This window comes from Ciconia boyciana, chromosome 5, assembly GCF_034638445.1.
Source record: "Ciconia boyciana chromosome 5, ASM3463844v1, whole genome shotgun sequence".
NCBI lineage: Eukaryota > Metazoa > Chordata > Aves > Ciconiiformes > Ciconiidae > Ciconia > Ciconia boyciana.
In genome coordinates this window covers 48,003,156-48,291,513 of record NC_132938.1, presented here as the reverse complement: position 1 = coordinate 48,291,513, position 288,358 = coordinate 48,003,156, and the positions used below count along the sequence as shown (strand labels likewise).

At 38.3% G+C, this 288,358-nt stretch overlaps 2 protein-coding genes across 3 annotated transcripts in view; one reads left to right on the top strand and one right to left on the bottom strand.

The window, feature by feature from the left end:
- Positions 1-107,348: 107,348 nt before the first annotated feature.
- PDGFC (platelet derived growth factor C) lies at positions 107,349-244,211 on the bottom strand. Its single transcript, XM_072863059.1, has 6 exons — positions 243,644-244,211; positions 163,392-163,587; positions 144,949-145,129; positions 115,473-115,680; positions 109,649-109,866; positions 107,349-108,973 (listed from the first exon to the last, which is right to left on the bottom strand). The coding sequence occupies exons 1-6, from the start codon at positions 243,759-243,761 to the stop codon at positions 108,857-108,859; spliced, it is 1,038 nt and encodes a 345-aa protein (XP_072719160.1). The 5' UTR covers positions 243,762-244,211; the 3' UTR covers positions 107,349-108,856.
- A 43,134-nt stretch (positions 244,212-287,345) lies between these two features.
- GLRB (glycine receptor beta) overlaps positions 287,346-288,358 on the top strand; it is a 52,163-nt gene continuing 51,150 nt past the window's right edge. The window contains exon 1 of one of the 2 annotated variants that reach the window (XM_072861784.1): positions 287,346-287,370. The gene's annotated coding sequence lies outside the window, so the exon portion shown is untranslated. Of the gene's footprint in view, positions 287,499-288,358 lie in introns of both variants that reach the window. The other variant, XM_072861783.1, reaches the window with a different exon arrangement.

Here is a 288,358-nt window from a genome sequence, read left to right as displayed (position 1 = left end):
GTCATTCTAGGAGCAGACTTTGGCCAGCCCGGGAGCACTACTATGGCAGCAGCACTGGAGGCTTCAATCAGCCTCCAAAGCGATGATTATTTACCTTTTGTATCTACTTTTTTAAAAAAATAGTTATTCTATAGGATAAGCAGTGTTGTTGCTTTCCATTTCTGCATTCAGAATGGGATAGACTGCGAGGTAGCATAAAATACTGAGGGAGTTAAAGGCATTTCTGTTCAGATGTTCTGTAAATGCTACGTACGCAGCTAGGGAAACTTCTGCAGCTACACATCAAATTTGCATAAGCTTAAATACAGCATTTCCGAAGATGTTAATAGCTGTTTTTAATAATTACTTTATTAGCAGTTATTTTGAATTTGTACATAACTGACATTTTACAGTTAAAGTGCAGGAAGAACGGGGAAGCAGAATGACTTCTAGACAGAATCAAGCAATCTCCAGGGGTTGGGTTTTTTTTCCCAACTCATGTCCAACAAGGAGGGAAGTCCTAGAAAAAGGTCCACAGCACCATGTAAGGCACCAATATGGGCTTAGGTTGGTGTTACACTGAAGAAAGCTTGCTGAATTCAGTGTTTAACCTATCTTGCTGGTCTTGTGTTAAATGATTTTTAGGAGGGGTTTATGTGGGAGAATGAGCAAATAGGTGCGCTGGATATCTTCAAGAACAGGAATAGTAGCATGAAAAAAGCATGTGAAGAAAAGGAGCTGAAAGGTTTAATGAAGTGGAGCAAGGTCCATGGTACATGAGGCAATAAGGACAGATTTTGTTAGGGCAGAGATTTATGGAGCCTTAAAAGTGAAGAAGTGAAGCCTGAACTTAAAGCGGAAGGGTGCTGGAAGAAAACTGAGATGCAAGCAGGAGTAATAGTTGGGATATTATAGAGCACTTTCAACATACTGAAGTGAGAGAGAAAACTGGGATTTTTGTCCTGTATCTGTAAGTTTATCTTCAGATTAGCATATTTGCTTCTTTAAGTGATAAAATATCACTACGTTGAAAACATTGATGTCATTCCAGATAAATTAATCTGGAGACCTATGTAGAATGCTACTAAATTGCCGAGAAATTATTCAAGAAAGCTGGGAACAGGCTGATAGCGAAGCTTCGCAAATAACATAAACCAGAATCCAAGTTAGTCCTGGAATTCTTGTTCCATGTTGTGTGTGAAGTTTAAAAAATACTAATAATTACACACACCTGATGTAATCTTAGTTCCCATTTATTCCAATTGCCATCCAACCCTCAACAAAGATACTTGGTGTTTAAATTTTAAATATATTGTATATATTGATATATATTAAAAAATATATATATTTAAATGATGTTTTTCTTAGATGGCACACAGAGACCAGTCAGCTCCGGCTTGACCTACAGAACGGCCAGAGCCTATCGGGGAGCAGATCTATTTGGACTTCCTGCTAAGTTGAGAGCAAGTTTCATGGTGTGTTTACATGATGAAGGGTTTTTTCGGGTTGGGTGGAGTGGGGCAGACCCAGTTGTCCTCCCCATGAAGGCTAATGCTCCTCCTGCCATCTCAGAGCTGGAATATTTCTCATATTTAGAATTCTCAAGTGAAGAATGTGCATAAACAGGACAGGTTGCAAAAGCTGACAGCACAAATAATGAAGAAATCTTTTACAGTTCTTGTTTTCTACACTTCTGATCGGTCTCAGCCTGGCTTACTCATAACTTGGGAATCTTTTTTGCTTGACTGTGTGGGAATTCTGTTATGAATGTTGTGCTTACAACTGGATTGATTTAAAGATTTTCTGAAGCAGTTGGACAACTTGTGATTATCAGATAAGTGAAATGCAAACTTTGTTTTGATTGGATCAGACACAGGAACACTTAATTTTTTGTTGTTCCACTATGGTTGCATTTCTAGTAGTGTTAGAACTTGAAAACTTGCCTGTCTTCAAACCAATAGCTGGCTTATTGGCAGTAGATGTGATAGCCTTTAAGTTTTCTTGTGAAGGTACTTCCATGAAGAATATAGAGTCAGGCCTCTCAAAGAACTGGGTTTCATCTGAGATGTGTTTACATTGGAAAATGAGTCTTTTTTTAAACCCACGTTTCAGACAGAAAATTGTGCCCCTATTGTTGTGTGTGCTTTGCACCGTTATTGTCTCTACCATGCTATCTGAGCACCTAGTATTAGGTTAATCAAGGTGGCTACTCTCTCGCATGATGCTTTCCTTTCTCTTCCCTCTTGCCCCCCAAATTTCTCTCTAGGAAGAGAATGGTATATATTATATTCTGTATGTATGGTTGGAAGGGCTTAAATACATACATGTGCTACTGTGCAGGTGTTAGAGATGGCAAAGCCAAAGTAGTGTGCAAGTTCAATTCAGAAGAGACATTCCTTGCAGTAGCTGCTGACGTGAGGAAATGCTGATTTTTCTTGAGGCTGGAATCTGCTTTCTGAGGGCTTTGGCCATCTTCTGTGTCAGGCTTTTGATGACTTGGACGAAAAAGTCAGGGACTTGAATCCAGCTGGATGATGGTGTATCTCCTAACAACTGAAAATAGCAAAACTGTTAAACGTGCGAGTTAAGCAGGAGTGTAATGCCAGTGAAACCTGAGAGACAGTAGGTTGAATTGGCCAAGTGTGGCTGAGCAGTTTAAAACTCAATGGTACAGCACTGTGCTACCAACTCCTCCAACTACTTTCCTGTGCATGATAGCATATTCCTCTGCTTCAACTAGCTGATTTTAATTAAGAGTTGAAGTGATTCAAGTATTGCTTTGGCAAAAGTAATATGATTAGAGATTGTGAATGATATTACTGTTGCTATTTTTTCAAGTTTTAGTGCTCTATTAAAATTCACTTTGTGTCATTTTTAATCACTGCTTTAAAGACTGTCACTTCTATTGCCAATAAACTTGCTTACTGGAATAATACCATGAAGAAAATATAAGCCATGTCTATTCCGTGGCTAGGTGTTAGACATTGGAGGTGGATTTCAGACTTTAAAATACATGGTGTTGTTCCCATTCCTTTTAGGGACCTTAACATTTTCGTGTGTTCTCCTGGATGCGTGCCACCCATTTGGGAGTGAAAGCGATATCGTTTGTCATCTTCATTTTGCCTGAGGTTATAATAATATGCAGTTTACCTAGAACTGTTGGTATGTCTCTCAACCACCTATCCTTTGCAGCAGAGTATTTCTTGATTTATACCTGCCGGAGGGAGCTTCTTCCCAGAAGCTGTCACTGGCGGTACAAGTCCCACCCAGGCTCTTTGCAGGCTAATCCTTGACAGGAAGCACTCCTTAGCCCCTGGATGCTGTTACGAACCTCAGTATTCTTCCAATTCATCTCCCGTCTTCCTCCTCCTCCCCACCCTAGCTCTCCACAGGCTTAACAGTGAAACAGAAGGATCTATTTAGCAAGTGTTTACAATCAGGATTTTAGGTAAAGGATTGAAAACAAAGATAGATGTGAAAAGCTTTAAGCTAGGATTGTGTTTTATAGCTCAGATATGTAGCTGCCTAGCCGCCTTAACCTACTTTCTACCCCAGCACCAGTGCTAGGAATTCAGTGTGCAGTGACACCTTATTTCCCAAATGCTGCAGTCACATCTGAGTTTTCTTCCAGTGCCTCTTCTTGCCTTGCTGGTAAATTTTAGGAAAGAGATGAATTGTCATGAAGAAAAATGACAACCAGGAGTAGAAAAACTGTGTACTTTACAGTGATTTCTGCTACCTCACCTGATATCCAATTTACTGGGAGTTAAGTGAAGCACTTCTTTTGACTGGGTAGTTTGGTTCCTTAAGAGCCACTCATGTTTTAGCCAGCTGGAGGGATTGCACAGCAGCTGTTTACTTTGACTTTTTAGGATTAGTAGTTTCATTTATATTAAATGTCGCCACATGCATATTCTATGAAGTTTGTGATTTCTGAACAATCACCAAATTTGTCTTGTGAGTGCACAGGATCCTATTGACACAGATAACTGATCTAACTCCATTCCATTTGGCTTAGATATATCTAAGAGATCAGGTCTTGATTTGTGCAAGTGCGTTCCCAATGTGTTGTCTTAATCCTGTATTGGAGACAAAGGTTTTGTTTTATTTTTTTATCGTTTATAACAAGTTACGATAAACAGTTTTGGGGTTTGCATGAGATCTAATTATACTATTGGGTTCTTAACGAGACAGAAAAATGGTATGTTGCATACAGCTAGTAATTACTGGGAGACTCGGAAGATATATTTGAAAAAGATCTAGTGGTAACTGCTTAAAATATTGCAGCTGCTGCAGAGTTTGCTTTTAATGTTAGGTTGGGTATATATTCATACACAGTACATCTAGTTACCAAGCCTGACTTAACTAGTAGTTGTCTTGTTTATGATGTTGAGCAATCAAAACAGGGGAAAAATACCATGACTTTTTGGTTTTTAGTTTGGATCTTGGGTTCTTTTTCTTTTTAAAGGAATAATATTGTTTAATATCTAAGAACCACAGGGGTTGAAGTCTAATGTATTGTCTTGAGCTGGGTACTACCAAGCCAAGTTTCACCATCCCTCTATCCTACCCTTTCAACATGCAACATGTTTAGAAGAGGGGAAAAAAGAAAAATCGTAGTTTTGCTGTAAGAGAATACTCTCCACAAATGTCTTCCTATATAGAGGCACAGAGAGAACCATCTGCTGCTTCTACGGTGATGTCATCCTCTTCTTGGATACTTAGGTACCACAAAGACCACAGAGTATGGGAGGGAGTCTAGGCAGGCCCCGTTATGGCTGAACTGCCAGGTTTAGACACCATTTTTTCTCAGGAGCACGGGAAAGTGAGTCTTACCTTCTAGCTCCAAAAAACTTTCTTGTTTTCATTCTGGTAATGTGATTCTAAGTTGAAACCCTTCAGCTGTGCATGCATGGCCTGATCTCTTCTTAAAAGACAGAAGTTTGTGTCATTTCCTCAATCAGACAAAACTCAATTTGCTGTTGCTTGGGATGGGATGTTCTTGGTAATCCAGTGTGGTGCAGAGTTTCGAGCATTAGCCATCTTTAACTCTGCTCAAATATGTCTGAAAAAGAGAGTGTGTGACTTGAAGCATTAAAATGCTTGAATCCAACGGTGACAACCTGTGCTTATTTGGAAAATGAGAATAATAAATACCAGAAGGAGATTTGCTCTGTCCTTCTGCCCTTTTTTGGGGTGTCAGCCACAAATGATAAACTCTGGTAACTCTTAAAGTAAGAGCTGGAACTTGAGAGAAGTTAAAACTGAATTATTCCGCCTTCCATTATCTCAGAAGGCAATACTTAGGCCACGTAACTGAGCACAAAATCATGGAGCTTTGTACTTTTTGGGAAAATAGTATCTGGTGAAAGTCTTTGTCTCCCTTCAGGTGTACATTAACTAAAAGTTAGCTAATGAATCTATGCAACAAAGTTCTATTCAGATATTATATAAAATAGCTGTATTTAGTAATAATTAATACTGTGTAAATATCCCCAACAATTAACCAAGATATGAAAATCTCTCTACTTTAGTTTAAATATTACTTCGTATGGTCTTAGTTCACTCCAGCTCTCTCCAAGGCTTTCACTTCTATCTCCAGCAAACAGCCAGAATCAATATGCACTGTAATATCATCAGATCTGCACTTCCAACACAGAAACTTAATGGTGACCTGATATGATTATAGCACTAATAGGAGATCAGCATGCTTCACAGTTGCACAATTCATGTCTTTTATGATTTATTCTGCCCTAATCCCACTAAGTACTGTGCAATATTTATAGAGAGTTACTGAGTGACTGGAAGGCAACAAGTTCAGTTATATGTGACGCCCATTTTGGAGTTGATTTAGTTCTCTGGAGATGTTAAGTGAAGCTTTAATAAGGGTAGGTACAAATCTCCTTTGGCTTAAGGGTTAATTGTCTAGCAACATAGAAATTATGCTTGGTACTTGTTTTATTTTTTCTTTGAGAAGATTACAGATTCTTAATTATTCTGTAACACCACCTTTTTCTGTCACTTTATTGAAATAGCTACTCTATTTCATTACCCTTATAAGCATAGAGTTTTAGATGCACTTTTTCACTGACTGACTTTTCTCAACAAGGTGTAAAAATCCTACTAGTTATCTCAGCTTTTACAGTTTATGCAACAATTGTGGCACACCCACAAGGTCACCTATAATTCTTCAGAAACAAGGCCAGGAACATTTCTTTAAATTGCGTTCTAGCAGCCTACAAAGAAACATCATGTCCTCATACCAAATGTTTCATTTAGACAAGACTTGATTTCTGAGGCTCTGGTTGCAAATCATCACAATTTGTGTGGCTGAGGTGTGGAGAGCCTAAATCGGATTCCAAAACCAGATTTTTTTCCACATTGTTTTAGCAGACCACTGACTTTTAAACTTCAGATGCAAACCAGTAATGTAATATATATGAGAGTGAGGGTGGAGGAGAACCCCCTTGAAACCTTATGCAGAAAGGTAACTGGAATTGATGACAATGAAATAGCGAACCAATTGATGACAATGAAATAGCGAACCAAACACACAATTAAATGGGATTGATCAAGATTTCTTCATTGAACCTGTTTCTTTACTGAAGTCACCACTGGTATATTAGGAAAGAATTTGGGCCTGTAGGTTTTTGTATGCACTGCCATTTTGGGAAGCTCTCTGAGACCTGAGGTGCAACCACATGCGTTTCTGATTGCCCCCCTCCCCCCCCGCCCCGCCCCGTGCTATGATCATTTGTGACTGAGACAAAATGTGTTCGTTAACATCAGTGATTGTTTTATTAAAACAATAATAAGCCAGGCATTGCTTTCTCCTATCTAATTTGTATCTGTGTATAACATGCTTTTTCTGGTTGAGGAGTAGGTCATATGGCTGCTAAAATTCTAAGTCTTTGCTGAGGAAACTCCCAAATCAATGTTTTGGGAGAATAAGGGTCAAGGACCGGGTAGATTTAAAGTATTTTGTTGGGGGAGAGGGTAGATGCAGGGAGGGAACAGAATTATTACTCTTTCTCTCTAGAAAGCTGTTGATTTTTCAGACAGCATGATGCATGCTTTGACTTCCTACGTATGGGTTCTAGTAAAACAGAAAAGGAACCCACACAGTTGACTTTCACAGTACAGAATTAATCTTTGGGACTTCCCAATGAGGCCAAGAACTTATTTTTTGTTTCTTTGGAAGGAACGAAATAGATAATTCTGTGGATGAAACTTCTATGAGTATATTGGAATAAAAACTGGTTTGGTTTAGATGAATGTAGAAACATGAATACCCCCTAGTCAGCGTGGGCTTGATTTTTTTTCTGTAAGTAATGTCATTTCTAGGACTAGTGAAAGAAACCTATGACAAACAATTTCAGATACGGGGAATCTGGAGTTCAGTGACATATGGCACTCAAAGTAAAAAGCAGCTTTCTACAGTAGTCTCATTTCAATGTAGTAAAATGCATGTGGAACCCTGAGTTTGTCTATAGCTATTGCAAACATTTGATTGATGGGATGGGTAGCTTGTTCATGCAAACCACGATGCCAGCTGGCACCTGCAGAGAATGACATTGACACTTGTGTAGAGACAGGTAAAAGCATTTATTACGTTTTGCACTCATACACAAATACCACACTATGCATAAAAAATTTAAAAAGCTAAAACTCTCCCCAGGTCAAGTCCCACTTTCTGTTAGTACAGCTGTGTTCTTTTACAAGCCCGTCTTTAGTGCTTTGATTGGTCGTATTCTTAAAAGGCAAACTCTACTCCCTTTGGAGGCAGTTTCATAATCAATAGACTTCATTACAGGCAATGTTTTCTCCTTACTTTGTTTGTTTTATTAACCCTAGATGACTCGCAATCTCTCAGGAATCTAATCCCTAACTCTCTTTGGATCACTCCCGTCCCCACCCCCAACCTTACCCCACATACTTTGGAGATACTACACAATGCCTCCTAGCAAAAACTTTCAGGAATTAACTTCTCTTTGCACTGTTGAGCAAAGAGTGCACTTAATTATTTGTCTGACATACCTGCCAAAACGATTTTTTTTTTTTTATGGCTTTGCTTCCTATTCTCTTTTCCCACCTGGTCCCATTAGGAACAAAAATAGAACTGATTTTATTTCAAATGTTTGGGAAATCAGAATGGGGCACAGGAGCAGGTTTGGAGAATGCAGTAAACATACAGCTGTGAAGGATGTTAGACTTCCAACCACCTTCCTAACCAGCACTTAAAACCTCCTTGAGATGGGAGGGATATACAGGTTAAACTGATGTAATATAGAGGAATACCAATTAACCTGTCTTTTTCTTTTACTTGCATAAATTGATGGAAAGAGTCTTTTTACAAGGACAAGATTAACAGGAGGTGATCCCATATCAATGTGAAGTTAGATATTTTAATTTTTTTCTCAAGAGTGCAGTAAACAGCATGGTATGTAAGGATTAGCTCAAGCTGATATGTCTCCACTTATGAAAGGTCCTTCAAAGGAAAATCCTGATGTAGTTTGACGCAAAAATGCTGTCAGGAAGAAGTGCATTAAGCAATTTACTTTCCAATTAGGATATATTTATTACTTACATGGGCCAAAATATTTGCAGAAACATGTTGAAACTCTCATCCTTTTTCTAACTTGCCTTAAAATCATATCTCAGTATAATCTTATTCATGGCTTCTTTTCTTTAACAGTATTTTTTCAGTTCATTTAAACCAGAAGCTATTATATCTTTTCTGATGGTGGGAAAGAGTCCTATGGTAGAGTACAGCTAAAACCAGAAACTGAAATGCTTAAATGTTCACGAAGATGGAATAAATTATTGGTGTCTTTTTCTTTTGTGATTAGAAAGTAAATATTTAACCCTGTGAGAGATGAGAGAATAAGAAAATTAAAAAGCATATTTCTTTCATTGTTCCTGCTTCTGATCAGGTCAGAAAATGGCATAAGCTGTTCGTTGTCTGGCAGAGTAGGACAGAAACCAGTGAATGAGCCTGAACAATTATTGATGATGTCTGAAACATTGTATAGTTATCGTGGACCGATCATGACATGGTTCCTGAAGAGTGCAAACAGTTGTCTTATTCAGCACTGTCAAACAGGGCCAAAACCTGTAAACTCTGCTGCTTGAAAGCAGTTTTTACAGTTTTTGACATAATTTAAGTGGTAGTTTGTGACTCTTGTAACTCTTCATCGTTGCAAAAGCAAAACTTAATACTACAGAGGAATTAAAATAAACGCCCTATGCTCTCTCCGTATCCTGAAGTAGTCATATCCCTGGACCTGAAAGGATGAGCAGCACAGGATTCTGCCTGCACTGTGCAGTGCCCTCAGGTTATGAATATTTAGTAAGAACCATGCCTATTTCATACTTTACTGCTTTCTCAATGAAAAAGAAAAAATTCTGTGAGCATAACTATAGTGGTGTGATAAGAAGGGAAGTACTCTGGCTACCAAGTTCCTACTGTACAATAAACTCCCAATATTTCCCATTAATGTCAAAGTTTCCCTCTTGCTTAGAAATATGCATAAGCCTCATCTTGCTCAGCTATTTGCTGATTGTTTCATTGGGCAGGAAACTGAAACAGTTAAAATATGCCCTTAATGTGGGAATTCATACTTAGGCCATTATTCCAAAAAGTCACTGGTAAATTTTCCTTGAAAGACCAATCTGCCCCTCAGTGACAGAAATCAAACAAAAGTCAGTCACGATCCTGTAGTAAGCTGTGTGCATTAATCCTGTTCATAAGCTTGTATAAAATATGATTCAGTATGTATGCTCCCATGAAATATATGATTAATTGTGTGGAAAGCCTTCACCCTGAAATTTGACCACTGCTGTGTGATGCAGGAAAGAGCATTTTATCTCACTGTGGGCTAATGATTTATTTAGAGCTTAGTGAAACATCTGTTTGAGGACAGCGGATGACCACAGCTCATACAGCCATGGGATATTAGCATTTCTAAGGAGGTGGAAGCAGTTTATATGCCAAAGAAGAATTCAAACTGTTTCATGAATAAATAACTGGTACAATTTTTAGGTAGGTTTCCCTCTTTCCTAATGGAGCCCCGTGGGAGAACTTGGGCTTTTGAAAAGGAAGATAAAACAAAAGAAGTGGGGAGGTTGGGAGGGAGAAGAATTTGTGCCCAAACTGGGATTCTGCTTGCTGATAGCAAACTTGAAGGCAAAGACCTTACAATATAGGGGATTGATGTGTGTAATTGAAAAACATTATAGCAGCTTTACAGCTCAGTACCATGATGTGAAAGAAGTCCCTAGGATATGATCAAAAAATCTTAGCATGTTTTTGGGGTTTTTTAAATACCCTTGGTTTACCTGCCTTTGTGATACATTGTGTATGTTTAGGATTGCTAATGAATAGTTTATTCTTTACCCAAGCCTTTTATGCAAGGTCTCTTCAGAGTAAGTGTAGCACACACAGTTCTATTCTACTGGATGAGACAATAAAAAAACAGGATAGTTGGATAACTTTTATAGAGATCTGATAAAATTCTTGTTGTTATCCAGAAGAGACTCCTTTGTGAAGCTGAATGTACAGGTATGGATGTTCATAAATACATCCACGTATAAGACATTTGTGGTGACCAGAAAAATACTTGGCATAAAACAAGCCAATGGGGAGAACAACAAAAGATTTTTCACATCTAATTTGCAAAAACTAGGAAAGATTTTGTTGGGGTTTTGTTTGTTTGTTTTCAACTTCAGTTTGATACCACAAATGAGAAATACTGCTTTAGCCAGGCTATTATTTTTCTAGACTCTTCCCTTACAGCTAATCCATAAGTGTGATTTCCAGAAGGGACAATTATGATTTATTATTTCTTGGCACAGGCATTGGACAGTCATGCAAGCCTCCTAGAGATTGCAGCTGAGCACTTCTCTAAGCTTTATACCGCTTCTAGGCTGCATTTGTTAAGGTCCGAAGGGAGTAAGGCACTCGACTGCAAGCTACTTCTATACTGTTTACTTTACTGTTACAGCACTTCTGATTGTCCTGCTTATCAGTAGCTTGTTCTACTCCAGCTGAGAGAGGAAGAGGAAAAAAACAACTTTAAACAGCCATGTTTGCAGTCCAGTCCCATTGTATTAAATAAATCCTGTTTTGAAGATCATTTAGTCGTTATCATCACTGGTGACACTAGAAATGCAAACGAGTGCTCTGGGAAAGCTGATGAATGAGTCGTGATTAGAGAAGTTTATTAGTTTGGGATTTTTTTTTTTTGTTCTGTGTGCCTTATGTTAAACTGATTGTATGTTTCTGTAATCACACAAAATATTTTTTGTTTGAATTCTCTGTGAATATCAAGTATTTGTACTACTAGGACATCATATTAATATCTCTATGCACTCTGAATCACTAGTAAACTGTCAGACTGAGTATTCAAAATAGGTATTATAAAAGAACAAAGTGGACCTACATATTGGAATTTTACACACCTATATCTCACGTCTCTGCTTGCTGTTCCCATGTAACTATCATTATATATTCCCCCTCCCAGCATCACATGGTATGTGCACACTGTATATTTTCTCAGGAAAATATCTGAAAATAATTCTGCAATTGCAAGCTGAGAATGTGCCATCCACCCTCTGCCTTCTCTGTGTGTGCATTATGTTCCAATTTTCCCTTGATTGCTGGAATCATCTCATAGTGACAACAGAGCAATGCATTGATTTCTCCCTTTAGGTCAATTATTACACCGCTCCTACATTTAAAAGGGGAGGATATGAGTCTGCGCATCCACTAGGAGTTGGAGACTCCAAGATTTATATCAATATAAGACAGAAGAAGGTATATTTCTGTGAGAGGACAGAGCAGCAGGAGCTGCTATAATAGTTAAAAAGAAGCAAGTTATGTACTCCTCCCAGTGCTAGCTGCAAGAGGCAAGCCAGTAAAAAGCTGAGCCCTGGCTCTGGACACAGAAGTCATGCACCTGACACAGGAATTTCTGCCAGCAGCACAGTTTGGTTTTCCTATGCAGTCAGGAAGTTCAAGCAGCTGCATTATGATTACCTTGAGCACACACACTCTAAGGTAGCAGCCACTGTTGGTTCTTTCTTTCAGGTGCGGCCAAGTCGGAAAAGTCAGTATTTGGGTCTCTGTGTAGCCAAATTGTAGATTTGCCATGACTTACTGTACATTTTCTGCTTTTAAGACAAGTGCTGAACCCCAGAGCAGTGTAAATACCTTGAAAGATACATGCATAATAAGGTTAGTACTCCCTAGTGAATCTTTTGTAGGCCTATACAGTACAGTATCTATTCTTGATTTTCATTTTTACAGATTCATAGTGGGTTGTTTAGTTTTTACAGTCAAGAAATTATCCAGGCTAGTGGTTGCTGCAGCCGCCAGCCCACTCTGCCCTGATGGGTATGAATGCAGAGCTATTGAACTTTATAGATTCAACTGCATCAAAGGAGTTCTCACTGTGCCAAGTTGTGTAAAAGATGATTTTTTATATATATAATGTATTTAAAAATATATAGTTCTATCATTCTTTCTTCTTTCCATCTTTAATTTTATCTGGTTTTATCAAGGATTAGCAAAATACGGATCTGGAAAGTATTGAATGCTGTCTACTGTTTAGCTTTGAAAAGATTCCTTCTCAGGAGAATACCTTGAATTTCTCCACAGCCTATAAAACCTACATAAAATCATAAATTTTCTTTGGCAATCTTTTATTTTAACTGAAGGAAAGTAAAATAAAGATAATTTAAATTAAAAAAAAAAAAAGAAAATGGTGGTCTGATGGCGTTTAATGGAGAAAGCAGACTATAAAGCTTGCTTTGGATCAGCTAAAATAGATTTCCTGACTGTTCCTAAACAGTTGTCTACTTGTGTTCCTTTTTGAGAAATTTTTGCCTTGCTCCAGATTGGATATTGCATATTCATAGGACTATTTTAAAAAGCGGAGCTGATTTAGAAATTCTTGCCTTGAAAAAACAGTTATAATTGGTTCCTTTCTCCCTCAGTTACTTACCAGCTTTTTTTCTTTTTTTAACTCTTAGTTGGCTAAGCTGCCAAGAGTATGCACATGACATATCCTGATTCTGTTTTTTGACAGTTAAATTATACACAGCTAATATTTTGGCAAATATTAGGCTTTGAAAATCCTGCATGTATCACCCCAGTCTAATTTGTGAGTTAATTGTACAAATCAAGAGAAATGGGGTGCATAGAGTCAAATTTTTTTTTGCTTTTCTAAGAATATTTCATGCGTAAAAGCGACACACAACTATCTGGACTTGTGGACTAGAAACTAAGCCACTTTTATTTCAGCTTATGCTAGATTTTTAGTACTTAAGCACATTAGTATTTATACTAGATTTTGACTTGTGTTCCTTCCTATCTTGCAATTTTCTTCTTCAAGGCATGCTTTGGGCCTTCGTAGGCACCAGTTACATTTCAGGGTAAGAATACTCTTTTATTGTAAGCATTGCTTTCATAACTATGGTCTGCAGTGAAGCTATTAAGAAAGATCCTTGAAACCCTTATTTTTACTCACGCTGGTGATTCTTCTCAAATTTAGCAATGGAGAACATGGGAGCAGTTCCCGTTGGCTTCAACAGAAAGAGGTCTCAATTCAGGTCAAGAACTAGGTTTGAATTTTCCTGTATTAGTCAATTCCTGAAGAGTTCACATTTATATATGGTCAGTCTTTCAGTATTCATCCACCCTTGCAGTTTACCTTTTGGGAATTATTTGCTTACTGGGTAACATCAGTGGAAATCCAGATTGCCAGTAACATGAATAATTCAAAACTTCAAAAGAGGAAAGGAACCAAATAGATGCATGTCTTGACAAGATACATTAACATCTTCCAATAGAATTGAAGCACGACGTGTTGAATACACCCTAACATGTCTGTCAGGAGCCTTCAATACATTTTACCACTTAATCTGTATCAGACTGCAAATACAGTTTTCCCTGCCACAAATATTATTCTTAAATAGACGTCAAGGCTCAGTCCTCAGCAGACGCTAGGCACCTACTTCTGTCTCATAGAATCTGATTCTACCATGCAGGCATCGTAGATCTTCAGGAAGACCAGTGCCCTTCTAAGATGCCATCTAACCTCAAAGGGTTTTGAGGATCTTTAGTTAAGATACCACTATATGTCAGGATACTAGAGTTCAATTAGTATTTATGACATGGGATTTTGTATGTTGGGTTTTGAACTGCTCTGATTAGGTAGTGTGTTTCTCACCAGAAAGACAGTACAGACAAATCCATACATCTTGGCGTGGGTTCCTGGCACAAGTGCTTTGAGGGACTTCCTCAGGTGAAAGATGCTGCCAGGAGCAGGCTTTGCATTTCTGACCAGTTTTAAAACAGAGTTGTTTTTTTGACGGTGGTCAGAACAATAGTGCTGCTTCTGCTGTGCCGTCTAACTTTTCTAATACTTTTTCAATGACTGACGCTGTAGAGCTATCCTCTCAGCCCCTTATCTATTCCTAGTGCTCTGCTGGCATACATTTTTCTTTCAAAACTGGTGTCGATCTGCCGATAACATGCTAAGTCTGTCAGTACTGTAGGAACTACAGGCTATACTAAGTCTGTCAGTACTGCTTAAAGTTAGGATTTCAAACTCTGTCCTCTCAAACAGTTCAGTCCTTCCCTTTTTATCTCCATATATTCCTCATTACAACTTTTCTGGTGTGTTTTTTAATAACCAGGTTCCTCACCCTGACTATGTGAGAATTCAATCAGTCGCTGGAGAATATGCACTAAAGTCAGTTTTTAGATGGAAACATCAAGAAGTTGTAAGCTCTGCACAGTAGAAGACAGCTGAAGAGATCTTTTACAGTCAGCAGACTTCATAGTGAAGTTAGAGGAAATCTCCAAAGAGAATGTAATGGAAGGGTGACTGGAAACAGAATAGTAAAAGAAGCTGGTAGGAGAGAGTGGAAGTCCCTTGAATCAAAAAGAGTTAGTACAAAAAGTATTTTAAAAAAAAAAAAAAGAAAAGCACGGACTGCAAGTAATAAGGGGAATTTGTTGTCAGTTTACCATGTAATTCTGAGCTTATTTGTGTTCTTCACATGACAAATCTGCTCCATTCAACTTGATAAAGTTGAAAATTTGGGGGATTTTTCATTTAATTTCTCAGAAAATGAAATTGTATTGGAAATTTCACAACAGTTCTGAAGTTGTTAAAATGGTTTTCAAAATGGAAAACCAGTTAGATTTTGTTTCCATAAGGAGCGTAGGAAAAAAGAAACCCTTTTAAATGGTCTCTGCTACAAGCACTTCTTAAAACTGTAAAGAGCTAGATAGACCCTGGAACTGAGAAAGGAAAAGGGCGAGTTTGAAAGGTGGAAGATTCCTGTTCTCCACCTCTCAAGTGGATGGAGCCACTGTAATAGGAAGCCTGGTTTTGGAGGGGAATATGAGATATGGAAGAACAGGGCAGGCAAACTGGCCTCTTGGAAAAGAAATCTCAGCAGTGAAGGGAGAACAATTCACATCATCATTGCACTTAGACTCCAAGCTTGGTGGCTTTTTCAATTGTGTAAAAACTTCCAGGATTATGGGAAAAATGTGTTGCCCCTCATTTGACATCTCACTAAAGGCTAAAAATGTATTTAATCCCTGAAGAGTGATTGGCAATATCAGCTCATTGTTTCTCCTCTTCTAGCCCTGGGAAGTGTATTCCAAAATGCTGTGTATCGACCTGCTGAAGTAGCAACTGAAAGGGTTGGGAAAGGGAGGGATCACTTTTTTTTATCTGCTCCTAAGGCAATTTTCAGTGAATGAAGAAGATTATTTTTGAAAATACCCTCTCTCAGTATAACAGCCTCATGCTTGCTTTGCAAAAAAAACCTCACGTGCCTAGTACAGGGAAACTTTCCTGTGGGACGAGGGAGTGGAAAGGGTTTAAGCAATATTTCAGGTCCCATATAACACTAAATTAAAGCACAAAATGTTAGTGATAATGAGACCTGGCAAAATCCTTGCTTTGGATCACAGACCTTATTCTGTATTCCTGAATATACTTGCATAAGGCTAGCTAAATCATCCCCTCATCTTGCCAAGACCCATGTTATTAAGTAGCAGATGCAGTACTAGAAATGAAAGAAAGAGTAATTAAGGTTATGTAAGGGTGAGGAATGCAGGCTCCATGTATGCAGCAGCTGCTAACTGTTGCAGTCATGTAGCACAGTGGTCTGAGGGATGGCTGTGTAGCCATTTCTGCATTAGGTTACCCTCTGGAGAGGATGATTTGGATAGATTTGAGTGTGCTATGTCATATCTTTGGATTTGCTGCATGACAAGTTCTAAATGGAATATGGTCACCATAGAAGAACTAATATTTTTTACATATCTTCATAACATACTGTAAGATTCTGATATTTTATCAGCAAAGATAACCCTGGTAGTGCTCAAGATTCTGGCCATAAACAAAGATAATTGATTTACCAGACATTTTGAAAACAGGAGAAAATTATGGTGGTGATACATATTGCTGCAGGATGCTACAGCATAAGTTCTCATGGATCCTTCAAAAACCCAAACACAGGGCATTTCTTTGCTATCCCTAATGTCGAAAGATTTAAAGTAAGATTAAAACTGGTGGGCTGCAGTGCTACTGCATAGTTAGCTCTGAGCATAAGCTACAACTTCCTCAAGCCAATACACAAAACTAGAGTTTTTAATCTTATGCCTTTAGGTCTTGTACCAGAACAGGAGCTGGCAAAGTCAGTTTTTCCAAGTCTGACTCAACGTCCTCATTTGGAAAGTCTGCCTTATTCATATTCTGAGTAAAGCATGGTTACATCATATACTATCTCAGTGTCTATTTTTGTCAGTTCAGTAATATAATGTACCAGCATCAATATGTGTAGTTGAGGATGAGGATCTGCAAGGTAGAGGCCTATAAGGTAGGCTTTTTTCTACATCTTATTGCATATGCCAAACCATTTCCTACAATCTGCACAATTACGTTTTTCTGTAAAGAAAGTAGTAGAAGAAAATGTCTAAATCTGTGTTTAAATTTACAATTGCATAAGATACAGATATCAAAGATCTTTATTAACAAGTTGAGCAAGAACTGGCTACTGCTAAATCTAAGCTCTGCGAGCTCTGAAGTCAGTTTGCTCAGGCCCCCCCTTCCCTCCCTGGAGCCTAGCTACCTGTCCAGTCTTGCTCAGGACAGGTTTTTCTGTTGGAGCTGCAACTTTTACCACTTCCACTGAGACTGGACGTAGCAGGGAGTGGGTTTTCCTCGAATCCTAGTGCTTTCCATTCTGTAGAGTGCACTTTGCATCTGGAGTGGATCAGAAAAGCTGTAGTACTTGGCTGCTGGATGTGTAGCCAAAAGAAAAGGAATTTGCTAGTAATAGTGCCTGAAATCTGTTAATTGAAGAGAATAAATGGATAATGAAGAATCCAGGAAGGTAAGCGATTGTTAAAACTTATTTCCTACACATTAACAACAACTGATGTAACATAAACAGTAGCACTGAGGGAAAAGCCTCATGAGCAGAGTTCATTTGAGAAGCTTTATACCTTTAGTCACTTACAGAAATGAGAATAAATTTGTGTATAGTACAAGAACTGCGCTAGACTTCTGCACTTACACTTAGCGATTCAGTCACACCTGAAGTCTGCCTAATATGATTCAATCATGGTGACCTAATACTTAGTATTTCTAAGTCACTAAGCACATTGCAGATCTGTAGAGGAACAGTTGTTTAGCAAAAAGAAATGTGTGGATAACACAGGTCTAGAAAAGTGTTTTACTCTGTTCTTAAAATATGGGTGATCATCCCATAAAAGGCTTTTAATTCAGAAATGTTAGAGATTGTACTACTTTTATCTATCTAAAAATGAAGAGAAAACAACAGAATAACCTGTTGCTATGCACCACCATGCAAGTAAGTTAAAAGTTGGCAAAAATAATTACTACAAAAGATGTGACTAAGCATGCTGTGTATGAGGCCTGTCCTGAGCTGCTTTAGCCGACTCTCATAAAACAAATTTAACCACGGAATTGATAATTTAGTACACATTTGGACAACACTTACACAATAACTGGTCCTGTAAATTCCTTTTGCTAATGAGTTTTATGCCACTTGATGTAGTTGTGTCTGTATTTTAATATTTCCCATGCTTTAGAACATCTTGGATGTACCAAAGTAATGCTGACAAATCAGATTATTCAACTGTTAAGTTCTCCTTGTGATCCCTGCTTCTCCATTATGGCTTACATTATCACAGTACTTCTAATTTAAGCTCTCACATTTGTTTAGAGGGGAATAAGATTGGAGAAATATTGCTGTCTTAAATTATATAGCCCAGAGGTAAGGAAAATAAGCATGGAATAAAGCAGGATCTAAAGTGCACAACCACTACTGCTAATTGTTTCTATATAAATAGCAGAAGATGGGCATGGGTTAATGGAGACATCACAAGTCAAGTGTGAGGCCAGCTGCTTAATGTTGTTAAATGCATTGAAGATTTTAAGATAAAGAAACTTTTGAAAATGTTCAACGGCTGGGGGGGGGGGTGGCTTTTTTTTTTTTCCTTCCAGGTAAGAGGAGAAAGGAGGATACCATCCAAGTAAAATAGTCCTACCATATGTGTAAAAGAAAGAGAGAGAAGGGATTTTTATAGTTTCCCATTTTAAAGCAGTATTACAGATTAGACTACCAGGTCTCTTGTATAAGTGTTTGGCACAAAATACAGCTAACCAAATAACTATCAGAACATAATTTCAGTGTGTGCTATTAAATGTGAATAAGTATGCTTGAGGGCAGCTCAAAACTCATTTTCACTAGTATTAATAAGAGCTTACAGAATATAGTAACAGAAACAACACTAGAAAAAGGGACATTTTCCTAGGATAAGAAAGTCTGTAAGGAGTCAGTGCTGGAAACGCAGTGCTTTCCTCTTCTTCCCTTGCCCCCGTGTTTGGCTGGAGGGTTTTGCCAAAACAATTAGGGTAGTAACATGAAGTTACAGGGAACTCTTTACTAGCCCAGCAAAAAGTTTATCTTATGAGTTTTGCAGTCAACTAAAGTGGTAGTTGACCTTAAGGTCTCTATCAAGCCCATATTCCTATGATTATTCTGCCTGGTAGCCATGTACTGTCTCAGCTTACAAGCTAAACCATTGCAGCCAGGGAAAATGGCTAAAATGTGTAAAAGAAAAAAACAAAACCAAAACCAACCCTTTCTGTAAAGCCTGACTATAAATTACTTGCAGTGAAAGTAGTAGAGGATCCCACATAGGGCCAGCAGTAGCTGATGTATTAGTGCAAGGTTGTACTGATACATAAGCTAGAGCAACTGAGAGGCCAATAGCTGATGCTGAGCCTACCAAAGCTCAAGTGAGTTCAGCATTAGAGCTTCTCTTCCGTTACCACTACTGCCAGCTCTGCAGGTGGTCTTTTCACATCATGAAATTACTGAATTCAGAAAGAAAAAGTAGGGCTACTTCTGTGTGCTGTATAGCACATCCTGTGATAGATTAGACGTGCAAAAGTGTTGTAGTAAAGCTGAGGAGCAGCCTCATTGCTCTCTACAGCTTCCTGAGGAGGGGAAGTGGAGAGGGAGGTGCCGAGCTCTTCTCCCTGGTATCCAGCGATAGGACGCGTGGGAATGGTTCAAAGCTGCGCCAGGGGAGGTTTAGACTGGACATTAGGAAGCATTTCTTTACCGAGAGGGTGGTCAAATACTGGAACAGGCTTCCTAGAAAGGTGGTCGATGCCCCAAGCCTGTCAGTGTTTAAGAGGCATTTGGACAACGCCCTTAACAACATGCTTTAACTTGGTCAGCCCTGAATTGGTCAGGCAGTTGGACTAGATGATCCGTGTAGGTCCCTTCCAACTGAAATAGTCTATTCTATTCTATTCTACGCTGGATAAGGAAAAGGCTGTGGCTACGCAACACTGTAGATGACATTGTCACATGCAGTGATAATTAGGAAGAATGGAAGGGCACCTGGCCCAGACAACAAGAAGATCAAAAGATCCTCACTAAGTAGCCTAGGCCAACTAGCTTTCCCACCAGCAGACTGTTGTTTCTGCATGATGCAGGAAGCAGAATTCCAGAATCTTAGTGCAGGTTGGATGCAAACTATTGAAAAATTCCCAGGGAACAATCTGGTCAAGCCCTTTATCAAGACAAATATGCAGGAGCTGATATTTTGCAAGCTTTCATTGATCTAACAAAAACATTGGGTGTGGTAAGTTGCTGTGGTCTTTGCAGCCTCACAGAAAGTCCTTATCTGTTTAAGAAAATTACAGTAGACTTTAGAACTGCTTCATATGAGTACAAAATGAAGTTCAACAGAATGATACTTTCCATAGGACAATTCAAAGAGTACATCTTATAACTAGTCTTGCTCATGCTGCACAGTAAAGTGATGTATATGATCACTGCGACCTTGAAATGAGCATTCAGGTTTTTGAAATTCAGGAGTGTCACTTACTCTCTCCAGATAGTCTCATGGGTCTAAAAAGGCTAAAAGGACCAGATAAGAATTCTTGATTATAGCTACACATGGGTTGTCCACTCCAATTTCTGATTTACAGCTGCTGGGACATAAATTTATTCTTCTACAGACAGTTTTTGATTTGGTTGTCAGATGGCTGAAAAATTAGGGCTGCTGGAGGGAACAACAAAAAAGAGTGTTGCCGCTCTGAACCGAACTCCTTGTTTGAAAGCTTCTTATTTTGGGGATGTTTCTGAGTGATAGTGAATGCCTACTGAGAAACGGACTCAGTAAAAAGGCCATAACTGACAGGCACTTTCAAGAAAATAGTAGTCTGGCATCAGGCTCTCCACCTGTATTAAGATTTTGTGCTGCTTTTGTCATGCAGGGTAAGTCTTTGGGAGCTGGACAAGAAGATAGGTCTGTGGACTGGAGGATTTCTGCTGTGGAGACACCAGCTTTCCCTGCTCTGGAGGACACTGTGTGATGAGTTGATCGGTGGCAATCTTCTGACTGTATGGTCACCAAGGTATGACTGACTAAAGTCCAGCTGTGACAGACCAGAGGCATTGTTCATTTGAACTAAATATGAGCACCCAGTTCCTGTGCGGTGAGGTCGAATGGGGTACAGGAAGCACAGTTACTGCCTGAGGGGCTTCTGAGGCTGTAAACTCGCTCCCAACCGCTTGCGTCATAGCGCCTGAGTCTTCAAGACCTCAGCCACATGTAACACTGCAAGTAGGCCACCATTTTGAGGGAAGAGGCAGGTCTATCCAAACTCTTTGACGGGAAAAGCATTCAAGTCAAAGGATGCGCCTGGCAGCAACAGCGCATTGGGGCACATACCGAATGGCAGTGTAGATGATTTACTACCTGTGGGTCTGGGTACTCACCTTCCCTTGATTCCCCTATGCCTCATAATGTTGCCATCCTCAACTTTGAGGAATTTGCTCTAGTGACGTCAAGAATGATGTTAAATATTATATTGTCTCTGATTTTGAACTTACATCTTACTGCAAATAATGAGCTTCTGACTACTTGAGTCAGAGGTGAACCTATCAAAACCACATTTGTTTACAATCTAAACAGGATTAAAATTTTGTGCTCCCACATGATCGCATGGAAATTTCAGAGGTGGAAAAGAAATGTGAAAATGAGATGAAATTACACAAGATTCTCTGGTGGATGTGGGTGTGGCTGTTTTGAGAGTTTAGTGACCTGAATTATCCATTTTTTTCCTCAGGTCAGGACAACAGAACAACACACATGCTTATTTTAATATAGTAATTAGCAGCATGAATAATTGAGTTAAATTGACAGTGAATGTAAATGTGTGCTAAGATTATACTATGTAAAGCAGACCCAGGATATTAATTTTATGTGGTCAATTGTCTGCAGCAAAGGGCCAGTATGAGGTGATTCAATAGCATCAGTGTTTTGAAGTGTCACAGCCAAATCTGCCAAAGCTTGTCTGTCTGAGACCTAGGTCTCATAAAAATTACTTTGCTTCCCCAGCTGCATTTCTTTATAGCAGTATAAGTCCTGAGAAAGTCCTTTTATACCTTAGACCTTTTTTCCTTGTGCTTACAGCTAAAAACAGCTTAAGTTTTGCATAGCTTTCTCTAGCTAATAGAATGAGATTAAAATCCTCCTACTAATTCTAATATTAATGGGTTTATGTGTACATTAATATCTTGTAATAAGAATGTGAAAATATACACTATTGTTCAAAGAGGAGAAAAAGTTATGGTCCGTACCTTCAGGCACTTACAATCTTTGGGCCTCTTCCCTCCTGAAACAAAGAGGAGCTCTACAGTTGTCTGTAAAAGATGCAGGACTAGATTCTAAATCATCCTACAAAGCATTAAGGCTCTATTAAAGAAATGTACTTTCACTAAGGAGCTGAAGAAAAAGCTGCCAGTCTAACTTATTCCATGTAACCAAGAGGGTGATTAAATGTTCCAAATATGCAGAAGTCAAATGTCCCATTTCTGCTTTAAATCTTTTCCTTTTATAGGCTGTGGGTTATACTCCCTGCTTTGAAAACCTGTGCTGTTTAGGAACAAGAATTTATTTACAGTTTTAAAAACTTGCAACTAATCTTGGATGAATAGTCTAAATTAACCTTTGGCAGAGAAGTTGTAATTTCTAAGCCAACACATAACTGCATTTTGCATTAGTTCAGGAATATTGGGTACTTTGAGGGGTTAAGAATTAAATATTTTCCATGATTCATATCTCTCTTAGCTTGAAAAGTCAACAACTCGATTCCAATGTAGCCAAAAGTTGTTTTCAGTCCAAAATGTCTTGTTGCTTGCAATTAATTTGGGTTCTTGCAGTTAGGGTTTTGTATCACAATGCATTAATGCATGAAAGCAGCTGCACAATGAGTAGTGCCACGTGTTTGAACTAAAAATAATCTCTGTGTATTGTTGCTGCACAAACAGTTGTACATTTTGGTCACTGAAGATAATCTCTGTGTTAGAACAGCAGAGATGCTTGTGGCAGAATCAGATGCATATTGTAGAACTGTGAGGGGACGCTTGCGTGTGCCGCCTCGTGCCACTTAACCACACCCCATCCTTTTCTGTCTTGGCAAGGATGCTGAGTTCTATTATTTAAACCCATGAAAAAGTACAACAAAACTTTTAGTGATAAATATACTTAGGCAAATGTAAACAACTGCTGTTTTCCCTGAAATAAGGATTTTGGAACTTAGACAACTGACATGGTGCTTTGGGGAAGGGAAAAAAGGCTATGCTAGTTTAGAATTAATTCTGTCTCGCAGACATATCTATGGGAGAGGGAATAAAAAACCCAGCTGAAAATGGTATGCTTTCCAACTTGCTGAGCTCAATCTTTCTTCCACTTACAGGTCAGTATTTTGTGGCCCCACTGAAGAGTCTGTGCCTTTCAAGAAACTCCAGAAAATTAATTCTGATCCCTATCCTGCTAAGGTATGTAGAGTGGCTTGCTAATGGATGACTCCTTCATCCAAACTTAGAGCAAGCTTTGGGTCTCAAAAGCACTTGCTTCTACTTCCAGCTTCACACCTTAATCTCTGCTCTCCATTCTAAAGTAAATTATACAGAGGAAGAGTTAAAGATTATGTCTAAGTTTTTCTTTTGTTCCTTATGTGAAACCACTTCTGTGGCCTACATCTTCTACTATGCACAGTAGTAGCTCTCCCGTGCAATACTGCACTACACTAGAGCCTGGGTCTTCATACATGCTGGGAACTGCTGGTGAAGTGTGACATAACGGTGGAGATAATACCAATTTCCATTAGAAGATACCAGGACTGCCAACTATCACCGCTTAGTAGGCACTAACATCTTAGGCAAGTTGTCTGTTTTTATTTTCCAAGCTTCAGTACAGTGCAATGTGCTTAACTGTCAACAGCCACAACTGACAGGCTTTGGTTGCTGCCACTTGATGCCTTTCAGCTGGGACCAATGTCTCCAGTCAACCAGCCTGGATTATAACTTACCAGTGAAAATGATGAAGCTCCATTCCTGCAAGTAAGTCTTGATTTCATCTGACAGGACACAGTTGCAGGTGGTTGTTCATTGACAAGTGAAACCTGTATGGTATGTGCCCTGCCTGAACATAATAAAAGAATGATAATATGGTTGAAAAAACATACCCAGTTATAGTACTAGCAGATAATTTATAATAGAGCTTATTATAATTATGGTTTATAAACTAGGTGCTTATAACCATTTACCTGTCGTTAGGTAAATGTCTAATATTTTCAATAGTTCTCTTATGTCTGTTAAGTTATATAGGTTAATGATAATATGTTATCAAGCTGATATATCTACTTGCTGGTTGTCTTCCAAAATGAAGCAGCAATTGCATACTGACAGTGGAGAAAGAGGGGCTGGGATTCTGCAGCTGAGCACACAGAAAAGGCCGGAAAGACTCAGAGAGGTGTTTAGTTCCCCATTAGGAAGAAGCCAAGAGAGGGAGTTTTTAAGTCCAGAGTATTAGCTATAAAGAGACTTTTATTTGTGATTAAAGAAACTGACTGCTGTTGCATCTGTTCCTGAGAAAATGGGAAATGAAAAGGGATATATTCTCTCTAATTAGAATTACAGCTAAACTTGCTTATTAACTACTTCTAAAGGTGAAGAACTCAACTATTGACTATTTGAGCCAGAAAGAGTGATGGTATTTGAGTACTTCTTTTCCTTATTTCAGACATGGTCTCTGCTTTTAACTGTGTGTGCCTTTGTCCTTTTTTTTTTTTTTCTTTTTTTTTTTTGTTTTGAGCGTGAGACAATAGTAATATGTGCCCATGGAAGAACTTGCAATGTACAAGGACTTCCACTCTATATTGGCAGACAAGTAGATGCAGTTCTGGCATGTCGTTTGTGCTCACTAGACCTATGCTGACAGTAAACAAACAAAAAAAAGCTGTGTGCTAGCAAATTTTTTTATTTGTACTTTTGCCAAGATGTACTTGTTTATGCCCTCTCTCTGTGCCAGGATTTTCAGTAACAATGGCGTTAAAATGTACCCTCTTCTCCCTTCTGTTACAGCTAGTAAGCTCATTTATTTTTCTTTAAATTGGCTATTTTAGAAATGCTGTTATCAGTTAAAACAGCTTCTCTTTTCTAGAATAATAGCATAGTTGTGTGTGTAAACCAAAAGTTTAGACTGCAGAAAGCTGTTGTAATGTGGAGCTAGAGAAAAAGATATTCTAATTTGATATTATATTAAAGATTTCTGCATTTCTCTCTCTCTTTACCATAGTAATTTGGACTACTTTTAATGTGCTGTTTTGCCCTAGAAATTTCAAGGGTCTGGATTTTTTTTTGAGAGGCTTAGAGACCGCCTACAGCCAGCATCCCTGTACCTAAGATTTCATTCTTAAACTTTATTTTATAGCACATGAAAAAGGGAACTAAAATATTCATAAACACAGAAAAAGGATTAGGATTCTACAAGAATACCTAGGACTGCACGTTATGTGCCTTCCCAGAAAATAAGTAGTAACTATTAACCCGTGAGATCTTCTTTATTGATTTAGATAGCAATTTTGACAACTATAACCCTAGGCTTCAAAGCCTAACTTCAAATCCATGTACACCGTGGGGAGTACTTGGGAGGCTTTGGTGACTAAAATGGAATCCAAACATTTAGGTTTCAAAACAGGCACCTAAATGCAGCCAGTTAATAAGTTGTCATCATTATTTTTTTGCATTTTTTTCCCTTCTCTTACGTTTAGGCATCTCTTTTTTCACACAGAATCCACAGCCTAGAACCCTCTCTTTGTAGATTATGGAAAGAATGGAAATCTGTTTTCTATATAAAAGCCGCCTTGACTAGGCTGCCTGTCCAGCAGGTGGGGGAATTTCCTCCTAAGCCTGAAGAGTGACTGAACCAGAAGGATGCAGGCAATCTTGGAAAGTGGGCACTCTGCCCCCCCGACTCTCCCCCTTTTTTTTTGGGGGGGGGAAGCTGCACCAGCCTGCAGGGTGGAAAAAAAAATGCGTTGTTCAGTAAATGCGAGGGTGAGCGTCAGAAGGTATGTGACAATTTATTAGCTTATTGGTTTTCATCTGTCTGGGATGGACAATACCCCAACTATGAACTATGTCAGTATTTCATATTAAATAGTAGCTAAAGTAATTATTTAGTGTTGGGAGCAGGAACTGAAAACTAGTGCTCGCACCACTACCATTCCTGGATGACAATTCATCACAGTTTCCTCTGCTTACTGTTCCTCAGGCTGCATCATCTAACGTTCACTGTTGCAAAGACATTCTGTCACAACAGCAGAAACAGAATATCCTCCTCCTCTCCTCATTTTTGCATAACAATATCCGTGGTCTGACCACAGATGCCAAATCAAACTTTCAGGGTCTTGGATTCAGGGAAAACTTGTTTGTGAATCCCAGGCCACCTAATATGTGGAATAATCAAGAAGGTTTGCAGCTCAGTCAGTATATCGATGCTTTAGGCTACGCTCAATTACGGGATATTTTTAGTCATCATTTTAGCTTTGCTAGTAAAAAAATAAAGGTGTATGTTGATTCCTAGTTGCTTAAATGTATTAGTTACTGTTTTTACATCTCTACTGTTTTTACTGCCTTGGACTTAAATGTCTATATACTATCACTTAATTTGTTCTTTTTCTTTTCCCCTTGCCTTGAGAAACTCATCTCTTAGGAAAATTACATGCATCTGTAAACATTCAAAAGCCAAGATTCAGACAAAAACTTTGAATTTGAAGGGGAGACCTAAGGACTAAGGTATTTCAGGTTTCGGGATAAAGCAGAGTTGGATTCAAAAACCTAAATTTCATTTCATGCTCATGTTAGGCACTTAAGTAAGTCTTGCTTTTTCCTTTTCTTTTAAACAAAAATAAGTTGTTCTTTTTTTTAAACAAGTGGTTTTTTATATATACAGAAGTTCCTACTATTGCAATTCTCTGTAAAATTGAACACATTTAATAATAGTGTAAAGAAGAAACTTTCAAGAAACAAAAATCCCTTTTTAGACAAAGCATCAGAATGCCATAACCAAGGCTAGATCCCCCAAAATCTTAATATCTATCATTTCTGGTACACGAAGAAATTATATCTTCAAAGCTCTGTCTCAGGTGCTGTCTACCTTTGTAGACTTTTAAGTGAAGGCTTAAAGTGAAGGCTATCTTGCAGAAGGAGAAAATAGATCTTCCTAATTAATTTCAGTGTCCAGGACATCAGGCTAGTGGCTTCAGTGGTGGGGTTAGTTATAGTATTGCCAATTTTCCTTCCTCAGGTTTTCCTCATAAAAGACTGACCTGACCTTGATTCTTTTTTTCATTGGGGCTGGAGAGGAAACAAAACAGAAAAATACAACCCTCTCTCCCCATTAAGAAGAGTCAAGTGCGTTATCTTCTGAGTGCGATAATTTAACTCTTGGCTATGTTGGGTATTTTACCTCCTTAACCTGACAATTTTTGGAGTTTCCATTTTAACCAGCTTGCTGGCTTGGATGAGCATGATCTCAGTCTGGGATGAAGAATTTATTAGGCAGCAGAACATAGAAAATACATATGCTGCAGTGTGGAGCATGGCTGTCTAAATCCCTTTCTCTGTTTAACCTCAAGTGTTTATTTCCTAAAAATTGATGCTTACAGGGAATTCTGGGAATACTAGGAATACCTAATCTGGAGCTTTGGAAATACATAATATATTAGATATAGGTTTCTAGGTTTTATTGACAAGAAAAAAAAGTTGCTTACCTTACAGGGGGCAAGAAGTGGGTTTTTTAATTTTAAATTGGTATTAAATTTTAAAACTTGATAGGAAAACAGTTTTTCTTATTGGTATGTTCATACTGTACCTATTGAGTCCACACATTGTAATACTCATGATTTTGTATGTACTTGAGAATTGTTTAGGGATAGTTATCTTGCCCAGTTGAGATAAGGCTGAAATGCATTCCCACACAACTGGATGTGTTGTCCTGTAGATGAACTCTGTAAAGTACCATAAGTAACAAGAATGAAGAAGACAGGAGAGCTGGTGCAGAAAAAGTTATGAAAAGGGGTTTCTGGGCCTTTACCTTCTCTGTTTAAGGTATCAGAAACAGCATGTGTCATTTTTAATCAAGATGGGGTTTGTTTTTCAGTTTTACAAATATCATCTGCAGAAGTGCTCCTTGTAAAGACAACCACCGTTCCTTTTGTTAGTGCTCATGAAAAAAATCACAATGACCACTGTGAAATGTGGGAGATAATTAGTAGCCTATCAAACAAGCACAAAACAAAACAATAAATGGAGCTCTGGACTGCTGGTTCATTTATGCTTTCAGAAAGCTATAGCATTCTAATAAAAATATGCATACTGTTCATACTGATTTGCATTAAAATGATGTTCATGTAGCCCAACTGCTGTGTGAGACATTTCTCTCCCATAAGAAAATGTAGACACCTAAATCTAGAACTGAGTCTGTAGCTTGGCTGCTACAGACTAGCATTTATTCCCTCATGAAATGGGGTAATGTAGCTGGGAAAGTATTACCTAATTTAGAGCTTTCTGAAAAAAAGGAGCTGTGGCAAGAAGCAGAGGTGTGAGAAATCAAGAAGCAGAGGTGTGAGAAATCACAAGACAGCAATGGAAGTCATTGGCCAAAACCCACCAGAAGAGAGGAGACTGAGTGATCAAAGGGGAGCTCCCAGAGAGCTGTGAGTACAGTCATGCGTCCTGTGCTGAACAGGAACACTTAGGCAGTGCACTGCAAGCTCCCGGTGAATTAGAACAAGTAGTACTGGAACAAGAGACAAAAATAATGCAGATAGATAGCAAAGTAAGCAGTTCTGCTGTATACTGGCACCATTAAAATATGATGCAAGGAAATGGAAATGGAAATGGAAATTTCCAGTTGGAAATGGAAGACTGTTCAAACCAGTGTGTAAGTGCCAGAACTACCTGCTTGTATCCCACTTCAGGAACTTGGGAGAGAAAAGATGGAAAGCAGCATATGTAAGGAAAGATTAAAAGGGGTGGGTTTAAAAGGCATAGAACCATTTAATTTTTTTACATTGAAAATATTTAATAAACAATTGGACAGTATGTGATCAAGCTATGAACAGGAGCTGAAGCTCCTATCTGCATTTAGGTAAGGCGTGCTAAAAAACCAAAGTGGACATGCTGTGTCTGAACCACCTAGAAATGCTGCTTAGGAGTATGAATTTGACCAAGAAGTGGGAAAACTAGTCTTCTAAAACATGAACAAATCTGGCTAGGTGAAACAGAGCACTAAAGATCAGTCTTGATTTCACAGTGGCAAATAACTGTTTAATCAACAGCATGGAAGGCTATTAATTCTATTATTTTGTTTCTTTGTTCAAGTGAAATAAATTATTTGCAGGCAATGGGTTTGCAGTAAACAAGTTTGTTTCTGTGCACAAACAACTGAGAAGAGCATTCTTTGCAGCAGCTCTTCACAGAGGATAGTGTTTAGGGGGTTGTTTCAGGTGTTTTGTTTTAGTTTTTTACTGGAAATCCCAAAGGAGTCTAAACAGAGATAGTATGGATCTGAATCAAAAATGGTTTCCTCTCAGTTTGTTGAATTGACAAGCTCCAAGCAATTTCCAAAACAAAAAAGGGCAATTTAAATCTAACTGTAAAGTGTACACTAGTGTCGTGGTTTAGCCCCAGCCGGCAGCTAAGCACCACGCAGCTGCTCGCTTACTTCCCCCCTGGTGGGATAGAGGAGAGAATCGGAAGAGCAAAAGTAAGAAAACTCGTGGGTTGAGATAAGAGCAGTTTAATAATTGGAACAAAATAATAATAATAATAATGAATTATAATGAGAAGGAAAACAACGAGAGAGAAAGAGAGAGGAACAAAACCCAAGGGAGGGAAAAAAGGAAAAAAAAAATAATTATACAACCGCCCACCGACCAATGCCCAGCCAGTCCCCGAGCAGCAATCGCTACCCCCCAGCCAACTCCCCCAGTTTATATACTGGGCATGACATCATATGGTATGGAATAGCCCTTTGGATCAACTATCCTGGCTGTGCCCCCTTCCATTTCTTGGGCACCTGGCAGAGCATGGGGAGCTGAAGGAAAAAAAAAAAAGTCCTTGACCAATGTAAATACCACTTAGTGACAGCCAAAACATCAGCGTGTTATCAATATTATTCTCATACTAAAATCCAAAGCACAGCACTATACCAGCTACTAGGAAGAAAATTAACTCTATCCCAGCCAAATACCAGACAACTAGTCAATCTAGTGAAACCTGATTCATGAAAGAGGGATGAAAACAAGCATGGAGTTCCATTAGGAATAGTAATGCATCTTTATGTGGGTAAGAACAGAATACTGTTAGGCTGATTAGAAAAAAAAAAGTAACTGCAAGTGCATTATAGTAGTACTAGAGTATTAATGGGTTATTTACTTTAAAACTTGCAAAGTGCCTTTCTCCAGAGGTACCTTGTTGCCTGACCGTGGTTTGCGTTAGCCTGGATTGTTCAGCCCTGCAATGCCCTTTTCCTGGGGGCTGGCAGCATCTACCGCTCTTTTTTCCTTCCTCATGTTCTCTACAAATTGAGCTTCTGAACTCCAGACTGCTAGGTTCAAATGCTGTGTCACAAGGTAGCAGGATAAAGGGTCTGTTTCTTCCTTTTTGTATTTGAATAAGCAGAATGAAGAAAATAGTTTTATTAAAAAGGCAAAAATAAATGACCCTTTCCCAGGCAAGGCAAAGTAATGATAGCAAGTTGGAATCAACAACAGGAGCTGGAAAGGAATCTTCTTCCTGTTTGGCTAGCCTTCGCATGTGTGAGTGCTTTCCATAAAGAAACATTGCTGGATTTCTCAATTTTTTCCATTCCTAGAGAATCTGATTTAGAGAAATGGGTCCTACTCTGTGCATTATAATGTCAGGACTCAAATGCACTGTAGCTTATGGTTCAGGGTGTTCCAGTGCTATAAGATACTGATAGAGAAAACCCTACATAAATCTTCTTCCTATACTTGGGAGACTTATTACTAGTTTCCTTATCAAATCCAGCCTCAGTAGTGGGCCACACAGGAAAGGTGATCTCTGTGATTGCGTGCAGTAGAAGCTAGACTAGCCCCTTTTAAAAAAGTGAAGCATTATTGAGGCAATCATTGCTCAGACTTGCTTGTGCTTTAGCAGTAATAGGTTGTCCACTATATACTATTTCAGCTTTATACTAGTTCACCTTTGTTTTATTTTGGTTTTGGTTTTGTTTTGTTTTTTTTTTTTTTAAGAACTCGGGATAACCTATTGTCTGCAGAAATTATCTGGATGTGAACAGTGGCATATAGCCTACAGAAACCTGTTGACCATTCAAACAGTAATAAATAGCAGATGTTTCTAACTTTACTGGGGAAATGTGGGGAGGGGGCAGGGGAGAAGGGTCTAGATGCAGTACTTAAACACCAGCCTTCTAAAATTTAACAACTTTATTATGAATTGGTATACGGACTGTTGCCAACACTTGTTTTTCTATGAACACTTATTCTTCTTCAGTGTTGGGTTTTTCCCTCTGCAGATTTGTTAACCTCACTTCTGTCTTACCTTTGTTGCCGCTCCTCACTTACTTACATAGTTTCTTTCAGCCATGGACTAGCTGATAATATGAATATTTACAGTGATGTTCCAGCTTTTTTTACTGTACTAGCTTAGAGATAAGACAAGGTATACCCTGAGTAAACCCTCTAATTTTTTTGAAAGGTAACAAGGAAGACTTGTACCATCTGAAAAGGAAGAACGAAGAAGTGAGATCCTCTGTTCAGTTGTTAGCTGTCCTCAGAGTTCAGTACTGCATCATCTAGCTAATTCTCAGGCTTAAATACATTTGGCAAGTCACTGTTGGTGGGATTGTTATCTAGGGCTTATCCATAGAGCAACGTTATACAGTTGCTCATTGATCCTCAAGAAGATCATATTAGCATCAGTGACATGACTATTTTGAATGATAAATGGGCATACAGGAGATTTACAGGGAAACAATTGGGAATGGAGCAGAACTTGCCTAGAGAAGAAATTAAGTGTTCTTCCCAGGGAAAATTTTTGTCATGTGTTTTAATGCCTGTAGGTATAGTAAATAAGCTTATGCCATTTCTGATCCTTCTTCTACCAACTCATTTCTTAACAATGACTTCTCTTTGGAATCACATTGAAAATGACCCACAGCTTGTTATAAATGTTTTCAATTAAAATAATTATGATACATTAGAGAGAGGCTGTAGTTGGGTTTTCAAACAAAAATTATTCTTCTTTCTCTTTTCTCTTTCAATAGTATGTAATAAATTTTTCCTGTTTGTTCTTTTTTATTTTTAACCATGCTGGTATAATTACTACTGACCTAATGTTCTAGAAGACTCATCACATAATGCAAAAATATCTGGAAAGTCTATTTTAAGTTCAATATGTCTTCTGTCATTCTTAGAAGATAAGTAACCATATATGATAAGAATATTGTACTTAAAATATAGGTAAGTAAGTTTGTCCCAGTTCTGAAGTTCCATTTCCACTTACTGTAGTCTGCAAAGCTAGGAAAAAAGTAAATAGGACCAAGTTAACGTGAAAGAAAATTACTTAGCTGACAGGAATGAAGACTTTTGTAGTGGGTCAGGTCACCATTGCTTTGAGCCATTAGCAGGAACTGGTGTTTTCAAAGATGATGTTAAATTAGTCCTTCTCCTTGATTAGAAATCAGTATAATGTAGGTCAGGTGCAGATTTCTTCTGCCCGTTTCCTCACCAACATACAAAGAGAAGGGCAGTGGCTTGAATAAGTCTGTAAAGGCAGTGTTCTGTGTAGGCCAGAACACCTCATATGATACTATGCATTCTTCCAGATAAATGTATCTGATTAGTATTCAGAAGTAACTGACTTTAGTCAATATCATCTGTGTTTTTTGGGGATATGCAGCTATGGTGAAAGTGCTGCTACAAGTTTTAAAACCAATTTCTATTTTGCTTAGGAAAAAGTATATGGCTCAGAAATGCAGTTTTGTTCTCAAAAAGCTAGGTGAGCACAGAATAATTATTCTTCATCATAGCTACAGCCTTTCTATGTATTACTGTGTATTAAATTCTTAGTAAAATAAGTGGTAATTAAACATTAATATTCCTAATGCTAGTTGGCTTACAAGTTTAGGTCTGTCAAATTATTTGGAAGTGACAAGGCAACATGCACTTAAAAAAGGCTGAGCACTTAATTTAGTAGTAGAGACTGTTGCAACTGAGGCTTCACTGCAGTTCCCTGTGGCACAGTAAGGCTTACCTGTGTAGGTACTCTTATTTACTGTCCCCAAGAGAGTACAAAGGAACAGAATTCTAACATTTTATTCTGAAGTCCTTTTTGTAAATACAGTTAATCAATTCTTAGTATTAACGATAGATACATAAATATACTGTGAATATACCTATTATTTCATATTAACTCCTTTCTCAATATCATACTGAACAATGTGGCAACTTTGTGTAATAAAAGGCAAGATGAAGGTAAGTATCCTGCAAGTCTCCCTTCTGCAGAAGTGCGCTTCAACAGCTGGAGCTATTTTACAGAGGATTTTAACAACAAAGACAGCCTAGAGATGCTGTTAAAGCCTTATTCACAACAGGAACTCAGTTTAGCATCAATTTTATGATCTGGCTGCCATTGTCTAAGCTTTCAGAAGACCAGAAGGGGCAGGATTTTTGGACTGAAAAGCTGTACAACTACAATGCCTGGAGAGTCTGGATATTTCACAGTCACTGGGAAGTATAATCCTTAATCCTAGTAGAAATCCTGTCCCAAAAAATCATTTGAATTGAATACAGCTATCAGGTCCCCTACCTTTGGAATAGGGTCTCGTCTCCTCTCCTTCCCCTTCCAAAGATACCTGAGCTACCTCCCTCTTGTCAGCTTTGTTGACAGCCTTACATAAAACACCTGCACGCAAGTAATTACTGAAGAGTTTAAGTCACATAGAGATAAGGTATCCACTAGGAACAAAACAGGACCCATCTACTAGTCTCAGGCCACTGAGGACACGTGGATTTGGCCTGAGAAATACACACCTCTTTACTGGTGCGTGGTGGAGAGCAGGTTGGTGATGGACACAGGCAGGAACTTGGGCTCTCTGACACTAGAAAGTAGCCAAGTATATTTTCAGGCCCTGTACGTACCAATAAATCTAAATCCCTTTGTGTATATAATGTTGTTCTGCAGCCTGCAGACACAATAAGTTGCACATCAACATCCACTCAAATGATTTCTCAGATTTGTTTGCTTTGCTATGATTGAAGCATCAGCATTCTGCTAGTACAATATAAAAATCAAGTCTCATTTTCAAGTTTAAACATTATAAATCCCCTCATCCTTTTCCTAGTCAGAGAAAACTGTTAAATGCATTTCGTACTCAAGCAAGATTTTAGGAAACTGCATTCATTCACATGCACTGTTCATTTTATTAAGCATCTGAGTATTATGGCTTAGAATAATTAGCAGTAAAAAAAAGAGAAATCAGGATAAAGGCATTTACACTGGTTATTATGTTTTCTAAATAGAAAGCTCTTGTATGCATCTGAGAAGCTTAAAACATTTTTAGTATTAAAAAAAAGCAGTGGAACTGCAAAATTAAGTAGAAAATTACTTTAAAAAAGAAAAGTCTAACTGACCCAGTGTTATGAGCCTCTGAGAAAAGAACCTGCAGAAATACATACTGTAGACTTTGCATAACAGCTACTATGCATCAACTAACACTGCATGCAGCATTTCCTTCATCATTTAATTATGATTATTGGTTACATATACACACAACTCTGGGCAATGCTACAAAACACAAACCTGATGTTAACCCCTTTTTTTTTTTTTAAATAAACAAAGCCAACTTAGTCAGCAGAACCTATAAATAGTACTTCACACATTGAAATGCAGGCAAATTATAAGCTTTGGCTTACGTATACTTCTCTTCAAAAGGATGGGACGAACAAGGAAAAAAGAGAGGATGAACAACTTTGTGAGTGACACAGTCACTCCTTTGGGAGAATATTTTATCCAATATCAGTTCAACAGGAGGAGCCCAGACTAATATCCATAATATCTTAGCTCCCACTTACATCTTTCCCAGGGCTATACATTTGTGTGTGTTTACTGTTGAATGCTCTGACCCTGTATGGTATAACATCAACCTGGGGTCTACTCCTTTCTCTGGCTTGCCACTAAAATGAGCTTTGCTCATCTACCTTCTGAAGTGGGAGAACTGAAAAAGCTCCAGCCTTACTTTATTCATTGAAAGGATAAAACAGGAGCAGTTGCAAGTGGGTAATTATTATAACTAACAATGGTTGTGGGTTTTTTTTCTTTTTAAATATCCACACTGATATTGAAATACAAAGCCCAGGTTATTCAAACGAGACTGAAGGTAGAGGAAGCTGACCCTTTAGGGATGGTACTTAAGATGAAGTACCAAAAGAAATGATTGCATAAAAATTTGGTTTATAAGTCTTGCTACAGACTGGTATTTCAGTCCCTTGTGAGTCCCATCCTTTCAAATGATATTTGTGTTGGCACTTCGTTGTCCTTTCCCATTCAGCCTCACTAGGGTTGTTGGGAAGTGATGTTATTTGGGAGGGTTTATTTCTTAAAATATCTCCCTCTGTAATGAAGCTCGTAACATAAGGGAAGGCCAAGCCAAGAAAACTAATATAGTTAGAAAAGAAAGCAGGGTACGGGAAAGTCACAGCCGGTACTTGTGTACACAGTCTGTGGTAAGTGGGACACTTTTCCCTTTGAGAGGTTTTGTGGCTTTGAGCAGGTTAAGTGGAACACCTCTCTGTTACGGGACTATGGAAAAAAAAAAAAGTAGAAATCTGTTCTGGTGCATCTTTCTCAACACTAGGTGCTCTACAGTCAAAGAGCAAGAGTTAGAAAAGATCATTTTGACTATACACATTACACAGGTAGAAGAATATTAGACTAAACAGAAACTTGACCCCATGGAAACCACTAAATAAATGTTTCCTTCGAGGGGAAGTGTATTCTACTTACTACTTTCAGCACTAGTTCTTTTTTCAAATCAAAACTTGTTTCCTTTGCACCCAGAATAAAAATGAAAGAATAAATAAGTTAATACGGGAAGGTTTCTCCATCAAAACATTGCCAGGGACATCACTACTCTGTCATTGTTAAAGGAATTATTTTCGTGATGTTTGTTGTAAGCATGGAGAACACATTCATGAGAAGACCATGTTACTGTGTAGTACCACACCTGCTTAGCTGTCTTCTGCTGCACAGTATAAAAAATTAAGTGTCATCATTGCTATTTCAACTGACATAGTAAAAACAGCAGAAAGAAACCAAAATGAAAGTTTGTACTGAAGCTTTAATCTACATGTAAAACACAAAGTTTTCTTCTGGAAGCTGATGGGGAATGTTTCCCTCAGCTGAAGACCTCGCTCTAAAGCCTCTAGCCATTGAAGTAACTGTTGCTCTTGGTGACCTGTGGCTTTTTTGTTGTAGTGCTACAGAGAAAATAGCGATTCTTTCATTTTTGAAGTATTGTGTTGTTAAAAACAGCATTTATATGGAAGAAAAAATGAAGCAGTAGTATTACGAACATCTGCCATACCACAGCATATCACATAAGCTGTGCATCTCAGGATAGCTAACTTGCAAGGTGCCCTCATCATCTGTGGCTTCTGTCCACACCAAACTTTGGAACAGGGACTCCTTTCAGCCATTTGGAACTTTTAAGTCCAGTCAGAAAGCCACACAATGAGAAAGGGCTGCTCCTTGTCAAGGTAAGAACATCCTATGTTGCATAAGTATGCCCCATGACAAGTGAAGACCAAGAGATCACAAACATAAGAAAATAGACTATGGGAAAAGAATGACCTCCCTAAGGGAGTATGCGAATATGGTAAAAATGTCTATAATATCTCAGAAATCAATAACATAACAAATTAGTAATCTACTACGTTTACAAGTGGTTTTAATTTACCTTTTAGCAACCCACCACAAAATAATGTTAAGACATGATGTATAAGAGAACACAGTTTCAGCATAGGCATTTGTTTTCTAATATTGAGATATATATGGATAATGCATCTCTCATTAGAATACACATACACAGAACTGGTTTACGTGCTAGTAGATAGAATAAGAAAAATGCACCTACTTACTGATATAGTTTTTACAAGTGTTACTCATTTCTATCTCTCTTCTCACCTTCTTAGACAGAAAAATATCTTCCCACTATGTCAACATGTGTCAGATAGGATTATAAATGTTTCATTATTTTTCTCATAGCGAAAGATTGCGTCAAATACATTTTGACCTTTTTACAATTACCTTTTAACAAAAGCAATGTTCTCTTTTTCCTGTTATTCTTTCCTTTGCCATTTCCTATCTCATTTGTTGGTTTTGGCTACAAATGCAAACCCCAAACTTTCACTTCACAGCTATGATAGGGCAGATTTTGGTAACAGAAGCCTGAGTGCCCAAACTGAAATCACAAACAGCATTTGGTGACCAGTATGCAACTGTTAAGTCTTTGTTGTAGAGCTGGCTAAAGCTACAGTGCCCAAGGAAGGACATCAGCTTAGTGTCTTCCTTCCCAGTCCTCCTTGCTAGTAGAAAAAGTGGCAAGATTTTCTACCAGCAACCTTAGGGGCTTCCTCTTATACAGCAACCACTGGCCAGGCAGGCATGAGCAGGCAAGTAACAGTGACTTTCAGGCTGGAAAGAGAGATTGAAGTGTGGCACAGAAAGTGTATTCAGTGCCAGACACATCCAGGCAGGGAAGATGGAAACACATCAAACGAAGCCTCATACCTCACCCACACAACCAGCTTTTGCTCAGATCCTTATGATTTTGAATTAATGGATTCTTACACAGTCTTTGAATTCACAGTTAATTTTCTGAAAGGCTGAATCAGTTCCATGGGAAGTCATACTTTTCTGGGAGGTATAGGCATAGGCTAGAACAGACCAGTTCACTGCTCCTGAGGCACTAAGAATGCACTGGGTTAATAGTTAACCACATGCACATACAAATCCCAAGATCCATTTCCCTCATCACTGAAAAAATAGTGAAAAAAAAAGGAGATACTGAAAAAAAGATTGGGGGGGCGGGGGGGAGATACTGAAAAAGGTTTTGTCTCTAACAGCACAAACATTAAACGGTTTCCCTGATGTGAAAGATCCTGGGGAGAAGAGTACATGAAGCTGCATCTACCACATCTTACAGAAGGTCTTAAACATTGTGCCCCTTGGTACAAGCAGAGGAAAAACAAGCATCCCGTTCAATACACACAAGACCTATTGCCATATGCATTTTCTAAAACCTAGAATGGCAAGTTAGAAAATCCATTTGGATTTTATTCTGGTGCTTCTGAAAGTCTTCGCCAGCTCGTAGTTGAGCTTCTGCACTCACTTGTGGCTCCAGCCACAATGAACATTTAATTTTGCAAAAGTCTTGATTTTGGTATAATTTCTTCCCTATTAAGAAATCAGTCAAACAACAGACAACTAAGCCAATCTACTGCATGTTGATGAGACTCTCACAATAGATTTTTGAACCCTGTTAAACCGTAATTTCAGATCACAATAAGGAATTCTGGGAACGCAATGAAGTGCATTACTGATACAGTATGGGAGTGCTACAATCCCTTGCTCCATAGCCATGAAGGGCCTTTACACCATGAATGTAAAACAAAGTCACAGAACCCTTTGATATCGTTCCAATAAACCCTCACCACATTCAAAGCCTCATAAATTCTGTTGCTTGAAAAGCAACAGAACATACTCGCCTTGCTTTCAGTAGAGGAGGTGCTGGAAAGGGCTTTCTTGTTTCAAGAACTTTTGTAGAGGGAGTTATAAAAACAATGGTAAATCTTCCCTTCACATCCATTAAATATCAGAGTACAAAAGACTATTATCTGATTTTTGTCCATGCAATGGCATTGCATTTCTAGCAAAGGCGGTGAAAGCAACAAAATGGCAGGGGAAAAAAAAAAAATTCAAAATCACTCTCGAACAGCTCTGAATGCAGAAACAAGCAAAAATTGAGGTTTCATCTCCTAGATTTAGTGAAATGAGAAATCAAAACTGTTGCAGAGATTTGATTCTGAATAAAATACAATATGGAAGGCAAGAAATGGTTGCATTTAATATGCTGCTCACATTTTGTTCCCCACTTTAGCAGAGAATTTAGTTCTTGTTCACTGTACTGGAGTCCTTTCTTCATTTAGTCATCTGAGAAATTGGTATCTCTCTGCTACTACCTGAAAGTCTGTTGTTACCTGTGGTTAACAGGAAGTATACGACAATTTTGTTTTCCACAGTCTTTTATATTTACTGAAAAAAATGCTACATCTTGTGGGGTCTAGAAAATTTGTAAAAAGAGACAACTCCCCTAACTACTGAAAATAACATTTGAAAAACAACAATCAAGCAACCAAAAAACTTCACAAACCTAGAAGGATTTTAATTTCCTTACATGATTTTACTGGTATATCTTTTGATACAGCCAATGCACAAAGCTACTTTAATGGTACATATAATAGGTTCTGAATATTAATATTCCTATCATTTATTAGATGCTTGTTTCTAACTGTCGCTTTTAGAGGCTTTTATAGCTAGATGCATGACATGAAAAGCAATTCAGAAAATGTCTTTTGCAGCTTTAAATATCAAACACACTACTAGGGAGGATAGATTCACCTTCTGAACCAGCAAGCTAAAGAAACAGATATAACACAGAAATGATAGCAGAAGGATCTTCACGAAGTCATAAACAGAAATTATTATTTTCTCTACATCTTTCACTGCTTTCTTTTCTGGTCAGCCAGACTACCAGACTTGGGGGCTTGCTGGTATACCATCCCTACACTCAAGGCAGATTGAAAGCTTTCATTAAAGAATAAATTAACACATGGTAACACGCATCAGCTTTTGCTGATGAACCCTGTAAATCAAGGGTCATTTATATTCAGAAATAAATATGTTTCTAACATTACAGACATTATTTTTACTTGATATATTTGTGCACATGCACAGGTGCAAAAGACAAAACGAAGTCTAGTCCTTTTAGCAATTTTTGGTTTTGGAATAAACACCGAGAAGTCTGTTCCCATAATTTATTTTGTAATACATGTTATAAAATAGTAGCCACTTAATTCTTTTCAGAAGAAAACTGAAACTTTTCTGAGATTTAACTATACATTCACTCAGCATAAGTTGGGGAAATATTTAATGATGTATCATATGCAGGCAGTCTGTCTTTATACAGAAATATATAGTAACATATCACAACTACAGTTGAGCATATCACCTACAGCTCAACAGCAGCACCTCCATGATTGGAATATCTGTTTACAACCTACTGCTCATCTAATTTATACCACTGAAAATCTAAGACAAGTCTTTGAAAACCACATTTAAAAAAAAATAAATAAAATGAGAAGTGCAAGATTAAAAAAAGGGAAGTGAGCTTAATCCAGCTTTTCTATCTGTTTGGGGTGACTTGACCTGATTGCAATATTCAAGAGTGACACAGTAATGTTTGTAAGATGGCAAAGACTACATAACACCATTTTAATTTTCTGAGCCTGACCACCATTTGGGGCTACAGTGTACCAAAACCACTGACAGAATCCAAAGCTCCACTTCTGACACGGAATTTCACCTGATTGATGGCACCCCGACTGCTAACTTGATGCTTGCCTGAGGTAAAAATCACTTTTCAGGCCTGCCCTACTCTTTGGCTTTGCATAACTTACACGTCCCTGTAGACCATATTTTATACAGTGGGCCTTTATGTAGTTTTGTATAAGGTTCCAAGGACATGGTGGTATGTTTTTTTCCTTTCTTTTTAAATTTAGTTTGGTCAGGTTAATCTTTAAAGTTTACTTTGTTCCAAAGAGTCTGTAAAGGATGAATGTTTGAAAGCTCTTACCCATTTCCTTATTTGTGCAGGGGGAAAAAAAAAAAAAAAAAAGATTCTTTTAATGAGACATTCCCCACAATGAGATTATTTTGAAGAGTTCCATACATTGCTGTAAGAGTGGCATAAGTCAAACCATACACCAAATGTTTCACAATTTGTAGTTTCTTTCACTAAGCATAAGGATCATCTTTGAGCATAATACCTTATTCTGTTTGAAGTTCAAAACACTTTTCTAATATGTTAAGCCACTTCCCACAAACTTCACTCTCAGGAAGTTTGAGTTGGCTGCTTTTCCAAAGAGATTTGAAGGATGCCAGTGTTCTCAGCTTTGTAAACTCAAAATGAACTTGTATTCATGTTTCAGATCAAATGAAGAGCTCGAGTTTTGTATTTTATTTTTTAATCACTGCAGTAGCACTTTGGAATCCAAATATCCAGTTCTTATTTTTTTCCTTTGTAAGCACTCAGTCTCATATTTTGCCTAGTCCATCTGCCAGAACCATTAGCATCAGACTTCTCACAGCAAAAATAGGCAAACACAGATACTGCATTTCTAAATCAGAGGCTGGGGAAGAACTCAGAAAGACTCCATAACTATAAATAAAATTAATATTAATGATCAGCTGAAATAGAGGATACAGAGTGGTCTCTCGAAACTCCTGAACAGATCCACTGAAACATGTCTCAAATTTATTTTTCTTTTTAGATGATGCTTATTAAATATATAAGCCTTAAACATTTTGAGTTGAATAGCATACCAAATAGTGGTAATAACAGCACTAGCAACAGCAATGTACTTTTCTTAGCTCTGGAGGAAAACAAACCAAACCAAACAAAAGAAACAAACAAACAAAATACCCCAACCCACTCATTAACCCAAGGACTTCTAGAGCAGTATTAGTTCAAGAGTAAATTTTGAAGTACAGCCGCTCACAGATGTAACACAAAACAATTTTTACAAGTACCCTATGCAAACGGTGCGCAAAAAGAAACTAATAATACAAAAGAAAACACATTTGTTGGGTAACTAAAAGTCTTAGGCCGAAGTTCTAGCACAGCCCTACAGACCACTACTTAGGTTGTAGATTTGAGATAAGGTGGTCTCAGGCCCAATCAAGGACAGTCTATTGTCATCTGCAGGTGGCTTTTTCTTGAGGATACCATTGACATATGCCTCCAAGCTTTAATCTGTGCTCATCACTGTCATATCAGATGTATATTGGGCTATATCCACGAAAAGATCTTTTCAGTAGTCATTCAGAAAACCATAGGAGTCCACCGATATCAAACAAGGGTCAGACCCAGTAGATACATAGGCTTGTCAGCCAAGGGGGCCATCGTCTACACAGAAATACTGTGAAGCAGCCATAGTTCCTATTTTTCACTGTGATCTAAGACAAGGGTGGCTGACATCTATAACCACTTACTGAATTGCATTACATCAGTTTACTCTTCCTCAAGAGCAGGAGTCCTGAATTTCACCCTCCTTTCAAATCTTCTCCTCTCCTACTTATGGGTGTTTTTACATTCTGAAACAAAAGTCCATATGACTCAACTGTCAGATGTGGATTTAAGAGAATACAATATTTCCCTTCAGTCACTAGATAGGATTCCTTATAATAGGGGATGGAAAAATGTTCAGAATTAAAAAAGCACATGGAGCCGATGCTGCTGCCTACTGATTGTCAGCTGGTGTACGCAGCCCATTGCACTGTTGGAGACAGCATAACAAACTCCTCTCAGTGACTGGAAGGATGAGCAGCTAAGCTGAATCTGTTGCTTTTGCCTTCGTGCCTCACGTGCACCAGACACCACCTTGACATAGCCAAAGATTGGGTCCTTCTGAAACATATTTAGATTTAGCAAATTAGTTACAGCATATAGCAACAAATGTCTATACCTAGAAATCAGACGGGAAGCCTTTCAGAAGCTTGAAGTGTCTCCCAAATTACTAAATTAGTGAAAGAACTGTAGGGGATAATGTTTTACACATTTTCTATGTTTATTCATTTGAAGGGTTGGATGTTTGGGTCCTTTAAAAAAAATGCTTTAGAAGAAATGAAAAGGAAACCTTAGAAGTCTTCAAAGAAACACTGCTACTACCAAACGTAAAACACCACTATAAAACCGTCACACTCACATCATTTAGAAGTTGTTTTTCACGTAACTGAGCTGCACTACAATAAATATTCTGGACAGTAGATGTCCTAATTGTAATTTGGCAATACCATTTGGCTTCACCAACCTAGTTAAATAAAGTAAGTGTCAGACAGTTATTGAGTAAAATCTGCCTTATAAGGCAAAGAAAATACTTCAATTTGAGATTTGCAATAAGCAACAAACATAACCTATTAGGCTTTGCTTTTGAGATAAAACAAATATAATAAATGTGATTCTGCTAAAAGTTCCACAGTTGGGGGTTTTTTTAAGTAATATTTGTAAGGTTTTGCTTGGCTTAATGACATGGACAGTTAAAACAATCCCTGAACTGTGTTAATGTGATCTTCCCAGTCAGGGAATTTATCAATAAAACTGGTGAATTCATTCACAAGATAAAAATAACAATACAGTTAGGGAGATCAAAGATAACCTCCATCGCTGATCAGTGTTTAAAAGGCAAATCCATTATACTATGTAAACACAAGGGTCAGATAAGCCTTTTTTATACAAACAATAGGCCAAAAGTGCTCTAAGAAACTGAGAGCCTATAAATTTGAGACAATATAGATAAATGGATTCAAATTGTCTGCGTGTACATCCAAGTCAACCACTCCTACCCTCCAGACTCAAGCTTTGTTGGCCAAATAAATGAAAACAGTGCTTGTATTTACTCTATTGTAAGGGAGAAAAAGGTAAAGCAGGAAAAAATGCTACAATTTAGAGTCCAAACTATAAATAAGTTTAAGTTTTAGAAAATATAAACCAGGTAACTGAGCATTTCTGGATAGCAAACACAAGGACTGGTTTTAGACAGATGCATGCAGTAGGTCTTAAAATAACTGACAGTTTTACTTTGTAGTTTTACTTCACTGTTTTTCCAAGCTGTTTTGGAAACTTTTGAAATCTGTCTTCGCTGTAGCGAATAAATTTCAGTAACAAGAAAAAAAAACTTATTCCGCCACTGCACAGGTCTTTTCAATAACAAGAGACAAGCTGCAGTGTATTCAGAGGATCAGCTTATCATAGTCTAAAATTATCAAACATAGCCAAGAGAATTTAAGTGGGTTAAAAATGTCACAGAAATAAACAATTACTCAAAGTTTGAGAAATCCTTGCTCCTGGAAAATGCCAGAGATGCCAAAACAGCTTACACAGGTCAGAAGCAAAAATTCAATTAATTTATTCTCGATACAGAAACAACATAACAAAGGAAGAATCAGATTTCTTGTCTGATAGATCCCAGAAATACAGGGGAACAAAGGTATTTAAATACAGACCACCAAATTATTTTAAAAAAAATCAATTAAAATATGTCAGATTTGGTACTAGATTTCAGACAAAGATTTGGGAGTCAGGAAAGTAGTGAGAGCAAGACATATCATGTGTTTATCTGGACTGACTGCTCAGAATGGATTCACGTCTAAGTAGTTGTCTCCAGCTACTAATAAAACTTCAGTCTAAAGCTCACATCAAATGCACAGTACTCAGCATATGTTCAATGAAAAATTTCTGGTCTGTACTGTTGAACTGTTTGACTACATCCATCCACACAAATACCTGTAAGTGTTGTTAACTAAAGCAAAGCATGGTCTGAAAGAGGAATTACTGTTATTAGATCTGAGCAAGGTCACTAGGATCTTTTGTTTTGAATCCAGCCTAAATGAAACCATATAAGTGGGCCATGTTATGATGTCTGTTTTGAATACCCACAGATTCTGGGTGTTAATTCAGAAGACAACTCAAGAAAACAGCAAAACGTAGGCTGCAGCTTTTGGACCACACATGCTTTTCTTGTCAGGTCATACTCAGTATTTCAGACTGGTAAACCTTATCAGCTGAGATGAATAGACTCAGGGGGCCTGGGGGTGGTGGAAGAAAAGGGAAACACACTACCATGAGCTTTTCCCTTACTGTCCCCCTGTGCTCGTAGCTGAACAGTTCTCTCTTTCAGTAAGTCACATGACAGATGTTAGCAGTTAACCCAATTTAAACTATTTTTGTTTCTTTTCCAGTACGTTCTGATCACCGGCATGAACCACAATTAGTACTGAGCAGTTGGCGAGTGGCAGATGCCCGAATACCATGTTTTTCATCTCTTTTCAATATCCTTGACTCATGCATCCTGTCTGAGCTAATGTTAGTTTCCTGACTGCAGTGTGTCTGCACCCTTGGACTCTCAACAAGGGCCTGAGCCATCCCAGAAAGCTCACTCTTCCTCTCTAGACTTCAGCTTCACTGTGCTTTTAGTGACTGTCTCTTAAAGCTACCTTGTTATGCCAATTCACATCTGTAATCTCTGGATTTACTCTAGTATTGCAGTCCACTGGTTTTCCTCTAATTTTAAAATAATTCTAGAATATCACATAAAAATTCTATTCAGTTCTGACTTTATTTGACCTCTAAGAAGAAAATGAGCTACCACCACCAGCAGTTATACTGAACATACTACCATTATTACATTATCACATTCTCCCACTTGAACGAAATGCCCTCAAAACAGATCTGAACCAGAATAGACCCATTCCTTGTTTGTGAAGTACTTGTGTCTTTATTTCCCTGATACTCTGAAATTCTCCTCTACAAATTGCTGTCATGTCCTAGATACTGTAGCAGTGATTTCACGTTGCTTATGGCCTTTTATATTTCTACAAGTATAAGATGAAGTATGAAGTGCAATGAGGGCTAGTCCAACGTGCTGAGCTTTGAAAGTAAAAGAATGCCTGTTAGAACAGAAGGAAAAATGAAAACAAGGGGAGAAAAAAAAAGTAGATTTATTTTTAGCTCTGATTCAGGAATATCAGTCAGGAACAGAAAGGAAAGAGCAGAGTTGCCAGGTAGCAAATTTTCATGAGCAAGTACTCTAGCTGTGATTAAAGTACAAAGAGTTGCAGTTCTGTTGCAAACTCATTAATAGCATTAACCAGGGATGAAAAACTGTTGTCTTTTTTCCTCCTTTTAAGCCATACAGTTAATACAAAACTCAAGTTAGGATCATTGCCTTTATTTTTACATTCCACAGCAACAGGCCAAGTAAAAATACACGACAGACTTGGACAAATGCTTTATTAAACTACTAATTTCAAACTTTAGTTGTGTTCACTTCCATGTTCAGTTATTTACCAAAGACCCCTTTTTCCTTACCATTAAAACCGCTATTTCCTTATCATCAAAAAAATTCCACCCCACATCTTGTGACAGGGAAATATTCTTACCTCTATTTTACAGAAGGAACCAAGATACAAGGTTCATACAGGAAGTCAGTGGCCCAGCCAAGACTCCAGGTCTCCTGAGACTCAGTCCAACACTTTGACCACAAAGTCAAGCACTTTCTTCTCTGTAGTCTTTTGATCTTTTCTTTCCATCATGAACAACTAAGCGATAAGGAATCTTTGTCTAAAGAGCAGGCTTTAAGAATAAATACACACTTAAGATTATTTGCAAAAACTAATCAAACAAGCTTTTGAAGCAAGACTTGAATCTTACCCAATTCCAACTAGGTATTCAAAGTGTTCAAGCTTATATGGAACTATAGGCACCTAGTGTTGTAAACATGTTCAAAAGATTTAATAAATATGAACTTGGGGCCAATGAACTGTGCTCAAATAACCCACAAAGAAGCATACCACATAGCCATCTTTAGTTTTCAAAAGATCAGTGCATGTACATTATTAGGGCAATGAGACAATGTACAAGCCCAGAAGCCTACAAGGTCCCAATTCAAATTTATTTGCTTAAGTGATGGACTATTCAATGGACTAAGCAATAATTACCTCAATAATTCAGTGGGTGGAGGACAGTGTCTCACCTTAAACCATGACAGCAAGGGAAGAAATAGTAACAATAATAGCAGAAGCTGCATACTCTAACACTTTGAGTAGGAAATTTACTTAACTTGAGATTTGGTTGGTTGGTTGTTTTTTTTAAATCACGAATAATGCTATTATCCCAAGGCGGTCTCCGCCCAGAAGAAACGAACTCAAAAGATGAGGAACCTCAGGAGTAAATGTGAAGGCAGAAAGTAGTGAAGCAGGAAAAGGGATTCAAATATCAAAGATCATGTTTAGTAAGGTATAAATCATACCTTACTACATCATAAGCTTCTGTCCTCCTGGTTGGGAAAGAAAGTTATCATATTTTCCTTCTTTCTGCTGATTACTCACAGTGTTTATTCTACCTATCAAAGGGCTGTGAAGGCATTAGCCACTCTACCACCAGGCAGAGTGGTCATACACAGAGCAAAGTCCCGCTGCAGAGTTTTAGTTGAACAAGACTTTCTCTTCTGCACCAAAGAAAACCAGTAATAATGCTTCTGTTGAGACTTTCAAAACCAGGACTAGCCATCTCCTAGTGACGCTGTGATGACCATGGTATGTAGCTCTTCCTCAGTTCTGCTTTTAAGTGATGGGCACTCTCCTTTATTTGTGAAACAATAAAATCAGCTTTCAAATAATACCATTTGTTTCTGATTGCAGTCCTTTTATAAAATAATACAAAATTACTGATAAAGCAGTTCAGTTTACAATAATGCAGTTCAACAATGAAGAAACGTTGAGCAAAGTAAGATAAGTATCGCAACCCTCTTCACCCCAAAAATTGCATAGGGTGGGCAATCCACAGCTGATTTCTACTGTGATTTTCACTCTACTGTTGAAAAGTTACAGTGAAAAAAAGAAACTTGTGGTTTTCATTCTGATTTGAAATTGTTCAGAAAAGTCTATACTGAAATCCATGCTGTGCATTTGAATTATTCAGATGGAGTTTAATTGCCCACTTACTTTGTGAAAGGAAAGGATAGCTCATGGCCCCCTTGATAGCTGAAAGGAAGCTATCAAAGTTGTAGGAAAAATAATTCATTATATTCCTCCCAGTATTTTTAAACTTCCCTATTCTTGAACCAAAAGCATAGACTTCTCTTGATTATCCGTTCAGACCATTTATAATGAATGTGTGCAGATTAAGGGAAGAAATCTTTTCTTCCCGGCTGTGCAAACACTGATCACAACAGCAGTCCCTAAGACCCATAATTTTCAGCTTCATTCCCAAAGTTTTGCAAAGCTATATTTAACAGATCTCATAGTTATACACAGCAGAAGCTGATCCTCTCTCCTCTGAAGTGAACGCAGGATTTGGGGCGGGGGGGCGGGAGTCTTCCCCAAAATAAACCCTTTTTAAAAAAAAAAAAAAAAAAATCAGATTTCTTTGCTCAACTGAGAAGTAACTATAAGGCTAGGTTTTATATAAAAAATTGCCTTAACATAGGTGTGGCTATCTACATATCTTATTGTATAGGTTTAATGTGATAGGTGTGATAACAAAGTGGATATGAAATACACAGAAATGAAACATCTTGCCTATGATTTGTTGAGTTCGTTTGGGGGATTTTTTGCCTCTATTGGCTGTAGTCTTCGAAAACCACTGCTACACGACCTTGATAATTATTAGCCAAATCTTTGCTGAAATATCTGTTAAAAAAATGCCCATTGGATGTAGGAGTGTTTTGAATTAAGTGTTTTGTGATTAAGAACATCACAATTTTAGTTCTTGGACATATTAGACAATCATATTACATCTAATCAAGCGTTAATAGTTTCTCCTTGGAAACTATTCATAGTCCATTGTAGAATTTTCCAGAAACTGAGTTGCGATGTCAATATATGGATATTTCTCCATATAAAATATGGTTGAAATATTGAAACTAGCTAAGAACCCAATTCAAATCTTCTGCTGTTGCAAACGCAAAGTGACACAAAGTGATGGAAGTATGACATTTTACATCAGATGAACTCACAACGGAGCATAGAGCACAGCTGAAATTATTCTGAAACAGTCTGAATATCAGAACAGATTATAGTTATTTGTATTAACACTGGCATTTATAGGTATATTTTACATTGCACTTATCAGAGAACGCAATTGTACAAAGATGCAGAATGCCCACGTTCATCATATTCAAAGAGCTTACAGTATCTATTTCTGTGGATGGTTATGAAATATTTATTGCTGCACACAGCTGATCTGATTGTTGTTAGCGAGTCATATTGACAAAGTTATTATGGGAGAGTGGTAGCAGCAGCATATATACGACTGAGAAAAGCTTACTGGTTTATGTATTCACTTGATACTCTATGCAACACTTGTTTAATCAGTAAAAGCCAAAACGGGCCTGAATACAAACTGCTGTCTTCAACTTAGTCCCAAGAATGTAAAGAATTTAATTTTTAAGATTTATATGTCTGTCTTGTCCACAGGGAGCAGGAGCCCTAGCAGTCTACTGCTCTGAATTCCAAGATTGCTCTCACATCATCTTATTAATAAAACTGTCAGTCACAACACTGATCTTACATTTTGTTATAGATTTCTTCTTTATTTTTCTATGGCAAGAAGCTCACAAAGACTTTTAATAGATCACCTACTGTATGAAGAATGAAACAATATCTGACTAGGAGAAAAAATTGCATTTAAAAATCAAGTTATATTTTAAAATGTTACAGGGGAAAAAAAAACCCATGAACTGGTTTGAGACAATGAAAATTGCTAGCACATGGCAAAGACTAACCTATGGTTGGTATCTGATATACATTCTCCATTGTTTATCACCAAGTTCAGAGGGACTCCCTGTAAAAACAAAGGTCTACATGTGAATGTCGGTAAAGCCATACCAATAATTATCTTCTGGAGGAACAAAATAAAAAGTGTGTTCACCATTCTATAACAAATGGGACTTCCTTGGCAAATGGAGTCAGGCAAATCTTAAAACAAAGGGAAAATATTTATTTGCTATTATATGTACATTTCAAGCTAGACAAGGGAGGACTGCAAATTTGAGTACCTTAGTCACATCACATTTTATGAAAGCTATGTCCTGGTTGATCACGTAGGAACACTTTGCAGCAGTACTTAAAAGCCTGAACTGAACATCTCACCACAGTTCCTGGAATTTTATTCACATCAGCAGAGTTTGGATCTTCATTACCTCTCTGCACATTATGCTGCAGGACAATGATGATCTCTTCTGATCTGCTGGAAGGTTTTGTAACTCTGGTGGTAAACTCAGTTCAGGCTTATTTTTATCAGCATCATTCAGGACAGAGTATTTTCTGCTGGGGTCAACTTAGGTTCCCAGTAGTCTTGTTTTGAGCAGTCTTCCCACCAGTCTTGAGCATCTACTCCAACAGAGCCCCAACTCTGTACAGACACTTCCTTTTTTATATTCTGCATAGTCTCACTGAATTTGAAGAAACCTAAATTTCTGCAGTTATTGCCATATCCTCTAACTTCAGATATTTTACAACCAGTTTGCCTGTGATTTTATTTTCTTCAAAGCAACAGTCATAAACTTTTAATTAGGCTAAATAAAATCAATTGGTATAGACAACAACATAGAAAGCCCAAGATGTTTCCTGTGGCAGGAAAAGTATTTGAGAAAGCAGTAGTATATATCAATTCTTAAGATGGTCTAAGTACCTCAACTAGGCCAAGTCAGCAAGGTATCCAACATTTAATATAGGAACAAATGTATAGGCAAAAATAGATGAATGTTTGTTACATATGTCCTCCCTCTTACATGGCTGGCATGTAGACTTAAAAATGTAACAGCAGATTTGAATCTAAATAGGACACCATTTGGTCTACTCTCAATGCTCTGAGCTTCCAAGTCCTTCTGAACTTCTGAGGTCTTCAAAGTCCTCTTCTCCCCACAAGATTTACAAATCACTCCATCAGAACCTCCCTCATTTGGCGGGGAGTGGGGAAGAAACAGGGGATAAATGCTTAGGAAGTTGTCACTGTGCAAATTAGCCATATTTCACATGATTTGACCATGAATTTTGCTTGTGAAACTGAAGACACTCCAGCTACCCATTCCCCACATAGTAATGACAGCCTGCTTTCCTCGGCATGTGTATATATCTGAAGTTTCACAGCTCAAGCCCCAACTGTTCTTTGTACACAACCAACGCAAGGTTCATGACTTCAAGACTTCAGTGACATCCACTGACTAGCCCAAAAGCCAGAAGTAAGTGCAATTATCATTCAGTTACTGAGGAAGAGACAGAAGATTCAATTCACCACAACCTAGAAGTCTTTCAAGACAGTATGACTAAGTTACATAGACAACTTGGACTGATTTTCAGTGAGGATGAACGCACAACTTTCTTAGAAAGGGATAGGCAAAGTCTTGGAGATTGGGAATTACCTGCTATATTAGTCCTATGCCTATTCTTTCAAGGAGAAGAGCATTAGTTTTGTTTTGTACAGGTGGATGAGCACAAAAACCTAAGCACATTTAAAAGCTTACCTGCAATAATCAAAGTAATACCAAGGATGTTGTGAGCACTGCTTATCTACTGTTTCTGTACGAGAAGAAATAGCATCATTACATAGGATGGCAAAAGGAAATCTACCTCCCTTAGAAATAGTTCTTAACCAAATGTGTGTGTGAAAATACTCTGTAGATGTGATTAGGAAACTTATGTTCTGACTTGTTATTTATCACTGCTGGAATTAAGTCATGCATTTTCCTTTCAAGACTCAAAGACACTGTCAACACCAAAATGTTTTTGTTGCTTAAGAAAGAACTAAACCATTTATTCACTTAATAATTCATTACTACTATTCTGAAGAAAATGAATTTTAATTTGAAGCCAAGTGTGGAAGCTTTTTTTTTTTCTTTTTTCTTTTTTCTTTTTTTCAGTCTAGTGCTGACACAAGCAATTGATCTGTTTCTGTTCTTTCTTATTTCCATTCTCATCAAACCTTGCTAGCTTCTGGCTGTGGACTCAGAGTAATTTCTTATTGAAAGACTGTTCCTTGTACTGTGCCTGTGACTTCTGTGAGGAAGCCACATGAATAGTTTCTGGGCAAGAACTGACCCTAAATACAGTGCCTACTCTCATTCTTAAAGTCACTGCACTGGGCCGTATTATCAGAACCTGTCTAACAAAGTCTAAACATACCTTCAAGTAAAAAAATATAATTATACTGAAAATGTCTACAACATTTTCTGTGGAGCTAGCTCAATTACAATCCTAGTATGACATGTCTACACAACTTGCTAAATCTTCCAAATACTATCACACTGGGGATTTTTGTTGTTTTGTTTTTTGCAACCATATGATTTTTATTTGCAGGTGAAACTGTAAAGTCATTTACATATAAAGTGCAGAATATCAGCAAATAATAGAAACCATGAATTTCAATGAAGTAATATCCATTGAAAAGGATCCTGTCCCTCTTAGTGCAACCTACATACTGTAAATTAACTCAGAGCATAACAAATTTTGAAGCAATTGAAGTTTTATATACTATCTTCGCTTATAGTGTTGCCGGCTTTAAATATTCCTTACAAGAAATATAATGATTCCTATGCCATTCTCAGGAACCTTTGTAACTTTGATTTTGAGCTTTAAGCATTAATGTTTTCAGTGATTCTTAGCAAGTTCCTTGCTATTCTGTTTGCTGCACAACATGCATCTTTAAAGCCTCAAGCCTTCAGCCACAACACATCATCAAACCTGGCAAGACTATTGTTGATCCCACACATCTGGAAACCATAGCTTCAGAAACAAACAAACAAACAACCCAAAAAAAACAAAACAAAAAACCACACACAAAACCACCCCAAACCAACCAGAAATTCCCACTGCTAATTTTATTTGGTCATACATACTATATGTTTAAAAGTAATTTTATATATAAAGATTACACTGCTAACTTTGCAGTTCATTCCTATTTTTTATATACTACACATAATACCAATTCAAACTCTCTCTTTTAAACAATCTTTTTCAGACCCCAATTTTCTGTCAGAGAGAGAGAGTGTTTTCTGCAAGTAATACAGACTTTAAATGATAATAATTTAGGTTTCTAGTGATTCTTTACAAAATATCATTAAAATTGCTGACATTTAAAACACTGGAAGGTCTTTATTTTCATCTAACTTATAAAAAACAGAAAGGAAAGAAATCCAGACAGTTCACATATTCTTTTTTTGGTACCATTTCCGAGTATGTTATATTTTTAGACTGTAAGATCAGAATGACAATGTTTTAATTTCCGCTAGTGAACACTATCACTCATGAGGAGGAACACTAGTCACCCATGAAAGACTTGCTTGTACTGCTGTAGCATGCTACACCACAGATCCACACATCACTGGTCAAATGACTGTAGCAGTGTGGATTTAATCAAGGATGTTTCTGGTTTTGATTGCTCCCTCTCACTGTGGTGAGAGGGATGCTTGTGAATGGCCTAACGAGTGCCATGCTGGTCTGTAAGTTACCTGAGTGACTAAAAACCCTAAAACTGAGTTCTAACAGATGCTGTAGCCTGGTCTCTTCAGAAAATACATGCGAGCAGATATTTCCATATTCAGCGCTAAATAAACTAGCAGTTAATTAGCTTCTGACACCCCAATGCTTGGTAAAAATACCTGAAGAAGTAGTCTCTGCCACCAAAAGCCATATAGGAGTTCATGTGTCCAAGACATAAGACAACAGATAGATGCATATAGATATATTCCCTGCTGGCTGTCATCCAGGGTTATTATGTGGTGCAGGAGCCAACCTCCAGAGCTAGCCAGCTTCCCTTCACTGTATTTATTCAGTAATGTCAGCCCTGAGTTTGAGCTAGAAGCCTCTACTGTGGCAGCAGCTGTGTCATTGTCAAATAAGTCAGGCAAGGTTAATTACCAGTGTGTTTATGTATAAAGATGATCTGCGACAAGAAAGACAACTCAGGAAAAGTACAGTGTGATTAAATACAGGTAAAACACCAGGTTGTTTGTTTAAGCCTTCCATTGCTGTAGAAGTAATTTTCTAACTCACAAGCACAGCTATCAGAGCATAGCTTTTCTTTTTAGTTGAGAGGCTGATTCACTCAGCATTTATTTAATCAAAAATCAGCATCCCTACAGCACATATTTTTTCCCCCCATAGGCTATCTATGTTGCTAGGTTGGGCAGTAACTGAATAGCTCTCACATGCAGATGTCTTACAAACCTATAAAACATTACCACAATTTACTGAGCCTGGTGAGGATGCTTTTGTTACAGCTTTTGTTTTAAATCCAGTACTGTGTCTGCCTCCTAGGGCCATGAAGTAAGCCTCTTTAAAAAGAGCTACAGATTTATTCCTCCACTTTGAATAAGTGAAAATGTGTTTTGTTGAAACCTCCTGAGAGTAAATGGATTTACTATAGAATCCCCCTTTTGTTTATGGGTTTGATGAAAACATTTGGCACTTAATGATTCCCAGGCTATCCCCAGTTTAAAAAAGAAGAAATCAAGTGTGCTGAGCATTAAAATGTTTTCCATCAACCTCAAAGCAAATTTAATATAAAGACTTGCTTCAGGTGTCAAATTAGTATGGAAGCATAATGCTTACTGACTTGCCTCTTCAACGTTTAGACTCAGTATAATGTCACATTTTGTTCTTAAAACAGAGCTAAGGGGCGAGCCTATCCAGGTGGCCACCTGAAATCCAAACCTTTTCCTCTCCGTTTTATCATCTACTACTCCTCCCATCTTCAATGTCTTCACAAAACTTTGCAAAAATTACTGAGATTACAGGCAGGTACTGAATCCCCACAACAAAGAGATTGTCTTATGTTCCTCTACCAAATTGGTTCAATGAACAAACTTTCTAACAGAAAGCTACCGACACTATAAATACACAGTGGACACAAGAAATCGATGCTGCTAAAAGGCTTTACATAGGGTTAGTTAACAGCAGCAACAGCTTTTGGTGAGCAAACACTATTTACACTGAAGCAGAGAAATATTAAACAAATCTACATCAACTTTTAGGCCAATACTAATTATTCATAATAAATGACCAGGAATTAGAAAGCTCTTTAACACATAATACATCACCTACAAATCTCAGAACTACCTATTCCCATTTGGAATAGTCAGGAATTTTTCAACATAAATATTTTAAATGTAAAAAACACTGGCATTTTCTCAGAAACTACCAGCCATCAGTGCCGTCCCAGACAATCAGTTTCTTTTTAAGAAAAGCTCAGGCATAACATGCTCATCTTATCCTGTTCTCTAGCCAACATAATTCTTCCTTTAAGCATTTGCTCCTTCTCAGCCTCTTAGGGCTCTGTTCTTAATATCAGTCAGATTGTTCGTATTCATTGAATTCAAAGCATTTACTGACAGAAACTGCAAGACACATCCATGTCCATGCAGAGTACAATGTGTGATGTGCTAGTTCTTACTCTATTTGTTATTCTCAGTCTGTAAGGTCATCTACAGGAAAAAAAAAATCTCTAAGGCCATTCAATAGTTTAGATCCTTTTTACAAAGGTAGTTCAAAGTGCCTCCAGTTAGGCCACTTCCCCACAAGAAAGCTACTTTCTATTTTTCCTTTCAGGGGAACAAACTTTGTCCTTAAGACATTTATGTTATTTGTATGGATCCTTCAGCAGGAAGAAGACAGACATCATATAACATGACTAGGCATGCAGAATCACTCTGCCAAAAGAAGTTATTCTGTCTCTAAAAATATGAGTAAATAAAAAAAAAGAAAAAGAATAATCATTGTGTCCTAAGGTTCTTTCTATCCTGGATAGCTTTAGCCTATTCCCTATAATGAATTGTTGACAACTGTCTATTAATAGTAACTGTGAGGAATAAACAGATATACATTTATACACTCCTATGACTTCATCGCAGCTTTCTGCAGTCACTACACACCTCTCAAATCCAAGAGCTACTAAATACTAAAGTTGCAGCAGATTTGGCTGTTCAAACACACTTCTTCGGCTTGGCAAAAAGTTCCCCGGCTCTAAGGGGAAAAACTCCTGCATTAAACTCTCAGAGTAATCATCCTCTGAAACCTAGAATTCTTGCAATCTTGGCCTTTTTGCTTCTATTTCACACACAAGGAGGAGTTTATAATGGGAAACCTTTGAAGTACCTCAGGACATTTCTTAATGCAATCCATCAGTTATTTTGAAAAAAACAATTATTATAATCTAACATGGAACTTAGCTTGCCTCCTGCTTCATTGCATTTATTATTATTGTTCTTTTTAAAAGATATGAGGCACTCATGGCAAATCCATCCTAACTATCAGACATCCACCTGATTCAATCACCTGTCACTGACCAGTCAGAGCAGCCTTGTTCAAAGTCATCAGTTGTAGAGCCATTTGCAGAAGTGCCACAGGCCTACGATCTCCTGGTGGGGGAAAGTTTCTAAACTGCCAGTTACCCCACTCTGTCTAAAATAAATTTTTCATGTACTTTGAAATACAGCAGCAAAACTGAGGTCAGAATCATTTCCAAACTAAAGAAAGAAGCAAAATAAACAATTTTTGCTTTGTGTAACACCATTTCACCCTTGTAACTGCCTCCTTTGATACAGTTTAAACCTGCTTTCTACAGACCACTGAAAGTCCCCAACTTACTCTTAAGAGACATCCAAAAGATAATAATGGCTGCAGTTTAATGTGCATGAGCCCTTAGACTGGCCCGGTTTACAATCAAAAGGACTTGCTCTCTCCCTTCAGACATCTTAGGTTTTCACCACTCCCCTCCATGAATCACTAAGTCAGATATTGTTGAAAATTCCTTCTTTATTTCTTTGGCTTAGTTTCCTAGCATACTAGCGATTAAGAGCAGCTCACAGGAAAGGTCTATGCCCACAGGCAAGTGATGAGAGTAGCAGTTCTTGTTTACAGTGGCAGTGAAATTAATTCATGGTATAATTCTGTAAGATGAAGAAAAGCAAGCCAGCATCTTAAGGGTACAGTAAATAATCCTATGAAGACATCAGTTTAGGATAAAATAAACCTACATTTTTATTTGGAAATGGGAGTACAAGGGAAGCACAACAGTCCCAAGAAAATAGTAGAATTAGTAAGAGATAAAGTGAATGCAACAAGAATTATCAGAATTAGTTTCCACACAAGAAACAACTAAATTAGTTGTTTTCATCCTGGCAAAGATAAGATTGAAGGATAATGTGACAGAGGTTCATAAAGTCTCCTGTACTGTGAAAAAGCAAGTGGAACAACCATTCACTGCCTTTTTTAAAATAAGAGTTAGAGACATCAGATGAGGCTACCAGGGTCAGACTAGTCAGAACAAGCCAAAATGGAACTCTTCATAGAATGCAGTATAGTTAAGCTTGATGCCACCAAGCACTGTATGAGTGCACAAGCACCACCAAGTAACTACTCATATACTCACATGTGTTTGTTGTTTTGGCATTTTTGGTTGGTTCGGGGGGTTTGTTTTTTTGTTTTCATTTTTTGTTTGTATTTTTTTGGGGGGTGGGGGTTTTTTCTTTGTGTTTTTATTGTTTTGGTTTGGGGGTTTGTTTTTGTTTTCTGGTTGGGCTTTTTTGTTGTTCTTTTGTTTGGTTGGTTGGTTGGGTTTTTTTTTTTTTTACACTTAGTTGGACAAATCTATGCAAGAAAATTGATTAAATACAAAAACACTCCTTCTGCTTCAGGCAGTTCCTGAGCCATGTGTTGTCCAAATCTGGGAGAGTATTCAGAGAAATACCACCACCACCACTGTGCTCTGCCCTGATACTTTCCCATAGCAACATTATTAGGGAGAGAATAACAAGCTTAGCACAGCTCTGATTCACTCTGGAAATGTCACTCTTCTGTAAATTCACTGTCAGCTGACCTACGCATGGAAAGTTGCACTTTCACTGGAGGACATCTGTGAATCTGAAAATCAACAAGCTGAAAGCTACTGACTGACGCAAATCTCTTAAGCAACATTAAGTATTTGCATCACCTTAACAACCATTTATTACTAATGTTTCCTTTTTCCTCAATTTTTCTTACCATTTGTTCTTAACTGTCAAAAAAGATGGCTCATGCTACTGACAGCTGGATAACAGGCAACCACCACCCTTTCCCTTCCCCAATGAGACAGAAGAATCCCAGCAATTTTTCTTCTTTGCTGTCGGTTTGTGCATCTCAGTTAACCATTGCACCATCCAAATCACTAAAACAGTTACAAAATTTAAGATAACACACATCTTGGCAAATGACATTCCAGGAAATCTTAATTCACATGAGATTCCCTGAAGTTTTATCATGGACCAATGGTGTCGACTGAAGCATAAAAGCACCTATGCCACAGAAGATATATTCGCTTCCACTTAAAAATTGATCAGGAATATAATTCCTTGTAAGTAGCTATCTCAAAATCAGTAATGTTTTCCTGTAAATGACACTGTGTTCACTGCTATACCTGAATAAACACAACCTTTTGCTGGGACTCCATCTCTGTTCCAGACCCTGAACCTCTGTATGGTCCTCTGGGTTACAAAAGGATTGCAAGTTTTACATTAAGATCATGAAAATAAGAGAACAAACTCTTTTGTTTTGTATGTTAGCCACCATCTGTGGCAAGTGGAAAGAGGTCAATACAAAGTTTAAAAACCAAAACAAAACAATGAAAAACAAGGCTGCCACTGGTCAACAAGCATTTAACAGATCTCCACATAATGCAGGGAAGAAAAAGCCAAGACACCCTATAGTACATTACACGACAGAAGTCACTTTCAGTTTTCGCCAAAGTAAGGCAAGATATAGGGGAAGCCGCCATTACAGTTCCCCCTTTCTTCCGCTACTAGATAGGTGCTTCTACAAAGTCCCTGTGCTGACTATAGTACTCACTGAAGTAATCTCCAGAAGTTGGTTTAACTTGCTAACCTGGAAATAGCAGAAAAACATGCCATTAAATATAACCCAGATTATAATCTGTTGCATTTTATGAGCCAATTCAATTAATTGAGGCCATATAAACAAACAGTGCAAACTATGAGGACATGAGCAAAACAGCTAGTACTGAAACCCCAACAGCCATACAATCTATGTGTCAACATTTTACCTCACATCTACTTTAGTGCAAGTCTGGTCCCAGGAACTGACTCCCCATTAATGTTTGGACACAAATTAACATGGCCTTCTAGATGGCCTTTCTCAGTTCAATTTTAATCTGATGGGAATCTATTTTGTGTGCTTGCAGACCCCTCCATAATACAGTCCAAAGCAAATGGGGACAATCCAGAGATTTTCTTCAAAAGCACATCCCTGACTTGAGCTGAAATGCTAATGCAAAGGCAGTCCAATAGGCCCCATCAGCACCAGGGCCATTACAAGACAAGACCATGAGAAAATAAGGAAAGGAGTTAGAAGGTGCAAAATCATACTCTTTAAATAACAGTGAACCAGCTCAAATACGCAAGGAACCACAGCCGCTGATATTCTGTTACCTAGTTCTTACATTTTATGTTCAAAAACCATGAAGTAAAACTAGGAGCGGGCATATTCTGTGGTATGCCTCAAAATATCTCAGCAAACAAAGGCAGGCATATAAGCATTGCCCATTTAGGAATACTCTTATCTCTGGCAGCGAAGGGGTGGGAGGAGGTTGCTGGCACTTGCTCACTCACTTCTCCCAATGCCATAGAGGGCAAAGACAAGCAAAAAGAGAAGGTGAACATTTTAATTCATCCTTTATTTAATGCTTTGCATTAAGGTTAATCTCTTAAGGGAAATTGGATAAGAATTTTTTTCCTGCACTTTAAAATGGTATTGAGTAGTATTTGAATCTCAGTACCTGCTTAACCATATTCTGAAAGTATCTGGCAGTGTAACTTCAGACAACATTTAACAAATATTATCTCCACGGATCAGGCTAGTAGCCGGTATATTTTATCTACTGATGACTAAAATTGGATGTTTCTGAGGAAGGTACAAACTGGATACTTACAGAATAGCATGTTCGCAAGAGAAGACTTTCCCTGGGCGCTATTAACTTTTCAGCACTTAAAACCCTAAATCATTTCTGTTCTGTGCCCCTTTGCCAAGTACCTCTGGCACTTTCATACCTGAGTATGAGCTAAAGCAAAGCTACTGGCTACTTTCCAGGTTAATGAGTTTCCAGTCTCTAATGAAAAGACTAGAGAGAAACCGTAAGAAATGCTTGCAAACAACTCAAGTATTTTGTTGTGCTAGCAGCACATCTGCCTGGGGAGCAGCAGCCACCAGAGCACATTTGTCTTTTTTGGCATCCCGTCTCTCCTGCCTCTTTTTTTGCCATCACTTTTTCCCACCTAAGGGGAGTGCCAATATCAGCCTAACTTAAAAAATTAACTCCCATAACATCTTCTTGCCCTTCATGCTGTTCCTGTCTCCTCTTTCTCCATTTCGTTCTGGAGATCAACATGACAACAGCAGCAGCTGCGTACGTTAGCTGAAAACATTTCAGCTGTAACTGATCTAACTGAGACATCATAACTACACTAATGTTCTCATTGTTAATTTGTAGTGCTCTCATCAGTGCTTCAGATACAAAAAGGGATTTTTGCAGTTTTACAGATGAATTCACTCCAGTCTTGGTGTAACTTTCCAAGTGGCTTCTGAGAAGTCAGTCTGTAAGTTCACTGAAGTAAATCCTAGTACACAGCATCAGCGATAAGGAAAGAAGAACCATCAAAACAAATACAGGAGCAAAGGGAACACAAATATCCCATACAGCAGGAATTCTTGTCTCCTCCAATACAGTCACAGAAACTCCAAGATCACCGCAAGTTTTAACAGTCCCAAGATATAAATTGCTACTTGTAATCACCTTCCCGCTCACTGATATAAGGCTTTCCAGACAGTTCTTAGTTTTTGACTGTCATCCTGGGCTTACTGCATGTATAAGACATATTAAAGTAATTTTCTCCTAAAAATCACTCCAGTGACTTTAAATTTAATGCATTCTCTATTTTGTTACACTTGTCATTAACCACAACTACTGCTCATCCTGTACTGGTACCTATCTTAAAACATTATAACCATAGACCAATTACCAGACTATTTCTGGATCACTGAAGTCTGCAGTCACTACACACAGTTATCATGGCAGAACAAGTTCAAGGTATGATACCACAACTGAACATGCCATGAAGGTAAGAAATTCAGAGTGCCTATGAAAAAAAGAATTTCTGGGAATGTTAGAACTTCATCACCAACATGAAAGCATGATCGCCTTAGTCTTTAGAGGGGAAAAAAAACCAACAACACTTTTATACAGCACCCAGGAACTGTTCTTGGAATAGGTGGGAAGACAGAATACAATCCTATATTATACAATTCCTAACTCTCCTATGCAATTGCCAAAACACAGCAGTTACTTCTTCACATACTTCGTTACAGTTCCAAGAGTTCTGGGGAAGAACTCTGCTAGCATGTCATGCTTGCTCAAAATTTCATAGAGGCAGCAGAGAGAGGGCATTCAGAGTCTCTCCTTCTACAACTAGCAGCTGCAATAACAAAAGCTACCCAAGACTACCCATTTTACAGGTCTGCATCAATCCCACTGAACAAGACTTGCTGCATTCTCTCTCTCTCTCTGCCAGCAGGCTCACACACTTGTTTTGAACGACAAGAAATGGTAAGCCAACGCTCCTCTCCCTTAAATTGATGTAAAGAAAGAAAAACTCAAATTAAACAGCTTTATTGCCCTTTGCTTGTATGTGCCTGTCTGCAAGTTTCAATGAATCCTAAGCTGGAATGTGTATGATTTTATCACAAAGAAAGTGTGATGGTATTATTCATATTCACCTCTACTGGGATACAGAGTCCAGCCAACAGGGATGCCTGCAGTTTGGGGAAAACATAGGAAGCGAGTAGGAAAATCTGCCCTCTTGCTCCAGAGTGGCAGACAAGCCCTATTTTTGCTATTTTAGAGGGCTCCCCTCTCTCCCTCTGCCCATGTCTGTCAGAACCCTACCTGCACCCGACAGCCCAGCGGCCAGGGACAGCCCTGTTGATGAAGACATTCACTTCAGCAAAACTGAATCAGTTCCACCGTCAGGCAAAATGGACCGGTTTCGCTCTCAGAAAACCTACACCAGTGCTTAGGCCTCCTCGCCCAGACATGAAAGAGAAGTGCCACAGCTGGTTAAATAATTCTGCTCAGAAGATTAAGTACATAATGCAGGCTTTTGAAGGGAAAAGGAAGGCTGGCTGTCATGCTTTCCGTTGTCCTGATAGCATGCACTTTACGAAAGATGCCAAGTGCTATTGCAAACACAGTTTGTACTTCCATGACAGTAAGTGCTTCTCTGCTCCTTTTCATTGCCACAGACCAGCGCTTTTGATCCATCAGCAGTGCTCGGTGCACATTCCCAAGGGAAATTCTTTGAAATGTACCCTCATCTTGATCACTGACCTCAAGCTGGTCCATACCGTAAGCACTAGTGCAAAGAGCTGCAGTTGCTTTGTACAGAACTTTATCTGATTACCAGATTTCAAAGCAGCTAAACCCAGGCTAATCCACTGTATAAAAGAGTCAAACTATTTTTAATGCAGGTTCTTTCTTTTAAAACCTAACAAGGGGCCTAAAATTCAGACCAAAACTTAGCGTAGCTTTTTTCTGTCCCAGAGCCAGCCTGCTACAGTTTATCATGGAAGATTATATTGTATTAAGAATATTATTCTAGAAATAATAGAGCATTAGAAATACTTAGGAAAAATCAAACATACATACAGATCCAAGAAAATGTTATGAATACAAAAAAACCCCCACAAACACATGCAGAAGATGAAAATGGAACAGCTTAATCTATTCTTAAGCAATTAGCAATTATTACTTTATTCTGATACTACTAATATATCCTACAAGGACATCAATGTTTTATATTTTGCTCAAAATAATGACTAACAAAGACGGCTGCACATAAAGACTAATTAATTTATCTACTCCATTTGACACAGAAGTCGATTCATAGTAAGCTGTGTCAATTCTTTTTAAAAACATAACATCTGCAACACTTAAAAAAATATATATAAATGCTTAGGGATTGGGAGCTCCAGCTGCTGTGAGAATGAAGGAATCCTCATGACATCAGAAAGCAGGAATTATGTTTCATTCACCCTTTTTGCCATGGTGAAAAAAGAGTCAACGTGATCCAGATGTTCTGGATGTTAGCGAGTGTCTACTTGGTAATTATTGTCCGAGACACAAGCTTTTTCTTTATAGGGCTGAAATAATTGATTTAATCCAGAGGTAAAGAACTCATAAATACAGCAGCCTTATTCCATTACTCTTTCAGGGTGGAGGACATGGTTTAACATTTTTTCACATTTTGGTACTTAACATGAAGTCACATGAAGTTATCCAATAGCCAAACGAATCAGAAGAACATAATAATCCAATGAGTATGTAAGTATAATAATGATATAAGTAAATAATGAAGTATTAGAATGGCAAGTTAGGTTTCCTACCAAGTTGCATGAAATTCTGGTTTTTGTAATATGTTATTTGTCAACAAAGTTATAACATTTTGTTTGTAATTATTTTCAGTTCTCTATGAAAATGATTCTGCTTTTCTTTTTAATGGGGGGACAAACTGAGGTTTTGAGTGCAAGGCATATTGAAACTACCCAAAATATTGTTGTTTTTTTTTTCTTTTAAACCCTGTGCACTTACTTGCATCAAAACCACTATCTCTGAGCTCATAAAATTCCCGATTCCACTCCCAGGAGTGTTTATGAATATGGAAGACCTAGGCATCCAGAGAGAAGAGAGCTGTCTCACCACAGGCCCAGCACAACTCCACTGAGGTGACAAGGTGTGAAAGTGCCCTGCTCCTCTAGCAGAGTTCAGGCTTTTGGAAATATACGAAGCAGTCTCAGAGGTTTAAATTAGTCAGCAGCATAGACACTTAGGCTGACGTTACAACAGAGCATTAACACCACTGCTCTCGGAAGCATCAGATGAAATGACAAGTATTCCTGTGTAACAGAAAAGAGAGGAGCAGTAAATTGCTTTAAAAGCTTGCATACAAGTTTCCATCATTAAATTACAGGAGAATGATACAGTATATATTTACAGCACATCCCCTTTCTTAAATCTGGTTTACAATACCAGCTGTAAGAAAAAAAAAAAAAAAATCATGTACCAGTTTTCCTTGATCTCCCTACCTGATGATCAGTGCTTCTCCGACACGGACAACCATCATGTTGCACTACCTATGCAAATTCAACAGCAGCATAAAAACAATTATACTTGCAATATTATTAGAGCTCTTGAAGCAACAGAAAACATAGTATTTTTGCAACAAGACTGCTGCTCCTTGAGCAGGCTTAGAATAAAATGGAATGTATTCAACTGCAGGACCCAGACAGATCTAGTAACAGAAGTACACAGGGAATGCTCTCACCTTGACTCTTTTCTTTACTCTCCTTGCCATTACCTTAATAACACAGGCTTCACAGGTATAAATTAAAAGCCTCACTGGTAATGGTAACTACACAATTCTCATCCCTATAGTGGACGATCCACTGTGATGTCTGAAAAGTCTTGTAACCTCTAGCATACTGACAATACAGTGCAAATAATTAAGGCAGCCCATCAGGCTGATGCCAATCTTACAAGTAACACCTGACTTCAAAGGCTCAATCAGTTGGAGAAAAATAACATGAGCCGTACAATGAAGAAACTTACGGCTCCAGTTAACTGAGTCTTTATAGACAAATGCTATATGCTTCCTGGTGCACCTGCATTATGCACCAAATAGAAATTAGTCAGAAACACTGGTCTTCAAATATTGGTTAAGTGGACACACTTACAATAGGCATTTATTTTACAAAGCATAGTTTATTGCCAAATGCTGCAGATCCATACAAGCTGTGACAGTGTTTGCCCACATCCGACTTGTACTATTGGAATTAATCACGTGTTGCTGCAAAGCCCAAAATGTACGTTACCTCTTTACAGAGGAATCCAGGTATATGGCACAAAACTTAAAAGCCTCTGGAACATCTCCTGTTGAAAATTCCCTGAGGTGATCAGGAAACTATAAACTACAGCGAGGCTGTAATCTCTATCACCCACCAAGTTCGTGAATTAGCAATAAGAGGAGTTCTTCTAGGAAGACAGACACTGACTAACATCTGTTTTGGTAGAGAATGGCTGTAACAGCACACTGAAGTTTGATGGGGGGCAGGGTAGGAATGAGCCCAAAATACTGGCACCAGGTTTAGGAAGCTGGCTGGAGGTTCACAACTCAGCTAAGATACAGGACATTTCAGGAAAAGTAGCTAAAGCATAGGTGAAATTCAAGTCATAATGTTCATGAAGATGTTACATCAAAGATGTCCTCTGCAAAAAAGTTAGGATCTCAAGCAAGTTCTTGAATAAACTTCCAAAAAGACAAGACAAACAAAACACATTTAAATGAAATCCCATTATTTTTTAAAGGTTTCAGGAATGTGTTGAACTGTTTTCTTGACTAATGATTTCCTCAGAGCTTTGTAGGTGAGCAAAACTTTGGGTTAAATCTCTCATTATTCCCATTGAAAAAAAAAAATTTAAAATGCAGTCTGTAAAGCTTGTGCATATGTGTAAGGTAAAGAATGAGGGGGGAAAAAACAAACAAAACCCAATACCTAGAATGATTTAGCAAACTACTTAGTTGCCCAGATCAACCTAACCATTTCTAATATTTTTATGGAGAGTAGGGTGAGGAAACAGCAACAAAAGCACTCCAGTTAGCTACAAGACTGAAACTCCTAATTAAAGTATTTATGTAAGCGCCCTACTTCCAGTGATAGCAGCTAACATATCAAGGCAAACTTTTTCTTAAACCTGATTGGTTATGTCAGGAAGCTATTTATTAGATTCACATTACCAGTGGTCCCCATTACCAGTGATATGCATGAGTCACATGTTTAGACATGACTTGAAAACAGAAACCCCATTTCTTTCACAGGTCCCCCAATATTTGTAGCCATATTTGATGACATCTCCATTAATTCAGACACTGAAACACCTTAAAATCAACAAAGGTTTTGGTCTTAATCTTTCTGCATCTTAGATCTCCATTTGTAGCTAAGAGACCAAAATGGTACCTTTGCTTTGGCTACCACTGCAAGGCATTAACATGGAGTTAGTCAGCAACAGGGGTTTAATCAACTCCTCTTTTTTTTTTTTTTAATGAAGTGTTAAAGTGGCAGTGAAGGACCCTGGGTGGCTACAATTATGTCACTAAATGTACCTGTCTATATTTGAACTACTCTCCCTTTATAGACAACAGGAAGAAATATTTCTAGGGAGTAATTCATTTCACCATGAAGAAGGCATCTGAAAGAGGTCAGAAGAATCACACCCTAAAGTTGTCTCTTTCTCTCCAAAGATTTTAAAAGGAACTTGACCAGCAGCTAAGGGGCAGGCTTCTACATCAGGCAAGTCCCATGCTCAGTTCCTGGCAAAGCCTCTGGGGTTGGCACTTAGGTGCAAGAATCACACCATTATCATTTCAGGATTTTTTTTTTTTTTTTAAATACACATACAAACCATTTTAGTGCCACTACAAATACTTCATATCCTGTTTTTCTCCCCAGAAGTTGGGGGGGGTGGAGCTTCACAAGTAGAGCCTGAGAAGTGTGTTCAGAGCACATTGCAACAGAATAAAAAATTCCCAGAAAAATATGGCTGCCTCCTCTTTTTTCTCCCCTGTTAACAGATCAGTAGTAACCTCCAATTATTCTGTCACAAAAGTTATCTGGCGGTTTAAAGGACTCTGTGTGTTGCAAAACAGAGATTCTGTTTCAACATATAAAATCTTCTCTGGAATGAAAGAGGTTAAAAAATATGCTTATGTTAATGAAATTCCCAAAATGAATATTTACATAAGTGAAGATAAGTCTCCATACATGTTTAGCTTTGCAGCAGCCTGGGGAAAAAGACAAGCATACTTTGTGCCAAATTAAAGACATCTCATTGTGTTTTTGTGGAAATCATCACCCATATTCCCCATCCTGACTGCTAATATAGGGCCTACATATCTTGGCAGGAAGAAAGAGAAGGCAAGGAAAGAAAATAAGTGATATTTAGGCTCTATAAAAACAACAAGGTGTAGCAAGTTCCCTTTTCACTTCGATGGGACTGAAATTCATCAGGATTGTTATTCTTGTGTGTCATGTTCTTGAAGCTACCAACAGACCAACCACATTTTCCTTGTTTACCCTAATCATTCAGCATCTCCTATAAACCAGCAGGCACATGAGCAAATCAGGGAAACCACATGGTCACACTAAGCCCAGTCCTTGTGAATCCATAACTGTTATTTTGTTTAACATAGTTGTGACAGCCACATACCACAGCCTCACAGTCCAGCGCATGGAAACCACCATCCTAGCCCTTCATTATTAATACCACAGTTATCAAATATAGCTAGAGTAGAAGTTCACAAAAGACCATGAAATTATACTTGCTGCAAAAGCCAGAGTGGTCCTCCATTTCCACCCACACCTGTTTTTGATCAGTATATTTACATGGAGCTTTGGCTACTTGAAGCAACGTACTGGAGATGATACTATACACAGCACACAATCCTGGAACAGGGGACCACAGAAGCAGCAGACCAATGTACCAGCACTGCACTCCCCGCCTACTTTCCCATACTGCTAGTTTTGTGCTGAAACACAGGGAAATTTTTCCTCCCCTCATTCACATAGGTGAAGAACAGGAATTCTGTATTTAAAAGTCCAAGGAAAACATGGTCATGGTAACTAGTCAGCTATCAAGGACAGTATCATGCAGTTTATTATTAAAAAGCAAGCATCCAATTAACAAAGGAAATATTGTAGACAGGGAAGAAATACTAAACAATAAGAAAGTGAAATAAGCCAGGGACAAATAAGTCAACTCACTAAAATCTAATCACATTTGTTGCAAATATATTTCAACATCACTTTTGCACCTTTATATTGTTACCATGCACAGACAGATTCTTCAGGGACTTTCATTCAAAAAAGGTGCATCTTAGTTCTTACAAAATGTGAATGTAACATACATGGCAGCAGAGGCGGTGTGAGAAAAGAAGGAGGAGGAGGAAGGTAAAGCTCACAATTGTTTCTAAACAGTCAGGAGAAGGTATGTTGCAGTCTCCACTGCCAGCATAACCTTGGGGTTAAACAGCAAGGGGTTCATCATTTGCTGACATAGGAGAAGCCTCAGACCAAGGTGATAGAAATGCCAAGGTGGCCCCAGTCCTGCAAGCACCTTCTCTTAGCTGTTGGGTATTTTGGGACTTTTAGCCTCTGTCTTTCCAGGGCACAGGTTCTTTTCCCACGTAATGTCCTGGTTGGCCTAGAGCTTTATGGGTGACCTTAGGTCTTGTTGTGACTTTGCCACCAAAAAAAAAAAAAATCTTATTTGTATTTTCAGCCAACTTCATCCACTGTTTATCTGTTCTTTTGAGTTGCCCAGGCCTTTGGCACTGCCATTAGACATATCAGTTGACCCCAACACTATTTTAAAAGTTAGAAGATTAATAGTGCTTTCTCTCTTCTCATGCATTTTGACACTTCCTAATTAAAGCAAGGTAAAAGTAAGTAAAAAGGAATTTAAATGACTTCTGGTGATGTTCAAACAGTACGTTATTCTACTGTTGTAAAAGCATCAGAAGTTAGATTATAAACAACATACATTACTGAATGAATACACTGTATGCACGCAAGATTTTATAAAAGAAGGCAATAAATTTCTCTTTTCCATCCTAATAAAAATTGTAACAGTGTCATGTAAGATCACAGACAACTTTTCATACATATTATTGCAACATTGATTTTGGCTGCCAACAATATATAGCCATATCATTATGGTTTACTAGAGCATGGGGGTGGAGGGCAAATCACACCCCACTTCATCACCCTGCTGTTTCAAGGGGTTAAACAGATTTTTTTCAAACCCCTTTGGCTGGAAAAGCAATAGAAGTAAAATATAAAAGTATCTATATAACAGAGGAGAGATGCTTGCTTAGGAAGCAGATTGAAAAGCACAGTCCTTATATTCTTTTTAGTAAAATACAGGTATTTGCACCTACTTCGCAGCTGATGTTAAAAACAGAAAAAAAAAAATCTATAGTTTTGCACCTATTTTGACTATATTTAGCATCCCAGGCAATTAGAATCATAGCAATGTACAGGTGGGTTGAAATGATTGCAAGAAGTACTAATTCAGCAAAACTCATTTTTCTTTCCATTTACTTGGAAATAGGTATTATCTTAATTACCACCATTAAAAATAAATCATGCCTTATGAATTTACTTTTAGTAATTTGATTCTTAGATTTAAAGTGCTGCCTTTAAATATTTAAAATTAAATATTTTTCCAGATTTTGATATTAGCCAATCAAAACATTTTATTCTTTAGAGAAAACAATTTTTGCCAAGTTATTTTGTCTCATTTAAATAGTATTAAAGTAATGCTTGTAAATAGTTTTTCTTGGCATCCTTGTAATATTGCTATGGTGTCTAAAAGTTAATGACATTTCACATATTTAAAAGATGCTGTTTTATTATGCCTGATATAACATATGAACCTGTAGATAAATCTGAAGACAGATTGAAATGACTAAACTTGAACGAGCGCCTATTTGCAGTTTCAACTAGTGATTGATTACTTTCTTCTGAAGTACTGTCAGAAAAATAATTCCAAGTATTCAATGCTGTACACAACATGGCACATCAAATCCATGGAGATAGAAGTACTTTGCTTGTAGAACAGGAGCAGCTTAGAAATAGCCATGCATTTATAGGCTCCAAACCACTACACTTGTTCCTATGCTTAACCAGTAACTAACGTGAAAAATCCCTATTGAGCTGTAAAAGGCTCCTGGCAATAGTAAAAGAGTAAATGTTTGCAGAAACAGTGTTTTACTCGTCTGCTCTTATGTATTTGCCTCATTTTAGAAAACCACAGTTAGTGATGACAGTTTAGAGTTAGCATAAAGGTATTCAGGCAACTTTAACACATCAGTCTGAAAGTTTCATTCTTAGAAATCTTGTTTGGCTCCCACCTACCCTCTGAGGTAGCTATATTTCTTGAAGGGGTTAAGCAGGTGGTTGAGACTCTTTCTGCACAAAGGGAAAGATCTGCTTCTGGGCTTGCCCATAACCGCCCAAACCTTGGCAGAGCTAAACAAAGAGCATAGACCCAAGCCCTGCCACAATCTGCAAAGGAGGTGATTCCCCTTCCTTGCCAGGCTTTCTCAGCCTACCAAGTGTTCTTCTTTTTCTTGTCATTCTTATTTGTATTCTTCAAAAAACCCCCACCAATCTGCACTCTAAACCCCACCTATCTGGGAGAGAAGGCAGGGGTCTCCTCTACCCCAGCAGCACCATTACTGGAGCACCTGGCCGAGGAACAAAATGTGGCTTTAAATTTCCATCTCTGCTGAAGGTGATAGGACATGAAAAATAAACTCTACAGGTTTACAGGGCTCTCTAGCATCTTTCTCCATAGAAGTAACTCCGCTTGTGTGGAAAAACTACTTCCCATGTCAGTGAGAGCAAGAAAGAAAGAGACCACAAGCCATCTTATAGTCAATGTTAGAAAATTGGGTCCAGAGAGTGCAAATGTAACTGCATAACCTAAGAGCTAGAGCATTTATTGAGGATAGGGATGACTGGCCAACCACACTTCATATTTTACATTAAACATGCCATCATTTAAATGGCTAATTGAACAATTCTACAAGCAAAACTGAGAGCGTTCCATCACAGAATACTTTTCCACTTCATGGCTTAAAGCATTCCTGCTGGAGATAGTTAAGCAGGGTTCTTTTCCATTAGAGAAGGGACATCAGCCTTAGTTTTCCAAAACCTGAGCAAATAATCTAACCTCTAGCTAGTTTTTTATTTTCCTTTTAAGAGTTTATTGTTCCAACAATGTTTTGTTTCTGAGAATCTTATGAGGGGTACAAGCTACTGATAGAATGGATATACTGCAGCCACATTTTGTGGGAACAATTAGTTTGTTCTTTTAAAACAAGCATCTGTGGTTTGTGTCTTGGGAACAGAACTGAATTTAAACACAGCTCAGCATCCCATTAAATATCTGATTAGCTGTACTTGCCAGATTATCACATTCACTGACATTGAATTTATTAAATTTGATGAAACCAAATAAAGGAGGTTGGAAAAGGAGTGCCAGGAAACAGTACCTCTCTGTGTCTTACAGTGCTTCTTCCTTAAGGGCAACCGGAGGCTGCTGCAGTTTCAAAATTGCCATTTCAAAACTTTCTGGATCTTGGCCACAGAACATTCTTTTCAAAATTTCCATAGACACAGATCACTCAGATATGGGACACACAGAGACAAAAAAAAAAAAAAAGCCAGAGAGATACATAGCTATGCACAAGCAGTTGCTGACTTTTGATACAGATCACAAGCAGATTGTCCATAAGTCTAGCACTAGTATTCTTTCTCTCCCAGCACCCATTGGACATAAAAACTACAAAAACATGAAATCATCTCTTAATTTTCTCAGAGGCCACATAAATACTTTAAAAGGTTCATAGCCTAGTGTGTGTTTTCCTAGCCTTCTCCAAACTGCAACTTTTCTTACTTTAAAGTATAATCTTACCCTTTATGACAACGAAGATCACAGTTCAGCAGCCTGCTTCTTAAAACAAGAAGACATTACTGCTACAGGAACACAAAGGAAAAGAGGAATACAAAGTTCAGATCTCTATGCTAGTGCAAGCACACTAAAATGCATGCTGAGAGCTCAGCTTGCAGGAATTGCATGAGCAGAAAGCACAACAGGTGCTCACAATTGTTATCAGCTGAGGAGCAGCAGCAAAATGTAATTGCACCCAACAGCTGAATAACTACTCCAGAACTTCCACCCTTCTCTGTCCGGCTGCCTTTAAAAGAGCAGGCCTCCAAAAAAAAAAAAACTACTGCAAAGAAGTGGGGGAGAGGATAGCACAGACAGTGAGTTTCAATGCCTTTTCTTTCTAGATTAGTTATATTAATTACTATTATATCAGGTGGGCACCAGTTCTGGTACCACCTTTGTTTTAAAAAAATCCCAAATCAACAAAAAAAGACATACACATTCCCCCTGCAGTGATATGAATCATTTCATAAGGAACGTAGCCCTTCTGAGATTTTGTCAGTGCCTGCAGGCACTCCCCATGTGTGTGCAACAGGTCAGCAGGACTGCCAGGAGCTGTGTAGCCAATGCCCAGATTCCAGAGAAGCTGAAGAGGCTGGCTGCTTGCATCCCCCAGACCGAGACAGCCCAGCCCAGCATGGAAACAGACCCACAGGGCCCTAAGGAACACCTGGGGCGGCCAGGCAGGTGTTGCAAATTCAAGTTTAGGTGCCGCAGAAAGAAGAATTTTTACTTTTCCATAAATACTTGGAACATCTTAAATCCTTCTAAGGTCTCCTCTGGACTGGGCCATAGGTAGAAAACTTGGTGTTACTTAATTTGTTTTCCCATTTGTATGGGCAAGGGGAAATATGAACTGCATAAAATAGATATACAAACATTCTTACCTATCAGAGATGTGATAAGGTTTATCCATGATATTTTTTTACTATGCAAACAATGTGATTTACATAATAGTTACACTTTTTTATATCTTGCAAATCCTGAAAATATGTAACAAGCAGGTCTTAAAATAAGAATTGGGGAAGCAGGATTTCTGTTTCACAAATAAATTATTGACAGAAAGACAAATATTTCATATAATGCTGTTACCTTACATTTTGTAAACTGTTTTGGCAAACAGTATTATTATATCCCTTCTCCATTTGCAGTTCACTTACATGTTCCTCATGTCTTTGTGTATGGCTACTAGCTTGAAGAGTTTAATGCAATCTTGAGCCAAATGCCATTTGCGTATTAGAAAATCCCAATGCCAAACTGTCAACTTTTCATTAAATTAGTGTATCTATAGCTTAATATTCCTGTACTTAAAATTGAGACGAGGTTCAGATCCGTTAACTCTTATAACGTATATTAACCAGTAATTGTAATGCAAATAGGTAGGATTTCAGCTTAGAAGTGGTGGAATTAATAACTATTAGTTTCATAGGTGCTAAGAAGTGCAGAAGATGCATATTTTTATGACAAATGTTTGGCATTGATTGATGGTTCAATTTTCTGTTTGAAAGATATAGTTGCTGAAATGTAGTTAGAATTACATTATTCTGCATTTTCCAACTTTGGTAAATTAACCTGCTTTGTTATTCTTATGAAAGCTGTAGGGTCATACAGTTTTGCAAAGTGAAACATCTGATACAGGAAAATTCCTGCTTCATCAGGATAAAACAGTAAAGCAAAACAATCAAGCTGATTTTCAAGAAAAAAAAAAATCAGTATGTATAAAGATCAGTTGTAGTAACTTCAAATAGAACTGATGCAAGAAACGAATTAAAAAACAGAACTCTTATTAAATACTGTAACTGTATTTCACATTGTTACTGTATGTTGCCAGATATAACAAGCAGATAGTTTGGGGTTTTTTTCTTGCAATCATTGCTATGATTTTAAGAACATGGGAATCTTTTAACTTTTAGTTCAGATTTTCAATGATTTTTTAATCTTCTTACAGTAATGGATTTCTGCTTAGCACAAATAAGCAGCAGGATTTCATTTTGATGACAGGATCCTGACCTTTTCTCAACTCTTAGTCAATAACTGGACATCCAGAAAACCATGCGCAGAACACAGTTATGCATTTCTGGAGCCCTTCCCCTATAATCAGGTGGAATAAACCCATTCAGCAGAGTACCTATTTTCAAAGATGATGGGAAAAAATCTGGGTTCACTCAGCCAGTGGAAATTCCTTCACCTTTTCAATATACCAGTAACCAAATTAAAAAAGACAACTGAAAGCCTTCCAAAAACAATACAAAATCATGCAGAACCAAATAGAAGATATGAGTAGCCTGTAAGGCAAGGTGATGGCAGTGTGAAGCTTTATCAAGAAAAAAGGCTGAGATCAACATGTGATCCACAGCTTAGGGAGTGCTATATTTTGAGGAAAACATGATTTTAAAATCTCTGTTGTCATCATACCTCTCTGTGAACCACTGAATTAAAAAGGAATCTTGCTAGTTGGGGTCAGACTGTAACATGTGCCATCTCTGAATAGGAAGTGGGTCAACACACAACATATGCCCACAGGTGGCTTTTCATCACATTCTCTGCTGCAGGAACCAGATATTAGTATTATTTTGAGTCTGTACACCTTGCCAACCAGTATCCTTACCAAAAAGAAAGCAAATTTGTTTTGAAAGCAATCTTAAAATCATAGTACTATCTGCCAGATGAATAATCACAGTTTGCTGAAAACCAGCATAAACAAGTCAATACATTCTTAGCTTTGTAATTTTTCATTTTTAAGTTTGTATGAGGTTCCATTTAATTCAATCATCCGAACGTTAGGAAGTCAGGTTAAAAGTTTCATTGCAGTTGCTCTTGCTGATAAAGTGCTTGTTTGGGGGCTTTTTAATTGCTTTTTATTTATCCTGGAAGAGAAAGCTTACATTTCTAAAACATGCATAGAAAGCTATGCACCATCCTTGAAAGCCACATGTAAAGCTTAGAGGCCTCTGAAAATGCTTCATTGGTTTCCTGAAGAACTAAAAATATTATTCATTGAAATATTAGTTCACTACATTTCTTGTAGGAGCCAGAAAAAAGCATGACGCAGCAGAAAAATATAAACTACAATTTATGTGTTCAGTCAAGAAAAATTGAAAAAAGCTAAAAAAAGAATTACTATTTCCATGTGAAAGAGTGGCAATATCTTCCTTGCGGAGACACGGTACTTCTCCAGAGAGTAAAATTGCTGGTGAAGCAAATAAAGCCCATTTTGAGTGACAGACAGACAAACAGACCCTGCAGGTTAGGATAGCAGAGGTAGAAAGATGGCCTGCTGTCCTGGTTTCGGCTGGGATGATTTTCTTCCTAGTAGCTAATATAGTGCTATGTTTTGGATTTAGTATGAGAATAATGTTGATAACACACTGATGTTGTAGTTGTCGCTAAGTAGCACTTACACCAGTCAAGGACTTTTCAGCTTCCCATGCTCTGCCAGGTGCAGAAGAAGCTGGGAGGGGGCACAGCCAGGATAGTTGATCCAAACTGGCCAAAGGGCTATTCCATACCATACGATGTCATGCTCAGTATAGAAACTGGGGGGAGTTGGCCGAGGGGAAGCGATCACTGCTCTGGGACTGGCTGGGCATTGGTCGGCGGGTGGTGAGCCGTTGCATCACTTGGGTTTTTTTTTGTTTTTCCCTGGGTTTTGTTCCTCTCGTTATTTTCCTTTTCATTACAAATTATTATTATTATTACTATTATTATTTTATTTCAATTATTAAACTGTTCTTATCTCAGCCCATCAGCCCACAAGTTTTCTTACTTGTGCTCTTCATATTCTCTCCCCCATCCCACTGGGGAAGGAGGAGGGTGAGCGAGCAGCTGTGCAGTGCTTAGTTGCTGACTGGGGTTAAACTACAACACCTGCCATAGTGTCAAGGGACACAGTGTGCCACACGGATCTTTCCACATTTGCTCTCATCTATCCTCCAGCTCCCTGCTGTGGTCAGTGAGTAACGTGAAAGGTCTAGTTAACTTACTCTTGCTGGCTCCTGTCTCAGCACACACACAACACTGTGCACTGTTGGTTGTGCAATGGCACAGGCAGCATGTGAGGAGAGACCTATTTCTCTGAAGGGATCACATTATACCCTGAAGCATGAAGTTCAGTTATCCAGCCACAAATTTTCTCTGCAAGCTACTCTGTGTTAATGAGGACAAAGAAGTAAACAGTGAAATATCCTTCCGTGCTACCACAAAAAAAATTGAACAAGTTCTCCTAACAGGAAATCTGTTACCTGACATATCTTGCACTGTACCTGATTAAAATCAGGCAATTTGGGGGAAGATTCTTAGTTGTGATATGGCTGCTTTGCCACCCTGCACTGCTGCACTTCTGGCCAATGACTGCAGTCAAGGCGAATTTTAAACAAAGACTAAATCAGGGCAGTCCTCAAGTTGTTTTATGGCTTGTGGAAGGCGGCCCAGTCTGCAGGGGACCACACAGCTGCAGGAATACAGGAAGTGAAAAAATAGGCCACTGTTAAAAACTTGGTGATTCTGAGCATGTATGAAAGTAACTACAAACTGGCTTAACCTGGAACCATCTATCTTCACCTATCCATTTGAAGAGTCAAGGAATTTGAGGCATCTTTGGAAGTAAGAAAGGACTTGACTCTTTTCTCCCAGGAGCCTCATAGCGAGTACCTCTGATGATGGGAGTAATATTATTTCAAACTAACAGTGATGCAAGTAAGAAAGCAATGGAGACTGGCTTCCTGCCCCTTTTTATTTGCATTCCAGAAACCATTTTTGCACCATCTGTGATCCTGTTGCAATATCTACGTGGGAATAAATATTACCTTCAGACTTTACTGGAGATAAGACCACACATGGCAGAAGGCATGAAGAACAAGCTCCCCGGGGCCCTAATCCCAGATGTGTCTGAGTCTCCTTCTCTCACAGGTAACCAGCCAATCAGCTGCTGTAAGGGCAGTTCCCCTGATTCCTGCTCTTCACATAACTGGGGGCAGCAGGGAAGCAGTCATTCTCCCGACTGAGAGAGGAGCTGAAAGGGAGATTTTTATGGTCAGCCTTCTGTAATACATGAATATCCTTCCACACTCCCAGAAGAGAGATAAACTAGCTGTACAGCCACTTTGCACCAGACCAGAACAACACAATAAATTAGCAATGCTCTGTCAGGGCTGGAGATGTGAACTGTAGTGCCTGGTTCAGGTGTTTTTCAGCAGCTTTCGATATAATATGTAAAGAAAATACCTGCCTGAAGATGCATCTACAAAGCTAGCCAGTTCGTTGCCCATGGGAAACAGGCCCCTTTCATAGCACCCTTCTTCCCCTCACAGTGCTTTGATTTTAGTAGTATGCCAAAACATCAGACCTATCTATATTCAGGCACAGCTTTTGCATGGAAATCTTTGTATAGCGGGCAGCTTTCTGGCTTGTTTTTCATCACAAATCTTACAGGAGAAGAGTAGCGGTTTCAAAGACTTTTACAAGGAAGCCTCAGGGCTTGTTTGCCAGACTTCAATGGATATGTTTGGAGCATGGTATATGGACGTTGAACTGCCTGACTCCCATTAACATTAATGGAGTCAGGGGGCTAAATGCCTGTGCACCATTCTGATGACGTACCCACAGCATCTGGCAAGTAGGCTGCTGCCATTTCCAAGTCCTTTCAGAGATGAGGCTTCCCTCACTTATATCAAGGTGGCAAAATATAACAAAGAGAGACAGCCTAGTTTCCTCCAGCTGAGACATTCTGCAAAGTAAAATAACTGTGGGGGTTTTGCCTCAATTTTAATAAAGAATCTTCTGCTTGCATATAAACTTTCTTACGTGTAAGGTATCTAACAGCATTACAAAAACTCATTTAAAAAAACCATAGCAAACACAGACAACAAACTGCTGGCAGCCTATTGGTTTAATATGAAAGAGTAGGCTAGTAGTTACACAGGATTCATGGTCCCACCAAAATTCTAGGATATTTGGATTATATGTGTTTCTTGAAGATTATAGATAAAGGAGGTACTTTTCTAGGATCAAACATGAGCCTGTTGCACAGCTGAAACAAGTAGCTAATTTAAAATTTAACCTGTATTTAAAAAAAAAAGAAGTTTTGATCCTTCGTTCTCTGTTTATGAACACCTGCAGTTTATATCACACACATTTTCATTGGAAACAATCTGTTAAATCTGTAAAATTATTATAGTGTAGTCCCATAGTATGTCACACTGTGGCAGTACCTTTGATCTCAGCCCCTGGGAAACATTTTTTCATGTGGGCAGCAGCAGCAGCTGTAAATACAATGTTAATGCTATTGGGGTATTAAATTTCCCTTTTATTTTGCTGGCTGAAGTCTGAGGGCTTATGCAGTACTACACTTCCCATATAACAAGCTTTCAAATTTCTGAAGTTTCAAGATAATCTAGTAAATGGATACTAGTCTTAGATACTTTTACAGTGGTGTTACAAATGAAAAAAGGACCTGTCTTTCTTTCAAATCTGGGAAAATATACGTTGGTGATAAATCTTAATATCTCAACATCTTGATCCTCCCCTCAGTTGCCTTACAATTCACAGCTTTTCTGCTTTAACCTGATTAGAAACAACCTGTTGGCTAAATTACTCTGTTACAACCTACAGATATCCTGTATGTTTGAGTTTTTCACAAATGTAGTCCCACTTTAATGAAAAAAAGTGTCTTTTTAAAATGTTGTCTCTGTCCCTGGTGGTTGTCTCATCACAACACTAAAATTCTAGATCATATACTGACTTTGCCCTGCAAAACAGCACAAAAATCTGCCCTCAGCTTGCCACTGGGTTATGTAGCCTCTCAACCGCCAAACACCCATCCCAACTATACCTGAAATCAATGGTATAAAGATTAGATAATGCTCTGAGCAGTGTAAAGAACAACTTCGAGCTAGACGTTATCCAGAGAGCTAGATTAATGCTACTCTAACCTGTACAATTTTATTCTGATGTAGTTGCTTTGCAATAATATCTTACTAGTTCAAGTTTTACACTGGGAAAGTTATAAAGATTAGGCACTTCTTTTATCTTCTATGTACTGAATGTACATCTTTAGTAAGAATATTTATTAAACAACATTTAAAAAAACAAACAGCACATACATTCTGTTAAGCGAAAATGTACATTTATACACATATCAGTAATTTAAGTGCCTTTTGCCTTTCAAGAACACTTACATTAAAAAGTCTTAAGAAAAGTGATTCTACCAAATGGCATGCAAACACTCTGAAGTGTCCAAATTATCTTGATTTAGCCTCTCCTATTCACTGCTTTGCATTCTGAATGAGACACACAAGCCACAAGACCTGTTCTTCTTTGTATGCTCTGTACACGCTGCTGTCAAATGGGCGTAATGATATCCATTTTTGCTCATTTTCAAATACCACTGTAATAGCCAGTTGTGTGCACACAAAGCTTTTTAAATGCATATGCTGGGTTCTGTGCCTTAGGGCAAATCTCATTTTATGCTCTTTGGTATCAATATAGTTTGGGAATGCAAGGACTGAAGCCTAAAAAGTCTAAATCTAGAAAAAGACATAAAAGACCTGTTAGAGGGAGGGAGGGAGAGAGGCAAGCAGGCAAGTACACTTCCTATAGAGGCAGGTACATCCCTTTCCTCTTCAACCTGTGAGCAGCATTAGGCATCCAGTTGAGATTTACAACAGCCAGGAGGCTAACGTTCATGAATTTCTTGTTAATCAGTCATCAGCTAAAGCTTTTAAATAACCACTAGCAAGGACTAGAAGTCAGCCCTCTCCTTTTCCCAGGCGAGAGCTCTAACTGCCCCAGGATACCAAAATAACATGACTATTCTGGCACAAATTCTGTGCACACTCCTCCCCACCTCCTTCCATTTACTTATGGAAGTAAGTAGATACTCCTTTAAAATGCAGAGCTGTTTCACAGAGGAAAGGCATATTAGAATAACTTTTAAGTGCAAGATTGGGGTGCAAAGTGGGCATAAACCCCTTCTGCCCGGCAGAGATTGAACCCAGGCTGCCCACATCGCCTACTCATACTCCTGTTGCAGGAATGAATGAGGACTCCCATCACCTCCTTCTGCTGCTGTACTTCATGCACAGCCTGCACCATTAGTCATGCTAAGAGCATGCCAGCTGCATAGAGCCCCTCAGGTGAAATAGACTGAGGAATGCCTTGCTTATGAATCCAAATTAGGCTTAAATGTAAATTACAGCTGGGCCACTCCACACTAAGCTAGTTCTGGGATGCCCAGAAAAAAGAATTTAAAGCCTTCAGGAAATACTGGGGTTTTTACATGGACGGGTGGCTAAAGACAGCTGCAGATTCAGTCTGCATTCCCTCCAATCCAGCTCCACCTAAGCCTGCTCCATTTGAGAAGCTGGACAGCTATGCCAGCATGGCAACATGCTGAGGGCTCAGAAAAATGCACGACAAGTAAGGGATTCAGGAGGCTCCTAAGTTACATGGCCACTTAGGGGAGTTATAAAGGCTGCAGTTTGGGACACAGAGCCTTAAATCAAGTATCAGGTACCTTTGTTCTCTCAGATTTGTCCTCTCTTGACTTTCTTCAGTTTATTTATATGTTGGAAAATCCTGGTAAAAATAATTCAAAATTTTAGGGAGGAAAATTTCGCATTACTTCTTTAAATAACTGAGAGGAAAGAATTACACAATTACACTACAAAAGATGGTGATGCATAAGAGAACGACCTATCAGAAGTGAGCAAAGAATAGCAAAGAGGGAGAAATACATGCTTCTGCAATGAAGAGACAGTCTAAAGTCTAAACAGACTCCATCTAACAATTTACAGGAGAAGGCCTGAAACACTACAGAAGGCTCAGTTAAAGTATTTATGTGGACTTCACTGTGAAAACAGTCAGTCCCAACATTTGGAAAGCTTTCTGAGAAAGTAAAAGATAAGATTGGTAGCGGTGTTAAGGAAGAATAATGAAGTGATTCTCTACATTAAAAAAGAAACAAACATACATAAATATTTGTGTGTTATGTAAATGGTAAATTGAGTTTTTTCTTTTGATACAATTCTTAAGCTGCCAGTGAGAGATTGTATGTTTAGGGCTTTTCCTATAAAGAAATTCTTACCTCAAACTGAGGATTTTTTAAATTGATATACCTATATTTCTCATGTAATTTTGCATTGCTTAATTTTGACATAATCAGTGCCAGGTTTGATATGCTATGCTCCCCTAATTGAAGTGTTTGGTTAAAAAAAAAAAGCCATTTCAGGTAGCAACATATATCATGTGAAAAGAAAGAAAAGCTTTGAGAGGAAAACAGTAGTGCAAATGTAGAAAATAATCCTGAAAAAGGAGAAGAGGCATATTAAAGAAGGTGTGGCCAATGTTCAGAAATCCGTCTCCTGGAGATTTCACTGTGGCTTGCTGCAGCCGAATATTTGGGGTGATTGAAATCTGAGGCTGGTGAGCTTGGACCTCTGAAGAGTGGGCAGCAGCACTTCTTGTGCTTCTCAGTTGTTTGTGGGATGCTGCTGAACCTAATCAACTCGTATACGCAGGTACCAGCTCTTTTGGGGGTGAGGGAGTGGGGAGGGAGAGGATATTTTCCAAGTTTCCAGTCACCTGCTCTAAACCAAGCACATTGCACAAGGGGCTCAGGATGAATGCATGACAGCCTCCAGTGACCCAAATCTATTTGTCTGCACTGAGAAAGCTGGCTCTCAGGCCACTCACTGCACCCTGGCCCCGGGTCACAACTGCAAGTACCTTTAACTGTGGCGGTGAAGAAAATTGTGTAAGGATGGAGGTGCTTACTGAAATCTAATAGGAACACAGTTCTGTGCGTCCTTGACACCAAATCAGCTAGTGATGCCACCCATCAAGAAGACAAGGAGGAGAGATATCTCCTTATATCTTGGAAAACCCATCCTGCCTCGTATCAAATATTCTAGGGCTCCCATATCAAGAACTGTTCAGGTTATATCCCAACCAAAAATCCCATTCTCCAACCTCTTCTGTTCTACACACCTACACAGTTTCACAAACTATGATAGGAACAAAATAAATAGATTTTAATATAAACCATTCTCAAAACAACTATGATTAATATGAAGATGATGCATTTGTTATGGTAGTTTTAAACAATGATAATGATGTTCTTTGAGTACAGTTCTGCTGAGTATTTCTCACTCGTTGCTATACTAGTTAGAAAGAGAAGAAACACTATGCTATTTATTGTATAGAAATCAACAAAACTGCATTATATACAATGTGCAAAAAAATGAAATTACTTTTGTCAGAGTAAATATTTATAGATCTGTGACTTAAAAATATTAGAGTATCATTTAGTAAAGAGTTTCTTCAGTAGTTCAGAAATATGGATTCTGGTCAAAAAAATATCTAGAAGTACTCTTTCCCACAGCATCCTGGTATCTGAGTTGGAACATTAAAGGTGGTGGGTCTGGATGGGTGGTCTACTAGATGGGTGAAAACTTGTCTGGGCCCTGAGGCCCAAAGAGTGGGTGGTTAATGGTGCATGCTCTACCTGGAAGCCAGTTATGATTTTTGCTGGGGTTTACCCTAAGACCTCCCTTGTCTAATATCTTTTTCAGTGACCTGGAGAAGAGGTCAGAGTTCACCTTCATTGAACTTTCCAATGACACCTAAGTGGTGCATACAGTCAATCTGCTTGAAGGCATGGCCACCATCCAGAAGCACCTAGGCAGGCTAGATGGATGGGCTGACAGGAACCGTAAGAAACAAAGCAAGAACAAACCCAAAGTTGTGCACCTTGAATGGATGAAACCCTTGCACTGGTACAGGCTGGGGACTGATGGGCTGTGGAGCAGCTCCGTAGAGAAGACCCTAGTGGACCATAAGCTAAAGATGAACACGCTCTGGCAGCAATGAAGGGTAGCACTGTTCGGGTCTGTATCATCAGGAACATACACAGTGGCAAGGGAACTGTCTATTCACTTTACTTAGCACTTGTTAGAGCATATCTAGGATACAGTGTCCAGTTTTGGGCCTCTTGAACAGGAAGGGAAGACATTGATAAACTGGAGTGAGTTCAGTGGAGGGCTGCCAAGATGGTTGGGGGCTGCAGCAGGTGTGCAGGTGTTCTGTGAGGAGAGGCTGAGGCTTGTTCAGCTGGGAGAAGGGATGGCTTCAGGAGGACCCAACAGCAGCCCCCCAGTGCCTATGGTAAGTTTTGTAAGAAGACATAGCCACAACAGTCCATGGCAGGAGGGTGAGAGACAACAGGCATAAACTGAAACAGGGGAGGTCCCACTGGAAATAGGAAAATACTCTTTTACTATGATGGCAGTCAAGCAGTGGAACAGGCTGCCCAAAGAGGCTGTGCACTCTCCAGCCTTGGAGGTTTTCAAGACCCAACTGGATCAAGCCCTGAGCAGCCTGGGCTGACCTCAGGACTGACTCTGCTTTGAGCAGCAGGTTGGACTAGAGACCTGCTGGGGCAATTTCCAACCTGAATTAATCTATGATTCATTATACATTTTAAGACCTTTCCTGGAGCTTTCTAATCACTACCTTCTTTAACTTTCTTTTACTTTAGCTTTAAAATCTTTTAAACTATTTCTAAAAGTACATCCCTCAAAATAACTATTCTATTCTAGGTAAGTACTTTCATTTTATATATATATATATATAAATTCTGAATACTGCAGCTTATTTTGAAGGCCTGTTCATAAAATACTGAAAGCAAAAGCAAGCCTTTTAAAATGAAATCTAGATGAGCTATGTAGGAAGGAATTAATGCCTAAGGATATTCTGTCATATTTAGATGTAGGAAAGTATAATTACAAGTGCTACAAGTAGAAAACAGAGCTTCTTAGATAGAGAAATTAAGACTTATTTAAGAAAAATAAAAGGAACTGCAAATGCCTGGGTGACTTAAGGTTCCTTCTTTTGTTACTATGGCTACAATGAAGAATCACCAAAGGAGAGAATTGGATTGGTACGGTATTAAAGATTTGGCATGCTAATTAGTATTCTCCTTTTATTACTCTGATAGCCACATAGTCCAGAGCCATTTCTTCTAAATCACTTAACTTGGAATACTTTTTAGCATTGTTTTGCAAGTAAATGCCAACTCTATTTCTTACACATTTGTCTGTATTTTAAAAAAAAGACCTGTTCCAATGAACATATTTTTGAAGTCTAGACTTCGCAATTTTTTAAACACTCCAGACAGCCTTTTATTATTAGCTTTCTAGTGATAGTATTTTCTTTTGCACAAGTATATTATATAGTATGTTTCATTTGATATATAACCATTCATGTGGTGCCTCTATGCTTTTGGCCACACAAAACTGTATGTGTATTTGAACATAAGCTTTCTCTATCAAAAAAATAGCCCTTTTAAACTGAAACACATCCACTTTTTATACCATTTTAATTACATATTTTTATCTTATTTTTCTCATGTTATAAAAATATCTTTAAAGCCAAGCTGTCTTTTGTGTGCTTGACACTGCATTTTTCATCTGAACATCTGTATTCTTATCTTATTTTGTAATCTAAGTTTGCAAGATGTACATACACAAATAAAAACAAAAGCATGCGAAGCTGTTTACAAATTAAAACAGAAGAGAGAAAGAAATAAACTACTTTTCTTGGGCACAGTTATATATGCAAATGTCAAAAGTGAAAAAGAACACTAAATGGAAAAATCAAGAGGTGAGTTATTTCTATGTGCTAGGCACTTAGCTTGGACTCAGATTTTGATTCATTCTTGGCTCTGTCGCAGACTTGATAAGAACAAGCTATCTAATCTCCTTTCTGCCTGAGGCGGTAGTTCCTAAAGCTGATCTGCCTGCTGGCTGCCTCAGTCCTGCCATCCTCCCTGTCTCAGCTCTGACTCTGGCTGAGCCATTTCAGTATGAAAAGCCATATGAAAGGGTTTTGTTCTCCCCTTCCTGCTTTTCAGGTTAGTTTTCTATAGCTTTAAGGCACTGAAACAGCCCAAAGCAAGGCTGGACAAACATTAGAGCTAGAGTAAAGAGAGGATTGCTGGTTTGCCAGCAGGGACAAACATGAACGGCAACAGCCCTAAGTGAGACTTAGTTACACTGCAAGGGACAGCAACTTCGGTTTCTCTGCCTGTAACGTTGGCTTAGTGTTGGTTCTCTCTCTCTTTCCTCCTTACTTATCCTAATTTGTTACCTGTAGCTTTTATTTTTTTAAGCAGTCAGCCATCTTAGGTTAGGCCTGAAAATGTTTGTGGACACTTATTAGCTATAGATAAAGACCAAATGCATAAAAGCACTAAAGGAATGATCTCAGAGGCAGCAAAAGGAGGCAACAAATGGATTTCTGCCAATAACATGTTAAAATTAAAGGCTTCTGGGAATGTGTTTCAGCAGATGTGTAAAAGTATGATAAATATTTGAAAGCACTGGAGGACAGTTATACTCTCACTCTTCATCATTACTATTAATAGGTATTTTTATAGATGCATTAACAGCACAATCTGCAATAATAGGACCAAGCAAACCACAGGGGCTTCCTTGAAAACCATGCTGACCCAAAGACAGAACTAGGGGTCACCAATGCTTGGCCACATTTTCATCACAAAGTGATTTGTTTGCTGTTATGTCTGGTCTGGAAAGAATATTCTGCTCCAGAAATGGTGAATTGGACAAGTCTATCCAACCCATTCTGCTTACTATTTGAGCAGACAACAATTGTATTTGGCCGTGCCTAGGTGACATTAACATTTTTTTCCAAAGCAAAAGGAACAATTGAGGATTTGACTGGAAGAAGGGCCAAACTATCTTTGAATAAGTTAAGGGGTACAAAACTTTTGTAGGGGAAAGAATTGGAAAAGTTTTAAACCTGAACAAAACCCCACTGGTTCCCAAGAAATAATGGGACAGAAGATACTCATATTTCTCCTTTTGCAAACTGTCTGGGGACACCAGGTATGAGGTAGGACAGTGCTACTGATCATGTGTGTTAGCAGAATGCTAGTTTTTTAACATGGGGTGGATAGGTGCAATTGCCTAGAAATCCCCCAGACCTGTGGGCATGGATGTCCATAGCATGTATGACCTGAAAATAGTTCTTAACAATGCCCATCCACCTTGCAAAGCTCACTGAAATATCTGAACAGCAAGGGGGCACATCTCACTTATGTGCATGGGTGGACAAGACAAAGATCTGTGTGAAAGAGCAGACAGATAACGCTGGGTATCTTCCAGTAAGCAACGTGAGCCAGATAAGCTCCCTCACAGCAGCAGTCCCTACAAAGACAAATGCTGTGTATAAAAACATGTATATTCAGATGATTTTTTAAGTAACCTTGTTCCAAAGCTTTTATAGGCACTTCATGTACATAAGAGGTCTCACTGACTGTAGTAAGACTACTCATGTATGTTAAACTGAGACCATCTGTAAGCCTTTGCAGAAGAAAGCTCTTGGCACTTATGTGAAACGTGCCAGTGACAACGAGCTCCTGACAGTGAAGTTCTTTAAGAAACTCAGATCAGAATTAAGCATTAGGAGAAACTCACTGGAGAAAGGACTGGTGATCAAATGCCATACTACCCAGCTGCTACCGACAGATGGGTAGCAGTCCTCACACACCAAGCAGTTTTTACAATGCTACAGTGAGAACTGGGTACAGGAAAAGGGACACAGGTAGCAAAAACATGGAAGCAAAGTGGCAGGGGAAGTGCTATGAAGTTTTGCATAAACCACAATGACCCGGTATGAGAGGTATTTTTCATTCCTTCACAATTTGCTGGTAACTAACAAACACAGAAAAATCCAACACTTGATACAAAAGACAGGTATTTGGCAGCTACTGCTGTAGGGTCAATCACTTGGCATGCAGACTGAAATATCAGAAGAGAAGGACACAGAGTAGGCAACCTTGAAAATATATTCTTCCATTAAAGGCTTTATAGAGCTGACAGAGCTGCAAGAATTCTGCAGTATAAACAGATTCACGAAAACCCATACATAATCCTTACAAGGAACTTAAAACTGACCTGGGAAGTTTGGTGTCAGTGGCTACCTTGAATCTCCTCCACCTCAGTATAAGCAGCTACAGAATCTTTGAAGAAAACCAATAAATATATTAGTAAAGCACTAGAACTGTGATCCTTACGGGACTATACAACAAACCAAGGTGGATTCATTGCTTTTAGCACCATTATCAATACTCTTGTGTGCAGGGGACAAAGCAAAGCCTCTGTCAGAAGACAGGAGGCAGATCTGGAACAGACCATCTTTAGAAAACATTGCACAGCTGCCTTTGAAAAAGCCTCGCCAACATCATTGACAGTCACAATTCAAGTACTACATTTATTACCACCATGTGACAAACCTGTCTCCCTGCCCTATGAAAACAAAGCGAAAAATAACAAGTAGAGTTCTGGAACTGTCAAGAGTATTTTAATTTTGTGTGCAAGATGCTCAGGTGTTACAGGGATGAGCTACAATAAAAAACTCAACAAACAGTCACGGACAAACTTAATTTCAGTGACTTACAAAATAACAATACCACCAACCACCCTGACACAAATAATTCTAATAATTTTCAGTGTAGAAAATAGATGTAAAAACACAAGGATTTTATGACTCACCCGATGACACATCACATCTTAAAGGGATGTGAATAACTGTTACTTCAATGATCAAACATTCAGTCTTAATTTGATGCTATTGTTGGTCATGAAATGGCACACATGCACAAACATGATAATTGTTATGTGGCACTAATTACTTATATCACATATTGATGTTCTCTAGAACAGATATTCAAGAAACTGCAGTACAGATTCTGTGCTTGCCATCCAATTTCCTCAAACCCATGTAAATCTGTAAATAGAACTGTGGAGGAAGTATTTGCATCTAATGCCTACGGTTCGTGGTTATGAATGAGTCAGATATTCTGTTAAGTCTTTGGTGTAGGTGGGATTTTCAATGTCTGGGTTGCACACTGAAATACTGCAGTCAGAAGAAATCAGTTGTTGCTGGTATAATCACTTTGATAGGAAAAAGGCATTGGCATGGCATTGATGTATCATGTAGGCACAGCAGAATCTAATCATAATTCAGAACGGTTAAAGCCTTTTTAACTCCTGAAGCTAGGAGCTTTTATAATTAGGCTCTTCTCTTCTCTAAAAGTAATTTCTCCTAAGAAGTGACAAAAATAAGTGTGAGAAGAAAGGAAAAAAGGAAGAAAGGATAAATGCTTATCAAATTCTTGTTTGCAAATAGTGTTTTCAGATCAAAGACTATAATAATTCAAATCTCTTCACAACATAATTGAATGAGTATTGTCTCATTTTAGAAAAAAAAATATTTCCTCCATTTCTCTTAAGACTTGTCCCATATCTTATTTCTGAATAACTTTTCCATTTTAAATAGAGAAAAACATATTAGATATATTAATAGGTAAATAAATGTTAAATTGAAATAAATAAAATATAAATACTAAAATCTATTTCATGATCACAATTACAACACAAATTATGTGCATGATTTTCAGTATTAGCTTATGCTGATTCCTTACAAAAGGAATTTAACCTGTTCGGGCATAAAGTTATGAGTGATAAAGACTTCTGCAAACCACATTCACATGCATGCTTACCTAAATAATCTATTCAGCTATTAACTTACTGAATGTATCTCAAAAATTCCTAAGTGTTCACTGATCATATCAATTGTTAAAATAAAAGATACATGTGTAAAATTTGTCATATATATTTTACTGTCATTTAAGCTTTCTCTCAGTTTCCTTAAGGTATCAATCAATCTCCCCTGTCTCCCTAAACTCATTATTTTCTCTTCAAAAAAGGCAAACAAGTAAACAGAAAGAGAATCTGACATATGGATTATTCAGTCAGCTTCCTGTGTTACTTTTTCCTTTAAGTGGTTCGCTGAAATATGCACCACAGTGCATATCAAGGTTATAGCACCTAGTCAAAGAAAAAAGATTTCTTAAGAACAACTATTTCTTTCCCAGACTGTGCCCTGAGACCTTTCTTCACCTGAAATAGTTTGCATTTCTAGATTTTATCTTTTTAGTCTAATTGCCTATAAATTTCCTAAGATATAGGCAGATGAGCAATCAGTCTTAAGAAATCTGACAGTATAACATTCAGACGCAACAATAACACAATACATCAATGATTCAGCCTCCGAAGAGGCCTGGTCTTAAGTACCTTTAAGGGTACCGTTATAATATCCCTGTATTTATTAATAAACTGAATACATTGGTTGAAAATACTGTGTGACCTTCAAGCTTTACCACGTTAAACCAAGAATCTACGTATTTAAGTACTGTTCCCTGGAATTTCACGACTGTAATATTAACAGTTGATAAAAAAGGAACATGTAGAAATATCCATGGAAATATACTTGCTGGATGTTCTGCTGGTTATTATTCTTTACAGTGCAGTCACGTCATGCATATTACTTATAGTGTACTTTCATTGTTCAGCTAATGTGTCTGCACACGTAAATGGAAAAGGATGTGTATTATGGAATGGTGAAAGGAATACTGTATTTGCCAAGTCGAACAAATACAAGTGCTATTCAGTGAGCTAAAGATGGCCTGCATGAACAACTCACAAATTGTCAGCTGTCTGTCCCTAATTAAATTCAGCCAACTCTCACAGCTTGGAAACGAAGACTTGAACAGCTCCAGTATCAGGCCAATCATCTAAACATCTAGTCCCTCTTCCCTCTTCTTGTATCCTAAGTGTAAAAGAACGTTATTTATAGCCCAGTACTCCCTGAGTCATTTCTTGGAATAACTGCTAAAAAGGGAACTCTGGGAATTAAAAGCAGCAGGAAAGGACACTTCACCCATCTCCCCTCTTTGTACAAACTTAACCCTCCCACTTGTTTAACAGCCATAAAAAGCAGAATTCCCACTGAAGAGAGAAGCTTGCCATGGACTTCCTAAGGACAACAACTTGCTGCATTGTCACCCAATGTTGCATTTAGCATCAATACCCTCCCTTTGTCTTCTGATAGGATTGTCACCACAGCCACAACATACTTTGAGGTTCATTAAAGAGCATCCAAACAGTTCCTCTGTCCTAATATCTTGCCTTTTCCGCCTGATCCACCTGATTCCAGGTGGATGCTTGAGTTACTTCAAGGACACTCAATACTTACAGAAGAAGAGTTAGAGCTAGAGTTTTTGTGAAGTAAACATCTTAAATGCACTGTTTCTTAACAGAAATTTCCTATATAACTATATAACCACACAAGAACGATAAAACCTGTCCACCTTGATCTTCCTGCTAGTATTTGTGAGATGCCTGAGGGTTTTTTTCACATTTTCTGTAAGGATTCAGGCTTTCTATTCCTTAGAATAAAGCTTCTCTAGTCTGTTCAGGTCCAGCAACTGAAAAGAACCTGCAGAAAAATATGGGAGAATCAAATTACTCAGTTCAGCCTCTTTCCTGTAATGCCAAGTAAAAGACATGTTAATGAATGTCTTCTATGGTTTTCTGCAACTGCTTTCAGACAAGATAATAGACAGTTACTTCTAGCAAGTGATGATTCGAAACACAAGGGGTTAAAGCTGTACACAGGGCTAATATGTGGGAGTTGCTTTTATACATAGTGAGATCCTTTGTGGGTGAAAATGCATATAACCCCTTCAAGAAAGTGGTACACCATGATTTACACAAGAAAGATGGCTCATAGATCGCACCTATTGGAACCAGAAAATAATAAAATAATAGAAACATGGCTCGGGTCTCACACATTTGTGAGACAGATCAAAAGATGCCATTCAGGGGAAGGTTTTTGTATCTTTTTTCCAAAAAACTAACAATAGGATTATATCAAATTGATTTTATTTTCCAAAACAAAGAGAACTTCAAACAAATCAAGTTATACTTAAGTCCCACCCTTAATTTGATTTAAAGTCAATAGACTTTAGGACATGCCTAAGATTTCAAAGCTTCCAGAGACTTAAACAATAAATCTGTGCAGCACCATACATTTACTAGGTGAGGCTTGGATGCAATATAACCAAGGCCTTACTGTCTTGTTTCTGAGCCAACCCGTTGAGAGATGGCACTCATTACTGCTCATGCAGCACTATGCAAATGTGCTCAAACTACATCTCCCATCAGCTACCCTGTCTTCTTACAGCATTCCCTAGCACTTTCATTTCCAGGTTTAAAGTGGCTCAATGGGATCAGCTCAAAACTTTCTACCCCTGCTGACTCAGGTATGTCCTTAAGCTTTTGACATACTGAAACCTCAGATGTACAAAAGCGTTTGGGTTGCTAAATGCATGGGCTAGGCAGAATTTCAGTACCTAATTACAAGAGAGCAATCCACACAAAGAAAATTTGCTTCCTACTGGGGCAGGGGAGAGCCTGGAGAACCTGAATTTTCCAGCATCCCTGCTGGGTACAAAGACCCTAGGCTCAGCCTACACAGCAGTCTGTGGGACATGCACAGTGGCAAAGCCTCAGGTGTCTCTCTCACACAGGCCACACCAGACTCACAAACAGGGGCTCTGGCTCCTCTGCTCTTCAGAAGGCTCAGCCTAGCAGGGCTGCGAGGTTCACAGCCTGCTTTGAGGCGAGAGAGTGATTTCACAAAAGGCTAAAGGCAAAGGTTCAAATCCAGGACTCCTATCTTCCTAGCTAAACATCACCAGCATTGCTCTTGTGTTTAGTTTTACCCTGTAGCCCATGAGTTTTTTCTTTAATTGAATGGGAATATAAACTCAGCTGAAAGAGCAGAGAGCAACTTCACCCTGCTTTTGCCATTAGCCTGGGGATTTAGGGCAGCATCAGAGAAGCAGGTAGATAAGGAAGCTCAAACTGTTCATGTTTAGAAGACATGGGATCTAGGCTCTTATGATTTGGTCTAATGACCTGCCTTTAGTCAAAAATAATATAGCCATATCAGCATGGTCCTGTTCCTAGTTAATAAGCCCTACCTCTGGCCATATAAGCTCAGATGTAGAGTCACATTAATGTAGTTATACTGTTTCGAGAGCAGTGACTGCACTGACATCGTATAGCCAGTTAGGTGCTAAATCAGACCTAACTGGCCTTTTTCCACCATGCCCCATCACAAAATGGATGGATAACGTGAAGTAACTAACACTGGGGACCTGATGATTAATCCTTTTGTGGATGTGGCCTTATACAACTTCTGAAAGTGGTCTGGTTCACTTCAGTCTTTGGAATTTACCTATCAGCTTCCTCGTACAAATGTGAGCCAATCAGTCAAACAAGGGATAAAAAATATCTGACTGGTACCATATTAACTTAGCAGGCTCACTTGAATATTCTTGAAATTTCTACTTTTCTTGCAACTTAGTGAAATCACCTAGAAAATGTCTTTATATATGCCCGTTTGACAATGAGTTCAAGGCAAACCAAGGAAGGTGGGGGGGGGAGAATGTCTCCTGAGAAAAGGACAAGATTCCTGGAAACAAAAGTAACACTTTCAAAACATATGCCACAGTTAAGAAGTAATTACTGTGAGGAGTTTGTGTGATAGTCTAGTTATTTTTCATTTCATTTGCTTTCCAGAGACTCCATATTCTATAAAAGGACTGGAAATTCCTATAATGAATACTATAATGGACTTTATTATGCCAGCAGAATTAAGCTGTGTCAACACTTCCCTTATAAAATCTTGGTTTTAAGAGTTCATAACTTGTCTCTATAAATACTGCATACCCCACTTTATTTCTGAATAAGTCAAAATATTATTGTCTCACAGCATAACATTGTTGCAGGGATATTACTGATTTTAAATGAACAAAGGTCTTGATTAACAAAGATGAAAGAGGGAAAATAACCTTACTGTTTTATCACTAAACTGTTTATTTTTTCAACAGGGCATTTGAATTTTAAAACATATAACACTGGTTTAAGGGGTTTTTTGTTTGTTTTGTTTCCTTTTATAATTTAACAGACCACCACTCAGATTCTTTCTGTGGAAGATGACTAGGTTGGTTTTTTATTTGTTGGTTTGGTTTTTTTTCCCCCCCAAAAACCATGTCTGTTACAAAATTATGTTTTGGTCCAAATTTGAAAAATGAGACTCTACAATTAGTGTGGGGGATGAAGGAGAAAACAGTCCTCATACATCTGCAGACGCAGATTAAATGGCATAAATGGTATGAGAGCGGATGTACCATCCCTTCTCTGTTCTACCTTACGTGCCTTCTATTCACTGCAACAACAGCAAATATGATGTTGCACAGGAACAAAACAATGTTCAAAGCTTTTGAGTTAATACTTGCTGGATTTATGGATTTGCTTCAGAAATCTTAACTTTGAAAGGAGAGAAGAAACCAGGTGCCATAAAAGCTATAAAGCCCATGGTAATTAGACTGGGGGTAGGGAGCAGCTTTCCTGTTGTCACTGAGTGTAAGTGTAAAAGAGACAGCACTGAAGGCTTCTATGTTTGAGACATTACTTTCCATGTAATTTGCACTCTTTACCACTCATTCTTTTGTTAATATTTATATGCTTTTTGTTTTCATGAAACTACCAACACGATAGGAATGACAGCATAGCAAATTAATAAAAATATTGAATGCACAATGTACATTACACACAAAAATATTTGGTAGGAAGATAGAGCTAATTTCATGTAAAAGGTAACAGCTGAAACAGACACACATGCAGCCAGGGGTGTTTTTACATTAAATGAACAATGTTTAGCCTATGAATGCACAAATAAGGAAATGCACATATACATATAAAGAAGTATCAATTTTCATTTTGAAACATCAATACTAGACCCCAGAGATTTTCACTAAGCCAGTGCCAATCTGGAGTTACATTACCAATTTCATGTTATATTTAAACGCAGTGTAGTTTTAGGGGTTTTTTTAATTACACCAGTTTAGATAATCAGCCTCAAAAATTTATCAGTAAGAATATAAAATTTACATTTGTAGCTGCCAAAAGGAGCATAAATTAGGATTTCTTGCAATATGAGGAGTGAGGAAGAAGAAAAAGATATTCAGAAAAACATTTGGATACTATAAGATGTTTTAGGTTAGAAAGAAGGATTTGCCATGTCTATAAAGAAGACTAAGAAGTATAGAATTCTCCCAGTTACTTGAGAAACAGTCCTTAAAAACAGAAATAAATACCACTAGCAAATTCAGCCAAAAATTAAAATGGCTGCTAGTGAAATATTGAACATGGATTTCTAATGTATCAAAGACGTGGTAAAGTGGAGGAAAGACATCTGACCTGGCTTCTTTCAGGATTATGAGCAATGACCAGATGAGAAAAACAACTCACTTCAATCCCATTAACCTTCACATGTCCAAATAATCCATAGACAGTAAAATGATTTCCTTATTATCCTTCCAGCTATAGGTGGCAAGAAACAACTGCAAGGAAGACACAACCACTGAAAGAACAATTATTCCTGAAGTCCTGGCTTTTCAGGTAATTTATGCTGTAAAACCCAATCTTTGCTGGGCTATATTGTCTCTGAAGCAGTAGAGACAGACAAAAACACAAACTCTGGATTTCATTGTAATCTTTAAATGGCACAACACTAGTCCTGCTGATGTGGGAAGGAAGTTGCGCTAATGAAGATGTGTTAAAAAAACCCCAACCAAAACAACAAAGTATTACATTCCTGTTTTAATGCATGCCTGGATTACTGTGAGAAAGCAGAAGCTTCAATGTTATGAATGCTGCATGCATTATCCCAGAAATTTGTGGAATAATTACCTAGGTGAACCATGGTCCTCCCCTTATGTGACAATGCAATTACACGCCAAAAACTTCTGCAATTCAATTTCTTTTTCATTCTGTATGCCCCTGGGTTCATCTACATGGTATTATTCCAAACTGTCTTATAACAAATAAAGTTGTATTTAAAATTGCATTTTGTGTTCCATATTCAGAATTCAAAGTGTCTTGTAAAAAGAAGGTACCATCACCTACATCCAACAGGGTAAATTAAGAAAGGGAGAGTGACTTGCTCAGCATTACATCAGGCATCAGTGGCAGTGCCAGCAGTATAATGCTGATTTCCAGTCCGATAAGTTACCAACTTGAAGGAAGGGGAGGAGGAGATGATGTTAGTATGTTAAACCCAGAAGCATAGTCTTTGCTTATAATAGCACAGAATCTGCAGTTCAGAATCGCAGTCTCAATTGCTCTGTTTTCTTGTAATGCATGAAATCCTTAGTGTTCTGGTCTGAAAAAAGGACGAGAAGCTTTCCCATGTAAACTGAAAAGGAAATTCATTACTACGTAATCTATTTATCTGTCAGTTCATTAAAGGTGTTTCTGGAATACCACAAGATACAAAATATGCACACATTTTATTTTAGAATGCCCCTATCATCAAAGAAAACTCGATTTTAAAATCACTTGGAGCTCATAATAATCTAACTGCAACCTTGGCAGAGAGTACATTAAGAAAAGATCAGTATTAATTTGGACAATTCTTCCTTTTTCATGCTAGTAAGAAAAGATTACCATTAAAAGGAGTTCTTTGTAACAAATATTCATACTGGTAGTCTTCCATCTTTTGTGCACATACATTTGTGAGGGAGCTATACAGGTGTAGCATGATGTCAACAGTGTGATCTGCTGTACACAATCTGTATGTTTAGGTATTTACATGCATTCCTGCTTCAAAAGTGCACTCCTGCTCTAAACACTGTGCAGACACATCCATAGAAGACCATGTGGGAAAATGAGCAGCTGACAGACTATTTGATGGGACCCCATCCACTTTTTCAAAATAGAAGAAAATAAGACGAGCTGGATATCTGCACATTAGGGACAGCAAAAGCATTAAAAATTGAGGTAAGAGGTCTCCAGGACAGCTCTCCCAGACTGAAGGAGCACATGGTAACAGCACTAAAATTTCTCTTTGCTTCAGTGATGTCATGCACCAGAGGTGAAGAGGTGCATGGGTCAGGCAGCACCACGCAACGTACATCCCTTCCTTTAGTGATTCCCCAGCGTGCTTTTGTACCTACCCAGCAGTAAAGACGATCTGTTTGAGTTTGCTGTTCGGTGAATTAATCCATATTCATATGGCTGATACAACTAAACAGACCGCAAACATACTTGGAAATGGTCTTAAGTTCTCTTTTAGTGTCTCCTAAAAGGATAAAGGTATTAGGCAAAAAAGAAAAAAAAAGTCAAAAAGTTTTCCAACTTTAGGTAAAAAGCTGAATATTCCACAATAAATAAAAAAATAATTTTAAAGATCTCTTGCAGAATGAATGCATCACATTATTTTCCTGTTCTTCCCACATGAAGTAATTTGTTTCAGCCATGGAAAACTCAGGAAAATGTACTTCACAGTACGTAACTCTGGTAAACAACTTTGCTGGAGCTCCAGTAGAAAGAAAAAGTTTAAAACAGTAGAAAATTAAACATAATGCCTCTGATTACCGAAAATACTACACCCACAGTAAAAATGAAATCAAGCACAACAGGCTAAGGCAACACCAAGGAACTTAACACAGCAAATAGAAGACTAAACTTTCAAAGTAAAGACATTCTTGATTGCACAGTGGGAGAAGATTGCTATGAGATGTACCCAAGCTAGTTTTTTTAAAAATTAATTTCCTGCTTTATAGTCTTGAGTCTCAAAGTACTCATGTCACATAAATGGCAATTGCAGCAGCTCACTCCAGCTGCAGAGGTTTAGTATTTGCTGAATTAAATAGTTAGAAACTGGAGCTCAAGAAGATATGCTACAAGAATTAGGAAATAGCCAATATATTCAAACTTTTTTTGTTTAAAGATAAATATTAGCCAGTTTCTCAAGTCACAGTAAACCTATATCACAGGCCTGATCCTAAGTTTTTATGCATATTGTATCTTTTAAGCAAATGCTCAGTCTCTTGAAGTCTTCCTCATCCATGTGCAACCACAACTAGCTCTTGTCATTACACTCTTGAATGGTTTTTCAGAAAACAGCAGGCAGCCTCTCCAAATCCCTGCTCCACCTTGCAGTGTTTTCCTCTATGCTTTGCAGATAATAGGCAAAACACAACACGAAACGGGAACAGTTGGAGTATTTGGTTCATTGAATTTAAATACAACGCATGTCTCCTTTTAATCTATTAAAAGCACATTCCACAGTCAGCTTGAATCTGCTACAAAAGCTGTTAATTTTTTCCTTGCTGCAGTTCAGGTACCCAGTATACAGCTTTCCAAGCCAAGAAAACAATACGTTGGCCAGGCCTCCAAGAATTACAGCTTACCCTCTCCAAAGTAAATCTGCTCACACAGGGCAAAATGTTTCTGCTCAGAGGCTGGGAAAGCTTTATGCCTACAGACATCATGAACACTCTCTACCTCCTCCTCCATAACAGTCTCAGTGGTAAAACCCATGAACCAAACAATGCTGCTATAACTATGGAGAAGTTCACTTTTCAATTCACTTGGTCAAAAGCCAGGTGCAGCAACCAAAAATCAAGCAATAAATTTTGCTTATAATCCCACTATATAATCCCAGAGTCAGAAGCTTGTGTAACATGACAAAATTAAGTATTTTCAAGTATCCAGGTGGTAGTAACTCTTACTACTGCATTTCTTTAAGATGGAAGTAACCATCCACTGCTTCGCGGATGGGGTGGCACTTCCAGGCTGCAGCCTTCCCCTCCGCACTCTTTATCCACAGTCCAAACTCACTGACTGATATTTCTGAGCTACAAACTTTGACATTTGACTCCAAAAGTGGTTGTCTTCCTGACAGGTCTCTGAACATTTCCCTCCCAAAAGAAGCACACTACAGTTTAGTCCCACCAAATCCCCCCTTCGTTTCACTATCTCAAGAGTTCAGACCCTCCATATCCAAGCTTGCAATTGCCAACAGTGGGTAGTGGTTGACAGGTACTCCCTGCATTGCCCACTTTCCTCCTGCACTCTCTTCACACTGCCTTTGAAAACAACCAGGTTTTGGCAACTGAACAAATTACCAATGGACAAATTAATATCCATCAACTGAGTTATAACAGACCCTGGATGGATTTGTAGCTAGCACCAATGCAAAATGAAATGCACTGGCTCGAGCCACCATTACAGCTGAGGCATACCTTTAGAAACTGCAGCTCAGACCAATGATGCACTCATTCTGATGGGAGGATGGCAAAGACAGTAAAACATACAACGAAAAGAAGAAAAGGACAGGAAAATATTCTGACAAAACCTTCTACTTCTTTTATGACTTGACAAAGTAATGGCAACCAGAGAGAACTGTGGGAGCTGAGTTTCCTTCTACAGCCTGAGAGAAGCCGTACCGCACAACACATCCAAAAAAACCATTGCACAAGATAGCACATTTGGTACCCAGGTGGGAATGCATGGCAGATCTCTCACAGTACAGCGTATTCTCTGCCAAGATCCTCTCTGTCCCTGAGGGCATACCCGGACAAAGCCAGTCAGGTCAGTCAGGAGTGCTCCTGCCTTAGTGGCCTTTGTGAAGACTTTTACATAGGTGCAGGTGAGCCCTCTTCACCCTGCCAGAGTCAAGGTGCTCATTAACAGGCAGGTGTCTGCCATGCTTGTTTTTAGCATCTTACGCTGCCAGGCAGACTCAGAGCAGTGTGAAACTCAGCTCATCTGATTGCAGTTGAGAGACACACCCTAGCTGTTCAGAGCTCCTCAAACAATGAATGCCATCAGTCCCCAAACACTGCTATCTTCCTCTGTAAACACCACCTTTTGCCTTGCACTTAGTTTCTTCAGTCTTCCCACACTCGAGTCCCTTTTCAAAGATATGTTCCTGCCCTCATTTTCCTTTTTGCTCAAAGGGGAGATTTTCAAAGACAGTAAAAGTCAGACCCTACAGCCCACTGGCTCCTAAGAGGTGCTAGGTGCTTACCTTAAATTTGTGTCCATAAAAAGAATTCCTCCAGCTCTTTCATCTGTAGAGATCCTGAGCTTTTTTCTGTGCATAGACTAACTGCTCTTCTCTGCTTATGAATTCTATTGCTTAACTGCACTGACACTGATCTGAAACATCCAAAAAGACTGAGTGTTTCCACTTTCTGGGGCCCATTAGCACAGCTTGAACGCAGGGAGAAAATGCATAGGCTCAGGCAGTCCAGATTCACGGCTTGTATTGCAGAAGGACACGTACAAAAAGAATATATGAAAGTGAATAAAGCTAAATATTAGATTATAGGATCCTTATTTTAATCTTCTTACATTTTCCTATGAGGGGGAAGGAAATTTAAGTTTTAACAGACAAAATAGGAGGAATGGGAGTCCCCTTTCTGCCAACTGGGAATTATTTCTCTAGCCTTTTTCCTGAAACTTAAAAATAAATCTGTGCCTGGCCTCTTCTCTTCCATTTAAATAAGAATGCTTTCATGACCTCACTGCTTAAAACTGTCCCACAGGTCACACAGAAGAAATTTTTCACTGCAGCCATCACTCAGAGCGACCTTCAAGGCGACTACAAGGGCAGCCAAAATTCTAAAATCCGTTAAGACTGCTTAAAATAGTTGAAAACTAAGCTACCATATTTAAGGCAACAATTTTACCCCACCACACAAAGTGGTTTGACATGATCGAGTGTTGTTAGTATAGCAGTGATATGTTAATGCAGGTACTTTATAGAGTAAATTATTTATATAGAGAATCTTGTTCACTGCTTTCACACTGGAAAGAATGCTGCCCTTAGTGATTTAAATGCCACCCTGGAGCATGGGTAAGGGGAACTGCAGCACTGCTTAAATAAATACTCTATTCGTTGTTTCACATTCCCATGGGGCAAAAAGAATTTATAAGTATTGGAATAGTTTAACTAGCTCTTCATTCCTTTTTTTCCAGGAAGAGACTAGGATGATGTCATTTGCCTTTACATATTCTCTCAAACAGCATAACAAGGACAAGACAGTCTTTGAAGAAGCGGATCCTTTCTATGGTTGACTCCCAGGGGTACTGGTCCCCAACCCTGCATCCTGTGGGTATTTACATACTGGCCCATCTGTGAGCTGGTGGTTATCATCGTCCTGTGTGGCACCGTTCTGGCATTGCTGCCTCTGGACAACATGCCATAAAATTGCTCTGATGTAATTTCCTAAATGGCTAGCAACTCCCAATCTCTGTTTGCACTTATTGAGGTACCTTTTGTCAGGGCAAAGTACCATTAACAAGTTTGAGAGGAAAATGGCTATGTTCTTATGCACTATGTAAAGCAAAACTGAAATGCAGAAGGACTGTTAGGTAAGCTATTTGGTAAGAGTTCAAAGGCTATCACTTATACAACAAACTTGATCTTACTTGAAAAATAAAGGTGTGATTTCACACAGGATATTGGCCTAGATATAGGCCTTTTCCTATCACGTAACATATGATTATTTCACATCCTTATCTTCAGTTTTTAACTTGAAAGTAATGATTAACAAAGCAGATGTGAACTCTTAGAAGCCTATTCTGGGAGAAACTGAAGTAAAAGAATTTGTCATCTATCAGATTGTAAACATTATGAGGCAATTTGACGCTTAGGTATATCCTTTATGGCGTAAGGAAATACTTGACTCTGTGCTTATTAATTCTTAGTTCTATGACGATTTGGATATCTCAGTGTTAAGATGTAGATTTAATGTTGGTAGAAACTGTATGTGTGCTAATCACAGAATGGCTGAGGTTGGAAGGGACCTCTGGAAATCATCTGGTCCAACCCCCCTGCTCAAGCTGGGCCACCTAGAGCCAGTTGCCCAGGGCCGTATCCAAACAGCTTTTGAGTATCTACAAGGAGGGAGACTCCACAATCACTCTGGCAGCCTATTCCAGTGCTCAGTCACCCTCAGAGTAAGAAACTGTTTCCCTATGTTCAGAGGGAACATCCTGCTTTTCAGTTTGTGCCCATTTCCTGTGGTCCTGTCAGTGGGCACCACTGAAAAGAGCCTGGCTCCATCCTCTTTGCACCTTCCCTTCAGGTATTTGTACACATTGATGAGATCCCCCCTGTGACTTCTATTCTCCAGGCTGAAGTGCCAGCTCTCTCAGACTTTCCTCATACAAGAGATTCTCCAGTCCCTTACTCAACTTAGTGGCCCTTCACTGGATTCTCTCCAGTGTGTCCATGTCTCTATTGTACCGAGGAGTCCAGAACTGGACACAGCACTCCAGGTGTGGCCTCATCAGTGCTGAGTAGAGAGAAAGGCTCACCTCCCTCGACCTGCTGGCAAAGTTCCTCCTAACGCAGCCTAGGACACCATTAGCCTTCTTTGCCAAAGGCGCACATTGCTGGCTCATGTTCAACTTGGCGGCCACCAGGATCCCCAGGTCCTTTTCTTCAAAGCTGCTTTCCAGCCGGGTGGCCCCAGCATGTACTGGTGCCTAGGGTTGCTCCTCCCCAGATGCAGGACTTTGCACTTTGCCTTGTTGACCTTCATGAGGTTCTTGTCAGCCCATTTCTCCAGCCTGTCAAGGTTCCTCTGGATGGCAGTACAACCCACTGGTGTATCAGCCACTCCTCTCAGTTTTGTGTCATCTGCAAACTTGCTGAGGGTGCACTCACTCTGCCCCAACATCCAGATGGTTAATGAAGATGTTGAACAGGATTGGACCCACTATTGACCCTGTATTGCAGGTACACCGCAAGTTACTGGTCTCCAGCTAGACTTTGTTCCACTGACCACCACCCTCTGGGCCTGACCATTCACCCAGTTTTCAATCCACCTCACTGCCTGCTCGTCCAGCCCACACTTCATCAGCTTCTCTAATGAAGCTGTCTAGCTTAGTTTCACAAACTGTATGGAATAAATCCCTATTTTTACAAGTAGAAAAAGAGCTATATTACTTTGGCATTAATGTGCCACACTGCTAAACTACTGAAAATGTAAAATTGCCAAGGTGACTGAAAGGAATTCCTCACAGCCACAGATTTCCATTGTGGCTTAGGCCATAATTTTGTCTCTTTTATTCGAGGTGTTAACAACTCACCTCTGTTTAGAGATGGCTACGCTTTAAAGTTTGCCTTTAATACTTCTTGAATTATTGTTACCAATAGTAAAAACAGAATCAGCTTCAAAAAACTGCTAAAATTTTAATTTATCTGAAACTGATGAAAGAAAAAGAGAGTATGCCAAATGCATGAGAAAAGATTGTCCAACCTGACCAATGCCTTAGGGATAATGAAACGTGTAGAAGGAAAGCATATATAGCACATTAACAATGCTTTGTAAAAGAACAATTAGTAACTTATTTTTTATCCTTCCAGCAAGTAAATAGTTTGTATGATACTACTGCTTTTATGGAACACTTCATAGTGAATGCAAGAAGTGTGTTGCTTTTCCTGTGTAAATCATCTGTACTTCATTATCTGCCTGCCTTTCTGGTAGTGAAATAGCATATCTGCCCCTTTTGAACACATTAAGCTCAGATGTGGCAAAGGAGACCAAGCTTATGACACTTACGATAACCATCTCTGTTAGGCAGGGCCTGTGCTGAATTTCGACTCTCTGATCACATCATACAGAAGACACATTCATTTATTTAAATGTGCTGTGTTTTACAGCCGCTGATGAGGATGTTATGGCCTGTAATTCAAACTCTGGCTAACAGAGTCCCAAACTACTGATTTCTGGAATTTGGAAAGTGTAATATACTTGTACCCTTTCATAAATATCAACCATCACCATGAATAGAGACAAGAATGCTGAACTAGATGAGTATCTGGTCTAAAGCAACACAGACCTTTCACTTGTTTTCTGATTCACAGAATCCTAATTCTCCATAATCGATAACATGTTTTCTAAGTAGAAGTCAGCCTGTGTCAAGGACCACATGCAGATCATATCTCTCAGACTGCTCCCCAAAGAGCCAGATGCCATAAAACAGTCAAGAAAGGATGCGCTCTCACCCGACCCCCACAACCAAGAGGTGATTGTTTCTTCGTGTATCGGAAGTCTGTGCTTAAGCTCTGAGATTTAACTACACAACATAACATGGAATGAGACTGTTGTTGTGGTTTACTGCATGAATCAGAGCTCTAGTTGCTTAAGCCTCTGGATGAAAAAGCTTTCTTATAGCTCAGATATACATTGTCTTTCAACACTTATCTTCAACATGGGACATGAAAAGTAAGTAAGTGGGTTACAGGTAAAGAGATTTATTTTTGAGGCTTTGCACGTGGGGCATATCCTTTCTGGAGAACAGTGGTGGAATTTGGTACATTTGAATTCCATATGCCCTTCAGCAATATAAAGCTTGCTATGACTTTACGATAACATGAAGCCCCAAAAAAAGCCAATTTCTGCCTAGCATCTCCTCACTGTAGCTGTATCAAAAGTCTGCTTAGCATCTTTAAGGAGCCACGCAAGCATAAAGATGCTATATGGTAGACAGGTTACCTACTTTTCCTCACTGAAGAGTATATTAGTCACAATAAAAGAGATGTCACCCTGAAGGCAGAAAGAATTGGGGAATCCAGCCTTTTAATACCTGAGGACATAGAGAGTTATGTGTTTATTTTACTGTTTTTGAGGGAAATTACTCAACTTATGACAAAAGAATACACAATAAAAATCAATTAGTGAGGGTGAAAAGCAGCCCCTCTTCTGAAATTGTGAAAAACTTGAAAAGAATGAAATCAAAGCTTAAACATTTTCTTCTCATCAGTCTCTAAATGAAGCACTTTAAACAAAGAGATGCAGTTAATTTTTACTATCTTTCAATTCAGGAAGTTGCTAATTGTACTGATCACTCTGTGATGCTGTTCTTCAAAAAAGAACCCTAAACATCATGGACTTCACTGGCCTTCTCTCTTAAATGAGTTTCATGTAGGTGCTGTCTGAGATCCCAAAGCATACCCCACGGATATGACTGAAGCAGGACAAAGTGAGACAGATAAAAAAGTTTTCTTGTCAACCTTGTTAACTTACTGGGATTCTGCACAGTGAAAGAAAAGCAAGTTTACTAAGAGAGATGTGGTTTGTCACTCTGTCTGAACAGGAGAGACACCAGAACCAAGCGGGCTTGGGTCTGCCTTCAGCGCTGCAGAATCTGAGGAAGGCTTGCCAAATCAGCTGTATGGAAAACCATTCCAGGCTGCAGAACTTCTTGAGACTCTTCTTTGAGAATGAGATGTTTTGTTCAGAAAACAGGCCTGTAAATGGGGTATTCCCATTGACTAACCTCATGCATCTAACAGACCTGCCTCAACTGGGAGGGCCAGGCTTTGACTCTATACTCGATGAAGACAGATGAGCTCAATGAAGACTGACACAGAGCATGATTCAGAGCAGGAATCTAGCTTACATGCTCTGAATCACACTTTCAAAAAAGCTGTCATCTTTCTCCCATGACTGAGCTGTAAATCTATTTTTCTTTCAACAATCTAGGGGGATGCAGTGTGGCAATAGGCAAACTCTCTTCTTTGAAAAGCCTTGTCCAATTTATGCTGAAAAAAGCCATATTTTTACTCTGTGATTTTGGCAGGCAAACAAACAAAAACACTGTACCTGGGTTTAAAAGGTGCATGAAAGGAGTTTGAAAGGCAAGTTGTCTGATAAAGCACCCCATGCAAAAAAATGATACGAAGAGCAAATTTACTCAAACTAATTTAAATATCATATCATATCGCAAGCATCGTCAGAAAAGTAAGTTGGTCTACTTAGCTCCAGAGCTTGGTTTGAATGAGAATCTTGCAATCATGATTCTTTTAGCATCTCTGCATGAGATTTTATGAGAGAGCTTTTAACAGTAGCACTACTACTATATCTTCAGAAGTCAAACAGAAAGTAAATGTTTCCAATTCTTATTTCCAGAGTTTGGTGCAATCAAAGTGAGACAATTTAAGCAGCTAGTATCTGAATTGCAAATCTATAAAAGTTTCAACACAGTCCTCCGTTAGAAAGGAAATCGGGTAGCAGCTTACATTAGCTGATGCAGTAGCTACTAAATAAGATAGCTTTGTGCTTCTGTCTGTCTTTCCCCTCCACACACTCTGTTGGATCATTCACAATTTTTTTTTCCTCCTCTTCTGATGAAAAGGAGCTGTGAGCCTGTGCAACCAGGCAGACAAAGAGCAAGGAAACTTAAAAGAGTTTAAGAGCCAACAGATCTGCAGTTAACGCCCTTGGTGAGTAAAGTTTTGGTGCTGCTCCACATCACTCCCATGCTGGCCATGGCTGACAGGAGGGTTCCAGGAATGTGAATATCTACAGAATCCATAAAAACAAGGCTCACCATCAGTCAGCAGCTCCCCACCTATTCCTCTGGGGGGAATAATTACTTCTAGCCAAAGCCATTTATTGGGTATACGATAAAACCTACAAAATGCAGCCTATGCTTTTTGGATTTTGTCTGTTTACAGGAGCTACTTTATTCCACTCAGCTGTTTCCACTGCTTAGGCCCATTGGAAACAGTCATTTCCCTCTTTATTCCCAAACACTGATGCTTACATTAATGCAGTTCAGCAACTCATGGCTTAAAATAGACAGCAATAACTTAAAAGAATCTCCACAAAGATGTAAGATCAAAGCTTGCAACTTCTATTCCACATTGAAAATCATGGGCTCTCTACCCACTTTTGTCACTTTTTATACACATATGGCATCCTTGGCATTCAGCGGTGATGACCTGTAACTGTAAAAGGCACCGTTGTTTGCTTGTTAGTAATTCACGATTAGTACCTTCAGTTAGTTTTACCACACTTTTTTCTTAGAAACAACAGAACATATATAATAATAATGAAACAAAACCCTCACAGGAGCGTTTCCTGAATGCTGTGCATACCTGTGGGTATAACAAGCCTCGGCTCACCTCAAGGTCGCAAGAAGTTAACACTCCTCAGAACCACCTGACTGAAAAATTTCATATTTGGGTAAGAAAATCTTCAGAGGGAGAAATTAAAACCTCTCAAGGGGTGAATTTTAAGCAAGGAGAGGTCGTTAGGCAATTGTTTCTGTAAGTATAGTGTGAAATAATCCCTTTATGCTATAACCTTACCTACCATAATTAGTACATTTCTCACATGCAATTCTGAAGTTTTATATCAAATATATTTTTCAAAGTTTAAGACCAAATACCAGCAATGTTCAAGGCATCCCAATTAAACCCAGAGTTGTGCGTGTCCCTGTTTCATCCCTTCCGCTGGCTGGCACCATCCCCACACTGCCTGCTGAGGACAGCCTGGCAGCTGGGGCTGACAAAACCTCCCAAAGCGGGAAGGTGTCAGGGAGCTACAGGCCTCACCGCAGGACAGCTATCAGCAAATTAGCAGCTTCCGCAAATTAGGAGACCGTGGTCATCAGCACTGTTTCTCTCTCACCCTTTTCTGCTGTATTTCCCCCCAGCAGCCCTGGCCTGGCCCAGGCCACCTGCGCCCCCTCACCTGTCTTCGCCTCGTCCCACACATTTTACCTCACCTCACCCTTTCCCGCCAACGGAAGGTGACCAACATGATTTATTGTGACAGCAGTTTCCCTGCGCTGTCAGAAGGACATCTTCAAAACATTTTAAGACTCTTCTGGATGCAAAGACCACGGCGAACTCGGCAGGACCTCCAGACCAAGCCTACGGCACCCAGGCAGGACGCAGTATGGGTGCATCCTATCAGATCACCAGCAGAAGTTATCCACTGCCGGGCGGCAGCTGCTTTACCCAGCAGGACAGAGGACAATGCACAAAGCAGGCAAACTGCACCCTTCATTGCTTCGCTTGGTTGGTATCCTTCTCAAATCCCATCCTTTAAAGCTACTGACCCCGTCCATGCTCTTTAAGCTAGAGAAGAGGTGGAGTGCTAAATCCCCTGAACATCTGAGGGGAAGCAGAAAAACAAAGTCCAGGCAGTGGCAGTGAGAAGGCACAGCTTCGGCACAGAGCCAAGGAGGAGGGAAAGAGCTTAACAATGCTCGGCAAGAGGATGACAAACAGGGATGGGGATCTTGGACCAGATGAGAGAAGACACCACTGTAAAAGGGGATGTAAAGAGCAAAGGGATAAGGAGTTCAAATGCAGGTCTATAGCAAGCAATTGGGAAGGAAACTGGTGCAATAAATTGGCAGGGAAGAAAGTGAGCCAAAGCCAGAGCGGGGCAATAGAAGAAATACTTGTGACTTTTGGAAAACATTACCCTCCATACCCTGCATGGTTCCAGAAACTCCCCATTCCTCTGCTGCCACCAAATACCTACCCCAAAATGCATGTCATGCCTTCTTCCACTAGCAAGTCTACAGAGAGGATGAGACCTCCTGCATTTCCTGCAGCAGAAATTTCTGTAACAGAATTACATTTTTCAATTCTTCTGCTGAATTATGATGCCAGAGGCCATGATTTCTGATTTTATCTCAACTTGCTTTTCAAAAGCTCTTTACATCACAAAAAAGGACAATATTAATGCAAAAAAATCCTCAACATCCCTGCAAAACACTCTTTATTCTGGTCAAAGACTCAAAATTCAAGCAAACCAGGTTTCTTGTGTGACCATAATTCTGCATTCTGATACAGGGTTAATGTTCAGACTGGATAATTATATGCCACATTTACACCAGATATTTTTCTTATTCAGTAGGAGGTTGAGGGTGGGGCAAAACAGACCAGCTAAGACATAATCAGAAGCCACCTGAGAATTTTCCAGAACTGATATCAGAAAGTCATACCAACTTGCAAAAACCTCCACATTTTCATCAGAACTCATTTTCACGATGGAAACAATAACAGAAGATGTTATTTCAATTTGATGGCTTCACATCCATACAATTTTGAACATTTTGAATGTTTATAGAAATAGCATCACATTCCTTCTTTCCCCTTTTTCTTCTTGTGGATTTACAGTAAAGCAGAATTAATAAAGCAAGTGGAAGTCTTGGTAACAGAAGACTTTTGTTTTCATAACTGACTTTCAAAATGGTAACTACAAAATCACCCTCTTTAACTTTTCCTGTTATTGTATATTGAACAGATACAAATATGCAACCACACAGAAACATTTATTCTCCCAAAATTAGCATTATTACTTTATTTGGTGATTCATTACAATCTGCAAATCCAATAGTCAAAAAAATAAACTAGGCATAATGTTAAAGCATTTTACAAGCAAAATACTTTACTGTTTCCTTTTCAATTTGCACAGGGTGGGATAAGTGTATTGGTTAAAGAATACAATGTATAGAAGAACAAAACCATAGTTCATCAAACTGTACTGAAGAGTGTTACGATGTGAGTGAACAGTACTTAAACAGCTATAACTGTCAATGGAAAACCATACACTTCAACATTAACAAGGCTGCCTTCCCATGACCATGATGCATCATGAAGGCTGCAAGCCACTGGGCTTCTTTTCTTATGTTGTAGATCATCCTACTTTAAAGAAATTAAAGAGTTAAACAAGCCAGAATGCATCTATCTATGCTCATTTCTTTTCTACCGGAACAAAGGCCAGAATGGAGAGAGGAAATTTTTAAAGTCAGCTTCTGAAACCACTTATAGTAACGTCTGTGTCTCATATTTTCAGTGTCATGGAGCTAGCAAGCTTAGAGCTTCATCCACACATCTCTGTTTATTATTACTGTGCCTCCAGGTAAAAAACTATTTTTTTCACTGTGTAGCAACAAACTGCAAAGAGATCATGCTCCTTTCCCATTGTAACCACATCTCTGTTCCTCCAACTGTATAAATCTGGCTTTAAAGTCTCACAAAACTAAAAAATAGTTGATCTAGGTTGTAATAAAAAAAGAATATTAAATACCTTTGGTAAAAATAGATATATTTAACAAGTTTAGAAAAGCAAATAGTTATATTGTCAAAAGGAGAGTATAAAAATGTACACGATAAAAAAATAACAAACAAACAAAAAATCATCAGCCATAGTAGTAAGAATAAAGGCACTGTTCTTTTCAATGTTTGCTTCCTTAGCTCACGTTATTGTCCAGTCTTCTTTCTAAAAGGCAGGAGCTTTACTAGAGCGTATGGAAAAATCCAGTCCTTCCTACCAGCGTTAGACAAATTAAGCTTAATTCGGAACAAGACAGTCTGTTTTAACCCAACTTTATACAACAGAGAACGCTTTGATTTAGAGTACATAGGAGCAGTTGAACACAGAAAGAAAGATTTCAGGTGTTTTCAACCAGAGGCCAGATGTACTGGAGCTGTAGAAATGAGACAGCCAGCAGGATCAAGTCTCCATGATGTGAGCCTTCTAATTTTATTTTTACTCCTAAATTATAAATCCATGTATTGTCAAGAAAATTGGGGGACAAAAACAATACATATATTTTAAATCCCTCATTGATGCCTTTCTCCCATCCTTTCACTGGGCCTCCAAACAGAGCTGTCACACAACATATAATCCCAGTTTGGCTTCTCCTCTTTTTAGAGCTCACTGTAAATCTTGAAGATGGAAGATCCCCAAAGCAAACAACTGAGATTACAGAAGGAGATAATGCACAAGCCCCATAATAGAATCAGCCATTGATTGAATGTGCTTTGAAAGAAAACAGCACAATTAAATCATGTTTATCCTTCAGTATTCCCTTTGCACACACAGCCACACTCCTCATGGTGTTCCAAGGGTACATCTGTCAATGATTTATGCAATCCCCGGACGCCAATCCTTGGCTTCAGCTGAAGAACCTGAAGGAGAAGCAGCCAAGTATCAAGAAAACAGCATGTTCTTCATCACACACCTAGACTATGAGCTAGATTGCACTGCAAACACACTGGATGACAGGAAGCCTGTTAAAAGAAATAGGCTTTCCTCAGCTGAATTTCTTCATTTATTCCACCCACTAATTATTATTTTTGCTTTTACCTCAAGCCCTTCACAAAATTGATTGAACATTTACTTGCTTTTATCAAAGAAGAGACTCTTCCAGTTTCATATTTCTGCTTAATTTTATTTAAGGGCTAATAGTATAGTTAACCCAATGGAATTATAACATAATTCTATAACAAATAATTTTAGCTATAGATTTATAACAATGGAAACTGACAGATATATGTTCCTTCATAAAGTTCACATCTACCACTAGAGAAAGCTGAACAAGGAGGTGTGGTTGTGATGTGTCTGAACTGCACCAGTAAACAAATACCTCAGGAATTACTTAATTGTTCCACAGAAAAATATTTTAACAAGGAAGATATTACTTTTTTTGTGTAACACCTCATTAAAACGGTAAGAAAATATTTACTATAAGTGCAATACGTAAAATTTTAAAACATTAATATTGGTGCATTCCTATAGTAAAAATAAATTCCTTAATTGGCTTTCAGTATTTCCAAACATGCAAATGTAAAAAAAGTGCATACCTCATGGTATTTTTTGGTGACTTTTGTCGGCACACACTGGCACTCACTGCAACTCTGATGACAACAGGCACAGTTTCCACCACAACGTTTAACCAGAAGACACAACGGCCAGAAGATGGTGTCAGTTCGCTTCAGCTCCTCCCTCAGTGACACTGAGAAGTTGCGAGGAGTACAACTGTACAGCCGCACCTCCTCCTTTAGGAGGTTGAGATCGACCACTGCAAAAAGACAAACAAACTGGTGCTTTTCTGATTCATAATTCAACTTCATTGGTGGTAAACCAACTTCTGCAGTGCAGAACCCTTGAGGAAAGTTCATTTTTGTGCAGGTGGTACAGGTTCAGCACACAAGTATAATACTGCAGTTTTATGGATACCATGAAACCTAAATGGAATGATCGTTGTATAGGAGCATTCACCAATCATTTTATAACTCTGGCAGAGTTGGTTTAAATTAAACAAAGCAAGCTTTGGCTACTATGTTCCAATAAATGTTTTATCAAATCAACCCTAATGAAGTTCCCTTTGTTCATGCTCATACTCTGAGCTCTAGTGTTGCTATTCTATATTAATTTTGGATTGGAGAAACATACACAGCAATTAAGAATCTTAACAATCCTAAGAATCCTCCAAACACATTTTTAATTAATTTGCATAAAGCATTCAAACTTCTTTCCTGCTAAAATTTCAATCATTGCTTCTTTGCAAGGGCAATGTAAGTATAAGAAAGAACCAAACCATTTATATCTAAGAGGAACTCCCTTCTATGGACTAAGAACTTCAAGAAGTTATGTCATCATCAGTGAATACAGTACAGACAACAAATAAGTACACAAGTATGCATATATATAACTGTTAGTAGACTCCATTCTTCCCCTCCTCCTTCATAGCAGCATATATATGAATTTCTGTTGCTTCTCTAGGTTTCATTTTCACTTGATGTGTGTCTTAAATAAAATACAGCTCCTGCTTGTAAGCACCTTACTTGAAGTGCAAGTTAAAGATATTAATATTTGGCACCAGTTTCCCTATAAACTAGTTCCACTGTATCACACTAAAGTTGCACGATGCCAATGGTTGAACAGCAAGCTTGTGAAAAGATCTGAAACAGGGCAAGCCTTGAAAGAGGCAGTTAAGACTGGAAAAAAATGGGATTGGTTTAGTGAAAAAATTAATACATTTTTATTCATACATATTAAAAAAAATAATACATTCATTTTGGTGAAAAGCAATGTAATTTCATTTATTTCAGAAAAGCCAGACTATAATGATCACGACCTGAGATCTTTTGTCTGAACTGTTTCTCCCCAAACCTACCACCATTAAGGAACAGAAGTAATGTCTAATTCACAAGGGTACTCTACCTGGTAAAAAAAAGAAAAAAAAGAAAAAGAAAACCCTATGATAATATGGCTACTGAGATGACTGAAATAGAGGTCTCGAACAAAGCAGCAAAGAGCTTTAAACCAACTGTTTTTGAGCTAAATCAAGAAGAAACTAGGGGAAAAAATATCCCAGTGCATTGATATTACTTGACAAATACTTTATAGTTATTGCTAGCAGTTCGTAAATAAAAAGATATAAGATAAAACTAAAATATGTTCCTGATCTGAATCACCCTCTAGAGAAATACTTTTTTTTCCCTCTACTGACTATGTGAAGAGCCTCTAGAGGTCACCAAGGAGAACTTCAGCCTATCAAGGCAGGATAATACCTCTCAATTCTATTTAAACACATAAGAAATAAAGATAATTTAGAAGCTGCATTTCGCTAGTAGAAATGCTCACTAGTACTGTCCCAGGAGCAGATCTTTGGGCAGCAATTTCATTCCACGTTTCTTCAAACATTTCTTTTGCAGACCATATCCATATACTGGCATCCATAAGTAAGGGTTTATTGTTGTGAAAGGTCAGTTAAACACACTGAAGCCTTTTCTCTGCTTGCACTTACAGTGAATGCCAAGCTGGGGCACTTCATTCCATCACTATCAGGTTAACATAGGCTCCTAAATAAACAATCTGATTTTTAAAAGCAAGGAGTGTGTAATAACTCCAATAAAGTTACTGATAAGATGCCAGCCTGCCTCCCACACTGCAAGAGCATTCCTTGGAGAAAGCTGAGAAGGGAGCATAGGAAAAGAGAGACAAAACTTCCGAGGGAGAGATTCACTCTCAGAAATCAGAAATGATTTAAGCTCTTCTGATCAGCTAATAGCTCTAGGCTGAGTCATTTAGAGGGTGGACATGTCTACCTCCATTAATCAAGGACTGTGGATAGGAATGGAGTACTTCTTTCTCCTGTTACTTTTTCAAACATATAAGTGAACTGCCTGAATGAGGATAAAATGCCTAAAACACAATGAGAGAAATGCTAGTTCTGCTAGTACTTTCTACTGGTAGATTTCTACAGAGACTGACATGCTTGGTACAGTGAATTTCAAGAAGCTAAGCTTATGCGTCCTAACACAATTGCTCCTCATCCCTTCATCATGAGGAATCGAAAGCAGAAGTTGGGCACTGATGCCTCCTCCAGCAAGCCCACCGACCAGCAGAAGAGAGATGCCTGTGTGGCATTGTGCTTCTCCGTTACCTCCTGCCTACTGGCAGCAGTTGAGAAATGCATCCATTTCCTGATACTAGCTGTAGTTATAACATAGAGGAAAGGGCATATCATGAGCAGCAAATGTATTACACATTTTGTCACAAAATTGGAATGAATTTGAACTGAATGCCTCGGACCTGCAGACCCAAATTTTAAAAAGGTTCTGCGGAAGAACAGGCAATCAGCTCTTGGCAGATAGATTTTAGTGTGCCTTACTGTTACAACAGGCTTCAGGATAGATGAAAAATGTCATGTTTGGATTCCATGCTTTACAAGGTACTAAGGTATATTGCTATTATACCTCACAATGAACCCTTGCCCTACCTTATGTAATTCAATTTCATTAAAAGGTCTGTGGCAAATTTATCTAGTGCTTACATAATCACTTCTTTGAAGTGTGTGAATGAAGCTGTTATTTTTTCAAAGAGTATCTGTCCATCCAAAATTTATTTTAACACACTGTGGGCACGAAGTTAGATGAGAGAATGTATATATTCCCTTAAAAGTGTTTACTTAACCACAATAAAAGGTTATGTGGATTTCCCAAGTGCACTGAGTTACAGTACCTGTTATAATGTGAACATTTAAACACTCCTTCAACTTGGCTTCCACTCATGTATCATGTTTGACACAACTGTCAAAGTTCTTTTGTCTAGAACTAGCTTAGGAGGAATGGAAGGCTCTGCAGTAGCACATGAATGGGAAACACTAAAATAAAAATAAGAGGAGAAGGAAAAAAAAGGGACAAAAAAATGTAGATGCAAGTAGGTCTACAGTAAAGTCTGTTTCAAAAGTATGCCTTCACTGGCATATACAACTGAAGTAATCCATGTTCACACTAGCCTGAAAGTAACTGTGTTCTGTAATTGGCAATGCAACTGTCTGGCATCTTCTGGGACATGTACCGAGTACCATGGGGAACCCTCTTTCCCAAAACATTTTTCCAGCTGGATGCTGCTCTCAAAGTCAATGAAACAAATTAAATTCTGGTTGAGGCACTTGTGTGTGGGCACAGATAGTAGCAGGATGGTTTTCATTCCTAAGCACCTTGGAGATGTTCCTGGGAGTGTAAATTTCATATTGGCTCCTACAATAGGATAGGGCTGTTACAAAACCCCAAACGAGGAGTAAAAAAAAAAAAAAAGTCACATAACTATACGAGAAAAGTATCTACTAAGGACTATGGTTGGATTGTAACTCTTTTCTTCTTCTTAAGCAGACTTCAGCATATGGTCTAATGATTATGCATAGATTTCTGTGGGAAGTGATGGGATCATATTTTTTCACAGTAAAATATATTTTATTTTTAAGTATGTTTAATATTATACAAGAATTTAGGACTATATTTAGACATCAAAGCCTCTGAACTTGGTGTTTCTTCTTTCCTGGCTAGAAGTTTTTGGAAGCATTTTATCCAGAGAAAACATCAGACACAGAAGTTCTGTGGAATTTAGATTGTCTAAATATAGTCTTTTTCATATGAATTATTAAGTAGGAGTAGAGGACAATACTCTTCTCTACATAAAGTAACATACACTTTTAATTACATTTTCATTTAATCTAGATGTAAACTGATGTTTGTCTATGAAAGCAGGACAGTAATTTAGCTTTTACACTGAAATATTGCAAAAATAAAACTGATCTAATTATAGAATCAAAGAGTTTGAAAAAACCAAACATTTTAGGGCATGCACTTCTCCCAGACATTTCTTTAAAAGGTTTTTAAATACAGCAAACATACTACTAGAAGGAATAACATTAAAAAAAGAAGAAAGACAAAAGAAAATAAAAGGTTTGCTTTCCCTATCTATTGAGTAGGCCTAACAGTTAATACTATGTCATCTCAACTGGACATATTTTCCACCTCAGGCTATTACATTACACACTTGGTAATGCAGTCTGAGGGTGGTCTCAAAGATAAATGTGGCAATACCGTGATATGTTTATTCAGTGGAAAAATCTATTTCAGCATCTAATTAGAAGTCTTTAAAAGATTTACTCTGATAGTTTCTTTCTAAGATATGTCTTGCAGGGAGTTGCTTTTGTCTATAAAGATGTTATCCAACACCTGCATTTTAGTTTATGTAAGGTTTCATAAATTACATTTTGTTTTTCTCCCACTTACTGTATGCTTATGGCATACTTTTGGCAAATACTGAATCTCTTTAATTAGGAAAGTGTTAAATGACTATCTGAAAGGCATGGTCCATTGCTGAAAGCTTTTAAAGAGATTTCCTACTCTTTGATTCTTGATTTAGTTGCTGCATGCATAGCTGTAGCAATACAGGTAGGGTAGAAGGGTGGATTTTTAGGCTCTGATCCAAGAATTACCTGTCAAAAACTTAAATTTGAGTTATGAAAGGTTTTACTTCCTCTCTCTTCTTGCTGATCATATGATAATCTAGTTTATATTTGTCAACAGAGAAGTCTATTCAGTTATGCTCATATGTTTTCATTTTCATGCAGTATGGTGGGCAAGGAAGGAGGTATTGCCTGCATGCTATCCATCCACATGGAATCCATAAACATGAAATAGTGGGCAGCATCTGGATGATATGTGGTAGAAAAGTCATAAATGTCAAATGTAGATGGAAGAAAATTACTTGCTGAACAAGAAATAGGTCCACAAGTCTTGAGCTTGTGCTCCACATAAGCTACTTTACATCTGATTAAGTTGACAACTGCATGGTCAAACTGGACATGGACACAGGGATTTCATGAGGTATCATGGAAGACAAACATTTAGCTAATTGCTCTCAATTCATATGGTGTAGAGACTGGCACAATTCTAAGGAGATAAACCAGTCATTCACATGATACAGTAAGTGTAAGAAATTATCTACCACAAACAAAAAATAGTTTTTGCCCTCCATAAAAAAGGAAACCCACAAAGATAGATTATGTCACCCAGCCAAGATGCCCTGCTACTTTGTGGAAATAAAGATCTCCCAGGTTTCCTACAGAAAACTACCCTGTCTGCTTCTATTTTTTTTCCCCTTTGTTACTTTATCCTGCTAAATTCCTTTAACTTTTGAGTTTAGTTATTGTCCTTTTTCAGATAATATAATGGTGAGAATAGCTAACAACAATGATCTCTGCTGTTTTTCTAGTATATTCCTTTCTTGGAACTGAAATTCAAGGTGAAGAATGCTCTTAATTACTGTTCCTTTGTTAAGAAAACACACCCACAGAAAGCTGCAGGGCCAGACAGAGGAGTAATTTACCTCTTGATTTCCTCCCATGAATATATGCCTTTCCAAGAAGTTGCCACGTTGGCCTGTACAAATCTTCCAAATCCAGTTGCCACCGATCTGGTTCAAGGTACCGGATAAGTTCTTCCACAGTACTAAATCCAGCAACGGCATTGTTTAATACATCTAATGGTAAAGCTGATGGGGGTAGCAATGATGGGCTAGGTGCTTCTGTGTGGTGCTGCAATCAAAGCCAAGAGAAGAGTACCAGTCAGAGGGTTAATGGATCTGCTTTGATGAAGTGCTGTACTTTATGAAGTTACATAGCTGGGAAAGCTTATAAGTCTCTAGCTTGTTTCCAATGTACAGTTTACCTAATAAGACAAATGACAAGAGTCAAAAAGTATCTAATTGTTCTTCAGTAATAAGTGTAAACAAACTTCCACTAGACAGTTTTCCCACTTCTTACTTTTCTAGCCTTTAAGATAGCATGCCAGTATACCTGTTCTTTGAAGACGTTCACTGAGTGATGGACAAGATTTTAGAAATAGAACAAAGAGTGATTTGAAAATATGGCCCCATTACAGGCAATTACTATAACCCTCTAGAAATCTGAGGAAACACACATTTCACATGCTGCCTTTCCTATGAAACTTAGCCACAATCTTTGTCTTCTTGTCTTTCAATGTAAAATATGAACATACCTTAGTACCAAGATAGCAAATATTCCCATTCTCATCTATAGATTAAAAAAGCACCACTTGTGTTTCATACAGTACTAAGAATTATGTTTCTGGTTAAACAATAATTAACAGAGTGATAACAACATCTGGCATTACTATAATTATTTCTCCGTTAAGAAGAAATAATTCCCAAGGATGTTCCCAAGGATATCAAAATGCTGAAACTGAGTTCTGAAAAAGTCTATTTAATTTCCCACAGCACAAATCTCACTGACAAACTCATTGGATCAGAGGTACTCAGTGACAGGCAATTCAAGCAAAGTGAGACTTCTGGTTTTGCTCACTCTACAATCTGTTTAAAAATTATGCATTGATTTGTATTTTCAAAATAATAAAAAAAGGCAGGAAGGGAAGCCTAAGCAGGAAGCTGCTGCTGCACCACCGTAAGTTTCTTTAGGCTTTTATACACGCAGACATCACTACAGACATTATGTCCACAGTACGACACTAGAGCAATTTATCTGGACCATGTAAGAAGGACGAAGAAAGATTTGAACATACTGCTGATTTAGGGGATGGGAAGGACAAGAAATCTTTAACTTAAATGCGCAATGCTACATGCATCACTGCTCTCAAGTGTCATCCATATAAGATTTAGGGAAAATTTATTCACTAGAAGTACAGTCAGGTTTTGGAAAAGGTTGCCCAGAGAGGCTGCACAGTATCCATCATTAGAGGCTTTCAATACCTGACTGAATAAAGCCCTGAGCAATGGTCTGACCTCAGAACTGACCCTACCCTGAGCAGGAGGGTTAAACTAGAGACCTCCTGAGGTCCCTTGCTGAATTTTCCCACAACAATCCTACAACATAATATTAAGAATGAAGGACTGAATGTTCCTCCAATAAGTGAACTAACATGCTTCTTGTCCCTTCCCTGTGCAGTGCCTGTTAGTACTGCACAACATTTACATATATATTTAAATATTTATATTTGTTAATATGTATTTATTTATATTTACATATATTTAAAAATCCTCGTACCACTTTGTGTCAAAATGGCACTCTCAGTACTCTGATGTGAAGTGTATACATACTATAAATTTTTCCATCTATAATATCAGATCAATTGTATTCATTTACCTTTTCAAAATGATCAGAGAAATGGGTGAGAAATGTAACAGTTATGCAGGAAAAATTATTTAACAAAACAATCCTTGCAACACTACATACTAAACAGCAGTTTTCTAAAATACATATGCCTGTGATAGCTCTATTTCATACCGATAATTATATTTTCCCTTCTGTGCTCTCAATTCTATTAAATATGCATTTTTGGTTTCAGCTAAATGTGTGGTTGAAAGGGCAGCAAATGGAAGGAACCACCATGCCCTTCCTATTTTTTGCTTCAAGCATTTTTCTCTCTCCAAGAAATGCAGTCACTAGAATGATTTGTGCTGCTTTTTAACTGGGATTCTTGCAAAGATAATACAAAACATAGATCTAGTGTGCTGCTACTATTAACTTTATCATATTTTCATCTTGGTAATCTAGCAGAATTTCCAATAGAGTGAGTGAAGTAGTTTCTTCCCATTCTGGATGAATGTGGATTTCAAAAGTTAAAATATTTCTTTTCCTCTTCTCTCCACTGGCCACATTAAAAATAATAACATGTTGATCCATCTATTAGGTTATGATAATAAAGCAACAGATTCTGGTCTATAATTTAAATATTTGCTTTTAGCAAAACATGCTACTCAGCAAGTTTCAAAATAGTGCTGTGACACTATAATTCAGATGGTCAAAAACATAAATATTCCAAAATTTTTCTTCCTGTTTTTCTCCACGATGATGTATTTGTAAGAGTCACGTTTCCTGGTTTAAAGGTGTGGGGTTTTGCTAAGGTGAAAAACAAAATAAGGATCAAATGGCAGAACTAGTACCTGAATAAAAAAAAACAAAAAACAAACCACTTCTATTTTGTTTCCAGCTGAAGAATTTACTTCAGTGTCTCACTTCTACTGGGATTTTTTGTTGCCAACAAAATAGATAGATTCCAGATGAAAATCCATTGGTCTAGAATCTATTTCCACATTTACAACTTAGAACATGCACGCTTAGCAATACATATATAGGAACTACCCCATTGATTTATGTTATTCTGGATTCAGTAGGCATTTGCCTGAATTAAATTGTTATGAGGAAATGGTGAATCATTGTGCTTAATGGTAACACAATTAAAGTTGTCATCACTTTCTAATCATTCTTACAGCAAACCAAAACATAAAGAAAAAGCATAATTGAAACAGCAAAATTGCACAACTTCGAAGATGAACATTTTAGAATAAAGTAGTTAAAATCTGCAGATTAAGAATGCTTTTCTCAATAATCTCTTAATTTAGTCAACTTAAATGACAGTTAAAATGTACCAAAGATTAAAGATAATTGATATGATAAAGCTATAAATGCTCTAATTTATATTTATAACACAATAACCTTTATGAAATCTCAATTCAATAAATTGTTTAATATAAATGGTAACTCAAATTATACTCTACATTGCTTTTACTTGTTAATAGGCACTACTTATTTTATAATTTAAACCTTTTGGACAGAACATCCAGAACAGCATAAAGGGTACTACTTCCTTTGACTAAAATTATATCTTTGAATTTTATATAATTTATAATTTCACTTGTTTTTTTCAAAGTCTTTTTGTGTTCTACAGACAATGTTTACACCTGCAGTAAAGTTTTACTCTCAGAGAAGATAAAAGGAGAAATGACTTAATGCAAGAAGTTAAAACTCAACTTCATTGATGGGACATACCTTTTAGAACAAGCAAATACAGAACTTCAGCATAACCCTGAAATGTAGCATCATAGTTGCAACCTCAAAATGCTGAAATGCTCCTTAAATGAAGCTTTGCCTTGCTTTACAGCAAATTCATCACTTCTATTATAATGCCTTCCAATTAAATAATCTCAAATAAAAATCCATGTGCCTAGAATTTAATCTACATTTCTGTTGACATTCCTACTCTGACCCTTGCTTCCCCCTGCATGCCTGACACAAACTGATGTTGTCAAGCCACTCTCTGTGCAGTGCTACCAACATCAGTACTCAGTAGGTCTCAGAAAGGAAATTTCACTGTGGAACAGTGATGTGAAAGCCTCACAGGAGGACCACCAATAAGCTCTAGCTGTTTTGCTGCACAGTGTTGATGGAGACAATGAAGATGATCTTACAATGAAGTAGCTATTTGTCAGCTTTACGTCTATTCTACAGCTGGCATCACCTAACTTACTCCACAGAACTATATCATGTCTCCCCTAACAGGTTAGCTAGCACATGCTAACCTTTCATATAACACACTTCTCTTTATCTGACAGGGGAGACGTAACCCAAGACAGCAGACACTTGCTTAGGTATAGCAGCTATCCAAAACAGCTTTCTTGATGGAGACCACTTACTGGGAAGTGATGTTCTCCAAGTTCTACAGTAAATACTAATCGACAGTAAACACTTTTTCTGTCACAGTAGCACATCCTCGATTAATACCATGTTGTAGGCTTGACACCACTTTTTTTTTTTTTTTTTCCTGAGCATGAATAATTTCTGTCAAGACAGATTTGAAAAATACATCAACAAGTTCTGTATTTTAATGTGATTCCTCTAGTAAACAAAACACTCTATGGTTTTTGGTTTTGTGCCCAGGAAACAATTTCAGTTTACTTTAATAAGAATAAACATGTTTAAAAGCAAGATAAAGCCAAACAGTTGCATCTTTACTGTTAGTTAAAATGATACAGGATGAAAACCAGAGCAGAAAACATAGGGCTTCTGCTGCCCTGTAGAACAGCCAAGAATGACAATTAGTGTTGGATCAAACAGAATTTTGTTAGGTCTGTTTATATTGTATTTCTGTATGTGTACTTCACTCTATCAAAACAAATACCTTATAGAAATCCCCTAAGGTGTTTACAAGCGTAAAATACAGGCAAATAGACCAAATTTAGGAAACAGTTTAAGATATGGGCTTGGAAAAAAGGAAGGAAATAATATAAAGGCTAACTTCACAAAACTATCCAGCTCTGAAGATTATATATAACACCACTATCCCAGAAGAAACTTAGGAAGTAAAATGCATTTTAGGGTGCTTACAATGTTAGTTGTGGCCTATTAAAGGAATCAAAGCTACTCCATCTAGCCTCTTTCTCAAAGGGGAAAGGGTAGGACACTCTTATATGTAGAATAAGGTGGCAACCATCAGTGAACCAGTAAATCCGAACAAAACCTGAAACAATTAATTTGAAATTACCTAGTTGAAGCTCAAACCTAAAGGACGATTTAGTATGTAGCCTAACTTGAAGACTTGTGATTAATTTCTTGTTCTGACACATATTTCCTGTATGATCCTGAGCGTAGCATTTAGGCCACAGCTTCATGGTGGAAAGCATCTGGCAGTAGCACCTCCTTGCTACGCCAGCATGACTGTGTACGTGGCTGCATCATAAACAAGAAGTAATCTTTCTGAAAAAGAATATTTCTCATTTCCTTTTTTCTTTAACCGCAATCTTATTCACAGTGCAGACCTCCAACAGCTAAGCCATCACAACCAAAAGCACAGCAGCCACTAACACAAACATTTTTAGATTCACTGCGGCACCAGGAATTTCATAGCATCGAGGTTCGTAACACAGCCTTATCAAATCTGTAAAATGAGCATAAAGGCAATTCCTTGATCTCACAAGTTCTGTGAGAGAATGGATACCATAAACATTTATAGGATGCTCATTATTGGTTTATCTGAAGAATCCAGAAGTTTTTTAGATAGATAAAGGCTAAAACTTTGGATATGAGCTGTATGTTATAACCTTTCCCGTTCTGCCACTATCCATCTGTTCTTCCCTTGCACTGAACCTGCTCCAAGGATAAACAATTCAGAACAAAACAGCACTCACCTACAATCTACACAAGATCAGCTCTTAAGCACCATCATGATCTAAGCAAAGCCTTCCTTTTGCTCCTGTCTCATAGGATAGGACTGTCAAGGTACTGACACTACCCTCTTCCAGTTAAAGGAGGGGCAAGAAGTAATTTTATTAGTTTGCTGCAGCCAGGAGTGAGGAATTTCATGTTTAATAATGCAGTCACTGAGTTAAGACTGGAACAACAAAAACAAGCGAGACTTGGCATGACAGGACACTTACAAGTAGTGAATAATATGTGTAAAATAATTCCCTCCCACAAAAGAAACCCCAGTTTTTTCATTTCTTGTCTTGAAGAAAACATTGTCAAGCAGTTTCTGAGTGAGAACCCATTCATCATTCGGCACAGTTTGGAGAAACTATTAAACATCAGCATGGTTTAATCAGACTGGAAGGGACTCTATAACAAAGAAAACCTCAGAGGAACCTCCCCTCCTCTGAAAACCAACTAGGATCAGTACTTTGAAAGAAATAACATATTTCTTCTAATTAAATAGCCTTACAGCTTTTTTAATTATTATTATTACACAGGAACACTCTACGTCCTGCTTAGATTTAGAGAGATGCTCTTGAAACTAATAGTACATGCACATTCTTGTAACGCTCACAATAAAGCAAGCCTGTTGTCTTCCTTTATAATCACAGGTAGCCCTCCTCTTAGCACCATTAGAAGCTATGAGGGTGAGCAGATATCCAACTCTTTCCGAGTTTGCCCTAAGGACATAGAAGCTTCTTGGCATAGCAATAGCTCTTTCTTTTCTCCAGTAAGTACACGCAGTAATAACTGTGAAAAGCCTCTAGAAATCCTGACCTACCTGAAAAAGCACAAACTTTTACCTGCTTGCATGTATGCAGTACAAAAAAGCTAATCCATTTGTGAAAGTCTGTCACTTGTAAAGGCATCTTCTCTGTGCAACATTAACCTGCACCACTGCAAAATGTTAGTCCTGTTCAAGTAGCAATGTAGAAAGAAGTGATGATCTGTAGCTGGGCCTGTGCGCAACCACCTAAGCAGAGAAATCAAGTTCAGGATCCTCTTCTTGTGCCTCCAGCAAAGGCATGAAAAAAAGAAGGAACAAAGGCAGATCATCAATTTAGACTGCCAAAGCCTGGGAATAAGGCAAGGATGTTTACTTGCATTTGACAGAGATGGAAGCCAGGAAGGGCAGCGCAATTCCCACCCATTGCAGCACTTCTTACGTCTTAGCTGAAGTTACAGTCACGGCGGCAAGGATGGTTGCATGAGAGACACAGCAGCTCCAGGGCTGCTAAGTAGGTAGCCTGGTAAATTAAGCTCCAGTGGCACTGAAATAAATATGCATCTCATTCAGCTATCCTCATTTCAGAGACATAACTTCTACCAGTCAAATGACATACAGGTAGGGATACCAACCCTCCTCAATTTAATCAGCTACTGCACATGAGATCCAGAATGCAGGATGACAGCCCCTTCTTTCTTCACTGGGCCTCCAGCTCTCTGCCTTTCACAGGCTCCCTAAATTTTCTGTTCTTATACTGTGCTACAACCACTTATCAAAAGCTTGTCCACCCTCTCTTCATATGCATGCAGGGCTTTCTTTTTACCTCACTGAGGACCTTATTTGCCGAGTATCCATGCACCAATTTACATCTTAAAGCTGGACAGAGATGGCTTTCCAAACTCTACATCGGCATTTTTGTTACAGTACTTTGAGCATTGCCTCCCACGTAACCACCAACCGGAGAAAGATCACAAGGGAAAGTGAATGTGTTCATGCCTTTCTGTCTGCCTGTCACAGGTGTGAATAAAGGAATAAAGATGTGTAAAAGTAGTGTCGGGAGCAGCCTAACATTTCCTCAGGTTAAAATTTTGAGATAAAATCTATTTTTTTTAAAGTTTTAAATATTGCCCCAAACAGAGTTTCCGTGCAGTTCACAGAGAAGGCCTGGAATCCTAATTGTGCTGGAAACAACAGGGAGATGCTCTCAAGGAAATTAGCAGCATGAAAATAACACAGGATGTCACTAATCATCAGCCTTCTCCTGGCAAATTGGAGTTTTTTGCCTGAAGCCTGTGCACCCTGACACCATTTGAATTACACAGCATAGATGTGAGCACCAGTCTTGTGAAGACAAAGATGACACATATCTAGAGCAAGTTCATAAACTCTTAGAGGATGGTATCAATAGTAATAACCTCTGGAAGTAATTTTAAAAAAACCTAGTGATTTGGTTAATTCTCTCAATAAATTAGTGATCTATAATTACATGTGTACACGTATATATCTGTGTGTATGTATGTATAAGAATACATTTTGCTTTTTCCTATGATCACACGTATCACAGGAACAATAATCCACACTACCTCACTTTAAGGGCAAAAAGAAGAAAACTAATGCTCACAGTACTGTATTATATGGAAGACCTTATTGCCAATCCACTTAATCACAGTAGTTGTAGTGTTTTCTATTCCTAGGAAATATATACACATAGAGAACTATCTTTATTGGATGCAGTTGCATGGAATTATGGATTTTTTCAGTGCATCTAGTAAGTCTCACCAAAGCAGTGCATGCTACTTCATCAGGATTTCATAAGCACTACAAAATTACTAAATTTCTCTCTCCTGTCCTCTACTGAAAGTATTTGTTATTCTACAAAATGATCTAATGATTCTTGTATTCTTTTGGGCAAGAACTTTCATTCACTGATTTACTCATTCAGTTAGTTAAGGAGAAAAGAGGTATAAACAATTCTGCTTGAAAGCTGTATCGCTAGCATCTCTGGCAACTGCAGAGGTCTCAAGCCATGAAGCGTACAACCCCTGCAAACTCTAGAATCCATAAAGCTGGGAGATTCAGCCTGCTAGCTGCAAGAGGAGTCAAGTTTTGATGCCTTCCTACCTTTGCCATGGGTTTTTACTATATTTGCTTACACTAGGAATTTGTGGCCGTAGTACTGAATGATAAGGTTCAGACAGAACACTCAAAGAAATGCAAGACCTCTCATGGCTCGGGCATATTACGACTCTGGCCAAACACTCAGCCTGATTCTGAAAGCATGTCCTGATGTACTGAGTTGAACAGGGAGCATTTAAAAACAAACACTTGGTCTGTAATGAATCAGATCTAATAGTATAAAACAAGCTATAGCATAGACTATCTCCATGGCGTAAAAATTTTCAAAGTGAAATCAGTATGTCAGTTTTCAGCTAGAGTCCCTTCCTCAAATAACTTGTCTTTTTTGTCACTTTCAGATTACTGTAGATATGCAAACTAATTTTAGGTTTATAACCCCTGGGTTTTTGTCCCTATAAAGCATATGTGTAGCAGAGTAATATCTAAACCATAACTACTTCCAAAATCTTAATTTTTAGTGGGCACTATCCTCTTGTTTATACATCTCTCTCTTCTAAATGAGACTTCAATCAAAATTTACAGGGAGCTCTCCCCACTCCATACAAGTGTATCTATCTATCTATCTATCTATCTATATATGCAATAAGAAAAGGTAAGTCTACCTTTTGTGTCCTAGTAACAACTGCAAAATATTTTGATTTCTGAACTTCAGAGAAACTTGCATTTTAACATTCTCAAACCAAACATATGCAATACATTTCAAACTAACTACATGTTTATTTAGCTCATGCATGTGCACATAGAAGGACTATAACTGCAACTTAAAAAAGTTAAAACCCAGTAGATAATTTTTTCTTGTATTATTTGAATGCTTAATGAAAATATTTAGTCTAATTTAGACCATGGGCAATACTAATATCCATATACACATTTTAAAGAGTCAAAGAGTGTGTGTGTGTGTATACAGACGAAGTACCTGCTGAAAAGAACTAAAATAGACTGTGTATAGGCAAAATGAAGTCCCAAAATAATTTACTGAAGTACAGTTTCTCTCACCCCAATCTCATAAATCTCTGTTGGAGAAAGTCCTGCAACGTGTCTTTTGCTTGCAGTATGGTACTAAAACAAGCAAAAAACCCAACATCTAAGAAATCATTGTCTTCAAGTCTGATAGCATTTTTTTAATATTCACAGAACTGTCCTAAACAAATTAACAGCTGCAATGAATCATTTCAATGTGTTGAACGCGTGATGGAATGCGTGTCCTTTATAAGCATTTGCTAAAAGTTTGGTTGAATCACTTGTAGGTTGAATCACAGCAGGCGCCTGCCTTGACACACCTCTGTTCAGGACAGTAGATTAACACACACATGGTACTGCTTCTGATTCCTGGATGCTGTTTTGAAAACACCAAGTATTTTCCTAAATAGTAACTCTGTCCTCCCTGTCTTAGCACCTTCCTATCAACTCTTCCTTACTATACAAACTACTCATCATAGTATTTAAGGACATTTAAAGTTTATCCTGTGCTTATCTTATCATCTCTCATTGTTAAAGGCTATCTGCAGTCTCATACCTATTTCCAGGGCAGAACTCTGTATTGATTACTTGCTGTTTTCTCCTCTTACTGCTCTCGCTGAGGAGCTAAAGTAGAACTCTACAGAGACACTTCTAAAACTACTTCTTCATTCTTTCATTGCTTCATGGTTTTCTGTATCACTTCACACGGTTTTCTGTATCACTTCTTCATTCTTTCATTGCTTCATGGTTTTCTGTACCACTATCACCTTTTTATATTTCAACTATAAGCTCTTGAGATAACTTGGTTTTTGTTTTGTGCTTGAATTGTGCTTGTGATTAAGGCACTAGGGTACTTCATGACTGTTTATAACAGTAATAACAACACTTTGCACTAAAATATTCTTTCATGGATGTCCAAACATACTTGAATGCATGTATGAGTACACAGCTGAATAAGAACTGTTTTTCAAATGCTGGTATAAATAAACCGTTTACCTTCATCTTGTGAATATAATCTTAAATGCAAAAATGTGTAGGGTCAATAATAGTGATGTATAAATATCATTATACACCCTACCCAACACTTAACTCTATTGGATGAATCTGATTATTTCTTCTTTATATATAGTACAGTAGCATTGCAATAGATATGTTTTTGTCCATTAAATGATATTTTCTAGAATGTCCTGTGTTGATGAATGTTGTGTCACACCTGCAATTCCTTTCTAGAAGGGACACCTTATAAAGAATTATATATCAAATACTGAGAGAAAGCAAGAAAGAGAATTTCACTTCTCTGTATTTATAATGAGATCCTAATAAATTTTCTTACAGTTCACATCAAAAGTCATATTTACCGCACAGAGACCCCTGGCTCCAAGATTTAGCTGAACTTTAGCAGAAAGGGAGAACCAAAAGAATCCCACCACAGATTAACTTCTTTCACTGGAACTTTGATACTATGCAAGTCCTGTATACACACCTGTTGTAGGCTGAAATGTAGAATAGCTTTTACTTCAGTTAGAAGAAGGATTTGCAACAGAACAATCTGAATTATGCGTAAAATGTAAAATTATCATCTAAAAGGAAGAATATAATTGTAATTGGACAAGCAGTAATGTAAAAGCCTCAGTGCACAAATGAGTCAATACAAAAAGAGATTCCCACCATCAGACTGCAGTGAGTACATAGATATAGTACAATGAATGTTTGCTCAAATCTTATTGCAAATGGGGTTACTGTGATTATTAACCACTTCATTTATATACAGACCCAAAATTCATACAGGAAACACACTTGCATCTGCTATGTTTATGATTTACAGAAGGATTTTTTTTTGTTCTGTACACAAAGCTCTAGTTCTTACTTGAGACAGGAGTTTATAAGGAATAAATAGTCAACAGAAGTACAGCTGTTCTGAATAGAAAAAAGTTTTTGTACATTATTCTATGACAGGGGATGTGGTCAGCCATAATTAAAGGACATAATGTTTGCAGACCTTTTTTTAAATTACTCATTTTACTCAAAATATGTGAGTACTTATAAAAAGCTTAACCAAATGGAACAACAGCAAGTGTTTGGAGTCAGGGAATGAACTGCCTTTTAAGTTCCCTCTAGGTGTTAGAAATGGGTAGATGTTGTTAAGAAAATGTTTACTTATCCCAGTAGGTTCACAGGAGGTTCATCAAACATTAAACACTACGAATGACTGTTTATTACAACTGGAAAGTATATTTGGCAAGGGCGATGAAAATGACTTCTACAGTACATGCAATTTTCATTTGATCCTTCAGTATACATGTTAAATTGCATTCCACAACAGGTTTCTGTTCATTTCGTATCACAATAAAAGGAACACACCCAACATTCCTGTACAGCAGACACTGCAAATCAGAGCTTGTCCTGCCTTGAAGGTACAAAGTCCTTGAACAAAACATTACTTTGTAGGGAAGGAACCGTAGCTCTGTCCTCATGTATCAGTTCTTGGTGTCATCAAACATGTCAGAGGTTGACCATATTTAAGATTTGTGAAGAAAAATATTTTGTATTGTTTGTCATATTTAAATTTGCTTTATATGTAACATATACGTCACAACCCAAAAAGCATGGTAGAGACTACAGCTACATTGCCCATATAAAGATTCTCACACCGTTTGAACAAGTCAGATTTAAGATTTGTGAGCTAGCTTTTATAGCTCTAGACTGATAACCATAATGTTGTCCTGACATACTCTCGGCGTTCAGCTGTATCGCTTCTACCTACATATTTTCCACTATCTATATCTCTTAATTCCCATCTCATGTTACCTCATTATACTTCCATACGTATGATGTACACAAGCATAGTATATGTGATCACACAACAACTAAAAGGCAAAATTAATTGGGAAAGTATGCTTAATAAGAGAAATTTAAGAAAAACATTCCAAAAAACCTTGCATTTGGGAGTAAAACATTAAAAGCATAAATGCAAAATCGTAAGTACAGAAGTCCTGAAGTAGAATAAACAGCATTACAGGGGACCAAAACCTGAATAGCAATGTGATCCTGCTATGAAAAAGGCAGGTCTCATTCAGATATATTTAGAACAGCACCATAAAGCTAGACTACTGAGCTGCCAGAGAGGTCTCAGCTGAAATACAGTGTCCAGATTTACCTCCAGCTCTTGTAAGATATAGGCAGAGAGAAAGAGAATATTCAAAAGAAAAAGCAAGAAGGAAGGGAAAACATGAACTATGATAAAAGATCGAGTGAGACAAGTTTCTTTAATCTAGACAAGACTAGACTGACAGGAGATGTGATAACAAACACATAAGAGAGCATCAGATGATCAGCTGTTCCCTAGTCCATCAATGACAGGAAAGATTTATGTTATGTATTAGAAAAAAAAATCCATACTATGTAAAGCAGCATAACAGATGATCAGGGAAATCTCTGACATATTCGTCCCTGAACTTCACGAACAGTACAAATATCTAGCAAGAACGAGCTTGGTCTATCTCCTCCCTGCTTAGAGCAGGACAATGGCTCAGAAAAGTTCCCACTGAGTTCCCTCCCAACCTTGCATTTCTGTGATTGCATTACACACCATTTATCTGGTAACCTGACTGTTTCTAGAAAACATGTAAAATTATGCTGAGGGAAATGCTGAATTCCAGAAACAAATTAATTCTAAATCATTCTAAAATCTGCGCTATTGACTAGCTATGCCCCAAACTGCTGTACACATAACCAAACTCTAATATACCTTTTTCCTCAGTAATTTGTATGTTTGTACATACCTCCATTTGTACGTTTCAACCCTTTAGATTTATTATATTAATGGTGTAATAAAAAGCAATAACTGCATGCCTGTATACCTAAATATAAAATATTTGGTAGAAAAATACGGGGTATTTTGTTGTTGCATGTCAACCCACGAGCCCTTAAGTCACACGAAAATATGAAAATTAATGAAACTACTCCAGTTTTGGACTTTAATTTAACTACTTTCTCGTGAAGAAAAGTAGGGAGTCACGGGGTTTTAATAAAGTTGGTTCCTCAGGAGCAGTAGTTCCTTTGGCAGTATCATCTACAATTGCTTTGAGGCCTCAAAATAGTATTCAATATAACGCATTTAAGAAGACTGTTTTAGCATCAGCTATAAAATAAAAGTAGACGTATTTCTACCATGCTCTACTTTTTCAATGTCTATGGCCACTATTTAAAATGGATCCTTCAAAGATGGTTTGAAAGCAGACTACTTCATTCTATTTCTAGTAGGCTCCCATGAAATTTTGTGCTGCTTACAGCATGAACAAATCTATTAAAATAGAATAGGTTGAATTTTAAGGCACCGCTAGAAGTAACTGCCTCAGCCTGATTCTTGGTGTTATTAAAAAAAAAAAAATCATGGACCCAGTCTAATTATTTTTATTATAATGCATAAATATATAATATTTTCCTTTACAAATGCAATTCCTTCTTAGCCCTTTCCTTGACACATGTTAAAAAAAGAAGGAAAGATGATACCTGCCAAGTAATAAACCCATAGTATTAACAAATTCAGTACGTTGTAGAGCAAATCTCATTCTCTTGAAGACTGCTAGTAAATCAATTGACTTGCAGTAAGCCTGGAAGAGCTTTGGTTATAACACTGTCACTGTCCACAGATGTGGCCGAAATTATCTCTAACTGGTCTGGTCAACTAGATCAAGTCTTTTGATTTAGATTTTTAAAAAATTATATTAATTAGGGCTTGTTAACATAATATGAGTAAGGGTGGCACTCTCTGTAACAGAAATGATAGAAAAATCATGGTGCCTTATGTTCTCAACCGGGCCATTAATCTTCCTTGTAATGTTTTAAACGAGTCTGTTCAGGCACTGATTATGGCCCCAATCCTGCAGCCAGAACTGCTAGCACTGTAACACTGACTTAAAGGGATCTCCCTCTGTGTGCACACAGCTGCATCTCCTTTCACATTACTTCTCTGTTCTTGCACATTCACCACGCTGTGAAGCTACAAAGTCAAAATATTTACCTGCACAAAAAAAGGAAGTGCCACACACTTCAACCTGCACTAATCTTAGCTCATTTACAGAGTACTGTTCTACCTAGCCCATTTAAAGAAGGCAAGTATTTTTTTTTATTTCAAAGGCATAATTTTAAAAGAGTGGTGAAGGCTGCTGCACAGGCATCGCTCATTCTATTTCTCATGTGTACCCTTTTTATAAAAGGGTTTTTAACACCCAGTTGAAAATGAATATTTACACACTGAAACATACCTTTATTGCTTGTATTTATATTTAAAGTATTTTCTCCCTCAGTCTCTTGTTTTCCTGTTCACTGATTCAGGAATACTGGGTGTTTCTGATGATTTCATGTAGAATATATGGAACTAATTACAGGACACAGACATCAAAAACTGTGGTTTTCTAAGCTTTAATTAATTGTGGTTTCACAGGCTGCTATTCATTGCAATCTAGGAAGTGGTTAGATGTGGGGTTTATTATCAGTTTAAATAAAGAGCCAAAGTGTGAGGCATTGGTTCCACCTGAATTTTCCAGCCCATAAAAAATACGATTTTCTGTGAACTGCAGACATTGTTTTCATTCTGTTGAACCCCATGTTACACAAAGTTATTTGCTGCACTAGCCTGCTAGACTGAAAGATACTGGCTAACCACAAGTTTATCCTTTGATCAAGACAGAAACTGTGCTTCAAAACCATATGATTGAAAATGCTCATTTGAAAGCTTGACAAAGCACTGTTTCACAAATAAGCCAAATAAGAAGATAAATTAAGAAGATATTAAAAAGGCATTATTTACGAGCATTGATCACTAAGTATATATCTCAATATGTTTTTTCCTGGGCATGAGGGACAGATAAGACAATCTGCTGCAGAAGAGGGGGAAAAAAAGCAACTTTGCAAGGAAACACTGGTCAAGAACACTCACTGAAGAGATGTGTGGCTACTTCTGGTGGGATTTCTTCCACTTGCCCTGCACAGTGAAGCCCCATGAGATGATCTGTTTGTTTAAATAAGAATAGAAACCCATTCTGAAGGTTCTCAATAACAAAAAAGAAATGTAATTGAGATGTACTGCATAAATTACACTTACGAAGCAATGTCAAACAAGTTGGGTAAATTGGCTGTGATGACTGCCATGCTTTGCAGAAGAAAGAGTCAATTTAGTATTTGGAGAAAATCTTTCCTGTTTTTGTAAATGATTATACATTTAAGATACCTAATTGCCAAGAAGATAGTATTATCATGTTCTTAGCCTTCTTCCTCTATTTACTATTTAATTTGAAGCTGTTTTGCATCTTTCAGATTATCTGTGCAGTCCCACTGTACAAACATGAGGATTTGAATGAACAAATTAGGATGTGTGAGCACAAACCACTTGTGGAATGGGAGGGGAGACAAGTTGCCATTTCAAGTACATCAACATAAACTTAATATAATTTGACTGAATTTAGATGAGTAAAAATTCCCTTTGTAAGTTTATATTCCAGTTAAAAAGTCAGAAGAGGACATTTTGCTATTTAACAATTAAGTTTATATTCTCTCCACAACCAATATATTAGTATTAGATATGGGTTACCTTAGCAACTATTGTGTGTTGTAAAAGAGAATTCGGAGAATTGAGGATGTTTTAGTAAACAAATAAAATACTGACACCTCTTTTCTTTTTTTCTCCCACTATTCCACTTCTCCTACAGAAAATTAAACCAATTTTTTTTGAGATAAACACTGATTGTGATCTCAGAATGACAACATCAATACTGTTTTTAACCCAAGTACCATCAAAGTTAAATACTTCCAGGCAATCTTTACTTCATTGCTGAAACTGGTCCATGGTGTATAATTCACTCAATTAGGAAATTAGAGGAATAGGTAGCAACTGTGAAATAAGATCTCACTGGGCAGAACATTATTCTCAGTGTGATAAATGCATATAGAAAAACAATTATTTGCCAATTAATTTATCAATATACTTTTTTTAAAAAATAATCTATTTAAACTTTGATAATGTGGCCACTATTTTGATGATGTGGTCATTTGTTTTTCAGACTCCAATACCTAATATTTCCTGTTGAAGGCAATGGGAACTGCTTGTTTAAAAATCTGTCTGTCACCAGTCACGCTGTCTGTATGACAAAGAACAACTAGAATCAAAACATTCAAAGATTTCAAAAGCCTATAAATTGGAAAGTATAACATTCTCTATTATTGCAATTTCAAAAGTGTGCTTATCACTATATGAATAGAAATAATGAATCACAGAATCATATAGGTTGGAAAAGACCTTTAAGATCATCGAGTCCAACCGTAAACCTAACACTACCAAGTCCACCACTACACCATGTCCCTAAGCACCTCATCCAAACGTCTTTTAAATAATACCCCCAGGGATGGCAACTCCACCACTTCCCTGGGCAGCCTGTTCCAATGCTTGATAACCCTTTCAGGGAAGTAAAATTTCCTAATATCCAGTCTAAACCTCCCCTGGCGCAACTTGAGGCCATTTCCTCTCGTCCTATCGCTTGTTACCTGGGAGAAGAGACATGGACATTAAAATTGCATGCAATAATAAATCCAAGATGATGAATTGTTAGAATAACTTTAAAATACAATTATTCTCCTGACAAAAACCACAGGAATACCATTTGTAAACAGAATGATCCAACCATGACAATTTGGCACTATCACTATTGCCAGTTACCCCCCCTCAGGCAACCTGACTATTATTTTCTCCTTCTCCTCTAAACCTCAATACATGGCAGAAAACAGAAAAGAGATGCCTTCCTTCTCCTGCAGCAGAAAATATCAGTGGAAGGTACAGGTGCCTTACTGCAAGGAAGCCATGGCCTATGACAGACTGTTACTGGAGACAGCACACTGTACGTGACAGAGTCAGAGCAGGGTATAAAATATCCACACTAAAAAGTTCACATGCTGTGCCCTATGCAAGATGTGTTTCTTCCTGGTTCTCTTTGGGGATTCTCTAATTGCTTGATTAGGAGACTACTTTTTGTAAGTGTTTAATTAAAGAGAGGACAGTGTGGAGCCTTTCATAAGTAAGTATACTTTCGTACTTTATTAGGGAATTAGATTGAAAGAAAAATGAAGAATGGAAAGTAAAGGTTTTTTCTTAAAACTGTTGTTAAAATTATTTTCCTCTGGTTTCAGATTTTTATGATGACATCACCTTAGTATTTTGCTACTCTTCCAAGTATTAACCATGAAATTGAGGCCAGCCCCAATCTATAAATTATCCACTGGAATTTTTGTATAGCACTAGCTTTGCAAATTATAGCTTTGTATGGCTTGCTTAATTATGCTACTTAGGCTCACATAATTGTTTTTAAAATTATCATTAACTTTTTTTAAACATCCTGCAGAGAAAAGTTGGTTCTGTTCACACTTGGGCAGCTTTTAATTTATTGATTTTCCAAATTCCCCTATAATTTGTAAGCAGTTTAAGGTAACGAAATAACAAATCCTTACTATGGAAATGTTATGATTTTTTTCTTCTTCTTCAACAGCATGGCAAGTCTCTTTTCCAATTTAAAGAAGCACCTTCCCAATGTAGTTTTTAGAAATATTAGATGCACTAGTAAGAGATACATAGTTCATATAAAAGGAGGCAATAATGACAAATTATAAAGGGTGCCTACTTAAAACAATGGACAGCAACCACAGTCTCAGAAAATAATCACAAAAGTCCCTGTAAGTGTACCTATTATCTAAATGAAAATCTGCAAAACCCCTTCAACTATTTACCAGTGCTGTTCCATACAAACATTAGGTGTTAATGTCTCTTCTGCTGTTTAGTCTTAATTCTAAGAAAATGTATAAATAAATCCTTAACTACACAGAGACACATGCTAGTAGCTCGCAAAAGTAACAGCTGATTTTACTTTGCTCTTCTTCTGGCATGACATCACCTCAAAGGTGTTCTTAGGCTTTGAATTAAGTAGGAATACAGCGCTGCTCTGCAGTACATAAACACCACGGTTTGGTTTACTACGGCAGAGCAGAAAGCTGCTGTGGGGTTGACAGCTGCCCAAAGACCTGCGCTTGTGCTTCGCCTCCGTACAGTGGGTTTGCACAAGATTCAGGTTCACCTGTCTCTCACATTTACAAAATATCAGGCATTCAATCTGATCACCTCTATCACATCAAAGATGTGCAGGTTTGTTCCTTAAGTTCTAATATTTTTAGATATGCTTTGTTAGCAAAGTAGTAAATTACTTCCACTTTTATGTTATCTTTCATCCATGTAAATACCTAGCTGTAAAAATAACTCAATGTTTTATTCTTAATGACAATAGGGAACATAATTGAAAAACCCTCTGACAATATTTTGTTGTTGTACTGTTGCCTTGACCATCTATCTTTGATTTTTGGTGAAAATCTGGGCTGTACTCTGAAGTGTTTTATATCAGCAAACAGTTTCAAAACATTCTTATGAACCTTAATTCTACATTTATGCTGCATCAAAAAATGTACTGCTATTTTAGGCACCTAAACACAAGGTTTTTTTCTACATGAAAGGTGCCTATGACTTTCTGAAGCACAAAGGCAATTAAAAAAAGTAAATACAGTATTTAAAGTTACATATATTGACAGAGCGCAAACAAGAAGAGATCAATGACAGCATTTACTTTGACTAAAAGACAAGAATTCCAAGCGAAAAAGTCATTACACAGATGACTCAAGAACGGGAATTATTTTATTATTAACTTTTGATTACCCAGAACACCTCACATTGAAAAGCCCAAAGACAAATATGCACACACAAGTCAGAAGAGTTCAGAAGATCAGAGTGATTTTCAGAAGATAAGCAAGGGCAACCCTATTAACAGCTTACATATTAAAAGCCCACATATATGTGGTCAACTGTCCTGCCAGTTAGCAAGTTAAAAATGATTTGGCATTTGGCCCTTTCCCCCAAGAAATACAGATGATGACCAAGTGACTTCAATAATTTGGCTCAACTCAGTTATCTTACTCTCCTTGGCTACCTAGTCATTTTGGTCATGTCAGCCAGCAGGGAAGTTCCAGGTCAGTTGCACAGAGTTAGCAAAATTTGTTTACAAAACAATTTTAGATTTTAGATGTTTTGAAGTTTCAAAAATAGTGACCTTTTTACATTCACATGCAGGCACAAGAAGTAAAAGAAAAATACTGAAAATAAAACATTTGAAAATTCAAATTTAAGAAATTGTATGTACTATGCCAGCTATTCACAAAACCATGAAGATACTGATTTCTAACAAAATGACCTTAGCACAGCATCCACCTTGTTAAAGACGGTCATGGTGTTTAAAGGGTATTTGTCACACTGTTAGAAGAACATTTAGAACAAGAGATGTCTACCTAGAAACTCTTAAGTTAACTAAGTGCTACCAAAAGACACCAGAGCTACATACTGGACAATAAAGCCCCAGATTGATTTAATTATCTACACCACTACACAGAAATTCCCCTAACCACCTAACAGAGTTACTCAGATGAGACCTGAGAATTGTTGTATGTGGTGTCAGGGTAGAGTTATTATGGAGTTCCCCCAAGAAATCCTTTTGCAGCTGAAAGGGAAGGAACCACCAACTTCACAATATCTGTCGGATTACATGCAAAATTTCTTCCAAAGGCTGTGCCATCTTCTTTCACACCTCCACTTTTCAAGTGCCTTTGAACCTGGTCTTTCATGCACTAAATCACTCCCTTCAATTTGAAGCGCAGCATTTTATTTCTCCTCATAAATGATTCTTATTATTTTTCTTACTACGATTTATTGCCTAGCTCAAAAGAAGAGTGAAATGAATACTCAAGCAGCCTGAGCATTCAGCCTCTGGAAACGTCTTTTGGCAAACAGATTGTCCTCCATTTTCACATGCTAGGTTTTGTTTATTTCATTTTGTTTTTTAAACAAGTACAGTACTTCAACAACATACACCAGCTATCAGGAGTGAACATGGAAGCAACCCTCCTGAATTCCTTCTCCATCACCCTAGCTAGAGATAATTGAAAGAACAGATGCAACAGCTTTGTGATTATCTAGACTTTCCCATGAAAACAAAACCAAAACCTTTTCAACAAAAATTCTGGCTTCTTCAGCCAAACCTTTCATCATCATCATTAAAAAAGTTTTGAGTACTTATGAGAAGCTAACAAATGACAGCTCATAATCCCCATCTGTAACACCAGAGGCCAGGTACTGCAAAGACAAGACAGGTGCAAATTTTGGTATTCCCATAGTGCTTATTATCTATCCCTTTTTAGAAACAAAAGGATTTATCTTAACACCACTACCAATGCCCCACATTAATCTTTCCACAAGCAAACTCTTACCCTGAAGCTACTGTACAGTGTTATTACTCTGTCAAGAATTTTCCTCCTGAATTTAAAGAGGTGCTTCCACCAGGTTGTGGAGTTAGACTGTGCAGTCAGTCATCTATAGAAGCTGCTCCACAGCTGATTTGATCTCAAATGTCTAGAGCTGCACCCATCATTCCATTTTTTCCACACAATTCTGCTGTTCCTAAGAGCATTTCAGATCTGGACTATATGTGAAAAAAATAGAGAAGTTGCACTGAGTAACTCTGTTGTGTCCCAAATTCTTTCCTTTCATTCCTGTTTTCAACTTTTCCTAACAGAATTATGGTAAGAAAAATTAGCACAGTACACACCACTCTAATTAGTTACTGCCTGTTTTGTTGGGGTGCGGCAATGGATAGGACTGAGGCATGACTAAGATAGTCATGATGGATAGGGACACAACATGAATGCAGCTGAAATAGCATAACTGAAACTTACGGTGCTGCCTGAAACCTAGTATCAAATGTACATTTGCTTACCTTTTTTTCCACTAGCAAGCATGTCAGACACAACATCTCAGTATTTGAAAGCACAAAAAATCTAGGACTGTGCCAGTTACACAGGGGATTACTTTGAGAATGGGACAGAGTCACTTGGCTTTGGAATTTGTAGAGAAGCCATCAGCGTGCTTTCTCAAAAAGCTGTGAATAACATGTTGATCCTGGAAATTGGAAAAGGGATAGTCAACTAGACAATTATGTAATACTTAAAACATAAAAAATAAAGATGAAGGTAGCCAAAAAAAAACCAAAATGCCAAAACCCAGCAGAGCTAAATGGACCTGGGAAAACAGGAAGGTGGCGTTGGGGTTTTTTTGTTGGGTTTTTTGTTTGTTTTTTGGGGTCAGGGGGCAGTTTTGGTTTTTTTTAACCAAACATATTACTGAAAAGTAGCTTGTATAACATTCAGTAAAGGATTAAATTTAAAAAGTCACACAAAAATAACTGAGACACTGCACTCTGTAGAATCGATACGATCAATAAGATTGAACAAATACATTTGAACCGTGACTACAGAATAATTTTGAAAGACTAAAGGAACCTTTGGACATCATTGTGGAATATTTATGTTGAGGTAGCATCCAACAGCTCCAATTACATGGTATCAGTGAGTTTACAGTTTAAGAGTGACATGTTTTTATATACATACATATCCCTCTCGAGGATGTTGGCAAAGGATGTTGTGAAGGCATGAAGTTTAGGGGGTAGAAGTTTAGGGGTAGATGGACAATTACTTGCAAGGAATGTCTGTTACAGATTACTAAACGGACAAAGCACGCAGGCTTAGGGAATCCCCCTCTTCTGCAGAAAATAGCTGGTAAGTGGGGGAGTACAGGAGGGGTGAAGAATCACATCTGCTTGACCTCCTCCTAGTGCTCCCTGCCATCCATGTATGACCACCACTGGTTGCAGGCTCCTTGGCTAGACAACCTTTGGTTTGATTCAAGGCAGCCTGCCATTTGGGAAACTGGGAAGGCAATTGGAAAGGCTTAGAAACTTGACATTACTGCTAACTCTGTTGAATAATAAATTTTCAAATTAACATGCCAATATAAATAACACATATTAAATGCTTTAATGTATTACTACTGACTGATAAAGACTAACCAGCTTAATCTGATGCTCATTCATTTGTAAAGAACCATTTTAGAAGTGAGATTTTGTGAAGAGAGAATCTCTTTGAAGGTCACTTAAGGAAAGTTGGTACAAGTAGAGAATAGCATATTTTAGGCTAATATTTACAGTTGTTACAGAGTGGCAGTATTATTCTTTTGTTAATTTCTTCTGTGTAATTGCTCTGATTAGACCTAATTCAGTCCTTGAGTGAACTTAACAAAAAAAAAGAAAACCAACCAAAAGACTCAAATACTATTTGAAAAAAAGTTTCTCAGTTAGTATAATGGTAGCCATTTAATTAAGTAAAAAACTTACAATCTGAAATGTCCTTCAAACTCTGATGTCAAAATGCAATAAAAGACATTTATTTATTTTTAAATCTTGAGTTTTGATATTTAACTGTGTTTTACTCTAAGAATACACTCTCATAATAAGGACTTCCAGAATATACTCAGGACTACAATATTAAAATGTAATGGTTGAACGTTATTTTCATTAGTGATGTGTTCCCTGCTTATGAGCAGGTGTAAACGTCAATGTCTATTAAGTCAAGCTGAATGACAAAAGTAGCACCAATGGTAACTGCTGTGGTAATCCACAAGGCTGGTAATTCACCTCAGTCCACCTTCCCCATGTCACATGTATTCTCTTCCTTGCATCGTTAGTGCAGATTGGATTTTCCACGTTACTACCTTTCCTGAATTTGTACACAATTTTTTTTTCTATTTTCTCATCAGTTGGCAAAATATAGTTCTTTCAGATTGGTCCCAAACAGAAATAATGTTACTTGAGATCCCATATACACCAGCGAGACCACTCCCAGAGTCATGACATTCCGGAAGACTTTTGAAATTGTTCAAGACAAGACAAAAACACTCTTATTTCTATCTTTAACTTCTCACGTAGACTTTTTGAAAACAACAGAGCACACAACATTAAAACTTATATATGCAAGATTTGTTGCAGCACACTACAATAAAGTAAATGATAGACCATGTAAAAGTAATACTCATTTTCAAATTAAATAAATATGCATACATAAACTTCCAATGAAAATGCTGAGACACATTAGTAAAGTTTCCAAATAATAAAAAAGTCCCTGAAAATATAAATATTTATTACTAAATGGAAACCTAATAAAAGCTTTTAGTAACTTACAGAAATTAAAGAAAAGAGATTGTCTCATGTATTTGAAATACTTTCCCGATATGTTTTCTAAACTTTTTCACTTTTTAGGGCATTTAAAGACGTTAAACATTGTTTGCACTGAATTATCCTAATATCTGCTTTCATGTGAGAGGAGAGGGTTAATATGTGATCAAAGACATAATTTGGGGAAAGGAGCAAAAAGGGCTGCCTGCTTTTTCTTGACAGTTGCAGTACCCCATCTCTTGTTTATGGTAATAAATTCTGCTTGAAACAGGTTGCCAGAGTGATCTAGCTTGTACATAATGCTATTGATGACTAAAGAAGAGCAGTTTTCACAAGCTCTTCTCCACCTCATTTTTTTTTATTTCCCCTCAATACTGTCTTTCAAAAATACAATTTTAAGACTTATGTGAATGCTCCATAACCAGAATCAGTTATGTTACTTGTTGGAACACTCCTGAAATTTTCAGGAAGAAATTCTACTGAAGTTGTTGAATAGAAAAAAAACAAAGCATGACATTTGAGGTGTGGTAACATAATTGCATTTAATTTTGAAATTGTTACTTATCTAGAAATAAGACAATTAATTTGTAAAAAAAAAAAAAAAAAAAGAAAAAAAGTACTACAAATGGTCAGTGAAGTGATTTCTGATTCTTTTCAGCCTAAGCCATTGTAAAATTAACTTCACAGAAAAATACAAAAGAAGTGGTATATACTACATGAGAAACTACATTCAAATTTTGGCCAGAGGGAAAGGAACCTAGTCCTTCAGAGTACAAAACTTGCTATCATATAAGCATATTCATTCTTTTTAAGAACTAAATGACAATCAATTGGGTTCAAAACATCTCTCTCCTTTTTAGAGTCTCAGAAAATCCACACTGACATCGCAGGTTGTGTAAGTCAAGGACATACTTCCATGGACTTCTGTGCAGGCCCACAATTTTGCTAGAACAATTTTACTAGATTCATTTCTAACCCTGTCTCTCTGCAAGTCTGCTTCACATGCACAGATTTTTACATTTTTTATGATGTCCATGTGACAGAATGAGATATGGTCACATGAAAACAAGATGTGATTTGATTAGGAAATATCCTTCAGAGGTTCTTTGTGCTTCAAAGGGTGTTTTTTCCCCTCTCATTGTAGTCCCATGGATAATAGCCATAATCAGTTTTGTACTTTTTGTAGTTTTTTGATTAACCTGAAGCATGTCACTCCTATCTATGTATTTTGGGGTGATCTTTAATGTCTCATTTAAGAAATTTAAAAGGAATTTCTCTTTAGACCTCAAGCACAAATTTAATGCAAAATTAAATCTCTAAGGAAAGAGTTAGTCCGAAAACCTCTCTGATTTACAATGAATTTGTGCCACACACACACAAATTGAATGACTGAATTTGCACGCTGGAGCATCTTTAGGAGTTTCTTGATTTATCTGGGCTTAGGTTTCACTATACCTAATCAGTGGAACCTCTGAACACAGAGGTTTTGTTTAAGAGTCTTTCCCATTATAATAAGGATTTTCACAGTCCTTTTTCACTTCATGTAGCATTGCAAAGTGCTAAATAACACTCATACACTCTCCTGCTGCTTCACACCACCTTGGCTTAAACAACCCTGAAATCGTGTTATTTCCAAAATCTTTTGATTACTTCCTAAGAGAGTGTAGAAAAACCTTTGTTTAGGAGATCAATGATGTACTTTATGACGTTTCTGGATGGATTTTCAGTTATTGCAACCAAAGTTAAGCCTTTCTTGGGTTTTGGTACTGACATGCGAGATACACACCTCATATCTGTGAAATCTGTGGACTTTTGAAAAGAAGGGAATGCTAGGTAAGAGCTTTCCTTTCTCTGTTCTATTAGTATTTAAATTTTATTTGCCTTTTTCATTAAACAAGCTCAATTAAAAAGGTTCCACATACAAAATTAACATGCTCAACCCTAAAAGAGCACAGCTTAGATAGCCCTAAGCAGATTATCTACACGGTATTAATCTTCATTACTGTTAATAGCAAGAGTATCTCTGCATCAAAGGAAAAAAATATCTCTTGGATTGAAATCCAGGTAGCCATACAGGTACCGCACCAAAATCACAAAACACCTGCCAAGTCACTTTTAAACCAGGTCAGCCTTTAAGCAGCTTCTTGGATTTTCCTCTTCATCTTCACTTGCATAGAAGAGGGTTAAGTCTGTTCTTTGCAAAGGTCCTTGGCATGATCTTTGATGACAAATGACATGCTACCATATGCCAAAAAAGAAGGGGAATACAGTCACCCCCAGCTTCAACTTTAACTGGAGCTACTTTGTTCTGAGTGCCCTGAATAATTAATAACTACTTTGGCAATCAGTCATGCATTCCTTAATGGCACCTCAGGCATCAAGTATCCCATTCATCCGCTCCCCAAGTAACAATGGACTTTATTACATCGTTTTCTCTGCCAAACTTGTAACTGACATAATTTAAACTAAACAAGTCACTAGGAAGACTGAAGCCCAAACATATATTATAAGAGTTTATAAGGTTTCCCTCAATTGCATGTGGCTACTATATGGATTAGAGCTGTAACTAGGGGCAAGTGAGAAAAAGGGGAAAAAAAATGAAATATGGATTGTTTTTACAATAAAGTTCTAGGAGGGTTTAGGTGGTATAGTGCTGCCAAAAACATGACTATTAATAAATGCATAGCTGAACAGTCAAAATGCAGAACAACCGCTAAGCAGCCCTTAGTGAATAAAGCAGCTCACCAGTAAGCACAGACTAAGTGACAGGGCAGAGCATGAAAAGAGTGACTAAGAATAACGGCTGTGCTGAAAGTAGCATAATAATTTTGAAATAACAAAAACTACATTTTCTTAGAATAAGCTTTTGCAATACTTCCTTCCACTTTACAGTATTCCAGACAAAATTAACTTTCAACTATAGAACAGAGGAAAGAAAAGTGGAGTTAGACCAGAATTATAAAGTTCTAGATGTACCCAGGGTACACAATTTAAAATGGAAGAAATTCAAATAATTAAACTATAATTAGCTATAGTTTAATTCTGAAGAAAAGCTTCATGTTTTTCTTGGGGAGCATTCTGCTTGTATACAGTACGTGCACTGCTTTTATGTGTTGCCTTACAATCCCACTGTAAACCTTTCTAAAAAATGATGTTGCATCTATTGACATTGGAACCGCTGCAAGTCCTTTTGAGTGACTAAATCTTAGAAGTAAAGTAATCCGATCAATAGCCATTCTCCCCCTACTTATTCATCATGTGAAAAGTTGGTTTGAAATATAATATACAAAGTAAAAAAATATATATACAATAAATTACAGCAGATTTAAACAAAGCCATTTCTCTTGCTCTTTAAAAGACCTGAAAATGTGTCCAGTGCCCCTCTCTGTGTGTGGCCTCCAAATACAGAAACAAGCTTGCACTGTTTTATTTCAGTTTTGCTTCATTTCTCCCCAAACAATCTCTCATTGCTAGTCTACCAGGCATCTCCCCCTCCCCCCTTGTCAAAAAATGAGGGGAAAAAAAAAAAATTAACTGTTTAGGACCAATTCATTGAAGTGAATCACTAAGTGAATCAGTTATGTTTTTGCAAGAATTATTTAAAATTTACACTCATTCCTATAGCTGACATCTTTTTTGGGAGGGGCGGGGGGGCTGTAAATTTTACTTTCTCTTGAAATGTTGGATGAGATAGCATTCTAGTTTTAAAGAAAAACATATTTTTTAGCATCGGTTTTCAATTGCTTTAGGTACAAGTAGCAGGTCTAATCCTGAAACTCAGCAATATAGATTTCATTTACAATCTGCAGTCTGAAATGTGAAATTGTATTTTGCATGGCTTATTAAGACAGAATTTTTGATGAAAAAGATCACAGCCCTTTTAAAGAGAGATTTGGAAATTAATTGTCACAAACCCATAAGCAGTTGTTATACTGCACCTTTTGGAGCTAGTTCTGAATTCCTATGATATGAAGGGGGCTGCTCTTGCCTGTTAAACATGTGAGAGATAACATGCTTGGTTTCTAAAACAGTTTGTATGTGTACTTCTTATGCTATATGAGCTTTGTTAATGGAGAAAAACAGGGATCTAAAAATGCATCTTACAATGTCACCCCTGTTTTTGTCTATTGAATAAGTGATGTAAATATTTTGAAGATTCAAGAATTGTTTTGCAAGTGTTGATAATTTAAATGTTATAACCAGTTTTCCACATCAGATGTCAAGGAATAAACTCAGTCCATTTGTACAGCATGGCATCAAGATAATTATACGTATACTCTGGTATTTTTAGGTGCCTTTGTTTAATCCATTCCACAGAAATTGGATCATACATAAGTCAGATAGATATGTAGCAGGTAGGATGTAATGCTAAAGCTGCAACAACGAAATTTGGCATCAGCCCACAAATACATCTATTTAGGGATTTTCTTTTACCATTTGCTAAAAGTAAACATACTTATTACATTCTGCCCTCGGGTGTATGAAAGTTTAAACCTAGCCATATTTCAAGTTGGTTTGGACATTGATTGACATTTTATTTAATTTCAAAATTCATCATTATCAGGTCATACTATTCTACTAACAAAAGGGTCTAACTCACAAGAGAGTCAAATATGCAGATCAAACGTTTAATCACTTTAGGAATAGTTCTCAGGCCTAAATATCTAAAAATACTTACAGGAAAACAACAGAAAATAACATATGTATATATGTACACACACACACCAGTACACTTCACTGACATCATCATCAGTATGCTAAATATATTAAGTAGAAGATTATGTATTGTTGAAAAGATACGTGGAATTGTTCTTTGCTGCTTCTCAGTAACTGAAGTTTTGCAAATGGGGAGAAGAGGCAAAAATGGCAAAAGCAATACGCAAGCCAAATGTATTTTGAGTGAAGCGCATGTCAGTGGGGTTACAACATGGATTCCTTTTGATCAATTTCTTATTGAGCTTGCAGATATTTTCCAGCAACCAAATACCACAGACCACAAGACTACTTAGGAGATTCACAAAGTGAATTATGAGGAATTTAACAAAAATAGTCCTTACTCTTTAAATACGGAATACCTATTCTAAAACAAGTCAACCCCTGTTCTGCTCCACTCTAATGTTTCAGAACATTATCTCATCCTTAAAAACCTATAAACATTGTTTTGCTATCACAGATGTTTACTTTGGTGAAAGAAATCTGTTGACAGTAAAAACAGTCACATTTTAGACAATGACTATTGTTTAATACCTGCAATTTACAAGCATTAAACAACATTCAAGAGAAGTCTAAAGTACAGTTTTCAGGGAAAATGCAGTGGAAAATGAGTATTATGCATTGTTTGCTTTGTCACTGTAATAAAACAATCCAGAAGCATAAAAACTTTTCTGTTTTTGAACTAGGTATAACCATTTGGCTGTGTATGTCTAACAGCAGCTGACTAATAAAAACATTAATTTCTTCAATCTTCTTTGTAACTTCCCAATGCTCTTTCAATGTCACACAGCTGATTCTTATGCTGATTTTTCTTCTTCGCAAAGCTAGAACAAAATTTTTTTTTCACAGTACTGTGTTAGGAATGCAAACATTTTATTGAAGTTTCCACACAAACAACTGAGCCCACAACTTCCCAGTCCAAAGCCATCCAAGAAGAACCACAAGAACACTCAGTTAGTTAAAACACAGAAACAAAATGTACAATTCTGGAAGACAGATTGCTCATTTGTATTATTAAGAAATAAACAGTAATTAATCCTAAGCTATTAAAAGATTATTTTGAGCTACCACTTCAAAGATTTTGTTTTCTTGAAATGTTCCAATCTGAAACACATTACTTACTGGCATTAGAAGTGTATAATGGATGCAGAATCCAGGTTCAGAAGGAAAATATTCATCAGACACAAATCTTATTCTGATCTGGTTTCCTTTGGAGATTTGTCTGCTTGGCACACTACTGGAACCACACCAGCGCCCTAAAACAGTGCCATCACTAGGCTCTTCAACTTCTACAAAGTCATACCTGAACAGAAAAGAAAATCAAATGTTTATTTACTGATAAAACTTCTATAAAATTCCTGCTTTAATCAATAAACTGACTCTGCAGTTTGCATTTTCTTTTTTTTTGTTGTTTTGTTTTGGTTTGGTTTGGTTTTAATGCTAAAAGTATGCTACCAAAGCCAGCTATTTTAAACTTAGCTTCCAAGTTGCTACTGGCTTAAATACATAATAAAATCATGCAGTGAGGTTAAAAAAATAAAAGCAGAGTTAGCATTTTGAAAAGACCCATGAGTATGGTTTTGTTTGCTCCTTTTATGGAAAGCAATTACAACATGTGGGATAGGGCAGAATAAAGTCAGAGAAAAAAGATTTAAATTGCCTAAGTGTGGCACAGTAACTCGTACTGCAATATCGCTAGCAGTATACTGCATGTCACCAGTGAAAGTTCAGGGGCTTTTTGGTATGGAAAACTTGCCCTCTTGTAATACCAGTGGTGAATGAAGGTTAAGGTGGCTTAGGGAAACATGGAAACACATTTTGAGTTTATGCATATCCTAATGAGACATTTGTTGAGCAAAGACCTAGACGTACTGCGTGTCAGAAAGAACCTGATATTTTGGTAATATTGGCAAGAGAGATATGGGCTGGGAGCTTTGAGAGAATGAAACATAGTAAGTTCGGTTTAGTGTCATTGGTTTTTAACATGTGGTCTGGGTATCCCTGGGGATCTGTGAACAACTTCAAACAGATCCATGAAAGCTAACTAAGAAATGCCAGTCAATTGTCATCAATAAGCTTCAATACGCCACACAAAGGTCCTCCCTTCCACTGGAAATGTTTAGGGGGTTCCCAAGTCATAAAAACATTGAAAGCCACTGCTCTAGAAGGTACGTCTGGTTTCAGTGCTTTAACCTGTTTCATGTCAGTTCCCCAGCTGCCCACTGACAGAATAAACACTATGCATTTCAGCTGGGTTTCCCCTGCTGCAGCTTGAAACTCTCTGAGCCCCAGCGGCAGCACGGCCCGGTGGTGCGGGAAGGCAGAAGTGCATCGGTTAAAGCACGGCAAGCATTTGGAAGTTCACAGCTGCAGCTTTCCGAGTCATCGTTTTACTTTTAAACCGCAACTTGTACTCTAAGCACAAGCATAACACACCTCTGAGAAAGTTTGAAGATTTCTGATATTTTTATGTTCTCTTACATGTGTAGTCATATACTAAATATGTCTCATGTAAATCTAAATTTGTAGATAGCAGTGAATCCTTTTCAAGGGTACAAACAGTCCTGACTCTGATGATAGCAAATACTTATATTTTAAAAAACATGCACACACACTCTACCAAATATGCCAAGCAATATTTAATGTGAAAATTATTACCTCATAAACATTTTCTACTAAAGCTTTTTCTGGATTTTTTTTTCAGTAAAGCTAATCTTAATAATGATTCCCAGTTCCCTAGTTAGACAGCAGGCAATAAATTCTTGTGTTGCATGTTTGTGCAAGACTGACTTGTACATTTATTATCTCCATTTAAAGGACCAGTATTTTTTCCACTTAATTAAAAATGAATGCAATGAATATGCTCATTAACTGTGTTCAAAATCCATTACTGCCATGTACCACGGTTTTAAATCTTTGTTGAACTTATGATACTAATTAATTTATCACCATCTTTTTTCCCCCCAAACACTAACTAATTCCTTTAATTGATCCACCAGTGTTTTTTACTTTATGATCAGTTATACAACTTATTACAAAGGCAATGTGTACATTAATTGCACTAAGAATTCAGGGCTCAACACATTTATCAAATTGATTTTGAGCACTGAATTATTTTTTTTTTTTTTTAAGATCAGCTCATGAAGTTTCTAAATATAAGCTTTTTTATTGTTTTAGTTAAGAATATGAAATAATTATCTACTTTTCTGACTTATAAATAGTGAATAAGTTAACCATTATGTTTACTGACCTAAGCTTAAGATGTCTGGGGGGTCAGGCATAGTATAGGTGTTAGTGCTTCTACATAACTTACAGAGTACTTTCTGTTGCACCCTTTGGTCTCCTGGTACCCCTGAAGTAAAAGAGAAACTCACATTTCACAGTTTAAATCCTAGACCCTTAAAATAAATGCTAATAAATTTCATTAGTTGAGAGGTAAAATAGAGGGAAATAAGTATTCTGAAAAACCCAAATAAAATTCAGCTGATATACATGACAGATCCAGATAATTCTGTCGGGGTGTTTCTTCTCTATTCAATTCTTTTCTCCTTGATCTTTGTATGTGGTATTTCTAAACAAGTTGTAATTTCTAATAAAAAAAATTTCTGATTTTTCTGTGCGTTATCTGTGTTACCTTGATTGAGAGGTTCTCAATCACTCTTCCCTCACCCTATACTATTCTGATAATCAGAAATCCACTTGTTTCCAAGTGATCAATCGGGAAACACTCTAATCATTATATAGCACTCAGTAGTACTGCACTGAAGTGTGCACAGTTACCAATATCACTATTTAAGGGATTTACTAAAACCTATTTTATAAGCCAATCGAATATAACTTTCTCATAGCAACATGGTACAGTACATACTGCACGGTTTATAATGATTACTCCCTTTCCACAATGTCTCCCTCAGGACCTATAGAGGATTTCTGTTCTTTTATGTTCAACAAACAAGTCTGGTGCTGTAGACAAAAATTTCTGTTTTCAAAAGCAAATATATGAGATATGAGTATTGGCTTCTTACTGCTGAACACAAATGTAGGTGTAGCTCCCTGCACAATATACATATTTCACCATCAGCAAGGTGAAAATTCTTTAGAATTTCTTCTTTAGAAATTCTGTCTACATCAACAGAAAAAAGTCCCTCACATGTTTCCTGGACATAATGACATTTTTAGCCAGTAGCTTTATTCTTGTCAGTTATCTAGGCTGAATGTGCTGCAAGAGCCTTCCGAAAGAATCTTCTGTGCAACTAAAATTCCTCGCATTGCACATCTGGACTGAAGTCTGAACTTGCTGTGAAAAGTAACATGACAAAGTGGTTCAGATGCTCTAGCATTTACAAGATTGTGCTATGTAATTCTGCAGCTTCATGTCACAGGGCTAAAGAGCAGCCATCCAAAATTATTTCTCCATCAAGAGAAGCTTGTCCTTGAAATGCAAGAAAACTAGGATAAATAACCAAGAACTGAGAAGCTATTTTCCATCTGCAATGGAGTAAAAAAATGTTAAAACACATATTGAACCAAACAAAGAATCCTTCTTTTTTGTGCAGTGTACAAAGGAGATAACAACCCTCTTTGACAATGACTAAAGAAATGTTCTGGTGCTGTATCTATTTTCAATACATTATTCAAATATTACTAAGTAAAATTTATGACAAAGAGGTAGTCCAGTCTCCTTTCCTGGGACACTTTTGTCTTTAGTCATGATGCCCAAAATGCCTTCCCCTATACCTGTTGCAGAACACGTATTCCTCTTCCCTACGGCCTAGGTGCCTGGGACCGTGGATTGAATTAACAACCTGAACGAAGACGATTTATTGGAAAAGAGCAAGGAAGCTATGTAAGCGACTCTAAACTTCAATGCCTTTCCAACCAGGGAATGTGTTTTCCAAGGGAATAGGTTTGCCTCTCCTTTCTATATTTTTTCTGTGGTTTATACTGTCATTTGCTAAACGTATTCTGACAGGCTGTTTACCTTGGCTTGCAGTTTCGTGACCTTTTTGTGGCTTCCTTCTGCCTTCAGAATTCCACAAGTATACCAACGAACGTAAGAAGTAGAAACCCATGAGGTAAAACGCTTTGTCATATCAGTGATGTTGGACCTTTCCATCTCTATATAGATGTGTGCTAGACAAAAATCTAGCACACCCATTAAAACAGCTTGTGAAAGGTGAAATATATTTTTACTTCCCCCTTTGATAAGAATCTGTTTCAATTTTTTTTTTTTAATGAAGAAATAGGAAGTTGATAACAATCCCTGTCTTTTTTTTTTGACAGTGTCCTGTGGGACGCTGTAATATTTCTGTTCCAACTTGTTTTAAAGTACATGGAATTCCAAGGTTTTCCTGGTGCCGGCACAGCACACCAAAATACCTACCTCAGCTGCAGACCAAAAGCATTCAAGGTCCCCCGGCAGTTCACCAGACAAACTGTTATTGAATAGAACTTAGATGGTTTATATTTGAACAGCTACAATTTTGGAAACACTGGAAAATACTAAAAACTGTCATCATGAAAATATCATTTTGATCTTTTTCTAAATAAAATTTTAACACCATCATTCTAAAGGAAAATTTCCTCTCCCTCTTCCACCGCCATTTGAAATAATTTTCATTTTTGCTACTGAAATATTTAAATTTCCTATGGAACAAAATTTTGGATTTCCATCATTTGACTTAACTATGTATTTGTATAGACAAAACTGTAAGGGTATTGGCCACACCTTACATAGTCTTCACTTCTTAGATGACTTTTAAATCACAGCTGTAAGTAGTCATATTGCTCTTTGTGAAATAAACACTATATTTACATACAGAGGAAGGTAAGACCAAATGTTTAGCCTGAAGACATTTTTTTCAAAGCTTGTCTGCCTCACTTGCAATAAATTCTGGAGGCCTCCTCCAGTCAACCCAGCTCTCCAGTAATGCTCTGATGGGCAGATTCATGTTCATTGGGTGGAAAAGGGAACACTGGAGCACGACAGAAGCACTCAAATCCATCGTATCTAATGGCAGACCCAGTCTGTTTAACCAGCCTCGTTATTCCCCACAGGTCAATGCGCCGTACAGTCTCCAGCAAAAATGCATGACAGGACAAGGGGAATGCAAAGCTCATGACAAGGGGCAGGGGAAAATGGGAGGAACCCAAGAAGGCAGAAGAGGAGAGGGCGGCATGCTGGATCAGAGAAATAAAAGTGGATTTCAGGCAAACTACAAAACCTACAGATGTAGCAACAGTTGTAAAAAGAAGAGTGTACTGCACCATTCATGCAATAGGTGGAGAACTTTCTTCTTTTCTATTACCAATACTGCCCCTCTCACCGAGACTAAAGTAAGTTTTCCTCAAAGACCAAGGCACAGAAATACAAGACACACCATGTGAGATGAAAATCAAAATGACACAAAAGTTAAACAATTGGCAATAATGAAACTGCAGGTACTTGTGCACTATTTTTCAGTTTATGTAAGAGGAAATCTTACTTTTGGTATTTTTTTTTCCCCTCCAATATGGCTAGGCAGTACAACCACCCGCCACCCAAGTTTGCAAGCTTCAGAACAGCTGTTTAATTAATTTGCTTTTCAGATGCATTAATTTACTTCATACTGTTTTGTATTTGTTGCCAGACAACAAAATCTACACAAACCTCAGACTGGAAAAATATTGGCCCTTTCAGTCCAGTAGATACAAAGTTCCTGAAATCACAAACCTCTAGCAGTGCAAATCAGTAAAAGTTAGCTATTAATAACTCCACTTGCCAGCCAGGCGGCAGAGAAAAAACGCAAATGAAACAGGGAGCACATTTCCTGGAGGAAGGGAATGGAGAAGGCACCTTGGCTGAAAAGGTGACCCTGTGGCAGCGCCAGCAAATACTCCATGCAGGGTAAGAGTTCAATAAAAATTATTCTGCTCAATATTATCAGAAACATTTGACTGGGGCTACTTTGAGTGACAGTAAAGACAGAATGCTGGAAGAAAACTCTTTTTAGAAGACTACCTGATATAAAATTTAAATATTTAAAATATTCTCTCTGGATTTTGTCTTTCCAAAAGGAAGTTCTGAAAAAAGTTACCCAGAATCTTTTGACTTCAGTTCCTGAGGCTCACAGCATGGGCACTTCACCTCTAGCATTCATCCTCTTTAGGAGGACTTGGCAGTGCCTTCCACTATAAGACGAAAATTATGTTCTACAATGTCTGTCATGCTTGATGTTTTAACATAAAAAAAAAAAAAAAAAGACGAAAGATGATGGAATAGCAATGATTTGACATTAAATAAATTTCCATAGTAGTACCTGTATCTGCTGATCCTACACATAACTGTGTTTTAACAGTCACTGGAAAGAAACCGCATACCCAGATACAATCCAAATAAATAACTGATGAGGTCAGGTTTTTGTACTCAGAAAATGATGTTTAATTATACACAAACATCACTTCCAGCAATAGACGTCACTTCCAGCCAATACTGCAAATGAGCATAAAAACCCCAAGTATCCTGCCATGTCTACATTTTCCATGAAATAAAGATACTCAAGGTATAAACAGAGAACATTTCTAACTGCCATTCACCAAATATGGATTGTAGTTTCTGCGCCAACCTACTTTGAATACGTCTATTTTAGAATATGCAGTACTGTACATTAAGAACTGCCTTATGGAAACACAGATTCATTCACAAATGTTAGACGGTTGCCATGGTTCTCTCTATTTAATCTTTCCTCATACTGATTAGTAACAGCCTGAGGCTTCCAACACAACCGCACAACTCTCTCTGTACTTCTACCTTGTTATTTAGGATACATTAAAAAAAAGTTTAATCCTTAGATTTCAGTTTTCTTCCCTTTCATTCACTGTCAGCCACTTTGATCATAAATATACATTTACAACACTGCAAGTGAAAGGGAAAAACAAGACAGAGTTCAAACCCCCAAATTCTACTCTTCAAACATTTGAACACTTTTCATGAAAAGAAAAGGATGCTCTGGTTGTTTGATTTGGAGAAATTAACTGTTGCATTACCACTCCCTGGTCTACCAGAAAACATATTTCCATTTTCTGTGGATCCGCTGAAAATTTGAGGCATCATTTGAAGCTGAGACATGTACATTTTGTGTAGTAGCTTTTATCACCTGGTGAACTAGAGTCAAAGCACTTAATGCAAAAACAACTTCAAAGAGATGTGTGTCTTCCCCCTCTCCTCAAAGCTCTCCTTTGTAACAAAAGCTTATTTCAGGGCCAACTGATAAACTGAGTATTGCTGAAAACATATATTTTCCCTGATGACTAGTAAATTGGCACACAAACACCTCTAGGAAATAAATCATCATGACTGGTATCTAGGCACACTGGTAAGTACTTAAGGATCTCCATCTTAAGCACATGAATATCCCGTAGTCTCTGAAGGTAACTTCTGCCTTGTGGGGAGGAAGAGGCATTAACTTTTCCACAAGAATGCGAAATTGTAAACTAGATAGATTGGTAAATGTACTTCAGGCTCTAAAACAAAACACTTCTATATTTAGACAGCAACGCTGTAATTATTTAAGCATAGGTTAAACTACTGATACGTATAAAGCATGTAAATAAGTATTTTCAGGAACAGAGCATCCACAGAATTCAGTCCTAGATAGCCTGTACTACGAACTAATTTATACTGGTAAACTTCATTATTTCAAAGCTCTTTGAATAAGAATCTTATAGAAAGAGACACTATAATCCTGCAGAACAAAAGTGGAGGTAAAAAGAAAAGAAGATGGTTTCCCAAACTCCTCGTTTTAAAAGGCCGATTGCCAAATTTCTTAGAAGCTACCCATACTTATCTTCTTCATATCAAAGAATGGCAGGTATTCCAAATGCCAGTCAGGATGAAAAATGTGTTTAGCTCTCTTTAAATAAGGATTAAGTTTGGTCTAAAAATGGCACTTTATGAGTAGAACAGAGATACAAAACAGAAAAGTAGATGAAATTTCATATCAACAGTACTATTACTATATATCAAAGACAAAGATTAATTCGGGAAAATTGGAGAGCTTGGAAACAACATACTAACACATGTGAATCAGCTTGCAAATGATGCCCCAGTCCATTTACTTACTTTGGCCTTCATCTTAAAATCCAAAGGAAGAAGTTCCATAGGGACTAAGTCTCCATGAGTTTCCATTGCTCAGGGTTACTATGCTATGCTTACCTTCTTCCTATTTAACTACAGATTCTCCTGTAGCCATATAAAATACAGTGAGTAAAAGATTTTCCACAAAACTAAGAAGTCACTTGGAAAGGTTATTTTTCAAGGACTAGAAAATGGATAAGATCTACATGAAACATTTTCTTGTACTGTTTCACCTCCAATCTGTCTGCTTCCTGCTACTGACTTCATGTGTGGACCACAGATTTCTTTAGTATCCTGCACAAGTTATGAATTGAAATAATAATGCACGTAACAAAAATGGTAATAAGACAGTATTCTTATTGTGCAGCACACTAGTACTCCTATTCTTCACGACCCTCCACCCAAGGAATACCCATACAATTTGTTATTATTATGTACTTATGGTACAACACCACATGGAAATGGCCATCAGAATTCAGGGTCCTACTGCACTGGACACTATACTCCCCAAAGCACATTTCCTTTCGTAAAGAGGCAGCCCATTGTCCCCAGACAGCGTATCAGCTCAGCATGTATCCTACATACAGTACTACACTCTCCAGATTTTGGAGAATGAAATGTCTTACCAACTTTTTCCCAGTACTTCTCTGCAAACTCTGGTATATTTTAACTTGGGAATTACAGCAATCATAATAAGTCACATGTTCCTGCTGTACAGATCAATATTTTGTACAAAACCAAAAATGTTAGGGGAGCTCAGTGTTCACATCAACAGCCAAGGTTGTAAAGCATTCTTTCTAATATACTATAAAATTTCTACTCCTACTCACACTGTTTACAGTGGTCAGTGTATCTGTTTCACCTTCTGCCAATCCATAAACATGTTTTTACCATTGTTTTTCAAGCAGCATTTTAAATATTTATTCTAGTATCCCAAGTGGTAATTTTTTCTTTATGCACAATCTATATCCTGGAATGTAGCTATGGCTCAAGTCAATGATGTGAAAACTACTGACTAAGCAATTTCCTATCAATATTCAAAAGCATATTTTAGAAAAGAACAACAAGAAAATTCCCAAAGGGCATTTTTAGCATGTGAAGATTCACCCAGGGCAGTGGAGGCAGCACCCCTTCCCCTCAAGCACCTTCCTATGATACAGCAGCACTACACGCCTGGTCAGGTTTCCTCTCTTCCTTTTCCCTTCTTCCTGCCTACCTCAATGGAAATTGGGGCTCTATCGATGTTTATTTAAATGAAAACACTTTTATTTCTTTAGTTCAGCAATACAATAACATATGGTCTCTTAGCTGCTACACTAGCACACAGGATTTACCAATCCAGGACAGACCATTTGTCACGAAGTCCAATATCCTGCTTCAGGACAGGTTAGTAATTGCTACTTGAACAGAAAGTGAAAAATGCCCATAATGTAACTGAGTAGTCGCATAACACTGCGTGAGGCAGAAAAAATGTGTTCCCAACCCTAGCAGGAGCTCAGTTTTCACCTAAAGAGTGTAAGGAGTTTCCTCTCACTTCAGTTTACCTAGTTATAAGTTAATGGTCATAAAATCATGCAGACCTATTTTTAATCCAGCCACAGCATATGAATCAAAGGCTAGTCTGAAACAGTACTTCTTAATAATTGCTGCTAGTTTACTCATCTCCCTGTTCTCATGTTACTGTTAGAAAAGGAAAAGATCTATTTATTTTACCTTATAAAACCCCTAGGACACTCCCACATGACCATCTAACCTTTTTTATAATAAGTAATCTTCCCTTTTGCAATTTCTCACGCACGTGCATCTTCTCAGATATCCTGATGATCAGATGAGAACAGATTAACGTAAATTGCATTACATTTCACTTCTACGTTCTCCTAATGGAGCAGCATCAAGTGCAAGACAGAACTGTTACTGATTTGTCTGACTGACAATATTTGCTCGTAATGCTATCTAACTACCATTTCATGTGAGCAACATACTTTGTCAAAATGTTGATGATCCACACAAAGAAGTGACCACAGCATCTGGTGAGAGGAAGAGGACAAGGAGAGGAAGAGGAAAAAGAAAAGCTGTGTAACAGGTGAAGAAACACAACTGTCTGTCTAGGAATAGGATAGTTGGTATGTCTGCTATTCCTGCTGATTAAACATGAGAAAGCTGCTATAAGCCTGACGGTGAGCCTATGGGCTTAACTGTACTTAGACTTTTAGTAACCAGAAAACATCAATCAGAGAGGGAGTGCATGCTGTGTATAAACTTGAATAGATAGACACTACACAGGGTAACTTTAGATTATGCTGCTGGGCCTGCCTTCACAGCTTGCATTTCTCTTGACATCAAGACTTAAAAGAGCCACACCAGAAACTGCAGGTGGCTACAGAGTCTACCTACATCCCTGAGCTCAGTTGGCGACAGCTCACAGCGTGTTTTTGTGCCCACTTATAATACACATTTACACACATTTTGTACCCACTTATAATACACATTTACACAATCTATCTTTTAATAAGTGGTGGGGTAGGAGCAGGGGAACTCCATCAATAACTGTTCCCAGAGTGCCTGAGACAGAAGCAAGACCCAGTAGTGCCACACTCATTTTCAAAGAAAATAACTTCAGTCTACACCATTAGAAACACAGCCAACTACGGTAACATGAAACAATTTTAGAAGCAATAAATTAGAATTAAGACCGTTTACAAAAATATTTTGGTACTGTGGACATAGTTTACTTTATTCAAACAGCTTGCTTGAGATTGAGAGGACCAGGAAGGCATTTCAAGGAGCCTAAAATGTTTTTTAAGTCAATGAGTGTAGTCTCCAGTGTGAAAAAGGAGTAAGGGATTATGTCAACTGCCCACTCATCAGCAATCACTCTCCTAACACTCATCTGGGCTGTGAAAACAGATTTTAAATTACTTGCAAAATAATATCCACTATAGGGTCCTCTAGCAACAGTGGGTACTAAAAATGAATGCTGGGTTTACTGGGAAGGAGGGAAAAGTGGGTGGGCAAGAATGCAGTGATAACCCCTAAGTTTGTGCAGCATGTCCTTCTCATCACATCATGCGGGCTATGCTGTCCTCCCGTTCCGCTCAGAGAAGCATCTCTTTCTCTTTCCCTTTCTCATATTGCACTCTGATTTGCTTAGAGAGTACAATTTTGCAGCTATAAACCCCTTCTGCAGAACTGAGTTTACTCTTTTTGAAGCTTAAGAAATATGTGTTACAGAGTAGTCTCAGTTATAACTGTACTGTGTGGTGGTTTTCTAATTTTTTATCTTCTTTTACTGCCTGCAATATCTGCTTTGTCACATTTACAAAACTGTTATCATGAGAATGGTATTAAGCAACTTCTAATAAGCAGTAGAGAACCCAAAGGAATGTGTACACTTCTGGATACAATACACACCTCTGCCCCAGTGTGAACTATGCACAGTAGCTAAACCAGCAGAATAGGACTGGCTGAAAGAAGAGTTAGTGTTTGAATCATTTGGTAATCAAAGAATCATGGAAAATCCAAAAGAGCTTTCTTAAAAAAAAAATTAAAAAAAAAAAAAATACAAGGAACCATACTTTTGTTCAATGAAATCAGAATAGAAGCGAAACAGATCCAGTTACTTCTTCTGATTCAAAAACCTCTCATTTTTTCTTCAAACCATAGGAAAGCAGGATGCATGAGGCTATTGCACTCATCTGCATTCATTAAATTGAAATAATACTGTTACAACTGAACTTACATAAAAGAAATAACCTTTGTCATATTAATCTTTTTTTTCTTTATACGTAAAAGAACAATTTTTAGATAACCAAAGGACTCTGGTCCTAAACTAATCTAACGTCTTAAAAACTTTGACCCCATCCCCCACCCTCATCCTCCATTTAAATCCATTCAGCATTTAAACCTCTCCTGAACTGGTATCACTATTCAGTTGTCTTGCAAATGGATTGAGCAACTAAAAGTCAAAAACAAAAAATCCAACCCCATAAACACCAGAAGAAATTACTCCAGCGGCTGCCTTAACACATGTTTTATGGCATTTTCTGCACACTGCTCCTAAAATGCCACCTTCCTGCCACCGGTAAAACATCAATGTTGCTACCAAAGACTTCAGCTTAAATTATCTATTTCATAATAATTCTTTCTTATCAGTATTTCAATTAATCTAAGGCACCCGAATGATAGAAGTCACCCCAGCCATTTAAATGGACCCCCTTTCAGACTTTGAATAAAAATGATTAACAAGTAATTTATGTGTTGGGGGGAAAAAAAAAACAACATAAAAAAGAAATTGTGTTTGAGGAATGAGAGTTCATATGCTTTTTATAATTCCATATATTAATGGAATCAATCCTATCCAAATGGATCTGACTTGCAGAACAGAGCTATAATAAATTTTAACTTTAGTATGATTTCACTTCTGTTGAAGAAGCTATAGCCAATGATGAAAGAGACATTTAAGTATCACTGATATGTAGAGTCATCTAAACAGAGCCCAGCCCACCTACGTGTGTAGCATCTCCTAAAAAACGGGTGGCTAAAATTGAACACACTGAAATTCTAAGGCAACAGCTGTAAGAAAAGAGCTTTAAGGACTCATCTTCGCTATAACATTCATCTCTGTTCTCAGAGTCTGTGGGTTTTGGTGCTGTGTTTTTTCCCAATTTGAAGCCTTAGAAATTTTGGGGCACTCCTCACTGTTTTCTGAATTTCCAAATAGAGGTGGCAGCAGCAACCCCTGCACCTTCAGAAGGGGGAAGGGGGGTAAGAAGGGCAAATCCCAGCAGCCCAGCTGCTTAGCGACATGAGTCACCATGAACATTGTCTGCACCAGTTCCTCTTTAAATACAGAGTTCATTTGAAGGTCTTTGTCCAGTTATTCAAAGCCAACTTGAACTTTGTACTTACCCAAGAGATAACTTCACCCTCTGTAATCAGTCCACCAGAAGCATTTAAGACTGTCTGACAGTAAAGACAGCCCATCAGTTGTCCAGAAAACAATTTTCTTGGGAACTAGACCTTGATAAGGAACTCACTGCCCTCAAAAGCCCCAGAATTAATACTTACTTTATGTGAAGAGTTATATTTTTTTTCTGAATCTATGCTTGATATTAGTATGTTCTTTGTACATACATCAATATTGCCTCTACAATGCACTCAAGGCAAAACAAACACTATATATATATTTTTCCCCAGGGGGCGAGGGGGTAGGGAGGTAGAATTTCAACTTTCTAGAAGAAAAAGATGCTGAAATTCTTCTTTCATGCATGCACTCTGTTGATGCCGTAAGGTGCTTCCATCACAAGGGGCCAAACAAATACCTGTCCTCTTTTTTAGTGAAGCACTTGGAGTTGCAGTTATGTATCCATATTTTACTCTGCATGCTAGATGTAAGGATTGGTAGTAATTACAAGAAAGGAAGCTGCATGTGGTGCAAGTTACTCATTGTGTCTTATATCACACAGAAAGGTCTCTTTAGAAAATTACATAACAAAATATTTAGCCTTTTTATTGTGTTTACGATAACTTATCACTGCATAGTATGCATTTAACACAATTTATGTCAAAAAAAAAGACAGCTAAGCAAACGTTTTCCTTCTTCATAGCCACTGACTAAAGACAGTGTCTGTATTTTTCTTCTTAATACACTTGTTTCAGCCTTGTCAGACTGAGCCAAATCTAATTTTTTAACCCTTGTCAACAATTTCCTAATGATACATTTGTTAGGAACATAAATGACTGTTGAAGCCGGTTGGATTACGGTTTCTACCACAGAACCTTGATGTTCCCTGAATGGAAGGGAATAGCTTGGGCACAGTTCAGTCACAACTGAAGTAAAGGCAAGTAGCTTACAGAAACATTAGGGAAAAGGGAGATAGTGAATTTAACGCATGTGGTTCTGTATCTTAAAGCATCATCCTAAGAACCCTCAGAGGAAGAACATTCCCGGTATTAAGAGTTAAGTATTTAATTTGATGTGAAGAGGAAAAAAAGTCACAGTACTACTCATATAGATTTTACCCCATGTTAGCACTGACAGCTGCCTTCAGCTTACCTAATTTTCTTCAGGCAAAAGTTCTACATATTGCACATATTAACTAGACAAGCTTTGGGAATTCTTTCAAAACATTATAGGTAAATGCTTTACTTATGTAACTATATGAACAGATTCACATATGCAGCTGCTAAAAGCCGCCCTGCCCCTCAAAAAAACCCACACACAAACCAGACGATAGTTCATACTTTAAATTATTAGAGGACTGAAGAGAGTCAGAAATGAGTCCTAAAATGAAGGTGATTATCCTAAAATGAAGATGATGGTCAAGTGGCACCTATTATTCAACTATCTGTTTGACATTCTTTTACTCATGTATTTTATCCTTATTATCTTATCTACAGTAATTGCACTTTGGATTTGTGACACATTTGTGTTTTATTATACATAATAAAAGTCAAACAGACTGTAATCATCTGATTATTAGAAAGAAGCTGCAACCACCAAGATGAACAACTAGAGCCATTCTGTGCACAGGGAGAGACCAAGTCTGGCACACATTACTAACGTAAATAAGATTATTTTTTTTCTTTTCCTATTGCAGCCTCGTGTTGTAATGCTCCAGTGTACAACCTACTCACAACATCAGACTGCCTGTTAAAGGCAACTGTAGCACCCATGTTCTTCCTGGAAGAAAGCTAAATCTGTGTCTTCCTGTCACAGAGGAGTTTATCCCAAAGCTTTTATCACTGCATGTTCTCAGAGACAGAAAGCAACAATTTTGGATAACAAGCAACAATTGAGCAAAAATCAGTCCCTCCTGGTCAAGGAGAATTATGGCATCTCCCTGACGATAGGAGCTGTCAGGCACAGAAGTTTTATGGCCTCATGATTAAAACAGCATTGAGGGGGCTAGCATCACAAAAATAATGACCTGTCATATCAGCTATCATATCAGCAGAAGAAAAGCTGCTTCTTTTCTTCATCAGAAAGGGTGGACATACAGAATGTAAATCCACTATGCCTCTGTTAGCTGGAAATTCCCTTATGTACGGAAAATTCACCGCCATCACTGCAATATCATCTGAACAGTACTGCACAAAACAGCCAGGAGATTGCACCCTTCTCCTTTTTTGTTTGTTTGATTTGCTGGGGGATTTTTTTGTTTGTAACCTTTTTCATTTGCAAGTCACAACTGAAATCAAACAAAGTATACAAGGTTGAAATTCTTGCAACATTGCAGAGAATTATAAATCCATATTATCAACCAAAGAACCTAAATCTCTTCTGAGATACACGCATGGATCTAGTTTCCATGTAAATTGGAGTTTGTGTTCACTTTGGAAAGGTCACAGTGGGATTCTTAACATTTTGCCCATAGAAAGGATGCAGTGCAAATCAAGTAGAACTATTGTTTAAAAAAAACCATTAGCTGTATTGTAAGCAATGCAGAGGTAAACATAGAATTTGCTGTAATGCAAATGCTCTACCTTAGTAAATCGTGTAAGTTGAATTGCATGTAAACACAGAGTGCAAAAAAAGCCACGCAGGATCACTCTAATTCAGGTTCGGGAAAGTATTTAACGTGGAGGCTAGACTGGTACCTTCAATGTATCTGTAAAATGTGAAATTTGTTCTAGATTAAAATATCTCACAGAATAGCTTGAAATGTCAGAACTGACTTTGGAGAAATCCAAGTGTGGAGGTCAGGTCAGTCAGACACAGGCAAAAACTTGCCATTGCTTCAGGATACATCTAGGACATTTCTTATTCACCACTACTGTTATTTTCCTGTTATAGAACTATGTTAAGCGAAAAAGTCTTATATAGCTGGATATGGTTTTTTGTTTTATTTTTTTCCTGTGTGAGCAATATTTGAATTACTACGAGATTTAAAAGCTGCTAATTATCTTAAACTAACATACTCCAACATATTCTCTCATTGGCCCAGTGAGTTGACGCTACAGAGCATTACAGCGTACAGCGATGATTGAGAAAGCTCTGGCATTGAACAGAATGTGCATTTTAAGAAGCAGGTAGAGGAACTGAAAACTGTGACAATGACCACTGCAGGTGACTCATGAGGTCCTCCCATACGCTACAGAAGGGGGAGGAAGATATCCTGGTACAAACTGTACCCTGTTGCATAGAAAGTCTAACATTCCCGGGCTGCAGTTTTTACCTAGTTTCAGTCATAGGTCAGAACTAAAGGATCAGGTCACTGTAAGGTATAGAGCTATAATACAGAATAAAATATGACATGAAATTTAATGTCTTATAAACTCTATTGTCATATAAACTTGCCTTTGCAGAAACTTGAGTACTCTACAGCAACAATACTGATTTGAGTGTTTCAAGATGGCAGAAACACAGTGGAGTAATAAATAGTATGGGATGCAGTCAATAAAACCCCTTAGCTTTTCTACAGAAGGTACTGGAAAAAAAGATTAAATAATTTTATTACGAACTATAAGAGATAAGAAATGCAAGACATTACTTATTAAGAGATATCACTCAGATAACTAGTAACTTACTTGGCCTGTGTAGAATTGTTTTACATGGTTAAACTCTCTGTGTTTTAGTTATTTCCTCAACTTGTCAATTATTGATACTTCCTTCACATCAAACAAGGTACACTTTCTCTTTCTTTACTGAGTTTGGTACTGAATTGAAAATTTCATAGGAACCCTAGCTGTGTTTTTTCTTTTGGTTAAAAACATCAGTATAACTCTCTTTTTCAGAGGGTCATATCTTCCAAGCCAAAAAGCCTAATGTGCCCTCAAAAGTGCACATATCAGGAATTGCATTCATACCACTTCCTGGTATCCCTGCACAAATATGAGCACGATAAGACTACAACCGAGTGAAGATTATGAGTGACTTATTACTGTTTCTTAATTTGACCAGTACTTTTTGTATTCAGCACATTGTTTACTTAAAATAAATGTACTCCCATTAAAATACTATTCTAGTTGTAATATTAAAAATATTTTAACTTATCTTACTTTTTTCTTTGCAAGTGGACGAATGAGTCACCCTACCTGGATTTTCTTTCACTTGCCACTTCACTCTGCCATATGCAAAGAAAAGAAAAAGCAAGCTAAGTTTTCATTTAAAGAAAAGAGTTATTGTGCAAAGGGAGTGCACTCATCTGAGCAAACATATGTTTATAGTACTTAGTATTTTAATTATATTTGACATGGCCTTGACAATTACTCCCTTCGGAAATATGAAAGAAAGATATCTGTCCATCTGTTATGAACCTCAGCTCCCAAATTAAGGATAAGTGCAAAAGTAACCTCTAAGAAATTCAAATTTGTTATCAAAAGTTGATTCAAGATATAAAAACAACTGAATATCAGTTAATTAGAAAAACTGAAAGCAAGAATCAAATGTGTATACCAGGTACTCAAAAATAAAACCCCAAACAGAAAAACAAAACAAAACGAAAGACTACTTTGAAAGAAAAATCTTGTGTGAAGTACCTCTCCAGTAACACATCAAAGGAGGATATGCCATTCAAATGACATATTTTATTTGTTACTTAATTTACTGAAGAGTTCAGACAACGTACCACTATTCACACATTGGGGTTTTTTTACAATGTGTTGCTATGATGGCAGACAGATACAGGATACAAGATAGAAGAGTTTAGGAACTCTCCCCTTTCACCCACCCACAGGAAGCATATATAATCTCAGCCCCTACTGCCTCACAAAATATCCAAAACATGATCAATCAGATGGCTTGGTTCAGAACTATATCCATCCTGATGCCTGTTATGTCACGGCTGTTTTTCTCCCAGGCTACAAATTCGCTACCTTCAGCTGCAAATCATAGGAAGGAATTCAGATTCCACAGGTCCTACAGAAACCTGTGCCAGTGATTGAGCAGGCAAAATACTTGTTGAAGTTGGGAAAAAACCAATACCATTGAGGAAGGTCAATTAATGCAATACCATAAGTCCTGTTTTTCATAGAAAACTGAGAACTTGACCATTAAAGGCCATTAAAATATTGTGCAGTAGGGTGGTTTCTTTGTTGAACAGGGATGTTGTACTTTGTGTCATGACCTGAATTCCACTTCAGGTAACTTGCTTACCCAAATTTTCTCTGTAAAAATTAGACATTCATTCCTCTAATGTTCTGTCAAGAACAGTTTCCCAGGTGTCAACAATTTTATTTGAGAGATTAAATATTTCATATTTTTGTATCATAATATATCTGTAGTCCAGATACTGAATGCAGAAGGAAAATGAGGGGACCCCAAAGCTTTCAAGCATTAAATCCTTCTCTAGCACTGCAAAAGAAAATAATAAACTAACACTTTAAAAGATGCATTTTGTAAATATACTGACATGCAGGTGCCACATTTTTGCAAGACGCAAGCAACACTTTTGTTCCATCCCCCACATTTCCTTTCAGATTTTTCTAAGTTCAAGGAAAAGTAACTTACTTGCAAATGTCATCTTCTGGGTCCTCAAGCCCAAATCTTTCATCAAAAGTAAGCTGTATCCATACATTTTCCTCTGCTGCTACTAATCTCCACACTAGTACAGTATTGCGTGGGTATGTGTGTGGAAACTTGGGGCTGTGAATACTTCCATTAGTAGTCACAGTAATTATCTTCTCATGCTGAGGATCCTGCACACCTATAGTAAAGAGAGAAAACAGATGCATCAATACTCATTTCTTCTCCTTTTCCTAAAATGTTTGTATAGTATGCACAGATAAAGACACTTGTTTTGTTTGCTTTTCTTCATCTTGCAAGGAATTTCTGTTTGGAAAATCTATATGGTAACAACAACCCAAAAGTGATAAGTATTACTTTGCTGGCAAAAAGTTATTCAAACCCCAGCCTCAACTGCTGTTCAGAAAGCAGAACAGAAGTTCAAGCAGAGATAAGAGAAATGTGACTGCAAACACTTGTATGCAAGACTGGACTCCTCACAGAAGCCCAGCAGCCCATCAGCAGCCTGCTGATGACTTCAGTTCTTTATTACTGGAGAGTGCACAGAGATCACACGAGGGTACAGGGGGAGGTCTGCTCACACCTACCACAGAAGGGATGGTTTAAATTTGTTTCTTGTTAAAGGAGAGACTGTCCTACATTTATTGAGTCCAGTGATAAGGATTTTGATGGCTGCCTCCTTCCTGAGGGCTGTATCAGAACAAAGTTATCCTGATACAGGGATGAACAGGGATATGCTTCGGAAACTTGGGAAAGTCACCAAGTCTAAGAAATCAGGCATTTACTGACAAGCCTCAACTTAGGGCATTCCTCAAAATTCTGAACAGCACTGTTTGACTAAACACATGTAAAATTAAATGAATGTTTTACAGTGCAGAGCAAATGAATTCAAAAGAAATAAGCCAACTGCATTTGATTTTTAAAGCACACAGTACACTGAAACTACTGAAAAGACCTCTTCAGGTTATGAATTAATAACTGTGAGGAGTTACCAAAAGGAAAGGACTCCTTTGGTGAGCAGCAGCTCTGCCTTTCAGAGCCTCAACAACTCTCTTCACACTAACTCAAGAAACCTCATTCTCAAGTGCCCAATATTCACAGGAATTCACATTCAGCAGCTGGAATCAGCTCATATGGGCTATTTAGCTGCAAAAAACAGGCACTGACCTAATCTGGATACATTTTAACATTGTGGCATACAATGATGAGATCTCTAAACTACAGAATTTAATGCCATCAAATGAAAAAACCCTCCTTATGCTATAGCACATGACTTTTACTATCTTTGGCTTTTTCTAAAAACCTGTATACAGTCAGGTTTGACATTTCAGTCAGTAAATCATAGGAATTCTCAGTTACCTATTAATAACTTTAATAAGAAAATAAGCTTGTAGTTTTGTACTGGAGAGTTATTAATATATATATATTTTTTTTAGCTATTCATTGTCTCTTGCAGTTAGATACTTTATCTTATTTTTCTAATTGTTTTATGACCCTCATTATGATGAACATTCATTTGAAGCTATGTAAGACACATGATTCAGTCTACAATGAAAACATACACTGCAATCGTACCTTACTATAGCTACATGTAAAGGCTGACAGCTAAATGAATGTACCACAAGAAAAGAAGGCCATAGAAACAGCATTGCTATTTTAAATGAATTAATCTATACTTAAATGTAATCTAAAGTCTGACGGACTTTTGCGTTCTATTCTGATGGACTGGTGCCTTCTACTTGTGGTGTGAAAACAGTAAATTTTCTTTTAAGTGGAGTTGCTGCTCATATAAAACTGATGGGAGTGTGCTTTTGCCTTGCAGAGAACTGACTGTCTTGCCTACAAATAAGACAGGACAGCACGTGGCAATAAGTAAAAAAGCCCCCCCAAAAAAGGCACAAGAAACAGATTCCTAGTTTAGACAGTTCATTGGGCTTTTGTTAGCTGAGTCACAAGCATTTTTCTATAATGTTCAGTATGTCAGCTGAGAGCTGCATGTTAAACACAAGAGCCAACAATAATAAAAATTACTTTCCCAGAGATTAGTACACCACAGTGCTACTTCCAAAGTCTGCAAAGGACCACCATTTCAGACAAACATGTCAATGTGTGGTGTCTGACGACACTACACTCAGTGGTTCCTTTTGTCTTTAAAAGCACACTCAGGATTGCAAACCATGTTATATTTCACAACACATTAAGAAAGTGTTTTCTTTTGTATCATCAGGACAATGATAACAACAGCAAGTAAGGACTGTAAATAGTGCAGGCATATCAAATCAGAAGTCAGTAAAAAGGGGCAAGGGAAAGAAAAGGCATATGGCAATTTAGTGAACAGAAGTTGCACCATCTCCGGTATCTTCAGCTCCTCCATTTGTAAAGGAAGACTATCTATTTACTTTAGCACACAACAGTGTTCCACGAACATATCAAATTCCCACACACAACACTTGCTCCATTTCAAATATTTGCTCTCGCACAGTGGAATTTCTTCTCTTACAAAAGAATTATTTTGTATGACTACAAAGGCAAGTAATTGCTGTCACTGGAGAATGAAGCTTGTTATTTCTCTTCAGATAAGCTGCAATATTCCTCTTTATCCATTCTACATAAATTGTACCATTGTACCACAAAAAGCTAGCCTTTTCCTACTGAGTCCATGCATGTTCTGAACATTTCTTTTGAGGAAATTGTGTGAAGAGCAGAGCTACCTGAGCGTGGCTAAAATGAGACTATAGTTTCTATTCTTTGTGGAATGACTTTGCAATCCCTGGCTTTATTTTAGGGATAAATCAGTCCAAGTTACACTTAAAAGGGAGTAACAAGTTCAGTCAGATTTACAGCGGTCAGCTGTGTAACTCCAAAGCTATATACATTGCTGCTGTGATCTGTCTGCCTTTCTATTAACAACCACCCTTCCCAACCTCCCCCCCCCCCCCCAAAAAAAAAAAAAGAAGAAGAAGAAAAAAAAGATTATTACCGTACAGACAGCATGGAACAACACTGAAGAATCAGTTTAGGCAAGGACTGAGGTAGGCAAGGCACCATCTCAGCCAGGGGGCATCAATACCACGCAAGGGAAATGGAGACAGACAAGGACCAAAACAATGTATTTGCATCTTCAGTAAAAAGCTTCATCAGAAGATGGGCAACTGAGATCACCTGCAGGAGAAAGTCCTGGAAACAGGGCACACTAGATGGGAAAAATCCCTAAGCTGACCCAAGGATATGACATGGTTACACTTACTAGGAAAGGACAGCACACACTTAACAGAGCCTGAGGTTGAAGAATGAGTCGCCGCAGTTGTCTTTGATGTGGTACAAGATGCTATCACCAGATTTATATATCTATCAATGCAGAAAGTCTACCCCTGAAAATTACAAGATTCCAGGCATTCTGAAAGCACGGCAGCGCCTAACCCTTCCACCAACGTGGTAACGCAGATGAAAAACCACAGTATCACCACAGAGATCAGCAGATGCCACTGTAAACTGAAATTAAACCCACCGACTAGACAAGCTCATTCCTGCCTACTTCAAAGTAGGTCTCTTCCCCCATGGGCACAACACATTTCACAAAGATCAGCGCTGACACTTTTTAAATATAGCAAATACCTATTTCTTAGTACATCGTAATCACTACATTTTAGCGAGGGTCATGGGTAAAACTCAGACAAATCACATACAGTTCAGGAGACAGATGAAGAGCTGCAGAAGAAGAGAGGAGCACCACGGGTGGAGTAACGGCCTCGGCACAGATGCACTTAAGGGCTGATTCACTTGAGATCACACAGTGCTGGTAAAACCGATTTTTAAAACTTTTTGCGAAAAGCCTCTACTAATTTCACAACAGGACAAAATGAGAGTACTGCTAATCACGCACTGTTAATATATTATTTGGTGTATTTCATTCAGTAGCCCTTAATTACGAAAAGCAACTTTTACGCCTTCAGAAACAGCATTAGTTCACTTGTGGCTATCACTGCTTTAAAAAAAAAAGTGCTAAATTCAAACATAAGAAAACTTTCAACTCTAAATATTTACCAATTAATATTAGAGCTTTTTCAGATATACAATAATGCTGCAGTATGTGTGAGTCCTCTGCTTTAAAACTCAGAAACAAAAGATGAGAGCAACTACTTGTTTGTTACCACAGAACTCCAGAGGGAAGCAGGTTTTTTTAATTAAAGTAATCAAAAGGATTTCCTGACAATATTCCCATATAATTTTTACAACACTCCACATATGTATAGAAACTGAGACTTTGTGGAAGAAATTCTTTGAAATGTAACATAACATGCCATTTCTTCCTCTTTCACCAGACTTTCAAAAAGCAGTAGGCCTACTTTCAGAAGTAGTAACTCAAGGCATACAGGGGTACCTCTTTCTGTCCTCTGTCTCTGGTTCAGTTGCCTCCAGGCACTTCTTAGCTATTATCTGAATGTAACAGTCAAAATGAAATTTAACTCTTTTGCTGGGTACGAAGGAAAAGCTGGAGAATGGTTTGTTTCTGGCAGAAAATTGAAGACAAATAGCTCTGTTTTGATATCGTTCATATGTAAAGTGGATATCAGGGCAAAGCCACTCAAAATCATACAAATGCTGCTTTGAAGGGACCTCTGGAGACCTCCAGTCCCAGATCCTGCTTGGGTTACTATTCCTGCTCACACCACAGCAGGTCACCCGTTTTGAGGGTTGGCATTTTCTAGCTGACACTCAAAAACCCCCGTGGATGGAAACTCCAGAGGGCTTTGGGATAACCTGTTCCAGTGCTGTACTATCTCCCTAGCTAAGATGTTTTCCCTAATGTCCAATATGAACCTCTCAAGCTGCAATTTTAGCTATGGGGGTTTTGGGGTTTGTTTTGTTTTTACACTCTGTGCCGCTACCAGGAAGAGTTTAACTTGGTCACCCTTGCAACCGCTCTTCAGGCAATTGGGGGCCTGCTATTAGACTGCCCCATAGCCTTCTCTTCCCCAGACTAAACAAGCCCAGCTTCCTCATCCTCCACCCACTGCCTGCCATCAACTAGATGCTGAGCCTTCAAGCCTGGCAGTCAGCCAATTTTCAACCTGCCTAACACGCAGTCTGTTCTTCCCAACCATTTTGCCTCAAGTACCACAAGCAATGCTTTTGAAGCACACAGGGTTTGTTTTCATCATCATCTTTTCAAGTAGTGAGCAAAGAAAATTTCATACAGGCTTGCTGTATCTGCCTCCTAAGAGAGCTTTCCTAAGTGGTATGGTTTGTAGCTTTTCTGGGTTAAATCTCTGAGACATATCTAGCCTTCTGTAGGTTTTCAATTTTGAGTAGCTTCTATGCTTTGATACAGCTACCTGTTTGAAATCTTGACATGATTCTTCAGGTATTAGTAAGAAATAAATATAGAGAGAAGTGCACATACCTGTAATACACACACGTGCATATAATATACACACATGACCAGTCAACTATCACAACATGATAAATTCAACTTTTAACTAGAAATCTGCTAATTTACACAGGTGCTTATTACCTAAATTAGCAAATGTAACAAGTACAAGCATATAAAGTATTATACAGATGTAAAGTAACAAATTAGAGACATGTAGGAGAAATATTACATCTTGTTTAGATTACTCCTTCCTCTGACACATACTTACTTCACACACTTGAAAAGGCATGTAAAAAAAATTCCAGTTCACACAAGGCAAGATGAATGTACAGAGGATTGTATTTGTTGTTGGTTTTTTTTGGTTTTTTTTTTTTTGTTTTTTTTTTTTAATCCTGCATTTAACCTATTCCTTTTTTCTTCAGTTACTATTTTGAGTTCAAACTTGTACTGTTACCTTAGGCACTGAATATCATACGCTATTTAACTGCTGGCTAAAGGTCTTTCTGCTAAAGCTATGTGAAGAACATTATGTGAAGGACTGCACACAGATGAAGTGAGCAGAGAAGCAAAAGCTTTCTAATCGATCTTCAGGAACCCTGACTTTTGGCAGTTGGCCCAACAGGGAAGGACAAAAGGAAGAAAAAGAAAGGGGCGGGGTGGGGGGGGACGGGACACCAAAACCCCAAGATACATCACTGGAGAATAGAGCATGGAACTGTAGTAACAGATTTAATAAAGTTTCCAAACAGCTGCATCACTTAACATCTTGCAGAAGATAATCATGACTAATCATATACTAACAAACCTTCTTTGATTCCAAATTGCATCAAGAAATAAAAATGAGTTTATACTTTTACTGTACAAGTTTATGCTTTATAACCTTTAAGTATTCTGCCAGCCCTTTGCCTAGTACTTTGGCTTCTGCTCAAAGAAGAGGATGGCAATTAAGCAGGGGGTTTTGTGCACAGTAAATCTTCTTGCAATAAGAGTAACCTCTATTGAGATCTGTTTTCAGACCAAACTCTTTTGGAAGGCGGACTTGGTCCTGAGCTTCTCAGTATCTTTTAAAACTAGATAAATACTACATTTTAGCCAAGATAAAGAATTCCTTTTGCTAAATGTTAGATGAGGTAACTTTCTGGTGTTATCACATGCTCTAAGATCTAATTATTCTAGAGTGTTTCAATAAGCATTTATTCCAACATCCACAGGTAAAGTCTTGGCTGCACTGGAATCAGTATTAAAGGTCCTGCTGACTTGAATATGAAAGGAATTCCATCTATATGAAATACATAAAGCTGTTGGAATAATTATTTTATAATGGACTGATAATAATATAATGTGTTTTTTTCAGTCATGGGCCAATAATTATCCTGAAAAAAATAGGATTATTAGTATGTTGCATATTCATATAATAAATATACATTCCAGTAATTAAAAAATTAACAAAAACCTCTGCCATATGACAATTACCAGTTAAACTTATTACAGCAATATCTTTCTTTTCTCTTATGGATAAAACAAATGTCAAGCTGGTCCTTTTGACAATATTTCTTCACATTTGTTCTTGCCTCAGTTTTTTCCTAATAACAATATTATATGGTAAGTAGCCATCACATAACATACAGACTCTAGTCAAGGATTGCTCCCTATCTCCGTCCTCTTCCATTAAACTGCTAGCTTGAGCGACCTCAGTCATCTCAGACAGATAAGGCATCACTTAAGGAAAGAAAATTCTGGCCTCTTTCCCCAACCCAAAACTATTCAGATATTTAATGAATTAATCCAGAATCATGAGTTGTGCTGGAGGTGCAAATGAAGAGGCAAGGATATAACATGTCCAGCAGAAAGTGCTGTGGAAGTTGTATAGGTACTATATTAGAGTTAATTCCAGTAAGAACAGAATTATTTGTAGGTGCACTGCTATACAGAAATGCAAAAGTATTGATAACTGTAAGAGCATATACGTTTAAAAGACTGGATATAAAAGAGTTTCCTTGCCAAATACAGGCAGAAGAAAACACTGAGAAGCTAATCTGATTCCACATCTGTACTTTGTAAGCAAGAAGAAAGCACATCAGGCTATCACCGATGCACAAACTTTTAATTTTTAATGTTATTTTCTGAAGAAATACTCCTCAAGTGAAGAATAATTCTTATTCTCTATTTTTCATTAGTCATATATGGTTTGGATAACAGCTAGGCATCTGACTCTCATCTATATGCCATCACAGTATTAGATACAGCAGAAGAATCATTCAAAGTTCACCAGTCAGGATGAATGAGAACTAAAAATACCTGTTGTATGCACAGCGAAAGAACAGCTGTTTATACCCCTATTTTTCTTCACTTTAAATGATTTACAATTCATTTACATTTACAATATGGTCTCTAAATGCCCAGGTAGTATCTGGAACCGTGATGACAAGAAGCCGCCGTAACAAAATGTGTAACTACTCAAACTATTTTTTTAGTTCCTAAGGGGGGAGGGATGGAAGGAGAAAGAGAGGAAAGGAGAGGAGAGAAAGAGGGAAGAGGAAAAGGAAAAAACCCACCATTCTGAATGAATCATTCCCCCTGCCTTTTCAAGGATTGGCAGATAATAAACAGCTTCATGATCAAGAGTATCAAGGGCAGACAATAGATAGAATCAGCCTGAATACCTCACCTTCACCCAACAACAGCATGAGGTCATCACAACTTCCTCACCTCCCTACAACAAAACCTCTTCTTCACTTCCTCATCTCCCTACAACAAAACCTCTCTCAACATTTTTCTTTTCTGCTATATTCCAGAGCATCAATCCGCTACATAATATTTTTGAAGTTTTCTGTATCCTATTTTCTCTTCCCCTGCAGAAGGGGGAAGTGTTTTACATATTCTGCACTCACAAGTCCCTCTATACAAAATGATGTGAATAGATACTGAAAACTGTCAAAGTTGAAACAAAGCCTAACAGTATACAGCAATGGATCCATTTTCCAGGTGTATGTTGTGGAAGACCAGAACTGCAGGAGGTTCAGTCTTATTTAATAATGAGCAAGTAAAATGAGTAGATCTCAACGATAATGAAGCTTGGAAAGGGACGGGCTTTTGAAAGCTACTTAACCAGGTTTTAACAAACACATGATTAAAACAGTCTGGGATAGGATGAATTGCAAGTCTCCTTGGAAAAGTACAACTTACTATACATGAAAGATGTTGTCTATAAAAAAGACATGCTGTAAGATTTAATGCTGAGAGAGACCAGGAAGCAAGAACAAACAGTAAACCAAGAAAAAGGTTGCCCAGCTGGAGATATTGATACCTACTAAGAGATAACAAAGTTATTTCTTTACTTTATTAAAAAAAAATAATGTATTTTTAAAATCTTATGTGTTTGGGAGGTTTGGATGGAAAAAAGTTAGTGAATATTTTCAAACATGTAATCTTTCCAATTCTTCTGCTACTCAAAATAGTGTTGGGTTTTTTTTCCTACAGGAAACTGATTTAGCAAAGCTTTGAAAAAACTTAACTAAATTCCTAAAGGTAAACAAACATCAACAGAAATTATAACTAAAAATAGTAACTATGGTAACAACAGAAACTCAAGTGAATGTGAAAAACATCACATATAAATGCTCAAACCCAGCACTTCCAATTTGTTTTCAATTTTATTATGACAGCACTTACAAGCTACATCCAAAATTAGCTTTGTTAGTACTAGAGACCACACACATGCCCACACAGTGTCAGTCAGGCTGTCCTGAAAGACTGTACATACCAGCCGAGGTAGGAAGGGACAGGGTAACAGGGCAGTATTACCCTGCTTTTCCAGGCTGTGCATAGCACAGAGTGGATACAAATGGGAAAAGATAACTTCAACAAAATCATGAAATGAACCTGGATCTCCTTTCATCTCAGTCAAAAGCATTAGTTTCAATGCCATCTCTTAAAACCTACCTGTATCTCATTTTCTAATGCTAGCTATGTCTCCCTGTATGCTTTTAAATGCATGTGGTTCATGTCCTTTACAGAAAAATTCTTTAAAACCTGACCCATTTGAAAATTTCACTTCTTGATCTTAAGTCAGACTTTGTTGAAAAGCCAGGCTTAATTTTATTATGCCCCTTTTCTTTATGGTTCCTTCCGTTTATATTGTGAAGCACTTGTTAAGAGCAGATACTAGTAAACATTTGGGAAAAAGATTATCCATGGTCCATGTGGAATTCAGACTGAATAAATAGACTCTATGGATACGATATGTGTTAAACAGCTACATCTCATTTCAGATATTATTCAGAATGAAAAACATAATCCTGTCCTGATCATGTTTCGGGGGGGGGGGGGGGGGGGGGAGACAAAAACGTTACCTTAATTTTTAGAAATACCAGTCCTGAAATGCTTTGGTTTGCTTTTTCCACTGTTGTGCTATTTGTGTGGATTTTATTTTTTTAATTCTTCACTCAGTAGAGTGCTATAACGATAGCAATTCAAACATTTATGAAGATCATCAGTCATGTTTCTAGTTCTGAAAATAAAGTGTTGTTCAAGACAATTTGGAAAAGTGTTACTGCTTAGCTATATGAAAATATAACTCTGGTTAACATTTTTAGTCAGAAAATTACAGTGATGAAGTTATATAAGAGGAGACATAAAAGAAAATGAAAGATTTAAGGGTTTTCTACACTACAATTGAACGTGTGACAGCAGCACATGGAGGGCTAGTTTTAACTACAGGGCAAGAGTAACTATCACAATGAACCCAATGTGGCACTCAGTTCACCATCAAAAATGCAGAGGGTCCTAAGCAAACTACAAAGTTTGTGCCAAACTCTTGGTACAGAAATAACATTGCTACTGGAAACTCCAAGAGCCAACTTAAAGCTGCCTCAGGCTTGCATTATGTATACAGAAAATGTACCTCCAGCATATCCTTATGTTAAAAAGGCAACAAAAACAAAGACAGTACTATAAAGAAATTATTTGGCATCTGTTTATGTATTTTCCGAACTGGACTACACTATACTTCCAAATTCAGAGACAAAAAAACCATTACAACTTGAACATCTATTAAAGCAAAAAATATTTTAGCTGGTGTTATCCTGCTAAAACAAAGCTTTTGGAAGAATATAATGCCTTCATCTCATTAAAATTTGATTGCTAGAAGATGATTTGGCAGAAAGTGGTCATGCAATATCAATACTGATCTGCAGAGATTAATGCAATGCAACTGTTATTGAACTGGAAGAACTTCAAGCAGAGAGAACTGAGCACAAAATCAAACTTGAAACACTCATTTCTAGTATCTTTGCATGGAGGATTAAATCATGCAACACTCTAGAAAAGTACTCTTCCAGAAGAGGATTTGCATGTCTAGAAGCAATTCAGAAAGGAAGCACAAGTCCAGCTACAAAAGACAGTCTATCTTTCTGCAAGGAGAAAATGAGAAGGTTTTGTACAGTATAAAATCGCCATATGGAGAAATAATACTTTTTACAACTCCTTCTGTTAACACGCATCTCTGATCCTGCTGGTTATTGAACTCATGTGTACATGAACACCAAGGATATCTTTTTATAGACAGACCACAATGACAAGCAATCAATATTTAGAATAAATGATGAGAATTTTCTTAGGATACGATAAAATTTCTAGCTTCAGTGAGAGAACTCCTGCCATTCTCTCTAACTTTAGATAAGTAAAATGCATGCCATTTTCAGTTAATTGCAAGTGGTATGAGCCCACCTGATCTTTCAGCCTTTATTCACACCAGGGAATTCCATGAAGTCAGATGAACAATCTTTTCACATTTGTACACAATTTATCCTTACTTTACTCTGATCTTTCTATTTTTCCAAAGACAGACCATAAAGGCATACTAGAGCAGCCATAAGAGACCTATGTCCCATAGCATGTGCAATACAGTAGCCTATTTTAAGTAAAACTGCTTCCAAAAGACCCTTTTGCTAATCTAGTATAGCAGGTGTCCTTGAGGAAGACTGACAGCAGGGCCCCGACAACCATCACAGTCACAACTTATGCCACTGAAAAGATTATATGCAGTGTTGTGGTCTTCAAAAACCTATTGCTATACTGATCTGGGCTTCATTCCCCAGTGCTGCCATTGTTGACCTTATTTCACGTGTTAACTTATGATGTTATTTATTCACATATAAATTATTATTTATTTCACGCATGAAGCTCAAGCTTTTATCACTAGGTCTTCTGACATTTTTTTCTGCCTACCCTTAATATCAAAATCTTATAGAGTTGTGTTTAACCCAACATCAAGAAGCTTTACCTGGGATCATCTGAAAAAGCTCCACAGTTGTAAAATGAAAAGTGAGATTTTAAACTCTTGAGTCACTCCAATATCCCCTAGTTTCAGATAAGTTTCCCATTTGTCAACCTTTTTAAAACTACCCAAGGGAACTCTCTGTGGTGTTCCCAAGGGTCTTGGCAATGCTGTACAGAGATGTATTCCTTGAACATAATTTGCTCAATCACAGCACTGCATCAAAAGCTACTGTTCAGTCTGAAATCCAGCATGCCAGTGTGGTGGCATGAAATCCAGTATGCTGCTTTCCACAACAGTCTTATCCTCAGTGTTATTCGGGATCATGTTTAAGTAACAGATCAGTATTCAGACAGATCTGTCACTTTACCTTTTTTTAAACTTTAACCCTTGCCAAACCATCCATAACATTCTTCAGCATTCTTCAAATTCTTTGGAAAACACATAGAGGAATATGGGAGGGCTGGGGGACATCAATGCTTAAAATGCATTTTGCACAATTCCCCTGCACTTCTGGAGAACAAGCAAACAGTATAAAATGAAATCAGACCCTTAGTCTTAGTAGCGCAGCTTGATGACTGCCCCGAGGGGACTGGCTTCAGTTTAGACAACATGGCTTTGGTTTAAGATTCAACAGTAGAACAAATAGTGACTCACCTTAATAGTGCTCTGTTGCCCAGTACGGATATTAGAAGCCCATCTGTCCACCAATAAGTAAGAGCTGCTTCACTGATAATTTATGCTAGGTCAACTGTATGCTAGGTCAGGATATTTGATGAAAAACACTTCCAGTCTCTTCACACACTTTTCAGAAGCTGTTTTGGATGCCTGTTATGGCTGAGTCTATATCCTCGTTTGAACTTCTTGAGGTGGAAGTTGGAACTATTAATTTCACAGACACAGAACTGTGTTTGTTAACTGTAGTTTGGACAAGTTGAATTCATCACATCACGTGAGTCTCAAGGTAAGGAAGAAATTAAATCCCAGGACTCTATTTACTACAACAAGTAAAATAAAAAGGATTTTGCCCTAGTTACAATTGGAATCACTATAGAATGATTTGAGTGTTAATTCCCATGCTGTAATTGTAAAAGAGAATTATATACTTTAAAACAGAAGAAAACTGTAGCAATTTCAATTAATTGAAATCATGCCTTATATTAAGGCACTGCATTTTTCCAGGGCATAGCAGCAAGTTACTATACAGAAGAGAACAGCTTTTATAAATAACCATATCTTGATGCACATTTCATTTATACTTTTATGCCTAAGAATTCCACTGTGTTCCCAATAGAAGGCATTTATCAACGGTTTCAACACTAGTAGGTAAAGCCAGTAATGCAATTGCAAAACAAACACAACAGGAACATCAAGCCCTCAAGCTTAGGCTCTCCTGTAAATTAGAATGAACAAAACAATTAATATATGCATAATCTAATCCAGCACCACAATTAGTGGGGTGTTTGAATCCCTTGGTGATAAATAGTCTACCATAGCTAAATATGCATATCTCAAGCACACGATGGCTGAAGAAGAAAGTAAATATTTTTCATATCTAATCAGTTCCCCTGTGCAGAATTTCACTAATATCAGTGTCTACAAACTTTGACGGTCCATAATTTTGTTTACTTAGTCCACCACAGCACTGCATGAAAAAGAATTCTATACACACAGAATGTTTAAGACTAATCTGAAAGTTGTTAATTCAGTGCTCACTGAAATTTCTGGCCAAGTTAATCTTATCATTTTATTTCTAGGCACCTTAGCTGAAGACTATTTTATGAAAATCTTGCACAATAAAAAAAAAAACACCAAAAAAACCACCACAACAAAAAAAAAACAAAAACAAAACCAAAGGTCCAAAGTGCTACAGCAGCTGTTTGAAACTGAAAGCTTGAAGTTAAGACTATAATATGCCACAGGTAAAGTATTATCTGCACATCAAAGCCTCACTGCTGTAAAGAAATATGAAGTGCTGGATGCCAAATGTTGACTGCCTCCACTCTGAAGCTGAATAAGAGAGCAAAGATTCCTGAGTGAAAATCAACTGAGAACACGTTTGGGTTTTTTGTTGGGTTTTTTTGTTTGTTTTTGTTCAGTTGGGGGGTGGTGGGGTTGTTTGGTTTTGGGGTTTTTTTTGGGGGGGGCTGTCTTGGTTTTTTTGTTTTGGTTTGGGGTTTTTTGTTTTTTTTTTTAATACAGCATATTAACATTTTAAAAATATTTCAGGAACTAAGTACAGTGAATAGTCTTGGTCTTCTGCAAAAGCAGACAAATTAAACAATGTCCTTGGTAAACCTGTCTTGATGACTGGTGATTTTACTGTTTGAAGACTCCTTCCTCACTGACCAGATTTCAGGGAAGTAATTGATTTGCCTCTTGCTGGTTGCAATTTAAATTAACACAATTTGTTTGTGTAGTGACAGAATGATGAAGTTAGCTTCTGACAACATTATTCTCTCAGAATATTATTTTAAAACATGGGCATTACATGCAATTTTCCTGATGACGCTAAAAAAAAAAAATTCAAGCAAGGTTCAGAGTAATTTTTTAAATCTAGAGATGTCTTAAGTTCACCTCACTTAGGTGTAGGTCTTCAGCAAGCCTTAGGGCATGAGACGGTGAAGAGCAGAAAGAGGAGGAGGATTGGTATTTCATGGTATTACCTATTTACAGAGAACTAAATGTTACTGAAATGGTTGATTTCACTGTAAGTGTAACAGTTCCTCTGCAGTGAGAAAAGTTTTCAAAATAACCTTTAAGTTGAGGTGTCACTGTTACAGAAGAAAGGCTGAACCACAAGGGATGAAAAAATGTATTTCACTTTAAAACAGGACTTCTCTTTTAAAGCTAGTAAATACAGACTTGCTAACAGATGTACTTTCCTTCATATAGTACTAACTTCACTCTGGCTTCAAATCCCATTTCGACCAAAACATTATTTTAGAGAGAACTGGAGTTCACTCTCTAGTAAAAGTGATTAGATGAACTCTTTATGGACTACGCTGCAGTAGGATACACATGCTGGTACACAAAGAACTGATATATTTTTTATTATTATTAGAATCTACAAAGTAGAAAGAAATCCCTATGTACAGAACTTTCACATAAACTATTTAAACATTCTTGGATGAAGAACAGGAGGCATTATGAGTTGCATTGCTGCAAAGACAAACCACATGCATCCACATGCACTGAAGAACTGATGAAGAAAATTTTTAAGCTCTTCCATCAATTAAGAATATTTGTTACTTCACAGTTCAGCAGAAACAGTTCTGTCATCTGTAAAGTCTTTTCAGATTTCACTCTGTGGTTTACCAAAAAAAAAAAAAGTTTTCTTGGAATAGGATCTCATCCTAATCTTTTCAGTTTTTATGGCATGTCTAATTACTGCTAAGTGCTCTTCTGGAAGTAACATCAAACCTACTTGTAAGATCCAGGGAGTTCACAGCACAAGTGAAAGTCCGAAAATAATTAAAAACAACAACAGCAAAATAATTAATCATCTCATTTTGAAATTGGCCAAAACTGATGAAGGCTAAAGTGATCACACGCTCTCAGCTCATGGGAATGCAGATTTCTCTGGAAGATTCTTGTTTTCCCAAATTGGAAGACGAGAGCAGAAACTGTTTCTGATATCTTTGAAGACCAGCTGCAGGCCTAAAACTAATAAAGATGAAAGTCTTTGTGCCCACTTCAGAAGAGGTGGATGTGAAATATATCAAATATCAGAGGCATACATGAAATCAACAATGCTAACAGCCATGTTAAAATGAGTCTATACCACTAGAATCATTACCAGCAGAAAAAACAATTAAGGGTAGAAATTCAAAATGTGGCCAGATTCAGACTGGCACATTCCCCAATATTTTTCAAATTACAATCCCAGGATATCCTCAGATCAGCATTAACCAGTCTAATCATTCCACTGTCTTGGTGTAGAAACATGAAAAATATGCTCCAGTTCAGCAGGGACTTTGAGAGACATTAAATGAACTTTAAGAGTGACAAAAAGAATGGGTACAGTTCTCCCTGCCAGGAGCCCAAGCGATTCCATGAATCAGAAGCACAGAAAGCATCCTCCTCACCGCAAGTTTAATTTCCCATTTGCTCCATTGTTCTACCAGGGTTTACTGCGGCTCCGAGAATCCCAACAGTAGGGCCCTTCCCCAGGGTGAGGGAGGCGAGTCCGCCCCAGCACAGTGCTGCTGATGCTGCTTTTTCATGTCATCATTATTAGGGTCAAGCCTGGCACCAGTTGCACCAGGGGACTTCTCGCTTTAAAGTAGTTCCCATCTCTTTGCGATACCATGTATGCACACCATCAGAAAGCCACTAATATTCTGGTCAATATCTTCCTTTTCATACACTGGTAAAAAGCAATTTCTTTAAATTTGCTGGTCAAAGTAGACTAAATAGAACACCCCACTTATACAGGTATTCATTCTCTCAAGCACAGAACGAATCAGCTATTCTGGGTGCAGTTTTCCTCAACCACATCGTAACCATCCAATGTATTAAAAGATAGGTACTTAACTGAGAGATAACAGACAGAAGAATGAATGTGTATTAGCGCATTTCAGACGTTTGCTGTAATGATCGGATTTCCTTTGGGAGACTTCCTACAAGGACTGGAAGTTTCCACAAAGGTCTGCATTTGCACTTTGTCCAGTGTTGCTTATTATCCTTACTACTTCTAGAGACTGGTCTAGGAAAATGTTCGGCAAAAGCCCAATTGAAACAAAGTAACCTTTGTAAAGTAAAAATAGTATAGATTAATAAAGGGGCTGGAAGCACAGTTTCTTTCTTTATTTTGGCAATTTTTCACATACAACTCCCTCCAACCCCCAACAATCGGAAAATTGGGTTTCATTCCATTTTCTGGTACATCCTGCAGACGACAGTAAACCTGCTTTATCCATTTGCAAAATCACTTGCTTTCCTTGTGATTGCTGTTAAAATTCAAGCTGATAACAAAAACACTCCCTTACTCACAGAGACACGTGCCATTCCCCCAGCACATACCCCTCAAGCTCTAACACCCAGTGCAGGACAGGATCACTAGGGATGAGAAGTCGGCAACACCGGACATCTACTCACAGCTCAGCTCCAAGTCGCTCATTAAGACAATATTCTCAGACTCACTGAAAGCATTGAGTTATATCCGTTCAGGTTTCCAATCTAATAATTCCCTTCACATGACAACTTTTTTTTCTGTTAGTGCTACTGGAAAATAATGCCACATAAATTGAGCAACATTGATACTTATCAGCAATTCCCAATTAAATAGCCCAGGGACTTGCTTAATTCATCTTCTAAAGCTTTAACTTTTACAGTTACTGTAAGAAGCGGAGAGAAAAAGCCACTTTCTTACTTGTGTTACAAATTTCATTTTAATAATATTTATTAAAATACTGGTTACAAGCCAAAATAATTGTGTCTCGATGTGAAAAGGCAGGAGTTAAAATAACAAGTTTAAGGGCATTTTGTGTACATATAAATGAAAAAAAAACAACTTATGATAAATACCTGCTATGTCTATCTACTCATGGAGGTAAACCCTGAAAGATTATGAGAATCATCCCCTTTTTCAACAGAGCATGTAATTATCTTTTCACCAGGCTCATATTACCAACCAGTCTGGGCTAGAAGACCAGTCTTAGATTGCTAACATAACAAAATCTTACACCTTTAATACAATGGAATTTATCTTAAGTCAAAGCAAAAAATTAACCTAAAACATTTAATGACCTCCAAAGTTAAAGAAAACCACTAAATAGCTTTTAAGTGCACTAAACAGTACACCATTAAAGTCTAGATTTTACTACTCCCTTAACATCAGCACACCAGAAATTCATTAAATCTTCCTTTATTATTATTGGTTTTTTATTATTATTGTTAGGGGGTGCGAGCAGGTAGTTGTTTGCTTTTTTTTCCTTCAAAGTACTGTACAAGTATTAATACCTGAATGTTTAAATTAGCCATAGTCATTTGATGACACAATCTACTGGAATCCTTCTCATCTGCTCTTTCCCTCTTTTATTCCATGTACATTACAGCTGGTAACGTGGATGAAATCCAGATGTTACGTAAAACAGCTGCAAATATGTGCTTCTATCTAGGCCTCCAGTGCTTTTACTCATACACAGAAAATGCTTATACTGTCAATGTCCGTGAGATCAGTTCACTGAAAAAAATTAAGGCAGCTGCTATGCCTTGTTAACAAAAGTCAAAAAGAACCCCAGCCAAACTCAGTTCTTGACTTAAATTTGGATACCAGTTCGTTATGAAGTTATTCATTCAATGACAAAATGTACTATTTTGTGTATCAGTTTCGTGGCTTTTTTTTTCCTCCTATAAATGCATTATTCATTGCATTTTACTTTTTCATTTTGATCCACACATAGATAACAGCACAATATAAGAGCTGATTATCTGTTCTCTTCCAAGGTTCGTCAAAGTCTTATCTAAATCTGCAGTACCAGTTCATTAATGAAAATGAAAGCCCTAATTTTTCTCCCATTCTATTGCCTTAACACAGAATTATATTATTTCCATTCACAACACACTTTTTAGGTAAGCTAAGTGGAAATACTGATTGATTACAGTAGAAAAAACAAACAAGCCAAAAATAAATGAAAATCAAGTGCTAATATGGGCATAGAATACCACCATATTTAGCACAGTTTATAGGAAAGAACAAAAAAAGAGACATGGATGGGTTTTATTTTAGTCTCATGCAAATACCAGATTTGTGAAGTTGAATATGAAGTATCAAATATCAGTGCTTGTATACATGTTACATAATGAAAATTATATTTGTCCAACACTGAATTAGAAGGCAAACTGATGACAAATTATGAAATGATCCTGCCAAACCTGGTATATTAGACAGTCTATATCCAGATAGTAAAAAACTATTCCAATTTTTCTCCACACTCACACATAAAATGATACTGTCATAATTCTGTTGCCATCAAAGAAGATGGAAGAAAAAGAAACAATGTCTGCTTTTGATTAAGCAATTTAATCTTGAAGGCACTATGGAATCCTCTTTTTAGCTGCCTACAAGGCTGTCAAATTTTAATCATTAGTCATCATACCAGACTTGTTGCCAAGACTGGTGTCTTTGCAAGGAAAGGAAGGGAAGCAACCAGTAAACTCTTGCTGCCATTTATGATGCAGAACCCAGTAAATTACTTTGACCAAATTAAGATATATTATTTTTATTTATATATATCCATATACATACACACATATACATCTATATACACACACATAAAAACATCCTATACATAATTCTAAATACTCATGTTTGTGAGGATGCCTGTGGGGATGTACTGTGTCCTGGGAAAAGCACCCAGTTCTGTCTAAATTCTAGCTCAGGAAGGATCATCTACCTGCCTGCAGCACACTTAGCACCCAGGAGCAATTCTGAGTGAGGTACCACACAGGGACTCTCTGTAACACAACGATAGCTGGCTGCCCAACTCTGTATCACCAGTTCCTAATTTTTACTGTGGGGTGGTCTTGCAGAATTTTAGCATAAATAAGCAGCTGACCACAGTCTGACATAGCTGAATAATAAAGGCATGAGCATGAACGCAAGGAACAGTAAACCAGTTGCTCAGTATGAGGCTGCAGAGAAGTTCTGAATACTCAGAATTGGTCTAAAATTACAGAAGAAAATACTGAAAGCATTTCTACAAATGGAATACTGCAGTATCCTACTACCGTAAGAGTGACTAAGATCAGACAGAGAATTAAAGAAAACTTTGATGGGTATATATCTCCTGATTACTGGGGATGTAAGAAAAAAGAAATGCTTCCAATAAATTAAGAAGAATAACGTGTGTCACAAAGCACAAAAAGAGGCTGACAGTGCAGTGCTGAAACAGGCAGGGTAATAACCACCTACAGTTTCTCATTTCCACGGGTCTCCAAGCAGTAGGGCTGTGCAAGGAAGACAGATGTAATTTGTCTCAAGTTATTTCTTTTTTCCTTTGTCAGATCATAATTTTACTGGGTTTGTTTGGGTTTGCAGCAACAGTCAATTGCAAAGATTTTCTACTGGGAAAACTATTCCATGGATATTGAGGGTTCTCAATTTTCCCACCACAGCAGCAAAACTGGGTAATGCCCTTCCAGGACACTGCTTAACAGGTACTAACTGACCACTTAACGTAATTGATTATAGACTGGATTATACCTTATACATTACAGTAAAATATAAGTGAGGTTATCAAAATGGGCACCAGTTCAGTTTGTAGAGTAATGGTTTACTGATGATTGTATTTCAGAAAAAAAACAGTAGAAGTGTGAAAACATAACTCAACATTCATAAAATTCTGTATTCATGATTATTCACCAATTTTAACTGGCAAAAATAACTTATCATTTTCATTCCATATTATTCTAGGCTTTTTGAGTCTTCATTTTTGACAACAAAATACCATTTTACGTGACATAATTCAGTATCAACTGCAGTCAGTCACTGACAGGAGTGCTAAGAAGTGGTGAAACTTTTCGGTATGCGCATCCTAAATAAAAGGCCTTTTTTCTCCCTAAATTATACTCTTTCATATCCCATTACTCATACTTTCCACTTCCATTTCCAAAAGCAGGATTTTAAGTTTCTTACATATCAGAGAAGATGCGTTACCCTTTCTTCTTATTTTGTTAAGTTTATGATTTCCCCCTCCTTTCAATTTTGAAAAATGTTGAAATGAACGAGTAGGAAAAAAAGTTAGTTCTGGAAAAAAGGCTCTGCTTTCTTTTTTGGGGAAAAAAAAAAATAATTAAAAAAGATTGTTGCAAATCATTCTTCCTTTTTCCCTCCTTCCCCCAATGAATCAATAAGAAAATAAATACAAACTTTTTAATAAGTAATTAATAATTTTTAAAAGTTGAAACATTTCTGATTTGTAAGATTGCTTTAAAATTTAGGTATAAATCTCATTACAGTTGTTGTTTTCCACTTATGTGGACAAATTAAAAGTTTTCTGCAGAAAGCATGGAAAACCACAGATATTCTAAGAGCAGAGGTCAAAGGTCTTTTTTCTTTAACCAACTTATGCAAACAAAAGGAGAGTTCTACTATCCTACCTTCTGCAATTAACCCTATTTTCCAAAATAAAAACCCCTCAAGTTGCTTTCCATTCTTTTAGCAGATTCTTTTAAGCTACTTTCATCTCCCTAGAAAGATAAAAATCTATTCAACAGCAGAATATAGATCAAAAAGCCTTCGCCTATCATAAACAATTTCAAATTATGGCTCATAAAACCATAACACTCCAAAGTTTATTCACTGTGTCTTTGTTTCAGAAAGGTGTTTTTAGACATTTTCCTACAAGTTCACCTTCTTTTCTCCTCCTATGTAACTACCACTATTACTAACAAGTCTAAAAACATACAGAAACAAAACTATTTCTAAGAATTAGAAATATTAGCATAGATGTCTTACAGTATCAGAATGGAGGATTACTATATGCATGGGTACAGGTGTTTAATATTTCTTAATTTAATTTAACTTAATACCATCTGGGTGCTTCTGCAGCCACCAAGAAGGTGCTGTGAGTGCTTTCTGGAGAGATAAAAACACGAAACTTTTTGGTACCAGGTGCCTCCTTCCAGAAGGACAGGCTACCATGTGCGTGTAGTTAGGGAACAGGCAAGCTAAACAAACTATTTTTAAAGCTTATTCTTGCAGCTGTCTTCATTTTCTTAGTACAGCTGTGCAAGCTATGAAAAGTCGACGTCGTAATTAACTATTCTGTTTTCACTTTTTGCCCGCTCTATAAAAGACACATTATCAGTCACTTTTATGCTGAAGCTTGTAATATACATAATTGCTACTATAGTAATTAAACCAAACTTAACAAGTGCTATTTAGTCAGAATCATAGTGGTGCTTACAGTGTTAACTAATGTCTGTTGCTGGTGACAAATTACTCTCAGTAGATACTTCATACAGCAAATGTCATTTCTCTTTAAGCTGCATTACTATCAGATAAAGAGACCGCTTGTGGTTTGGTTTTGGGTTTTTTTGAAAAATAGTTCCCAACAGAAAAACTCCAAACTCTCACACTTTCAAGATTAATTAGAGGATACTTATGTCCTGTTCTGCATTGGTGCTGTTCCTATACACTAACAAGGGTAACCTAGTAGGATTCTAACATCCTGCTGTTACCTCCTTTTTTCTGTCAGACTATATGTAAATATTCATAATTTTTGATAGCTGTATTATGTAAATACACTTTTTAAAAAAAGTCTGTATAAAATATCTGAGAGCTTTTCCAGTCTAAATACTACCCCAGTATTTATTCTCACTACTATTTGTGAGGTCTCTGATTTCTGTAATCACTCTTGCAACTTACAACTCTCACCAAGATCTAAATGACGCACAAAGAGACAGCTTCTGCCATCTCCCTGGGGACTACTCTCAGAATAACACATTATTCATAATGATTAAGTCTAGTGGGATGCGCTTTCTCAGGAATACCAGAGAGGCTGAATTAGCAGCATCTTCAAAGAAAAAAGTCTTAAGAGTAAAACTATTTTTTCAGACTACATCTGCCTGAAGCCCAGCATAAGTCTAACAAAATAAAATAATTCTGTGTTTGCATTGCTCACAAATGGTAAGAGTCAACTTTTGTCTCACAGAATCCAAGTTACAGTCAGGAACGTTATTATGAGCACACTTGCCATCTGTACTCAAACGCTAATGGCGCAACTGGATTGACTGTATATGGACAAAAATGGTCTCAGAAAGATTTGGATTACAAAACAGATAAAATATAACAGATGTGCCCATCAGCAGGCAGGCTGGCATTTGCTCCACAGCAGCTGAAGCTTCCAAGACTAAGCATATTGGAGTAATTCATCTGTTTTGAGCTTTCAAGTCACAAAAAAAGCACAAGTTCAAAAGTACCCTAAATGTGAGGGGAGGGGGGGGGAATAAAAAAAAATAAAAAAAATAAAAGATTTCTTTCTTGGACCATGGATGATAAACAAGCTCTAGCTCTAAAGCTTGTAGCATTGTTCTGCTCTGGGTCCAGCCTTGGTCAACTCATTCTGCAATTCCCGCACGTGCCCTGGCTCTATGGTGAGTTGGGCAGACCAGCTCCCTGCCCACAGGGACACCAGGTGCATCAGAAAAAGGGTAAAACAAGAGCGAATACTGTGATGCAAACCTGCAATGAGCAATCTTGCATTACCCACTTGACTCATGTAAGTTTAAGCACTGCAATGCCCACAGGCCCCCAGTACACCCATGCTAAGCACAAGGCCATGGAGAAAAGCAGATTACTTTGAAGACTGGTCCTTCCACACGTACAGGACCACCAAGTGATCAGGCCCAGCCAGCATGGGTTTATGAAAGGCAGGTCCTGCTTGACCAACCTGATGTCCTTCTATGAGAAGGTGACCCACTTAGTGGATGAGGGAAAGGCTGTAGATGTTGTCTATCTAGACTTCACTAAAGCCTTTGACACTGTTTCCCACAGCATTCTCCTGGAGAAACTGGCTGCTCATGGCTTGGACGGGTGTACTCTTTGCTGGGTAAAGAACTGGCTGGATGGCCGGGCCCAAAGAGTGGTGGTGAATGGAGTTAAATCCAGTTGGTGGCCGGTCACAAGTGGTGTCCCCCAGGGCTCTGTGTTGGGGCCAGTTCTGTTTAATGTCTTTATCAATGATCTGGACAAGGGGATCAAGTGCACCCTCAGTAAGTTTGCAGACGACACCAAGTTGTGTGGGAGTGTTGATCTGCTTGAGGGTAGGAAGGCTCTGCAGAGGGACCTGGACAGGCTGGATTGATGGGCTGGGGCCAATTGTATGAGGTTCAACAAGGCCAAGTGCTGGGTCCTGTACTTGGGCCACAGCAACCCCATGCAACGCTACAGGCTTGGGGAAGAGTGGCTGGAAAGCTGCCTGGCAGAAAAGGACCTGGGGGTGTTGGTTGACAGCTGGCTGAATATGAGCTGGCAGTATGCCCAGGTGGCCAAGAAGGCCAATAGCATCCTGGCTTGTATCAGAAATAGTGTGGCCAGCAGGACTAGGGAAGTGATTGTGCCCCTGTACTTGGTACTGGTGAGGCCGCACCTGGAATACTGTGTTCAGTTTTGGGCCCCTCACTACAAGAGAGACATTGAGGTGCTGGAGCGAGTCCAGAGAAGGGCAACAAAGCTGGTGAAGGGTCTGGAGCACAAGTCTGATGAGGAGCAGCTGAGGGAACTGGGGTTGTTTAGCCTGGAGAAAAGGAGGCTGAGGGGAGACCTTATCGCTCTCTACAGCTACCTGAAAGGAGGCTGTAGCGAGGTGGGGGTCGGTCTCTTCTCCCAGGTAACAAGTGATAGGACGAGAGGAAATGGCCTTAAGTTGCACCAGGGGAGGTTTAGGTTGGATATTAGGAAAATTTATTCACCGAAAAGGTTGTCATGCATTGGAACAGGCTGCCCAGGGAAGTGGTTGAGTCACCATCCCTGGAGGTATTTAAAAGACATTTGGATGAGGTGCTTAGGGACATGGTGTAGCGGTGGACTTGGCCGTGCTAGGTTAATGGTTGACTGGATGATCTTAAAGGTCTTTTCCAACCTAAATGATTCCATGATTCTATGATTCCCCATGGGGGAGGGCACTGCCTAAAGCTCACTAAGGGAGGCACCAAGCGCACCACACAGCCAAACTTGGGCTCCTGCTTGAATAAGAGTTAAGCATTATGCACTTCTATCAACATCAAAAGGCTACCTACCTCATGGGAAAATGGAGATGTTTGAAAATATTGGGAAAATCTCCTCAGGCTAGGAACTGATTAGTTTCCTAAATCCCATGCAAGTCTGTCAATGCAAAGGGAAGGGAACTACCACCATCTCTTCTCGTAATCTTGTTTCTGAGTGAAAGTTACCAAAGCCAGTAACAGATTTACACTACAAGTTTTTTTCACAGTATGTTCAGATGGTGTTCCACTTGCAAAGACCATAATTTATTGCATATGTCACCATGTTCAAGGGGAAAAAAAATTTTAAAAATCCACATTTAAATATTTGCCAAGCTTCTACCAGAGTGGCAGGCACATCTGACAAAGTTTATCCTACTTTACTAGTTCTGGAAAAAATGCAACAGCTAGAAATACTGTTTCCAAATTGAAAGACAGAGTTTTGGAAGAAGCCCAATTTTCTTCCACTCTACTGATCTGAGAATGACATAATGACTTGATGAAGTCAACTGCCAAATACTTCTGAGGCAGACTTCAGGAGCGCCAGATGGCATTATTCAGAAGTTCTTGTAGTCCTGGTTCTACTGGCTGGCTCGATGGCATTAAAAATTTGTTATTTTCCATATGAAATCCTACTTCTGACCAAAGTAATATTTCCACTACAAAAGGTTACGTGCTTAGAAGTGACAAAGGGCAGATTGGGTTTTTTCTAATAAGTCTCCAGCCTTCAAATGAAATTAATATGTAGTTAGGTGGCAGAATAAGTTAAAATCAATACTGTATCTATGTTAAAATTATAAACAAACACACAATTGAAAGTTAGATCTTGCAGATTATATGCATGTCAACCTTGTCTTGCCAGTTCCAACTCTGAAAAATTCAAGTTCTCAGATCATTCAAGTTAATGCCAACAGAGCTTCTAGTTTTATAGAAGAACACTTTATTCTACCTACTTTTTTTGTCTCACTTGTAAGCATAATTTTAAGGAAAAACATCCAATTCTTTACAAAAGATTCTCCAAAGGCTATCAGAAATACCATCTAGAGAGGACCCAAATGTCAGAATCTAATGTCAGAATTTAAGCACCGCAGGAATTTGCATTAAAAGCAGCACAGATCTCAGTTTTCAACATATCTGGACATAACTGAATGGATGTTAATATCCTATGTAAAGGAGGCACTTTCATAGTTTTTCTTCTTTCTTCTCAATACAAAAGCAAACAACAGTATAATCCACTTTGTTGTAACTGGAACTAGGCTGGCAGAGTGAATGCCAGGTGTAAGAGCTGCAGCACTTCATTTTAGGTTGTTTTCTTGGGAGGTCTGGTCAATTGCTTAAAAAAAAAAAAAGTTAAGACTACCAGATAACAATGGTGCTGGCTACTACTACCCCATCCTAAGGACTGATATCATGCTGGGTATTATCTTTGAGAATCAGTACATAAATATACAGAATAAGAATTCAAGTGCACCTGATTTACAAAAGTCATTAATTAGCAATTATTTTTAATGGCCCTGTTATACAAAGAGAGGGCAACAAAAAGAAAGGCTGATGACAACACTCCGGCTGTGAAAGAGTTCCCCTCCTATTCCTCCTCCTCTTTCCCCCTCAACTCGAGTGAAAAGTTTAGTTTGACCTTCCAGCAATTATGGAAGCATTGCTACAAAATCTGCAGATCTTATTTCAACATTCCTAACTCTACTTTGCTCAGATTTCTGGTGGGCATTTATAAAACGGCACAGATTAACAGTCAAGATCAGAATTAGCAAGCTAGCTGAACAACATGAAAATATCTTCTAACATATGGTCTCCAGGAGGCTGCATGTGAACACAACTGCCATTTCCCAAAACGGCCAGCGGTACACAAGGCAGACTGCACTTCCCCTGGCAGCCCAACATGAGACTCTTTAGAGGCAAATCACTAATGTAACATCTCCAGTATGAGATAATAATTAAGAGGAGACCAAAACACAGACAAAGAACAGTTAGACCAAAAATATCAAACATTAGCGGAAGTGTTTCACTTATATAAATAAGACACCAAACAATGTCTTTGAAAGGCACTGAAATAAATTAATATTAGAGGCATGCGGCAGCTGGGAGGAGTTTGGTATTTAGTAGGGGATCCTCATTTGAAGGTCTTATTTCTCTAAAGTCAGCATGAGCAAAAGGCAGTGCATGTTTTTGTTCTTTGAAGATTATTCTGCGCTCTTAATTTTGATAATTCTGAAATAAGAAAACAGTGTTGCAATGCCTTGGTATGTTAATGGTGACTTTAATAAGTTATTTATGTGAACTGTAAATTTACAAAATCCCTCAAAACAAACAAACAAAAAAAACACATCAATGAGACACATTTCTCCCTGTGAAACAGCTTATTATTTACAACCTCAATTTTGAAAACACTTATTCATGTGCTTAATGTTAAAGATTGCAGTTAGTACCACAAAGGTCAATGAAATCATACAAGTAAATTTATATCTACACAAAAAGCACGCACATAAATTCTATTAAAACAAAAATTTCCATTAAAACACTTTACTCATTTATGTAGAACCTTTATTTTTTATTCTTTTTAGATGACATTTATAAGAGTGCCTTAGGTCAAGAAGTGGTTTCCCTAAAGATTAATAACTGGTAAAATACGGAAAATGAAGGGCAGGTATGTATTTTAGGGGTGTTTGGTTTAGGTTTTTTGTTGTTTTTTTCTTTTAAATTAAGAGGCAACCAATGTAGTCCCTCAAGAAACAGTGCTAGGACTACTGTTGCTGGTGTATTAGTGATTTTAGGAAGCAGCAGCAAAGTGAAACAACAAAAAAGTTAATTGGAATGGTCATCTCTCAAAAAAACCATGAGAAGCTGAGAGGAGTTCACAATAGCAACTGATAAAACTGCATCTGCAACAAGCACCACAGCACACTCATGAACAAAGCATTGGTATCACTACAGAAACCCTTTGAAACTCTCAGGTCAAAACTTCAGCTGTGATCAGAAACAGAACATTAAGTTGGTTATGTCAAAAAAATAGGCAAGGAGGAGGATCCAGGGAACGGCAGCCAGTCTCAGTTCAGTGCCCAGGCAGCAAACAGAGCAAGTCCTAACAGAAAATATCTCCAGCACAAGAGCAGCAAGGAGGTGACATACAGAAGCCACCACTTATTTGCTCTTGAGCAACCCATCCTCTATGATGAGATGGCTGGTTCCGTGGATGAGCGGATAGCAACCCATTTCATTTACCTTGGCTTTAGCAAGGCTTTCAACATTCCCCAACATCAAATACCCCATCACTTCTCCTCGTAGCCAAGCTAAGGAGATACGGACTGGATAGGTGGACTACAAGATGGGTGAAAAACTGGCTGGACCATCAGGCTCAAAAGGTAGCGGTCAGTGGTTTGAAGGAGTTCTTATCAGGGCTGACATTTTCTAATATTTTTACCAGTAACCTAGGCAAAAGGAAGCAGCACAAACTCAATATATCTGAAAGTGAGAAGAAAAAGAGGGACACTGGACAGGCTGGAGGGCAAGGCTGCTGCGCAGAGGGACCTCCGCAGGCTACAGGAGCAGCCCCTCAGGAGCCTGCGGAGGGTCAGCCCAGGGAAGCGCAGTGGCCTGCAGGGACCAGGGCAGGCGGGGGCAGCTGCTGCTAAGGTGGCAGCTCAGCGGGGAAGGTCCTGGGGGTCCTGGTGGGCAGCAAAATGAGCAAGTCAGCAGTGCACCCTTGCGGCAACCAGGGCTAAACACACACCCGGCTGTCCAAGCCACCAGATGATGGAACTGATGACTCCTGAGGCTGCGTCAAGAGACCTGTGCCCAGCGCAAGAGATGTGGACAAACTGGAGGCAGTTCAGTGGAGGGCCTCCCGAAGTGCTCAAGTGTTTACGGCAAATGATGAGGAGGAAAGACTGAAGGACCTGGGTTTGTTTAGCCTGGAGAAGAGAAAGCTAAGGAAGCATCTCATAGCAGTCTTCCACCACCTAAAGGGGGGTCATAGAGGAGACAGTCTGACTTGGGGCACAAGTAATAGGACAAAAGCCGGCGGTTGCAAGCTGCAGCAAGACAAGGTCTGACCAAACAAAGGGACAATGAGTCTACACACGGAGCAGTCAAGCACTGGGACAGGCTCCCAGGCAGGCTGCAAATCTCCATCCTTAGAGACTTTCAAAATCCAGTGGCGTAAGACTCCGAGCAGCCTCACCTAACTTAGCCTTGCTGCAAGGAGAAGGCTGGATGAGGTGACCTCCAGAGTTCCCTGTATGACTCCAGGATAACTGGTGTGCAATGGCTTCGTTATGATTCAGTGAAGCCAGAAAGCAGTTGAATTGCAAGTCCAAAGATTACAAATGGACTTGTCATACTCATGAATAAAACACGGCTGATTTCTTCAGACTCCAAACACTCCAAACACAGAACCTCAAGCGTGGTTGCACTTGAAGTCTGTTCTTGATCTGCATTCTGCAGCACATCTTACCATTACCTCCAGGCAGATGCAGGCTGGCTCCTAATAAACTCAGTGCTCCAGGCACAAGGACAAAGATCTTCAATATTTAGGGGTTAAGTAAGTGATGGTATGTAAGACCAGAACTTTTCTTGTGTGCTTTTGCTCTGTACTCTTTTATGATAACTACCTGGAGCGCAGAGGGTAATCCATAATACAAAGAACCATTCAGAAATGCTACTTTTTTGTGCGTGTAGAGCTACTGAGAAAAATATGTTTAAAATTAACATAGAGCTAGATTAACTTTGACATTAATCCTGTAAAGTTTAAAATAGTTTCAACTTCAAATTACATAATTGCTTCATGCAGAACAATGTAACAAAAAATAAAACTTGTTGATAACTTAGGTGTTATCCTAAAACATTAGAATAACTTCACTACAAAAAGAACACGTTTTCTAACAAGCAAATCTAAAGCCCACATACAAGGAATTCAAGTAGTGAATCCCAAAAGTCCAGGTACCAAAAAGGCCATGTACCATGGGTACTGATTCTTTTATCCTTATCAGCAATAAAAAGTTGTAATTGCTGTATATACATAGAAAATATATGCCTATGTATTAATGATACGCACTAGCAACAATCAAATGTGGTTTCTTTTCAGGAATGGGGTGGAGCATTCCCACTTCTCACTCCACAGGCAGACTGAGCGGAATGGAAAGCAAAGCATTTTCTGATGCATGGAACAGTATTTTCTACGTTTAAAAAATTATAAAATCTCACAACTTCAGCCCATACTAAGGAAAATCTGCTGGAACTATTATATGTTCACAAAAGAAAGCTAAAGTCTTTAGCAGAACTACACTTATCAAAAAACCTCAAGTCCAGTTTTCCCAAAATAAAGTTTGGGTTTTTTTTTTAAAAAAAGTAATCAAAAAACCCCCCACACTTCAAGCAAAAAATTTAATGCCACCTTCTGTTAAAAGTTGGAACCAAACTCTCTCTCCCACTCTATAACTCCACACAACAATTTTGATTCAGCTTTTGCAAATAAACTAAGGATATGAAAGTTGCTTTTGATAAAGCATGCACACATACCATACACCAAATGTTAACATAAGCATGTAACTAGCCTCCAGTTTAAACCCTTCTAGTAAGCACACTGAGTGCTTATATCTAAAAAGTTTAGAAAACTTACCCTTAAAGTGTAAAGACTCCTTAAGGAAAAAAACCCCAAACAAATATATAAGTACTTTTAAAAAATCCCAGTGAATGACATTTCTCAGTGAATGACAAAAATGATGACATTTTAAAAAATTAACTATAAGGTTTACTATAAATTGAAGGTTTTGTCATTCCCAGCAAAGATTAGGGCTGAATTTTTTCCTTAAATCCCTCCTTCAAACTCTGTGAGGAGGAAAGACTTGACTTTCATATTTTAGGGGGATACTGTATAATCCTGCATATGGAGGAATTAGTAAATATACTTGCCCCTCTTATAAGAAAGGCAGGTGTTTCTTATATGTGAACGACAGTGGAATGGATTTCCTGTATTAACAGCATTCTGCTTACTTTTGTACAAACAGGATTTACAATAGGACCAAATACCAAGGAAGTTAAAAAAAGATGTGTCATAGAAAACCAACTTTTTAAACTGCAATTACAAGGCAGTCATTCCCATTTAAGAGGATGCTATCTCATGCAGCAACATGCATGGACATCCTGCAAGATACTCTGTAAAGTTCTCCTAAACAGTAAAGAAACTGCTAAAAGATTATTAATTAAATGCAACAGCTTTGAAATTATCAAATCTCCTTCACAAATTTAACTAGGTAGAAAAGAATTTATACACAGTGAAGAAAGAGGAGTGTAAGAAAATGTGTACCCACAGAATTTCTCCTTTATAAACTCAGGAATACATTTCTGGAATTTCAAACACAGGTTTTGCTATGTACCTTCAACGTAAAAAACAAACAGAAGCCTCAAGATTAAACCTCACAGAATTTTTAAATAAACAACATGCTTTGATTCAGAATTGTGACCAGTGCTGCCAACCAACACACTCATCAGGGTTATAAAGTTATTCTGAAAGTGTACCAAAAAGATATCTTCTAAGAATACAACTCTTTCTCCAGAAACAATAGACTTACTGCAAGTTGCAAGAAATGAAGTGTTCCTTGCACTGACTATATCCCAGAGCATGCTGCTTAAAATTGATGCAGACACATTCACCAAACATTTGCAGCTAGGACAAAGAGGACAAGTTCCACTTTGTATGGAATTCATAAATGTATGTGCTATAGAAATGTTTTAATGAAACAAAAGGACTATTGTAACTGTTCCACCAGCCAGAAGACTGCTACCTACCTAACAATCCTAAGACATTCTCTAAAGGGTGGTTGTATAAATGGGGTATTCAGTAAGACTGCAGAAGAAACGAATATACCTAACTTGGCCTTTCCTGCCACCACTCCAATTCCACCCAGAAGAACAAATATATTAGTGATTTTTTGTAATGTAATGTGATCTAATTATGCTTTTCCTTTATTTTTAAGTTATTATATTTTTCTGCTTATTCTCTACATGGCTTTTGCATTTAACTGGGTGCAGTTGTAACTGAGCACAAAAAGAGATCATTTGGTTGCATCAAAGCATATGAAAGGAGAAAAAAAAAAGTTCTATTTCTCTCTGTTGTCTCATTAGGTGTGCAGCTTCCTGAGCTGAAATAGGGAAAAAAAAGTAATAAAAATTTTAGCTTGCGTAAGCTGTCATCTTTTTATGCTCAAATTTTTGTTGAGAAATTGGAAAGTGACATTACAGGCAGATATTAACTTATTATTTCATACAGCCTCTAGCAGTGACCAAAGTGCAAAACCAGTAGATTCTAAGTGAAATATCTACAAAACTCAACGGCTCAATCATTTTCTTGAATTTATCCTCTCTGCCTCATTCCACTTATTTCCTCCAATCACTTATATAATATCTAAATTAACGCCTATCACCACAAACATTTACTGCCAGCAATTGTTACAAGACTATTCTCACAGGTTAATTCTACAAGAATAGGTTCTTAAATAACAAAGATAAATTGTAAAGTAATTGTACGGTGCCACAAACTTTATGATTCTCTAGGCAATGTTAGGAATAATCAATAAATCAGTAATCATGCAACTTCTCAAAGGCACTGAAAATACAGAAAACAGGGGTGAAGAAAAATGAAAATGGCAATAATAGTATAAAGTATTTTTAGATTCTCTTTGCTAATTTGGAGGACTTGGTGGTAGTGGTTGGGGAAGTCCTCTAGACTGGTCATACTAAATTAACTCCTGTGCACTGCCAACCAGAAATAGTATCGCTCTTTGGACTCCTCTCTTTTCCTACGCTGTGCCCAGCTAGCTGGCAGTAAAACAGATTTATAGAATAAAAACAAATCAGTACTATTTCTTCCTGACTCTTGTTTTCTTCTGATTATCTTCTGAAAGCTTTGTAATAGAGCCAAAGGTAATTTATAGCCAAAGTTAAATTAAATGAATAACAGGAAACTGCAAAGTGTTAGATTTCTTTACAGGGTAGCACTCCAAAAGGTAGACAAACTGGCTTAGGGAGGCAGCTATAGTAAACTACGCTTCATTAAACACATGAAGAGTTTAATTCTGTTCAATAAGCTTTTGTTAAATTTCTGCTTCCTTGAAATCAAATTGGTCATAAAAAAGAAAAAGTGAGGTAACTTTAAAGGATTATAGCAGGAAGGCGTCCATTGTCCCACAGACATTCAATGCATTCATACTGTATTAGTGAAAGGGCTGAGAAAAGTGACAGAAACTCCAATTTTGCAGCACTACAAAGTATAGTGCTATTCAAGCTGTCCTTCAGTGGGATGGCCAAATGAGGTTAATGATTCTAACTTTGAACATGCTTCCCCAAAACCCATGCTGCGATCATTGCTCCTGGGACCAGCACTGCAGGAAAAACATTTCCACCAAATTTTCTGCTATGAATGACTGAAGAAGCAGACCAGCCAACACATCCACACAACAGTCCACGCAAACTGTTCAAACTCCACTTTGTAATACATGTGTATTATGAACACAAGAATTTCCTTCTGCAAAATTACCGCTACAGTGCTCCAGCCGTTCTCACCCAAGGTAAGCAGGGAGCTTTCAAGGACCTTTACTCCTACATTCACGCTTCACAGCGTCTCCATTTGTTGTTCCACAAATCAAACCTCTTTAATTAACATATACTTTCACTAACCTCACATTCCTTCCCAACGAGCCACAAAAAACATTCACTTATATCTTCATGTCCAACCAGATTGACAAATAAGTCTGTAGGAAAAAAAAATACTAGTAATGCCTTTTTTTCCCCTCTCTCAAGGGTCACACTAGGTCAATCACTTCTAACGTTAAGCTGAAAGTGACCAAAATTCTGCAGAGCAGGACCAGACACAGGAACATCACATTGGCAGCTAAGAGGATGGCAGGGTTCATGTCCTTCAAGTACTCCTATTTCTACAGCCACAGTCCTTATCAGTTGTATTGGGTTTGTGTGGCAAGGTTTTGGTAGCTGGGGGGCGGCTACCGGGGTGGCTTCTGTGAGAAGCTGCCAGAAGCTTCCCCTATGTCCAACAGAGCCACTGCCAGCCGGCTCCATGATGGACCCGCCGCTGGCCAAGGCCGAGCCCATCAGCGCTGGTGGTAGCGCCTCTGGGATAGAATATTTAGGAAGGGGAAAAAACTGCTGCGCAACAGCAGCTGGGAAAGAGGAGTGAGAATATGTGAGAGGAACAACCCTGCAGACACCAAGGTCAGTGAAGAAGGAGGGGCAGGAGGTGCTCCAGGTGCCAGAGCAGAGATTCCCCTGCAGCCCCTGGTGAAGACCATGGTGAGGCAGGCTGTGCCCTGCAGCCCATGGAGGTTAATGGTGGAGCAGATATCCACCTGCAGCCCGTGAAGGACCCCACATCGGAGCAGGTGGATGCCCAAAGGAGAAATCAGGAGTGAAGTTGAGCCCGGGAAGAAGGGAGGGGTTGGGGGGAAGGTGTTTCAAGATTTAGTTTTTATTTCTCATTACCCTACTCTGATTTTGATTGGCAATAAATTAAACTAGTTTCCCCAACGTGAGTCTGTTTTGCCCATTATGGTAATTGGTGAGTGAACTCCCTGTCCTTATCTCAACCCACAAGCCTTTTGTTGTATTTTTCTCCCTGTCCAGCTTAGGAGGGGGAGTGATAGAGCAGCTTGGTGGGCACCTGGCAGCCAGCCAGGGTCAACCCACCACATCAGTATAAGGGCTACATTCAGCCCACATGAGGAGCATACATGGTGGCTTGTCCTGAGGCTCTAGACCCTCAGCTGGGAGCCAGAGTCCACTATGGCTCCTGTCTTACCAGTGTGCTTCAATGTCACAAAAAGGTTTACAAAAGGCAAGAAGAATAACAAAGCTAGGGAACAGCTTCTATTCAAGGAACAAGCAAATACTCTACAATTCTTCAGCCTGGAAAGGGTAGGACAAACAGGTAGTTTCACAGGCCTCTGTCATAGCACAGGTTCACAGAGAAAAGCAAGCGGACAGAGTTCCAGCCTCTGAGGAACCGCAAGTACAACCAGCAGGTAGCAGGCTCAAAACAAAGTAATTCTTTACAAAAATACATGGCTAACCTGTAAACATTTTTACAACAGAGTACTGTGAATGCTGAAAATATACACAGATTGAAGGGGAAGCTGGACATTTTACCAGAATAGAAGTCCACTGTGCACAGAAACTGCCTCTGACTCATGAAGTCTCTGAATAACAGATGACTGCAGCCTGGGGGAGAATTCATGGATAGTATATGCTTACTCTCTTATATATTAACCAATCTGTTCATCTTTGGCCACTGCTCAGACAGGGAACACTGGCCTATACAGACCTCTGAACCTGCCTATGCTCATGTTTTACAGAAAAGGAAGTTACATGTGTATTTGCAGGTTTTTCTTTTAATTTCTTCCAATATTCCACATTTCCATCATCAAAAACATTATCCATTAGCTTAGTCTGTCATTTAGGATAAGAATTATATTGATTTTTACATTAGTAATTGCTTCAGATCAAATTGTAATTAAAGAGCACATTGTCCTTAGTATAATTTGGCACAATAACATGGGAAAATTCAGAAAAAGGATAAATATCGAATTAGTAAATAACATCATCTAAACTGCATCACAGTTATATCTCTAACTATCTAGTTATGTTGCAGTTCCTCCAAGGCACACAAATCAATCTAGTCTTGAATTATCAAAAATCTCTGATTTGCCCAATCTGCACACTACGAATTTTTTTAAAAACAATAAATGCAGTGAAGTAATTTAAATATTTAAAACATGACAAAATACCATGTTGCTAGCAGTAGCAGTAAGTAATAAATCAAGAATTTCCATTTTGATACTCTGACACAGGCTACAGCTTAGTCTACTCAAGACCAGACACTCTCCAAGACTCAAAAAGAATATTTTGAAATAAATATCTTGCAATCTAAGCTTTCTAACATGAACACAGGATGTTTAAACACAAAAGTTAGAAGCCTACTAAGTTTTTAATACAAACTCCCTAAACACTCCCTTCAAACACTTTCCACCACAAGTGTTCTTTTTACCCTTGCTCAGGACCACCTTCCGTACTTGCCCACAGCAGAGGTCCTTCTTCTCTGCTCTCCCTCCAGGTGCTGTAATGGTGCATTCTTTATTGCCTGTATCACATTCTCAGGAAGAGGCATGAGGAGTGCTCCTATTTCCATCTCTATATAGTCTGGTATCTTCTGGGATGCAAAAGCAGCTGAGGAGAGCTCAGAAGTACCTCCCTCATTCTTGGATGAATACTCTGAATAGTAGGCTACCATGGCAAAAAACGAGAGGCAGGACTACCCCTTCTTCCAGCCTTCTCCCTTTCAGGAAGAAATAAGGTAACTTGCATATAAGACTGCCTCACTTGCCAAAGTGGGCATCCAATCATTGCTAAGTTTTATATAGGATATCATTCTTGGAAGGTCAAAGCACTAAGTTTTTTCCTCTGGTGAGAAAGGAGATCAGGAACAGTAAAGAAACAATTGATTGGTCCTATCTTTACCCAGGCAGGGCAGAAACAGTGCCTGTTATTTTTCAGTTTGATGCAGATAACTAACTTCATATTTCCTGCTGCCTATGATAAAAAACCCCCATTACTTAACCACAAAAATACATCCAGTGTTGACAAGAAATTGAGATACAATTTACAAACAAAATGCGATACACATGACTTTGGCTTCCTTCGCTGACATTTAGCTGCCAGTACATGAAAAGGTTCTAAAAACTTACTGGAGAGACTGTAGGCTAAGAAACATCTGTTTAAAAAACCACTTTATTTATAGCCTATTAATTGCAGGCAGATGGCCCTGGATCAATATTTATAGTATTTTTAACCAACAGTTGTTTAAAATAAATTATTTAATTCAAAACCTATTAAAAATAAATCCCACAGGCTTGCAACCTCTGCAGTTTTACTACTGCAGCACCAAGCAATTGGTAGCAACGTGAGGAATGCAGGTGTTGAAGAAGAGTGCAGATGGAAATACAGCCCTTCAGAGAGTTTGCCTCAAATCTACTCCAAGCTTTGAAGATAAGGATATTTCAAACCTCCTTTGAATGGGGGAAGGGGGACAACAAACAATCTTAACTCTTCTCTTTCAACAAGTGTTTGACTAATAGGGGTGGTGGTCTCCTGTGCAAACTTAATATTTGAGCCTGGGTTCAAAGTATTCTCAGGAATACATGAGCTCCTTTTATACAGAACAGACTAGGTCTGCTCTGGTAGTTGAGCATACAGAGCCCTGTATTAACTTCTCAGAAAAGCAAACTAGCCCATGCAGAAAATCCTGGTCCTGAGACTCCCAGATACCACTGCACAGGGTGGAAATAAAGCCCTTGTAACCCTACTGAAGCGCTCCATAGATTCACATGGCTTTAAAGCAAAACAAAAAACCTCAAACACCCCAAAAACCATTCTGCCATGCAACTCCACTGAAGAGACTTAACTTAGCCAACATGCATGGGAAATAATGCTTTCTCATTTTTTCTTGTCTCCTTAAAAGGAGATTCTTCCTCTTGAAGAACATTATCTACATGTCCCTAAGAAGTCACAGAAACCAGAGTCTGAAGAAAGCAAATGTTATTTTGGATGTTAATGTATTATTTTACTTTCTAATTTAAACAGTTATAAGAAGCACCAAGTTCAGATTTGGTATAAACACACCCAATGCCATTGAATATAAACATCTTCCTTACAGCCGGTAAGGATCAGCATGCCATTTTCAAATGTATCAAGCCTGTGCACCCTGACCACAAATATCCATTCTTAGCTTACACTACTGAAGTCCTTCTTTCCACCATAAGCAATGACTACATTACCACATGCTCTTCAAGTGGTAAACTCTCCCATCTCAGATACTAATTAGAGGATGAAACTAAGCTGCTGTCTAAATTTAACAGGGAAGGCCGGAGTTGGGGATCGTAATTCTGGCCTCAAGGGCATTCCAGTCACGTCCACCGCCTCCAGCCAGAGCCCACAACCCTCGCATCCTCAAGCTAAGTCGGTAACACAGCTTCAAGAAAGCTCTACCTCCTCTGTCTGCAAGGTACCACTCTGCAGAAAAACTGTTCTCATTAGCTCTTCGAAAGATATGCAATAGAAAGCCAAGTCATTAGACCACTTATTTGCAAATTTTCCTCATCATCCCCAAATATCTGTAAATTCCAAAAAGAATCCCTGAAGAAAGAAGTCTCGAGAACTGTTCCTTGTTCTAGCCACCAAATTGTATATGCAATTTGGAAAACATTGAGTGTTGAGTACTGTGTTTTCCCTCCCCCCCCTCCCCTTTATCTTCATTACAGCAAAAAATTGGTGGAACCTGAGAAAGGAAAAAAAAAAAAAGCCACTAAGTGCATTTTCTGTGACAGAACAATCACTGCATCTTCTTTTAGGTGGTTTGTAATGTACCTGAACAGCACTTTTCAAATTTCTCAGGAAGAGCTGTTTGTGGGTGTATGTTAAAACATGTGCTTATTCCCCTAATATAAGCCATCAGCATGATTTGTGATATACAACTTTTAATTTAAGAGCTGCAGCCTCACTGCTGCTGTATCACTTACTACATATCAGACAAAGAAAGCATTATGTTAAAAACTAAATTTATATCACAGAACTTTCCAAAATAAGAAATAAAGAGCATATCTGCAAAACATTTAAGTCTGAAAAACAATACACTGGAAAAAGTTTTGGACTGACTGCTTGGGTCAGGCCCAGTAGCTGAAACAAGGTTGTTACAGATAAATTGAAGAACAGAAATACAGTATCACTAGAAGGTTTAGAGTTGCATGATCAGTTTTGAACTATATACCATTGCGAAGTCCTTAATACAATGCCTTTCAAACAGCTTGTTTCCACATTGAGTTCTTGACTGATCTGCTTATAGCCCAGACTCATTTTATCCGTCACACAGTTTATTCATTTTATTTCATCTACATTTGAAGAAACGTTCCTCCTTAAAGGATGCAATTTCTCAAGGGAGAGGTGTGTTTCACACACCCTCATCCTGGCAACGTGCCTCTAGTTCCCTGAGGCCACCGATCTTTCAGTCGTACTCACCCGTCAAACTGATGTAACTTCCAGTGTTATGAAGTACAGTATCTTAAGCTGTATCTGAAGTCTGTTGCCTCCTATGCTTAGCTTAGCATCTATAAATATATTCAGGAATTAGTTGTAAAACCGACATTAAAATCATGAAGCCCAATAGTCTTTCAGGAAGCCAAAAACACTTCCCCTCCCTGCTCCCCCCAAACAACTTGAGAGACAGTTTAAAAATGACTGCCAGTCTTATGCACAGAAGGAAAAATATAGTTGTTCTGCAGACTTATCAATGATGAGGATTACAGCATTACCAGGAGAATTAAGTATCAAGAAGACCGAGTGTTTCTGTTTTCACATACAAGTATCACCTCATTCCTCTAACACATTTGTATTCAAAAAATCTGCAAGACTACAAAATTTTTCCTTAGAATCACAAATACATTTAGAAAGAGAGACTAAAATTTTTGTATTTTTAAGTGTTACATTTATATTTCAAAATATTTTCTCAAATTCTATATATTTTAAAACAGAAGGAGGCATTCACAACAATCCAGGTTTTACCCAAACTGCACACAACCATCACACATTTCTAAATGGAAAAGGTAAGAAGAAAGGTAGATTTCTTAAACTCAGCTGCATGATAATTAAACATGGTGAGCAGTTGTGAGAAAAATACAGGAAAGACGGGTTGATTTACAGTTATTAAATCTTGAGAGGAGGACAAAGGTTTTTCTTTAAAAAGTTTGAAGAACGCAGATGTCACTTCAATGTTGACTTCAATAACTCCTGCTTTGCTACAAGCACTCATATTTGTCTTACAAGTCAGTCTTAGCGTATCTAAGCGTTTCACTGATAAAAGGTAGGTTAACCTGAAATTGTTCAAATTAAATTTGAATGGTCCACTGAACCCTTAATGATGTGTAATCCCTTCCTTTTTGAGATTGTGGACGTATTTTCCAAAAGGCTGTTGAAAAGACTATCTTCAAATAAGCCTGAGAAGCTTCTTAAGTCTCAAAGAGATTCAGAACAAGAGAGTAACCAGATCCAACTTAAAAACAGGAAAAAACTGTAGTGAATAATTCCACTTAAAGTAGTATAAAACACACAAAAACTTAAGTCTTGAAAATGAAACAGTATGGTTTATACACGTGAAGTTTGTGTCATGATTTAAATACCTATTTCACAAAATATTCCCTTGCAATAACATCTTTACAATTATTAATTAGCATTACCAGAATCTGAACATCTGGTAAAAGCATTAAAAAAGCTTTCTGACTGAAAGACTTCTTAATACTTTTGCTGACTGCAATGTCAAAATAGTAACCAAAACCTCCTAGTTCTAGTCACAAACTATCTTAGCATTAATTATTAACCACCTTGGTTAGAAAACTTCACATTTCAAAAATAGCGAACCATTAATTTGTAGATAGATTTTAATCCATGTATGTGCCTGCACATGTAGCATAAGCAACAATGGAAATTACACACAGCTTTAAAGGGAAAATTAAATGCTTTTTCTCCACCAGTTAACAGCTCATAAGACTGAAAAGCACACAACTAAATTAATCCAACACACGTATTTTACTACTTATTTAATAATATTACTTGATAGCATCCAAGAAACTCTTATTTTAATTTTCTTGGAGAGGCAATTAAAGGCAGCATTGCACAAAAGAGGAAAATACAAATATCCCCTGTGCATATTTGGGTGCTCAAATAATAAAACAACCACATCAGAATTTATTCCAAATGACCATGAACTCAGCTACTCTTGAAAAAGAGAAAAAATAATAATAAAAAAAACCAATCTAAATATTGACAGTTGCTATTATAGGCATAGGCTTTGCAATCAAGTTTCCTACACAGGGAACCTTCACTAGGATACTGACAGTAATTTCTTTATTGAAAGCTTCAGCTTACTTAGCAGACAGTAAGAGAATCACATTATACTACAGATAATGCACTCTAAATTCTAATACACTCCTACCTTAGCTTTTTGTGCTAACTATATTACTTAATTCACTTTTTTTTTTAACGATTGTGCTTTAAATAGCTTTATGTAATGTTTTATATATAATAATGCATATATTTATAATTTTTAAATATTTTGCAGTAGGAAAAGGGGCTAAGCCCTTCTTAACCAGATTTTAAATGTGCAGCAATTTATCCTATCACTTTTGAAAAATGTGTTTGTACACATCAGTTCAGCTACTGCTGAGCTTTCACAAAATAAGTATATGAATTGAGATTTCAAATATTCCTGAAATCATCTCACAGGTTAGAAAATGGGATTGTCAGCAGCCAGCTTCTCTAAGGCAAGATTTCTCATGACATGAATTTTAGCATAACCACATTCAACAAGTGGTTCAAATGCACCTTACACTTGGTTCAGTGCTCATGGAGAGAGGTTGAACATCACCAAGTTCTCTCTGCTGCTGTTTTCCTATGAAAAAGACAACGTCCAGCTTGCTCAGATCATGCGTAGTCCCAGCACTATCAGCTGACAACTACTGAAATTGCAGCGACCACTATAATGGCTCAATCTTATGTTATTTTTATGAAAATTGGATGAGTCTTATCATGAAACAAGGATGAATACCAAGAGCAACAGCACAGTATTTTGCATTTTTCTAATTAAGCGTATCTTAACATTAAGAGTGACATAAGCTTAAATAAACAGAAAGTTTTCTTTCATTGTGCTCTAGGGACCAGGGCACTATGGTCACAGATGTGACTTTTACTGCAAGGAAAGCTATTGGTTCTTCAGATACTGTCTTGTTGCTACTGTTTTTCTTTTTTTAATATTTGGCCATCTTATATTCTAGAGCATCTTTTACCAAATCTCTAAAAGGGATGGGTTAACAGATGCTCAGCTGCCTGTACTGCCTACACTGTACGTGCAAATACCATTCTGAACTGTGTTTAATAAATGTGGTATATTTTAGATTTTCCCCACTCTGCTTCCTTTAGAAAGATAATGGTTAAAATACCGGTCTTGGAACAGATGCTGTAATACGGTATTCAAAGGACTCAGCATAACTGTGAATGAGTTTGCTTTCATGAAGACTCACACTCTGCATTTCTAAAATTTATACCAATGTAGAAAGCTAGGTAATGCTGACTATTAACAAGAATCTTAAGGGAAGCACATATAAACCAGTAACCTCTCACATTACACACTCCTGTCCTACTATGAGATCCTTAAATGATTATCAGCAGCTTCACTGAAAGCAACAGTTGATAAAAAGAGAAAGCTGATGTATATTCCACTACTTTACAAGGGGAGTAAATTCTCTGTAAGGTCACATTACAGTCTTCATTTTAAATCCCTCCTGGGAGGAGGGGGAAGCATTCACAACTTTCACCAATCTGCTTAATATTCTTTAAAATAATTTTTTAAAAAAATTTAATAGTGCAGGACTTCCTAACCTCCAAAGAGTAAGAGGCAACCCTGAGAAAAATGATCATTTTCCCCATTTAAAAGTATGTTTGTGTAAGCTTTTCTGCTTGTTTGCGACTCCCTTAATTATCATTCTCCTACTGCAGCTCCCCAGGAACTTTCAACAGACAAACCTTGCAATGCTAATCAAAAGGGTTAAAACAAACCTGCATTAGAAAACTAAACCAAGAATGGTCTGTTGGTCCACTAGCTGACTCGGGACCAATTCTGAGTGGCACACGCAGCAGGAGAAAGCAGTGTTGTGGGAACAAACATGCAAGCAGGGAAGCTTAAAGCTTTCACGGAGCTACTGCACAAGTTAAAACCTCTTGTAGTCACCAGTTCAGTTTTTCCCTAAACAGAGAGACCTTTGCAGTGCACTCATGTAAATTAACTTGAATTTTAATGAATAAAAACTGTTTAGAAATCAATGGGAGTGGGAGGGGAAATCAATGAGGTTTTAAGGTCAAGCAAGGCCACTGAACCCAGATAGCCCAACACATGACATGCATCTTCAATCTGCCACTCACCTTCCCAGGTGGATTCAGCAGATGAACTGGATAAGCTGTCCCTTTTCAAGCTGCTGAACACTGATAGCATGAACTACATTTGTTTAAGATCTCTTAAGTTCTCTGGGCCTTTTTAAGTAGCCATGCATTATTCTGCAGACTTAGAAAGTGAAGTGCCAAGCATTAATACATCATTACATTTTGAGATAAAGGCAACTGAGCTTGTCCCTCTGCAAGTTCCGAGGGCAGAACAACAGAGCTGCCCTCATTTTTTTTCAGGCAAAATAGAAGCAAGGAGAAAAAGTAGAAGATGAAAAGCATGTGCAGCTTCAAATTCCCCCAGTAAATAGTTTTTCCACTTCACTCAGAAAACTACCATATAATTTCACATGTTTTTTCAAATTGCACTTTATTGCTCATAATCAGATTTTTCTCATTTTTTTTCCCCGCTTTGAATGCCTGTCTGTCTAGCTACCATTTCTTCTCACACCCACCTAAATAAATTTTCTTTCTCCTTAGAACTTAAGCAATTTCAATTGTTTTAAGGTTTATTACATTCGCCTTAGGTATTGCTTAGCTAAAATACATATATTCAGCTCATAATTCCCTATAAATAACTCTGCAACTTTCCTTTGAGCTTTATCCAAGTCATAACAGTATCTAGCTCCAAAAACAAGCTCATTGGAGTCCTGTACTTTAGAGGAGGGAAGTTACAACTGCCCAGCATCTCTGGTTTTCATACAATAAGTTGAAAGAGTCTTTCTTTGCTACCACATGGCCTTGCAGGTTTTCACTTCACTCACAGTCCTCTCTGACACCACTGTTTTCACTAGTTCTTCCTTGGACTGAATTTCCATGTTCCAGTGGTATCAAAGTAGTGATGTTATCTTCTATTCATTTTTCTTGGTTCCTGGTTTTTTGGTATCCATTTTTTTTATCTGCCTATGAACAAACATCCAGACAAATTCTTCACTTTTGATTCTAATGTAAGTTTTGTTTTCGTGGTCTTCATAATTTGGAGCACACATTTTCCATCTCTTTTTCTGATAAAGATAACACATCAAGAAACCATAATACAATGTTACCACTGTGCTTCAGCCTTGCCCTTTTCAGATGCAAGTGAACTGAAGTCAGGACTTCGTAATTTGAATTGCCTCCCAATTCAAATATTGCATGAAGTAAACTCAGCTCAGCAGAAAACTTTTACTGTACTTCCTTATGCCCCTACTCAGCTCCTCTATACTTTCCACCTCCTTCCTGTCTTCTAATAGGAATTTTAGAGACAAAAAACTCCGATGCCTTTAAAGATGGAGCTTGATCGATTTATGAAGGAGATTGGGCAGTTTAGAAGGAACAATCTGGGGCATCAAATTCCTTGCTTCTATATAAATAAGCCACTTTTTAATACTAAAATTTACACCTGTACAGCATTCAATATTGAGATACAAAATGTCCAACCACAGAAACAGTGAGGAGCTGTCTGACTAGAAATACTTTTTCTACTGCTCTATGCCACAATGAGAACGAGGATCCATTCTGAAAGGCATCATGGACAATCCCTGCCCCAAACAAGCTATAATTTAAAGTAAAGGCTCTAAGAATACACGTGGAGACTGCACATTTAAAACCCAAGCATCCACAATACAAAGAAAGATACTTTTTTTTTCCCCTTTTGCCCTACTGGTATTCTTCCTGTTCCAGTCAACTTACCTAAAATTAATTAAAACTTTTAAGGGGTACAGATTTGTGGGGCTGTTTGAGTTATCCTTCCATTAGAGACCTACTGCAAAATAAAGTGAACACGCACAAGAGTTCTGTTCTGGATACAAGTTGTACATAGTTAACATCCTACACTGGACAACAGGAATTCCCCAGACAGTACTCAAAAAAACCTCCAAAAAAAGCAACACAGAAACAAGCCCTGAACAACTACAACCAAAGATACTTATTCTGACTCCTGGCTTAGCCATAGAGATCTTTTGAATCTTTCCACATAGCCATGCTACATACACAGTTTCTAACAAAGAGTTATGAATTTGACCTAGGAAGGGGCAAATATCCAGAGGATACATCAGATTTCAGGCTGTTAAAGCTATCCTTTCTCCCCCTTCTCCTGCCAGATAGGTGTATATTTATTTGTACACACACACACGGATGCACTTCCACTTAACCCTCCAGCCCCCGAGTTTGCTTCTGTTACCTTCAGCAATAAGAGGTAAAACTGTCACTTTATAGTGGAAAATTGCATTATTTCTTACAAAGTGGTATATATTTTTATTTCAGGACCACCATTTTAATATGACTGTGGGAAGCATACACCACCCTCCTATTTAGATGAGGAATGGGTATAAATATCTCACACAGGAGGTTACACAAGGAATTATTAAATACTCTGGATCATACGAACACGAGTCACGTTGGAATAAAATCCCAAACTATTTAAAAAATATATTTCCATTTAAAAGTACAGATTATCTACCAGCATCAGATATTAAAAGATAAATTAAAAAATGTAAGATTATCCTACCAAAAAAAAGTGTGACTTGTTTATTAAAAGAGTGCTATACTTCAGTTAAAAAAACCCCAGCCTTGCAGATGCATAACCTATCAGTGTTTTGCTCAAAGAAAATATAACTCATTAAAATTTCAAACTATGAAATCTTATCAGTGTTACTGTTCTAAGTGGCATCTAATGGGACCAAAGTAAGCCTTTTACATCAACTTTCGTTGTCACTATCCCAAGATCTAATCCTGCACTTAGTGACTTCAGTCACTGTTTTGAACTTTCTTTTAAAGCAACTAACTTGCTTTTTCAAGAATTAACTAAAAAACCCAGTACACATGCATTTTTCTTACCTATGGGTTAAAAAGAAAAAAGTATCATAAGACATCATTATCTCATTCATATGTCCATAACTATGCAAATATAAATTTATCAGTTGACTTCACATGGGACTGTATGGCATTAGGACTGAGCAATACTTCAACGCTCACAGTTTTAAAAGTGCGTATTTAAAATTCTGTTGTGACTGACAATGTTCCACCAGAAAAGCTGGCAGAAGGCATCATAATTGCCTGTATTTGCAGGTTATCAAATTTCTTCTCATACATACTGTGGGCTCCATAGAAAAAACCCAACAGTATAAATATATAGCAACAACATGACATCCTCAATAGCAACTAGTGCTTTGAAAGAAAAGTCATCCTATGGAAACATAACTTTTTTAAAAGGAAAATTTTAGATGTAAAAATAAAAATATCTCTCTCTCCCCCCCCCCCCCCCCAAATCCTCCTCGTGCATATAAATGCTTCAGCCAAAAGTTTTGCCCTAGTACAGATGAATGGTTTATATTAGTTGAACTTTGGAGCCTTTCAAGACTAAAAACACATGTGAGTCCACTCTGAGGTAACATTTTGCCATAATCCAAGACTAGGACTTGCAGCTGCAACATACAATCTTGAATACCCCAGAAATTTGCTCAAGTCTCCACTTTCTTACTTTACTGTAGTGTTCATTATCCTTGTCCTACAATAGTTACTTTTGTGATCTCTGGACTGTAGACGTAACCCACAGAAAGAAAAATAATTGTCAACATGGTAGAGAAAATCAAAATCACACAAATCCCCCCCAGTGTAGTCATATTTATAGAGTTTCCAAAAGAAAAAAGAAATAGTGTTTAAAATAATGTGAGCAGTGGACAAGAGCAGCTAACCTCACAAGAAATATCACTGCCACTTTAGGTGTGTTTCCCAGTATCCCATGTTGCTGGAGATGTCAAAAAAATACCGATTCATTCAAATGTTGCCAAGAAACAACTGCATCTCCAACAGCAGTTTTGAAAGAAGCTCAAGTTTACAATGTCACACTAACACTACACAAGCACATTTCCTCCACATACCAGGTGTATCTAGCAAAAATACAGATACATTGGAATAGCAGATGGTCTGCATTAGAGAAAGTTTAACAGACATGTTCCAGTGCCAAAAAAACATTTTCTTACTGCTGAGAATAACTGGTTTATATTTGACATTCTGAGGAAATTATAAACTGTATTCCATCTTTAAAAATCTCTGTTATTCAGAAAATTTCTACATATGTACCACAATACAGAGACAATTATGTATTGTTTAAAAATACTGAATAACACAATAATAATAATAACAATAATATAACTGAAAGTACATGTCAAACTGTTCATAGTTCTTGGCTGGTCTTTTGTTCCTGCAAAAAGGTCTAAACAAAAGAGAAAAAGCAGGCTTAATAGTATTTGCAATACGAAGACATTGACGTGTTAAGCAATGCGTAAAATACCTTTTTAGCACAGCACAGTCTATTTTATCTTCTCAAAATGGGCCCTGACAATGGGCTGCTTCACAGTATAGCAGCATACCTGCTTTTTCCAGACTAAATGCTTTGTCTTACACTAACCACAGGCTTAGGCTGACTGACACCAAATTATTTCAATCAGTTGCAGTCTTATCCTAGACTTCCCAGTTTATCTAGTATTTTGCCTTTCCCAAACAGATGTATTTATCATCTTCTGCATCTGCTCTTCTGTATCTGCCTTTTCTTTCATTTTTCCATTCCTCCACAGGAGAGGAACTGATAAACCTTCCCTCTCCTCTTATTTCCACATCTTCTCTGATCAGTTCTTACATTCCTTTCCATCTCAGTTTTCACTTATTCCCTATCTGTCTATATCCTTCTATATAGGAAGGCATACAGGAACCACACTCAACCACCACAGTACCACTTGATAATACACTTTTCTCTAGAAATTTTTCCTGCTGTGAATTCAGCTTAGTTCTTCTTAAGTACTTTGGGATTCAGAACCAAATCTCTAGTAAGCAACCTCACAAAATTCTTTGAGCAACTACCCTATTGCACACCAAAAACTTCCCAATATATTATTTGGGAAAAATAATTTTATTTTATTTTTAAACCTTAATCTAGCATAACAAAGAGACAAAGATGTCCTTCAAATCCCGTGCTATTAGCTGTTGGACATGAGTAATGAGCAGTAGGAACAAGGATGGATGAGAATACAGTGTTATGAAGAAACAAAACAAATTATTTAGCAGCTTAAAATTGAACTTGTGACCACACTAATGAGGAACACCACAAACACACACCTCACGAAGCAGAGTGAGAGAATCCTCTGTTTGCATGAGGAGAGCACAGAGTTGGAGCTTAACACACTCTTTAGTTGAAACGTTTATCTACAGAACTTCAGATTTATGCAGAGATTAAATCCATTACTTAAGAACACTCAACCACTGCTTCTCCATAGGAGGCCTGTTAAGATGTGCATGGTGGGTCTCTGCTGTGGAAACAGCTGATTACAATAGTCAGGTCAAAGAAGTCAACACCAACACACTACCAAGAGGACTTGAGCACCACTATCTAAGGCTAGCCAACACATGTGGAGATTAAATGCCAACTTCTATCCTTCCAGCTTTGTGTAATAAAAAAGACCCCCTGGGATCTTTAAGGGGAAAATGTTTTCAAGAAACATTTTCTGTGTCTCTGTTTCCCGAGGGATACACTAGCAGGGACTCCTTGCTCAGAGCCATGTTCTGAGAAGAGGTCCAAAGTAGTATAAGCAGGATCACTCATTCACTGGGGTCAAGGAAAAGATTCCCAATGACTTCAGCAGGCACGAAGATGGGTTCTCTGTGTCCACAATCATTGTGCACAGCTGATGGCTTGATCAGAGTCTTTTCTTTTTTATTTCTTTATTTGTTTTTTAAACTACTTGTCTGACATTAGTTATAGCTTTAAAAAAAAACAAAACAACAAAACAATTACAATAGTCTTTCAGACATACAGCTAAGGAAGGGAAGAAAAGACACACAGCCCAGTGCAGTGAAATACGGTTTTGCAGGCCAACTAAGAACACAATCTTGTGTTACCACATCTTCCAAAGATAGAATTAACTCCAATTTCACATGCACATGTGAACTACAGCCTAAAAATCAAGAGAGGTATATGTTTCAATAGTCAGAAGTTTGTCATTAATACAATAGTCAAGTATACACAATTCGGAGCATTTTATCATTAACAGAAGATACAGTACAGGCACTGTTACAGTGGGCAACACCAAAATTATCATGCCTGCTACTCCAGAAGAAAGTCAAATCACAAAATTAACAAAAACAAAAAAAACCAAAACCAAAACAGTGCAACTTTGTCCTTGTAACAAGCCTGGAATTACATTGAAACACCAGGTTTAACTCCAAAAATGACAAAAAAAATAAAGCATTAAACCAAGACACTCATTCCATGTTTTATTCTGCAAAGGTGACAAGGATGCTCTTTGTTCACTTTGTGAGTTGCTGAGACAGGGAGGTTAAGGCAGGTGTCCTCAACACTGCTTCTGGCCTTTGTCATTTAAACCCTTCTGGGAAGGGCTGCTTAGGAGGTAGAGCAGGGTACAATAGTACCAGCTCAAAAAACAAACAAAAAAAACATTATTGTATCTGTTGTGCTTTGCAGATTTTATGTCACAGACATTAACTATGAGATCTACACCTTTCAGGGTACCTTGTTAAGCCTGAAACTTAGCATAGTCCATCGTGATGATTATCTGATGACAGAGCAGGTGTTCTGAAGTCATTAGGATGATTTTGATGCTATAAAGAGATCCTCATGCAGAACGTGCATAGAATGCAACTGCAGCCACTAAACAAAGTGAAAGAAGAACTGATCTTTGCAGCAGTTGGCAAGAGAATTGGCTTTATGAATAGCTGGCACAGACCTGCAACTCTTTTTTGCTTGCCATGGCTCATGAGACTACTTGTGTCAGACCAGACACAGTCACATAGCTACAGGATTTGGTTATAGTATAGGTAAGGTGCCACTATTGGTATAGATAAATGGTGTAACTGCCGCTTTGTGGACAGAGCAATCTTACACAAGCAGAACAGCAGAAGAGGAAAAAAACCCTACCCTTTTATTTCCTGGGAAAGAGTTATCTACATTTTCCACATCAAATCAGTATCAGATCTAAATCCCAAGTAATGGAGCAGATAATGTGACAACAGCACTTTACTGAAAGCTGAGATTAATGCAGACATATAAAAATCTAAAACCAGTTCAAAACATTCTTAACAAACCTTTCACTATTTTGCTGGATTTTTTTTTTTTTTTTGGATGGGGGTGGAGGTGTTTTCTTTTTTTCCCTTTTTTTTTTTTAAAAAAAAAAAAGCAGTAAGGCTTCTCATATTAGCTTTTGGGAAAAGCGTTTATGGGATTCAATGTTTGCAGTCCAGTGTGAAGTTTTGAATAGAGCAACGTTAGGCTGACAAATGTGTGACTAATTCATGGATTATTTAAATAGCATGGACAATATTACATGGACGCTACTCAGATTTCTAGTGCTAAAGATATGTCCATGTTCTTTTAGTAAATTCCTGCTTTTACAGGGATAGAGATTAATATTTTGTAACCAATCTGGAATGGAATGGTTTACAATGTTTAATTTCAAAAGTGTTACTAGTTTTGTGTGTGTTTACATATCTATAGGGCTAAAGATTCAACCATATGCATAAATTTAAGTTTGTGTGACCCAAAATTTGTAGTACATTACACATGACCTTTCACTTCACTACGTTTGTTATTTCTGAAAACTTTGCTTAGTTCTAGCCACGTTCAAAGGTTTTCCTTCAAAATCATCAGCTAAAACCCAAGTTTTGCTGTAACAGCATTTTCCATAAAACTATGTTATATACATACATTTATGTGCTTTTATTTTTTTAATAAACACAGACACATACGTATACACACACCCCCCTCTCAAGGAGAAAAAATCTAGGCATTTTATTACCTTTTTGTCCAAAACTATACCGCTTCCTAAAAAACAAACTAAAAAAGGTTTGGGGTTTTTTTTTGTCAGGATAGTTATGCTTCAAAATGTCTCTTGCTTTATTTTCTGTTGGGTGTCAGCTTCAAAACTAATCGGTATCTCTCAAGCTCCACCACAGTCAGGCAACTGCAACAGTGCCTCTTTATGTACCTACAATCAAGACAAGACACTGTGCATAAAAGCAAAGTAGAGAAGTCTGCTAACGTTACCAGTTTCATGGACTTTCTGTATCTGCAGACTACTATCCTTGGTTTTTCAGTTGTCCAAGCTATTCTACTTTGCAAGACCACTCCATCAGCACGGTTTCTTACTTTCCCATTACTTTCAGCATTTATTCAGAACATGTCCAGGAGCTTCTTCCACAATGAGTCTATTTTTAAAAATAACCTGCATTGACAGTAAAAATGTAGGAACACAAAAATAGGTTTTTAACACAAGCTCATGGGCCACAGAATATACACATTATAATTTAAGCATGTTATTAATTAAAGCGACAGTTTAAAGTGAATGTGTGGGACAGAAATCTATATCTCCACAAGTTCCAAATTTTACTTTTAAGCCAGGAAAGCTGTTACGGCTGGAAATGGGACTCCATCAGCCACTGGTTACATGATCCTGGGGACCATTCAAAAGCTTTACCCAAAGAAATAATATGTAAAGTAAACTATCACCATTATTAAAGGGTAAACAGCAAAGATTGATGAAGCAATTTGCCAGATACCTTAGAAACATACCCCTCATGGGAAAATTTGTGCTGCCAACTGATCCTGTATCCCATGAGTATCCCAGAATGTTTTACAAGTTACATATAATTTATTGCTCTCTTGCATACATCCTATCTGAGGGTTTCTAAGCAAGATCAGCCCTAAATGTAAAAACCAGCATTATTCAGCCAGTCTCCTCATATTGCTCAAGCAACCACTTTTATAGCCTGACAGGACCACCTGTGTGAGCTTAACTTTTAGTAATAAAACTAGCATTAAAAAAAAAATACAGGGAAAGAAAGATAGGAAACATGGAGGGAGGAAATGGGCCAGACACAGGAGGGAAGATGAGAGTCCTACAACTAATTCTTTAGATGCAAAAGCATCGTCCAATTTGTAATCAGCCCTAATTATTCAATGGTTTCTCACCAGCAAAGGATAGGGTTTCAGTACTCCGGTCATACTATAAAGCCTACTGACTTCGAAAAGGTAATAATAATGTCAACAAGAAGCACTAAACATAACAGTTCAGTGTATTCACCTTCCTGCAGAGAAAAATAAACTGATCTCATACATAACATCAGACCTTTTAAGATCTGCAGGTGTTCTGAACTGTTTCTTCACGTACTGCCTAAACTTGTAGGGTAGACATGATCTTACAGAGCACAGCACACATGAGATCTTCTAGATACACGGATATAGAACATGAACACAATTTACTAGTTTAGCAATTAAATGTTAAGACTGATCCTATAAGCTCTTTGCCAGACATTTCATTGGGATCAACTCCATAGGCTGTGAATGATCCCACTACTTGTGTAAAGCTGTACGCAAAAGATCAGATGCTCATTCTGCCTAAATATGCATGCCCAACAGGGTCTCATTCCTGTTTTATTATAGAGGAGAACAAAGGTTGAATGGAACAGTGCTTCACATGCAGGGGACAACATTCACCCTTCTCTCGTGTCAATGCAATATTTTAGCAAGTGCTGACAGCACGTCTTTGATGATAAACTAAAAGGCTTTTAAATTTTACATCTCTCTTTTTATCTCTCTGGTTTAACATCTCAATTTAAAGCAAGAAAACTCTCCTTTTATGGTATGATACAATGGGTTTATGTAATAGATGGCTTCCATGAGAACTTGGCTATAATGTCCTTCAACAAGTTGCTTACACGAAAATCCTATTTTTCATATACTTGTCATGCAATTAGAGTTTTGTGGTCACTGAAGATCTACATGTTTATCCACGCTCCAGTTCTTAATAGGACCATCATACTAACAGTACACTTTTCTACTTACAAAACAGACCAAACAAGACAACAACATTGGTACAGACTTGTATGTGGAAAAAAGGAAAAAAAAGCATGTAGAATTATCTTAGAAATCAGTGATATTTACATCAAGGAAAACTGGACAACTTGAAAGCAACAACTGGAAATTGGAGTTACACATCACCTTTACCAGAAGTTGCAACTCTCTCATTTATATGTACACTGAACTTTCAAAATTTCTGGGAACTAATTTCAGCTTTAAATTGGGATAACACTATGACAGTCAACCCCAACCCTGAGTTCAACTAAACTAGGTGTGTTTCTAACTTCACATTGACTACAAAAATCAAAATCTTGAAAGCCCCAATCAGAACTATCTCCGTTTACTTTCCTTCCACTTAGGTAAGGCCAAAAGCGCTTTTTTGCAGAATGAAAACAGATCACCAGAAAAGCCATTAAGTCACAGCTTCCAGAATATCCTTTTTATAGGTCTGTCCTCCAGCTGGTATGCACATTGAAGTTGATAAGGTATAATGCTGTTTATCCCCATTTACATTTGTGAGTTTACAAGACTCACACATTATATTACAATATGTTCATACAACAGAAAAACAAGACCACATTTGCTGCTTTATCTCCACTAGATATGTAAACAAGAGGAGGACTTCATTGTTTTACATTCAAATTTATAATACCTCTTAAAAAGGTACCATATGCATCCTAATATTAAGTACAGAATTATGTCATACTCTCATAGTAGCATCCAAACTGTTATAAATACATTTACCGTACTTCATAGATTTATTTTGCTCGCATGTTTCTAGAAACCAAAACTGCATCAAATTCTCTTACAAATTTGAGGAATTCTTGGGACAAATACTGAGACTCTGAAGATAGTAAAAAACTTTAAGCATTAAGTAGTGTTTATATTTATTACCTGTTGTACAAGCAAAATTGTCTAAGTTTTGTACTTTAGCTTTGTTCTTAATAAATCATGAAGGATAAGCTGTAAAAGAGACTTCTGGAAATCTCTCAGTCAACTGTAACCTCAGGTTACAGTTCACTGTAGGCTTTATTCAAACAAGAGGAAAAAAAAGGGGGGCCTAGGGGAAGAGAAATAATGGTGAAATGAGGAATTCAAGAAGCTGAATTGAATGAACATCTCTGACTGGAGTACAGCTATTTTCTTAAGTTTGTATTTATCAAGTGGAAGAAGATTATCAAAAATGTAGCCCATCAACAGCAGTACTTACTATCTATTGATACTGAAATGTGAATTATCAAAGTCTAAAATTTTAAATACAGTAAACACTACTGTATATTTTCATAAGCTCCTTGAAAACCAAGATCTTAAAGCCATGTTCCACAGATCTGCTCTTTTTCTTTCCTCAGTACAGACTGTTCTTTCAACAGATTAGCATTCACTTACAGAGCAATATAAATGAAATGCCTAGATTTCATTTTACCCAAAATAATGCCATACAAGTGTGTGTGCTTTGGTTTTGGGGTGTTTTATTTATTTGGGTTTTGTTTGTTTGGTTTTGGTTGGTGGGGTTTTTTTGGTTTTTTTGTTTTTTTAAAGGAGACATTTATCAATTTTTAGAAGAACCATACAAAAATCATAATTTCATAGTATGAAAATATAAAAGGACAGTTAAAAAAAAAAAATTCCATGGGCACTGCCATACCTAAATATTGGGTGCATGGTTTCCAAGCAAATCTGGAAACCTGTATTAGGCTCCTGGAAAGAAAAATAGGATTTAAACAACAACAGTAAAAAACCACAGCCTCACTAGTTTAAATCAGTACGTGTACAATGGAAAGACTTAAAGCAGACTCAAGAAAATAAAACACTATGGCGGAGGAAGATGTGATTTTTTGGTGTTTGTTTTTTTTTTTTTTTTTTTGGGGGGGGTGGTGTTGGTGTTGGTTTTGGTTGGGTTTTTTTTGTTTTGCTTTGTTGTTGTTTTTTTTTAAATGAAGTCCCTCTTCCTTCAAAGGCCTCAGTGCCCCACTCACAGCTGATCTACTCTGATCCATAAGTCAGTCTCTTTCTGGAGGTCCTAAGGTGCTAATTTCTTTTAAAAGCAAACAGGAAGGAAAAGAAACTGGCAATTTTGCTACTCTGCTTCTTAAGCAATAGCCTCATAACTTAACACACACCAGGACTATTTAAGCCTTGGTGCAATTCCACTCAGAGATGTATCCAAATTAATAAAATTACATACTCCTGGAGGGATCCTTAAGTGCCACACTACAGCTTTTCTCCGGGAATGTCAGACACAACATTTGAAATCCCTCAGAAAAAGGAGAAATCCCATGCCTCTCCCATCATGATCTTAGCTTGAGAAAAGAGCAGCAGATTTCTTTACTGCAAGCAAGAGACACTGCTACTGTGTTTTGTGGGGAACACATTTATGTAAATGTTCATAAAGTACAGGATGATTTCCAATTAAAGCCCAGCTGGGAAGTTCAGCAGAAGAACGTCATCTGCATTTGGAGACAGCTCACATGATGACAAAGCATCACCTCAGCTTGCCAAGAATGGAGTATTTCTGGATAGGCAGTCAGCAACTACTAATAGGAAGAGTATCAAGAGATGTTAGCTATTTCCAGGGTTAGATTATATCTCAGCAAACAAACATAGGACAGTCATTGTATAATGGTGAAGGTGATATTAAAAAATGACCCTAAGTACGTAGCCCAGAATCACAGGAGAAAAACCCTGGAAAACCTAGAGACTGAAGCAGACTTCCAAACCAAGGTCAAATGCCTTAAATACAACAAAACCTCACCTTTCCTCATGCCCATTCTGTGCACTGTATGCACTTTAAAAGAGAAAGAAAAAGAAAATGCCTCCATCAATTACTTCAACTTTAAATTATGTCAGTTCAAAAATATTCTTGTTTCATTACAATTTTAATAAATTAATAAACTTAGCCCTGAACTTGAGCAGTAACTGAGGATACTATTACAAACATAAAATTGGCAATAAATTCTACTTTAGTTGAGTCTAACTTACTAATACCCAAACTCAGTGTCACATACCCCACCTCATCAGTTTAAAAACAGTACTTCAATGTTCCAGTCCAAAAGCTTCAAAATCCTATTTTCATACCAGTTTTCTGTATCCTATTTAAAAAAAAAAAAAAAAAAAAAAAGAAAACCAAACACACCAAAGAAGCCCACCCACCCCACAAAACCCAAACCCAATCACTATCTGCTGGGAATGCAGGAGAGGTTGACTCTAAACAGACAAAACTGAAAGGAGTTGTGAAAGCAAAGGATGCAAAAGCTCCACAGTTCTGACCTTTAGAAGGACCCAGCTTTTCAGCAAACATGAATTCTTTTGTATTGGAGGTGAAATGGCAAATTTTTCCTGTTATTAAGGAAGGGTTTGGATTACCTTCTCCTCACTCAAATGCAAGACCTCTGATAACTAACCACAATGACAATAAAAAGACTGTTAAGACTATTCTGAAGCTGTACTAAAAAGCAGATCACATTGCTGTTGGAAAGAACAATAAAATTGCACACATGGTCATCACAAAAATCGCATTAAGCTTTTTTGATGGTGCAAACTATTTCAGGGCTCTGACAGCTAAGAATTATTCCTCTCCTAATTTCAGGTAAAAAACAACCACCATGGAACATAAAAACTAATGACCTGCTGCTTTAAAGGTGAAGAGATCTGAAAATCAAGACTGAACTTTAACCCTTTGGTGCCACAACCAGAGCTCCCACAAATATCCCAGGCATACGAATATAGCTTTCCTATCAGCTTAAGCTGGAAAGACCCACTGGAATTTTTAACAAGGCTTTGAATCACAGAAAGGTTTTGTCTTTGGAGCTTTTCACTGATAATTCCACAACTGCACAGTTTTGTTCCTTTATTCTCTATCTACCACGTTTTCAGCTTCAGTGGTAATAGAGGATGCCATCTCCTTCATTATCATACAAAGCAAGAGGTGACTGTTAAGTAACCAAACAGACTTTTGTGTGGTTCAGAGCAACAACTGATGTTACATGCAGGCAGATCACAAAAAAGCACAGATAAGATGCAAAACAACAGAACTCTCCAGTTTAATAAGCAAGCTGATACTTTGCACAGATAGTCAGGTTCAAATTACTATTTTGTAGCCTCAATTTGTGATTTATTTGACTATGTGGGTATAGTGCACGTGTTTCTATTTCAAAACACCTTATTGTAACAAACCTTTACATTTTAAACATTGCTACTGACTGGGTCAGAAGAAATAGATCCGAACCTACAAGATACTCGACACTTTGACCCTGATCTAGCAAAGCACCTGAGCAGCAGCTGAACTTTTAGCACAGAGTCCCTCTGAAGAGCTTCCCGGTCAGGATCAAAGTGCTCACTACATCTAACACAAGACAATCACCTCCTGTCTAGTAAGTCATGGATGCGATTCTCACCTAAAACATTAATTAGCTCCATCATACTGTGTATGGCTAACTGGGAAGCAGTTTAATGTGCAATCACAGGAAAGAAAGATCAATCAGACCTTTGAGAAGTCACCTAGGTCATCCTCCTGCCCTCAGCAATGACATAATTAACCAATATCAACTACAAAATCACACAGAAAAGAAAATAACTCACATAATGGGCTATCAGTAACAATTGTAAAAGGTTAGAAATGGAAAAACAGTACAAAAGGTAATTAATCTGCTATGAGGAGGTAGGACAAACAAAAACTAAAGAAAAAAGGAAAACAGCAAAATGGTGTCCTGGTTTGTACAGTGAGACTTCACTGAAGACATATTTTAGTCTAACATCAATAAAAAGGCAGCTTTAACTCAAAAATTTGCAGATTAGTTATTTGTAACTCCAGATAATTACACATGGCATGCTCTGTGAATCAAGAGATAATTAAACACATTAAGTGACAACAATTGAGTTCTAGGAATACACTTGATCCCCTTGAGGCCCATTTTCTCTGTTTTAATCCTGCTCACTTATTTCCACTTAAGTAATAGCTTTGCTTGCCTCTGGCTGAGCAAAGTTCAGGATTATGCCACTAATTAACTAGTGGCACTGGGATTTCCAGGCCTACACAAAGTAATGAAGAGCTAAGTTGAGAAAGTGCCCTACAAAGTCTATTATGCCACTGATTTTTGCTTCTTTGGAACAGGAATAGCTTTCTTGGCTCATCTTAAGGCAAAAGATGATCACATAACAGTTTTCTCACTAATAAAACTTTCCCGACTTCCACACATGTAAGTTAGACAAGAATAAGAATTACCAACTCCTTCATAAACAAGATATGGCAAGTGGCAGGTGAAAGTTCACCTGCAAGTAAAGCATAGATTCAGCAAATTCATTCTTCTTGTGTGTCATACCATCACTTCTCTGCCCCCCCCCGCTTTTTTTCCTGTTCAATAAACCTCTAATGACGTTACCCAAAAAAGTTAATTTTACAGCCAATTCTTTATTCCTTATTAAGAAAAAAAACCTACAGTACCACAAAACTTAAGAGTTTTGCCTGTGCAAGAATTAATAAATACAAGTACTACCTAACTCTTGAGAATTGTTTTACTACATATTTTCAAAGATTACATAAACACTGGTTAATGCAAGAACATGACCCTGGAGAGAAAGCTCCCTATATAATGAAAGCATCTGCAAGGTAGTCTTCATTCTTGTCTGAATTCCTACTTGTATGGACTGGTTCAGAGAACTTACACACATCCCCCCACAAAATTTTAAGCCAAATCCTTTACGGACGTCTCCACTGACTGCAAATTTAGACTTCTGTGATCTAAACTGAAGAATGCACCAATTCTGCGTTTGCAGAATGGTATGACCAAAGGCAGTCTAAGTGAAAGGTAAATGGCTATCACATACAATTCATCCTTTCTGAGTAGAACAAAGCAAGCTTCCCAAACACTTTAAGTTTACCTTGAATTGTAAGTGAATACGTAAAATGCATAAAACCGCTATATTTCAAAATATATTCGTGTCACTTATAATGACACCTACTGTTATTAAAATCACAGCAAGCTGAACATTATATTTTAACCTAAATAAACGGGCCAGAAATTGAAAAACCCTTCAATGGCAAGTCTCACATCTTTCAGTGTAATGCATCTTTGGGAAACTAAGTGAAAATTTTGAAACCTAGCCCTTTTAGTAATTAGCAAGTGGTTATTCTTCTTCCTGTAGGCATTATTTCTTCTTTTTCAGCAAGTATTACAGTTTTTCCCGCTTAATCTGAAGACAGCAAGCAACTGTTTTAAAAGAAAAGCTATTGAAAACCTTTTAGTATAAAAGCCAGAGTGGAGTACTGTGTGCATCATGCCATAAGTACTGAAAACATTTTTTAACAGCTAAAAAAGCTATAGCTCTTGTAGTGTATCTCAAGTATTTCAAATTGTCCAGCTTCAGATTATTTGCAGTCTTCAAAGCTCTGATGATCAGAAGTGATACAGTTGGTGGAAAATTAAACCCCACCTGGACACATATTTTATACTGTACTCTACAGGTTCCCTAAAACAGTTCACCATTTCACATAAAAGAAAGATAACATTTATTATACTTGCTGCAGCTAAATTGCTTCATAAGTGAACTATTGCATTTGTGCCTTCTATATTACTCAATACAACAGTACTTTTTAATAGCAGTTACTTTTAAGTGTTCTGCATCTGTCTTATGGGGTTGGATACCCGTCATACTGAATCAGAAATTTCTTTGATAAGTCAAATAATAGACCTGATAGTAGCTACTATTTTTGAAATATTTTCACATCACCTAAGTGGGTTTCGGTTGGGTGTTTTTTTGTTTTGTTTGTGCTTTTTTTTTTTTAAAAAAAATCAATTATTCTAAGAATATTATTGCTAGAGTATGTTGATCCATTATGATGAACTGACGCTGAACATCCAGAAAGAATTCTGGGTGAGTTCTGGATATCCTTATAAGCCATTATCAACTGAATCTCTCTTGATAAACAGACATTTTGAGAAGAAGAAACATAGTCATGAGAGCTTGATCTAAGTGTTATTTTTAGAAGTAAAGCTGAATGAGACAATTCAGCTTAACAAGAACATGGACTTAAAAACCTGTTTGTTTATCTTAAAGTATATTTCTACTGGAAAAATAGAAAAAATTACTTTTTTTGCCTTTAATCCCCCAAACTTCTTTATTTAAACTCAAGCTTACGAAGTATTATCTGTAAGTTTCTGAACTGCATAGTTGGAAATGTGTAGTTAGTTCTCTGAGTAGCTCACAGACAGAGGGAAACACCCCTTCCTGACCATAAAAGGTCCGAGTGCATGTTCTCAAGCGGAAAATGTGTGGGATCTTATTTACAAATGTATAAATACATGCCATTCCTTTGCGCTCACAGGCACAGTTGAAAGCGAGCCAGAAAAGGAAGTACTAGCAACTTGATCTGAGATTTCTATTACATTTCACCTAGCATGGTATCACTTCAGCCTATATTTTCATAAAAGTCTAATTATTTTAGTGAATAAAGCCACATAATATTCTCCAAACAAAGAAAAATAGCAAACCTATTTATAAGCATTTTTCAGTTTGTGCGCCAAACATCCATTTCTCTTCTTTCCTCCCCCAATACCTTTAGCCCTTCCTAAGGCAGATACAGGAGACTGAGGAAAAAGGCCCAGGTGATCAGTACTGGATCCAGCAGCAACCAAGAAACAGATGTCACAGCAAGCACCTTTTCCCTCAGAAAGGGTTTCCCGCAGATGAGAACCGCTGGTGAGCCGCGTGCCACTCCTCAGGGACACTGGTCCCTGCTGTTAACGCTGCCCACGAATAACCAGGCTTGGATCGCTGCAGGCTTTACTTAACAGGGTCATCCAATACCACTGAAGCAAAGAAAAAATTTCAGCAGAGCATGCATTAGGCTGTTCATGACTGCAGAGTTCATGCCTCCTCTAGGAATCCATTAAAGAAAAAAAACAAACCAAACCAAAACAAGACAACTAATATTTCAATTGCTAGGCTATCTTTAAATGTAGAAGGCAATCTTGAAAATTATTTCTTGGAAGTCATCTCAAACACAAAAATGCTACCAAATAACTTCCCAGGGTAAATTTAAAGCTGGCCTTTCAATTCTACAATTTAAACATAATAGTGCTGCGCCATCAGCATAAACTCTAGAACTGCAGAATTTAAAAATAGAAATAGAAAACAAGTACATGCTACTACCTAGTACTTATCTTGTCACCTCTACCGGATGAGGTTAATGAGGATTATCGATTAAGTAGGTATTATTTATTGTGTGTATAATAACCAGGACTTCAGAGCACAGAAGCCATCAGAGGTACGCAAGTTCTCTTTAACATACTTTACTAAGAACAATTTTTTTAATTTTGGTTTCAGTCAGAAAACACATTCCTAAATGCAAAATGGCATCCAAATGCTGACTCAAGAGAAACTAGAAAGATACGGTGAGGTGAAGCATGTGGTACTCTGAAGGTTATGCTTTTCTTCATTTAAAAATAACCAAGAAACCCTAGAAAACATTCTGTTCAAAATGGAGGGGGAAGGGAAATCAATCACTATCATACACGAGGTAGACAAAAATACAGCGTTACCTGTGAAACTCACTTGTAAACTTTCTTACAAATAAAATTCAAGTCAGAAAGAGGGCAAGGAAAAGGATGGGAGACTAGCAACTCCTTTGCAAGATCTAAATATCGTTGGCTACACTGAAGATCCTCCTTACTTCTAGGGCAGGTTCCCCTTCAACGGGGGAGCTGCAATAATTGGCAAGGACAATTTACTGTCACTATGATGCTCAAACATCTCTAGATCTAATGCAAAACAAACTTTCCTACACGTACACATCCTTCCCTCACATGAATGGCAAATGCATCACAGTTTTCACAGCCTCCATACTGCCTTCAGAAAGCTGCGATTTGCCAATGACAGTACTGAAAAGGGCTCTTCATATAAACTCAGTAACTAGACCTGTTCCTTTTGCAGGCTGGTAATGTAGAAGAAATAGCCTCTGCTCCTCCTAGGCAGAGGCCTAATGGAGGAGTAGATTCTGGTCCTGAAGGTTTAACAAACCAAAAAAGTCTATGGGAAGAAAACCAAGGCCAAAACAAACAGAACACCACTTGACACCACAACCTAATGCTCAGGAAAGAACACTTAAGAAAGTTTACTTCCAATTTTTACAGTCACCACCTGAATGACAACACCTTTTACCCATATTAACAATTATATACTTGAAGTGGAACATGGAAACAGCTTGCTCCTGTGAAATTTATGGCTTCATCTCACTGCGGTTCCCATCACTCCCAGATCCGAGCACAACACAAAGCAATTTCTCAGTGTCTTTCCCATGTGCAGAGCTGCTGTCTGTCCTACTGGGACAGGATTACACTGCTAAGAGGAAAACCGGCATATTAAGAACCTGCAGCAAGAGCACAGAGAACCAGAGAAAACACTATCATTGTATAAATCCATGATGTACTCCTATCTTGAATACTGCTTGCCAGTACTTTTTGATACTTGGCATACCAGCAGATACATACTTTATATGCATTTTTATTCATATCTCCTGTACCCACACATGTACATACATGCATATTTACCATAGACATACACACAAACACTATATAGGAGAACAACATGGCAGATCCAAAGCCTGGAGCAGCTCTCAGGTGAGGCTCCACAACAGCAGGTCAAATCTAAAAAAAAAAATCACAGGCAAAACCAAAGAACTAGATGATGTTGAATAAAATGATCCCATAGCGCATGTGAAGCAACCAAAAGAAGATATTTAATCTGTTACGTGGTTAAACCTTCTCACCACTAGAAACTGTAGAGAGCAGAAGTTGACAAGGTTTCAAAAAGCTATTGGGCTACCAAACCCCAAAATTCTGCCTGCACCTTAAAAAAATTTCTGACTACTAAAATGCTGGAAGGCAGGAGAATAGATCAGGAAATCACCATTACGTTCCTTAACAGGTACTGTCAGACACAACATGTTGAGCTAACTAGACCTTTCATTTGGCCTGGAATGGCTGCTATTACCTTCTAGATATTTCTCAGGGAGTTGCCTTGGCACACACGCTACATTACTAGTGCTTTCTTTTAATCTACAGTATTGTAGATCACAGCATTATACTTAACCTTATCTCTTCCTTTTGGCCTCATTACCATTGATGATATTCAAAATGCACATATTATTCCATATCTTTAATTACCTCTCCTTGCCTACCTTTAATAAAATTGTTTCATCTCAAATACAAAGCACTTCTTTTTGAGTATAATCAAGAATAATTTTCTTGAATTCTCCTCAGCCTAATATTTAATAAACTAATTAACCCTAAGTTTTACATCTTTAAATATTTCCAGATTCAGAAGGTAATTCTTAACTGAAATTTTCTTGGTAAACAGGAGACATGTCTGACTGAGCTTTGTAATTGTTCTGCCCATAACTCTGTTCTGTTTCTCTTCTCTTCCGTAAAGATTTCAGCTGTGCTTTCAAACCCCAGTGCCACAACTGCTACAGCTTCTCTTCCTATGGTTTCCATAAGTTAAAAATGAAACATAATAAATGGACATATAGTCACATCTTTCACGTAAAGATCCCAAACAATACTAAAATATATCCAGAGTGGCGTAAGACTGGGCAACAGAATGGGAATTACATTCTTACAGAACCAAATGGGGGATAAACGACTCAAAGTAGATAATTAGTGGCTGCTCTAAACAGAAAGCATTATTGTAGAGCAAGAAAATTAAGTGTTGAGGAAGGAATTTATGGGAACCAAGAGCAATTCTCCAATTTGAGTTTGGTCAAAGCAGTGTGTTATTCCTGCAGCAAGTGGTAGGTGATCTCAGTTACCATCTCAACCCTCCAGCACGAGTAGGGGGAGAGGAAGAAAAAACAGAACAAAACAGCAAAACCCCCACAAACCATTACAGGAGCACCATCATGCCACATTCAGTACCAATACAGATGAAAGACTACCACACTGTCTCCAAACCCCCTTCATCTAACATTTTGTATTTCTTTGGAAGCCTACTCAGGGAGTGGCTAAACTTAATTTCAAGCAAATTACAAGAACAGAACAGGATAAATAGCTAGACCTTGTGCTTTCAATTGCTCATGCTTTATCATTGCATTATTCAGGTAGTAATATTACTGAAGTGTTGCACTGAAAGACTGTCATTAAGTGAAGTCCCTGGCAATATTTTTGCATCAAGGAAGCAATAAAAAGTCTTCTAGCTTCATGATCCTGGAAGATTTCTGCAGGTACTTCAAGAAAGTTGTTAACACTGTCTAAAGCCTAATATATAGCTACAGCTTGAAGAGTTATAAAACAATTGTTGGAAGTGGCATTATCATCATTAGGTAACCCTCTGCAGTTAGATTAAGATGTTAAAACTTTGAAGTGAGGTCTAAGTAATTCATGTGTATATGAAAAAGCTATGAAAAGAAAACAGAATCATACCAAGCCTGAGAAATTAACAACATAGAAATATTTTTTCACAGTAAGAAAGATGATGAGGTATCTGAAGCTATTTAGAGAGTTATTTTCTGGACACAATCTCTTTGAATGTAGTATTTCTTATTTGAACCGGTATTTGTACATAGACATTTGAAGCAGTAAGAAAAAAGTGTACCCAGATCCAATGAACCGCATACTTTTTTTACAAAACGAAGAAAATTCAGGAAAGCTGAATTAAATACAGAATACTTCAGTTCTGGAAGGGAAGGAAATTCCAGAGCAGCAAGAATTTTAAGACCAGGGCACCCATCTTAAAAGCAAAACATGCACACATAATTGTCAGAGAATAAAAGCAGATTATCTGAATTGGATCTCGTTTGCTTAAAGACATTCTTAAATTTTGTATAATATTATTATTTTTGCCTTGCTTCTGTCACTTCCATTTCAAGACAGTATTTACAGAACTGCAGAAGACAGCATATTAGCAGCAACTCTTCCTACACTGCAGGGAAAGCACCTATTTACATTACCTAGGTGAAAACTATCAATATCTTTCACAGAAAAGATCCAGAGAAAAATTATTTGCCAAATATGGCAAACATTTGATCAGATGCCTTTTGGTTTTGTTTGGGGTTTTGGGGGGTTTGTTTGGTTGGTTTTTTGTTTGGTTGGTTTTTTGTTTGGGGTTTTGTTTTTTTTTTTTAAGATCATGTCCTGGTTTTGATCTGATCATTGTAATTCTTTTTTAACAAGATTTCCTATGGAGTTTCTCTACTTTTTGCTGCAAAAACTAGCAGTAACATAAACAGCTTGATCCTTTGAGCAAATGATCCCATGATGTTTATGGTGTGTTCTTTGTAATCAAGTGATCTTGAAGAGAAGGACTGATTTAGTTTTGGTTGGGGTTTTTTTTTGTTCAGTTTTCAGGAGCCAAATCACAGGCCACTCCAGCTACATGCAAGATCCTTCCTTCCAGCCTTTCTCTAACCGTGACAGAAAGCAGATGATAGTTGAGCACTGAAAGCCCCATGTTGACCATTACAACTTTTATTTCTGCAAAAGATGATGCCAGGGGCTTCAGGGCTCTTCACGGACAGAGAAATTACCAAAGCTCCTCTTCCTCCATCCATACGTAAATTCACATCTAACCATTTCCGACCAAAATCTTTTTGGCAGGTGCAAGCTGCTGACCTTTCTACTCAAAAATCAATACTGCAACCACTGTCTGGATCACACCCTTTCCCCTTAGGGCTCAGTTTATTTAAAAAAAAAAAAGCCAAACCCCACACACACACACAAAAACCCACCCAAAAACACAGAATTCATTAAGGATAAAGCCACTGTTTTTCCAACAGCCTCAAAATGGTTGCCCTTGCATTTCTTTGACTTCATTTTCCTTCTCCCATCATCTTACCACAGGAATGCACTTGTTTTCCACTACTCCCTCTTTAACCAAACCACCCACTGACTTTTATAGCCATTTGGTACATCACAACCAGGAGACAGCTTTCAATCACAAATGAAGTCAGACTCAAATTGGCCCTTCTTTTGAGAGATCATGATTTAAAAAAAAAGAAAAAAAGAAAAAAGAAAAAAAGAATGAGAACTTTCTATTAGATACTCTTGTTACTTTCAAAAAAAGCCACATTTAAGATATAATACAGGGAGTTAGACCAACTGGCTGTCTATGTATCTAGAAACTCTAGTGTACTGTGTCTATCAGGATACCAATGCAACAGACACTCAATACTCACTTTGACAAAAGAACTACTGTTAAAATTTTCAGTAATTAGTTTGGCTTATCTTCTCATGAGCTTCTCTGCACCCTGCAAATAGCAATTATTTATTTCCATTAAGACTGCCTCCCCATGGTTTATAAACATAGGCACTCTTAACTGTAAACACAACTCTTGAAAGAGAGCATAACATTATGTTCCTCCTATTTGGTTTTTTAAGTACACACAGAAAAAAAATTTACTGCTTACCAGTATGATGTATAACACAAGCTCTAAGCAGAGCTCCTCAACCCATACGAATAATTAAAAGTTAAGGGAAAGAAAGAAAGAAAGAGGTCTCAGTAGAAATCTCATTTCTCCTCAGAAGCATTTCAGGCATTATGAAATCATTCTTTCCAAAAGTGCCAGGAATAACAAAAACAAAATACGGTTGCACTGAATCTATCTTGGCAACAAGGTGCCATTGCACAGTTTGTTACATTCTCTCTTCTTGCTGTAAGGATCAGGTTCCTAGTGGCAACATAAGCATGTGCCAGAAAAATAAAGTATATTGAGAATTTTCAGAGACACGCATATGATTTTTCCACTGCCATTAAGTTTCATTTTTTTAAATACTGTTATCTTGATTTTTTTAAAGTATTATCATTTGATCTCGTTTAAAGTAATGATAATTACTGGTACAAAGCTGTCCCTTAAAACCACACTTCCCAGCACACAAAAGACAAGCAATTAGAAAGGCCGTGCCTGACATTTTGATTTTGGTGCACAAGGAGAAAACAGAGAAAAACAGAGATTGCTTCTGTTGAGAATCCACTACTTATAAGAAGCCTAAGAATCTGCTACTTTTATCTGTACTTCATCAGACATATAAATACTTACATGACACTGAAGAATGTTTTAGCATGAAAAAGTACCACAGCTGAAAGTATAGGTTTCTCTCTTCACTCACTGGATATGAACTCCAATTAACATGAAGTGAGAGAGAAAATGGCACAGTATTCATGTCCTTCTCTGAAAAAGTAAATCTCCACTCACATTGATCACTATGGGCTAATAACATAAATACAAAGCCAATGACTTACCAATATTGCTTTATAACAAGCCAGCCTCACGACATAGTTAATAAAGCATTATAAGCTTGCCTATACCAGAAGTTTAGCTGAATGACAATAAAGACCTACTGGTTCGAACAACAACCACCACCACCACACACATCCTATATTTTGAGGAACAGCACCTCAAAAAGAGCTCTCAGTTAGCCATGCTGTAGAAGGACAAACCAAGCCTGTATATTGCAGTTTACAAAAACTAGATTGCAGTCTTTGCTGTTTAGAGCTTCATGTCCTGATTGTTATAGTGAAAAATCTTCCAAACTCCCCTTTTCAATACCTTTAACATGATGTAAAAATCAGACGATATCTATCTAGCAGACTTATAAAATAAGATACTCATGCACAACTGTATGAAAAAAATTTAACCACATTTGGTAATCATCAAAGAAGAGTTACTGTGCTGGAGCCCTTTTATTCATCCTTCTACCACGGAAAGGAAAAAGATACACAGAAAGACAGTTTCTATGCAGTATGGTTCACTGCTAACATCTTGTTTTTCCTATAGATGGTTTTCAACACTGATTTCCTTTTCACATTTCTGTCTTTACCTCTCAACGTATACCACTTGTCTATGTTATAATACATCCAATGTTGTTCAACTATTCTGCAAACTGTGGAGAAAGACCATTTCTCCCCTAGCATAAAGGCAGAAGCATTTTTTTGGTTACAGTTCTTATCAAATTATTTTTAAATTATTATCAACAGCACAGATTTCCATACCTGTCCATCAACATTTTACTATAAATGGGGTAGAAGTCCTATTGTTCTACATACAGCTTGGATTCCTTAGGTTAGGAAAGGCACTGAATGAAAGAGAACTATAAAAGAAAATAACACTCGAAATATGAAAGTATGATTAGCTTTTATCTTTCAAATACTACTTTCCATAAATAAACTTTATTACACTTCAACAATTATTAATTTTGTTTTTTTCAGATAAGAAAGCAATTCACATGCAGTAAACGATTTTTATAGCTAGACAGACACAACAACCATAGCAAACATGAATACAATTGCTGAATTGAATTTCACATTTTATAGACATAATCAAAAGTCTGAAAAAGAAGTCATCTTGCTAGATGTTTCCTTTTTTCAAGCTTTGAATTAATGGCAATGGCCTGATCTTGCAAATGTGCATCATTTATTTTCCTAGTAACTAGATCTAATCAATTCTCAACTTCAGTGGAATTCCTCATACACAGAGAAAACTTTTTGGGTACCTTCGTGAACAACTCCTTGATATATCTTTTCATCTTTTACACCTATCCAAAGTACTGTCAGTGAGGAAGTTTAGGGATTAGAGCTAGTCAGCTAGTAACACAATATTTATAAGGCAGTATTCATACGTAAGGGAACAGTAAATACAATTAATTGCTAGTATATAGAATAGCATGCATTATAGTAAGCAGCAAGTTTAGAACTGTCTTTATATTAAGGATTTGACTAATGCAGAGGCAGGAGTTAACTAAATGCAATCTATTAGCATAAATATTAAGTACTTTACAAAATATCTTTTAGGGTAGACTTCAAGCTTCAAAGCAATGAATATCCTGCAAAATGATGACAGAAAGGAGTGAATATAACGGAAAAAACATCTACTTGTGACTAAAAACTAACATCATTCTATTGTAGCTGTCCCTGAAGTCTTAAGCAAGCCAAGGGAATGCAGTAGAGGCATTAAAATATATATAAATATATATATATATATATAAAAATAAAAGAGAAGGGTGCTGCAATTCATTTATTAAACCATCCACTTAAAAATAAAAAAACAAACATATTCCTGAGTTGTCTTCTAAGATCCTAAAGACAGGCTGGGGTGACAGGACTCAGAAATCAATAGCTACTCTATTTTGTATTCAGTAGCAACATCTGGGTGCACATGCACATTCCAAAAACAGATGGCGTGAACCAGCTGCAGCCACACAGATGAGACATTATCCCTCTGCGGAGCATATCGGCCACATCCAAGCTGCGTGTTGGGCTATGATCCACATGTTCAACAGCCCCTGTTGCCTGGAATTAAATGAATGTAAGAACGGCTGACACGTAGAAGAGCAGGGAAGACTCCTTTCTTCCCAAACGCGAGAAAATGAAAGTGAAATGTAAATATTATTTGCCATGTTACCTAGCATTAGTTGATCTTGATATATACATACAAGATTACTATTTAAACTATACACTATTTCATTTATTGAATGTTTGGGGACCTGTTTAACATACTGCTAACACACTTTTAATACAGTCTCAATAGTTTTAGCTCCATTATTCACCACTCTTGCCCAAGCCAACTCAAAACAAGAGATTCTCGCTTTTTAAAAAACAGAGAACATTCAGAGAACATTCTCATCCGAAATGCAAATACTGAACATAAGATTACCAAGTACTTCCTGAAAGTGAAAAAATCTGAACAAGTCAATCTAGCCCAAGAATATACCTCAATAAACAAAATTAGAACAAACATACATTAAGCATCCACATACATAAAAATGTCAGAATAAACCACATACGAGTGCATGTAACTATAAATTTGAGTAATTAAAGACCACCTATTAAGCAACTGCTGCTAGAAATAAATGTTGTCCTGTTAAAGTTGTCCATAAGAAAACTAAGCCTCCTTTCTATGGAGAAAAATTTTAAGTTGTTTCAGATGAATCAGAACCATTAACAAGATTTGGGTTTTTTTCAATAACGAGCAAGAGAAATTAGCTTTATGCAAGGGCATTGATCCAACCCTGAAACAGTATTCTTAATGATAACATTGTAGATTCCCAAACTTAATCTCAAAGAGAAGCTACAGATTCCGTAAAACTAACAGACCGTGTTAGAGATACTACAGGCGCATCATCAGTTTCTTTCCCTAACGCAAAGAACTAATCAGGTCCAAATTTTGGTAATGTAATTACATTAAAAAACAGTAACAATAGAGAAACATATCACAACTGTTTTATTAGGCATTATCACCACATAATACCTTCACATGCATCATGATTAATGAGGCCAATCAGAGTTTTGTAAGATTCTCGCTGATAAGGCAAGCACGTGGTTTAGAAACATGTTTATATTTCTACTTGACAACTATACAAAACCATCTTTTCCCCCACAAGCAGTAAGATAATTTTGCAAATCAGGTAGATATTTCAGTAACAGAGCTCTCTTTACTGGTACAATAACTTTACCAAGGTGTGGCACTCTTGAGGTGTTAAGTAAGATCGAAGACAATCTCAATCTCAGACAATCTCTCTTGAGATGAAAGTTAATGAGCTCAAAAACTCTCTGCCAGCCCTGTTTGGACTCAGCCTAGGACACCCGCTTCCCCACACACATACTACTACTTGCAGGTACTGAGAACAGATATAAAATAAAGATCCCTAATGAAGAAACCAAAAAGATGGCTGATCTCAGCATCTTATGCCAATCTTTATATAGGATCTTATGAGAATAGGTAAAGATCGCTGAAAGACTCTACTGGCAAAGACCCTTAGCGGTAATGATACTGCTCATCACAAATTCAATCTCCACTTCAGAAGAAATAACTACAAGACTGCTTTATCACTAGAGGCAAGTACTTTGTGAATTCCTATACCAGCAAGTACTATGAGAAATACAGTGAGTGCTTAGCAGAAATTTTTAGAGTATTTCAAGTTTTAGACTCTAATTTGACTATAGGTATGCAGCGCTCCCAAGGGCTGGGTATTTTTGAATGACACAAAGAAAAGAAAGCAGGCCCAACAAGAATCCTTAGCCACATTTTTACAAGTAGCATTTAGGTAAGGTCATATACAACAGTTTCATCTCCTTGTCTAGAAATCATGTTTGTTTTGGAGCCATTACTTGTTAACTCTCAATTATGAGGCTTTACTTCACTTTCAGGTCCACTATAGTTACACAAGCAACAGAAATGTTTGCAGGTATGGGTCTCCCTGTGTAACAACAGACACACTAAGTAGTAAGACACTGAAGCCTTGACATATTAAGATAGACCACCTCCCAAAACTGTATTTTTAAAATATAAATTGACAATAATATAAATACAAACCTCTTACAATCAACACTGTACAATGCAACATTCATTTGAATCACTTTCTGAAGGACCTCTTCAAATAATGTATAATCACACATATATACTTTCAAGTAACAACTATTATTTTCACAGGCACAGTATCAAGCATCTAAAAGATGAGTCAACAGCTCATTATTTAATCCTGTATATACAAATAGGTAGCTTCATCCATGTACAGTTAATTACAACTAACTCCAAACTTGCGCTGAGTAAAGTTATTTTCATTCTGAAACGATCTGCAGATTTTAGTGCATTAAGAGTTATGAAAGGTAGCTGAAGTTGCATTGGTAATAGCAGAGCTGAGCAACCACATCTCATGAGAAGGAAAGCACCCCATAGTAGCTACCACCAATGCCCCTTCCCCAAACTTGAGCAAACTGTCCATACATAAGGTTACACTTACACTGAAGCATATAAATAACCCTGCAGAACGTATTTTAACATGTTTTAGTTATCCTCTTTTCCATTCCACTTTTTCAGTAGGCTCTGACAAATGACGAAATGAGTCGCAAGGGTCTTGTGAGTTGACACACCATAGATATAATGTTCAATGCTTCAATTTGGTCCGACAGAAGTTTCTGTGACTAGCGCAGTTTAACTTGGATCACAGTTGCTGCTGTTCTGTTCAAACCTATTTATATGAACAGAGCAGAGAGCCAAAACAGTTGCTTTGTAATTAGTTCAGGCATGTTTGAATCCAGAAGGAAAACTCTTTTAGTTTATTTTCCCCGGGAATGCTACAAAGTTCCACTACGGCTTTACAGTGTAACCATGCGGATCAAGAACGGCCCCTCATTCACCTAGAGAAAGATCAAATTATACTGAATTGTTCTCCTGTTTCTCAGCTTTACTCTGAATGCATTGCAACGCTTGAAAACACCGTTTTTGAGAATTTGTCATCTGTAGTGTCAAAGACATTCCTGGCAGAAAAAGAAAGTCTTGTTGAGGGCAAAATTCAGTCAAGATGACTGTAAAACCTAATCCACACCTTTGAATTTGGACTGAATATCCATCACTTAAACATCTTGTAAATGACCCAATTTGTTTACACGGCCCTGTAGCTTTTTATGACTTTTCCATAAAGAAGTTATTACATCCATTCCTTTTATTTTGTTTTAGAGCATTTGAATGAGCCCCAGAACCACAAGCAAGTGAAACAGACTCTCTGCAGATGGAAGTGGCCTCATATAACTCACCACTACCGGTGAAATAGTCAGAACAACACTTTCAGTTTGGAAATGCCATACCTTCACACACAGCAAAAGAATTTCCTGTGCCATATGTCTTTTTTAATGTTTAACTATTGTATAAAATGAGTGCTGGTTTCCTGTCAATCAGAAGAGGAACCTGGAGCCCCTGGGACTCGTGCCTCTGATTGGTTTGAACAAGGGTGAAGGCAGTCAGATGGTTACACAGCGAAGTACACTGAGGGGGAAATAATAATAAAAAAAAAAAAATAAAAAATCAAACAACTTAGATATTCTAGTTGCTATCATGCAATGGCTCATCCAATGAAAGTCACCAAATAACAGTTTAATAGAAGACTGGACAACCGAATTTTGTGGAAAATACTATAGCTAAAGATAACAATTAAAACAAGCGATACTATGCGTTATTTCCCAAATCAGTACCTCTTCCAGCAAAGCCATTTTCCCACTTCATGTGCTTTCAAACAAATGATGCCTAAAAAGTGGCATAGAGAGATTAACAGCTATGGATTGACATGGAAGGTGAGCTAAGAGCATCTCCAAAACCATTTTTCCAGTGTAAACTACTCTTCCAATATGACACTCCCTGCTATTTTACACCTGGACTTTTCCTTCACAGAAAATTACAACTTTGCTGATATGTGCCAAACTGAGTAATGGTATGTAGAATATAGAAACTACAAAAAGGGTACCACTCCTTTACCTTTTACTGCCTGAACCTAGTTTGAAGCCCATTTATCAGATCACAGGAAAAATTTCCTAATTAACTGCAGCATCTAACCTCCTGCATCCCCCACCTTCCTACATAATTTATTGCCAATTTATAATAAGAATATTACAGCAGAAGCAATGCAAAAAGGAATTAAATGTACAGGAAACACAAGAAGCATTGTTTCCTTTTCCCAAGACATTCTCTGCTTTCTCTGAGACAGACAGACTTAACATTTCAAGAAAAGCTGCATAAGGGTGATAAGGGAGTTTAAATCCAGCACTCAAAGTTATCACCGGCTACGCCAGACATCTGCTGAAAGCTTGGAAGACCTCCCTCACTTTCCTTTTGTAGAACTGTAGTATCATATGGAACGTAAAAGGATAGCTACCCAACTAACACCACTGTTCACCTAGAAAACAGAGTACTAAAAAATTCAGAACACAGATTTCTGCTTCCAACCACAGTGCTGGCAAGGTGCATGACCACAGGAAAGCATCTGCCTCCCTGCCACCACCTAGTCCTTCACCTGGCTTTATTCAGAACCAGTCCATAACTTGCACTTCATGTAAAGAAATCAGTACAACAGCGATCAAACTGAGCCATGCCTGCCTACTATTTTAATACAGTTAATAATCAGTTCTAACAAACTCAAGGAGAAATGTCAGTGTTTTGGGATTTCAGGGAGTAGATGAACAGAGGTGCTATTCACCCTAGAAGAATCTCCTTAAAACATCTGTGTTTATAATGATACTTTGAATGAATTTACCATAAAGTGCAAGATTAATGAATAATTTATGAGGATTAATTCACAAAAAGGCACGTTGCCACTGAAAAAAGGTGTTACTGGTTACTCCCTTGCAACTCTCCCTTTCTCACTACTATAAAAGGATGCCACTACATGGTAAATAACCTTTGAACATTTTCTTATTTCATGTGCAAATGCTGTTTCTGCCTGTATAGTGTTGGACTGCAGTACATGGGAGGTTAATTCATATTCTCTTTCCCCAGCCCCAAACACCTGCATATGAAAATGGCAGTAAGAAAAAAAAGCAGCAACTAGCACTCTGAATGTCTTCACTGCAGTTAACCTGTATAGTCTCAAATTAGCCCAGCTTGAATGAGAACAGCCACACAGTGAAATAATAATCCAGTGACTCAAAGAGACTTAACAGTTGATGAGTTCTTCTAACATGAGTTGCAGCCAGCTCACCTGATGGTGTAGTCGGCAAAGGTAAAAGCACACTGACACAGGTTGAGAGGTGGCAAACACTTGCAGGACTTCAGAGGAATCTGTAGCGACAAGAAGCCAAGCAGCCTATGAGCCCCGTGCAAATGTATGATCACGCCTATGCAAGGTGAATGTCAAAGTCCAGAACTGTGGACGTGCTTAACAAAGATGGAGTATTTGAAATAGAACTAATTGAACTCAGAAGACAGACAACCCTTGTTAACCCTAATGCAGAAGGCCTGCACGGGACCAAGGAATTAGTTGGGGTCTCGCTTTTCATTTACATTAATTTTTTAATCATTCTTATACTCTGTGTATAAGACTTTCTCCATGAGGGTCTAGAGTCCTGCCCTGTCTCATCCAGCCAACCAACTTCTGTAGAAACTGATTAGGTTATGAAAACGTGTAGAGGTGCTATTGTACACATGCTTTGTAAGATGGGGTATCTTCACATAAAAGAAAAACTGCTTAGTATGCTGTAGGATCATGAAATTAAGCACAAATAACCCAATGTAACACTGGGGATATGTTGGTAAAATCTCAGCAGAAGGATGTCAAGAAGAGAAGATCAGAAGACACATGAACCCTAAGGCTAGGATGTCTACAGATGGAGCCATGAATAAATTTTCCTGGCATTGCCACCTTAAAATAACATCCTACAATTTAATGAAGCCTCTAGAAAACACAAATTTATATTTTAGCTTCACAATAGCACGTTATGAATTTTCACTCACCTACCTGAATAAAAGCATTTCACATTCAAACACAAGCTGCAAAAGTTTTCCCCAAAAGGGAATGACAGGGCTGAGTAAGTTTTAACGTACAACTAATTTCTCAGAAACTTCAAAACAACTAAACACTCGTACAGATACCTAAGTGCTACCAAAATAACTGCATTTTACATGTTAGCTCTACTCATTTTCTGTTGTGTAACTTTTTCTAAGTCCCACAAGTTTCCGCTAAAAGACTGCTTACGTACAGGCCAATTCCTAAGATGCTTTCACACCGGAAAGTGTATTTTCCATGGCATGCACTTTGTGACTAAAAAGCAAAGGCATGGGCCTCTGGTAAAGCCAAGAGCTACGTATAAAGCAATTGAAAAGGCTCATTTCCTGGCATTGGAAGTGGGCCTGCACAGTGCATCCTCTTTCTAGTAATCAGGAACTGCCAGACACGGCAAAAAACAGAAGTAGCAACTACCCAACAGCAACAAAAACCCCCAAAACCACTCTGCTATAATGCACAACCACTACTGTAGGATGCAAACCAGTGCTTTGCTATTACATGTTGACTATGTAATAATTAGATTCAAAAGGTTTGGATAAAGTTATAAGATATAAAAGACATTATGTATATGTGAAGACAAAGTTCAACATAAGCCCTTTGGTAGTATAGCTGTCCGTGTCTCAGGGTATGCCCTATGTTTCTTCTCCATTATAAAACTCTGTATCTAACTGAAAAACAAACTAAAAATCCCCAAACAACATGACATAAAGCTTTAAAGTTTGATCTGCAAACCTAGTAAGAACTAGTTGCTGCAAAAAATAAGATATTACGTGTTTCTCCCTTAAATTCCATTCAAGATATTTAACAAAGATACGGGAAGGCTGGAATGCCTACATATTTGGGACGAATACCAAATGGTCTGTGCTTTTAAAACCCTTACTTTTACCTAACAGAAGAAACTGAGAGAAGCAGCAGGACTAAGGAGAAGTCCCAAGCAGCACTCTGCTGAATAGCAGACAATACGCCAGAAGTCAACTACAAAGGCAAAAAACAGTGTTTAAAACTTTCTTCCACTGCAATTTATTGCGGTGTTGAAGAACTTACCTAACTTGCCACTATCTTTTGCATAAAGTCATAAGAGGATGTGGTGCAATTCTTCACTCTCCAGGAAAAGGGCTTTAAAACATTTCAAAACAAGTCTTGGACTAAACAGAAATAGATTAAACTTAGGAAAAATTGCATCACTATCAAGTTTCCCTTTAGACAACACCTACTCATATTTTGTAATTCCTTATCATCTCAAAATGAAGAAAATTTCTGCTACCCAGCAGTAGTCAACAGAATGTACCGGCACTCATCAATTCAACAAGTCAGCAGAGGTGGTGCCGATTCCCACTGCTTTGAAGTATGTTGGTTTATAAGAGATAATTTTGCAGTCAAGTGACTGCACTCAAGCAAAAGCACTGGCATTCCCCTCTGCAAGGATTTGATGCACTGCATCACTTGGACATCCACACCTTCTTTCAGGTGTTCACCCTGAGTTAAATGAACTTAATGAGAAACTCTACGTTATGATGCTGTCCCCATCCCTGAATGAGCTGGAAGCTCCCTTTGGAGATATACAAACCAGGGAATTCTCTAGATGGTTGTGAGGAGGCATGTGAGACCACGCACATGCCAAGGTGACAAGAGAAGCTCCCTCTGGCACTTCAGCTACTCGCTGAGTTCCAGATGCATCCACCAACTTTTCCCAAGGATGGCCTGAGATACACGAGTCTCAAACTCCAGCTCAAGGGCTCCTGTTTGGTTTTGGTTTTCTTTTTTTTTTTTTTGAAGTGACATAAATCTTGCCCATTTCAGAAGATTTAAGAAATACATTATGAAGTGATCAATTAGTGAAACTTATTATTAAGAGTTTCTATTCATGCAGGGGAAGAAAAAAAAAAAACTTAAAAGAAATTAAGATCTATCAAAAGATAGATCATCACCGGTACGTTACCTGTGCTGCAGGATTGACAGAAATCAAATACATGATTTGGTTTTATAAAATTTACTTCAGCAACTCTATTTACTGCTGTTCATTCACACTTGAAACTGACCGCAGGAAAAATTAATCTTTCTAACTAGTTGGTCTTGGTGAGTTGCTAACTGACCTCAGTTTCTTAGTCTTCTGAAGGCATTTATTTCTACATTTTAAAAGTACATGCCACATAAGCTATACACTTCATTGCTTATGGCATCCGATACTAATTTTTACATTATTTTTTATAAAGACATCCTTATATTTCTCACAGAAATCATAACAGCAGATAGCTTAGCAAAATTATTTCAAACATTTATCACATCTTGTCCTAAGACAGCCAAGAAAACAGAACTTAGATTCTCCTGCCATCTCATGTTGTAATCAAATCTAGATTAAACTAATAATATCACATAAGCAGGTGCACTCAGACCATCGGAGTTAAATCATTAGAATTAAGTCATTCACATTACTCAATACATCAATAGGTCCCTCAGACATTGTTGAAACTACAGAAACAGGATGAAGATACTACATAAAAATAGCATTCAAAAGTAGATGGAAAAGTAGCAAGAACTATAATAGAAAGAAGAAATAAGTAAACCATCCAAGTAATCAAATTCAATATGCAAGAGATTGAGTTTTGTTCCTCAAAAGAAACTGAGTGATCAATTTTTCTTGGCTCTCTACTTCAATATGGAAAAATAGTAGTAAATACATCAGATAGCCATAAGAGAACTGATAAAGCCACCTAAGTATGAAAAACCCTTCAAAGCATAATCTGGTTTTTAACAGGACGAAGAATCGTGGAAATGAAATCCATCCAGATAAATGGGAGCCATCACTACATGCACCATTTACTGTTACTTCAGTTTCCAGAAAATCGTTCCATAAACTTCTTTGATGCTCCAGATGAATATTTACTCAGTTGAATTACAAATAAAAACATTAAAGATAAATATGAATTTTTCAAGGAAACCACATAAAACCCCTTACTGTCAAGCAGAGTTTACAAATAAAACCTGTTCTTAAAGAAAATCTGACTATAACAGAGGGCCAAAGAAACAAGGAGGTAGTTTTAAGTAGTTTCAAATGAAGCTACACTGGCCCCACAACAACTATCACCCTGAATTCTTAGGAGGTAGCAGCAAAATACTGTGTTCTAAGAATAGCTAATTTACAATTACAAAGAAATATTTACACTAGGAAATCGCCACCTGAAATGACACTCACTATGCAGCAGAAACAAGAGGACTCCTTATGTCTGCATTTAGTGAATAACTTGAGTCAAATTGTAATTTTGAAGTGAATAATCATTTAGCTAATAAATAAATAAATAAAAGCCAATTATGAATAAATAAATCCTTAAGCACATGCTTACCCTTTGTAACACAAGTAGTCCCACTGATTTAATAACTGGTCATAGACATCTTCAGTATCACCTTGAAGCAACAGCTACAGCACCCACATGTGCTGCTAACACTGTAATCCATTCTACTGTAAAACTTCTTGGCCATTTAGCAGTTTTACAAGTAGAGGACAGAGTTTTTATTTGTAGACTGAGTGAAAAATCTCCCTCTCTCCTGACCAAAGATTATTTGGCATGCAAACGGCAATATCTCATTCTCATACTCCAGGGAATTTTAACCTGCCTCTAGCTAAAAGCTATACAATCTTTAGATTGCAGCAGAGTGTAAAAATCACTCTAATTAAATCAAGCAAGAACTGGTTTGACCAGTGTTACTGATCCCCCAAATAATTAAAATCAGTTAAGAAAAGTCAGGGGTTGGCACTTAGCTGTACCTAAACTTGTGCTAATTTTTAAAGTAAGTTTTGCAATTGAACAACTAGAAAGCAAACTTCAAATAAGGTACAAGAACAACCTGAACAACCTGGACTGTTTTAAGCATAAAATACCACAGAATATAGTTTCAGGGCACTTTAAAAAAAAAAAATATCCTGGCTTTACATTTGTTCTAAGATGTAGTGACTGTATCTTAGAGCATGCCAAATTGCATTGCAAACCAGTTGAAGCCTGACCTAAGGCAGCTGCATTTCTGATACATGTGAACAGAATCTAGTTTGTGTTGTCATGTATACTTATACCTATTTACATCAGTTTTGCTTCTATGCCATATGAACTACCTTTTACACTTTATCGTTGCGCTCCCTTTGTTGGACCCTGGTGGCCCTTCAGGGCCCAGCTGTGTTATCCTGTAACAAACCTCTTAGGGCAGACTGACAGCGTAGCAGGTTACTTTCCAGTCGTGACAAAGTTAAAGCAAAGCAATGGTAATTCTCTGTGTGTTGATATGCTTCATATGCACACCATGCAAATTTAACAGAAGGCATAACAGCACGAGACTTTAGTATATTAGTGCCACGTCCATTTTGTCACAAACTGGTGCCCTAAAGCCTCTAAATGCCAGGTAAGCTGGGAAGGGGTAGAAAGTGAGTGATTTCTTTTCTCACACAGAGCAGATAATTTCCTGTACTGTGCACAAAGTCTGATTGGTTTCCTGTCAGAATAACCGGGTCTCTGAGTCTTTTGATCACTTTCCTCTGGCCCTTCACAGTTGCTCTGATTAGAGATTGATCCCCGCGCTGCTCTTTGATCAGCAGCTCCGGCAGTCCACAGGTGCCATATATCATCACATTAGCAGGCCACAGCAGTATTAATCTCCCCTTGATAAATTCACTAGTGCACTGCATATTCTACCCATTCACACAGCACTTGTGGAGGTCTCTGAAACTTTGCTTTCTGTTAAAAGATATGACGTAGAATACTTTTATCTGGGGAGTCCCAAGTTCAAAGTTGAGAGAATTGAATTAGCCTCAAATCTGCGTTTCTGCTTTATTTCATTACACTTCAGAGAGTTTTGAGAGCTCCCAGCCTGGCCTTTTGTGTTGGTTTGTGCCCAGGGAGAAAGCTCATTCTAGCTGACATGCAAAGTACTAAATTTTTCACCCCCCTGTACATTAACAGCCTTAATTTCAGCTATTCTACACTAAGTGTGGTTTCATGCAGTATATAACGTTTCAGTTTGTAAAATATTCTTTAAAGTGACTTCATAATAGCAGATCAAGAGGAAAGGCGCTTAAAAATCTGAATAATGTAAATCATATGGAGTTCAGAGGCTAAGCAAATTACACACCCCGAAGCTGCCCTTGCTATATGAAAGGAGTCTTTCTCCAGCTCTGAGCAGCCCCAGCCCAAGGGAACTTGCATTTGAGAGTTTTCTAAACATTTCAGGTACACTTGAAAGTTGAAAGTAATTCTCATTTCCTATGCAGGATTAGCTCGTTTCCACCCCGTACAAAATACCACTCATTCACGCACAGACACAAAAACCCACCCCCCCGAGAGCTAAGCATTTAGGGTACAAAGGTGCGCGGGTCGCTGCCTTTTTTTTTTTTTCGGGGGGGGCGGGACGGGACGGGGACATTTTGCACCTCCGAGCGGAGAGGAGGGAGCCTCCGAGCCGGCGCTGGGCTCCCTCCCGGCCGCCAAACCGCTGCCCTTTTACCCACAGCGCTCCCCTGACCGCGGCGGGCAGACACCCAGCTGCCGAGCCCCGCTCATCCCGGCCCGGCCACGGAGCTCCCCCCCTTCCCGCGGCCGCGCTCCCTCCGCGGCGCCGGGCAGCCCCGCGGGCGAGAGAGCTCCGCTCCGCTCCGCGCCGGCCGGGCGCCCGCCCCCGCCCTGCCCCTGCCCCGGGCTGCGCGGCGGCGGCGGAGCTGCCGCTCCTTACCGTTCTGCTCCTTGGCGCCGGAGAAGGCGAACTTGCTGCTGAGGTCGGACTCGGCGGCGGCCCCCTGCCTCCGGCCGGCCAGGGCAGATGTCAGCAGGAGCAGCCCGAGGAGGAGCATTGGGCCGGCGGGGCGAGGGGCTCCGGCACAGCAGGCACTGGCGGCGCGGCACCGAGGCCCGGGCGTCTCTCAGCAGCGCCCGGCGCGGGCTGCGCCGCTGGGGAGAAGGCAGCACTGAGCCTGCTCTGGCAGCAGAGAATTGCAGGGTAGTTTCCACATAATCCCATCCAAAACTTTTTCCTAGAGCCCTTTTCTGTGTCTCCAGGTTTTGTTTTTCTTCGGCTTTTTTTTTTTCCCTTTCTTTAAAAAAAATAAAAAAAGGATCAAAGCAAAGTCTGGACCCAGACCAGCTTCCCAAGGACTAAACAATCCGGGGCCGTGCCGGGCGGGGGCCGGAGGAGCCGGGGCTGGTGAGGGCGCGGGGCAGGCAGAGGGGCCGGGAGAGGCGGGGGCGAGCGGGGCCGCTGCTGCCGCGGAGGAGCGCGCACCTGTCAGCCGGCAACCGGCGGCGGGGCGGGGGAGGGCGGAGGGGGGGCGGGCCGGCGGGGCGGGCAGGAGGGAGGGAGGCGGGCGGGCAGGCCGGTCGGTCGGCCGCGCTCCCACAGAAATACCGTCCTCGCCCTCAACTCAGCGGCCGCGCTGCCAAGTCGGGCCGCGTCTCTCAGCTCCCCCACGCCCGCCCGCCGTCCCCTCACGGCGAGGGCGGCACCTGGCGCGGCCGTTTACGCCCCGGGAAGTTGTCGGTTGGGAAGAAGGAGGCGAGCGGGGCGGCCTCCGCCGCTGCCCCCTCTCTCACGGCCAAATGGCGGCGCAACAGGTGCTGGGGCGGCGGTACGCGGGCCGCCTCTGCCCCCGGAGAGGACAGAGGCGGCCCGCGTACCGCCGCCCCAGCCCCCGGTTACCTCACGAAGGGGGTTCCCGCTCCTCCCCAGTGAGGGACCGAGGTCACCGTGGTCCGGGGCCAATTTCTGGGTTTGTTAATTAGGGTGAGACGTTGTGCTGACTTACCGGTATTTGTTTACTGGGTTGTTATAATGGTGATTGGGTTCGAGCTTGAAAATTTGATGCTTAGTTAAACATTTCTTCTGAAGCGCATCTCCTTGATACTGGGAACTAAAACACAGAGAGGAGGTTTTAAAAAGGCTCTGGATGCAGATTATTCTTTTGATAGAACTTGCTGGTTTGGCTACCTTGAAATCAGAGCTCTAGCATTTACATAAACAGATGGAAACACAGGTTCAACTTTTTACAACTGTCTCTCTGGCTGAAATGCTGTGCGGTACTCAGTGAGGTGGTAGCTGTAAAGCAGACAGGGTTGGGTTTCTTTTTGCTGTTTCTCCAGAAATCAGAACTGAATTTATGGCGAGGAGTATCCCCCCATTAACGGTGGTGAGGACTGAAAGGACTGATGATATTCAGCACCCGCTAAGATGATGCTGTGTTCAAGCTTCTCTGCTAGAGCTGGCATTTCTAGTTTGCTTGGAAGAGGGTTTGAACCACGACTATGTGATGGATCTGGGTAGCAAGACTGAACGCTAACTAGATACCGGGAGGTATCTAGATACAAATCTTTTTCTCTCGACTGAGAAGTTTTGGGAGAGTTTTTTAATGGTGACTTCAGCCCCCATAGCTCTGAGGGGGTTTGGGGGATGGATGGGAAGACCTGTATAGCTGTGGTCTCGCTCACTGTCTGTGCAAGATATGCAAGAGAGAAACTGAGTCTGCACGACTGGAGTCTTGAGCACATGCTATATAAATTTCTTATCCTTCGACCCAGCTCTTTCCATTATATAACTGAGCTGTTTCTTCGCCTCAGACAAAGTAACCCTTGAGACAATGATAAACATCCCCTCTGTTCCTAATAAGTGACATATTTCTAGTAGCAACTGAAAGCTGTCCAGCCACGCTGGGCTGTCTTCTGAGAGGCAGACTTAGAGCATACCGTAAATAGCAACCCTTCCCTTACTGAGCGTGAAGAAAGAAATGTACTGCACAAAGCAGACTACGTAGTTACTTCTATTATTGTTACCATTATTAATTGCTATTTTTCAGTTTTCACTGTTGTTATTTTAAAATGGAAATAAAAATAACATGTACTGCTTTGCAGGTCTTGATGATTACAAGCAGTGGGGTTTTGTAATCAAATAAGTGAAGTATTGCACTGTGCCTTAACCTTTGTTGCCTGAGGATTTTGTGGGATTCTTTGTATTTTGGGGAATTGATGACAAGTTCCTGCTGAAAAACTTGGACCATCACTGTGTTGGTCCAAGTTTTTGTCTCACACTGTGTACGTGAAAAGTAAAGCATCCGCCATCTCCCATAGCTTTGAAAATCTAGGCTGCATCAGACCAGTGTTTCATCTGGCATCCTGGCTCTGACTTTTCAAAGGAAAATGCAAGAACCCGCATAGTGGATGAATATGGAATAACACTGCCTGGGGAGGAAGCTTTCGTTCTAAACCTCCCGTGATTAAAGATCAGGGTACATTCTCGATCATTAAGGCTCTGCTTCTTTTCAAAAATGCTTTTGTTTTTAATCCCATCCAAAATCTTGTGTGTGGTAATCGCTATCCTTATAAATGTCCAGTCTTCTCTGAAACTTATGCTAAGCATTTATCACCAGCTATGTTTATTTTTTATGTTATTACTCTCCAGTTTCATCAGGTATATGTATGTATTTGAATTATGAAAATAGGTAAATATAAATGATTTAACTTCTCTACCCTGTTCATTTTCTGTGTTCTAGCCCTATCATATCCTTTCCCAGCTAGGCATTTTTACTACATTTTTCATCTGAATATCTTTATACCTCTAAGCTTTTCAGAGTCCCATCTATTTTTGTTATGTTTTATTTGGGGTGGGACAACCAGAACATGACATTCCAAGTGAAGGCCTAATCTTAACGTATGTAGTGAAGATAGAAGATTTTATTGTATATAGTATTTCTTATGCATGCCTTTATCTTTTTATTGGATCTACTCAGGCAGTGATCCATAGAAGTACTGATATTAAAAACAAATTCTGAATGGTTAGATAATCACGACGAACTAATGTATGTGTAGTTCAGGTCACTCCTGCCAGTGCCCATTGCATTGCCAATACCGATTTTCACTTGGGACCACAATGCCCATGCATCTAAGATTTCTGGTGACTCCAGTGCCCAGTACAGATTTCTCTGGATATCGTTAAGCCTCATTTGTATTTTGCTACCACAATGTTCACATTCTTTTCTACATCCATAATAAATATTTTAAACTACACAAAGCTCTGTATTCCTAACTTTTCTCCATGCTGAGAATTGCACTTCAGTCTTTGTCTTTTGTATCAGTCACCATGCCATATCTCATCTCACAACTACTTAGTTTACACTATGTAGTCTTTTTGATGGTGTATCAAAGACTTTTTTTTTCCAAAAGTTTTGTAATATAGTCTATAAAATTGTGTATCAAGTATTTTTAATTTAAATATTGCAACAGACATTTCTCCATTAATTGCCATCTTCAAATAGTTTGAGATGCAGACTTTGCTCTGTAGAATAGCCATGCTGATTTGACACATTTTCAGATTGTTTTATGACTCTGATTTTTTCATCATCCTCATTTAGAACATTTTGAAGCAGTTTTTCTTGTACTTGAATAAAGTTTGAATTATCTGCATTATCCCACAGGAATTTATTGTTATTGAGACCTAGCCACCAAAGAAGGCAGTGGAAATTTGGCCTGTTAGGACTCCAGGGACTTACTGTCATGGTGTATAGCCTTTGTACTCCTGAACTATAAATATCCTTGAAATGAAAAGGCTTTCTCTGTGATTGTTATTAACTTAAAGAGTTACCATTAAAATATATATTCATCACACAATCTTCACAAACTTCACTTACATCAACAAAAGTCAAAGTAACCGCACCAAAGTCAAAATAACTTCATCACAGCACTGACAGAGGTGGACAGTTTACACACACTCCACCCCTTGTCCCTTCACCACTTTACAACAACAAAGATTGCCCACAGTTAGTTGTGGAAGTGGGCTGGAATTGGCAAGATGCATACGTGTTCACAGACTGCCCTTTATGATTTGAACTGAGACCAAGAGATCTCAACAGACTTCAGGGGGATCTATGTATCCCAGGCAAGTTCTGCAAGGAAGCATACTGTTTCCTTTTCCTATATGCTGTCTTCAGAAAGACTTCCTTCCCCCCCCAAGTTATGCTACGAGATAAGCATTTCTCTCCTGAGGAGGAATAGGGTGAGGAATACAGTATTTGGGGGGAAAATAGGAAAAGGCTGAGATATAAACCCATTTTTAGGCATGAGGTGCAACCAAAGGGAAATGCTTCTGGAGACTTGTAGCTCCACAAACACAAGTACTTCTGTCAAGTCCATGTCTCACAAGAGTTAGAGCTAGGCATCTATGTAACTTTGCAAGATTAGGACCCACTGTTAGGAAAAGAAGATTAATTCCTTTGTTTCCCCACGGCTTGTTTCACTTCCTATTATGAATGGGGGGAAAAAAAGAAATTAATACATATGTACTTGTATATTCCCATATATTCTGAATGTACCTGTATAAATCTTGGGAGATCATACTAAAGAAAAAAAAGTATTTTGCAAAGCTTAGCATGTAATTTAAAACTAATAAATATCTGCTCATCCAGACACACAGGCAAACGTCTGCTTTGGTGCAAGGTGCTCTTGGTTTTGGTGTAGTTACATATGAATTGGTTGCTGGTATAACAGGGTTGAAGCTTAAATGCTTATGTTCACATCATGGAGTTATTTTTGATTGTGCAAAGAAGTCTTAAACAGTTATTAAATGTTATGTTTGTACAAAATCTTTTATGGATGAGTGATAAATATGAAAACAGAAATTGCCATAGAAACACTAATTGTCTTTTAGAAAAACAGCAATATAATATTCTGCTCTCATGATCACCAAGCAATAGAAAAAGAGACATTTGTACAAATAAACATGGGTCTTGTAATCTTACTAATGTGAGGTGAAGAGGCTGCATATGCAATTGCACAGAAAATCATTCCTGCATTAGAAAGTACTCCTGTAAATGAGGTAGCGCTAAATTTTAGTATTTCAGCCTTATTGTCCATTCCTACTGAATTTGTAAACAAGTTGCAGATTTGTGGTCCCGTTTCTATGTTACATTCAAAAATATAATGAAGAAAAAGAGTGAAGTCCAAAGAGGCTTCAATTATGTTGATGCTCATACAGCGTGGTCTGCTCAGACACAGCCAGACAAGAAGGAGCTCTGAATGTACTGTGGTCACTTGGATCACAACTCTAAATGAAGTGCCATTTATATTTTGCAAATCCTAAACTTGGGACTTATAAAAACACCTAAAGATAAGCATTTGAACACAGACTTCTAAGCATATTGATGTTGTTCTGTTGTTCAGCATTGCATAGCTGAAGCGATCATTTTTCAAATTGACAAACATTTGAGAACCAAAGTCCTCTTTGTATTTTTCTGCGATTTCCACTTATAAGCATTGGTTTAGAGCAGTCACATTTAATAATTCCAATTATTTTATCAACTACATACCCTTACATAGTCCAAGCTACATGCAAATGCAACTTTGCTTTAGGTAGGCAGTGGGACCTATAACAGGAGACAAGGAAGGAGGCCCACTAGAGGTCTCCCAAACTATTTAAAAGAACGCTACCCACTTCTGGCAGCTGGTAGCTCATTTGGATCTTGATGGGCTTCCAAAGTCAACATGCAAAAACTGGAACGTAGCTAAGTCACTTAGGCCTTGTAACACGTTTGCTGAACTTAAATGTGGACTACACTGAGGCCTGAAAGGGAGGCAGTAGCCAGTCTTGAAGTCGGCATTTTCCCATGGGGTATGTAGGAGTGTTCTGGGTACAAGGGTACTCTCTCAGGATGTTCACTTTCTTTGCCTGTATGCTTTCAGAGTAGAATGCTCCTATGATCTCTAGGACTTAAACTCCAATTCAGATGCCCCTCAGTATTCAAACACCATATGCTCTTGAGAACATACTTGAGAAGGTGCATGAAGGACGGTGCCCAGATGACAGGCTTGCTCACATACACATGAATGTTTGCTTATTTATGACTATGTGTGCAATGACTTTGCTTATGTCAGAAGACAGATAAGCTTTCTGGCTGCTTTTTAATCAGATGCCAGCAATTATTGATCAATAATGTCTTAGGTTCTATCAGCATGCATGAAATCCTGTCATGATCACAACTGAAGATGGCATAAGACATCTCTATGCCAGCTCTAAATAACTATTGAATTCTGAATAACTATTGAATTTGGTCTTCCTGCCTGTATCCCTTTCACTGAGCAGTGCAAGATACAGGTTTGCAATCAGAATACAAATTTTGGTTAGTATTTCCAAGCATTACTAACTACTGCTATTCCAAAAAACAGTATGTATCACATAGTTGTAAAGTTGGATAGTTGTATCCTAATTCAGTAAAATTAAGGGTAAACTGTATTATTCAAAACACATATAGACTTAAACAGATTATTATTCAAAACACATATAGACATAAACAGATTATTTCATACACTGGTGAAAACCACTTACAGCATTACAAGATTTTTTTTTCATTTTCATGCTGAAATATTTCTAAGCTATTTGTATATGAATATTCTAATGGATTTGAAACTGTTCTTCAGAGAAATGACGCTCAGCTGAAGTTATTTATGGGACGGCAGCATAATTTCGCTACCAGGATTTACAATGCACCTAGCGGTTAACAGTCTGCATGCAGACTGTCTATCAAATAGAGACACTAAGATCAGTCACATTTGCTATTCAGGTGGAATATTTACATTTATTGAGTGTGGAGCAGAAAAATAACATTTCTTGATTTACTTCGATGTCATAGGTATATTACGTTTACTAAAGGATATTATTGATACTAAGAACTTTGGCTCATAAATATGTTTAATTGAACTAGATTTTTTTATATACTTGTGGCACTTCAGTTTTAGTCTTCTGATATTCCGGTCCACACAGAGCAGGAGTAATGCTGAGACAATTACATAGCTATGAGCCTTCATTTAAGTTCAAATTCAGCAAAAGAGAACAGGAATCATACTGACAGTGCCAGCCTCCAAAGAGCATTGTCTTCAGGCTAAACTGAGATTACAGTTTAACTGGTTAATGAAATCCATCTAAGAAGATATTGCAAGCAAGTCCAAAGGTTAGAGGAACGTCAGAAATCTAACACGAGTAGAGGAGTAATCAGGAACTGAAGAGCAGACACAACCACCCAGGAATGATGAGGCACTGGAGCAAATGTACCTCTACTAGGTATGGAGCATCTGTCCTCCCTGACCCTGACTCACCACATTACGTTTCCTCTCATTTGTCCTTGTCCTGTCTCTTCCCTAGTCATCCTCTCTTTCACCTCTTCCCTTTCACCCTTCTCAATTAATTAGTTACCACTTCTACTGCACTAATTATTTAATTAAAGTCTTGGCCTCCTAATCTTATCTCTCCACACTTCATTTAAGTACTAGCTTTCCTAATCCACCTCCTTGCCTTCATAACTGGTCCTCCAATACTTCCTAGCACTCAGATTTGTCTCCTCTTTGTATTTCACCCTATCTTATTTCCTGTCAGTCTCCAGTCCAGATTTGCTTATAATGGCAGATCTTTTTTCCTATTATCATCTCACAGAATGAGACTTTCCCACAACTTTACTCAGGCTTTCATTCACGGATTTGTTCAACATAGGCTAGAGGAGTGAATCACTTGATGCTACAGACCCAGCATCCACACTATGGATGTGTTGGAAGAAATCTTTCAGTAGACTTCCATAAGAAAGTTCACATTCTGCAAGACAACTGTGAGATGATGATCAATGGTAAGAGATGTGCTTCAAAAGGTGTCTTTCTTATCCAGACTAAAACACTAATGTAAACATACCCACTATCTTGTCTGCCCCATCAATTATTACATTTTTCCCAGATCTCTCTTATTTAATGGTATGTACATCTCCTTATTGACAAAATCTCTCTACCTGAATGAGGCAGCTTCCCTGTTCCACATTGCATGGAGTCAACTGGAGAGAACGTAGGCTAATGATTCAGCCCAATCTAGGCTTGGCGTCATCTATAGAAGCACACCAAAGTTTTATTCAGGCCATCTGAAGCTTTCCCAGAGAACAGATGAAGAGCTTCCCATGAACTGATCTGTAAAACTTAAGACTTTACTGATCACGTGCAAATTGTAATTTTCCAAGTTTCTTAAATTTGAGTAATTTATGTAAAAAAAAAAGCAGCAGGCACATGTTCGACAAGATAGTTAATATCACTTTCTAAAACCTGGACTCAGTAGAAATGAAAAAAAGCTTTAACATGGGGGGCATAGAAAAACTCATAAACACTGAGTTTCTCATCAGTTGCCTCATTCACAAAACTATCTGAATTATTTTGCAGAAATAAGGTTCAAGATGGAGGCTTTCATCCCATGCATTTTTCCAAACTCAGAAATAGGAAAAGTCTTTTAAACTATCAGGTCAGCTTAGTAGATGGCAACAGTTCTAATATTTTTAGAATTCTTAAAGAGATCTCATTTAATCCCTTAATTCATTAATGTTTTAAAGCAGGTATAGATTCTACAGGAATCTTTTTAATGAGAAAACATGCTATTGCCCAGGGCTTAGGAGCTTAATTCTACCAAATTTGTTCTATCCCTTCCTACATAAATATAGGTAGAATTTCTGCAGATTATAAATATATTAGAATAATCTGAGATATGAAGAGCAGTTAAATTTTTACTTAGATATTCACTAGCTACACTGCAGAAGAACATAGACAAAAGTCTACTTTAGTATTAATATTTCAAATCATACATTAGTTTTTATATCTGGAAATCCAGGTAATGCTGCAGAAAACTTAAGCGAATCAAGGACTGCCAGTTGGACAAGAGTAAAGAATGTACGAATGATACATTATTCATACCAGTAAATTCTCATTGTTATTTCCTTGCCAATCCACTGAATGGAAATATACTACAAAGGAAAATAATTTTAAAGCTTTTTCCAGTAATTCTTCAAAGCTATCCCACTATTAATCACTGGAGTTCACGTCATCCAGTTAAGAATGCACAATATTCCAAAGTATTGCCAACATTTTTCTTTATTGATCAAACACTGGCATCTAATCACAGTATCTCATTCCCACAGCACCATGAAAAAATAAGAACTTCAGCTTCGCTACCATCTGGATCACAGATCATCCCATAAAATGTGTTCAGGTTGACAGTAGGTTTTTGAAGTACTTATTTCATATTATGTTTCTGATACTGTTATATGTTGTGTCCTGTCACAATCCATTTTGAAAAGAATACCACTCCGTTACAGTTCACATTTATAAAAAATACTATTTTATCCTTAGAAAATAATCTATGTCTAGTTAAGTATTTAGGGTGGATTTGTAGACATAAACAGTGATAGTCATTCCCTAGTGCTCTCTCAGCATGCTGGTTACTGTCAATAGCCTGCAATTTAACCAGGAGCTGAAGGTGCTGAAGCTGTCAGCATCTTTTTGGGTGGAACTCAGTACCTCACAGGATTAGGCTCCATTCAGAAAGCACATCAGCAATGCTCAGAATGAATTGTGTAAATAGGGGTGGACCTGAAGAAGCCTTTAATCAATGCAAAATATGAATGTTATCCCAAGGACTTATTTCAAAAGTGTAAACCAGTTTTGAGATGATAGTTCTTAATCTACACAAAGGGTGCTAATCTAAATGGATTTGTAGGATCTGATTCCTAATCCTGCCCACTACACTATTGGATGAGAGCCTAAAAACTCTTCTGCACGAGGGGTCCTATCACACACATAGAATGAGTAAGCCTGTTCATGCCTAAATAAAGCAAATATGACTTGATCCTGTGTAGCTCAGCACATTTCTGCTCAATCCTGTGAACCACTGAACTGACTAATGTTAATTCCATTATATTCATTAAAAAAATCAAAAACAAAGCTAAGAAAAAGTGCTCAGTCCTTCATGTAATTGGAAATTAATGAGAAAGATAGTTCAACAGTGGGTTCTCTGCATTCAGTTCAACTGTCCTGTTTACAGCCTGATGAATGGATTTTGATCTTTTTTGATGAAGGAAATAATGAAAGCTCTATTTTCAGTGCCACACCTGGTCATGACCAACTAAGTCATACTAAAGCAGAATGATCATTCTGAGAGCTGGGGAAAGCTACAGAAGCTGAGTTATTGCCTTTTTTGTTGTCCAGTTTGTACCTTCCTCCTCAGCGTTCAGGACTCACACATTTCTATTCTTTTTCATCCGTTTTCTTATTAACTGCATGTTTGTGTACTTACGACTACCGACAAAAAATATTTTGTCATATAAACTTATTTGTTATGTTTTGTGTATTTCAAGAAGAAAAGTTTTGTGTGTGGTAACTTTTAGCAAGTGATGATAGTAACAGATTTTCCATCAGTGTCTTACATCTTATGAAAGCAGTAGGAATTTTACTTTGGTAAAGACAGCAGAGGACAGCCAGTAGACTATCTATCCATTTTATCCCAGTGTAAATGCTGTAATTCAGCAAAATTCTGCTGATGGAAAGAGAAGTCAGTGCTGGCTTTGCAGTAGAGACTAATTATTATTTTAAGCTCATTCTCAATCTCTTCTACCAGTTTTATAGGCATGGATCATATTTATTCTTCCAGCACTATTAGATCCTCATATTCATGGGAGAGCTGTTTGTGAGGGCAATTCAAACAAATTAGGACTACTCTAGCCACTGAAAGAAGATCATTCAGTCATCATGCTCTTTCTTCCTGCAAACCATGGGCAGTCAAACATTCTTGTACTACAAGTACCCAGTTATTGTAAATGTACTTTTAACATCTGCAATTTTAGTTGAGACGAACATATGGCTTTAAGTAACTTAGAGAGATTAATGCTAATTGAATAGATGAGAAAAATGTTATTCATTGCACAGACTAACTCAAAACTGCTAATGCAGTTATCAGACTGAGGTCAGATTTGTTGTATCAATTAATTCTTATGTGAATATTATGGTATTAAGAATAGCTGCTTCATGTTGAAACAGTGGAAAATTCTAAGTGCTTTTTGCAAACCTGTTCCATTTCTTTTTCCAAGGTTGTTAGCTTTGATTTGTAGTTTTTTATCTAATACTGAGTGAATTTTTTTTGCAGGACAAAGTGCATTAATAGCTTAGGGCAGTATTATGAGTTATTTTAGGTAAATCTGCTCATAGAACAATGTTTACAGCTGCTAAATAATATCATTTTGGTTTTCAAGGTTATTAAATCAGGTTCTAACTTGTAATGACACCATACAAAGAAAATAAGCCATATAATAAACTGTATAATATTTTGGTGATTAATAAGCTTGAGAATCTGTCAAGTATTCAGTGTACAAAATAAACATTCACACCTCACTTTGCAGATGTGAACTTGTTCATTTTAATGTACAGCAGGTTGCAACATCCAGAAGGAAAAAAGAAAAAAACAAAAAACCTTCCAGCAACACATTCCCTTTTCTGTAGTCACTCATCACTCATCCCTGGTATATCAGGGACAGAAAGTGAAGTGAGTGAAGTGTAAGAACCATCAAGTGACATCTGACATATATTCACTAAGAACTGCTGAAACAGCTGCAAAAATGAAAGCAGAATGGAAAATTTCACTCCGGAGAAATCAGTATGGGGATTAACCAAGGGCATTTGCATGCAAAGTTGTGCTAGCATGACCATGCTACTTTTTTAGGATGTCAGCTTGTATGTCTTTGCAGTGCTGCATTCTGCCTTCAGGAGGTCTCAGTCCTCTCAGATAGCTTGCGTTTTTTCATCTGGTCCAGCTCAACTTAAATCCAGACTAATCATGTGCCTCCTCACAACAGGTTCCTCTGGATCCTCAGTTTGAAGATTACGACAACAGCACCATTGTGGGGCAGCTCACAGTCCCACATGGTCATGGCAGCCCTGTGTGGGGAGATAACAGCTTATTTGGAACCAACTTCATCAACATGGGATTTTGAAGCATTGTGCTAAGATATTATCTAAAATTCTGGGAACAATAGAACAAACTTCATCAATGGGATTTTGAAGCATTATGCCAAGATATTATCTAAAATTCTGGGAACAATAGAATTGGGTCAACCCAGCACTTTGCTTGAGATGGAAACTATTCATCCACTGACATAGTTAACCAGGGAAGAGTGTTGTGCTCTTAGGGCTGTACCTGTTAGTCTGTGTAGCTGACTTGTTCGGCTCTAATTTAGGCTTTCCTACATGGTGCTCTGTTAACAGAATTTTAGAATCATACGTTTTGTCCATTCAATGTAAGTTTAGTTTACCATCATCTAAATTATGCTGCAAAATGCAAAATTCCAGCCTACTAAATTCTCCTGATATTCACATCAGCTGAAAAATAAATGCTTCTGCAGTTATGGAAAAGTCTGTATTAATACAGCATCTCCTATGGAGAATATATACTTTCTATTCCAAAAGTAACCAAGGAGGCTGGTAAGCAGCAGCTACTAAAAATAACCATCTAAGGAAGCAGGTCTCACTGCTTGCACCCAACCCAAGAAACTTGTCTCAAGGGAATTTCAATATTTGTGTTAGTTTTTGGTAAAGCTTGGACTAATAGAGGACTTCTGCAAAACTGGGAAAAGCAAGTGATTATAGCTCCACCTTAATGGGAGTGGGATATAACATAGTCATTGCCACATCATGTCCTGTGGTAAATTAAATTTGAAGTTCTTATCAGTAAATCCCCAGTTACTTAAAGAGGGGGGGCTAGAATGATCCAAATCAGAAGAGATGTGTTAATCTGACTTTGATAAATTAATGGAGAACTAAAGGTGATTATGATTCTATCCATTTATTGAAATCATTCAGCACTGTTTATGGCAGATAGAATTTGACAAGCTAATTGGACCTTTTTTTTTTAATGAGATTACACACTTAGTTGCTAAAAGTAATAGTGTTGATGTAAAATGCCTCACAGAAATTTGAGTGTATGATGTGGTACAACATAGCATGTTGACTGAAAGACTGGAATGTAAAATCAACAAGGAACGGAAGGTAGAGCTGTTTGGAGCCTTAGGGGCTGAAGGCAAGAACAGTATCTTAGAATAAGTGCTCAGCTTCTTGATTCAGCAGACGTGTACAGAACTCAGAGGAGCAATACTACATGATGCTGTTTAAAATCTGACCCTTGAAAGAGTGGGGAACCTTGTTTTCACTGACACTACTATAAAGCTAGGATTGTTTTATTCACAGCTGTGAAATGAGAACAGGATGTGTCCCAATGCAGATTTACAAACAGAATATAATATGAACGTGCAGTCAGGAGGGCTCATATCCAACCAGCTGGCAAATCTTAATTAACTGGAATCACATTGGCCCTCCAAATTAGGATAATATTAAAATGCATTGGTTCTCTGCAAATCAGGAGAGCGAGGCTTTCTCCTAAATGTCTACTCATCAAAAGAGTGCCCAAAGGGACTGTCTCACCAGCAAATAGAGGATTTGTTATGATGAACCACCTCTGTTATCCTACACCCTCAATGAAATCCTTCAGACCTGCCTTTGGCTGTATGACCGACTGTGGTGCTGTGAATCTTGCTGGTTTGGACTCAAAGAGTGAGTGGACAATTAAAAAAATTGGTGCCCTCGTCCCTCCTTTCTCACAATACCTAGAAAGCCCTTTAGTCCAGAATATGGATGTGAACCTGCCTCTCAAGAGCATCTTCATGAGGAAAAATACTCCCTTGCCAAAAAAGCCTTGCCTAGTATTTAAAGCTCTGTAGTAGGAGGCATAGATCAAAACTCAGTAAGGCTGAGAAACATGGTGAACCTGGGTTTCTGTGTAGTGTATGGTGGCAGTAATCACTGAGTTACTGAGCAGAAAGTAGAAGCAACTGCTCTTCCATCTATCATTTAAATGTATGTGCAGTTAAACAAAGAGATTCTAGGCCCTAAGAAGACCTTCTTTTTATGAAAATATTTTCAGCTGTAAACACACCTATGTGACATGCTATATACAGGCAGAGAGGAAATCTTACGTGACTCTGTGGATTTATCTCCTAGCTATCTATGGCAATTTATTTCTCAGAACATGCACTCTTGAGAATCCAAATTTTATGTAGCAGTTCTTCTTATGTATCATGCAGGGGAGCCTTAACTCAGGGCTGTAAAGACCACCAGATGACAGAATATTTAAATAAGGTGCTGCAATACTCAATTCCGTTATGAATCTTCTCCTAAAAATAATACTTTGTCTGATTAGTAGGTCATTTTAAGTTACATCACAATGTGGCCATGGAGATCAGGCATCATACACTTATTAAAGCTGACATCTGAAGGTTTTTCTAAAAATAAGCTCCCACTTTGCAGAGAGGATTTCTCAATCACCTTAATCTTTTGTCATATTTGGGGATAAAAAGACGCTCCAATGACTGGAAAATTTCCAAAAGGATATCTGGAAGATTGCAAAAAAAGTCATATGATTCATGAATTGGCCATTCATTCCGGAGATTATCCTATCATACTTTCTAGCTGAGGTCTGAAGGAAACAGGCACTGCGTCATTCAACTTTCAGGCTCTTTGTCTCCATATATTAGATCCCTCCCTGGTACATCAGGAGGTGTCCTCCTACCATGTGAATCACACACAGGACAAGCATAAAGGATGTGCCTGCCCTGCCTACCCCGTAGGGAGCCCCCTCCACTGCCGGCTTAGTGGTTTGAGTGCTTAGTAAACAGAAAATCTGGGTTTAATTATCTTCTCAAGCTGATGGTGGCCTAATCGCATCTCCTCCTCTGAGAGGCTATGAGGATGAGGTGTTCTCTACATGACCTGTTAAAGTGATATTAATGTTTAGTAGCAAATCCCCGTTTCACTGGATGAGAGCAAGGAAGCATTGGCTCCCTCAGTCTAGTTAACATTGCTCAGTGTGGACAAGGGAATACTAAACCCCTACTTGTGTACTTCTTGCTAGAGTTTAGTGGAAACTACGAACATCAAACCAGGATTTCCCAACTCTGTTTTCTCTCTTCGGTGCCCTAACAAGTAGATAGCAGAATCATGTTCCTGGTTTTTTCTCTCATGTAATCTTGCATCTGTTGCACAGTGACACGTATTCAACAGGCTTGGGATATTTCTTTTCATAAATCCCGAACTAACAGGTCACCAAATACTCCTTTGTAAAATGTGATTTACGGCTTCTGAAGATGTGGAAAGAATTGAGTACAGGACTTCAATTGCAAGTTCTCCTGATTCTCTAGCTCCAGATGAGAGGCGCTGTCATTTCATTGAAAAGACAGTTTCTGTAGTTTCGTATTGGAAAGGACTCATACTGTAGGTGCAGACTGGGAATTCCCTGAAACCATCCTTTGTACTGGACCCTTTCCAGTTTTGCTGGAGGAACACTTAGTCTCCTGACTGTTCTCCTGGGAGCCTGGCAGCCTGCCCAGTCCAGAGCGGTTCTGGAGAGAAGCAGTGCTCTGGGCATCTGAAGCACTTCAAGGGCTCAGAAAAGGAGACAAGAGCAAGTTTAGGTGCTGCCAGTGCCTAGATTAAAGCTAGATGTTTTTCTTTTCTTCAGTTGTAATGTCAGACAGAGTCATGAGTCATGATATTGGACAGAGGCAGAGCAAAGTGTGCTTAATTCATCATTCAGACTGATGAGGATTTAATTAGCTTAATTATGTTTACAAAACTGGGAAAATAACTTTGTTCTTTCTCAGATGGGGAAACTGATGCATAAGGAAAATAAGGAGTTATTTTAATATCAGTGTTCCCTGCTCCCTAGCTCAAGTCAGAAGGCCAAATGCATTTTTCCTTGCTTTTCTGGACAGGCTTTTAGTGAAGATTAAATAATGAAATTATACAGTGAAGTTTGCCAAGAGGCAAAGAAATGCATACCTGGAAGAGACTTCCTGCATCATCGAGACCTCCTTACCTGAAGGCTGTATTTTAGAATTATTTTTCTGGAATATTGCCCACAGTATTCCAGATGAGATTTTTCACTTGCTTTAATACTTCTCCATCACTGTTTGAAATACTAAATCTAGTTGGAAACCTTATAAACTGCTAGTCCTCAATGCCACTAATATATTCAGATCTCTTCTGTGTTGCAAATCCTAATAGGCCTAATCCTAATAGGCTCATAGCAGAAATTCTTATTAATATATTTTTCTCTGAGTTTAAGTTTCATACTATTTTCCATTTCACTATTATTTTTCTAAGCCTCACAATCATTCTTCATGTATAATAAGCTATTCTCTCCTTTATAATTCCCCCAGCTCCACCATCAGAAAATTTTGCTAACATATAGCCAAAGTCATTAAGGAAATAGAGATCACTTATGGGAAATATTAATTAAAAACCTGATTGCAACACATCTCCAAAGTTAGTTTAAGACAGTGTAGGATAAATAATTATTTCTTTAACTTCTTGCCACTCACCAGATTATGTCTACTTGCGGGATGGATTTAATCAGGATGGTTACAACCATACCTTGGAATCTTGAAATGAGCTACACATAATTAATATCCCAGGAGCTCCGTACTGCTGTTCAGCAGGGTATATTTGGATGCTTCTTGTTTGGGGAAAAAAACCCAAAACCAAACACAACAGTATATACCAGATTATTATTATGTTCAAGAACACATATAACCACAAATATAGAAGAAGAAAAAATTGTTGGCCCTAAAGTGCTTGCAATTTAATAAGAAGCAAAACTGGGTTAGACAAAAGTCTGGAAAAGTAGTGTCATAACTACTGCACGATACAGTCATTCTTAAAAAACCAAGCCAATAATGAACTCATCTGCCTAAATATCAACTCGCTGCTTATGCTACTGAAAAGGTGTTTCAGGGAGAACTGAAAGAAGCTGAGGGAATGCTTCTGAGAGACCATATTTTCTTTTATCCAGTATTTTGAAGAGAGGTGAAAACGTGATTTAGGTACTTAACTTTCATTTACAGTGGATTGATATTTTCTCACCAAAACTAAAAAATTTTCCTAACTTCTTCTTGATGAAACGATATACACTTTACTGAACTTTAATCAAGTAGAGTTAATTGAGTTCCTACAGGGCCTGCCAGGCAGGCAGACTGGCAATAGCAATACATATCCCTGATGTTTTCACAGCAGGTTTAGGCTTCCATGGCCCAGAGGTCTGAAGCAGATCTGGCCAGGCTGTGTTCAAATGCTGGAGAGCCGTAAAACCTGACCACAGCTGTTAATATCCTAGCTTCAAAGAGGGAATTGGAAAGCTGTGTCTCACCAGTGCAGGCAGGTTACACTGCAAACTGGTGCCACTTTGGGTTCATATTCAGCTGTAATCTGCAGCAGGTCAGAAGTAGCTCTGCAGTAAGGTTCAGCCTTTTTTCTTGTGGAAATGAGGAGCAAGTGGACACATGAGGAGAAAGAGACTCTGTCACCTCTGCCTGTGAGCAACCATTCTGAAAGCCCAAACCCACACGCAGGCTCAGTCAGGGAACAAAAAATTGCGGGAGTCCAGCTGGCTTGCCACGCACGGTGTTCTCAAACACCACAAACACAGTTTCCAATAGGGAACTTTCCTGGAATTTCTGGTTGCAGATCACTGGAATGAAATTAAAGTTACAAAATATTGGAATTTCCCAGTCTTACTCACATTATGAGTCAAAAGCAGATCCCAAAAGTAATCTGCAGTTAGAAAGAAACCTCTTTTGCAGTATTTGTTAGTAAAAGATGACTTTTCCCCCCCCAGAATGCCAATAAATAAAAATGCTACACAGAGACCTGGAGCTGAAAGATTGAGAGTTAGGGCCTCACATTAGCATCTACATGGTGTCTTTTGACCAAGCTCAGCCTGGAAATGGCATTGCCTCATGGCCAGATGCTAGATTACTGGTAGACCACCTACTTCTCAGCACTCCTGGCTCTCTTATTCTCTAGTTCTGTAGCCACATAACATTAGTCCTGCTGCCATTTTTCTCACACCTTGGTTCTTTTTTTAAGATGTTCAATTTAATAACATCAACCTTCAGATTCAGTCACCCTTATATAAGATCAATCTCCATTCCTTCTTTCCTGGACAGCCCTCTCTTGATGTTTTCAATATTTCTTGTTTCTCTAAACCAAAAGTGTAATTTTTTTGTTGTTAGGATAATGTGAAAACCACCTCATAACATGACAAAATATGTAATTTAATATTAATGTTTATAAATAATATAGAAGTAAAATAAACTAGATTGTTTGACCATGTTGTGAGGTAACCTGTTTGAGGATATTACCATGTTACGTGTGTGCCAGCCTGAACACCATTCAAAACAGGGAGAATGGGTTAAGTGGCCCTATGGCACGATTCAGCACTAAGCCATAAAAGTGGACAGCTCTTGGATACATTCATAGAGGATTTTCTTTTTGGTTCATTTCCCTTCATATGGGCCAAAAAGATAGGTAGGATCTCAAGATCCTGTCTATTGTGTAATACGATTTTAAAATAAATCAGAATATTTTTTATTATTATTTTTAATTTTTCATTTTTTATGTTAAGCAAATTTGCAAGCATTTTCTGGTATTTTTCTAATACCTTCTCAACACTTTGAGAATCCTAGAGATTCAGAATTGTGAGATGATCTACTTTGTATAAAATGCATCCTGCAACGAACCTCCCTAGTAAGGAAGGCTGGTTGTGGTAACGCTGGCACTAGGGACTGCTGCAAATAACCTTATTATGCCTATAGGTCATCAGGAGTCTTCTGAATAAAAGCCAAAATTCTCTAAAACTGAGCTGTTTTGTGCAAATACTAACAATTATCTGTTTCTGACACAGTACAGGCTCCTTTGCCTGGTTAATACCTATCTATGATTATTACTCACGCATCCATATGAGTAACCCTAGGTATACAAATGAGCAGAAGGTGACCCGTTGGACTTGTCCTTCTTGGTGTGTCTGTTCTTATTTGTCTTTGTTCTTGTTTCAGAAATCTGCAAGTCTCCTGTCCTAAGCCTGGGTGTTCTGGAGACTGTTTTTTGAAACACCAGATTTTGCAGGAATCTGTAACCTAAGGATCTGGACACTTCCTTGTGATCTCAGAGACATGGGTATAGGTCCTCTGCTGCAGCTCAACAGACCTGATGATACCTGAACTTGTATGCCCTCCTGCCCAGCAGAGTGGCCTGGACTTGGAGTTTCCCATGACAAAAATGCACATTCTCTTCTGAGATTTCCTTCTCTGTAAATCTTGCTAGAACTGATGCTCTCCTGATAAATTTTGACCTTGATGACAGAATATTCTAACTGCCTGTACCTGCAATCACTAATTTGAGATGAAGGTGTGATGACTTCTACAGTTGGGGAGAAGAAGCACTGACACTGTACCCTTTCCATTTTAAAAAGCAAATGTGAGTCATTTAGGAAGTCTCTGGTTTGAAATTCAGTGCCCCTAAAAAGAAAACTAGTAAGAAAATACCCGACTGATAAGTCCTTCTTAACCAACGAAGCACAGACGATGGCAGCACTGAACAGTGGACAGTGTGTGGTCAGCTAGTTACATACATTAAATTTACATACAGTAAATTGCCTAGTCACTAGAGCCATGGCTGTGGGTAGCTTATGTGAACTAACTTGCATACTTGCATTCGCTTCATATTGCATCTCCTCATCACAAAATCTAAGTCCAAATTATAGAATCATTCTATCTACATCATAAATTATTTTCCCCAGCACAGAATGTTTTACCAAAGCACCTTCAGATGTTTAACAAACATCAGAGGGGTCTACTTATGTGGCGCATTTTCCTTCATTTGCTCTTCCTACATTTTCTGTGCATAGCGTATTTCTCTGAATTTATTTGTCTAGTGGCCTTTTCTCCAGGTTGTGTACGAAATGGCTCCTGCAAATACTCTGTGTTTAAAATGTGCCTATTTGTTTTGACTGAACAAGCACCTCAATCTCGATATTTTTCCCTCCTGTGATTTGAAACTGGCTTTCCATACCCATTTTAAAAACTGCATTTCTACACCTGTTCTGGCCACACACCTTCCCTCTCATTTTAGAAATAATAAAAGCAAAATAAATATATGTATGGCCAAAACTAATTTTGTGAAATAATGCTTATCTCTCCATGTTCTTAACAGCTTTTTTTTTTTCCCCTTGGTAAACATAACTATGTTTCCATTGCCTTTTGGACTGAGATGCAAGTCAGCACCAGAGCTGCAAACAGAATGCAGGAAACCTATACGCTCTTTCTCTGGTGTTGTAGCCAGAAAAAATAAATAAATCAGTAATTGACTTAACAGTCATAACATATAGTGCATCATATGGTAATCATATCACTTAAACTCTGAACTATAAACAGTAAGGATACAAGCATAAACTTTAAAAATAAAACCTTTTAAGTATGTTTTCTGGGTCTCTCTCTCTCATTGAGACCTTTTCTAAGTTCTTTCAAAGATTTCAGACAAGAGACGGTAATTGGATTTGCAGACCTGTCTTTATTACTTGAGCTAGAAAGAGACGTCCAGAGTGAAATGGTCTAACTTCTTGCCAGAATGCAATCACAACTAATATGAACTGGCCCCCCTTTTTGGTCCCTTAGGGAAAAGGGCCCTCTCGCATTTAAAAGGAGTCTGATACTCATCCTTCAGAGATGTAACAAGAAAGGTATTAGTATTAATTGCATCTTGAGCTGCATCAATTATGTACATGCCTATTCAGAATTTAAAAAGAACAATCAAACAAACAGAAAAAGAATGAGGACCAAGACTGGGAGCAAAATAAGTATGAATGGCTTTTAAAAATGTGTAAATTTTTTTAGTTGTTTTTAACATGACCTCTTTCTAAGCTAGAAATGTCCTTTCCAAAAGCATACTCAGTCTGACATTCTGGTACGTTATTTTTTAGCAAACCTGCTGCTGTCTCAAAGTAACAGAAATCTGTCTCATTCATTTTCCATCAGAGGTTTCCTAAGAATTTCCCAAGAACTAGGAATTCATTTTGGACAGAACAGACGCCGCCAGCTCCATTATGAAAAAAAAAAGATCTTGGTTTAGATGCATCTTTCTTTGACGTTTTGAAATTGAAAACACCTGGGAAGTTTTAAATGCATGCATAAACATTCTTTTCTATGTATACAAAATAAATTACTTCCTTTTTTTTCCTGTAGACTAGACTGATACATATAGGATATATGAGTGATTCATTATAATGCACTGTTGAATGTCTATAGGTCCCTTCATATACTGAGAATAAAGCACTGTTTCAGACTGAGCTCATATGGCTAGCTCAGGAAGTTTCTAGTACGTCCACTATAGGGCAATACCCTCACGGGGAATGGCTCTGATATTTTGGGGATTCTGTAGAGCTGGACACCTGAATGGATTCCAAAATATGACAGTGAAGTGTTATGCCCGTGGCTTCGTGTTCAAACTGTTTGCTAATACGGGAACTTCCCCATTCATCCTCTCACCAAATCCTGCAAGGGCTGAAGTCGAGTGGTATTTTTGGCTCAGACATCATCATTAGAGCATGAAACAGAAACACTCCAAGTTTAAAGTGTTGGTAAGCGTGATTATACTGTTAAACTAATTCTGTGGATGGAACAGATGTCAGAGGAAAATCTAATTTACTCTCTCAAATTGGTCTGTTATACTAACCAGATTAACACGCAGACAGAAAAGTAAATGTATGTTTTAATTCTGATTACACCTGGGGATACATCTTTATACTAGATGGTGCCAATTTTATATGACTGTAAATACCCTTTGAGATTATGGATGGGCATAATTTGGGTTTCAAATATATATTTTTTTAACATACTCTTTGTACCTTGTTTCACTCCCATCCTTAGATTAAGAATATAGTTTGTTACCCTGAAAAACCTTAAGGAAGACGTACTGTAATTGTGGCAGGGAAAAGTGGCATAAATGCTGGAGAGCTAATGAAAGGCTGTTCCCACAGGTTTCCAGCCCAGATCAATTTGCATGACCTTTGACTAATTCAAGTAAACTTCAAATAAGCCCACTTCTTCAAATTAAATGTAAACTTTGAACCTCCTTAGAATTGCCTAGAAAAAAATATTCTGGAAACTAATACTACATGATCGTCTGTTTGAGGGTATTAATTGCACTGACCAATATCCAGGGAAATGACTTTTAATCTGCTCTCCTCCAAGTCAAACATAACTACAGTGAGAGTATTGCACTCACAACAACTTGAAGTTAGCATGAGACGTTTAAAATATCTTCAGACTTCCTTCCTTTCCACCCACAACTATGGACTGATTATAGCATCCTTAAATCCTGTCTGAATCTCTGTTAATTTTGCCAAAAGAACTGATTATGAAGCAATATTGAGTCACACTGTCTATCTAGGAAAGCTGTAAAATATAATTGCAATTATGTGCTGACCCCTTGGTGAAAGAATGAGGTTATATATTACACGTTAATCGTATCAAAACGTAAAAACAAAGCACTAACAGAAACAGAGGTGGCAGTCAGATTGTTTTTTCCCCTTCTGCATCAAGATGTTCAAATGACTAGAAAATGCATTTGCTCCTCTTTGGGACATGCCTGAATTGTGCCTGAAAACCAGTTGTACTGATAAGGAGAAACTTTGCTGGGGTGTGACAATCTTTGGATAGTTTACCTAATTTGAGCATAAACTTATAAACAATCTCCATGATGCTTTTCATGCTGTTTTAATCTAGTTGTATTTGTAATCTGTTTCTTATTTTCTAACTTGCCTGGTAAAAAGTCACTTTGCATTACAGGATAATTTAACCTATGGAGAATGAATGCTTCTGGGGACAGTTGCAGCCAGGTGCCATGTACGGAGACAAACTGCCTGCTGACCCTAAGGGATTTGGTATCAGATCTCAGCTTCAGTGCCCTGTTTCTAGTTGCCCCAAAGGAGATTCCACTCCAAAAGGCAAGTAAAGGAAAAACGAGGATGCTCCTGACTCAGCAGATAATAAGGTATGTTGTAGGAATTCCTGGCTGAGAAAACGAAACCCATTTTTCTTTCCAAGACATTTTTCAGTCTTTGTGATGCCCTTGAACTTGAAGAAAAAGGAGAAGGATGTGTATCAGTACGAAGTCTTGCATTTCTAACACTGGGCCTATGAGCTGAAATTCTGTCAGTAGGAACAGGTTTGTTTTATATAAGTGAGAGAAGGATTATGCCTCAGCTTGCATACCAGCATTTGCTCTTCCATATTTGAAGATACTTTGTTCTAGTTGCAGTGGTTTTTTTGTACTCTGCCAGATTTTGTACTTCAAATCCTCAAAGATTCTTGAGTCTGCAACGGAGAATTGTAAGACTACAGAACATGAATCTTCTGGCTAATTAAGAGTTTTGCAGGGAATATTTTACCTAGTTACAGAACAAGGCTTGCCATTCAATCCATCACTGTTAAAAGAAAGTCCTGGTCCTCCCCCCATTCATGGTTTGCTATTCAAAGCAGGACTGTACTTTTTGGGATCGAACTTTTTGTCCTCTTTTGCTTCTTGTGTATTCAGAAATCATCCTTGAACAAATCTCCCCGAGGAAGAGGCCTGTGTGATAGCAACCTGAAACTGAACCCTGGAATGAAATGACATTTAAAATTAAATTACATATTTGTTTATAGAAAGGTTGACTGATTAAATGCCTTAGGACTGCCAAGGCTCCCCTGTGTTGCTAAAATTATTTTAGAAAAATTGTGGTTGTGTAACATCTGTTTTCTCCCATTTGGTCGTGTCCAGCCTGGTCTGCCAGGGGAGCCCTCCCTGACCTCCTGCAGCTGGTGCTGCCCCTCTGACTTCATCTGTCCCCTTAATTATTGAGGACCCCCCTGTTCCAAATAAAAGCGCGAGGCGGTTAGCGTGGTGTAGGAAGGAGCGTGACTGCTGGTGACAGACGTGGCACCAGAGGAATCTCTGTTGTTCTTGGCTGCAGCCACTTCCAGGCGGGAAAACAATAGCTTGTTTTCTTCCTTCATCTCACAACCCCCGGCTTGCAGGGCAGGAATTTCATTATACTTTGGACGGGTGGAAAAGCTATAATCAAATGCCTGTGGCAGGTAGACAGGAAGTTTGCAATAGGCTATCAAAGCAGAAGCAGCAAGAAAAAGACCTTAAGGTTTAAAGAAAAACAAAACTTTTTCAAAGTGTGTTTTAAGGAGCAGCACCTATTGTAGCTCAATCAGCACTCTCGGGGTTGATGGCTCTGCAGCCGTCTCTGCTGTCTGGAGAAGAATGAGAAGTCAGAAGGAGAGATTAGCTACATCTGCCATGTGAAATACCAGGAAGAAATTGCTTTGTGTTCTCAAACCACAACGTCAAATATTTGTTAAAATGAAAATCCTAGAAAAAGTGAGTACAGGACTTGACTCTCTTAAGTGATATACTTTGAAGTCTTCTAAGCATACTTAACAGTTTGTATTTGTTAAACCCTGCGTGAGTCAGAATAAGACATGCGCTTTTAATGGAAATGCACAAATTTAACTTTAGTTCTGTTTGAAAGTTGCTGGTAGGGTCTTGCCTTATGGTTATTTTAATTGCTATTTTCTTTCCTTGGAAAGGTCTTAACTTTTCTCTCAAGCAAAATAAGAGGTAGTAAACTCCAGTACGGAAATGAAAAAGAAAAGAAAAAAGGAAAAGCAATTGGGAGCACTTGGTTGAAAGTGAATGTTTCTGCATGTGCTCGTATCTGACTTTGAGCAGGGAGCCAAGGCCTGGCTTGATGCTGTTTTACGTCAGCATCCACACAGGTAACCCTCTGGAGGAGAAGGAAGTTCTACATCGTCTGCTCTCTCAGCTCTTCCTGAAGCACACTAGTGAGTTATTGGCTCTTCTGCGATCCCTAAAATAGGAAAAGACCAAAAAAGAAACTTAGTCTTTGTTAGACTTTAAGCACCGCAGGATGGTACATTTTTTATCGCATGCCTGAGCATCATGGTGGAGACCTCTTCCATGACTGAAGATCTGGAAGCCTCTGCTGAAAGAAAATGCTGTCATAGACATCTTGGGTTACAAGCATTTCTAATGGCAAATTTTATGTGATAAACATTTTTTTTAAAGTCACATTTCATTTGTTTGAGTTTACAGTTTTGAAACCTGGAAAGAAGAACCTGTGAGTTATTTAAATGTGAGCTGCCAGTTTTCATTAAAGAATGGGAAAACCTCTAAAAGCAGGTAACTCCTGTGTCTTGTTCCATATAGATCAGTTCATCGTACCCTCATAAGGCTAATCTCATAAGACCTAGGTCTGAAATTGTGGATATGATTTGTATTATGTGCCTTAAATCTCTAAAATAGATTGCAGCCAGGCCAGCTGTCCAAGTTTCTATGTAAACAAAAATAAACAGCATCCTTACTTAGATGGGAGCCCAACTTTCTCATCTAATCCTTAACAATCCTCTGGATACTTATTTGTTAATTTCTGTCTCTCCTTGAAATATTAATCACTAACTATAACTAGGAGTGAGATGGGGCTCTGTTTGTAACAGACACATAGTCCAGTAGTGCTAATATTTACATGTGTGTCTGAACTTGTTCATGTAAGTAATCCCTCCAAGGTCATCACCAAGGACAGGAATATGCTAACAGCAGTAAATGCAGAGTTAGTGTATTCTCACAAAATATCTTCCCTCTCTGATTTGAGTACACTTTTTAAAAATGCACTTCATGTTTTTACATTGAGAATCACTTTTACAAGTTTAAATATTCACAACTGTAAATATAGTATTCAATTAGAAAAGGAGTAATCATAACCCAAACTTTCATGAAGAATTAACCCTCTCAGCCTGAAATCTTTCACCTACTTTATACCAGTGAGTGTCTCTGAAACCTTTACTTAAAATAAAAAATTTAAAAAAAGGAAAAGATTTGCAATACCTTTTCTTCCAACACAGAAAAACAGATATTCAGTAGATATCTGAAACTTCCTTCAAGCTGGCAGTCTAAAGAGGTTGTTTCCAACAAGCTTTCCTGTCTGCTTGTTTGCCTTTATTGCTCTACAGGGATAAACTAGTTTACTTTTAGTAACTTTTACAATTGTTTAGTCTGAGTTCTTGTGAAGTGATTCAGTCTTAAGGAAATGGATTAAAACCAATGCACTTTTTTTTTTTCACAAAGCTTCCGAAAAGTCTTGTTGACCAGGAAATTTCTGCGGGGTTGGGTAAGGATATGAAGTCAATAGCCTAAAGAGGAAACTGCTGCTGGCAGTTCTGGGTATGTTGAGCAATTGCATTTTCAAGTAATCCTTGGGTTTTTTTAGCTTTTATGGTCACCTTTCATGAGGCTGCATGTGACCGGTGTTTCTCATGTAGGGGCAAAACCTGGCTGAGACATTTATTTTCATTTTTAAAATCCTTTCTTCTTTTGGTACTGGAAAGTAAGTAATAATTACTTGTGTAAGCACAATGATGCAGGAGTTCAACACTAAAAGTAGGGAAGTGCAGAGTACTCATGTGCATGGATATCAGGAATATATGCAATTTTAGTCAGTAGTGATGGGAATTTGGCAAACGCTTTTCATTTTTCTCACATCCTTTTCCTTTCATGATGTTCCTTTGGGACTTTCTCATAAAGAACTCCAGGGAAAATTTCCCTGAAGACCCTCTCAACATTTCAGTTCTGATTAAAGATTATGCTTGGCACCAAGTCCAAGACCAATAACGAATACTAGGATGGACTGGTCAGTACACACCGCTATTTATCAAGGTTACAAAGTCAGCCAGCCTCCAGTATAACAGAAATCTGAGATTATACTTTTATCTATCAGTTTCAAATAATTTAAATTCAAAGATTTATGCCAATGAGCATAATCTCTAAAATGCATGCGTGATAAAAGTGACCTTGGTTTTTTTTTTTTGTTTAAAAAGAACTAATTCTAATAGAATTTAAGCACTGAATAATTATTTTATTATTTGTGGATGTGATCTCAACTAAAGATAATCAGGAAGATATAGACAAAAAGATACTTTAAATTCCCATATCAGTAGAAGCTGTTCTTCAGAATTTGTAAGCTTTTGAATAAAGAAAATCAAGTCATGTTAAATGAAAAATTAGACATCATAAGGGATATGTCCATCACTGTGATCTTTCAAAAGCTCTTTTAGCTTATAAAACATGGAAAATGTGTGGCTAAACTCTCTACAGGGCTTTGAAAATGTTACCTCGTAGCTTAGAAAGCACTGGAATGAGATAGTATTTCCATATGGAAAAGTTCTGTCACAGGTGGGGCCTTGCATCATTCATCACTTTCTTTTTTTCTGTGGAAAACAAGAAGAGGTAAGGAGGGTTGATTGGTCTGAATAGGAGGAAAGGATAAGTGTAATGCCCCAAATAAGAAAGAGGTGGGACATATACTGGTATAATATGTACTGACTGTTTAATATGTACTGTCTGTTAAATATGTGCAGCCAAATTCGGTCCTAGCAGCAAGCAAAATGTTTTTAATGTTAAGCAAAAGAAATAGGTTAGAAATCAAGGAGAAACAGTTAGTGACTCAAAAGAAAATGTAACACCATTAAAAAGTGAATTATCACTGGAAGAATTAAGCTAACTGATGAAACACAACTCCTGCAAGTGAGAAAATCCATCAGCCAGGATGACAGTCCAAACTATAATGCTTTTTGCCCGAGTAGGACTTATCCCTAATTGGGATCTAGTTTCCCTTGAATTCCATTCAAGACAGAAGTCAGAAAATTTGGTAACTTGAACTGGTAAACTGCATTTTGTAGGTCAATGACATATCTTATCACCATCACGACAACTGCCTGAAAATGTCTTTCTCAGCCTGCAGTCCTGTAGGTAGGCATTCTGAAAAGTATTTGTAAACTGTGCTTCTGTCAAAATTTTTTCTCATTCTCTTCCTGGGAAGGGTACATATTCTTTATTCCTTAGGGTTTATCTAACTAGTGATTAATAGCCAGGGGAAAAAAAATAATCCCACAACTGATATTTCATACTGATGTTTCTGTCACTTATTTAATTATTAAAATCCTTTGAAACACAACTAAAAAAAATTTGCCAGAGCGTTGTCAAACATGCTCTGACCCCTATAAGTCACTAGGAAGCTTTCCAGCAGAGTCTCTTGCGCAGTCCTGTTTTCAAAATTATTAAAATGTGGCTGTGTTTGCTCCGAAATGTCATAACTGGATCTGCTGGAGCCTGGAAGGTTTGAACAGAACCCGTCCAGAGGACAGGGCTGTGCACCGGCCGTACGGCAGTGCCAGGCATCGTCGGTGGAGTTAGCTGAACAGCGTTGTGAGCAGGCATGGCTTGCTTTAACAAAATCCATTCTTGTTGTCCACACAAAAGGACTGGTGAGGCCGTGAAAGGTGGTGAAGAAAAGGTCGTTTCCTCTGTGTATACTCTTTCTGGTTGCTCTACCAATGCTTACAACTCCCATGGAAACCAACAGGAGTTGCCTGTTAGCTCAGGAGCAGGGAACAGAGCAGTGAGGGAAGAGTTAGGGGCTTATTTTTATCTTATTTCATTTACCCCTGTTTGAAAACAGACCCTTATCACACTGTGTTTTGAGAACACTTTAACAGATAAATGCAGAACAATACAGGGAGAATCTGTCGGTGGAGATACGTCCTCAAGGATGGCAGAGAGTATTTGTTTGTGCCTCTTTGCTGAGTGAAAGGATTACAGGATTAATCAGTGCCTGCCCGCCTCAGAGGCCTGCTCTTCTCTGTCTGCTCATCTCCCACGCCAGTTTCCATTCTACATGTGATTTCTATCATATCATCTTTCCTGTAAGTGGCCGTTTCTTTAAATTCTTTACCATTCCTCATTGTATAAGCTGCACGTTATGCAAGAGACAGTCAAAACCGGCCTCTGTATCTTCGTATATGGGAGAGACTTACCAATATAGAGTATATAAGTGCCATTATTTTCCTGTGAGACATTGGATTTTTTATGGCAATCATCATTTTTCAAAGAGGAACTCGGAGAATGAAGGAGCGGGAACGAAACTAGTTTATCAGTCTGCTGCTAATGATTTAATCTCACAAAATGTATAAAGTGGGAAAACCTTTCATCAAGCTTTCTAGATGTAAAACGTGAGAACTAAACATTTGCTAAAGATGAGAGGTAATTTTGGCAGAGAATAGAGGAGAAAGGAAATGTTACCAGGCACTGGACTATCTTTTCCCTTTTTTTGAGGTAGCTGGAGTGAGGTCATTGGCAATGCTCACCGTGTTCTCAACCACAGGGTTTTTTCTGTCATTTTTATATGTGAGGAATTCTGTAGAAAACTGCCATTATTTGAAAACTAAACAGATTGTCACTCTTGCTTTTAAAGCTGTCTGCTGTGTAAGCCACCATCATAATCCACCTGTATGTCAAATTCAAGGATTGCGTTATAATGTCTTTAGATACATGGAGATGCCAGAGACTGTGCAAAAATCTCTTTACTTTGCCAAAGCAAATAAATGAAGGGAAATCCCCGAGGGTAAGGGGCGAATGGAACAGATGTGATAGCTTTACTTCACATTCGCTCTGCCTCATACATAGATGCCATGTAAGAGGTATAGTTTGAGTGTTGTTATTCTTAGCCCATAGTCAGCAATCGAAAAGTCTCTTTTAGTATGTGGGCAGCTGAATTTAAGTCATATCAACCCTAAGGCTGCTGCAAATTATTCAAGATCCTGAATTCAGGATAATTTATAAAGCTCCTTTTTAGTTGAGGCATATTGATCAAGTATAATATCACTTGAAAAGAGAATCGCAGTTTCATCTTTGTAATCTTGCTCTTCTACCGTTTCCACCCTAATAAAGTGAGATTTTTTTCTGCTGCAAAACACAAAAGAGAAGGAAAGAAAAAAGAAGTTGCCAACTGGCTGATTTCCAGTTTACATGGGTATAACTGAATACAGAATCAGCCCAGTATTTTATTTAGAAACACAGGCCCTTGTCCAGATCCCATTAAGCCTGATGAAAAATGCACTTCATTGATTTCACTGACAGTGGATTGAGCCCATTAAGAAAAATGAGTTTGGTGTCAGGGTAGTGACAGTTTCTGTGTAAACTGGAAAGGATGTAATCATTTGTAGACCAAAATAACATATTTTCACAACTTTACTATGAATTCCAAACAAAAAAAATTGTTGAAAATTAATTCAAAATGATGGTACTGCCTGTGCACAGTCATGTTTTTCTTACTAAGCAACACTGCTGGGGGAGTATAATGTGTCTCTTGGTTATCCATCAAGAGGAAAAGAGAAGTATTCGCAAAGACTGGGATTATATTCCCAACGTATCGGTCACTGTGGCTGCACTAACTTTAAGGAGAAAACCATTAGCTGTGGTAGACTTCTAATAGATTACTCCTGTCCCACAGTCTAGGCAGAAACAGATAAAGAACTGTTATTTTCTTTTACTGACACTAAATGGCTAATGTGAAGTTAACTCAAAATGACTGTTTTGCTCTGGGGGAAGAGTGGCTGCACATTTCTGATGTAGTGTACCAGAGGGGTTGAATTTGCCTTGCGCTTACAGTTGGAGCCTTGCAGGATGTGCCAGGGTGTGTGACTGCCGTGCTGGGAAATGGTTTCCCTCTGGTGGAACCAAGGTTGAGGTCACTCATCAGAGTGCCCCTGACTCACCTCGCTTGCAGCATTACTTCTTCATGCATGTGTAGTGCGTGCCTACAGTCAGATATTTGCACAAATATAATTTTTGGTAAAGACACCACATGCATATACAGTCCCAGGACCATACAGAATGTCAACACATCAAACTCCAGTTCCTCCTGTTTTGCTCTGCACCACTTAGTAATGTCAGTGCAGCCCTAGTGCCCCTTAAAATAGGACTGGATCTTCAGCCACCAGAGAGGAACAACACATCTAAAGAATGTCTGCAATTTGCATCAGCCTAACAGTGAAGCCCAAATCTCAGCCTAGTCCACGCCCATGAATGGAGATCTATACCTGGCCAGATTTAAGGAAATGCCTCTGTTCCTTAAAGAGAGCAAGAGTCTATGGGCAGATGTGTTACAGGAAAGGTAAGATTTTGACTTTTTTTCTCCAGCAACACAATGTCCTTATGACACACTGAGTTCAATAGCTTTTGAAGAATTTCTGCTTACTGAGGCAGTGAAAGCAAGGTGAGTCTCATGGAAGTGCTGGGGAGATTTTAGTAGAGAAAATGCTAATAGTAACTTCACTGCTAGCTCATCTCAGAAAAAAACCCACAAACAGGCTTGGCAGGAGCCTGAGCCTCTCTCCCCATTGACGTGGATAGCCACAGCTGTCAAGTCAAGGGCAAAAAGGGCAAGCAGAGGGGCTCCATTTATATTCCACAGTCCTTTCTAGGAAGACTGTTTTTTTCTTCTTCTTTTCCTTTTCTTTCTCTTTTTCCCTTTCTTATCCTTTTTTCTCCTTTTTTAATTTTCTTTTTTTAATGTGTTTCTTTTTCCTGTCATTACTTTTTTGTTGGGTTATTCTTTCCCTTTTTTCTTTACTGCCTAAATTAGATCCCAGCCAAGGTTCAAGTTCATTCAGGAGATGACAAAACTTGACCTCACTTCTGAGCTGAATTCACTGCTGGGATATATGAGCGTTGCAACTCTGTCCCAAGGCAAAGTCAAACAGCTTAGCTTTGTGTGGCTTTCCCCTGGGACAGAGGAAGGAAGCAGTGTTTTCAGAGCTAGGAATCATCTCTTGCTAAAAATCAGGGCCCAGCAGCACTGTCTCCCAGCAGATCTGGCTGGGAGATGCCTGGGTGGAAAGAGCTGGAGCTGCTTGGGGTGGCTGGACCTCCTTCCACATGATTGCAGTGTGGTCAGAGCAGGCCAAGGTGTGGGCCACGCTTGGGCGTTTTGTCGAAGTTCAAATGCAGCTCATATTTGGAGTGAATCATCAGGAAACATCAGTGGCTAGCTTTACAGAAAAAATAGATTTTTTAAAATAAAGATCTTTTGTGTGGCCTATTTTCTGGTTAATCTAATAAAAGGTTTTGGCTACACTTCTTTACACTTCTATGTTTGCATTTGTTTATTTTCTACCACTTTAATAACAAAACTGCTGCTCTGAACTTGTGTTGTAAATAGCTGACTGGCAACGCAGTTGTTTTGAAAGACAAGAAAAACAACAATAAAAAATCCTTTAATCTACACTGCCAACGATATTCCATAACTAGAGCTCAAAATCTTGGTTCACATGAACTAAAAGGGGATTTTTTCGTTAACTGTGACTGAGCAAGGACTGCCCATGCTTTTGAACTTGTCAACAGGTCTCTTTTTCTGTTTGGTTTGTCGGGAAAGTTCACTGGAGCACTTCAGGGATAATGGCAATGTGTTGCATAGAGAAACATCAGTTATATGTGGCTTTTTCATTCTTAGTAAATCACAATAAGCATCTCAAAATTTCTGTGTTTTGCTGTGATCTGTTTGTCTTTAAAGTTCCAAGCCACGGTACTTATTAAAGGGAAATGTTCAGTTAATTTTAATGTCTTTAATAAAATAAACAGCAGAGTTAACCATTGTTACAGTGGTCTTAAATCCATTTTATGCAAAAGGATAATTTTTAATTGTAATTAATTAAATTTAATTTATTTTTATTACCTGAAGTAGATTTAAGAAGACCATAAAAAACCGAAGTCACTCCATTTTTGGAGTGACCAATCTAGCTACTGATCTGAAAATTCAGAGAATCCCCTGATTATTAGTATTTGTGGAAGTTAGCCACAAACTTAGAGACAGGAAAGCAGAGAAAAGGCCTAAATATAATGCTGGAACTGTGAACCCGATGATGGTTCAATTTTATTAAACTATCATGAAAAGAGAGGAAAGGAGTAATGTGAAATTCTAGAAAGGGAAAGGGTATAACATATTTGTTTCATCAAATGTATACGCCTAAAAGATGAGGTGCTAAGAAGCATACAATATGGGCTTGTCAAAACACACCAACTCAACCATTCTTTGACAGAGCAGCTAGCCTAACTCTACAAGTGAATAAAGTAGGTGTGAAATAATTTGACTTTAGTAAGGCTGGACTTTGTTATCTATCTCAGCATAAGCAAACAGGGAAATGTGGTCTAGTCTGAACCTTATTAGAGCTAATTTAACCTGCTTATCATCAGCTCTTAGCTCAACATAACCCCACAATTTGTTCCCTCTCCCTTAGGCGGCATTCCTGATGCCCAGTGCACTTCAGTCACCATTCAACTGGGAAGGTCCCTAGCTTGTGACTGCCAGCCTAAACATCTAACCCAAGCGGTGTTACTCATCCTCTTTATGGCAGTTGCCTAAAACTGTTTTATCTAGAGGTCCTTAATTCCAACCGAGGCTTCACTGATGAGCCCACCCAGGCAGTTTGGAACCGAGTCCCACACGCTGGCAATGGGTGAGAGAGCCCTGATATCTCCCACATGCTCTGCATTACTGTCCAGGCCCTCATGCAAGAACTGGAGAGTGGGATTGGACTGGCTGACAGTAGTCATTACAATTAGATTAGAGTGGGTGCTGAGAGGTTGGACTGGGAACCTCCGTAATAGGAATTGAGCGAGGAATATAGTGAGACCATAGTGACTAAAGCAGAGACTAAAGTAAGGACAGTTTGTGTAGTAGATAAGGTCCAGGCAATCTGGGGTCAGACAGACCAAGGTCTAGCTGGGAGTGGGTAGGGACAATGTATGCCTGAGATGCGGAGATGCAGAAGCAGCTGCAAAGGCTGGAAGCAGCTCTGGACAGCAAGCTGCTGTGTTTGCGTCACACCGTACTGCGGCATGCCACTGCAGAGAAGAACCATAGAAAAACATTTGAGGGGAGGCTGAATGGCAGCAAAATGAGTTCCTGAGTTTCATGGCTGACATATAAATTGAGGACTGTAACTGCAGCACTGACACTATGTATTCCTTGAGTGATTTTGAGACCAGTTGTCTCCGACGCATTTTATTTATGCGACCACTTTTCCAGCAGGAAACATCACCCTCAGCATCTAGCCCATTAAGCGGCCAGTAAATGATGTCAGTAATTCAGAGCCTACAGATTGTCGGACTGTAAGGAGCTAGATCAGATGAGCCAACAGAAAAGGAGCCTCCCAGGATATTAGGGAAAGTTGTGACTTATAAATGCTCTAAAGCCCCTTAGAGATAGATAGACTTCTGCCATCATTGCTGCCACCAGACCTAAATAAAGAATGTGATGGCTGTCCCTAATGTCACTGTACAGTGTGCTGACATCTTTACCCAGCTCCTTATGTCGGTATATGATACCATGACTTGGACTCAGCTTCTGGTTCACATGCTAGCCACAAAGAGATTGGCCAGGCCCTTTGTAAGTGTAATCTCAGCAGTCTCGGTGGCCTTTCACAGGTCAGCTGCACTTCCAGCAGCGAGGGACTCTGATGAGACAGAAAACAGCTTCTGGAGGCTGGTCTCTGAGAGGTACTCAAGGCATCTTCGCAGTCACATTCTCCTAGACATTGGACTGGAAACCAGAAACAGTCACTGTCTGGTCTGTCTTCAGGCAGATCTTCTTCACTGGAAGCCTATAAGTTTGGAACCAGACACTAGCATGCTAACCCAAGACCTTTCTTCACAGACTGTTATTGGGCAGACCAGGCATTAAGCGGGGAAGGATTCGGCTAAAGATTAGAAAATTGCTTCTACTTGCAAACCTGAGGGATTTTTTGAATTTATGAAATGAGAAAAATGGGGAAAAACCAGGAAAAACTCTATTCCTGTGCACACTGGGGCACATACCTATGCACGTATACTTCTAGACAAAGGAAAACAATGATATAAAGAGCTTGGGGTTTCTGGCTCTTATTTACCCAGTTCTGCCCTACAGCAGCAGGAAATTGGTCCTTGGAGCTGAGCCATCATGCTAGACTTGACGCTGTGACAGCCAGTCTCAGACTACTTCTTTGCAGTCTGACAGTTCCTCTGTGCACTCAGGCTGCCCCATCTTCTTCTTTTTCTAATCTTGGAGGGGCAGGGCAGCAGTGCCCTTGGTATGTGCCTTGTTCTAATATACTAAGGTCTATGTACTTTCACAACAGTATTAAGAAATCCCCTGAGTTGAAAATGTTTGGGGTTTAGAAAGGTATTCGGGTAAAGTATAACATCTGCTGGTCCTGTTCATACTCTTCCCTAAGCATCTGCCTGTGGCCACTGCTGCAGACAGAACATTGTGCTACGGGGTCCTGTGCTCTGAAGTAGCATGGCTGCTTTTATGCAGCCATTTGACAATGTTCATCAAGTATTTAATGACTGCATGGTCTTTGTACAAACAGTACTTCAATTATATTGCATACAGAATAACAGAATGGTACTTTGACACAATATGTCTGTCTGGGCAGGCAAACCCCAGTCCTAGTCCTTTAGATGTTCAAAATGGAATATTTCCATTGAGTTCAGCTTTCAGATTGACTGCAGGATCTATGATTTTAACTACTATGTTCAAGATAAGCACTAACATAAAATACAGATCTTTAATCAAACAAAGCATTTCAAATCACACTTAAGGACATAAATAATTCTACTAAAGGCAATGGTTCTGCTGACTGGCCTAAGTTGATATCATAGTTAACTTATGTAAAGGCAAAAATATAACAATAATCAGATATAACCTGAAAAGGAGAATGCATTTTTTTCAACAACCAGGTTGTTTCCAGCATAAAAATAGTTCTCTCTACCAGCACTGATGTCAGATCCATTAGCATGTATGAGTCTCTCCTAGGTCAAGACAGGAAGGCTAATGTCTTAGAGGAGAGAAAATTATGCTAAGGATGCAGTAAAAGGTCGGTACGTTCTTTAACACCGAATTACCACAAATGCTAAAACCTCTGGCATCTCTGTTTACAGTTAGAAGTAAAAAAAAGAATTAGCAGCACAAGAGCTTTATCCACAGCGTCTTGAACTTTCAGTGCTAGATTTATTTTTAATGTTGATGTAAGGTACGTAATTTACACTGTATGTTTTGGGCATACCATGTGAAATACTTGTTTCCATAACAAGCCGTCATTGTAGGATGAATGGGCTTTCTACAGGGATTTCTGGGTAACACATTTTTGGAAGTTTCTATTTTGGAAATTATGAATTGCTATTATAATTTCTGAGAAACCATGTAGTGTAATAACTAGGCACCAAGTGTATAATTATGATTACTCTGAAGGGTGTTTTTCAAACTAGGAGGACATGGCCTTTCTTGCGTGCTTAATTGTATTCAAACCTCTCAGGAGTATGTTCAGTCAAGAGGGTTCATATAACAGTGATTGCTTCAACCCCTAATTTTCTCCAACATTCCCTATTCTTGAAAAATATCTCCTTAAATAGTGTGTCACATACCTGCGTTTGTGTCTCAGGCACCTGTTCTTCTTGCTGAGTGCTTTCATTCTCCAGGACTTCCACTGCTGTATAGATAATGGTTCTACATTTTACAGTCTCCATTTCAGTCCTTAGGCAAAGAATCTGCAGTCAGCACCACCAGTTCTTCAGGATTTCTGAAAGAAAAGTAGCAGAACTTTCATTTCAGAGTAAATTGAATAGTGCCTTTTAGGATCTGCTAAGGCAGATCCTTTAACCTGATGGATCCTTCACGCTGGTGTTAAGTGTGAAAACCCAGACATTCTCCTGGAAACTGTATTTATTGTGATGGTGTCCCTTTTCTGAATTGCTAAATCTGGATGAGGAAACACATCCTAAAGTTATGACTTATTATAGCACAAATGGAGAGAATATACATTTTTTACACTAAGAACCAAACTAAGCCCTTATACCAAGACTCTGCTGAAATAGCTGTCTGAAAGGCAAAAAGGATCTGTTTTCTTTAGGTAGCAGGCACACGATGAATTTTGGGGCTCATGGCCACTTTGGAGTTGGAGCCCAGGATAGGCACAATTCCTTAAACACCATGACAGTGTGCTAGAAGTGTTCCAAAGACTGCAACTGAGCATCTTGTGGGTTGTAAGAAATTTGCCCTGCAGGCCTTTGGCACCATATGTTTAGCAGGTAGCTGACAGCTGTTCAGACTGAGTGCAAATCAAGAAGAATTTAGGCAAAGAGCAGCTACTACAATAGAGCACATCAGCAGTGTGATTTAGGCAGAACGCGTGCATTATGGTGGGCAAAAAGGAAATCTGAATGTGACATTGCAGGCTGTCCTCACTTCTGTCCTCAGGAACATCTAGGTATCTTTCCAATGCAGTCAGCCAGGAGGAATCCCGAATCATACTTAAAACTCTTACTAGCTGGAATTGCCTTGACTTGCACAACAAGGCATCTGTCTCTTCTTTTTGTTATGTAAGTAGAGGAAAAAAAGACAGGTACTTAATCCTGTGTAGCACTTTGCATACAATAAGTGCCTTTATGTTGCAGAAAGTATAGAACGTGTTGTTGAATGACATTTCGATAATAACTGTCTTCCTGATTCTTTTCAATGTACAGCTATATTCTTTATTGATTTGTATAGATATAGCTGCAGTACAGTTAGTTATTCATGAGGCATGCAGTTCATGCCTGTAGCATGTAGATAACAATTACTAATCGTGCATTAACTCTTCACAAGTCATCTACATCCACCATTTATGCATGAACAAACACTGCCTCTAAGAACCTTGAAGCTGACAGGCTAATCCTTTTCACCACTGACTTGCATCTCAATTCTTAAATGACAGTATAATCCACAAAAGAAATGATGCTGGCACTAAATGTGTTCAGACAATTAATTACACAGTCATACAGTTTTATTGAAACATAGGGGTTAAATGTGAGCATACGGGTTAAATGTAGATGCATACAAATAGGCATCTTCTGATTCAATTTTTTTTTTTTTCCCCAAAACTGGTGTGACAATCTTTCTGAACTTTCCAAAAGATTATCTTATAGGTAGAAAATGAGCCTGAGTAATTTTAAAAAGAGGTTTAGTTGGTCTTTTAACACTACTGTAAGTATATGATTGTGTGCAAAACTTTTTTTTAATGTACTACGCTAACTGTGGGTGTTATAAGGTGCAAAAAGAGTTTAAAATTACTTCACTGTCACTAGTAAAATACTCCAACACAAGGAGAGGTGTTTCAGATGAGAGAACACTTTTTTTGACAGTTAATACATTTCTCAGGCTGATTAAGCTGTCTTTTTGGAACAAGAAGAACTTCACATAGCAATATGTGCTGGTTTGTGCTGTTAATTTTCTTCATAGTAGCTCCTATGGGGCTATGTTTTGTATTTGTGCTGGAAACAGTGTTGATAACACAGGGATGTTTTAGTTCCTGCTGAGCAGTGCTGACACAGAGTCAAGGCCTCTTCTGCGTCTCACCCCACCCCACCAGCGAGGAGGCTGGGGGGGCACAAGAAGCTGGGAGGGGACACGGCTGGGACAGCTGACCCCAACTGACCAAAGGGATATCCCGCACCATATGGTGTCATGCTCAGTATATAAAGCTGGGGAAGAAGAAGGAAGGGGGGGACGTTCGGAGTGATGGCGTTTGTCTTCCCAAGCACCCATTACACGTGATGGAGCCCTGCTTTCCTGGAGATGGCTGAACACCTGCCTGCCCATGGGAAGGAGTGAATAAATTCCTTGCTTTGCTTTGCTTGCGTGCGCAGCTTTTGCTTTACCTGTTAAACTGTCTTTATCTCAACCCACGAGTTTTCTCACTTTTACCCTTCCGATTCTCTCCCCCATCCCACCAGGGGGGAGTGAGGGAGCGGCTGGGTGGGGCTTACTGGGTGGCTGGGGTTAAACCCGGCTGGGGTTAAACCACTACACAGTATTATTAATACTAGGTCCTGGGCTTATTTGCATAACAACAGGAACTATGAATTTATTCACTTTGGAGACTGTTTTTAAGGTTGAAACCTCTATAAGAGTTTTTCACCCACTGACACCAGCAATGCAAATGTTATTGGCTTCAGTGACCTGGGATTAAACTTTAACGTCTCTGGCAATGACATTAGAGAACAGTAGAATGAACTACTATTCACATACACTGCCCTCTTTGGCCTTTCCATACAACATATGGATATCTGTATTCTAATATGGATACCACTGCTTTCCTTATTGATCAATCCTTTAAGGGATTACAGGACGCATACTCTGTTCTGTTGGGTTTTTTTTCTCAGCCTTGGGGTCATTGCTCCAGTACTTGCATTTTAGCAATAAAAGAGCAGGGGGAAAAAAATCTTGAAGTCATACACACAGCTTGACAGCGCTTTGCATGTGGAGATCTGTCAGCAAAGGCACAGCTACATAGGAAAAGCAAGTAATAAAATGCATAAGCCTGCAAGGAACATATGTTTTGGGCATCTTGTACGATCCCAATTTTCTGTATATCCATGACAGCGATAAGACGTGTGGCCACTTCCCGTGAAGTACAGGCGTTATTAATACGGTTATGTCTATTATGATCAATATATGCCATTGGTGTTTTGACAAGCTATTTATCTATCAAATACATAAAGCCTAATTTAGCCCAAGCTTATTATACTTACCAGCAATACCATGTTTGAAGGTGCACACATTTCTAATTGCTTTCTCATTTAACTTTAATAAATGAGACACTTCATTGTGCATGCAGCTCTCTCAAATGTCTTCATATTAGAGCCTCCACCAAAGCATAATAGTCTGAATTTGCCAGCATTCAGATCAACCCTGTAAGGATCATCTGTCACACTCAGTATCTGTAAAGGAGAGAGAGATGAGGGACCTGGAACGTTAAGGAGGACAGACTATAATCTTCTTCATCTGATGGTTCATCTCTTTGTTATTTTGTTTGCTGCCGGGTTTGCTACTTTAAGTTTCTGTATTTCAAAATGGAATGAAAATCACGAGTCTTTTCAGAAGGAAGGAAATCGGGTACCTTCCACAGTTCTGGTCATTGGTACCTGAGGATATATACCTCTTTACAATCGTAGAAAAGGAAAGAAGAACAAAGAGCTTTCAGCATCCTTTAGAAATTGGTCTTTCTCAGGAGCCCTGTAAACCTCTACACCTTCTGGATGATCACCAAAGACATCAAGATGTGACAGGTGATTGAAATCAAAAACATCTGTAATTACAAAGGTTGCAGAACATGAAATCCTTTTTAAAATTATGTTTTCTAATTGTGTGAATTAATTCAACTCGATTTATAAGAACAACTAGTTTGGTAAGCATTGAAACTAATGAAATCTGATTTCCAATTGATGTGGGTCTTGTGGTTGCCTGGCTTTTAAACTGAATTAATCTGAAAACTACAGCATGGGTTCTCCTTTTATTAGAAATTTTAAAATACATATTCACTTCCCTGAAAAAAGCTTGGTAAAGGCTTTAAGAAAATTTTGTCAGCTATTTGACATTAGAAGTTCTTTTTTTCAGTCATAATTCCTCCTCTAGTAAAGCAGATACTTTATGAATTAAATATGTTTGAGTTTAAAGAATTTATAATAGTTTTCTCCTAGGTGGATTTTCTGATGTCTAGTAATCACTCATGCCAGTCTGCTTTCTTTCTCACATTTTTCCTTCTGCAGGAACATTAGCTCAATCTGTCTTCCCAGCCAGCTGTCGTTACAAAACATGCAGGACTTAATATCTCTGAGCTCTCTGCTTTTTTTTTTTCTTTTTTTTAAATGTGGTATCAATGAGTTGAAAAAAATCAAAGTTTGCAACAAGCTGTTTGAAACATGCATACATACAGAGTGTTATTACACAAAACTTAAGAAAGTAGACAAAAAAGAGCAATAAAACTAAAGAAATTCTATCTTACACAGCTATGAAGTATTTTTTGTGCGATTGAACAGCAAAGCTAGACTGCTGGATCTTCAGATCTCCATGTTCCATTACTGCAAACTAAAGAAAGGACTAATGTCCTTGGGCTGATCGTTAGGAAAGGTCTTGTTATATTTTGCATATGGTTTACCCAACGATTTTCTAGTGATCAGGATAAGGTCTAAGATCAGAAATTCCTGGGAATTACTCCTGAATCACAGAAATGAACATGGTTAGATATTCCCAGCAGTGGTCACAGCAGCAGTTGCAAGCAGTGGAAAGACAGCTAAGTCCACTTCTGCACTGTGAAATACAATGAATGCTGAGACAGAGGCAGGTCTGCCCTTATACATTAATTTAGTAGTAAGAGGATCTCTGAAATACAAAACACCACCAAAACCAATCAGCAGAACCTGGCCCATTACTCATGATCAACCGGCTTGCTGGCACAAGGCTTTTATAGGAGGCTTTTTTCCCCAGTCCTTCCCATTTGGGCATTGCTAGATTGGCTGCAATAGGACATCTGGACGGCATGCGGGCTGTCCTTCAAAGTCCTGCACGCGTGACAGCTCTGGCTTCTTCTGGCAAGCACTGAGGTGGTGTGAGCAGCGTGATTATTCTGTCCCTGCTGGCCTGCAAAGAAGGTGCTGCCAGGTAAGAAAGCAGCTGTCTGTGACCTTGGACAGCTTTTATATGGTGCAAGGGAGGAGAAGAGGCCTTTTCCTACACATCCTTCACTGTCGGCACTTGCTTGAGAGCTGACACCTATTCCATTTAAATGCATGAAAAAAAATCAAGGATTATTGAAATATTTCTTGTAATATTTGATATTATTTGTGAGGTGTAAGACACCTAAAGATACTACATAAATATCTTAGCGAAGCAGCTCCCTTTTCTTGTCTTTGTCACATATATCTCACTTCTTTTATTAGCTACAGAAAGATATTAGCTGTATGTTTTTATTTAATGTGAACCTGAGGGGTGGATGGTATTCATTTCTATTTTATTCATTGTCCTGTTGAGTTACCACAAATATTCACCTGTCCTTAGGTGTTTACAACCATAGCTGCATCAGGAAGCACTTGCAAATACCAGTGGATTTGCCAACAGCCCAAAGGAGGCAATTAGATGCTTTGCGTACAAGAGGAGGTAACAAGCAGCCGGGCTCGCTGGCTGCAGGAAGCAGCATGCAGAAAGCAGAGCCTGCTGTGGCTGCAGGAGCTTAGGCTGCTGGTGCTGACAGTCATTTGATCCTCTGCTGCTGCTACTATGGCGCATTGTAGATGCTTCTTCTGCTCTACTGCGTTAAGGCTTTCTTAACACAAACAGGGGACGTGTCTATCCTCATGTCTTAAGCATATTGCTGTCTTATTTTTCTTGCCCCTATCCCCAGTAACACAACAAAAATGCAGAAAAATGGAAATGGCAATCAGTGGGTACCTGGTCTCAAATACGTTTATGCCAGTCCTTCTAGAACAACTACGGCATCTTGGTTTCTACTCCTGAGATAAAACTCAGAAGGGTTTTAAAAAAATAAACTTACCTTTTTTTCCCGCACGTAGACAGTGTTACGGGAAGCCTCTGGGCTTTGCTTTCTGTTTCAGGAAACAACTTCACTTTGTTGAATTTTGCAAGTTCCTGTGTTTGAGCTGGAAAACTGCATCTTGAGAGACCTGTGGCCTTAAACTGACCCATGGCAGTAGATTTTTGCATCTGCATGCATGTATGTGTACACACACACATATGTGTATGGCAGTATATGTATACCATATGGCAGCAAATTCTGAAGGGCATGGAATTATGTTCAGAGTGTGTCTATAACTCGGTTAGGACAGGAACGTTGCTCGGAAGGTGGAGCTGAGGGTACCCGACATCTGGGTATTACAGAATCTAGGCGCTGCTTGCTGCCTGCCACGGCATATGCACCAGGTCATGTGCCCACTTACTTCTCATTTGCCAAAGAGATGACTTTCTTCACTTTTTCTCTGCCATTAGATTACAGTTTAAACCCCAACAGAGCTTCACAAAGCAGCATGATGAGGATTACAGGACGTTGCAGGAAGTGTCCATTGATGTATTACACTTAATCATCGGATCCATTCTGAAGAATAAAAAGTACTCTTCAGGTGGTGCTGCTCTTTTATCATACTGCAGACTGAAGCTCTGGCAGCGTATACTACGAGCGATAAGAAATAAGGCTGGAAGATAAAGACGACTTGGAAATAGTCATGATTTCCAGTGACGTAGTTGCTAAAAAGAATGTGAGACATATGGGAGATGATGCCTTTGAACTACAATGGGAGGGTGGGCATTTGCTAAGCCAAGGCTACTCGGCTGTACAGTGATGTCTGTCCATTTCCAAAACTTAGGCCAAATAGCTGATGTAAGCAAGAAGTTCCGCATGCACCTGTATTTCTGTAAGCATGCGACAGAAGGAGACCCAGAGAGAATTTTACGTATGAAATTTCCATTCCATTAGGTCTCTATTCGTAACGCAGTTAAAGTCGATAGCAATTGGAAACCCAACATCCTTTGCAGGAAGGGTACGCATCTATCCCCAAAGCGAACCTTCTTGCTTTTTCACAGGGAAAGTGTGCCATTTTAAATGAAGCGACGATAACTACTGACTAAATACGTATATAGATTGAAAACCCATGCAGCATTGGACCCCGTCTTCCTCCCATCCTACTCAGCCCCTCTCGGCTACCGTGCCCCGGTTCCTGCCACCTCCCTCAGACCGCTTTCGGCAGCTCCGTTGAGCGCATCCTCCTCCCGCCAGAGACCGCAGGCCGCTTGCCGCCCGCCTCTCTTCCGCCCCTCCCGCCGCCCTCCCTGCCCCCGGCGCCCCCGCTCCCCGGGCCTCCCGCCGCCGGCGCCGCCGCTCGCCCAGTGCCCATGTGCGGGCGGGCGGCCGGGACATGCCCACTGGGAGGCCGCCGGGCCGCGCCGCGGCTGCCGCACATGCTCACTGGCCGCGGAGGGCACCGTCGGAGGTAGGGGCTCGCTCCGCCGCCGGAGGAGCCGCGCTTTCGCTCCGACCGGGCCGCGGCATGGCCCGCCGCCGGTTCCCCGCTCGCCACCGGCCCTAATCGCGGGGGGGGCCGCGGCGGAGCGTCTGGCGGTGAGCGCTGGGCGCCGGCGGTGGGGGCCGTGGCGGTGGCGGGGCCGCGTGCGTGCGCGGGGCCCGTGCCCCCGGTGGGGCGGGCGGGGGAAGGGGCCGCGGAGGAGCGAGGGTCCGGCCCCGGGGCCCCGTCCCCGCCGGGCGGCAGCCGCCGAGGCCCCGTCAGCACCGAGGCCAGCGGCCGGTGGCGCCGGGGCCGGGCCGCGGCGGTGGCCGCGGGGCGGGCGGCGGCGGGGCTCGGGGGTGCTGCCCCGCGGGCAGCGCCGGGCCCGTCCGGCCGCTGCGGGGGAAGCGGAGCCGTGCGGGGAGCCCCGCTCGTTGCCTCCTCCCGCCGCCCCGCGCTCCCCCCCGGTGCGCCGGCAGCGCTCGGCAGCGCGGAGGCCGCTCTCTCCGCGGTGCCGGGGCCGGCGGGAGGCCTCGGGCCGGGCCGGGCCGGGCCGGGGCGGCGAGGAGGCTGGGCGGGGGGTAGGGGGCGGCGGGGGCAGCTCCGCGGCCCTGACCGGCCGGGGGCGGGGGGCTGCAGCTCCCGGGGTGGGCTGAAGCATCCCGGCGCTTCCCGGAGGTAAGGGGGGAGGGAGGGAGAGGCAGCCACCGCTCCTTAAAAAGAATTAAAAATAAGTAGATAACATAAACATGGAAAAAGCAGCTGGTGCCGAGGCATCCGCGAGGTTTCCGCTGGCCTCAGGAAGCCGCCTGGGACGTATCTGTGGGATGGGAAGCAAATGGAAAATGCCCGGGGTGTCGTGCGGCTGCGACCCGGGGCAGGTGGGGCCGTCTCTGGCCGAACGCAAACCCAGCTCCTGGCCTTTGAGGTATGTGCTTTGGCCCGTGAGAAGTTAAAGTACTGAACTGAACACGGT

What these genes read in the sequence shown, in the direction of transcription:
- PDGFC (XM_072863059.1), bottom strand. Translation starts at nt 243,761, where the DNA reads ATGCTCCTCCTCGGGCTGCTCCTGCTGACATCTGCCCTGGCCGGCCGG. An exon ending in CCAGAAGATGACATTTGCAA is followed by an intron (nt 145,130 to 163,391) that starts GTAAGTTACTTT and finishes TTTTCTGTTCAG; the next exon opens with GTATGACTTTGTAGAAGTTG. An exon ending in TCATGGGAGGAAATCAAGAG is followed by an intron (nt 109,867 to 115,472) that starts GTAAATTACTCC and finishes GTCTTTTTGCAG; the next exon opens with TGGTCGATCTCAACCTCCTA.